General features: G+C 39.6%; 6 protein-coding genes and 1 long non-coding RNA gene across 27 annotated transcripts; 4 read left to right on the top strand and 3 right to left on the bottom strand.

Annotated features, from left to right (window-relative positions):
• The first annotated feature begins 45889 nt into the window (after nucleotides 1–45889).
• TAPT1 (transmembrane anterior posterior transformation 1) lies at nucleotides 45890–95652 on the top strand. Of its 2 annotated transcripts, XM_038134897.1 has the most exons (15): nucleotides 45890–46437; nucleotides 50967–51097; nucleotides 55262–55380; nucleotides 60410–60433; nucleotides 69236–69398; nucleotides 73163–73298; nucleotides 74095–74192; nucleotides 74360–74429; nucleotides 82026–82106; nucleotides 82972–83081; nucleotides 84688–84747; nucleotides 86136–86204; nucleotides 87176–87252; nucleotides 90714–90874; nucleotides 93525–95652. In XM_038134897.1, the coding sequence occupies exons 1-15, from the start codon at nucleotides 46170–46172 to the stop codon at nucleotides 93752–93754; spliced, it is 1797 nt and encodes a 598-aa protein (XP_037990825.1). In that variant the 5' UTR covers nucleotides 45890–46169; the 3' UTR covers nucleotides 93755–95652. The 2 variants fall into 2 exon arrangements, with proteins under 2 accessions (XP_037990825.1, XP_037990826.1); XM_038134898.1 differs by lacking the exon at nucleotides 60410–60433.
• On the bottom strand, nucleotides 87259–104941 carry LOC119700223. 3 transcript variants are annotated; one of them, XR_005256712.1, is made up of 6 exons: nucleotides 104757–104941; nucleotides 104337–104584; nucleotides 103171–103237; nucleotides 92952–92958; nucleotides 92663–92835; nucleotides 87259–88211 (listed from the first exon to the last, which is right to left on the bottom strand). It is a non-coding gene; the product is annotated as an uncharacterized LOC119700223 (long non-coding RNA). The 3 variants fall into 3 exon arrangements; XR_005256713.1 differs by having other exon boundaries at nucleotides 104337–104545; XR_005256711.1 differs by having other exon boundaries at nucleotides 104337–104941.
• A 17745-nt stretch (nucleotides 104942–122686) lies between these two features.
• PROM1 (prominin 1) lies at nucleotides 122687–185600 on the top strand. 16 transcript variants are annotated; one of them, XM_038135297.1, is made up of 30 exons: nucleotides 122688–122832; nucleotides 129517–129930; nucleotides 145994–146052; nucleotides 148877–148903; nucleotides 150469–150674; nucleotides 157160–157280; nucleotides 160010–160073; nucleotides 162387–162476; nucleotides 163127–163150; nucleotides 163788–164005; nucleotides 164424–164498; nucleotides 165699–165762; nucleotides 166328–166336; nucleotides 167527–167686; nucleotides 169672–169824; nucleotides 170677–170800; nucleotides 171214–171317; nucleotides 171750–171834; nucleotides 173023–173169; nucleotides 173421–173492; nucleotides 175799–175891; nucleotides 176601–176618; nucleotides 176951–177004; nucleotides 178432–178512; nucleotides 178601–178669; nucleotides 179198–179290; nucleotides 180462–180577; nucleotides 181001–181732; nucleotides 183861–183901; nucleotides 184130–185600. In XM_038135297.1, the coding sequence occupies exons 2-28, from the start codon at nucleotides 129711–129713 to the stop codon at nucleotides 181035–181037; spliced, it is 2583 nt and encodes an 860-aa protein (XP_037991225.1). In that variant the 5' UTR covers nucleotides 122688–122832; nucleotides 129517–129710; the 3' UTR covers nucleotides 181038–181732; nucleotides 183861–183901; nucleotides 184130–185600. The 16 variants fall into 16 exon arrangements, with proteins under 16 accessions (XP_037991231.1, XP_037991226.1, XP_037991237.1 ...); XM_038135294.1 differs by having other exon boundaries at nucleotides 176592–176618; XM_038135295.1 differs by lacking the exon at nucleotides 122688–122832 and adding an exon at nucleotides 123659–124087 and having other exon boundaries at nucleotides 176592–176618.
• A 2443-nt stretch (nucleotides 185601–188043) lies between these two features.
• On the top strand, nucleotides 188044–188634 carry FGFBP2 (fibroblast growth factor binding protein 2). The gene has a single exon (XM_038135621.1). It carries the CDS (start codon nucleotides 188044–188046, stop codon nucleotides 188632–188634), a length of 591 nt encoding a protein of 196 aa, XP_037991549.1.
• A 14805-nt stretch (nucleotides 188635–203439) lies between these two features.
• FGFBP1 (fibroblast growth factor binding protein 1) lies at nucleotides 203440–205979 on the top strand. The gene is made up of 2 exons (XM_038135620.1): nucleotides 203440–203580; nucleotides 204857–205979. The coding sequence occupies exon 2, from the start codon at nucleotides 204882–204884 to the stop codon at nucleotides 205596–205598; it is 717 nt and encodes a 238-aa protein (XP_037991548.1). The 5' UTR covers nucleotides 203440–203580; nucleotides 204857–204881; the 3' UTR covers nucleotides 205599–205979.
• A 15838-nt stretch (nucleotides 205980–221817) lies between these two features.
• CD38 (CD38 molecule) lies at nucleotides 221818–246960 on the bottom strand. The gene is made up of 8 exons (XM_038135768.1): nucleotides 246282–246960; nucleotides 232293–232422; nucleotides 231538–231673; nucleotides 230747–230829; nucleotides 229014–229090; nucleotides 228348–228440; nucleotides 226037–226123; nucleotides 221818–224170 (listed from the first exon to the last, which is right to left on the bottom strand). The coding sequence occupies exons 1-8, from the start codon at nucleotides 246518–246520 to the stop codon at nucleotides 224089–224091; spliced, it is 927 nt and encodes a 308-aa protein (XP_037991696.1). The 5' UTR covers nucleotides 246521–246960; the 3' UTR covers nucleotides 221818–224088.
• Nucleotides 246961–262122: 15162 nt separating this feature from the next.
• BST1 (bone marrow stromal cell antigen 1) lies at nucleotides 262123–277834 on the bottom strand. Of its 3 annotated transcripts, none has more exons than XM_038135765.1 (9): nucleotides 277428–277834; nucleotides 273567–273696; nucleotides 272353–272488; nucleotides 271796–271878; nucleotides 271122–271198; nucleotides 268539–268631; nucleotides 266968–267054; nucleotides 266429–266488; nucleotides 262123–263362 (listed from the first exon to the last, which is right to left on the bottom strand). In XM_038135765.1, the coding sequence occupies exons 1-9, from the start codon at nucleotides 277595–277597 to the stop codon at nucleotides 263248–263250; spliced, it is 951 nt and encodes a 316-aa protein (XP_037991693.1). In that variant the 5' UTR covers nucleotides 277598–277834; the 3' UTR covers nucleotides 262123–263247. The 3 variants fall into 3 exon arrangements, with proteins under 3 accessions (XP_037991693.1, XP_037991694.1, XP_037991695.1); XM_038135766.1 differs by lacking the exon at nucleotides 262123–263362 and adding an exon at nucleotides 264692–265731; XM_038135767.1 differs by lacking the exon at nucleotides 262123–263362 and adding an exon at nucleotides 264692–264842.
• Nucleotides 277835–281359: the final 3525 nt, after the last annotated feature.

Genomic DNA, 281359 nt, shown 5'->3' with positions numbered 1-281359 from the left:
GGTCAAATTTAAAACTAATTTTGGGTGTGAAAAGAATATACTAGTGAGCATATTCTAATTATTGTTCATCGAATATATAGCTTTGACCTAAAGTGCAGCTTTATATACATAACATTGTCTTTTAAATCCTAAGTCTGGGAAGCCAATGCGGGGGCAGCCCCCTGTACCAAGGCAGGATTAGCCATGTCTATTGCCTTTCTGACAAGTATTAATCTAATTACTTCTTAGAGATCTCCAGCACTGAGGATGCTCCAGAAACCTGTTTCAATGTCTAATCTGAGTCATCCTTGCTCCAAAGGTAATCCCACTGTTCTCAATGTAGAGAACAGTGAGCACATATTAGCCCTGTGACTACAGGGCACAAGTTTTACTGAACTGCTAGCAATTAAAATTTGGGGCATTTTTGTGTTTGGCATGATTTGGCTTCTTTTATTGTCCCTAGGTCTGTAATCAATATATCTGTTCCATAAAAAGAATTAATACTAAGTGTGCCTAAGAATATAAATAATGGCACATTTTGTATCATTTTCTTCTGCAGAGGGTGCTTCATTGCTTGGGTGCACAACAAAGCCTCTGTGGCTGCAGCTACTCTTTGGGTGGCAGGCTGGCTGTAATCCCCACTGGTTGCAGGCAGCTCTCTGCTTTCCTTTTTTGTTTGCTTTGCTTTAAGATCTACCTCTGGAAGTCAATAAACAATATTATTCACCAAATTCCATTTATTTGCTACAAATCTGCTTGAATTGACTACATTAAGGATCATTCTTATCTTGGTATCTGGTCATCAGACACACCCAGGTAAATATAAAAATCCATGGAAAAGTTACCAAAGATGACAGCTCACTGAAGTTTTCTCAATGGTAATTGTTCCAACCAATGATATTCTACAAAGGAAGTTCCTACATATACAAAATTTTTTTATTATTATTTTATTTTTAAGGCAGTGGGTACAACTGTCTTTAATGAAAATCATTCTTTTTGTCCCAGAGGCTAATATAGCTCCTGGCCCTGGAGTTTGAACACTATCTCCCTACACTGCCAGAGCATTCTCATTTTTCATCCCCGCTGAGAACACAGCTACAGCACATTTCCTAATTTCTATCATATGTTACTGTATTTTGTGAAGTGCAGTTCCTTTTTTTTTAATAAAAATAATCAAATAAAACACTTTTGAATGGATAGATGTTTTTCACTTTCTGCCCTACTTGATCAACTCATTTGAGAAGCCAGTTATTTTCACTGAAGCCAGAATTTTTAAGACTTCAGTCAAAAATGTGACTTTTTTATATCTTATTAAATTTCATGTGGGTTATGTAGAAAATAAATTACATGCAACTGTACTACCTAAGTACCACTGCTGTATTTTTTTTTCACTGAGCAATTTTTGAAAGCAGTATAAATCACAGGCTAAATTTTCCTGCCCTTCCTCCAACCTTGCTAAGCCAAAATCCCATTAAAGTTAACTTTGAGATTTGGCCCCATGACTGGATGAGTATGGGAAAGCCTGTAATTTATAAGGCCATATCCAGTCCATTATATGTCTGGAAAATGTGCAGAAATATATTTTTAAGAGACTTTTCTCTCCAAGTTCCTAAAAAGGCCTGAGTAATTTCAGGGAGGCAATCTGATAGACAGATTTGTATGAATATTTATATAACTAATAACAGAGCCAATATTTCTAAATATTTTCTAAGAATGTTCACTCAAGGAAAACCGTGAATGTGTCTTGGCTGTTTGTCTTCTTTCCATTTACTTTCTGTGACTATTCCTGCAGATGAGTTCCCAGGCAGGAGTGTTGAAGAATATTTGAGAATAATGACACTATTCACCAAGTGAATTTAAACTTGTAGTTCAGAGCAGTTTCATCAGAAATCTCCCCTAATTTGTGAATTTAAATAATCATGTGTAGCAAGTGAAGTTCAAAATTATCTTGCATTTTAAATTTTGAATAGTAAGTCTTTCAAACATAAACAATCTACAGGTGATATTCAAAGAACCTATTGAAAGAGTTATTTCCACTAATTTAAGAAAATTATAAAGCATCTTCAGAACATATGCAAACAGAGAAAGGTTAAAACAATTAAGTAGGTTATTTACTACAAAATACTCATTCAACCATAGAAACTAACCCCAAACAGATGTACACTGCTCTGATATACACTTGTGGTCTATTTGAAGACAAATTAAAATGCTTCTCTTAATATCAAATAAATACCCTTCAAAATGCTTCTTCAGATCTTCAGTCATGACCATGACCATGTGGTGCAGAATCAAACACTGCAAATGTGTGCATCTTGATGGTCAGGATCTGAACAGTGATGTCTGTATTTATACCAGACAAATTAATCAATTCCCACACATCCTATATGCCTGACATCAAGTTCTTCATTAAATATATTGAATTTTGGTGACTGGGATGAAAACAACCCCATAAAAATTTAGGAATGTCCTAAAAGCCATTTCAGTTGTAGCCTGAGTCCCTGCTGATGGGGAGGTCCTATAAAGCTGGGGATCCACATTTTATCTCCTCCTTACTGTTTAATTAAGGAAAGGAAATCCAGGGAAATGCATCAGTTAGGTCCATTTTTCTCCCTACGTACTGCCCACCAGCAAGGGGGAATGGACTAAAGCTTCTCTGTCTGAACAAGCAGTCGGGACCCACTTACAGGACGTGCAGAAAAGCTGCCATTGATTATGAGAGTGTCTTGGATCCATTAACAGTAAAGCTCAGTATAGATTTTAAAACTGTAGGCTGTTCAAGTAACAGGCATTTACTACAGGGCCAAGTACTTAATTCAGGGAAGTTTTATATTCTTATATGTTTAAACTGCTTGCACACATATCTATAAAAACTTAGATACTTCAATGTGCACATGGCCTACAATCGTTCATAGAAAAACTTCCATAACTTGTCAGACATAGCTGGTTGTAACAGTTTGCAAGCACTAATATGACTGATTGATGTTAATGTGTTCTGATTAAATTTACTGCTGATTAGTTGATCATCACTTGGAACAACAAGAAATTATATTTCACTGTTTTTATTACACTGATTGGCATTTAGTTTATCAGCCATGGCACCAACGGGAATTATTCAAGCTAAGTGACTTCTAATGAGGATATATTAATTACATAAATGTAAAGAAATTCAATCAATTATAATCTGTTTTATTTTAAGATGAGCAATCATGAAACTAAGAAACGGAAACATCCAGAATCCTACAGTAATCCTTAAATTCTGCACAAGTACAATGAGTTATACTTTAGCTTGATCTGTCTGTGCAATAGATATTCACTTCTGAGGCTTTTCCCTCTGATTCTGACTGAAGATTTGAAGAACTCTTTTTTCTTTTAACATATTGTGCTTTTTCATCAAGAAGTAATTCCTAATGGGAGAAATAATTATTTTGGTTGTATATCATAGCATTTCATGTCTTCTGGTGTAAGAGAAAATTATTTTAAATAACGCAATTATTTTAAATAATGCTATCATTAGTTTAAAAACATGAGTAGAAAAGAATCAAGGACATAAAATATAAAAGTTTTTAAAAATAAAGCAATTAAAAGCCCCTTTAGAGTCCTCGCTTAAAATCTCATATCTCTGCCTTCCACTGCTTGTGGGTGCCAAGACAAAATGTTAACTAATTTTTCAGTTTTTAATACCAGCTTTCTGAGTTTTGGTTCATGACTCAATTACACCCCTACTCTCTGGCCTCACATACTGATATCATCAGTGCCATTGGCCCTAATTCAGCAAAGCACTTGTGTATGTGTGCAAATCCCACCCATAGAGGGTTGCTCTCTGCTAAATGGGGATCTGCTGACATCACAAAATTAAATGGGGGAAAAAACCCATAGTCAAGGCTTTCACATATAACCAGAAAACTACCAGAGGTACATGTAGACCTCTGCTTGCATTTTCCAGGATACTGTCCCAGCCAGCCTGCTTTAGCTGCTCTGGACTATGGGGATGCAGAATCCTCCCACCAATGAACTTTCCTGCTTTTGCTTCACATTTTCATTTACCCTCTCCTCCTTTCTCTCTGTCAGATGAATTTGGTGTTTTACAGGCTGTAGTCTCCACCCTGCTTAAATGCCTTCTGAAAGCTGCTTGTTGCAGGCTCAGGATCATATCTAACTTGTTTGTGAGTATTATCTTTAATGCTCTTGCTGTCTTTTAGACCTGCTAATGAAGGCTGAAGTGTTTTACTTAATGTACACAGAAGGATTTTTTTTTAATGCATTCTACTCGGGGAATAAGTCGACAGTTTCCTATGAGCACATGCTCCAAGAAGAAAGCACATACACTCCATCTTTAGGGAATTGCTGGCTGTCTTAACACCTCTCCAACATGATTAATGCTAAAGCTCTTATGAATATCTGTCTGTCCATGTGTCCAACTTCCACATGCTGTGCAGAAGCAGCAGGAGTGGCCTATTGGTATGAATAATTTATGGCGGGGGTAAAGCATTTTTACGTATTCATATGTTCACCCATTAAATGGAATTCAAAACCCACAGGAATGCACAGAATTTAGGGACTTCACCAAACTCCAGGAGCCTTAAAGGAAAAGAAACTTATCTGCCAACACTGAAAAAAAAATTTAGGAAAACTGTTTCTAATGTAGTATTTCAAATGGAGGATCTTAAGACACTTAATATTTCTTAATTATTTTACTGCCATGGTAGTAACTGTAAGATAGATGCCAAACTGACAGCACAGTTATTACCTGAATGCTAAAGTTCAGCTTTACAGATGGATGTGCTTGCAGCATGCACTCATTAAAGAATACATTTCCAAACAGATTTAACTCTTGATATTCTTAAAGACTCCTGAAATAAAAGAGTTTATTATTCATTGATAAGATGCTTACAAAGCACAGTTTGTTTTCATGAATTCTTACCTTAACTCACAAAGTTTTGTTTATTTTTTACAGTAAAATAGGAACATGTCTTATTTTCAGATGTGTGCAATTTATTAAAATTCTCAAATTCCATATCTAAATATGCTTCTGCTTTAACAAAATTGACATTCAACTAATGGTATTTAGCCATCACTAAATACTACATAAATGATGGAAAAAGGAAAAATAGTCTCCCACTATGTTCATAGGGCCTGTGACATGTTTCCAGATGGACTGTGTTGTATGGGGAAGCGTAGGTATTAATGTGAAGAGCTTGGGTATTTTAAAAGTGTTGAGCCAGAGCTGAAGCAGCAGGTAAACAAACCCCAATGTAACCATAAATTCAAGAGATTCAGAGTTGACAGTCCTCATCAATCTACAGGAAGATGCACAATTGCTGTAGAAAAGAGTCTTTGAGAAGCAGCCCTTTGCTGGTATGGACAGCACCAGAATTATCACTTGGCAAATGCTTTCTACAGAGCTGCAGCCTTGCTGGGAAGTCGGAGCAGCCCATAGCCAGTATAATTTGGTTAGGCTGGGGGATGGCTCGGGCACAGAGCTGTCTAAATGGCAGACAGGAGCTTTAAGATGGAGTCTGCACAGTGTAGGTGAAATCTACTGACAACTGGTCAAAACTCTGATGTGTCACAACAGGGCAAGAAGAAAACACATGAATTTTCATGAGCATGAAAAAAAGGAGTGTCACTAACACCAAACCAACACCCTTGGACAGATTTCAAATTCTGCAATAATTGTGAGCATGTTAGAGACTTTCTGAAAAAATAGTGTTTAAACTCTGGAAAGGGAGTTCTACCTCCAGAAAAGCTTGAAAACTGTCCTAATTCTGGAAAAGCCATCTGAATATTGATTCCCAAGATCTCCAAGAAGTATCACATGGGACAGAAATGAAGCACAGAGCATTTCAGACCAGCTGCTTTATACTTGACAAAATCATAAGAACTCACAATAGGAGTGGCCAAACAAATCACTGATGAGGACAGAGACAAGCCTGAACAGCTCATGGGTGCCAAGCCAAGCACTGAGCAGTCAGAAAACCAAACTTCCATTTTCCCTATGTAACCTTCAAACACTTGCTGACACATTTCTCTTGCTCCCTCCCAGTGAACCACCGCCATGTCCAGTGCCCAGAACGAGCAAGGTTCAATTGATGAGCAGATCTTTTCTGGAGAACAGGAGTCCAGCATGAGAAAGACAAGTCTGCCCTTTGCATACTCCTTTGAAATCACTTATTTGAGTTCACTGAAATGAAAAAGAAGTTTCTAAAACATTCTTCTGAGCCAGCCATCAATGACATCAAACCAGCAAGGTACCACAAACTTAAAGGCGTTACAAGAAGGTAAAAATTAGGTAAAGGTAAAACAGGAAAGTCTGTGGAACTATAGCAGCAGTGAAGTTAGTATTAAAGAAAACCAAACAACCAATCAAACAAAACTTCTTAAAATCACCTGAAAAACCAAAGCCTACTTATTAAGTTTACATTCATTGTCAGATTTACAGGTTTGTTGATGGTAAGGAAAGCCCAATTTACTTCTTCAAGAGTCACACAAAATATGCTTACAGCTAAAAAATAACATTTTGTGAACACTTGCTATTTTAAAAAGTAGAAATAAAATTTTCATAAAACATGATTGATAATGTCAATAATATTCTTTTTTATAATATTTTGGGTTTAAAAATAAATACAATTTGTTGAAAATTATGCAACAGCTCCTTGAAACCCATTAGCCTTGGCTGCTGTTCCTAAAGGAACAAGAAAACTCGTGCATTTAAGGAAGTACAGACCAGTAGCTCAGTCTGGTACTTTGCTGGATTTATTACCATGAACAGAATGCCAATAGGAAGGATGCTACTACATTATTTTTGGACTTCAACGAAAGCAATACACTGGAGAAGTTGTGAGAAGGTAGGCAGCCCTTACTTCTGAAAGGGGAATATGCATCCTGGAATATATGCTTTCTATCAAAACAGCTTTAGGAACAAAAGCTGTTTCCCTGCAGACTTATTTCTGATTCTGGATCTTTTATTATAAAGGTTTTTGTTCCTCTGTTATGATGCTGAAATGGTTAACAGCAAACTTTTGAAATGAGATTTGAAAAGCTTGATGAAAGAGCCTGATGTTTTGCCTGATTTCTCTTTTCCTCTGCGGACAGAGGCCTTGAATGCTGAAGGCTGAAAAGCCTATTATCACCAGAAAGAAATGTAAGTAAACAAGGCATTACAATAATGAATTCTACAGTACACGAAGGCAAGAACCAGTTCTGTTCAGCAAGCAGTGAAAGATTTGGCTGTATCTTGGCAATTTTTCAAAAATGATAACAATAAGAGGTTTTGTCGCTTCAGACATGTAAATCAAAAGGATATTTCAGAACTAAAAATGATACTGAGTTTCTAACCATTGACCCCAAACCAGCATTCAAAAATAGACATTAAAACTAAGAAGCTATAATCCTACAAGCCATGCACAATCAAACCTAAAGAGCTAAAAATATTGAATTTTTAACATCCATTTGAAACTAGGTTGGCAATAACTACTCTTATCCACAGAAGAAGAATTTCTGATATTCAAAGATGTGACAAAAAGGAATAATCCAAAAATTATATCAAGTGTATATTTCAAAACCAGCATTTGAAATGGCTTGATATTCCCCAAGCTTGTTCCTAAATAAACAGCAAATACGGAGGCCATGGACAAAGGTAGTTTGGGCTATAAGATGCAGAGCATTTTATTTGTAAGAAGTTACAGAGTGCATAAGTGAAATGTGAGGGTTGTGTAATTTGATATTTAGGCTTTTTATAGTGTATTAACAAACTGAGAAATTGTGCCTAAAAGCAGATAAAACCAGCAGCTTGGCCAAAGTGGGACAGGAGAGTTTTGGTGGAGCAGAAGGGACCCAGTTAAAACTTACCTACTGGTAGAATTTAAAGCTGCTTGGAACTCCCAAGGTGACAAGAGCATCCGTGTATGTGAGCAATGGCCTACCAACTCTAAAAGAACAGAAAAAAGAAGGCAAAGTTTGCAACCCTTTAATGGTGAATTGAGCCTTTTGCACTGCCTGTCTCATCTGTGAGGGAGGGCAAGAGCCCCTGCTGCAGCAGTGTAGCTTTTTAATGCCACTGACAGCAGAGCACTGCTGACTTATCTGGGGCATCCTATGGGAACGAGCAGTGTCACTTCAATGGACACATCCAAACAGCATGCAGGATTGGACTAGGCACTTGTTCCTTTCCTTACCTAAGCCCTCCTCACATACTCATATGAAGACAAGCAAACAAAAGAGCAAAAGCTGCCTTAAACAAAAGACACGCTCAGGTGAAGTGAAACTCCACCGCAGACGGGTTGCAGGTTGAATTCAGGTATTGGAACCAGCTTCACTGAGATCCACACTGCATCTGGCAATGCCTGCAACACTGCAGCTGCTTTTCTCCCACATCAAACGGGACAAGTGGGACAGATTCACAGCCTTCCCTTTGGGATTTGCCCCTTGAGTAATTGCCAGAGCCAGGTTCACAGAGAGGGAACACAGGAAGTTCAGGTGACAAAAGCCCTCAAATCTCAGTTCACGACTTCGTGTTCCTCTGCATCAATCTTCCTCACAAAGACAAACCCAAAAGACTCCACTTGACAAGCCTGAGGCCTGAAAGGGCAGCACAGAAAAGGCAGAACAGCCTCTGAGGATGTTTTAGCATAGGATCTAGTCCAGGAAGTGGAGCTGAGATGATTTGATTTGAGTGAAGATGACCTTTGGGGTACAGAGTCCTCATGTATAGATGGTCATCAAAGGGTCAGCACCCAGGCTGCTACATGAAGAAGGCAATCCCAAACTAAGGATTTGGTCCATGGGAAAAACTTCCACTCTTGGAGGGATCAGACTGGGCTTATATCCAGGCTTGGATCATCCCAAGCTACAAGTATTTCTGTGCAGCTCAGCGAATTCCAGTGCAAACAATGCACAAATCAGTGTCAGTCCAAGGATCAGAAGTGAGAATAACATGCCACAAACACAATAATGTCCCCCCACAAGTTCAGAAATTTCTGTATGGTGTTGTGTGGCAGAACATGGCATGGTCTTATACAGCTAGGGTACTTTTGAGTAGAGCAGGAAAGTTCAACGTGTTCTGAATTAGTATCTTCTAATCCAGATTCCCCAAAAAGATGAGATCTTTCAGTAGCAGAAGCACTTACAGAGAAAAACAAAGTAAAAAAAACCCCAAACAAACAAACCCCCAAACAAAACAAAACAAAAAAAACCAACCCAACAGAAGCCCTTGACCTCTTTAAGATCTACAGTAATAAATATATTTACATGAATCATGACATTAGTAAACTGTGAGACCTTTGTTAAGGTTTCTACAACTGGCCCAGAGTAGAGCTGAAACCTCTACATTTCAGGGCAAAGTCCACTTTCCTAAAGGTCTGCCCCAGCTTCAGCATGGAGCTGAACAACTGAAAAAGCAGCTCATGGTTTCAGTTAGCACCAAAATTAGAATCAAGACCAAAGATTTGGTTTGTGATTTGTCCCTGCTAGATCAGCTCTGCTGACAGCAAGAAAAGTTAGTTTCAGTTAAAGCTTCAGCTCAGGATATATAAATGAACTAAATAAAATGTCAGAAACTATGATCTCTTTCAGTGATAAATAGTCTACTTGGGGTTATTTTACTGATTCCATTTAATAAATCATTTTAATATGCATATGAGGTAATATTTTCAGGCCCATTTGAGTTGCTTGGTGCTGACTACCATAGGAGATATATATATATATATATAGATAGATAGATAGATAGATAGATATAGATAGATATAGATATAGATATAGATATAGATATAGATATAGATATAGATATACATCTATACAAAAATAAGGATGAACTAAGTAGACAAATCAAATAGTATAAACATTTGTACTGTGAAACAAAAGTTTGCTGACACATGTAACCTGTAATTAGGTTAGGCATTAATACTTCATAATGTGGAAACATTTATTTTAAAGTACCAAAAAAATTCTATTTCTCCTATTATTGTTAGAGACCAAATCACTTACTGCTTTCAGAGACAGAAATTGCTGCCATGAATGTGAAAACTCTTGTTTAAATAATGTGCAAGGCAAACAAAAATAACTATGTAATTTTCCACACAGACCTTTTATTCAGAAGTAGTTGGTATTTAGTACACTTACTGGAAGAAATGGGATTACAGGTGATCATGTAGTATAAGTATAATGATCATGTAGTATAGGTTTCAGCAGTATAAGTTACTAAACTTTCTGCCTTATCAGCATATCTCATGCATGCAGAAAATTTATTGCTGTTATAATGAAAAAGTTGTTTCCATAGCCATTGGGCTGGTATATTTTTTCTCAACATATAAATGGTTCCTCCAGAATTTTCTACTTTTCCCATACATAATTAATTCCCTATGGATTGAAGTGATTTTAGTAATTCATTGACAACATCAAAATACTTTATGTATCTAGAAGTTGAACTCGATATTTGTATTAAATTACTCCATTTGGATTAAAATATAGGTAGTGAAATACAGCTTCCATACACACCCCACAATGTTCATGCTGAGTAGGTCACAAAACCATTACAGTGTTATTTAATGGTTTAAACTCAAGAAAGTCTGGGGGGTTGGGAAGGGTGGTGGGGAATGGGATGAACCAGAGTGAGAGCAACCAGGTCAACCTAGAAAAATGCTCAAATTCCATAGACCATGCAGCCTTGGTGTACGTTATTTATCTAGAGAAGAAAATGTTATGCAGAAATGAGGAAAAACACAGCATGATATGAAGAAGAATTGCATGGCAAATCAATTCATTTTTTGTGAAAGAAAAGGAAGCTCTACAAAATTGTCATTGGACAATTAACCCAAATATGAGAGTGTAGATTTTAGGCCATGTGCCAGCCTGGTTACCTGTGGTAGCTATTGAGTGGGTTGAAGCAGAAAGCCTGACATATCTGGGTTTTGGAGGTTTTTTAGGTGGCTATAATTGTACCCCTTAATTTCCAGCCAAAGAACAGACTCGTGGAACAGAGGAGCTTTGCTGAGCATTGTGTTCAAATTAGCAAACTACAATGAATTTTTTTTTCACTATAAACTTGTGCCTAGAAATATTCTCCCAGTGTGGGAAGTCCATTGAGCTCACAGTGAACACTCCCTTTCTAACAGAAGCTGAATCTGGTAGGTTTAGGTTACCTGTTTAGGTACCACCCAGAGCTCTAAGCTTCTTGGCACTGTCAGGACACATTTCACACCTAATATGAACATATCTGATGGGTACAGTCCCTGTTGGCCACCTGTCTGGTGCCTGGTCTAATAGCTAATTCTGACTACTCCAGAGGGTAATAGTGGTTTTTCTGCTTTTGCTCAGCTTCTCTTTCCATTTTATATTGGCCAGGGCCTTAAATAATGCCTGTCTACTTCATATATCCTGGTCACTTACTGCTCCATGCAGCTGCACCTGAGAAACCAAAACCCTATTAGACTGGGGGCTATACAAACATCAGCTTAAAAAATAAAGAGATTGATCCTGGCATAAGGAATTAGGCAGAAAGAGTATGCCTGAGGAGATGCAGCAATGCTTATAGATGCTTGCACATTTTATAAGACTTTCTTATAGAGTGTTTTAAAAAGTAAGTCTATTTGCCAAAGTTAGATCAGAAGAGCTGACAAAAAAAAAAAAAAAGAAGAATCAAGGTGAAAAAAAACTAATAGTGAAGGTAGCACTGACCGCAGTTTGAAATCAGGCTGGTTTAGCTAATCCCAGAATACACACTAATGCATGTAGATCTAGTCTGCCTGGAAATACATCCATTTGCCTGATTTGTAACAATGCAGCCTGTGTTAATGTTTGTAAAATAAAGTGCTAATGACTAGAGAATAAAGATCTACATGGCTTACAGCAGCAGCCCTCTGCAGCTGAAGGTCCTCACCTTCAGGGAAAAGAGGTCCTGACTTCTTTATATCTTAACAGTCTTGGACAAGACTTAGGCCAAACTGACTTACTCGCTATTGCTGGATTTTATGTTCTTTATAAAGAATTTTGGTGTTAGGCTTCTTCCTGTTTATAAAATTATGCTGCTTTTTACATATTTTATTCAGTATTTTTGTTACACAAATTGATTTACAGTGATCTGGTTTTAATATTTTCAGTTTACTTCTTCTAAAATGAGTGCTTTGAAATGCTTTACTTTTTTGGACTCTTTCCTGGAAATCTGGCTGTGATTTCCAGTCAGGTATGGAAGTCTTCTGTCCCTTTGAGAACATATCTTCAGTGTCTGACTCCTCCCATTCATCATCTGGTGTGTCAGATCTCTGAGATGGGAGCATGGCAAGGGTGGTGCTACAACTTTCACCATCACGGTATTGAAGGTGTCCCCATGGAAACAGTGACTAACCACAGCAAAGGTCATAGAACAAATCCTTCTACCCAGGCAAGCAAGGAGACATGAGCTTTTCCGTAAAGACTGGATGCTGCCAGCTTTCTGGATGTCAGTTAACTCAAACATCAGGGAACCTTCAGCTCTGTATCCCCAGAGTATAAAAAACACTGCTTTACTGCCCCATCCTATTCCCTAGACTTACTGGAAAAATTCCCTGCAGACATTTTTACTTATATAATCAACTTATGGGTTAAACTCATCAAGGAATAAAGAATAGGTATCATATCAACAATTCACTGCAGTAAATCACATTTGTTAAAATTAGAAACTTATTAAATAGGGCCTTGATGATAATTGCTAACATTGAGTATTTATGGTAAAGTGACACAGACTTAGTCATTAGAAAAGCAAAATTCAGCATTTTGAAACTGTGGGTTTTCACTGACTATTGAAATTCAATATGCTATCACTGGAATTATTTATTGATCTATTAAACAGTTTTACAGACCATTGCTGTATACTTGTTAACCATCTTTTATGCTCAGTCCATCTTGTACTATGACACATTTCCTGGATGAACTATAAGCAATAAATTCCATGTTTGCTACGTGTTTTTGCAAAACTATAAAATCTATGGACGCATCAAAAATAAAATTTTATAACACAGATGATGCCCAGACATTCCTTTCCCATTGAAAATCCTAAGGGCTGACTTGCAGAGGAATCTAGATGAGCATTTCCCCCTGATTTCAGTAAAAGCTATGAATAAATCCTCAAAGTAACTTAGCCACTGAAATATCTTACTCATAGATTATTGCCATTTAATACCATCTCCTTTCCTGATTTAGGAACCTGTATGAGCAGAGAGAACTTGTGGGAGAAGAGAGAGCAGCTCTGCCATATACAATTGCAGTTCAGAGGAGAAGACCAGCCCCAGGAGATACAGAGGCTGAGGCACCAAGATTTGGGTACCTGGCTCAGAACAGGAGTGCTCCTTCAGTAGGATCCCAAGGAGTGAGACACATCCTCCAACCATGCTCTGCTCCTGCTCACAGCCCAAACATCAGTCAACATTTTTCATCCCCTAGGGCCGTTTAAGATGAAACTTTCCAGCTGTCCCACTGCTGCTGTTAGCACAGGAACGAAGACAGGCAGAAGAGATAGAATACTGTTAATTAACATAAACAGAATACTCCTGCTCCAAGGGATAACTTTTATTTACTCATAATAAAATATCTCTAAGAAGCCACATTTGGAAAGTATGGAATAATCAAATAACTTGCCCGTGGGGGTTCTAGTAGAGCTGAATTTAAGCACATTCTGTGGATCATAGAGAAGAAGAGTATGAATCTTGGATCTTCATCTCCCTAACCGATGCTCTAACTACCCAACTCCTGGGGACATATGCACACAGTCTCTCCCCCGCTCACTCCCTCTCCCTCCTTCTGTTTCATGCTTCAAGCCCACCCACTGACTGTCCTCCTGTTTCTTTGCACAGACTGAGATGTTGGCTTTGGCACTGGGCAGCAGTGATAGCAAACCATATGTAAGTTCCTATATGCTAAAGAATGGAAATATTTCCTGGTGGAGTCTTGTCCTAATCGTTGTACTAATTTTGTCAACTACAATTCTGCTATTTTTAAAAGAATTTATAGAGTTTTCCCATTATATTTTTTGCATATTTTAACAGAAGCAATTAAAGAGAAAAAAGAAGGCTGAAAGATACAGATGCAACTGAAAATGTTTAGAAAAGGAAAATGAAGTTTTACACTCCAGTAGCCAAATTCAGCTAACACATACTTGGACTGGGACAATTGAAGTGCCACACTTTGTCTGACGTCAAAAAAAAATTTGTACAGTATCTCCATATGTATCTCTATTTTTTAAATAATTACAAGAATAGAGGGGAAAAAAAGAGCTTGTGTGAAAAACTTATCCTTTTACCACATTTGCTAAAGACAACACAGCATCAGTATTGGATTTGGTTGGAATTGAAGAACAAGATCTTCAGATGTCTACAAAGCAGGTTAGGTATTTCAGCTTTAAATGTAGTACTAAAAGCCAAAGAGAAAGTCTTGCAAAAGAAAATGAGAGCTGAGTCTTTGTTATCCCTGTCGGTGGCTTTTCACCATTATCTGCTTTTCCTGGTCCAGTGACAACCAGGAAAGAAAGGCTGGTGGCACTTAAATTCACTAGCTGGTCTTTACACTGGGACAGTGCTTAGCAGTTGGGCCAGGCAAATCAGTCAGCTGGGCTGCAGGCACAATAGCTAACCCTGAAACCTGAAGCAAGGACAGCCAAGTGCACACTGAGCTGTCCTCTACACTTGAAAGCACATGACCATTTGTCACAGCCTCCAGGAAAGTATGGATATGAGCAGGTATATCATCTTTTACTTACAACCCTGGACAATCTTTGGGTAACCTTATGTGGGTGCCAAGACGTCACCGTTCTTCTGCCAGTACACCTAGCTGCAAACTGACCAGAAATTAGTTCTCAGTATTTTAACGGGATTATTCCTAAGTATTTTAACAGCAAATCTTTTCCTGTAACAAGAAAAAGCATTTTATCCTTTGATCAATAAATATTTTCAAGCACTGGAAAAAGCTGAACAAGAGAGCTCCAAAGGTTTGGGAATATTAAGCCCTGATTGTTTAGAATTAAGCATTTATAATGAAAGAACTGAGTGCTTCATTCACACCTCAGAGTCCTGCAGTATTTCATGAGGTATTTGAGGGATGCAGATTTTAAATGAAAATATGACATTTTTAAATGCAAAATTCAACACAGTAGTTGCAGCTAAGAAGTGTGAACTGGCGAAGTAGGCATTCTCCCTTTCTGTCATTTTATTTATAAATCCATAGTCTCACTGGTGGGTCAGGTTTTGTTTTAATGTATTTGAATATTGTGGCACATCACAAACATTATAAGATGGGGCTTAACTGCTAGAATGGAAGACTGTTGATTTTATGCCATGCCTTGCGATAAATGTGCCTTTGTGTAAAGCAGTAAAAATTGGTAGAGATGGGATACAAGTAGCAGTAAAAAGAAAAATGTTGAGACTCTTTTAAAATACATCCTGCAGTTTAGCTATAAAGCTCCTTATTTTTAGAAAACCAGTAGAATTGTTCAGGCTCTGCCCCTGCAGTTTCAATAGCAGTCTAGTGCTTTAAAACCCTGACCTTGAAAAGAAAGCGTTTACATTGTAAATGCACTGGCAGTATGAAGACTATTCTATGACTGAGTATCCAACTGCAGCAAAAAGTTCAGAAGCAGGTTTTCTTTCTTCTGAAAGGCCTAATCCATGGGGCTTTTTTAGTGGTAAAAGCACTTGGCGCTAATTGTGACTTACTTCTAGCAGTGAACCTGTATAATTCTCAAATTTCACACAGCCAATTAATTCCCATGAATACCAGGAGTCACAGACTTTGATAGGTTTTTATATACAGCATTTTTTGATGCTTAGATTTTCTGCAAACATAGGGGACCTCTCAAAGCTGGTTCTTGTGTCTAAAATGATGTGTGGTTTCATAGCTTGGGGTCACACACCAGTTTATGATGACCGAGTACTTAAAGGATAAGCAGAAAACAATCTGTGGAGACAGGGATGAAGTGTGGCACTGGAGGGATGTGCAACCCCCCCTGCTCTTGGGCTGCCTGTCAGATGAAGGAGGACGGAGAAGAGACAACGCACAACTGCAGGGACTCCCTGCATTGAGCCCAGTTCACAGCAAATCCTTTGTAAAATGTCTCAACTTCAAGAATCTCCTTGATGAAGGCTCATTTGTCCCAACTGCTTGCAAAGTTAACAGGTCCTCAGGTCTGGTCTTAAGACCTTGGTCACAACCCTATGGTTTAGGGAGACCTCTCTTGCTTCTAGAGCATAGAGTTGCCATTTTTATTATGGACAAAAAATGAGCACACCTCTCCAATCTTACAATTCTCATCCTTTAAAAACAGGTTGAGTGTTCTGAGCATTAATAAACAAATCTGTTAATTTGGGCTAAAATTAAACTGGTTATTTAAAGAAATTTAACATCTGTTCTTTGACCTGAATAACCTTAAAACTACAGGCTCTCTCAACTCTCCATGTAGTTGAAATTAATCAAAAACTTGTGCACAAGCTGTACTATATAAAAATAGATTGCAGTTAAGATAAGTTGCTAATTATTGTTTTATCTAATTGTTGTAAATATGCAGTATGCAAAGAGGGTCAGGTCAACAATTAACTCTTAAGTGGAGCTACTTCAGTGATGAAGCTGATCACCATCCTCCTCTACAGCTGATCTTCACCAAACAAGTCTGCTAGATATGACAGGGATTCAGCTCTGGGAGGTCATGTCAAGTCTCCAGTACTAGTATATTTTTTTGCACCAGTCTCACTGGCTAAATGACTGAAAGGTCTCTTAGCTGGTATTGTGCTGTGTTTCAGATTGAGGATGACAATAATATTGATATCACACTGATGTTTTAGTTGTTAATGACCAGTGCCTACACTAATTCAGTGACATCTCAGCCATTCATACCACCTGTCAGCGAGGAGGGTGCAGGTGCCTGGAGCTGGAGGGGACACAGACAGGACAGTTGACCCCAATGGACCCAAGGGATATACAATATCATACGGCATCATAGTGAACAAAAAACAGAGGGAAAGTTGGCTGTGGGGCAGTGGCTACTGCTTGGGGACTGCGTGGGTATTGGTCAGCGGGTGGTGAGCAATTGCATTGTGCAGAGTTTGTTTTGTATATCCCTTTATCATAATTGGTATTTTCCCTTGCCTTTCTGTCTTATTAAACTGTCATTATCTCAGTCCATGAGTTGTACCCTTTTTCCAGTTCTCTCCCAGATCTCACTGGAGGAGGGTGAGAAAGCAGCTGTGTGGTGTTTAGCTGCCTGACAGGTCAAACTGCAACATGCTGCACCAATAGCAGTTCCCTTCAAGTTGCAGTGGTACCATGACTGTGCTGAAGAAGCCTGACGAAAGCTGGGCAAGATCTAGAAATTTCATTAGTTAATCATACTTTGCTACATTGAATGAATAACTGATGAAATCATTAAAAATAAAAATTCGCCAATTGTGGGCATGTTCCATGAATTTGTGCTAAATATGATATAATCACGACCTTCTAGAGCAGTGTTGTGAAAATTTGATATCCTCAAAAAGGCTACTGAGGCAGCAGTTATTGCTATACAGGTTCTCAAGCCTCTGAAACATCCTCAGCACTCTGTGTTATGCTTCTTAAGTAAATAATTGGTGAGCTCTTCACATCACAGCTGGACAGTTTAATACAGAGCTGGTCATATTCCAGTGCCAATGGCAGCTTGATAATTATGTCCAGGGACTCCATTTGACAAGATAAATAATCAGGTCACTGTACACTGCTTGCTACACATTCAATTGAATCCCACCTGCTAGAATTCATCAAATGAAGCCAATAAGACAATGTCATTCTAGCAGTTGACATCCTGAAGTAAAACAGTGTCAACTCAAAGGTCCATCAAGCAGTCAATGAAGACCTCAAATAAATGATAGTAGAAGGTCACAGCCTTGCCAAATGAACCCACCTTGATAGCAGGGAAAGCACAAAATAGCTATACGTTTTTAAGGTTTTATAAATAAACCAGGGCAGTCAGTTTGGGATTTAATTTTCATTTAAAAGGTTATCTTGAATAAAAGTAATGCTCTGTTCCTCTGATCTCAGTAAAATAGAAGATTCTTTATACTCTTGAAGTACTTAAAGCTGTGAAAGACTGTGCCCTATCCTCTATCACAGTGTTGTAGGATTAACAAGCATTTTCCTCTCTTAAACAATATTTTTAGAATTTTTTCTGCAGAAAACTTCATGGACAGTGTGGAAAACTTCTCATTCAAAATGGTTGTTTTTTCCTTAATGGAAGTGACTTCCTGGAACAAAGTTGCATCTATACTCTGCTTAAATAACCAGACTCAGAATATAGCCCACCAGACTCCCTGCCCTGGCTCTCTGAGGGCACATTTATGGATATGGGACTGGTTATAGCTGAGCTCCCAGTGTCCAAAAATTAGACACTCAGGCTGCCCATCAGGCTGCCCATCAGTCCCAGCTACCTTTGTAGCATATGGTATGAGGTACAGGCTGAGTACCTTCCTAGGAAATGTGCCAAAAAATCCAGTCTGCAGGCTGTTGACCAGCCCATGGCACCAGCATGGCACCAGCAATGCAGAGCAGCAGCCTGGTCACCCTGATCAGCCCATGGCAGCAGCAGTGCAGAGCAGCAGCCTGGTCACCCTGATCAGCCCATGGCACCAGCAATGCAGAGCAGCAGCCTGGTCACCCTGATCAGCCCATGGCACCAGCAATGCAGAGCAGCAGCCTGGTCACCCTGATCAGCCCGTGGCAGCAGCAGTGCAGAGCAGCAGCCTGGTCACCCTGATCAGCCCGTGGCAGCAGCAGTGCAGAGCAGCAGCCTGGTCATCCTGATCAGCCCGTGGCAGCAGCAGTGCAGAGCAGCAGCCTGGTCACCCTGATCAGCCCGTGGCAGCAGCAATGCAGAGCAGCAGCCTGGTCATCCTGATCAGCCCGTGGCAGCAGCAATGCAGAGCAGCAGCCTGGTCACCCTGATCAGCCCATGGCAGCAGCAGTGCAGAGCAGCAGCCTGGTCACCCTGCAGCTCAGCCTGCAGACACCATCAGCACAGCCCCAGCCCACGGCAAGGCACAGAGGCAGCCAGGATTCCAGCCTGACCCTGCTCTTCCCTGGCTGCTTTGAGGCTTGCAGCTCTGGTGTGCAGAGAGCTTATGATGAAAAAGCAGAGCAGAAGAAGCTTAAATCCACAGAGGCATTTTGAGAAGAACAGCATGTTTCCATTGTTCTTCCTGCAGCTGAGATCACAGGCTTCTCTTAATGAAAGTAGCTGCTGGCTATATTCTTAATGGCAACACTATGATGACACAAAGAAAAAAGAAAAAAAAATAAATATATAATTTCTATTTTTAGGCAAACATTTGAATCTGGAACTATAAACACAAAATTTCCCCCACTGGAATGATTTCTTTTATTTGATAATATTAGACAGCAGAGCTTTCTTGGATGCTGTTTCTGAGCATTTCTCATGCTATTTTCTATGTACTTCCTTAAAAGGTCAATTTCCTCTGGAATTTTAGATACTATATATGTTGGATTTTGCATAATTACACGATTTCTACAGACTTCTTGTTTAGCTTGAGCTTAAATTGAACTTTATTTCAATGCAATCGGTCTTTTTCCTTGACACTGAATATTTTCTGCTCTTAAGCACCTGCAGCTAGTTGCACACAAGTCCTTGAAAACAGAGTAAACAGGTCATCCTGTCAATTTCTCTGCCTCAAGGAAGAATCAACCATACCTATGTAATTCCTGGCAGATATTTGTCCAACTTGTTCCAAAGAGTTCTAATTATTTAATTTTAACAATTTCCTTATCTATTCCAACACTTAAATATCTTCTCAAAATTGCAATTCTTACGAGATTATTAAGAATTAAACCATGCCACCACATCTTGCACTGGAGTCCTTTAAATTAATGTGAAATGACATCTTAATGTAAAAATGAACAAGTGTACAGAGCAGTTTGTTCATGATGGGTGCCCTCTCACTCACACAAGAGATAAAGAATGATCCCTAACCTTCCAGCTCGACAAGCAATTGCAAATTCCTTCTCTTCATTTCCCGTTTCCTAATTCTATGAGCAGGCATTGCATATCTTAACTACCTGCATGTCTCTCAAGGTTCTTCAGGAGGTCTTTGCCGAGGAGATGGTAGATGTTTATGCAGGAGCAATCTGGTGCTAAGATTGAAATTATACAGTAGGCATCCTTATAGTGTACCATGAACACAGATCTCCCAATTTTATGTATTTGCTCTTTGAATCATGTTCTCCAGCTGAACTATTATTTGAGACCTTGGCAGTAATCTCGTGTCTCTGGGCCCCACCCAGCTGTTTCATGCCTTTAAGAGGGGCACAGCTTTCCATAGACTGACTTTGTCTGCTTTTGCCATCTCCCAGCTGCTCATTCCATCCTGCCTCCTTGCAGGACTAAACTCTGGCTGTGAGCTCCTGGAGAAAAGCTGTCTCCTCACCACACACTAGAACGCCTTGTTGAGCAACACCTTGATCCTTTCACAGTGCCAGTAATAAATACTAACAAAGCATAACTAAATTCAAAATAATGACAGTATATCATCAAAAGCTGTTTCGGTAATAATAGTAACAAACAGTTGTGATTATTTCATGTAAATGGGCAATCCTTTAAATTAAGCTGCTCTTCAGAAAATATATTGCATTTCTTTAGAGATTCACAAAACAATGTTTTTCATTTAAGAACTCCCCATAACATACAGGTTTTTGAGGAAATTTCAAGGTAGACATATAAAATTTTTACTGTTGAGGATTTTTTCCACAATAGGGGCAGTAACTGGCATGGTCCCTTCATTCACCCTCCTGCCAGCTACTTTATTAGCTGTTTTAGCTGTCGCAGTGCAGGACAAACAAGCCACCAGAGAGACCAGTTGAAAGGCAGGTTAAGCAGCTGAATGAAAGAGGGCTGGAGGAATAGGGGAGTATAAAGCAAATACCTTTAAAAAAAGTTAAATATTTTTTTCTGCTTTTCTTTAAAGTAAGAAAAATGCTGTGGGGTTTACTGAGGCACCTGTTCTTTCTCCTGAAGGGCAGAACTCTGATTTTCTGAAAAGCTGGAGACTGCTGAAATCGCCTGCACTCATAACCTGAACAAAGACTGACCCATCCTAGGAATATTTTTTCCCTGTAAGTTGTAACAACCAAGCTTGAATAGCCTTATTTATTATTGTGCAGACAAAAAGTAACTGGAAGGAGGAAGAAAAGGAATCTTTTCCTTCCTCCATTGCTGCTGGTTGCTGAATCACATTCTCCATCCACTCCCTGAAAGACAATGGTGGGTTTGCAACCCTCCCTTGTCTCCAGCCAAGGTTGCCTGAGGTTGTGCATCATATTTCCCTTGGGCACCTCTGGAACCTCTGCAACTCTGCACAGCTAAGGTCCCTATGGTTTTTATCTGCAGAGCACAGTGGGAATTCCAAAGGGACTTCTGCTGCAGCGCAAAAAGGACCCAGTCCTTTATGGGTTACATCAAACTGAGTGTCCAAATTGCTTGTGAGCCTGACTTTATAAAGAGAAGCTTTAGAAAAAGCAGATTCAGCTCCTCAAAGGAGAAGCCCTGGTGGGGTTCTCCTGAATCTGTGAGGCAGTAAGGCACCTCCTGTCCCAGCAGAGCAGCTCAGAGGCAGATAACCCTGCTCTGCACGCGCGCAGCTGAGCACAACTCCAACATATGTTCTTTGCTTTTTTGGCTGAAGTTACTGTTGTCTTTCCTTTCCTCTTTCTCTCCCCCCAACTCTCTCTCGCTTTAACTCTCACAGGAGCAATAAATGCCAGCAGTAAATATTCTCAGCCTTACAAGGATTTCAGTAAATTAAGGTTCACATCCAAGCTTTGGGCAACTTCCTGTGTTCTAAATGGGATCCAAATGAAGGTTTTCCAAAGCCTATACAGTATAATAATAATAATAAAAAACATATCTAAATCATTAAAATGAGTGACAGCATTCCCTATACTAGTTCTGGGCTCCATAAATAATGTATAAAACCAATCTGCATTATATTAGCAAAAGATAAAAATTAGAAAAGGGTGAGAGTAAAACCCCGAGTTTAATTTTTCGGCGACACAAAGAACATCATCCCCGCTCCTGAGCTGCGAGCTCCATCTTGTGGGGTGGGGGAGATGCAAGGGTTTTCTGCTTACCGCAATACTATTATTCTTTAAATGTTCAGGCATTTAAAATAAATCATTATGATAACACAAGGGTTTTATTGAAAAATAAGAGCAAATCAAAGGAGGTAAAGCAAACTAGTACAAACCCCCCTCTTGCAGCCTCACGACCTGACACGCCTCTGCTGCGTCCCACCTTTCCTCCCAAACTCACTCGTTAGAAAAGGGACAGCAATTTGTTGCCATCACTAGTGGTCCCAGCCCAAAGGAATGCGCGGTGCTGTCACGCACCGTGTCCCCGCGGGTGAGCGAGCGCTGCCCACGGTGCCTGCCGGCCACGGCGGAGCACGGGCACCGCGCCTGCCCTGCCCGGCCCTCCGGCCGCTGCCGCGGGCCCGCGGAGCCCGGGATGGGCTGCACGGGGCCAGGAATGGGCTGCACGGAGCCAGGGATGGGCTGCACGGAGCCAGGGATGGGCTGCACGGAGCCAGGGATGGGCTGCACGGGGCCAGGAATGGGCTGCACGGAGCCAGGGATGGGCTGCACGGAGCCAGGGATGGGCTCCCACGGAGCCCGGGATGGGCTGCACGGAGCCAGGGATGGGCTCCCACGGAGCCAGGGATGGGCTCACACGGAACCAGGGATGGGCTCCCACAGAGCCAGGGATGAGCTCCCACGGAGCCAGGGATGGGCTGCGCGGAGCCAGGGATGAGCTCCCACGGAGCCAGGGATGGGCTGTATGGAGCCAGGGATGAGCTCCCACGGAGCCAGGGATGGGCTGTATGGAGCCAGGGATGAGCTCCCACGGAGCCAGGGATGGGCTCCCACGGAGCCAGGGATGGGCTGCACGGAGCCAGGGATGGGCTCCCACGGAGCCAGGGATGGGCTGCACGGAGCCACACGGGCTGCGGGCCAAGGGCTTCATGGAGCGATCTGTGCCAAGCCCTGTTTCTAGTCCTGCCCTAGGGATTTTTCCACCAGCGTGAGCCTTGTAATAGCGCTTTGGCTCAGCTCAGCTTTGCAGGGGTCAGGGCTCCCAGAAGGGCTCCATGGGGACTGAACCCCGTGGAACACAGCCCAGCCCGCCCTGGGGTGGCAGAGTGCAGCTGTGCTGGCCAGGACAAGGGCGCTGCTCAGCCTCCCCTGCCTTCTTCTGCCCCTGCCCACTCCTGGCAGATGTCTGCTGGAAGGAATCCTCCCCAAAAATGTTTGCAATTGCTATTTCATTTATGCATGCACTTCCAGGATGAAAGACTACTTATCTGGTTAGCTTTATTGCCTAATTTCATCCCATTATGCCTTGATAGATACCCTTTGATGCCAGGAGTTCCTGTAGGGCAGCACTATCTCTTCGAGCCACTCTTCAAATATTTGTGAATACATTCCTCATTCTCTTACCAAGAGACGTGAGATAAAGCATTAAAAACCTAAGCTTTTCTAGTGATTGCCTTTTTCTTTTCTTTTTGTTAATGCACTCTACAGAATTGGAGAGGCTTTAAATTTAACCAGTATTTTCTAGGCATTATTAACCAACAAAAAGTGCTTTGTTACAGGCAATGGTGAATAGAAATGCAGAGTTTACAAAGCAATACCCTCCAAAGCACTACCAAATGCAGCAACCTCTGCTCTGTTAGTCTTGTAATTAATAGAAATTTGGACACAGCCTTGGCTTTTAAAAATTGCAGACCAGAGCTCAGAGGAGGCCTAAGGAACAAGACAATATCAAAAAAGGCAGGACACAGATATTTCATCAAAAATGGGCAAAGTCTCCCTGGAGGGCAGACCACAACAGAAATGACACACAGAGTAAGCATATTAATGAAGTGTGTGGTTTCCACAGCTGTTGTGCCACCAGAGGTACGCACAGGTAAGGAGCCACTTCCCTCCACCCACTGCTGAGACTGGAGCCAGATGTTTTTGGACTCAGGACACGCACTTTGCTCCTGGGGCTGAGCAGGGGACTCTCTCTGAACACCCAGGTGTTTCTAAATTGTAGCTCTAGCTGAGTGTCCCAGCTCTTAGGGATCTGCAAAATAACAAAATGCAAATCTAGTCCCTTCCTTTTTCCTTCCAAAGCAACTATATTGTTTGGCCATACTGGGCACTTATGCCCAAGAGGATCTATCTGCACTAGACCTCAAAACCCCAAATTTCATATGAAACTCACAGGACAAGTGGAAACCTAGAGAGGAATGAAGGACAATAGGCTGGAGGACCATGCCATTTCTTTCTCAGGTGAGACAGGAGCTCACCTAGACAGTAGTGGAAGGTCAGAGTGCTGATCCTGCTCTTGAGCACAGCAAAGAACAGACTTTAAAGAAAGGTGGTGAGCTGCAGGTCTGTGATCAGCAATGCTTTATGTGATGGAGGAGGAAAAAGCAAGACATGAAAACCAGAGGAAAGAGAGGAAAAAATTAAGGAGCTTACCAATTCAACCTTGTATATATTAGACAGAATAAAATGTTGGTGCTCTGTAACATTTATACTAAAGCAGGAGGAAGTACTGTTAGGTGGATTGCTGCAGTTCAATGGCCATCAGCTGTTCATAAATCAAGTACCCAGAAAGACTGCAAACTGCCCTGCTGCCATGACAAAGACAAGGTGATTAATGCTTCTGTTATGGATTAGAGAGGCACTGAGGTAGTATTACAAATAATACTGAGATGTTGCCTTTTTTTTCACTTCTCAGTTGAAGGCCAAGCAAAGTTTGGTCAATATTGCTCAGAATCCAACTGTCAGGGGAGAGCTATACATTCCATAACATACACACATGCCTGTACTTGCAAATAGTTACATAATTTTTTGTTATTTTAGTAAATTCAAGAATGATTATGCAGTAAATTTGTCAGTATTTTCTAGCACTTATTTCCCTATTTGTGTTGTGTAAGTTTCTGTACAGGCTGTGTTTTAGCATATATGTGTATATAATTCCACTCCTTTTGCTGAGGCAGTTTTTCAGTCTCTGCAGTGTGGGATCAATCTAGTAGCTACAAATCATCTGGTCTTTTCAGCCTGGAGAAGAAAGGAATGGCTAGAAATCCTCCAGATTCTTTAGGGAGAATGAGCAAAAAAGAGTCTGAAGGCTTTCAGAAGGAAGAATCATTGTGCCCCAGTTTGCACAGAGATTGATCCTCCACTGCCAAGAGGATCAGGAGGGGTCTAGGATGTGGTGGATACAGCACACACAGCTGTCCTGCATCGTCCCTCCCCTCCAGACCATAAGGCTCTTTCTTCTCATATGCTTTTTGTATACAAACTCCTGCTAGTAAACTCTGACTAGCCTAGCTCTTGGAAGGGAATAAATACTGTTTTCCCATAACAAACAATGACTGTTTTCCCACATTAAATACATTCTGAAAAACCTCAAGAAACTATAAGATCTGTAAGAACCCCTCCTCCCCAATGCCCTTTTTGTGCCCTCTTCTATTTTTACCTGCCTATGTGCAAAGACTCAGAGGATTCCATAAAGGCATTTCCCAATCTCATTAACTGACCAAGTTGCAGGGGGGAAAAGTCATAGACACTGATAAAGCTAATATCTGAGTCTGGATTTTCACATTTTAAAATGTACCCATGCCTTTGGTTTCTTGTATAGCTGATTTGCAGCAGATCTGTTGCTACTCATTGCATCTGCCTAGTGCCCATGACTGCGGGATTCCAGTGTTTTTAGCTGAAGTCACTATAGATGGCATTAGTCTAACCTAAACTGAAATACATTTGTGTGAATCACTGTAGGGAAAAAAAAATCTAACTCTAAATTTAAAAACTTACTCTTCTATGGTTTCATTTGTTGATGAAAAAATAAGTTAAATGAAATTAAACTAAAATGCAAAACACATCCATCCCTACATTCATAGAAAAAGTCATTTGCAGCTACTTTAGCAAAATGCTCACAGAACTCATAGGACATATTTCCTCAGTTTCTTGTTATTATAGGGCAATTGGTCCATGTCTATCAAAAAACTTAGAGAAACATAATGTTCTTATGCGATAAAAGCACAATGTTAGTGGACAAACTGTTCACTAAATTTTTAAGGCTTCACAAGAAAGGTAGCTGCTGTATTTTGAATACCCACCATGTTTCCAATATATTGCTGTGTGCACATCTCACTGTTTGCCTGCTTAATTCTGTCAGTGGGTATATTACAAAGGGTACAGACTGCTGCAAATGATTCCAAATACTTTGAAATTTATTCAACCCTTTCTTTCTGTCTCTATTTATTAAGAAGGCGAGAACACTTGTCTTCCAAATCTTTTACTGACTTTAATAGTTCAGCTTTTATGAAGCACACAGGTTTCATGAGAAAAGCTCATCAAAGTCATTCATATTCTCTATTTATTTGCATCAATCAATCCTCAGTTAGCCTTTTATATATATTAATTTCTTCTTCATATTCCTCTATTATCCATTTCTCCATTGTACAATTAATTACATTTTTAGTTTAACTTTACCAGGCAAAATCAAGACCATTACAGAGGGTCAAAATTAAAAATAACATTATTGATGCTGTTTTTTCCCTTGGTAAAATATTAAAAGACATGTCTTATTCACATTGATCTTCCTTAGCATACATTTGCTGGTTCAGTAGGTTTCTGCTATTTTCCTTTTGATTTTAAATAAAGCTTTTCAGTACAAATATTTCTTTTAGACTATTCAAATCTTTTAGCATGATAAACAGGCATTGAAATTTGAATAAATCACTACATAGGTAAATAGTTCTTTATTCCACAAAAATTACAGGAAGTGTTGTGACAAGTATTTGCATTTTCATATACAGTTCTAGGTCTTTCAAATACTCAGGAAAAGTATTTACACTAAAGGCTTTGCAGTTAAGTCATAGGAAAGCCTCTTTCTTAGGCATGAGTCTCATTTTAGAAGGTCTCATTTGGGAATAACTCTATCATCTACATTAGTTAATCAGATAGGTGTGATTTTAAGTAACATCGGAGCCTGAGAAGACAAAACATTCAGGCCTTACACTTACTGTGGGTATGCAAAAGTCTTCCTCAGACTTCTCATATGACTTCAACATACCTGCCCATGGTCTGCCGAGGTGCATGGAGCTCCAGGATATAGAAATGTACCTTAAATCCTGATTTTGGAGCCCTAAGCTCTAATTCCTATCTTGGGGATCCTGGCAATTGATGGTTCTGTTCTGTTTTCTCTACACAGAAATGGTCACTACACATTTCCAGTGTGGATACTGCTCTTACACACTGGCTCATCACTGCAGGGCTCGGAGCTCTGTCTTTCTGGCATCCAGCTTTAAATGGACACTCAGCTTTCCAAGAGTATGAGATTCTCTGCTAGGCATGGCAAAGTCTAAACAGGGGTAAGAAGGAGTCTGTTGGTATTGTTCTTTGCACTAACTAATTTACTAGTAGTTTGTTGCAAGAATAATATACAGCAAATCAAAGTGGTTCTTAATAAAAGTGAGCAATAACATTTCTCATTTGGCTTTTTGCAGGGGAAGAAAGAGCTTCCCCTTGGCAGTGTCTTTTCCTGAATTAGATGATGCTCTGCCTCATCAGCCTTTGTCTTTTTAATTTTCCTTTGGTAAAGATGGGTCCTTGGCTCTATCAGTACCAGTGGGAGAGGTGTGGATTATGGAACACCTTTCTTCTCAAGAGGAGGAACTTCTAATGTGGTTTAAAACTGCAAATGTAAAAACCTGTCAAGTTTTATCAGCTACATGCTTTAATTATTGTGACTCAAAGTCTGGTGATATCTTACATCAAGGAATAAAGACATTTACAAAGCCACAGGTCTTTATGGTAATAGTCAATAACTGATCAATAAATAGAAAACACCACTTCCCTGTGATGTAAAACAATGGCCCAAAGGAGATCAATAGTTTAGTGGCATTAAACTGCAGCTTTCCTCATTAGAGCTCTTGGTAAGGTGTGCCCTATGATTAATGACAGATCATTTATACAGCACTACCAGCAGCAAATAATTCTAATTACCAATAACATTAAATCCTGATCACTATGCAAATAATTTACATAATGTAATGGAATATCTGGTCATTACAGGGCAAACAATTCACAATGTTAACTGAGGTTAGTCAGTTATTGTAGAGTAAATAACATTAGAAATTAAACAAAGCCAAGCTAATATCAGGTTTTATCCAGTTAATAAGCAGTGAATATATCCCTAGCAAAACACATCAGACCATGTAAAAACACATCAGACCATGTTACTTTGCTGTCTAATGCAATACAAATTAAAGGTAGCATAAAGACATCTTATCTAGCAGGATGTTCCTGGCTATCAGGAGGTGTGTAAACAAGGGGGTGGAGGGATTCATGGTGAAGCTTACTGATTTTTGTTGCTTCACAGATTATATTTTCCTGTCTTTGATGCTTTGTCTTTGATCCTGTCTTCAGATGCAGGCCACAGGATCCTTACACTGTAGAGGATAAAGCACCATGGCAGTCAAAACCAGCCCAGACGAGGCCATTCTCATTCAAGTGTTCACGTGCTTGAAACATAGCTGTAGAGGGAGCATTAAGTGAAATCTGGCATTAATCTAAATCTGTTAACAGTTATTTATAATTGTGGAATCAGATAATATCCTCATCCAGCACATGACGCATACAACATTCCAGGAATAGGGTGAGAAAGAAGACAACACAATATACAGAAGGTAACTTATTTGGGGGAAAAAAGGCAAAAGGCAGCCCGGAGAAGGCTGGCATACCACAACTCTGAAAATATGGATGAATATATGAAAATATGGCAAGAATTTAATTACATAATTGCCTAAGGAGATGAGGGTGGAGAGAAGTAAAACGAATGGTTAGGTTTTAGTTTTTCATTTCCCTGCTGAGAAGAAAGGATAAGAGACAGACATTGCTACTTGAAATAATGCCTGAAACCTAACAGCTGTACTTGTGAGCTTCAATAGAGAAGATTTAGTACTAAATATATATTGATTTTATTTGCTTTTTCTCATTTTGTTTTGTCTTCTGAAACAATGAAGCAGAAGAGGATACTTGGGTTACAACACCAGACACTCAGGTACTCTAGGTAATCTTAGGGGAATTAAAGAATTTTTCACAAGGGACAAGCCTTGTGATGTTGAAGGACATTTGGACATCAGCAGTTAATTCTAGTTGAAAACTCCATCCATGATAATCAAACAAAGTCTTGATTTGGCTTCTATCCTTATTTGGTGTTGCTCTTGTGACTAGCTTTGGTTTTTGCAGTGTCTCAGGTTAGGACAGACATTGTCTGCAAGATCCCACGTGCCTGTTCAAGCATTCTACCCCAGCTGCTCGCACAGCCAGCACTGTCCTGGAGGCTCTGCTCCTGGAAGGGATCTTGGGTAGATTTGCTAAAAGGCTTCTGGCAACCTTGGCCCTGCTAGTGCAAACCAGTTTCATCAGCTGTTTAGATTGACCCAGTTGTGCAACAAATGCTGACAGGATTCCTCCTGAGGTCAATACCCTCCAGCATAAGCAAGCAGCCATACATCTGGGGCAGAGAGAGTATTTCCAATGGGCAAAGCTGAGTGAATGCTCACCCTGATCTTGGCTGGCTGTGATGAACAGCTGTAGAATAACTGAGCATATTGAAAGCAGGTTTAAAAAACTGGTTCCCTCAAAGGGATGAGAAATGTGGGGCATAGTCTTGGGGTTTGGCATATTCAAGGACCTACAAAAAAAGCCTAATTTTCATACATGCTGTCTGGTTTCTGTTCTTTTAGAATCATATAGAATATGCTGAGTTGGAAGGGAGCCATCAGGATCATTGAGTCCAGCTCCTGGCCCTGTGCAGGACACCCCAAAAATCATCATGTGCCTGAAAACTCGTCTTTTTTCTTACACACATGCAGGATAGGGAATAGTGCTTGGAAATGGGTTGCATTACCTATGATCTACCTATGCTGTATTCAGGCTACATAACCTAAACCAGGGAAGAACACACCCATAGAGCATTGCTGTATCTGCATGTTTATATATGAGCATTTGTATTTGTTAATTTTCTCATCAGATAAAAGCTCTTGGATTTCATGTATATTCACATATTCTTCTTCCTAACCCCAATGTTGAGGCCATCACCTCTCTCATTTTAAACAGCACTGAGCAGAAGATGGAAATCTCGCCAAAAAGCATTTATTTGCTGACCCCTCTGAATCTGGGCAGAGGAGATAGTGTTTGATGGATTGTATGGAGTAGGAAAAAAATAACGGTGTTTGCCTCTTGCAAACTGATATAAAGAGAACATGAATGAAGCAGGAGTAAGGCAGCAAAAGAGAAAGTGGTAACTGACTTTAGAAAATTATACAGAAAGGGGGAAAGTACATAGACTGCCTATACTCTGAACTATGAAGGAGACAGTTGGAGTAAGCAGCAATAGAAGACTTTAGGAAAATTTCAGGTTATGGAAGTAAGTTTTATGGAAAGGCAAACACAAGCAGAAATGGGAGACAAATCTTGATAAGTTTTTAACTTGAGAGAGTGGTAAAAGCAGAGCAACTTCCTCTGTTAAATGAGTCACAGGTGAGTATTGCAAGTATCAAAAACTTTTAGAAAACTTGAGAGAAAATATAATTTAAAAAAAAAGACATTTATTTTGCCAAGCCAAAAGAATGGAAACAGGGATACTGAAATAACTGCATGACCTCAAACAAATCAGGTCTTTTTCCTGTGTTGTCAAAGTTAACTGAGTATCTAGCCAGCTCTTAGGCAGTATCACTATAATATCTGCGATCCTTAAAAACTGAAATAAATATAACCATTCAATGCAAAACAACAGATCAAAATATATTATAAAACCCTCCATTTATTTGAAACCTTATGGTTGATAAAAGATATATTACTTTAACAAGTAATTATTTTAACCAAGGTTGCTCTGTTTCAGTGACTGAATTAGTCAGGAAGGCCCACAACAAAATCATCCATATATGATTTTATTTCTTTTTCTAAAACCAGCAGTTCCGCTGAACAAATCAAACACAGGCCAGCTTTCCTACTGCAAGTTCAAGCTGTTAGGGAAGCAGCAAAGGTAGAAGCTCCCCTGTTCTCCCAAGGTGCAGCACATGCAGACACAGCACAGCCTTGTTCAGAGAAAGATCCAGGGAACTTCAGGGGCACATGCAGAGAAGTCTGGATTCTGGAGATGGCTGCAACTTGCATGCCACCTTTCAGCTGGGGGTTTGAAGTATCTCTAAGGTACAGAACGCAGAAAACGTGCAGAGCTCCCTGGGGAATGGTACAGGGTGAAGGAAAGGTTTTATGGCCATGAGGAATTAATAAACAGCACCCAAACCAGTTTTCTTACCACAAGGCTTTGTCTTCTAACCACAAAGTAGGTTCAGGAAAGGATGTAGCTATACTTGGTATATGAGCCATGTATCTCACCACTAGCTCACTGCAGTTCTAAAAAAGCAAGTTATGCCGTTAGCATTTGTCAAAGCAAACTGTGAGAAAGCAGGAACATCATAGCACATACAGGTTCAAGAGCTTAATTTCCTCTGTCTGACACCCTCATCAATCTCCAGCCAGCTGTGCTTTCTAAGCACCTGTAAATGACTTTATTTATTTTTACTTTGCTACACCCAGTGGAATATTCAAAAGATTGCTGTGGTATAACTCAATAATTCCAAAATATCTGTTATAGCAACATGTGGCTCCCTCTGCAACTTTCCTCAACTGTCAATCTTCAATGGAGTCTCCATCTCTGCCACTCACTTTACTAGCTGCCACTGCCTTCTTCAAGCTGTCTGAAAACACCTTCCAAAGGAAAAAGAACTGCCACTCTGCCCATCTACACAATGTGCTCAGTATGTCAGCTCAAATACATCATGAAATGCAGCACTGCATTCACTCAAGTGTAGCAAATGTTCGAGTCATGAAATATGGGTAATACAGGCATCATCTGTGCACATAAAACATGTACTTTATCCTGCACACAGAGCCAAACATGCCAGACCTGCTGCATGTGCTAAAAAATCAGCATATTTTCTACAAAAACATTATTTCTGTGATTAAGAAAATCATAGTCACACCATGATCGTGTACTATTTGATCAAAACTGAAGGTGAACAAAGAAAGTAGAAAATACTTAAAGCAATTCAATACCCTGGTGCTTTCTTGACTGAACTTCTCACTCTTACCTATACAATCTTCCAAACTGGAGCTACCCACTACAAATTCTTCCAACAGGTGTTCCTCCACCTCACTACAGGTGCTCTTCCCTGGGAAAAAATATCTTGGATTTTGTTACACACCAGCAGGTCACAGGAGCAGTCACAAGATGGCAGCAGAGAATTAAAGATGTCTGATCCCTTGTTTTTAGAGTCATGTGATTTAGTTAATGTTGATTTACACTATAAACACTGAGATATTTCAGCACTCAGTGCGCAAAACATTTTATTTTTGGCACTAAATTTAATAAATATTTTATAGAAACCTAGTTAAATATTTATTTTACCTTTTCCTACAGAATTTCAGGCCTTTCTTTAAAAATCTGCTTACTTTTTGATTTTTCTCCATGTGAGTCTTTCAAAGAGAAATTGTTCTTATAAGCAGACATGCACACAAAATTTATATCCATGTCAGAATTAGAGAATTAGTGGTAATTCAACTCCTGGCAAGAACTCTTCACTAGCAACTATGTGGATCAAAGTCCACAGTGAAAAAAAAAAATACAGTGCAGTGAAAGATTTTTAAAATTCAAGGAGTTACTCATAAATAACTTACACATCAGTAAGACAGAGTAGTGAACAAAGTTCTGAGTTGAAGGTCTCTAAGATCAACAGAGAGCCACGAAAAGCCATAATTCAAAAAGGATACATGCTACCACAGGTGTGTGCAGCCCCAGAAGTACACTTTCCTAAGCAAAATGTCTCCCATAATTTGTGCTGTCTGCTTATTTTCCCCCCAGAAAGAGCCAAGCCACGGGTGGAAGGATAGACTACCCCAGGGCATATTTTTCTCCTACTTCAAATTTTCCCCCGAGGTGGCTTTGACTGACACATCTCGCAGTGGCTTTGCCAGTGGTGTGTCAGTACCACCAGCTGTGTTGTGGAGCCTCTTGGCTTGGCCATGCAGTCATTCTTTCTTAACCTAGCTGCGACAAGCCTCTAGAATACAAAATATAATTAATTGCTGATTGTTTCCTCAGTTCACAATGCTTTGTATTATTACTGAAAGTGTTAATCACTTAATGTCAACAGAGACTGGGGGCTTTTCACCATTATTACAGGCATGCAGATTCAATAGGCTATGTCACTAATGTTTCCAAAATACCCATATAACCCACACATACTCAGACTCAATGGAATTTCTTCATCACACGCTTGATCAGTCCCTGCACATGTTTCACCTTCAAAATGGCATAAGCTCACAACTGACAAATTTGCAACACGTGAGTGACCCTAAAGCCATCTTGCCTTCCTGACTGCTGATGCGAAGGAAGCCACGAGGAAGCAGGAGCCCAGGCAGAGCCCGATGCCCTGGTCCTGCCTCCAGTGAGGTCCAGGTTCCAGCAGCAGCGTGAGGTAGGTTCCAGTCAGCATCCACCAACCAGCGAGACAGGAATGATCTCAGTCAGCCTGAAATACTGCTGAGCCTGTTCTGTCAAAGCTGCAGAAGGGGGTGACAGCAGAATACAGCAGAAGCATGGGGTGTGCCAGAGCTAGTCCACCACCTGACCTAGCTCATCCACAGGAGTGCAACCACAGAAAGGCAGCACTCAGCCACTTGGGGGCCTCTTTTGGTTTTAAGTGGTGAATTCTTTTCTGCTACTGGTAATTGTGTAGTCCTAAAAAGACCTATCACTCTGGAATGCACAAAATCTGTGCATGTTTTGGATAAACAGATAAGCACAGCCACAGCTGGTGGGATTTCTCCTTGCTATGAGGCAGTATACTGTCTCTAGCAACCTACCTTCAATCCCAATTGTTTTCTCCTGAGGAAAAAGCAAGAAATCCTGAAGCATACCAGGCTGGAATAAAAAGTGATCATATAGGCACAATTTTCTAACTCTCATCAGTTAAAATTTGAATCATGTCCAAAAAAAAGAAAATTAATTCTTAGGACAGAACTGAATCTTTGCCAATTCAATTCTGGATATTATAGCTTCATTTCCTATTTGAAGCTGTTGTGCAGCATACCTATATGCTTTTAAAGGAGCTTTTCTTTATCCCCATTTTGATCCAATTCCAGTTGAGGAGATGGTCTGAATGCTTTTAGCAGGGTGGGGGTTTATATATGTGTATATATATGTGTATTTATTTCTGACAGGCATGATTACACAATCTGTAGATGACAAAGTGAACCCTTGCTATCCTTTTGCTGAGTGTTTATCCAATACTGATATAATGATCTTAGATATTACCTTTTGTTAATTTATTGTAGCTATATGACTCTATGAATAACACAAACATAAAATTTTGTGGGGACTATATATTGTAAATCCAAGCTTAAGTTAATTAAAATATTTTAAAACTGCTATTATTTTCAATAACAACTAAAAGTCATTGTGCTTTGGATAATTCATATAACCCTTCATTTGCCTGTTATATCTGCAAGCTTCACATCTATCTCATACTCAGAAAGAAAACCTTCTGGCTTGTAAAAAGCACCTTGTCCTTCCCTTTTGTTTCTTGAACAAACTAACAAAATGTGTATATCATGGTAACTGCTTTTTTACCTCTCACAGCTTTACTCTTCATTTCCTCGTAGTTCACTCATGTCTCATTGTTATCAGTTGATTTGTATTTTCTATAATCTCCTGTTCAGACAGGAAAATTCTTGGAACAAAATTTTGTTGTGCTTTATTTGTAAGAATGATGCAGTGAATTGACAGGACTACATACACAATTGTAGCCATCATGCAAACGAAATCCAGATGTAAACAAAAGTTACGGTATTTCCCTTCCTTTTTTATTTCCTATTTGAGGATTTCAGAGCTTTCACAGATACATCACTCATTATGCACACCACACACAAACACATATACCCCACCCCATGGCAGCAGGATTGGAACTAGATGATCTTTAATATCCCTTCCAACCCAAATTGTTCTACGATTCTGTGTTCCAAGATCAAGCACCACAGTTCTGGTAAAAGGTGGCATATGTAGTAGTATCCTCATTTTATACATAGGAAAAAAGTGCTATAATGATTCTACATCTGGAATAAAGAAAGAAACATGGTCATTCCTTATGCCTAAATGATACACTGTTCTATTTTGGTTCTATGTTAAATGGTCATTGTGAGTCTTCTACTGCAGAGAAATCCCTTATTAGCCCCTCTGGCTGGGAAGCAGAGATGCTTTTAATTTGTATCCAAATTAATAAGATGGCTTTTTACTAAAATACTCTACTTTTTGTTCCACACATTTCATTTCTAGTTGGATTCAAATGTCAACAAATTGATCCTTGGCAAACTAAGCTTTCACTATGTAATATCATTTCCTCATCGAACTAATTACTTCATCATATCATTGCTTTTAAAGTAATTGGGGACTCATATATCCATATCCTTCATGCAAATTAAAATTAATAGCTGTATTTAGCAAATGGGAAAACTGCCTTGTTAGAGCAGTTCCCAACCTGGAAGTTCATTTTCCACAAGAGACGAAGTCTAGTTGTCTACACCTAAATTTAAGTTCCAACTTTTATACCTGGGTATCTAAAATGACACTCTACAATGCAGATGTAAAATTTTAAATACAAATGGCTCCCTTGTATGACTGCTCTCCACCTCGAACTGCCTCTAAGCCAGCAGGACACAGTGCTCTCACGTTCTCAGCACTGAGTTATCTGCTCAATGATCCCTGAAAGCCCATAGAAACTGGGCTTTGCTGCACAGAAAGAGCTGGCCCAGGATCAGTGTATTCCTTAACTTCCTAGAACAGACAGCTTCTAGCACAACAGTGTTTGAGCAGCCATTGCAAACAAAAGGGAGGCTGCTCCTGTCTCCCAGAACACCAGTTATTTTCCAGAGTGAAACATGCAGCTCCTGGCTGTGCCTGCTGGACACTGTGGCGCTCATCATGTGGCTGATTCAGCTAGGCATTAAATGTGCTCACTCAAGTTGGGCTAGAGGTCTGAAAAGTCCACAACACTGTTCAGGCAAAGTAAAGTTTGGCTACCAAAGACCTGAGCAAAACTTGTTTAAAAAAACAATGTGTCCTGGAAGCACTGCCACAAAAAAAAAGGGTGATTTGACATCATGAGTATCTGAAGTCATGGCCTCAGAAATCAAGAGCATGCTGTGGTTAGGAAAGAGTAAATAAGAAGGCACAGTAGTTCTGTGAACATCATTAACTTTTTTTCTGCTAATTCTCAGGTATCTCTTTTTTCGTCCATATCAGGGACTCCAATTTAAATGTAAACTACTGCTCTGTGGATAATCAGGAGATATACTTTGTATATTACCATAAAGTATGCTGCTTTCAATTAAGATGATAGCTTTGCATTCATCCAAGGGGCAGCACTCGGGCATTCAACTGTTCTTATTTCAATTTATAAATCTCCTGATTTCATTTCAAACAATCTCACTTAAGGAAATGGGAGAATGATTGTTATGGATTGTGAAATATAGGAGTACTGGGAGGGAACTGAATGTACTAGTTGGGAATATAAAAACGAGGGAATGAGTCATGTAATTTCCAGTCATTCGGAAAGGGTCATCCTGACTGGGCAGGGCTACAATTATTAAAATTTATGTATCAAGCATTTTATTCCTGGGTTGAATGAATAAATGATCTTCTAGCAGACCACAGTGATCATAAATGACCTGTTAGCAATGCTGCGATAAAGGTTCTGTCAGCAATTAAATTATAGGGATTTATAACACAGAACTAAAATAGTGCACCCTGGGCACTAAAATAACTCCAGAGTCAGACTTTGGATCGAGTTACCACAACCAAGCAACTGACTAATGCCCACAAAAATATCCATGTACATGGGAGTCATCTTTGTGCAAGCTGGTTGGATAATTGCATGTCTAGGCTTGTTTTCATCAACACCTCCATGGGATATTGGGTACTTGGTCAGGTGAACATGCATCTCTGTGTGCAGGTGCTCTAAACAAACATTAATATCAATGCATATTGGTGCAAGTTTTTTAGGACAGAACAAGCCATTAGAATGTAAAGACGCATGTAGTCATAAACCTAAGATAGAAGTAAATCCTGCTAACTCAAAGATTGTCAGTACTTTAAATGTAATAGTGTTTAGATACATAATTTACATGACGTTTTCTTAGTCATCTGCCTGTGTTTGAAAATGTGATCTCATTTTCCAAAAATGAATATATTTCATTTTGTTTCAATTAAACTGCTGGGTTTTTTTAACCTTTTCCTGAACCGCTTGAATCTGCTTTCTAGAGGGACCCCTTTGGAAGTTTCCTCCCAAATTTGCCCTAAACCAGGACAAACGGTTTCCCCAAGACATATGTTCTGGTATTCCAATGTGAACTCAGTAACTGACAATTAGAATCTCAAGTTTTACACTTGATGGCTCTCCATAAGTTCTGTTAACTCAAAATGTGACTCTGGGGCATACAAATTGTTGAAAATTACAGAACCTCGCAACAAGAATAATTTGAAAATGGAAAGGAAAAATATGTTTAGTTATTGTTGTGCAGGTTGATTGAAATATAGGGCAGGTAAGGTTACTCTGCAGGAATATCAAACATTTTCAGTGTCAAGTGCCTTTCTTTATGATCTGTCAGTGCTGAAAGAACAATCCCAATACATTCCACTAGATCTTGTTACTCATCAAGGTAGAGCAATTCCAACTCCTGCAGTTCCAAATGATAATTGGACTTGTAAGGAGCCTGCCAAATTAAAATTGCCTGCTTAAAATATAAAACTTGAGCAAAAAAAGGACAGGAGATTTTGAGTTCAGTTGATGATGTGTTCCTATCTCACCAGGCTACTACAGAGGGTCTTTGGCACATAAGAAATCACTCCCTTGATGCTTTCACTATGCTGTTGATAGACACAATTTGATATATTGATGGATATACTTTGTAAATGTGTCAAAACTCTATACCTGCACACTAACATATAAAAGATCATACAAACTATATTGGTGTTACTGATGAATTTAGAGTTGAATTTGATCCAAATTCTGTTTTCACATTTGACAACTGAACTGTATGAGTTAATAACAAAACCAATAAATAAAGCAAAAGTTTATCTAAAGGGATGATTATTATTTAAAAAACACAGCACTGAACCCCTTCCTGAAAGAGAATGGCTGATTTTAGAACATCTTTATGTTAAAAAAATATTTAAAATTGACCTTGATTTCAGCTCCTAAAGTTGACCTTGATTTCAGTATTTTGTTGTCATATATATGTAAATAAACATTTGTATGTCTATATAGGTAAAAACAATATGTGTTCATGAAGAACAGTTCTGTAGAAAGTTTCTCACTCTTATTATATGGATTAAGTGGATTAAGTGGATTAAGTGTACCTATTCTAGCATTGTTTAAATAACAAATAACAATTTGTTATTTGTTAATAAAAATAATAAAAAAATAAAAACAAAACAATAAAAAACAAATAATAAAAACAAAACAATAAAAAACAAATAATAAAAAACAATAAAACATTTATTCTTTCAAACTTCAAATATTTCAAAACCAGTCCCAACCTCACGAACACTGCATGAGCCTGGTGAAGGTCAAGACTTTATTTTGACTTACAATGACTGAAGATTTAGTCTCAAAGCCATTCCTCCTATATTTATAAGCAATACATTTCCTTTATTGTGCATGCTATAGTTCATGGTTTTCACATGCAAGTATAATTACAAAATTAACCATGATTTTCACAAATTGAAATCTAAGCTTAGTGTCCCAGAACCTCTTAATTGATTCAGTTAGTCCTACAGGAGGCACAATGTTTTTTAAGAACACACGGGCCTTGTGGGATGCAAGAGAGATCCAAGAGTGCTGAGAGTGCTGGCAGACACTATGGTGAGGCCACTCATGATCATCTTTGAAAGGTCATGGAGAGCAGGAGAGTTGGCTGAGGACTGCAAGAAAGCAAATGTCACCCTGGTCTTGAGAAAGGACAAGAAGGAGGACCCAAGGAACTACTGTCCAGTCAGCATGACCTCTGTCCCTGGAAAGGTAATGGAGTGTCTCATTCTGGAGGCCATCTCTTCTCATGGATGACAGAAAGGTGATCAGCAATAGTCAGCATGGATTCATTGAAGGTAAATCATACTTAGCCAACCAGATTGCCTTTTATGGGGAAACCTGGAGGAATAAGGGGAGAGCAGCAGATATGGTCTACTCTGACTTCAGCAAGGCTTTCAACACCGTCTCCCACAACCTCCTCATAGGGTCAGGAATTGTGGACTGGATGAGTGGACAGTGAGGTGAATTGGGACCTGGCTGAACAGCAGATCCCAGAGGTTTGTAGTAAGTGGCACAGGATCTAATTGGAGGCCTGCCACTGGTGGTGTCCCCCAAGGTTCAATACTGGTCTTAGGATTAACTTCTTCATCAGTGGCTTGGATGAAGGTCCAGACAAGTCCTCAGCAGGTTCACTGACAACACAAAGCTGTGAGGAGCTTTGGGCTGGTCCCCCTGAGTGTGAAGTCCCTGGGCAGGTTGAAGAGACGGGCAGAAAGGAACCATCTGGAATTCAACAAAGGCAAGTTCAGGGTTCTTAATCTGGAAAAGAATAAGCCTGGGCACCAGCACAGGCTGGGGGCAGACCTGCTGGAAAGCCCAACTCTGTGGAGAAGGACCTGGGGGTCCTGCTGGACAGCAAGCTGTCCCTGAGCCAGGAGTGTGCCCTGGGGGCCAAGACAGACAGTGGTACCCTGGGGTGCGTTATGGAGAACATTGCCAGCAGGACGAGAGATGGGATTCTGCCCCTCTACTCAGCCCTATTGAGGCCACATCTGCAGTGCTGTGTCCAGTTCTGGGCTCCTCAGTACAGGAGAGACATGGAGCCCGTGGAGCAGGTCCAGCAGTGGGCAGTGAAGATGATGAAGGGACATGAGCATCTGTCTTATGAGAAAAGGCTGAGGGAGCTGGGCCTGTTCAGTCTTGAGAAGAGAAAACTGGGAGGGGACTTCATCCATGTCTGTCAGTATCTGAAGGGAGGGTGCCAGGAGGATGGAGCCAGGCTCTGCTCAGTGCTGCCAAGCAATAGGAAAAACAGCACTGGGCAGAAACTGATGCCCACGTAGTTACAGCTGAACATGAGGAAGAATTTCTGCACTGTGCAAGTGACTTTGCATTGGAACAGGTTGCCCAGAGAGGTTGTGGAGTCTCCCAAACAGGAAATATTCAAGAAATGTCTGGATGCAGCCTTGATATGCCATATTCTCTGGGACAGCCCTCCTTGAGAAGGGAGGTTGGACCAGACGACCCAGTGTGGTCCCTCCCAGTCTTACTATTCTGTGATTCTATGATTTTTACTGCTTAAAGTCAGAAAACACCTTTATGTTCAAATCTAACACATTTGAATTCTCTTCTGAGTAGAGATGTTTCCCAGAAGCAAGAGACTTAAGATCTGGAAATCTCACAACCTAATTTTAAGCACAAAGCTTCTACATGTGTATATTTATACATATCTGTGTTTCTATACCTATATATCTTCTTACATTATCATAACAGAAATGCTCTTGCTGAATTGAGATCTTCAACTTGTTAAAATCAATAGGACCATTTACAGCAAACCTGATTGCTAATGATTCTTATAACAGAGACTTCCATCTCCACTTGGGTTTGGCATGACTGAAAACTCATATTGTAAATTCAGTCATAAAATCTCAGACACTCTAAATTTGGGATTTCATCTCTGCTCCCTGCACCTGAAAAATAAGAAGAAATGGTAGACTGAAACTTATATATTAGGAAACCCATTTTTAGGGGTAACTTATTTTCTGACACCTAAACAAAACGCCAACCAATTTCTGTAGGATACTAGAAGTTTCATTTTTAGGTACAGGAAACTCATGTTTAGGGGCTGAGACCCTTTTGCTGGGTGCTCTCCTCAATTCTTGACTTTTGGAGCTCTTTATAACCATTTTTCCATCTGCATTTTCTCCATCGATTTCCTCCCACCTAGTCCCTTTACACTTCATGTCTGGCTTAGCTTTCCTGAGGAAGCAGCTGGGGATGGAGTCAAAGGCAGCTGCACTTATATTTTATAACACTTAAAACTATCTTGTCATGTATAGAGCCATCTCTGAATGTTATGCAGCTACAGGCACATAATGTGAGAAAAAGAGAAAAGAAGAGATTACAAAACCTTTTTTCCAGCATCTCAGGGTGAAGGTTGTGGTAAAAGTAACTTGGAATTGAAAAAACTTAGGAATCTTCATAATACTTTACTTTCAAACTTTACTTTGAACTTCGTGGAGAAATGCCTCATCACAGAGTTCAGTGATGCTGATGTTGAAAAGACACTTTGTTGCTTTTCTTACATAAAAGCTGTCAGTGGTTCAGATGTTTGCACTCCAACAGAGGCAGCAGTTTAAGTATTTTTTGTGGCATATTAAACAAGACACAAAACCTGAAGAAATCTTGGAACTGAGTAATGGATTATCAAGTCATGGGCAGGAAAGCACTGTCACTGATAGTCACAGAAAAAGTATTGCCTTAATTTTAAAAAATAATGAAATTTGAAAGAAAAATAAATATAAAAATATTACACTGGGAAACTCTTAGAAGTCTTGAAAATCAAATAATTTTATCAATTTTATTTTGAAGATAATGTGAGCATGCATTTAAAAACCTCTAATACTGAACTAACTTTCTGCAACTCTTCCCTTCAGTCCTGCTTGAGCAATGGTCCCAGGATAAAATGCCAAATAAAAGCATCCCAAAAGAACTATTTCTCAAAAATGTCAAAGATGGCAGGTGTGGACAATCATGATGCCACTGGAAAGCACCATTGATTTTTAACTGTGCAGTAGCTCCCGTGCTACATAATTAGCTATTCAGAGCAAACAAACAATGGAAATGTACCAGTGAGAAGTCAAACTTGACTTTCAGGTACTGTAGTATTGCATAACATGATTTGTACTTTCATTATTCAAGGACATGCTGATGTTGAGTAATGCCTTTAGCTTACCTAGGAGTCAACCTAATCTTTAGCTTACAACATAGCAAAAAATGTGGTAAACCTTAGCATTGTAATTTTCTATTGAGATTTTTTTAAAAGTGAAACAGCATATGAAAATTGCTTATACTGATTATTTTTCATATGTGAGGATTATCCCATGCAAAATTAATGTGCTGCTTAGATGTTGAACATAAAATGGAGGAAAAAGTCTTTACGGGATTTTTCCCCTGTGGGCGTAAACAGATATTTTTAACTTCAGCTACCAAACACAACCGACTGAGACAGAATTAGATTATATTTCCAACCAATACTTCTGTACCTTGCAAATATATGACAGCTGCAACTCTGAAAGATTTAGAACTAAGTTTGTTAATATCAGTTGTTGCTAAGAGATGCATTGCCTTTAGTAGAAGAATGAATATGCACTCACATAATAAATGGATCGATAAACTAAAAGTCACAAACTCAAAACAAAACAAATTGTTTATATTACAAAAGGGGCTAAAAATATTTTATTGTGGAAATAAATCAGCATTATTGTGCTTAGAATTCACCATTAATTTTGTTAACTTACCTCCTCACAGAAAGTGTACATACCAATGACACTTTTAAAAATGAAAAATTATTCATAATCACATTCAAGATCACAATTCAAGATAATTCTTGAAGGAGACTCAAGAAACTAAATAATTAAACCATAAATTTTTAGTATCTAGTCTGTTTTGAATTATATTGCAAAGTCTAAAGAAGTTTGAGCCCCACTAGCAAAAAGCTTACAATGGAAAGAAACAAGATATTTTCACATAGTTATGAGTATTGCAGTTACTTGTAACTGTTTCATATTGCATTGTTATTTTCATCATTTCAATACCTGCCTCTTCTTTATTGTTACTTAATGTATTCATTTTCACTTAACTCTGCTTGGGGCAGTACACTGTTTCTCTAGACTTTCACATTTCCTAACCTAATGTCTGCAATTTACTTCTCTTGTGAAATATAATTTTGGTGATAGATCTTTTTTCCATGTTTATATTACTACCTAAAAAGAAGATCTTAGTTTACTTCTTTTTAACACACATCACTGATATATATCATCTCTCTTAAGAGGGCTGTCTGAGTTGGTGGGAGTGAATGACATAGATGACAAGGTCTGAAAAGACAACAAAGTTCTGCCAGCAAAAAGCACTAACAAAAAAAGTTATTATGCATTTTCCAAGTCTTCTTGTCAGTGACCTTCCATTGTGGCTTGTGGGGGAAAAATCCACTACAAAAAAGGAGGAGTTTTAAATCATGTAAAATGTTCTTCAGAGTAAAAGGACTCTCCTCACTCAGAGAGAGTAATGAGTACTCAGGGACTAAAGCACAGCTGAGCTGGATACACTATAAAAGTTTTAATACTTAACAGTGCCAGAAAAAAATTTCTGATATCAAATTAGTAAAAATCCCTCTGTGATGATTATGTATAAGATACTTTCTGTGTAGTTTAAACATTAGTCTACTATATGTACAGAAAATTTAAGTCAAAAAATTAAGTAGCTTGGGCAAAGGAAGCCCCAAAGATCAAAAGAGTTGACATTCCTAATAAAATTTAAGCAGCCCTTACTTCTCAGTCTGTATTCACTATCCTAGCGTTTTTTGCTGTTCTACGAATGAAACTGGGGTTTTCTCCTGGGAGACAGTCATTGTTTTGAAACAATCCTCCCTCTCCTCCCCACCTGCTAATTATCTCTTGGGGAAAAGGTGGAACGGCAGCTGTAGGAACATTGACAGGGCTGCGGCTTGTTCTAAGAAAATCGTTTCAGGAAAAGATTCATGAACAGTGCCGCAGAGTCACTCCACAGCATGTCTTAAAGCAGATAAGCTTTGGAAGGCAAAAAAAAAATCAGCTTTTCCTGCCCAAACAGCAGAGGGTTCCAGATAATTCCCAACAGCAGATATCATAATTAACCACGACTTCCTATATGAACATTGCTAATGTTTCTCACCAAGCAACTTTTCTCCTCTGTCTTGACTAGTTCAAGGCCTCAAGTACCTAAACGCTGGATTTTGCTGCAGTTGGGTTGACCTTCCAGAAGTGGCTACTGTGCCAAAATATCACATGTATTATTTGGAATACACATATTTGCATGTGAAAAAGAACGTACTAATAACCCAGCAAATGATGTTTATAATCTGTATGTAAATGCAGAAAAAAAATGCAGGACTCCATGGGTAGAAACTCAAGGATATCTGCTCAATGTGCTTTTGAAGTGTCAAAAGTAGAGTGACTTCTTAGCTGAACCATATTGCAGTCATAATATTATCGTGCCTTCAGCTGAATGACTTCAAGCAGAAAACTGAAGATCTTGTAAATTAAGCAAGGTTGTCTTGGGTCAGCCCCTGAAGACAAAAATGTATGGGCTGTCACAACTGGTGCCAGCAACTCAATGGATAGCTTCTCAGTGGGCCTGAATAAGATGTTGGATGATGCTTGATGCTGCAAGCACCTTCTTTTCAGTAAGAGTGACAACGAGGTTGTGACAATTTGTTGTCTTAAAGTATTATGCAATGCATCTTATGGTTGGATAAAAGTTTATACAGCTGGAAGGAGAGAAGCAGAACATCTCTCAGGGCGTCATGTAACTTTGCGTAGACTGCACCAGCCCTTCAGCTGAGAGAATTTTTCAGTTCTTTTTGGAGCTTTTGTTCTGCATCCTATTTTTCCAATTACTTTTCACATCTGAAGAGAAAAGATGAAACTCCAGACTGATAATGTGCAGTATAGTAGCTATCACTGTTAGCTCCCTCTATGATACTCTGATACTATGATACACAGTATCACTGTCTGCAAAAAGCACTCCCCTGTCTGAAAACACAAGATTTGGATTTGGATACAAAAATTGGATTGAATACAAAATTGGATTGGATACAAAATTTTGATTGAAAATACAATATTTGGCTTGAAATGCCAGATTTGGGGCATTTAGAACTACTAATGGCAATGGAAATGGGCACATCCAGTCTATCCAAAGCCCGAAATGCTCTCTGAGACAACAGTAAAATTAACTTAGAGTTATAGATGAAGACTACTATGGCCTTCCAAAGAAAGAATAAAACATTCTTTGTTTTCCCAGGGTGAGTGGCTAAATATTAAGCTGACTGAATCTGGCCTGTGAATGCATGATAAGAACAAGAGAACTGAATGTGAAGGAGATCTCGTACTTGAAATTCAGGCCAGGTATTTTGTCCTCGTGCCCATGTGAATTCAGCTGTAAACAAGCGCTTCACTGTTACCTTGAGCTGCCTGCTTCTTATACTCACCTTTGTGTGTAAATTACAAACAGTTTGTGGCAGGAACAATTATTTTCCATTAGTATGGTCTCTAGCAAGCCTCATCACCGCCAGTACCACGCTGCCAGGAACGAATGGCATTTCCAGAACTTCACGAGCCACGCGATTTCAGGCCCTGTTTCTCGGGCTGGTGGGACTCGCTGGGCTTTGCGGACGCCCAAGCCCGGGGGGCGCGCTGAGCTCCGTGCGAGCCGGGCGGGGCAGGCCCGGCAGCCGCGGCTCCCGCCAGGGCCGCCCCGGCCGGGGCAGCGCGGGGCTGTGACCTCAGGCGCCCGGCCCGGGCCAACTCGTGCTCTCCAGTTCACTGAAACCCTGTTGGCTTTAAAGTTAATAATTCACCGCTCGCTTTCCATTTTTGAACAAGGTCTTTATTTGCGTGGTTCAAGGTTTAATCACCTCGTTAGCAACCGCTTTGAGCTGCTGTCCCACGGCTCGTGAGGAGGGGAGCGTGAAACCGTGACCGTCACACGCGTTTTGCGAAAAGCGGCAGAGACCCTGCTAAGTCTGTCCGCCGCCGCAAACCGGGCGCCTGACGCAGCAGGACTCCCAGAGCGAGAGAAGCCTCGGGGCGGGACAGCGGGACACGCCGGGAGAGGGCCCGGCCCCTGAGGGGTTAACGGCGGCAAGATGGCGGCGCGCCGGCCCGCCCCTCTCCGCCCCGCGCGCGCTGGGCAGTGGCGCGCGGCCGGGCCCGCGGCTGTCGCGCGGTGATGAGTCACCGGCAGGCGCGCGGCGCGGGGGCGGCGGGCGCGCAGCGGGCGGCGAACATGGCCGGCGTTGCCGACGCCGCCGCCGCGCCGGGCAGCGGCGGGGAAGGGCGGCAGGACGGCGGCCGCGGGGAGCCGAAAACTCTCTGGGGGAGCAGCGAGCCGCGGCCGCCCGCCGCCGGCCCGGGGCAGCCGTCTCCGCAGCAGCGAACGGAGACGTTGGGCTTCTACGAGAGCGACCGGGGCAGGAAGAAGAAGCGGAGCCTCTCGGGTGAGGGGCGGCGGCGGGGCGGGCGGGCTCCTCCTCGCGGCAGAGCGAGCCCCGGAGCAGGGTGGCCCGCACGGGGTACCGGGGTGGCCGTAGCGGTGTTGCCCAGCGCGGGCGGCTCTTGGCAGCGCCGCCGCCGCCCGCCCGTGCGAACTTGGGCGAGAGACTTGGAAAAGTGCGCCGGGACTGGCCGGGCCCCGCGGGCGGCGAGCGGCCCCCAGGGAGCTCTCCCTCAGCCCCTCCTGTGGGCTCGCTCCCTGAAGTGGCCCGGTCGGTGCCGTGGAGCCCGTCGGCGTGGCCGGCTGTGCCCCGGCTCCCCGCACGGGGCTGTTGGGGAAGCGGAGCGCGGGCGGACGGGTCCCCGTGCCCTGTCACGCAGTTTGTGAACTGCTGCTGCTCGGGAGGTTTGCGAGCAGCCCGGGCATGGTCCGTGGAGGAGTGCCGTGCCCTGAAGGTGGGACTCCGGCTGTCGGGCTCGGTAGCTGCCCGGTGGCAGCGGGCGCGGTGTGTGACCGCGTTCCCCGAGCCCCGCGGGCCGGGAGGCTGCGCCTTCGCTCGGCTTTCCTGCTGAAGTGCTAGAAATGTTTGGTCGTCTTACCAGTTCTTGTTACCCGCTCACAGCTGCGGCTATAGTGGTCTTTGCCTCTGCTGCTGGCAGTGAGGATATTGTTAGAACTTTGCAGTTGTACGCAGATTATTGAAAGTTATTTAAAGTAAATAAAATTTGCCAGCTGGGGATTTATAAGGAAAAATGAGGGGACTTGTCATAGCCTTTGCTGTCAGTATGCAGCTATATTTACATTCAGCCTTCAACCGGTTATTTCAGGTATCTACTAAGTAACTTTTTTAAATGCCCCTGCCGTTTTTGTAAAAACTGTCAGTCACAGTGTCAGGATTAATTTAATGTTGGTAGGGTTATAAATAACTATATTGCTACTGTATTCTTAAATGATTGGTTTGCTGAAAATCTGGAAAGTGTGCAAAGTGTTAAACTTTCAAGGCTTTCTCAGTCTTGGCCTGAATGAGATAACACAGGTCTTATCGAAAAAAAAAAAAAAGAATGGTAATTAGGATTTAACTTTTATAATGTGTCGATAATTGAATGCTTTCCTTTGAGTTTGATGGGTGCAGTGTCTGTTTCTGATGTGTTATATCATCAGACATGTAGCATCATTGACTGCAGTTCTGGGGTGTTGATGAACTCTACAGAATGTAAAGGTAAAGTAATTTTCATAGTTATAAAGGAATTAGCTTGATTGTAGTAGTATGAGTTGCTTTGAGGTGAAATAAAGGAATGATCGAGAAACATACTGCTGTGCCTGAAAAACAGCTGAACAAATAACTTTATAAAAAAGGGATTGCTACTGGACGTGGTGGACAATACTTAACTATGTTAATGCAATTGATTTTAAATTTTAAAATAGTTAAAAATCTTTGGTGCTCTTTGATGTTTCATGACAAAAAACATAAGAACAGGCTTCTTGATTGAGCAACTAAAAATTCTAACTCACCTAAGGGTAACAATATGTTAAATAACAAAGTGGGGGTTTCTTCACTTTGATGAAGCAGGACTAGTACTAGTTCTAGCCGGACTAGAAGTTGATTAGAAGAGAATAAAATACTTTTTAAAAGATATATTTTCTTGATTAATTGGCATGCTTATAGAAGAAGTGTGTATTTAGGATTGACAGCAGTGAAGTGAGTGCCTGGAACTGCTGTATTTAGGATTAAATTTATGATTATAGAATAGAAACTTACTGAAGTGCAGTACATTTCACATATCCTCAACTTTTCCTCTCCTTTCTGGTTAGTGGTTATCCTTTGTGCAGCTATGCATTGAAGTATAACTTAGCTAAATCACTGTCTTCTTACCTTGAAGGGATTTGTGTCTTTTGTGTTTTTTGAAGATGCTTATGCTTTCCTGTCCTGAGGTGTGGAGGTAAATGAGCACACTGTAAGCACTAAGGGTATGAATCTGTCTGAACAGATTAAACTTTGGCCACAGTCTAAAACTTTCTGACTGCAAAAGAGGGGAATTTGAAGTAGGGAAGGAATTTGAAGTGGGAGGTAGAGTTTACTTTTAAAGAAAATGTTGCTTGATGCTTTGATAGCAGAATTAAGCTGTTTTTCAAATGATTTATTACTTTGTTCTGCCTTGGTGTCGCATGCTGTTCTTTTGGTTACTGTGTTTTTCCTGCAGGGTCAGCCACTGATCTGTTTCACAGCTGGCACAGAGCTGAGGCTGGTGCTGGGTGGCAGTAAGCGCTCAGAAGGGAGGTGGCTGTGTGACTGTGCTCCAGTGCATCCCCTGTCACTGGAGAGGTGATTTTGCAGTCACACTCTGGAGCTTGTGTATTGATCAAGCTCAGTCATGAGGACTGATTATCCCTCAATATCTAGGACATGAAAGTCTAAGGTGTTGAAAACTTAAAATAATTTGGTTTTCAGCAATAGGCCTCTAAAATACTTTGTCTTAAGTAAGAAGGGATGGGAACAAATAGCTCATTAGCTAAAATCTTAGAATATCTGAAGTTGGCAGGGACTCATAAGTTACCCCATGGTACTTGCCCATGTGCATATATTTACTGTGCAGGAAACTTCCATTGCTTGAGATTGCTGTATCTTTAAGTTAAAGACGGTTGTTTATTTGAGGTGGAAGAAAATACACCTGGGCAGTTAACAGAGTAATTACTTGGTGTGTTTATACATGCCTGTTTTTACTTTCAAGTTTTTAACATTGAAGAATTGGCGTAACCAAAAAAGTTACAAGTGATAGTGTTACAAAGGGAGACTCCAGAAAACAAGGTTACAAGGGGTCTGAGCAGTGATTTTACAGAATGAACTTTGATTGAAACTTTGTATGTAAATATTAGTTTATTATTACCCATTAAGCAAGATGTTGTTTTGTGTGTTTTAAAATAAATGCCTTTAAGGCTTTGAGTGGTTTTGGCCTACTTAGTAGAAGTGGATCAGTAATACACAGATCATCAAAATCACTATCCAGTGACAAGCTCATACACAGGAAAATGGGTCAGTTCTCATAGTTTAAAGAAAATCATGATTTGTTAACAACACATAATTAACAGGTAGTTAGTGAGTTTTATAGCTGTGATCAGTATCGGCAGCATGATAAATCACAATACCAGACGTATAGAGAATATTAATGCAGCACCACAAACTACAAGGGTAGTTGTAATCACACCTCCCACCCGAGGTAATGCGGTCTGTAAGCACACCCTCTTTTGCTTCTTTTGTATTTCTGCTTGAGCTGAATCCTGCTTTGCTTTAAAACTCTTTGTAATCTTCTGGCTACTGTGAAAGTCTTTATCTTCAATGTGACTAATATTGAGAAGGCATTGCCTCAGACAGTTTTGTGTGAATTCTTCATGCGGAGTGTCAATACTTGCATTCTGCTCTTAACAGCTGTTACCTAAGTTGTTTTACTAAGAATGTATATACAGCCTTTTCCTGCCCTGAAAAATGTAGAGCATTCTACCATACAAGGTTACTTCTCCCTCCTCTAGTCCCTAAGACTTTGGCTGAAATTTGAATTTACCATTTGTGAACATGAGCTTGTATCATAGTAAGTGTCTCTAGCTTTTTATCTGTTTGTCTAGATGAGTGATTTTCATCTTCTGGGTATTGTGTGAACATTGAGAGTTTCTGTTTTTAAATGCCAATAACCAGAGATGTTGAACTTCATTGTAGTGTTCTGTCTCTGAAGTGTTACAAGAAGGTGGTAATGTCAGACATCGTCTGTGAGTGTTGAAGCTTACATTCAACCTTCTTGTGCTGACAGCCTGAATTTCATAATTATAATTTCATATGTTATAAATTTTGTAAGACTCTTCTGTGCAAAGTCTTTTTTAGAAGCCGTATGAGCTGCTTAAACACAGGCCAGTCAGCCTTCAGGTTATTTACCTACAGCCATTAAAGCACAGGAGATCTGTACGTGCTTGATGTCTTTTTGGTTGTGAAAGACCTGATCACCAAAGGTTCAGTGTGTTTGTACTGTTTGTGCACTGAATCGCTTGGGATCGCACGTCTGTGACCATTTTGCTGTTGCGGAAAGCTATGCTTTAAAATAAAAAACAACTTGCTAATGTTGCTGAGTGAGAAAACAGCTTTTAAGTCAAAAACAGAATTTAGTAAATTTAGGGGGTCTGATAATACATTAGTGATTAGATTCACTCAGCATGTTGCATTTTGTGTAGCAGCTTTGAGTAATGTTTTGTAAAAATGGGATGTCTAGTTTCCTGGGAAAAGTAGCTTGTTTGTTGGGAGGCAGCAGGGAAATGAATGTGTGAGCACTGGACTTGCATCTCGTGTAACTCCTTCCCTGCAAAGTTATTCAACCTTCAGCAGAAACCTTCTGGGTTAGAGGCCATGTGAATGAAACATGTAGCAAGTAACAAAATATATAATAAGTATAACAAATATAAAATATAAAATAAGTAACAAAAGTATAGCAGCTTCTCACCCTCTGGAGGTCATGCCTGAAGTGACTTCTGCCTATGTGTGTTTCTGAATAGATCTTTCCTTGCTGAGATTCATCAGTGCTGAGCTAACGAGAGGTTATTTCCTTGAGCACAATGAAGCAAAATACACAGAGCGGCGAGAGAGAGTGTACACATGCATGCGGATACCAAAAGAACTGGAAAAGGTGAAGTATGCTTTAACTTTTGATTCAATTTGGAGATGAAATCTGTTGAGTTAAATTATTTGAAGAACTATCTAAAGAACTATAAGTGTTTAAAGAACACTTTAGCTACAAAAGCAAGATGTAAACCTCTATAATGATATTTCTCAATGTTACTTAAACTTAACATTTTACTTACTATGTTACTTAAATGTTTTTGTTTCAGAATTTTTTTTTGCCTGTTTTCTTGTTGCTGCTGGCAACTCATGTTATTAGCAGAGACAAACAAGAGCAGATGATGACACATTAATTCAAATATAAAGATGTCACTGATCCTTAAAGGAATAATCAAGCAAAAGAAAACTTTTTACGGCAAAATGTAATTTTACATTAAAGAAAGTTTTTTTCAAATATTTTTTCCAGTGTAAAGTTCTCTGAGGATGGGAAGATTTCAGTCTTATAAAAATATGGTGACAGATGAGTTTTTCTAAGGCTTTTAAATTAATTTTCATACTCTTTTATTTTGCTTCTTGCCACTGTTGGCCACATCTCCCCTCTCTGTCCCAGTGTTATGGCCCTTCCTTAAGGATTCTTGCCACCTCCTTTATGGCAGCTTAAATATTATTCTGGCCCTGTAGTGAGCCAAGGTTTTGTTCTGGCTTAACCATGTTGATTAGGGAGCAGCAGCAGTGTGCTCAGGATTGATGAGTAAGGCACCATTGGTAATAAGGTTTGGCTAGGCTGCAGTGTAATGATAACACTAAAATTAATACTGCTAAAATTCCCAAAATCTCTAGGGATGAAGTTACATAGGGCTAAATCATTTTAATTTAGACTGAAGGAAGGAGCTTGTTTTGCTCTTCTCCCACTTCAGTCTCCTGCTTTATGCATACTGCCTGTTTTGCATGAGCTGTGGTTCTTGTTGGACCATTCCAGGAGTTAAATCTGCTCATAGCTGAGCAGTGAATGTTATACTTTCCTTGCTCTGTTTGCCCTGTGCTAGAACAGTGAGCTGATTTGCTCAGCCATTCTTGAGAATCCAGAGTCTGTACAAGGACTAAACTAAAGTTGAAGGAGCAGTGGAGGAGGGACTAAGGGTGGGCAGGATTCCCTTGGTCATAGTGCTCATGTTCCCTCTTCAGTATCATTAAATTCGTCCTTCAGCCATCATGAGGCCTGGCTTTACCAAATTAATTTCCCAGTCAGTTACTGCAGAAAATCACAGAATGAATGAGATTGGGATGGACCCATGGAGTGGTCCATGCCTTTGGCTACAGCCTTTGGCTTCAGGATTGAAGGCTTTGAACATCTCCAGGGATGGTGTCTTCACATCCTCAGCATTTACCCATTCCAGTTTATGATAGAATATTCCACTTATGGTAGAGACTCAGTTCAACAATGCAGCATTTCCACATCATCTCCATTTTTAATTATGTAGATTATTACATGCTGTCTCCAAGGCACAGAAATTATTCTGAAGGATTGTCACCATAGCTTTTCAATAAAACTTTCAGAGTGCAGGAATACGTAATATCCAGCAATCTTTTTTATAAACAAGATTAATGCTGTAAGTGGTGCAACTGATAGGTTTTGCATGGTAAATCAAACTTCAGTCTGTGCTTTGAATATGAAATAATATGAAACTGGATAACAAAGATATTTTTAAAATGATAGTTATCTTTTACACTGAGATTATGAAATAATTTTTTAGTTCTTTCCCTTGACTTGGTCCATGTTAGTATACATACTAACTTTATCAAATTGAGCACCTAAAAAACAACTAAATGGTGTACAGATCATCACCTGTTGCAAAAACTGCTTGCCAACGTGATACAAAAATTCACTTACTTGAAATAAAGCATGTGAGACACTAGTAAAGGAAGAGAAGAATTTTCTTGATGGCTTGTTTTGTTTACTACCCAATAGTATAATTACAGAATAAGAATGAAAACTAATCAGGTAGAGTGAGAATAAATTGGAGAAAATTTATCAAAGCCTAGCCTTGGGAGATATTACTTAATAGGCACTTATTGAACATCCATAGTTTTAGACAGGAGTGTAATGTTCAAAGGGTAGTATTTTTGTTGTTGTTCTGGTTACTTTCTTTGTTTAGAGAAGCTAGATAATTTACCACCTAAGTGCTACTTCCCCTCAGGCATTTTGTATAGTTTCAGTGGGAGCTTTTCATTGTAGTAGGTTACTTCTACTAAATGAGGTGGCCTGGTAGTCTCTATTCCTGCCATCTTAAGGGAACAGTTTTCACTTGATCTCATTTTGATTTTAATCTCATTTTGTTTTAATTTTGATCTCAAAATTAAACTTTGTGCTCCCGTCTTAAATTATAGGTTTGATGATGGAAAAGCTCTGCAGGCTTTTCTGTTAGTTCCTTAATATCTGGAATGGAACAGCAAAAATATTGTTTACAGAAAGGAGTAGAAGATTCAGCACCAATTATATTTCATTGAGTGCCTGTAGTAAAAACATTGGGAAAATGAGGACATTCAACAATAATTGCAAATATTAATGCAAGCTTGTAGAACGTGAAAAACCATCATTGCACTCAGGTGGAGAAGAAGTCTGTCTAAATCTAAAAGGAAAAGTAGTGTTGTTTTTGAGATTATAGAGACGTCCTGAAAGAACGCAAGCAAAATGACAGGACAGGCCATCTTTCTGTTCTGTTTGGGTTAAGGAGTTCAAAAATACTAAGTGTTCAGTTCTGGTCATCTTCAGTGCTTGAATATTCAACACCCAGTTTAAAATTTATTTTAAAAGAAATAGATAGCTTAATGGCATATTAAGGCAGTGCATAAATTGATCCGCAGTTCATGTAAGCACTGCTCCTGATAACTTTGAATAATTACTGAAAATGATGACATTTTAGAAGACAGTACTAGATATGAATGAGTAAATATCAGGAACGAGACCTTAACATCATGATGGTATTGAAGTATTCTACCACTGTAGAATTGGTTGAAATAATATTATAAAGGAAAATAAAAACTTGAATGATGGCAGTGCTGTTGTGCCTAAGTCAGTTGTCTTATGTGGCTTGTAGATAGTTGTTCTGGAGTGTAGTCTGTAGGATTGCTTTTGGAGTTACAAGGATGTATGAGGTGTAAGAGTGCTCACTGGACATAGGACTGGCCATTGCACAAGCTGACAAAGAAGGTACTTTGAAAGGCAAAGGGACTGTGAGAGATAAAAGTAATTTACTTGTACTGTGGTTTACACCCTCACCCCAGTATCTTCCTTTCCCATCGGCAGTACATACAACTTTCACATGTAAATGCATATTTGACATGGATGTCTAGGTCTGCTTCGATGTTGCTAGTCTTGATTGTGTAGCCAGTTAGGCTGGCTTCTATGGGATTATCCTTGCAGGAAAAAATACTAGCTCATGGTCTGGCAGAAGCATAAAACCATATTTCTAGACTTCCATTTAGATAGAACACAGAATCATTTAAAGAGCAGATAAAGAAGGAATGTCATGTGGGGAGAACCTGGTATATAGGAGCTTTGGAATTGTGGAGTTTGTCTAGTTTAATTATCATAGAGTTGCTTGGCTTGTAGCCCAATGAATGGCTTTAATGTTTATGTAAATTAAGGATAAGACATTTAAACTGAGAGCAACTGAAAGTTTACCTCTTTGTATGTTATATTCTTTGTATGAAAAAGGTAGTTATTCTTTGAAGGAGATCTACCACAGCTGTAATTGGCTGTGCAATAGAAAATTTACAAGGCAATAGAAAATTTTGGGGGGAGTAATAATGTTGAAAAAGGAGGTAGGAATAAAATGGCTGTGCACATTTACACACAGCTCTATGGGTTTTTCCCCTAAGGTTAAAACGTGAACTTTGGTAACCTTACAGGAAAGTCACCATTGGAAAATGAGCTACAGTTATCTTCAACTGCAATTTATATATTAAATAAAGACTGAGTTCAGTGAGCTGTGAAAGTCTACAAAAGCCTTCACTGCTTGGACCTTGGGGTGCAGAATTTTTGCTGAATATTCTTTAAATGCATAGCATGTTAATTTTTTTATGGTTCAGCTGATTGAACAAGTGAGAATATTGTGCTTATTTGGTTAATTAGTCTTATGTAAATGTATATTTCATAAGATAATTCTTTATAAACTTCTTGTGAATTTTATAACCTACTAACATACTTCTGTTTATTTTTGTAATTTAGTTGATGTTTTTTGGAATCTTTTTGTGCCTGGATGCTTTTCTGTATGTGTTCACCCTGCTTCCTTTGAGAGTTTTTCTGGCAATGTTCCGGTTCATCACTTTGCCTTGCTATGGCTTACGGTAAGTTGATTCAAGAGAAAGGTGTTGATACCCTTAAATAATATTTCACCATTTATGTGTATGCTTCATTTTATGGCCTTTCAGCGCTGTTTGAACTACTAATGACTTCTTCCACTGGAAAATAGAAGTCTCAGTCTAAACTAGCCAAAGTAAAGGTGTGTGTGTGACCTTTAAGCTTTACCAGCAGTCACTAACTGTCACCGTTGCTTCCTTCAGACACAACAGTTTGATAACAGCACCACTTAGGCATATTCAGGTTAGTAAAGGAGAGAGATGTAACCCTACCTTATGGTTTTGTTCTTTTATCTAACATCTATGTGAACATTTTTTTTAAAATTTCTTATACTTGGCTCAGGTCTTTTGATAGGCTCTTTGATATTAAAACAGAAGTTGTTTGTTTTTTAACAGTTAAAGCTTTCCTTATTTTCCTTATTTTATTAGAAAACTTTGCTGAAAAGATCCCTGAATAAAAAGTGTTATTTTCTTTCCTCTGAAGAATCCTAGGGAGTGAAGCATGGAGAGGAAAACCAAGCAGAATATTAAGAAATTTTAGATCTTAATGCCTTGATTTTCTGTTTGTATCAATACTAAAAAGTTGCTAATACATAAAGTTTTTAGGTTTTCTGGCATAGGCATCAAAAATTGGATAGAATTAATTTCCTTCATAAAACCTACTACTTCATGGTAAAGTTGGTTGTGTAAGCCTTAAGTGTAGTCTAAAAATAAAAGGAGCAGTTGTATTGGTGTAAATTTTTTTTAATAAATAAAGACTTCAGGATCTTTATTCTGAATTTTCCAAAACTTGATTTATGATTACTGATTTTTTTTAAATCAAGCTGTTTGTATTTGCATTATCAATATTGTCTTTTATATGTGAAGGTCTTTCATATGCATAGTTTAGAAATGTATGTTCTGATTACAAGCAAATGCTAGTCTAGTTACAAAAAAATAATATTGTAAAATATAGTCTAAAGTTGAGATGTTTGTATGGGTGATGTTAAACATAGGCACTAGATGGCAGTCTCTATTGTGCTGTTAATTTTGAACTGAACCTCAGACTTACACGAGAGTTTTCTTAGCTGTGTAAAAATGACAGTTATTTGGTTTTAGCCTGACGATAAGGCAAATTCTGTGCCTATTTGTAGATGTGTATAGATGCTATTACTAAATTCAGGTAAATGTAATGGAGTTCAATGTATTGTTTGAATCTTACATTTTTCTGTTTTAAAAGTGTTCTTCCTCATTTATAAACTCAGCTTTGCTTTTGACAAAGAAATTTTCTGCTCTTCTGAAATTATAATTAAAGATTTCAACGACCAGTTACTGGTTGAAGTTGTTGTTCAATATGCTGACAAAAGGGACGTTTGAAGCACTGTATGCACTCACATGTATGTGACATGTGTATATATGCATACATGCACCTGCAATGCTAATATTTAGTCTGCTTGCTTGACAGTACTTTGTGTGTCAGGGACAACAGAAGGTGGTTTAATCTATTGAACTTGATTGTGTTAAAATGTTATCAAGTAAGATGGTGTGAAACTGGGATTATCTTGAGTGAAGAAGTCTTTGTTTTTGTAACAACTTCTGAAGCAATTTCTTCACAATTTCTTCCAATGTGGTTCTAATTTAGTTTACTAGAATCTCTGCTTGTTCAGTAGAGGCTTTGTTTAATTCATTCATGTTCTAAAGTTTGTGGCTTTTTACTGAAAGTTTTAGTACTCAAGTCTATAGTATGTAATGAAACTTCTTCAGATGTAATAATTCTTATTTCCAAGTATTCAGAGCCTGCACTTTGAATTTTTGGGGGTTTTCTTGTTTTTTGTAGTTATGCTGATTTTATTTGTTATGGCAAAAAAAAAATTGTGATTTTCTTCCAGCTCAGGAAATACATATTTATGTATTTGTAACAAAATAGAGTTGAATAAGTAAAGCACGTTTGTAATTACAAAAGGTACTTACAGAAGCAGGTGGCTGTTTATCTTCTGGCTTGTTCTTCCTTGCAAATATCAAATAAATGTTGACTAGTTGTTACTTGAACCTGCCACATCATATTCCATTCTGTGTAGTAAATAAAAGTGCTCCTCCCTTCATCCTAACTTTTCTCTCAACATCCTAGTGGAGTAATTGAGCAATGAGTGTTCTGTTTCCCTTCCAGTTTACTCCTCAGTTCATTTATTTCCTCATAATTCTATCCTCTCTTTTCAGTGTAGAGAAAGATTATATTGCCCTTTTTTTTAACAGTAAAACCACATTCTATATAAATGGGCTAATTCCTGTCTATGGTATATTATGCAAAGTGCTTAAATATAGGGGAAGTAGTTTATAGCCTCTTCCACATATTGTAATATGTGTTGTAATATTTCATTTTACGGAGTTCTGAAAGGAAACAAAGAGTAATGTATCTTACAGAAAATAGTTTACTTTTTCTACCTAGACAGTGTAAGCACTTCAGTTTGACTTCTGTCATCCTTCCTCATCACTTGATCTTTCCTTTTGAGCAAATTCAGTTCTGTGTTTTTGTCAGAGCTATATTGGTGCTGACAAAGCAATCTTTTTAAAAACTTCAAGAACTTCAGTCAGAAGAATCCAAGATTCCATCATTGAGTGAACTAAACTGCTTTGTTTAATTACTGAGATCTAACTGGCAAAGGCTGAATCATCGCATGGTGATGGTTTTGGCAGGTGCAGCTTCATTAGTCTGTGCTTTATAAGTCGCAGGTTGCTTATAAAAAAAATTAACAAGCACTTTACAAAATTAGATTACAACTTTTGAAATTAGAAAAAGCAGCTCTACTGTATTTTCTTTTGAGACAAGAAAAGAACTTTCCTAAATTATTCTCTTTGAATCTTGTAGGCTATTCTCACTTTATTAAAACATTCTTTGACAGCATAAAAGGTTCATTGTTCCAGCGAAGTGGAACAATGGTAGACAGAGAAGTGTACCTGGTGGAGTTCTGTTTGAATTAGAGTCCTTGGTGACAGGTTCCTAAAACTAACTTTACCCAAGGTTGAAAGGTACAATTTCATTTTACAATTCAGACATATTTTTAATCAATACCTCAGACCCAGAGATTCTGGGTAGATTAATATTGCTGCCTGTTTTGAACCTCTTTCATAGAGCCAACTTACTAGCTTTCTTGAAAATATATTGCATGCCAATAAAGGGCGATGTGGGAATGTGGAAATGCTCTTCTGTATTATTTGTAAAGCACCATGATATGAAAGCTAAAATTGCATGTTAGTGAAACTCTGATAAGACTCCCAATTTAATTATGTTTAAAGGCATTTTCCATCATCTCCACAAAGCAAGAAAGGATTTGTGAGGGAAAGTGAGATTTTTTTTTTCTCTTAAGTACTAGTTTTTTCAAGAAAATACAGTAAAAGATTATATATTTTCTTACACGTAAAGATAGATTGACAAAACCTTTACAAGAGACCTCCCACACACACTTGGTCTGCGGGAGTTCCCCACCCCCCCACTGCCAGGAGTGGATCCAGGGATGAGGGCAGCACCTGGATGGTGGAAACCCAACAAGATCCTGCTTTGTGTGAGCAGCACCCACCCACCCCTCACATGCCCCAGCACCTCCAGTGGCACCTCCAGTGCCTCACACCAGAGCTGAGTCCCACCAGGAACTAGAGCATGGTGCTAGTGACACCACTGTTGTGGGTCCAATCCCTGTCCAGGCCATTTACTTAAGAGTTGGACTTAATGATCCTTGTGGGTCCCTTCCAACTCAGAATATTCTGTGAATTCTTCCATGTGGAAGTAGATATAGATAAGATTATAAATACCTGTTCTGTATTTTTCTTTTACTCTGCTCTCTGAAGTAAGTGAATTTAGGTCCTGTCAGCAATAACACGAATGACTTCAGCTATATTCAGTAGGAAATAAATAGAATGGCATTATTCCAAGAAAGAAACCGTAGAAATAAAGCGTATCTGGAAGAATAAAACAAACAATTACAGTAGCATTCTTATGGACATTATTTATTTGTTCATATTATCAGGCTATTAAAGAAATTTGAACCTCTGTTGTACACTTAGTCTCAAGCCTTTTTTTTCCTTTTTTTTTTCTTTTCCTCTCTGAGGAATTTAGCTATGAAATCCATAAACTTCCTTTTGTCACCTGAAGTTCATTTAGGAAGTTGTGCATCTGCCCACCAAATTTTCTACCAACCAAAAACGGAAGATGCTTTTTTTTTTTTTCCTCTAGTATACTCTCAGATCCAGTACTCCTTTCCATAACAGTGCATAGTGTAGCAACATTACAACCTTCTCTTTCTTTCTTTCTTGTAAATCAGACCCAAGGGAAGAGCACTTTCACTTCCTTTACAGGATGGAATGTGGTGTCATAGGGATTCCTCCTTGGTGAGTAAATCCTGATTTTCATTTTCCTTCTGTGCTGTCAGCCAAATTTAGACATCTACAGGTAATCAGTAAAAAGACTGGTTACAAATGAGTAGAATGTGAAATTAACCAACGTACCCCAAAGGAGAAACCAACACTTAGTTTAAATGACAAACACATGAAATTGATTCAGTGCAATTTGTGGTAGGTGTATTTTCTCATGTAACTTTACATCATGGTGGAAATAAGTTATCTTAAAGTATTTTTCACGTAGAGTGCCTGTGGACCAATTTGGCCCAGTTTAAAAAAGGTTATCTTGGAAAAACTATTGCCCCTGCTGTACCTCAGTTTATAGTGCCATAAGCTTTTTGAGGTTTCTTCTAAGTAGTGCTTCAATCAGGTTCATAGCTATATTTTTGTTTTTACTTAAAGCAGGTTTCTTTTGTAATGCTTAACCTCAGTCTTAGGGAGTTCAGAAAGTTCATTGCCAGGTGTCTTAGTATTAGGCTCATAGATAATTCTATGCATAATAAAATACAGCACTTTAGCATATGTTTGTTAACTATCTTCAGTTATATTTGATTCTGTTATTTAAAAAATAAAAGCCTAATGAAAGCTGATTCTAGTTGTCACTATTTGAAACCTCGCTTTGTTTTTTTTTATTTTTTTGAGACAGCTCTCATCGGGGTCTAACAGCAAGGTTGGTTTTGTTTCATTCTTAGCATGGTCTCGTGTTGTATTGTGTGCATGTAGAGGCTTTTTATTGTTTGAGAAATGCAATGCCACCTAATCTTGGCAAGCTTGGCTCTCAGTTTCTTAGAATTCCACATTTGGGACATATTTTTCTTATCAGTCTGTATAATCACAATTGTGATTCACATCAGTGAAGTCCTGCATAGTGTGTGGTGTACCACTTCTTAAAATCTCAAACTGGAAATTAGATTTGCTCAAAATAGCTTCTTTTTCTGAAGCCAAACTGAAACATAATTGTAGGAAAATATTTGCAATAGATCACATAGTCCATTTAAAAAAATTCTAGTGTGTACTTGTGTGGGCAAGTATACTCTTCAGACAACCTTGCTTGGATTTTATTTTCTCTTACATCTTTAATTATGCTAACAGGAAAATATACCCTTATGTGTTAATGTAATAATTTTTGTTAGTGCTTCATGTACAATTAGAAATTTATGACACCACAGTTCTTTTATGAAGGATATATTGAAAAACTAAGAGTTTGGTAAAAAATACACATAAAACAAAACCCCATTGTTCAGTTTCCATGCAAGTATCTTTCATGTAAAATGGAGAAAGAAAAGATATCTAAGCAAAACTTTAACTAGACCACAATATCAATAACTGAAATATATTATTATAATCCTCAATGGTTGCCTGTTTGAAAATGTTAGCATTGAATAAATAATACAGTTAGAAGAGGTTTGCTGTAAAATACATGCTTAAACTTGTAAAATGCTAAAAGACTTCTTCAGGGTATTATTAGCTGAACAATAAACTCAAATAAAAAGGGTTTTTTAAGTGTCAGCATTTATAGAATTTTATTCGTATAAAAGCTTTAAAATATATATATGTTTATGTTATTAAGATGAAAATATCCATCTAAAACATTTTTTCAGTGACAGTGTATTCATATCTTTAAATTGCTGTATATATGACATCAGTATTGGAAATTTTGTGTGTGTTGACTTCATAAGAGTAATTGTTCAGGGAAATGTGAATTATTTGGATGAGACTAAATAGTCTAAACTGAAGGAACCAATTGAAATGCAGTGAATTGTATCAATAAACAAGAAAATGTCTTGAATGCTTGTTGATTTAAAAAAAAAAAACAACTTAACAAAACAATCAAAACCCAAACAACTCTAAAAGATGATTGGAAAACCATATGTAATCAGACTCGTGAAGAGTTGAGGAGCACCAGGAGGCCTGTAAGACAAAAATAAAGAAATCATATGACATCATGTGACAGTCTGTGCAGTTAAGTTTAAAATAATATATTCAGAGTGCATGTGGGTTGGATGCCAAAGTAACTAAGTACTCAGACAAGTGTACTTGTCTGCAGATTACACAGTGTAGTGAAAGCATTGTTCATTTGTAGTGTCAGTTGCTGAAAAGCATACCAGAAACAATTGTAGAGAGACTTTTTTTAAGCTTTTTTATACAGCAAGAACAAATTTCTCTTTGTCCAGGTTGCATTTCATGTTCCAAATGGTTTAACTACTTTAAATTCAATAAGCAAGTCTTATTAAAATACCCAACACACAGTCTTGGTTTTCTTGGAAATCACTTGCTTAAGCAATCTTGTGCATTAACTACTCGTGATTTTGAACATATTAATGACAAATATTGGTAAACTGTAATTTGTCTTTAATAACGCTCTGCTTGATGCTGAGTAATTTCAGTTGTACAGCTGTTGGAAAAAAAAAAAAGAGTTTGGAGGGGTAGATACCAATGCTTTGAAAACCTTGAGCTGCTTTGCTTCTTTAATTTATTGAGAGAGTATATCATACTGTTGAGTAGCAAACATTAAGGATCAGTAGTGTGACCACCTGTGTAGTCATAGCCCCTACGGATCATGGAACCTAATGCTTTTCAACCAGTAGATGGAGACACAAGTTTTACTACTGGATAAAATGTGGATCATGGCATTTTAAGTATGATGTTAAATAGAAATACCTTGAAAATTACAGACCAATAACTAGTTCCTTAAACTTTCAATTGAGTTTGCTTATGATGAGCACTGATTTCACACTAGAATTTTCTTCACTGTGTAGGTATTTTATGTAGATTGTGATCTACGTTTGACTTGATTTTGTCACAGGGGATTTTTTACAAGTGTCACAAGTCATCTTGAAAAAAAAAATCGTTTTCCCTAAAACTTATCCAAGTTTGTGGGTAGCCAGTGTATTTGGTAACATTCTAATTTGATAGTATTTTAATTTAATTTTATAGAATATACCAGTATTCTAGAAGTAATTCTTCTACATATTTATGAGGCAATTTGCTTGTTTTTAGCTTTCCGAAGGGAAGGGACATACACGGATACAATGGTTTTCTAAACACGGGAAAGACTTGGATTTATACTTTCTAAATTTGTCTCATGGTTGACAAACCATAAATTGGAAAGTTTGAGGCATGAGTACTAACGCTTGATTTTTATTGTGTTGTAAAAAGTAGGGTTTTTCTGTAACATTGATCTGCTCAGTTCCTGGTTGATGTCAGTTGGTGCATTGTGGAAATTTTGCCATAGTTTGACTTTGAACTGCTGTAAATCCTGCAGGATAAATGTTGAGCATGGCATGCTTCTGCTTTTTTAACAACTGACTGAGCTGAAACAGAAGCATGCTGAGATGGAATATGGAGGTATAGTAGTGTGGCTTGCATAGTATCACTATGAATAATAAGCTTGTATATCCTCTTAAGTATGGCTTTCTGTGTTTATGGTATTTTGAGAAGTAAGGCTTTGTTTCAGTGGAGATTTTCTGTCAATTAGTAGATGTAAAGATAAATATACTCAAAGGCTGAGGAGTTTGAACATCTTGTTCAGTGCATGCTGTAGAATGTTGAAGTCTCTGTGTGGTTTTTTTCTGTATTGTCATAATTTGCTGGTTAACATTAGTGTGAGAGAGTTTCTCTGTGAAGGAGTGCTTGGATTTTCACTGAATTCATGCAGATAGAATGATCATCTCATGCTTAAACATTTTGGTGTATTCAGTGTTAGTAATAGTAAAGCGATATAAGATTTTATATAGTGGATAATAGAATGGCTAAGTCTTACTCTTTAGTATTAAGATACTTGGCTGTTTGAAGAAGTTTTAAAATTTGATTCCTTGATAGTCTAGCCTATACAGCTAATGTGGGAACTTAAGACTTAGCATAATGAAACCACTTGTAAAATTCTGTAAAGAGCATCTTAGAGAGCATGACTTAAAGCACAAAAAATATTTGAAGTAGTAATGGAATAATCCTAGAATCATTGAATGGTTTGGGTTGGAAGGGACCTTAAAGATCACCAGTTCCAGCCCCCCTGCCATGGGGGGCGAACTAAAGGTGGAAGGTTTACCTTCCACTAAACCAAGTTGCTCAAATAATCCAGAAAATAATTAGGTGAAAAGATATAAATCGTGTATCATAATAAGGTGCATTTGAAGGACAGTCCGGATGCCCTGGATCCTTTTATTTACTAGTTTGAGGTGTGAAAATTGCAAGGTAAATTATATTCAGCTAAATTTTGAAGCCATGTAACATTATTTCTGGAATCTGGTAGGACATTAGAGGAACTACATCTTGGACAAAGACTCTCATGATACCGTCTTTCCAGAGCAGAGTTCACTGAAGCCAGGCAAGTGTTAATATTTAACTCAGTTGTGCAGCATTACTGTATGCCTGGGATAGTTTTGAAGGAAAAGACTAACTGCTTTCTACAGAAAAATTCTACTGCCCACTGCTTTGTTACCTTGCTGCCAGAATGATTGAAATTGTATCATTGTAGTGCTCTTTAATTATTGTTCTCATTTTGTCATTCATGAGGAAAAAGACCCACATGTAATTTTCATGTGAAATCTTCCTGTCTGTATTCTGCCATACTTCATGCACAGCTGTAAAAATGTGAAGTGTTTGGAAGTGGCTTAAGCTGTTTCAGCTTCTTATATCTCCCTCCATTCAGTGGTTTCTAAAGTTGTACAATATCACACTCTGAGTTACCACATCAGCTCAGTAATGTCTAATTCTTAAAACTTGGGCCCCTACTTTCAAGTGAGGTATTGAAATTACCAGCACTATTCTATGTTTTTCTTGTTTGGTTTTTTTTTGGCTTTTTTTTTGTAGTTGTCATAGCTTGGGCAATGTGAGCTTTTAATTTTGTTTCTTTGCGATTCTGTGGTACTCATGATGTGCATGACTACAGCAGTATGAGTTTGGATGTGATATTAGTCACAAGGTCTCATTAGTTAGTGCTTAAGATGTCCTGAAAGTACTTTTCAGTGTTGGCAGTGAGTAGTTACTAGAGACAATAAGTAAAAACACCTATTGAGAAAAATGAATGCAGAATGCTGGGATGCTATGACAGGCATGAAATCACATCAGCCTGTGTGTGTTTCTGTGTATTAAACAGCTTAATGCGAAGGATAGGAATGATTTGTGACAAATACAGATTGAACCGTGTGCCTGATTGTGTACTACAACTGCAATGATCAGCTCTCACTGAACACTGACTACATCATTTCATTGCTGCAGGCTTTGCAGTCAGTTCTGTGTATTCGCCAAAAGGTGACAAATCATGAGACTTAATCCATTTACTTGATTTCCTTGTCTTTGTAGGAAATAATTGTCCCTTTTCTATATTATGCAGAGCCACACCTCAAAATCCTTTTTTAAATGTTATTAGCCAAAGTGGAAGATGATTCTGCTACAATAAAAATGCTTCTATGGATTTATGGAGGAGACATGTTAATCTCTCTCAGTTGGAAACATGTTAGTGGTACACTGTAGATTACCTGTTTAGTCAATATGAAAGGGTCTTTTCTAGTGTACAATGCAAGAACACTGGAGTATATTTTAAATGCTAGGATCTTCTTACTCTTCTTACTTTCTAGAAAGCAGTTTTCTGTAGTTAATCTTTGCAGTAATCCCTTGTACTTAGTAGAGGGTTGAGCTGATGACAGCTCTTCTGTCATCAAACTGAGGAAATTGAAACTGTGAGGATATTTTTGTGACTAAGATGTTGTGGTTTAGTTCCAGCTGGCAACTAAGTACCATGTAGCCACTCACTACTCCTTCCATCTTCCACCCGTGGGGAAGGGAATTGGAAAGTTTTGGTAAAGCTCATAGGTTGAGATAAGAACAATGTAATAATTGAAACAAAATATGCTAATAATAATACTAAATATGATAATAATAACAGTAATGAAAAGGAGAAGGAGAGAGACTCTAATAGAGCCCTAAAAGAAACAAATGACAGAGTTGTCCACCAGCCACTGCCTGGTACCCAGCCAGTCCCTGAACAGTGTTAGACCCCAATCTGGGTAACTCCCAGTTTATATACTGGGTGTGATGCTCTGTGGTATGGAATATCCCTTTGGCCAGTTTGGGACATGCTGTCCTGGCTACGCTCTGTGCCAGCCTTCTGTGCAGCTCTTCACTAGTAGAGCAAATGACACTGAAAAATACTTGACTCAGGGTAAGCACTTCTTAGCAACAACCAAAACATTCAGTGTGTTATCAGCATTCTTACACTAAATCCAAAAAACCAGCCACTAAAGATAGAAGGCACTCTGTCCCAGCCCAAACCAGGACACTTGTTCTGAATTTGTCACAGCATTACTGTTGGTTCTGCTTCCCATGTGAATGAGAAGCTCAAGAAGTTATGTAGAACTTTGAATAGAACATTGATAGATTGTATTTTTAATTAAAATGTCAAAAAATATTGTTTATTGCAGTTGTTTTTTTTTCCTAGTCATACAGACAGATTAGTGAGAAACTAAGTCTAAGTTAAGACAAGAGGACTTCAAGTTCTGCCAGGGGAGGTTTAGATCAGATATTAGGAAAAATTTCTTCACCAAAATGATTGTAAAGCAATGGAACAGGCTGCTGCTCAGGGGAATGATGGAATCACCATCCCTGGAGGTATTTAAAAGGAGGATAGACTGTGCTTTAATGATGGACTTGGCAGTGATAAGTTAACAGAGGGACTCGATTATCTGAAAGGTGTTTTCCAACCTAAATGATTCTGAAATTCTCTAAAAATATTATTTGAATGGAATCTGTTCTACAAAAGTTTAATTCCTGTAAAGCACAGCAATCAAGAGCGGTTGATCTGACTCTAGGGCAGCATTTGAATTGAATTTCGGTGATATTCAAGTTTGTTCTGTACACAGCACATTCTCAAAATATTTTATAGGATGCTGTGTGCAAGTTTGTATGCAACTTCATACAGATGTAATCTCCTGTGACAGTTTTCAGAGTTGAGACCATGTTTAGAAGAGCAGTTGTGTTCCTGGTTTTATGTAGTCTCTTAGAATTTTTAGTCCCTTGGCATGGTTGCTGTGTGCATTTACATTGGCTTCTCTTGAGTTGCTTTTACTTAGTCAGAGAAACATCAACACAAGCAGAAGAGTGATAGGCTGCAGATGTTTTGTACTGATAACTCTGTGACTGGTGGTTGAGGATCACTGATGTTACTTGTAAGCCAGAAAACCTTTGACATGGTATTCTCAGTCTGTATTGACTTGTGGTCATCAAAGTATTTTCCTTTGACAATCTTTCTGGACTGCTTCAGAAGCTTCATAAACACATTCTACTCACTTGTGCCTTTCAGTAAAAGACCATCCTGTTGTTAAAACTGGTACCTTAAAACTTTTAAAAGACTCTGAATGAGATTTTCAAGGAAGTGTCTCTTTTGTTCATCAGGTTTTCTCTACCAGGTACTCACTACTCCTCTAATGATAAGTTAGTTGTTGGCTGGAAGAATGAAGATGCTGATATTCTGAGTAATAAATTTTGATTCTCTTTTTCACGTGCTAAGGCCTGGCATTACTGTTGTGGCATAACAGTACCTTTATGACTGTATCCCAATTTGTATTTCGGAGTTTGAGTGTTGGCTGGGAAACTTGTACAGAAATGACTGAATGCACTTCCAAAATGGAAGTAGATTGGAGAAAAAGGAATATGCTGTTACTCAGCATATGAACAGTAATCATAATCATGGGCTTGTTTAAGTCCTGTAAATATTTCAATATATGCTATTATATTTTAATAACTATAATCTTTTAAGTCAGATGTAATTAAATAAGGCAGTAAATTTTCAAAGTGTGATTTTACAGGTTGGAGAGGGTGCACTTTTTTGTGTGTCATGCAAAGACAGTCATAGCCTTTTTAAGCAGTGGGCAAAAGGTACACATTCACTTTTCTTTAATTTTTTCAATTGGTGTTTGCAGTTAAAACTCAGTTTGGGGGCTGAAGAAAGGAAGAAAATTCACTGAGGCATTTTGTTAAGGACTTAGGCTGAAATAAGATATGGTGTGAAGATTGTTTTTTACTGGAGGATTTCTGAAAACAAGAAAATGTCTTTTAGGGAAAGAAAGCCCATGTAAGCAGTCTGGTATGCTGGACCGGGTTGAATTCTTTTATTTAGAATGTAATTGTTTTTAATACAGTTTATGCAGTAAAAACTATATAATAAAAGGAGCAGTTGCTCTCTGTTCAAAGTGCTATACTGTAAATCTGAGTGTTCTGGAAACTTTCTTGCTCATACTCCCAGCAAGAGGATGACCTATTTGCCCATTGTGGAATGTCACTGTGTGGTTCCAGGAGTGATATAATGCGTGAGTGTTGTTTTCAGGGCAATTTTCTTTTGAGTGGAAGACAACAAAGGAACCCAAATTATAACACTCCAGGTGTGATTTAAATAGAATGAGTGAGGTAGCAGGGATTTTAGACTTCTCTGCAGGGTCTGTAGAACTACTGCAGAGGTCATAAGTAACTGTTTGGATGTTTTTTTACAAATGGCATACATTTTTGCAAGATAGCTCTTCATTTTTTTTCTAAATGTGTTATCAGTTCATGGGAACATTGCCTAATGACTGATTTAATCTACTGATTTAAGAATACAGAAACTGAACATTCATTACTTGAATTCTGCTAATTGCTTGTGACTACTTTGAAACATTAACTTCTGTAAAAGCATTTCAGTGTTTAAAAAAATAGAAATATTTAATAGAAATTATTTCCTCCTTTTTTATATTTAATTTTCAACCTTTTGATGGAATTCAAAGGCTTTTTAACTGCTTTGCATCCTATTAATACTAAACTAAATAAATAGACAAGTGAATATGGCCTTGCTACTTCACTATGCTTGTGTATACTCTTGTGACAATTGAGATAAAGCTATTTTCTTCCTGTAGTTTTACTAGGGAGAAATTGTGTAATGATTCCTTTAGCCTCCTGGGTTACTCATGGAAAACTTCTGCATTTGGCTCACAATCAACCTCCAGCTCTGATGTCAAATTGTTTGCATTTACTGCTGCAGAGCTTAGAGTTAAATGAAGATACAGAATTTATAACCTGTTCCTCAGCATCTAGTTCATTATACTGAAATTGAAGACGACTGCTTCATATCTTTTTGATCATAGTGAATACAATTTCTGTATCTGAGGAAGTCAAAATCATAGAATTGTGTGGAAGTGGGATGGTAAATTAGAAACCAAGGGCATGCATACAGAAGGTTTTTGAAAAGTGGAAGCTCTCAGCAAATACAGTGTTTTAATTACAGGGATGTGGCTAGTACGAGACTGTGATCCTGTTTGTGAGTGTGATCTATAAATGTGTGTCATAGTTGTGGTGTTGGAGTGAAGGGCAGGGGAGGAGGCATAATAAACTACATTAAAATATATCCATGATGAACAGCTTTGTAAATTCATAATGACTTAGTAATACCTATATTTTGTGGGTATATGACATTTAGTGGAACTTTTTGCCCTTTGTATTTCAGTGACAGACGTTTGCTACAACCTGCTCAGGTATGTGACATGCTCAAAGGAGTTATATTGGTCATCTGCTACTTCATGATGCACTATGTTGACTACTCTATGATGTATCATCTGATAAGGGGACAGTCTGTCATAAAGCTCTACATCATCTATAACATGCTTGAGGTAAGGATGTTATCAGAATATGAAGCATGCTTTTGTCAGACTATCTAAAATATTTTGTGTTCCAGTATTTACTTAAAATGTGGCACATCTGGTATTCTCACAAATCTGCACATACCTAAGATAATAAACATAGATGCAGTGAAACAGACAGGTTTGTGAACAATAAGGCTTCAGGTACTGTTTCATAATGCCTAATTTATGGAGCTTATTAATCAATTTCATAGCAAGAAACTTGAGAAATGGAAATGAAAGAAGTGTCTTATGAAATGCCAGGTAATGAATGAGATTTTGAACTCATCAAGAAAAGTAGAAACTGTTGATTTGAGATAATGATAAGATCCCAAGAGAGAGAAGAGAAGGAGGATAATAGAAAACATGGAATTTGGGTTTTAATTCATCATTATGGAAATACAGCTTTCATTGTCTGCAAGGACACATGTTACAGCTTTACCTCAGTCCTGGCTAGCAGACACAAGCCTTTAAGGTGAATGAATGAATGAATGTAGAAAAGGCAATTCTCTTTTGAGAGGTTAGATAAACAAAAATTCTGTCAAGAAAAGCAGTTTCTGCTTTTCTATTAAGGTAAAGCATAAGATTTTTAATTGTGCTTCTATGATCAGTGGTTCACAAAGTAAGTAATGTTTTCATGGGCACAATCTTATCTCCATTCTGCAAATATAGGACACAGTAGGAATACAGCCTCTTAAACGGACTCAATCAGAGCTTTGTACACAAAAGTTATTCTGATAGGGTTCTGGGATTCCTGAATGATATATTAATCCTTATTTGAACATCTGTTTTACCCTTGTGTGAAGACTGCTGAAACAGGGTGACATTCTGCAAAATCTGAATATTTTGTCTGAAGGCATTTGTTCTTTCCTAATAAAATATGAAAATATTGCATAAGGAACACACTTTGGTATAGTAAGTGAAATAAATATCATACAAGCCATCCCAGTTGTTTATTCATAGAGTTTTTGTTTCTTTTGATTTTACGTTTGCTGAAAAATATGTACAAATATTAAATTGGCACTGAGTTACTAAGTTTTAGTTATGTGGGGAAATACTCATCCATATACAGTTCCACAATTGATGAGAGATTATCACTTACTAAATAAATCTATGTACTTTAAATAGTATTTTCTCTTTATTTCAAGACAACTTCAAATCACTTAATGCTGTACTTTCTCAGCTTTATGTGCTTACCACATAATTTGAAGCAATACTGCAATGTTTGCTGTGAATTGGAAGCCATGTGACATTCTGTTTGGAATGAGGAATTTAATTACTTTGCTATGTTTGACAGAACCAAAATTGTGTGTTTTAACCAAGAAAAGTGCTGCATGAGTTTGTTTCTGTTAGGAAAGGGGGAAGTTTGTTACTACTCATGGTTATTAGAAAAATTACATTAGACTTTGAATTTGGAAACAGTCTTTAATTTCCATGGTGTCTCATGAAACCCAGCATGCCAGGCAGAGTGTGTGTTTTTAAGGGGCTTTTTTGCCATGACAGGTTGCAGCAATATTGGCAGAAAATGTTCATGTTATTCCACTGAAAGCCTTGGTTGATAGTCAGCTTTCAACAGTTTCAGTATTGGCTTGCTTAGACTACTTTGGTGATTTTTATTAAAAGTCTTTGCTACTGATGCAAGCAATTCTTTTTAAGGAATTCTTAATATGCTCTTTTTAAAGCAATATGCTTTACGTTTTACCCAAGTTTTCAAAATAAGGAAGATCTTTTTAGTCTAGTAAATCACCAAGCAACAGAGATGTTTACAATGTCCTAATGTTTTCGGCTGTTGGCAAGTCCGGGGAGTGTTGTCCTGGACAGATATGAGGAATGCAAAATCTTCAAATTATGTGCTGAATGCTCCCAACTGACAGGCTAAGGGGAGCATTCAGCACATTTGGCTTAAATGACACTTTTCTTTTTTAGATTCAGCCCCACCGGCTCCTGCTCCTTGTGAAGCCCCAGTGTGCGTTACGCTGGTGACAGCACTCACCATGGAATTCTGCTGGAGCCTGGAGCCGGCATGTAGGGTTTAGGTAAGTCATATTTGGAAAAGCAAACAACAATATTGTGTGGTGGGTTTTAATATTTTCTATCCTTTCAGCAAAGAACTAAGGACTGCTTAAATAGAAAGGAAAGCAAAGCCACCATTTTATCTATTAAAACCCTCACAATATTGTGAACAAAAACTTACCAAACTCTTAAGTTTCTGTAGCTGGTGTTACTACACCAGGTATAATTACTCAATGGGTCATCACAATGAGCAGGAACTAAATAATGCAGACAATCTCAATTTACAAAATCTAAAAGCCGAAAACAATGCCACTGTAAATATCTCTCAAACTGATGGGGTTGGGAGCTTCAGATTTATGATAATTCGTCAGCTCATGGCTTTGTTCATTTTATTTCATAGGTGATTCTAAGAGTGCAGCATATTGTACATTTACTTGAGGCACCCTGTAAAATTTTGTTTTAATTCAATGTTCATATTTTAGGAAACTTCATTCAGTAATAGTGTCAGAAATAAGTAAAACTTTCCTCACTTCAGTATCTTTACCTTGACAATTATTTAGTTTTAAAAGTCAGAAAATTATCTGAACTCTAGGTTTGTGTTGTCCCAAGAAATTATTTTTTATCTAGTAGGATCAATATTTGCAGGGACATGGTGCACCTGGTTCTGTACTGCTGCATGTTGATTTAACATGTCCACAATCGTTTTACAGAACGACGCTAAGAGAAAATATTCCTTGTATTTCTTAAGTAGAGATAATCAGTTTGTCATCTTTACCTGTTTCCATTTGGTTGAATTAGTAAGCAGTGAGAGATAGCTCTTTTTTTAGCCAGATGTGCCAAGTTTAATTTTTGAAGTTCTGGTTTTGTTGCCCTGTGCAGCTTGGTTTTAAAATTATTGAACTGCAGTGTATAGACAGAAGAAATGTTCTTCTGTGTAATGATTTTCAGTTTTATATGTTTGCTGCTGATGAAATGTTGGGAACTGGTCGAACTCCCTATGACCTTTCTTGCTGTGGTATTAAATTACAAGTTCAAAATGCAGTCCATATGTTTTCTATCTTTAGAATTACTGCTAGAGGGGTTTTTTTTCCTATTTGTGTGTATATTCTTTGGATTATACTCCAGGTGTTTGTTGTTTTTTTCAACATATTTTCCCTTTTGGGCAGACTTTCAAGTCCCTCTTAATCACTTGTTTTTCTGTTATAGTACTTTAATTTTGAATTCTGCTTTATGTAGACATTTGCATTAAGCATATACTTCAGTATATAGAAAGCAGCAAAGCCAAGTCTAATTTCAGGCTTTTTGTACCTGTAAGCTAATGTTCCCTGTCATCTGGAATTCACTTTTTTATTGTTGGGGTTTTTTTTTTATTAAACCCAGAGGGATGGGGAAGAACATTTTCAATGGTTTGATACAACACACGTACTACTTTATAAAAGGCTGAGGTTTGAGTTCTACTTGAGTATCTTTCAAGAAAGTGTCTAAGATAATAATATATTGCTAGTTATTCCAAATCCTGTTGCAAAGGGGATAGTAAATTTGAAAGGGAAAGTACACTGCTTAATATACAGAAAGAACGGTATTGCTGTGAAATCCAGAGAGAAAATGGAATAAGTAAGAGATCAAAAGTGATATATGTGTGAAACCTTTTTTAGATTGAGCTGTACTTTGTTTGAAGTGTTCTTGACCTGGGCTTAGTCAAGTGTTGGAGAGAAAAAGGCAGTAAAGTTGTTCTTGTTTAGGTGGCTGATCGTCTGATTTCTTCATTTGGACAAGATATTTTGGATGCTCTTTATTGGACAGCTACAGAACCTAAGGAACGAAAAAGAGCTCACATTGGTGTGATTCCTCACTTCTTCATGGCTGTGCTGTATGTCTGTATCCTTTTTCTTTGATAAATTACAACATTTTCGAAGTTAAATTACAAAGTAATTGCTCTGAATTATTATATTTTAATACATTTGAAAAATTAATAGTATTCCTAAATCAGTCTTCCTTTACTTGAAAAGTAAGATTGCCAGTACCACCTGCTTTAAAAGAAATAATCCCTTCATGATGGTGTACCTGTAGTAAAATGAAAAGCCATAATTGGATAGTTCATGGAAAATTTTATTTCTGATTTGGTTTGGAGTATTTTGGCTCACAGGGCCTTAAAGATAGAGGGATTTTGTTATTTAGTGGAATGTTCACTGCATCTAGCTTGAATATATTTTCTTGAAGTGAAAGGATAAGCTCATGAATATTCAGGATGCAAATGTTCTTTTGTGAAATAATCTTAAAGTGAATTTATGAATCTAAAGAGATACCGTAGTCAGTAGGTTTGGTAATGAATTTAAAATTCTTACAATTTTCCCCTATTTTCTCTGAAATCTTTAGGCTAATTCTGAATCTTTACCTGAGATTTTTTCTTCAGATTGTATTGATGTTTCTCACAACTAATGTCATTGGGTTCTTTTAGAGCAAGAAAAATTAGCATCATTATTACATAGTACACAGCACTGTGCATGTATTACATACATGTAAGTATTGTCTTGCTGTAAGTCTGGTTTGCAGGAGTATGGAAACTTGCCTGTTGAACTTTGAAAGCAAAATAGGAAATCTGTGGTTCACTGCTCTTCAGTACTGTTGTGCAGAAAACCTATTTCAAATATTCTTCCTTAACCCTGCTATGCAGTCCTACATGCTATTCTCATAATGGTTCAAGCAACAACCCTCAATGTGGCCTTCAACTCCCACAATAAATCACTGCTTACCATCATGATGTCCAATAATGTAAGTATGTAGCTTTATCATATAGCTACCCTAATTTGTTTCAGAATCCTCTGTCTTTGTATGTCTTAAATATTAATATTTTAAAATAACATCTTTTTTTATAATATTATTTGTTTATGTCAGTTTTTTATTAGTAAAAACTAACTAACTGTTTCTAAAAATTGCAGTTCGTCGAAATAAAAGGAAGTGTTTTCAAGAAGTTTGAGAAGAACAATCTTTTTCAAATGTCAAATAGTGGTATGTATAGCAGTGCTGATCAGGAGAAAATGTGGAGAGAGGCTGTTTATTTAATTCATTAATGTATTTAATATAATCAATGTATTTCATATTATTCTTACTATAAACATTTTACCTTGGTTAATTTGAGTGTTCTGACTTGCATTCCTCATCACCCCTTTTACTGGATTGGTTTAGTAGGATGAAACTGAGATCCACTTCAAGGAACACCTAGTCCTTTTATGGCAAGTTTTTATTTGAGGTGCTATAACAGCCTACTGACTTTGTGCTGAAATGCCGTGCTTCCAAGTGATCAAGCTTTCTGTTTTCAAAAAAATTAACTTTATAGTGTGCTGTATTGACACAGTGATTTCAGAATGCGTGTTGTTGGGTGGTTGTGAGGGTGGATCTTGAAATACCTCACCCCAACCCTAAAACAAACAAACAAAAAATCCTAAACAAATAAAGCCCCAAACAAACAAAAAAAATCAGTGCAACAAAATAGCTGATATATGAGGGAAATACCAGAGATTATTCCAATTTGGGATATGCTCCCAATAGGTAGAGGGTACTTAGGAAACATGCTTCTGGCACTTCTTAACTGTGTTTCTGCTTAGGATGGATTTTGGGAACTCGTACTCAGTGTGTCTCATGAAGCAAAGCTGTTCAGGTATCCTTTGATGGAAATTCTTCCTAATACTGGTATCAGCCATTTGAAATATTTATTGCCTTCTTGATTTCAAAGCCAGTAGGAATGATTGCACTTTAAGGTTGTGCTAGGGCTTCTTTACTTGTACTAGTTTTGTAGAATCTCAGAATGCCCTCAACTGGAAGGGACCACAAAGATATTTTCATTCCAGCCCCCTTTTTCTTACTCTTTTCATTCCAGCTCAAAGTTTTTAAACCAGATAACTCAAATGTGCAATAGGTTAAAAAAATAAAATAGCTACTTATTTAAAAACAGATTATTCATATTTTTGTATCACAAGTTAAATTTTCAATAGGCTTACATCAGGTTTTGAGTTCTGACTGTTGATATGACCTCTGTCTAATTCATCTGCAAACTTCAGTATTGCATGCAAATGTTTTGTAATTCCTTGGATGAAAGACTATTTACGTAAAACCTTAAATATATCACAGAGAATTATATAACAGACAATTTACACTAAATTGTAAGCTACCATATAGATGCTCTTAAACCTCCCCAAAAAGATCTTCCCAGCTATGTTGATAATGTTTATTCTGTGATAATAGTATTATTTTTAATTCCAAGATTTAATTACTTATATATTTAAAATCAGAGGTATTTAGCTTTACAGTGAGAATGCTAAAAATTAAATTTAATTAACTATTAACAGAAAACCTAGATAAGATTTATTATTTATGCAGAAAATGTTTACAACTGTGCATCTAGCTCTCCTACCTAAAGGTGAGGCCTCATGTTGAAATAAGCAAGGGACTGATATTAGAAATTGCTAGCAATTTCCTCCATAAAAAGAAAATGTTATCAATATTTTATTGCTGGTCATTATTATTGAAGACCCGTAATAGCAAAACCAGGTCATCCTTTATCAGTTGATGGAAGAAGTATTGCCATTCATTAGACAGTGTGGGGATGGAAGCAGTGAGTACATACATAGAAGAGTGCACAAAGCAAGCTAATTTATTCCTTTCAAACGGATAACTTTTCCTGGAACACCTTTCAGTATGGTTATAAATAGCAGTGTTTTTCTTTTCAGAGATAAATGACAGATTTTTAATAGAGCTTTTCACCTCTTTTGAACTTGAACAGATTTACTGCATCACAGCCTCAGTAAGGATGGAACAGTATTGTTTCAATTCATGTATTCTGATCACTTTAGTATCCTTTAAACGTTTTATTTCGTGCAGCTGAAATGATGGTGCATCTTTTGATGGTGTACCTTTATGATGGTGTTGGCCTGCTGTGCCAGTACTTCATCCTCCCTTGGAACTGAGGCTAGTCTGGTCCTGTCAGCTGAGCTTCCAGTTAGCTTTTGGAGTGTCTTGTGTGTCCTAGAACACATTGTGTTTAAATAGCATGCCTGGGCTGAACTGAACTTCTGAAAGGAAACACTAAATCGACTATATCTAAACACTAAATCTAATATACAGGCACTCCTGTATATTTCCCATATTTCTCTGCTTCTTTCAGTAGTTTTCTGATGTCTGCAGTCACCTGCAGGGTAATGATCACAGCAGTAGCTGATCAACCTTGGACACACTGATTGGATTCACTTTTTCTGGGGCTCAGCTCAAAATATTACTGTTATCAAACATATGTTTTCAATTCAATGTAAAGGTACTGATTTGTACACGCTAGGCAAAGAATTTGAGGGGAATAACAGGAGTCTCACAGGGGCATCTGAGGAATTCCTCACAAGTAGATGAAACTCTCTTCTTATTTAACATGTTAATCAAAAGAAAAAGATGACATAGCAGAAAAGATAAGCAATGACCACAAAAGTAGATATTGTGTTCAAGAGAAGTTACTACAGCTAAAATTCAAAAGCAACTTTTCTTGTGAATAAAAGTGTGAAAACAGAAATGAACTGTGCAAGCTGTACTTTTTATGAAATGCCCTGTATCACACGTTGAAATACCTTGCAGACCCCTGCCTGGCTCAAGCTTCTACATTGTATGACATCAGGATAGGAAGTGCCACCAAGCTACTGGTTTAGATCTGGAAATTGTGAAATCATTTTCACTTGGCATTGTGCTCAGCACCAGTTGGTGGATAGCAAGCTGATGTGTGGCTGTTTTATTTTTCCCAGTATTTACATTTCTGGACTTAGTGGAGTCAGTGATCCTTCTCACATTTTTATGGCCATTTAAAATTCTACTGTAACAGCAAATCCTCTAAAACTTCAAGATTAAAATAACTGTGAATCATCTACATAAAAATTAATTGAACAGGACATGAAATATACATCAGTTAATTGTTATCCAATAAAACTAAATCTGTTATCTTTTAGGGGCAGATCAACAAAGACCTTGGGACTTCTATAGCTGCTTGAGACTGCAGCTACAGAATCTGGGACTTCAACCATGCTGTTCCCACAGCTTTGATTTGTCAGCTGCAGCAAAACTACTTTTGCATTGTCACCCTGACTTTTACAAGGAAATTTATGTACACCCAGGCAATCTAAAACACTGTGGCCATTGGAAAGCACTTCAATACAGAAAACCTTTTATTTGTTGTATTAGGAAGAAATATTTCCCTAAATTTAAATAGTATATTCTCTTTTTGAAATAGTTATCTGTTAACTAGTTTTGAAGGGTCATTTTTAGAGAACAAGGAGACCAAATTATAAAGAGAAGTTCTTTTATCATTGTTGAAAGCCCAGCATGCTGCGTTCCTTTATGCTTTTAAATGTCTTATTTTAATTTCAAGCTGTGCTCTAAATTAAATTTTTTCACAAAAGTCAACTGTACCTCATGCAAAGAAGTGCATTAGATGTAGTGCATTAGGTTATTTGCTTCAGTTCGTTATTAGGCCTGACTCTTCCTTGTTTTTTATGTCTCTTGTCTCAAAAATTTAACATATTTATTCTAAAGTTTTAGGAACTTCAGTTTTCTTCTTTATAATTCTGTACTTTTTCTTCTCTGTTCTTCTTTGTTCCAAATTTATCAGTCTCTGACTTTGATCACAATACTGAATAGCCTTTATTTTTACCTTTGGCCTTTGAAATTCGAACTGCTTTCTCATGTGGCTTGAGGTTTTTTTAATACCATTATTCTAGTCAAGTTGTTCGTTTTAAGGATGAGGGATTTGGGGGCAGAACTATGTTTGAGATTGGTGTGTCCTTGATGATTCCTTGTTCAGTGTTTGATCCTTTCTTGTGCTCTGGTCACTTGTTAAGAGGTAGTTGGCACTGCAGCTATTTAGGAATTGCTGGGATGTAAACCAAATGATCTTGTTTCACTTCTTACATGCTACAATTTATAACTAGCTTTTGATCTAAACATATAAACAGTGGGATTAACATAATTTTTTTTTTCTTTCTGGTTTGGGATTCCTGCATAATGTGTTAGGGAAACTGGAAGGAAATAGCTTTGTGTTCTCAAGTCTGTTTACCCCACTTCGGGATCTCAGTTCCTGGGCTCTCGCTGTGATGCAGCTCAGGACACATTTGGCTCTCTGGGCTGTGAGCCCACATTGCCAGCTCGTCCCCAGCCTCTCATCCACCAGAATCCCCAAAACCTTCTCAACCCAGCTGGTTTTGATCTGTTCACTCCCAGCCTGTGTTGATACCTGGGGTTGCCCCAACCCAGAAGCAGCACATTCCACTTGGTCTCATTACACCTCTTTGAGAGTCCCATGGGTCCAATTCTTGAGTTGGTCCAGGTCCTTCTGGATCCTGCTCTTCTGGTGTGGCAACCTCAGCACTCAGTCATCTGCAACTTTGCTGAGGGTGCGCTCAATTCCTTCATCTGTGTTGTTAATGAAGATACTAAATAACACTGGTCCCAATATGGACCCCTGAGGAGCAGCACCTGTCACTGATATCCATCCAGATTTCATGCACAATATGTCATCAGCACTGTGCATGGTATGTGCTGACAAGAGACTGGTCAAGGGGATAAATATATCTGAATTACTGCTACATGTCAGGTTTTTAACACTTAGGGTCATAAACACTGAGAAAATAAGCTTCTTAATCATGTCCTTGTGGAGGTAACTGAAGACCATTTAAAATGTCATTGGCCTGTCATTTTGGCTCTCATTTAATCCTGTCTTATAATGGCAGGGGTTATTGAAGCTATAGTGTATCCTAACAGAAAAAGTTATGTGATATGCTTATCATATATACTTAGTGGAATACATGCAAAACTGAGTTGAAATGGTTTATATCAATGTTATTAAGCATTGTGGAGAATGAGAAGAGATCACTTTTCTTTCTACTTTACTCTTCATTATGCTGAAGCAGAATAGAATGATTGCCTCCTGTGCTGTCTGTAACTGATCATTAACACTGGTGGTTTGTCACTGTTTTGCCAAATTCACAATTACATTGATACACTTTGCCTTTGTTGTTCTTAGAGCATGAGCAAGGGTGGACCCAGGGATGTAGCTTCACTTGTTCTGTAGTTCACCACATCATCCAGAAGTGGCAATACATGGTACAGGAAAATCCCCTCACCAATTTAAAAGAACCAAATGTACATATACAGCATCAAATAAGTTCATAATAAATGATGAAACATTACATATTTTGTATTCTGGAATTTTAATTAATATTTAGGACTGATTACCAGTGGTTGTTTTGGATATCCTGAAGCCTTTTTTGTTCTTGTCCATGAGGGTGAGAAATTAATTTTTGATTTGTTTGAGTTTACTGTTGAAGCTGCTGTAAAGTGCCCTGTTTGCCTTGCTTGCAACTCTGACAGTTGATGAGAGGGATGAGGATGATGAGCAGCGGCCACAGTCATTCCTCTCCCTCCTAACAGCCTTGAACAGCTGTGGCAGCAGAGATAACAGATTAGAAGGGAGGCCACTGAGAACAGGAAAAATAAGCAGAGGGGGAAAATGGGTAAAATGTCACCCAGTCTCAGAAATTAGTGGAAGAAAAGTTGGTATTATTACAGCATAATAAGAGGAAATTTAAAGTCCAAAATGTCCCTTCTCAATTTAATCCTGTTGACTGGTGAGCTAACATATATGAGCAGGTAATAAATGGCTGGAGGATTAGCTTGAGACATGCTTTAATGTTAGGCCTGAATTAATGTCCTTGCTTCCCACTTGAGAATATCTCTCTGTACAGGCCTCCGTGGGACCTGAAAAACTGAAGATGAGATCTGTGTTTGTTAAACATTGCTGACCAATGATGTGTCATGGCAATGTGGAAGTATGTGATGTAGGAAATAGAAAATAAAACTACTTTGAAATTTGGTGCAAAAGTCTGAAAACTCAGTGATTATTTTCAAGTCACTAATGGGCATGATAAAGCATGTAGATCAATGAGTGCTTGACTGCATTTTCATCCATTTGTGACAGTGTCAAGTGGTGCCTTGTAACTAGGCTTTTCAGACAATACTGTGTTCTGGTCATTTGGGCAGTAATTCAGAAGCATAGAAGAATGTACTTCACTTGTTAGAGTGTTATTGGCAGGAAATGAAGAAATTATGGTTAGGTTTTATTTAAGTCATTTTTTCTGCTTTAAATTTATTGTACTAAAATACTTGCTTTTTCTCCCCCCCTGCCCCCCCCGGATATATATGCCATTCATTCTATTTTGAAAGCTTGTGCTTCCTCTGTCCCTTCCCCAGCCCATACAGACACATGAATTTATGATATTGTGCATGACATCTCATTCTTCTTGAATTCTGTGTGCTTTTTCATTCCTTCTCCTGGAGGACTTTTTCTTTAATTTTTGCTCCATTTTTTCAGACCTGCCAAAGGTCTGAGTATTTCCAAACTTCTATTCTAAAATGAGGGATATTGTTATACTGTAGTAACTGCAGCCACAAGCATTGCTGTTGACCTGTACTCAGTCAGAGATGATGGAAACTGTTGACACAAAGTCAATTTTTTTTTTTTTGTCCAGCTTAATCCTTGTGTGTTCTTCTGAACATTTCTATTTCTTGTTTCCCAAAATCAGGAGGTAGAACCCCACACAGTATTGGAGGTGCTTAAAAAAATGAACCCTTTGGATGTGCTTAAGAAAATTAACCCTTGGGCCCACAAGGAAATTATTTTTGTGGTTATTGACAGGTGTAACAAGCAATAAGAGTGTCTTCACAGATTTTCTTAGTAGCACTATCTTCTAAAAAGACTTCTTTAGACTTCCTAAATTGTGATGACATTATGGTTTGGGTTTTACCCTGCTTTTCATTAATACAGTTTCAGGAAGGTGTTTTTTAATAAGCTAAAAAATGTGATGCTTCCTGAAGCAAGCTCTGTGAGTGTTGTCTCTGGAAACAGAATACCAAAGTAGAAAAAAAAGACTGCCTTGTCTGGGAGGCAAGGCATAGGACTTTGTCCTGAATTAGATTGCTCTTGTGGTACAGTGCTTGCAGTTTTGATAATCCTGCTGATACATCCTGCTGTTCCCTTTTAAGAGGGCAGTGTGAAAGACCAGTAGGAGCCTTCTAGCTAAGGTGTAACAGTTGTCTTCAAACATTTTTTCTTCCTTTTACTGAACCCAGTATAAAGCAATTTGAATATCTATGATCTGAAAATGAAATGTACCTTGCAAATAGCTTGAAAGGACAGATTGGTACATTGTCTTAATTTTAGTAACGGAAAGTGCTGGTTCTTTTTGAATCACAGAAGGAATGCACAGACTTTATCAAGAAGAATGATTATTTTATTAATGTATTAGAAGAAGTGATAATAAGTCACAATTCCCTTCTGCTGCTGGGAACTCCAAGGAGAGGCAGCATTGGACAGACCAGGTCACAACCTGCTGTGGAAATCCTGTCCATGGTGTAGTTCCCAGCATTTCCCTCACCCCTTAAATCCAGTTAAATAATTTGTGGAAAATGTTATCTAATCCAAGAATTAATAAATGATGGAACCTCAGAATGAGTAGATATCTTTGTATGCAAATAAATGTTTCTTTGGAGCTGACAAGTTTTGTTTTTTTTTAAATCCAGATATAAAGGAGAGGTTCACCAATTACGTGCTGCTACTAATTGTATGTCTAAGAAATATGGAACAGTTCTCATGGAATCCAGGTGAGTAAACTAGAAGAAAAAATTCTGTGCTATGAAGAGCTGTATCTCTTGCTTCTTTCCTCAATCTGGAAGATAAGGGTAATCAACACATTTAATCAACAAATCCTAATTTTTTCAAATACCTTAGATTCTCATTTTTCTATTTCTGGTATTCTTCTAAGAATGACTGTGTTCTTTCTGCTAAAAATATCTATTGTTATGCTATAAACACATGTAGTTATCTTTCAAGCAGTGTCTGGAACAATTTCTTCCCAGCCCTTTCCTTTCCTTTGAGTACACTGTGAATGAAGGTTCCCCTAGAAAGTGGCTAGTGAGATTGAAATGTGATAAAGATTATGTTAAAAATACAATTCTTAATCTAATATTGATTATACTTAAGATTTTAATGACATATTCAATAAATATTGTATAAACAACAATTTTATTAAAACATTGTTTTAATAATTTTGATCCCTGATTTGTGTGGTATATTTTGCCAGAATCCTACCAGTCTACCTAAATTTTATCTTGAGTATCTAAAACTGCAGATGCTTTGTCTATGTCCTACACATACTGAACACGTAGTATCTAGTACCTACAAAGGTTGTCTTCCTACCAGAGGTAAAGTTTTACAAAGTGAAGAGTTTATAGCCTGATCCCAACTGTGGTGTGATAGTACAGGACAGTACAGATAGTACAGCAGTGATAAGTTTTTAGGACAGCAATGAAATAAGCAAGAATTTGTACACTGCATGCTCAGTGATAAGTAAACTTTCATATTCTTCAGACTCATGAGGATTTTTCATTTTTGAATAGAATTGTTATAATTCTTTTTGTATGCTGACATTAAATTAAATGGCCTAACTTGTTTCTTCACAACCCTCAGATCACTTTTGGGTGTTATTCCCGGATGTTTGCATGGTGGTTGCTTCAGAAATTGCAGTGGATATTGTGAAACATGCCTTTATAACAAAATTCAATGACATCACGGCAGATGTAGGTATCCTATTTGGAATGCTGGGTGCTATTTTAAATTGCATTTAATTTTGCTAATATTTTTTTAAATATTAATTTTTTTTCCAGTGCAGAAACTTAAGAACTGTTATTTTCATATGTTTGATATCACTTGGGAAAGCTTGCTAATTTCCTGATACAATATAGTTTTGAGGATTTTTTTAATGTGTAACTAACACTTCTGCTTCTAAATTAGTGGTTCCAGATCCATAAATTATTGCAATTTTTATATAACAGCTCACATAATAGCTACAATTCACATTATTGGCAGATCATTTTGTGAAGTGATTTAAACTGAAAGAAGGTTACTTGTTCTGCAGTCTAGACAGAGCTTGTAGCCTTCCCTATGAAAGTGGACTGTAGGTTAAAATTCAGGCTTTTGGAAAAACAGATCTTGTTAGGCTGCTTTAACTCTATCCTCGCATGTGTGTTAGAAGTGGAATCTGAAATCAGAGATCTTTTTTTCCCCACTGTCTCTGGAGCACTAATAGGAAGTAGGTTATGTTAGTTTCCCACTCCTGAAATTTCTCAGGCCGCATATATTATCCAGTCCTTCTTTTAAAGCAGTAGATGAGGTTACTTCTTGTGTATTACAGCATGACACATGGGCCATTTGTGTTCCACACTGTGTGAATTCAAACACGCTCGATAAATTTGTGAATATATGAGCTAGTGTCTTTTCACTATTAAAACCACTTCTCGGGAAATGTGATCAGAACTTGTGAGGTGCTTTCTTTTTCAGCATCTCTAAAGTAACTACATTGTTAGGTGTAGAAACAAGTGTAATAGATGCACTTAATAAGCTCCCTTATGCCAGAGGCATTTATGCATGCCCTACTTTCGTATAGAGAGTGTGGAAAAAAGCGGTAATGAAGCCATGGTAGCCAAAAATGTAGAATGTTTCAGAGTGCTGAAACAGCTGGAGGATGCGGGTAGTCACTGGCAATTTTGCAAGGTTTATTAAATAAACTTTGTGTGTGAAGATCTAAAGATTTATGGTTGGTACGCTAGACCTTTTCCAGAATTATTAACACCTGCAGTGCAAGTTGTCCTGCCACTTATCTTTAAGATAGATGCTTTTCTTTCTTAATATGCTGAACTGTTTCAAAGAGAAGGAAAAACTTGATTAATCTTGAGATGGAATTTGATTTTTTCATAGGATCATTTGCTTAGTGTATAAGAAAGCTCTCTCATTTGCTTGATTTGATACCAGGGCTAGCTTTCCTGTAGCTTAAAAGCAGTTATGAACTGTCGGGGGAAAAAACTAAATGTGATTAATGTGATTTCTATTATTTCGTGTTTCTCATGATCCTGAAATCCAGTAACTTTATGAAGTCTCATTCAATTCCTAAAGCATAGTGTGATGTTGTTTGTTTGATGTTGTGTATACACACAAATTACTTTATTGCAGAAATAGAGGCTCATCTCTTGAAGAGTGCCATAAGACCTCAGAAAAACTGGCTTTGACTCTTTCAGCAAATGCATAAGTTCATAGTACTTTATGGAGATACTTTGTTAATATCTGTGTTGCTTTTATAATGTATGATAACAAATTAATCAGACATCTGATGTGCTGGATTTTTTCCAGGTCTACAGTGAATACAGAGCCAGTCTTGCATTTGACCTTGTTAGCAGTCGACAGAAAAATGTAAGCCTGAAAATAAAATGCTCTTTCCTGTATTAACCAACACAATTGTTACAAGGGGAATATTGGAACACTTTTAAAGAAATATATACAGTACTGTTACACTCCTGCAGCACTGAAACTCTGCTCGCTTTCTTTAATAAGAGATAATAGGACTGTTTCTTTATGATTTATACTATACCCAGTTGTTCAGGTCAGCCTGAGCTTAATTTAATATACTGCTGAGTAGCCTCTTCCAAATACACTTACAATAAGGGGACAGTTGTAACAACTTTACGTTTTAGACTTACGTGGGAAGTAAGTAAACTTAACAGAGTAATTTTAGATTACTGTTCTTTTCATGGTATTTTAACTGTGTTGGGTTAAAGCACAGTATTCATTAGGAATTTGTGTTTCTTTACAGATAGAGTGTACAGATGTTTGCACTATGCATGTTACTGTCATGGCATGGGTATTTACAGAACACACAGATCACCTGTTTTTAATTAGTACCATTTTTTGGAAAGCTGTTTACTGCACACCTTTCATGGATGAGGACTCCTTAGGTTTCACTTGTTAACATTCCACTCATCAGTGCTTTCGATGTGTGCTGTAACTATTAAATGAACTTCATTACTATGATTTCTGTAGTTTTCTTGGGCTTGTTTCTTGGGCTGTTGTGAGGAATGCAGTAGTTAAACCTCATAAAGAAGCTAGACATCATCAGCTACAAATAATAACAATAATAATCATAATAATTTCTTATTAATAAAAACACCAGTTCATTAGTTTTCAAAACTCCATTACTTTTCCTAAGGATCCTCTGTGGGAAATAAAAGCATCATTTAGGCACTGACTTTGGTGTGATGTTCAGTACTGCAGGCAAGCTGTCATGCGCAGTACTTGTGTTTTGAGTACAAATGTAAAAACATTTTCAAAATAATTTTAACGTAGTTATCTTAAGGCTAATTATAGATGTTTGTAGAATGATTTAAAATTGCTAGTGCGGTGGATAATTGTTCTTTTATCCCTGTAACAATTTTTTCTGTAGAGAATTTGAGGATCAGTCAAATTAATAGAAAAAGGTCTCTAAGCTGGTAATAATGTGCCAATGAAATATCATAGTGCCTTTGGATTCAGTGTCCTAGTTGCTCTCAGTTTAGACATTTGTATTATACTCCAGTTGCTCTTGATTTAGAGCATTGAAGCTAATCTTACTGGTCATGGTAGTATTACATTTTTGTCTGAGAGTGCAGCTATCTCCATTTGAATTCCAAAATGTGAATAGGTACACTTTATACCAATATAGTGTTTGTTAACAGAGCTTTATTCTTATCTGGAGGGTGTGCTAAGCTAAAATAAGCTCATTCCTTTGCATAAGTAGTTAATTATTCTTCCTCTTCTTTTCCTAGGCATATACAGATTATAGTGATTCAGTTTCCAGAAGAATGGGTTTCATTCCTCTTCCACTGGCTGTTTTAGTAAGTAGTATCATTCCTATCAGTTTTCTGTCAATAAGATCTCACTTTGAGAGTGTGTCCCTTTGAGATAGCTGGCTGGATGTTTTAAGGATGAAATTATCATCTGAGGTAACTGAAATGGTGCTGAAAGTTTGAGTTAACACTCAGTATAACCTGTATCACATTCTAGTCGTGGCTTCACAAATGCATTATTGTTTCTCAGCCTTGCATAGAAAATCAAATATATATTAATTTTGTAGAATTTGTAAGAACTTGAATTGTACCAGTGGAATTAAACTGCATCTGTATTTACTAAATTCCTTTTGGCAGTTATCCTATTCATTCATTTGGAATAGTCAAAGCAGCTGGTTGCCAGAGGGTTAGCAGTAGTGCAGTAGTTTATTGAGGTTTTCCATAGGAGTCCTTGTGGCTGTCCCTGTAATGATGCTTAATGACTCAATATTCTTTTATATGGGGCACTAAGCTCCTGACCTGTTGTTGAGTGCATCACTGAAATAGTTGACTTTGTTACACATACATGTTGCTATAAAATGAATGACTTTAATTAAGGGAACTCTGTCCACATGCTGTCCTGAATTAACTATTGCAGAATGTTTTCTCTAAATAGCTGTTCTGACTTTCCCCATACGCACATACAGACAGGCAGCAGTTATCATAATGCTGGGGATCTCTACATGCTTTGTCAGCAAATATGCTTTTTTCCACTTCTTATTTTACTTGAAAGTCAGTGTTAAGGAAACATTGTCAGACTCTGGTTTTGGCAAAGTTGCAACTAGTAAGTGCTAGTATATTACTGATTCAAATCAAAACCTGGAGTAGTTAGTACTGCCAAGGGGAGCATTAGACTAAATTTCTGTTAATGTAAATGTTTCTACTTTTTCTTGAATTAACCAAATAAGAAATGTCTGTTACAACAGTCTGTTAATAACTAATATCTGTGTGCTAAGTTTTAACTTTTATTCTTCAAACAGCTCATCAGAGTCGTAACAAGCTCAATAAAAGTACAAGGAGTCTTAGCTTATGTTTGTGTTGTGCTGTTCTACTGTGGGTAAGTAAATCCACACAACTGAAAAGTATTCACCATTATTTGATTACATATGTGAAAGAAGTTTCTGTTGATACGTCTGGATGTAAGGATAAACAGAATTTATATTCAGTAGACCATAAATGTAAAACCCTTATGCTCATAATCTGAAATTGACAGTGCAGATTTGTCCCTATGTACTGCAACTACATTGGGAGATTATGGCCCTCAATAAGTAACTTCAGTAATGGAAATAACTCATTGCAAAAAGACTGAGAGAATCTGAGAGAAAAGCACCATACTTCTGTGTAAAAAGGGAAATTGAATTCCAAGGAATGAAGTTTCCTGTAAAAAGACCAAAAGATTCAATAAGTGAACAAAAATAAGCAGGTCAAGTGCTCTGATTAGATAATGAATTTTTCTCTCAGGTAGTTAAATGTGAGGTTTACTTTGGTTTAGGAAACTGCTGTTAAAAAAAAAAAATAAATGCAAGGCTCACATTTTCTGGGAAGAATGGGTCATTAAGTAATCTTAGTTAAGAAATACAATGTTCAATGGCAGTTTGTTTTCCATAGCCAATGATGTGCAAGTATCCCTTCAGCATTCCTTCACTGCCAAGTCAGTTTATACTTACCTTACCTTTAACTTCTCACCAGTTGATAGGTACTTCTAGACTGCATAAGTGTACTTTGCATCCAGTTCAGTTTGCCTGTCTTGAGACACTTGCTGTGTACTATCTGTGTACTATCTGCACTCTAGGAAAGCTGTATACTGCACTGTCATAGTTTGTTGTCTCTCAAAATTTATCATAAGCAATGAAGTGTTTCAAGCTGTTGATGGAAGAAGAAACCTGCCTGCAGAATTGTGGGAGTCCTTCTTCCAGTGTCTTACGAAGTTGGGTTTTAAGTGGATGCAGCAAGGCTTGAGAAGCATAAGACTTCTAAGGCTGAGGCAGTGGTCCAGCAGGAAGAGAGGAGACCATGCTGGAAGAGAGGAGACTACTGTTCTACAATAGCTTGTGAAAAGAACAGGATTACTACACATTTTTATTAATAGGTAGAGTCGTAGCTCTAATCTGACACTAATCTGCAAAAAGTAGAGCTTGATCAGATGTGTTTTGTCTACATCAGTGTAGGGACACATCTGTTTAGTGTCAGATAACTAAGACTTTGAGATACTGCATACAGGCCAAATAGTAAAATTTTAGCCACATTCCTCTGTACCATACTTTGATTTTTTTCCCCAGCATACTACATGCTCCCTAAAGCCAGCTTTGTATAATTCAAAGCACTATGCCCTGATCATCACATTCAAGCTGTGGTATACCAAGGTCAGCACTTTCATCCTGCTCAGTGGTTTTTCCTTTTTCCCACTATATGTAATATTTTCCTACCTCTACCATTCTGCTGCTGCAACCTAGGATTTTTCACTCTCTGTGGCTTGGGGAATGGAGGGCAGAAAGAAGTAATGTGATTAACATTAAGTGTTAAATGCTGCTCTTTAAGAACATAGGTCACAAAAGTAAATACATTTTGGTCTATTTTTTCTTACTGAAAAGTGAGAACAAATTTTTACTCTTGCTATTATCTCAGACTTGGAGCTAGCTAACCTCTTGCATCTTTTAAGTAATTTTTGTTCTGAACATAAATTTCAGCTTTTCATCAGATGTGAGAACATATATATAGAATACAAACACAATAGCATAGAAATGTGAGAAATGGCATGATAAAATCTGATGCAGTTAACTGGGCAAAGAATTGAGCCTATACTATGCATTTAATTTTGTATTGTTTGTTAACAACTCTAGTTAAACTTTAATTGTAGTTAGTCTTGCCAAAAAAACCCATGAGTTTTCTTTTTCTAGAATTTTGAACAACTGCAAACTTACATTGTTAGAAATTTGAGCCTGGGGTAGGCTGGCAGAAAAGAATAAAGCAGAATTGCTAGAAATGCTTGCACAATTTTCCATGAGAAGCTGGAACTGATACAGGGAAGTGGTGATTTGTGGCCTTTTCAACTTCTGATCTCATTAAATCAGAGTCAAACTATGCTGTGGAAACCTATTCTCTCAGAACAAAAAACATGTTACATAAGAAGCATAAGAAAAACACCTCTAAAACATTAAAAATTAAGGAGACCTTCTCAAGTCTCTGAAATAAAATCTGTCCCAATAATATAATAAAATTGAAGATAAGCACAGCTTTCAACGTATATAAAATGATCTCTTCTTTGTGGTTGCTTGGATACTAAAATGTCACTTTCTTCTGAGTACTGAGAGTGGTGTGCTCTGCTCATTCTTCCATTTCTCGTTGAAATAGAATAAACAAAACTTTTTCCCTTAAAAGTGTAGTTTAGTTTGTCTTTCTGTTTGACAAGTTCTGATTACATTTACACAGGGAGATAGGGGAGCTGCTGATGGAGTGTGCTTGGGGTCACTTTGATTAAGCAGTTAGACCTGCTCCATGGGTCTGTGAATGTTCATTTCAAGTTGTCTTTTTAGTCTGTTAAAACAGACTTCAGAGAGTGGAGAATGAATTCAGAGTCTGCATTTGGTTCACTCTTATTACATAGCTTGATTTGCATAGAGAATATTTCATTCATCCTGCAGAGAACAGATCACTCTCTCCTTGTTGTTCAGCAATGAGCTATCACTCCCTGGAGTGGACATTGTTTTATGAGTCATGTGTTGCTAGTAATGAAAATTAGATTTTGCAAAACTCAGTTGAATGGTAAAAAAGCACTTGATGGTAGATGAGGCCTTCCTTTTCTTCAAACGAGGAGACAGATGGGAAGGGGATTCAGTGATGTTTGTGCTGCAATTTAGTCATAGTAGAAAAAGAATCTGCCATCATCTGACCTGTGCTATGATGGTAATGCAGTGCTGCCTCTTTGGATTGGTTACATTTTGTGGACTATCTTCTGTGATGTGAAAAAGGACTTATTATGATTGGCCTGTAGTTTGTAAAAGCTAGATATTGGACTTGGCAGTGCTGGGTTAATGGCTGGACTCAATGATCTTGGAAATCTCTTCCAACCTTAATGATTCCATGGTTCTGTATATGCTGTGGTTCTGTATGTGCTGTGGTTCCAAGTCTACTAGAGATCCTTGGCTGGGCACACTTACTTTGGGTACATTTATTTTGGACTTGCAGTGTTGAGGGCACTTTTTAATTCTGTGTTTAAATATTTAATGTCTTAAATGGCTGCTTAATTGTCCTTGTAGTCCTTTAGTTAAATAATAAAACTTGATGTTTTTCTCTAGATGCTTTCTGGAGGAAAAAGAAAATTAAGCATTGAATCTGAAACAAATTGTTAGGAAAATTGTTACCTTTTGATCTTGATATTGAAAGGATTTAATTTGTTAGCTAATCCTTCTAAGACAGCACTTACCATATGCAATTATTTTCATATGAATAATTGCAGTATGAATAATATGCAATTATTTTAATGCACTAATACAAATATGTAAACAATTTTTTTTCCAGGTTAATATCTCTCAAAGTCCTTAACAGCATTGTACTGCTGGGGAAATCATGTCAATATGTAAAGGAAGCAAAAATGGAGGAGAAATTATTCAATCCTGTCCTGACTGCCACCCCAGGGAAGCCAGCTGGCAAACAGCAAGGCACATTTAAATCTACCCAAGGTAAGGCCAGCTGCCTTGATTTGTTTTCAGTGAAAATTTTTCAGACAAAATTTGATATTAAACCAGATGCATGACAATGTTTGCTGCACAAACCCTGTTGCTGGACCTTGATTGTGCCATAGGACAGCTATGAATACAAGTCTGCAAATATAGTAGAATTTATTGTTTTTAGTTCATGCATCTTCTTTAGGTAATCAAGTCTCATATCTCTGATGTCACTGTGATATGTGGAGGTGATAGAAATAATGGAATAGAAGCGTGCTTTTGTTTTAAAATCACAGTCCTAGAATGGTTTGGCTTGGGCTGGAAAGAACCTTTAAAAACCATCTAGTCCAACCCCTCTGCCATGTCACTGCACAAATAAGTGAATATTTACACATCATCAGCGACAGTGCTTAAGTTTAGTAGGGAAGCAATCTGTATTTCTCATGGAAATCAAAGTAAAACATGGTAGGTTTATACATAGGTATAATTAATTGTAGTTGTCATGAACACATAATGAAAAGCTTTATGAAATCCAGATAGGAATTTCAGTGGATCTCTACCCCCTTTCCAGTCTGTGCAGCACAATTTCCTCTTACAGGTCCTCAGCATCAGCAGTTAATTTATAATGGGAATATGGCAGTATTGTGTTTGTGTGACACATTATAGAAGGAAACAGAAACCTTCATTGTTCCTGTCAATTGAATTGGATTGCATCTTCCTGTGGGAAAAGCTCAATGAGAGCCTTAGAGAACTTAACAGTGGGGCTATTATTGTATTCACTCCATGGCTTGCCAACTACGTGGACAGCTTGAAATGCAAGGTGCTCGTTAGTCGTCAGAGTGTCTGGCCAGCAAGGGCAGAGTTAAGAATCTGTCAGTGTTTGGCTTAAACCTCTGTATCTCATATGTGTCAGATCTCATCAGGCAGAAACTTGGTGCAAATGTTTACTTTTAACTTCATACAACTGCTTTACTTTCATGATGAAAGAATGTGATCTGTAGTGTTCTGAATTCATATTTGCATTCAATTCTGCATTTCATTAGAGGACTATAATGATGATAATGTTTTAATTAAACATTATATTACTACATTAGTATATGAGAGTTAGTAAATTGTACTTACTTATATTGAGCCTTCAACTTACAGTCTATAAATCTGGAAGACTCTTTTGAGCTGAAGCAGCAGGGATGCTTATTTTCTCCATTGGAAAGATTTTGAGCAAAAAGTAGCGACCAAAAAGCTTTTGTAGATTTTATTCAGAGTATTCCTAGCTTCCACTAGTGATGGGAAAACCTCAATTTTATAGTTTTTTGGGGATTCTATATATTTTTAACACCTCTTTATCTACTAAAAGTCTTGATTATGTGAAAGAATTATTTTACCTTCCCCAGATTTTGCATTATTACTCCTGGACTCTGCAGTATTATTCTCAGTGCCCCACTTATCAGGTTTTAACAATGCAGTCTCTCAACCCATCTCTTCTTAGGATGAGAGTAACAGAATTAGTCTGATCTCCTTTCTGCCAGCTTATAGTTTAAGTCAGTTAATTTCCTAAAGAGTTTCCACCTTGTCCACAAAAACAGTTAAATTTTTGAAGAATAAAATTCTAAACTTGCTCTTGAAGGATGAAAGCTCTAATTACTGGTAATCATTTATAGGCTCACCAGCTACATCTGGAAGCTGCTGGGTTAGAAAATATTTACATTTGTAACCAAGTTCTAGAATTAAAATTACTTGTCTCCTTTTTCAATGCAAGTTTAGAACCTTTAACTTGCATAAGATTGTAGAGGGTAACCCATGTACCTCCAAGTAGCAGATGGCATGCTGTGGACAGATGCTCTGCAGAAATCAGTTTTTGTAGTAATTTGGATAGTGCTGCCATTATGACAGGTAGCATTTCTTTGGGCTGGTCTGCAGTACTCTCCACATCAGTCAGATTTTTTCAGATTCCTTTAGAAACAATAGCTCAGTCTTTACTGAGGAGATAATTTTTTTTCTTGTCTTTTTTCTTATCTCCATGTGATTTGCTTGTGCATTTTAATTCTTTAAACCTTTCAACAAAATATGGAAAAAATACATGGATATTACTTACCAATATCCTAGGTTAATGAAGCCAGTGTTCAGTTCCACAGAAGTAAGAGACAGGAATAAAAATAGACATCTTTAATAGCACTGCTTTAGAAGCCAGTGCATAGCAGTGCATGAGTCATTATTAGCTATCCCTGGAGAAGGCAGGTTTATTGTACTTATCTAGAGGATTAGGCACATCTAGTTCCTGCCACAGAGATTCCTTTTGTTCATTTCAGTAGCAAACATTTGTGTGATTCACACAAGGCCTGTCAGAAATCTTTTTGCTTAAGCCAACAAAAATAAGCATATTTATCCTAACTGCTGCTGCTTATGCTCTTGCTGATTATTTAAACTTCTGAAATTTGTTTTTTCTGTGTAGTTTTTTTCTATATGTTTTCTAAATCAGAAAAGAAAATCTCTTAGAGTAAAGCTAAAAAGAGGTAGTGGCTTCAAGAAAGCAGTTTTCTGTTGCTTCTGCTGACTTGCTGCAGCACACTTTTTCAGGACAGCTTTGGAGAAATCTGGAAATTGCAATTATATCAATATGTCTCTGTTAAATTCATTATTATCTTTGTAATTGTCTCTGTTCCAACAGGAATTTCCACAGATGAAAACGGTTCTACATCAGTTACCAATCAACCAGTGCATCAGAAGGAGAATATGCCATCTTTACTTGTAACAAGCAATTCTGATCAATTTCTGACAACTCCTGATGGAGAAGAAAAAGATATAACCCAAGACGGTTCAGAATTAAAACACAGGTCTGCAAAGAAAGACTTGTTGGAGATAGACAGGTTTACTATTTGTGGAAACAGAATTGACTAAGAATTTATTTTTTTTTAAATCAATGTGCTAAGGATACTGAGCTGTTGGGACAGCAGATGCTACCAGAATGGACAGTTGCCAAAAGGCACATAAATATTTATTTAAAAACTTAAATTATTAATGGCAAAAAAATTATTAATTTCTTTCTACAAGTAACTTGGCTTGGTATCTGGTCAGGTCAAGTAAGTGATCTTTAACTTGCCTCTTGGAAAATGTGGTGGATCGTGAGTCTCTAGCCTGGTGGCAGAGCTGCAGTATCACTTTTCTGGAACACAGACTGGAAAAAAGCATAAGCCTGTTCTGCATTATGGAACCATGCTTCCAGAACACTATTTGTCATGAAGGTTCCTCCAATGTAAGGATATTCCTGGAAATGTTTGGTGACTTGACCGGAAGCTTGCCTATCCAGTTACCGTGTTTTATTAAACATCTGCAAGCAGAATTCAAAACTTGTGCTTATATCAACAAACACATAAAGCATTGGTACATAAAACAGTAAGTCAAGATAGTTATTCTTGTCAACAGAAATATTTTCAAGATGTATCTTGGAAATCTTGTAATCAGAATAAAATTTTGCCTTTAAGTGAAAGACTTACTGCTTAGTATTTTATCTGAATACTAAACACCAAGGAAAGATCACAGTAATGAAGGTTCTGCTTAACTGGGCAAATATGAAGCATATTCATTTCATGTGTTGTGTGTCCTGCAAGGCAAATTACTTAGAAATTTTTTTAAAAGCTGAGGATTTTTTGTTGCTGTAGGAAAAAATATGAAACGGGCACTTCTAATGTTAAGGAACGGCAGTGTTAATTGCAGCAAGCAAGTGTTGTGTTGGAACTGTAGGTATGGAATTAACACAGCAGCAAAGAACATTGCACTGCATTTTGCATATAACTCTTAGAAGAATGACATCTGTGTATTAACTTGCCTGAGAACATGCCTATAAAAGCTCACACTGACAATCAAACCATAATATCCATTCAATGTAATTGATTGGTTGTAGTCAAGTAGATGGACTAGATCTATAAAGAGCATTTAAGCATTACAATGCCTCTTAATTTCTGGTGTGAGATGCAGAGTTGGGAGGGTTGACAAAAGAAGTTTTGGAATCCTCAGACCAAGAGTGGATTAAATTTGAGCTCAAAACATAGGCTGGAGAGTTTTATCAGAAGAGACCCCTTAGTTAATGATAAATTCTTCATATGTTGTTACAACAGAGCATTAGCTTCCAAAATGCCTTTCAGACATTGAAGTAAGCACCAATTTTACTTTCAAAGGGAAGGTATCATAAAAGTACTTCAGTACTGAACAAATGAAGACAATTTGCTCTTTGCTAATCTCGTAATTTGTCAGAATGGGAAAGCCAAACTTTCTTTGCTGTATGAACATGTGAAAGTTTAATGTATCTGCTAGTCCCTGAAACTTGCAGGACTACAGCAATATAGCAGATGGAGGCAGTTGCAGAGTTACTTGTCGGAGCAGACTGAAAATGAGAGAACTTTGCTGTACAGTTTAGGGTTGTCTGCTCTGGTGGGAACTCCCTGCTGCAGTCTTTCAGCCTCTCCTCTCCCATAAGAGTAGTGGGAGTAATGGCCAAAATCTGTGGTTATGTTTAGGGATGAAAGTATAAAGAAGAGGACTTGTGCTTTGGAAAATTTTGAAAATCTTTAATTTTTGATGTATTTTATACTAATTGGAGATGTTCACACATTGAAATTAAGATTATCTGTCAATTTGGTGTATCTTATTTTATAATTATTTAGCAGTTGCTAAAGAAAGCTTGAAATTGCTTTAATTTTTTTTTTCTGTTGAATGACATTCTGTATCAATTTTATAAGTGCATCTTGTGTGAAACTCAATAAAATTCAATTTTGTAATATTTGTTTAAAAAAGGAAAAGTACAGCGTCGACATTTCTTTTTTAGTATTCAGAGTTGGTGATCTTGCAGGGTGTTGAATGTATTAATTTCCAATTTGCATAAAGTAGGATTCTTGCAAATGTGGGACACAAATGAATGTAAGAACTGGGTTATCAATGGCTTCAGATCTATTTCTGTAGCAGTTGGTTGTTGCCACTTATAGAAAGAAGATAATGATGCCAACCTATTATGAATTTGGTTTTTAAGGGTGCACATCATGTGAATGAAAAAATACCATGTCTCAGGGGAGTTGTAATTTCTGTAGTCAGTTCCTACAATTTGATTTACACCTACCCAGCAAAGCCAAGTGTGAATGCAGGAGCAGCACAGGCAAAGCCCTTGCTGAGCACGCAGTGGTGGCAGTGGAAGGGTAATGGCTCACAGCACTGGGGCACAAGTCCTGGCCTCAATCCTCCTGGGGCTTTCTCTGACACTTGAATTGTGGTGCCTGTGTCTAAAGCAGCCCAGCTGGGCTTTGGGTATGGCTGGTACATCCCTGCCTGGCGTGGAGCTGAGATTTCATTGCCCTGGGATCACATTTACACCAAGGTGTACTCGAGGCACAGTTGCGGAAGGCATGGCAAACCCAGCAATGCCCCTTGAGCTCCCCAAGTCTGGTAGGGGCCCAGCTGGGTACTCCTTCCTTTTGCTGCAAGCTCTCTGATTGTTCTCATCTTTTTGTTCATGATTTATAGGGATTCCTTCGATCTCTAGCAGAGTATTTTTAATGAAAAATCACAGCTGCTTCTCTGACCCTGGGTGGTCCTCTCAGAACTGTAGAGGTGGCTGAGGAGGAACAATCCACTAAACAGGAAAAAACAGCAACACCAAATTTCTCATCGATAGATACAGCTGTTCATTTGGGTTTTCTTGAAAAGCTCCTGTCTTAACAGTGATACAGATAAGAGCATCACGAGTTGAGTAGTGAATAAATTAGGTTCTTCAATTGATAAATCCCTCCAAAAATAAAATCTAGGCAAGCAGTGATATTTCAGCTAAAGTCACAGTTGCCAAATTAATTCCAAAAGCACACATTGAGTACAGTGTACATTCATAATTAGTATTATTCATTATGGGGAGCATTAAGAAACAACTGGTTTTGACAGGATAATTTAATTAATCTTTTGAAGCCTTTCAGATTTCATCAGCCAAGTAGAATTTCCCCTCAAGCATAGTAGTTTTACAATCATAACCACACTGTTAATTTACTCTCCTCTTAATTTAAAGTGAGTTTGTGGAAACTTTTCAACTTTGTCTTAGTTTTTTGTGGTGCAAAATTTTGTGTAGTCTACTAATTTGTTCCCAAATCTGTTTCTGTGACTCAGCATAATTGATGAGGTCACTGTTCTTAAAGCCAGTGTTTGCCCAATTGTGGCTGCTGTGCCAGCTCAGCTGTTGGGCTGGAGATGTGAATCTTCTTGGTGGTGGTGAGCAAGGATGGATGCAACCTAATTATAGCACAAATGTAATCAGACTCTGTGAAGCTCCTGAAACACTGCAACATTTTGTCTTATAAACTGGGCTCCTCCACTGTGAGTAAACTAGATGTTTGTTCAACTCAGTCTTGGGAGTCATAGCTTCAGAATGCTCTTCACAAATGCTCAACAAAATTTGTCTTTTAAAACTTCTTCAGAATAAGTGCTCTTTCTTAGAAATTTGGACTGGCTTTATTTTGCTGACTGCAGGGAAGCAAATAGCTTTGTGTAAATATGGAATAGCTGTCAGGGGGAGCTGCAGTTGGGACCACCTTTATCTCAAAGAAATTTTTCTGTATATAATTATATAAAATGTTTAGACTGTGAAGGCTGTCAGAAAACTATGTATAATTTCTGTAAGTCTTTTCCATAGTAACTTTCATCAACCATACCAACCAAACCTGAGTCTAGTTAGGCTTTTTTTAGGACTTCAGTATACCCTGATTTAGTAAAACACTGCCAGCAGAGTTGTAAAAGATCATAAATATATAACACTAAAGAACACTTATTAGTAAGCTTACAGTTGTAATAACAGAAAAATCCAAAACTGCAATAAGTTTTAAGAAATTTCTCAATTTTGACCAAAACACTTATCATATTTATGATTAAATAAACTCAGATTTTAAAGTGTGCCTGTGTTGTAACTCAGCTACCTGTGCCTCACAGCTGCAGCTTTAGGCTGTGTAGGCTGCCGTTGCTTTCATTCATCACCACTGCCTAGGAGAGTGATGCTATCAAGCAGAGCTGAGGTTCATTCTCAGTTGGAGGCAGTTCTGTCTGACAGATGAACTGCAAGGAAATATTGAGCATTGGGGGGAGAGGGAGACAGAGGAGTCAGGTTTTGTGTATAGGAAGATGTGGATTGCAGCATCTCCCTTGGGTTCTAGTTTTTTTTAGGCTTGACTTGACAATCTCCTTGAACAGTAAATATGTACACTGCATGTTATGTTATTACCTTCCTACTATCAGTTTTAACTCTTCCTTACTGAAATTTAACCCTCCCTACTTTTTGTCCATTTGTGGCATGGAGAATAGATTTTGCCTCTCCCTCTCTTTTCTTCTTACATCCTTGGCAGCTGAGACTGCTTTGTGTTTCCCTTCAGGCTCCTGCTGAACCCCCACAATGAGTTCAGCTTCTGTTTGTGTGGAGAGTGTGTCCCGTGCTCATTCTGAGCACAGAACTCCAGCTGATACCTTCCATCCCAGCTGAGCTGAACCTGAGGATTACATCAGCTTGTAGCTGCCATATCCTGGTATGGAATTTACCTCTTAAAAACAGGATGCTACTTCTGACCCAGGAGAGTTCGAATGTGCTGCAGGAACTAGATGCTTCCAATGGAACTGCCTGATTATTCCCAAGCCTGCACTCCTGCTGTATGTACTGCTGCCAAAATGTAAAATCCTGTATAAGAGCTGCTTCAGTTCAATTTTTTTACCATCTGTTTCTCTGGTTAGTCAAGTTTTTTTTGAACTCCTGTCAGGTAGTGTATCCGCAGCCTGCACTTCACCTTTCTCTGGCACCTGCCCAATATTACTGATTAAAAACACTGAGTGCCAATGGAGCATGAAGAGACCCTGCAAAATCTTACTGCTGTGTAAGGATGAAATGGTGATAAATATTCCCCAAGAAGGATTTCCCAAGAAGCTTTATCAACTGCTCCAAGCAATTTTAATCTCTACTGTGTTTACTCAGTTTGGAAATAGCACATGAAAGAGTATCAAAAGCCTCATAAAAGTCAACATATGTGATTATCTGCTGCTTCTCACCTTATGGTGTGCTACGCTATTGAAGGGAAATGCACTGGTTTGGAATGATCTGACAAATTTATGCTGGCTTTCATTCATCATCACATTACTCTTCAAATGCTGAAAAGAACAAAACCCAAATCTGATTATGTGCCCAGAAAAGCTGTAGAAATCTGCAGTTGGTTTGATCTATCATTTCCTTTTTCCCTTTTCCAAAGACTGCTCTTTTAAATCACAAGAAATCTGCTAACAACTTTGTTAGCCACTTTTCAGAGTTTTCTGTTTTGGTGCCAAGGATAAGACCTAAGCTGAGTGAAAAATCTCACATCCCTCCATACTGATGTGTCAGGATCCCCATAAGTTCCCATGAGATTGCTGGTGGTGTATTTGGTAGGGAGAATGGTGGCTTTGTACTGCTGTGTGATATGAAGGGTGATATGAATAAAGCAAGAATCTCTCATGATGTGCAAAGCCCTACTAATGTGCCTTCAATTACCTCTAGGGGTAAAAGGAGAAATGTGCTAAGCTGTCACCAGAACTGATGTTTACCAAAGGCCCTTCAGCAGTAATAGAGAAGGTATGAGATAAATCTCTGAAGTATTTAGAGATGTCCTAAGTGCCCAGTGATGAGAAACAAGGAAGCAAAGTCCTGTCAAAGTCAGCTACCATGCCTCAAACACAGGGTAAGGGCTGTGGCTCTCCCTCTGTCCTGGTGCTTTGCTGTCTCGGAGATGGATGGTGTGCAGCTCTGGCAGTATCCACAAGCATCTGAAATGTTCAGTAGAGGCATATTCCTACCTGTCCTTGCCTTGGATTTACACTAACTACCTGATTTTTTTCTGGTCCTTAGGCTTCAGCTGAGATTGAACAGTTACTGCTTACCAATGGGTTCCTGGTATTCTTTTCCTCCCAAAACTGTCTGAAAGCCTCCCTATCCTGGAAAGCTGACAGACAAAGAAACTTCCCTTGTCAAAAGGGTTCTCATCTTCCTCAACAGCTCGTGCAATGCCATCCCATGACTGAGGGTGACAAAGCCCCCTTGGAAACATCACCTGTGTGCTTCCCTCGAGGAAGGGAAGCTTCACCTTTTGGCTTCGCCTGACCCTAGAGCAGAAGGCTTAGGATTCCCAAGTCCAGAGCAGCATCCCTACTGTTTTCTCCCCTGCTCTCTAAGTACCTTAGTTGATTGGCCAGGGTCCTTTCCTGTGTGACTTGGCTGTCTTTGTGCTGCTTGGGTGCAGAGAACACATCTCCTGGGCAGGAGCCCTTCCATCACACCCATCTGAAAGTTTCACCAGCTCCCGCTGCTTTTTCATTGCAGTGATGACTGTAATTTGTTGGTGGGTTTTTCTGGTGATTTTTTTTTTTGCAAGACATTTGTTCTTTTCTGCAACAAAGAATGAATCCTTACTTGCTGGCAGGATACTGGAGCAGCATAACAAACCATCTTTATTGTGGTGCTACCTGCTAAGAGCAGAAGCACAGGAAGCCTGTGATGCATTAATTTCCTTTCTCCTTACCCTAGCAGGTAGAGTGAGCAACAAATCACTTTCTTCCAAATTACATTTTTAGTGGAGAGCTGTTATAATAACTCTTCTTGATCACCTCTTTTCCTGGACTAAAGTAGGTGAAAGTTCTTTCCTCTAGACTCTCCCTAATTTGTCTGCACTGGTCCCAAAACTGGAGGCCATCCTCCTGCCAAGGCTTCACAAAAATCTTCTGTTGGAACAAAACCAACAGTGTGAGTTTTCCTCTCCATGTTATGCTCCTACTGAAGTACCTGATAGTTGATAAAGCCAATCTATGATTAAGTTCTCTCTGTCAGCATAAAGTTTGGATGTTCCTCATGGCCAAATTGCACCAAGTCTGGGCTGAACTTTAAAAAAAGATTTAGATATTAATTAATTTTATTTAAGCACCTGAATACTTTTATGAAACTTATCTCTTGCATATTCTGTTGAGAATGGCACATCTTATTATTAAGGTGTAATAGCCATAAATATGGATTAATGGTTTGGCTTTGGGACCCTGACACCCTGATTACAGATAATCAAACATCGCTTTATTCCAAGACCTGAAGCAGGCAGCTGAGATGCAATATCAGCTCCACTTACAATGTCACTATCTTGACATGAATCCTTGATGTAGTGCTGTGAGGGGAGATGAAAGCTGCAAGCTTTGCCCAATTTCCTTTGCACTTCAATAATCTTTACATTTACACTTCCAGCGAGGTGTTAAAGATCTGGATGTTATATTTTTGGATGAGAATTGAAATAAAATACTTCAGGCATGAAGTTAAGTCCTGGAGCCTGAATTCTCAGTGAAATACCAGCAGACCACAAAGAATCAGAGACATAAGAGACATACTTCACCCTGACAGGTTTTCTGTGCAATGAATGTATTTTTACACAGTGTTAATTTAGTGTAAAGACCCCAGCTTTGTGAATAAAATAAAATGAAAAAAATAAAATAAAAAAATGAAACCTAATGAAAAAACCTAAAGGCAAATACTTGTTAAAAAAACCAAACAAGAAACAAATTCCACAAAAACAAACAAAAAAAAAAAAGAAAATCATAACAAAAAAGCAAACAAAAACCCACAAATAGCAAAAGCCAAAACAAACAAAAAAAATCCACAAAACCCATCCCACATTATTGCTATCAGGCAAATGGTAGTAATTTCTAGGGCATTCCAATTTACAAAAATCTTCCAAATTATGTGGGGCAGCTCCTCAATTTAGCTGACTTTTCCTAATTAAAACAAATTCAATTAGTAATTTCTAGGTTGTAAGTTGAAAGCACCACTGTAGCTTTCCCTTCAATGCAGTAACATTTAAATATCCCTTTAATCTGAACTAATTACTTAGAAAATATGCTACAGATTGTCCTGGGACACTCCTCTAGCAAAAAACTGTCACTGCTTAAAAGTTTGTGTCTGCTCGAATGTGATACACTTATGAAAAGCTACACCTCAAATTCTATAATAGCTTTCACTTGAGCCACAGTCCTTTCTGCTTTTTGAAATGTGCAATAAATCCCTGTGCAAATGTAATATCATGCTTTCACATTTCAGTCAATAATCTCAAACCCAACAAATCTCAATTAAGCCTCACAGCAGCACGTTCTCTCACAGTGGGGCATGGAAGACTATTTCTGCTTAAGAAATCCATGAAATGAAGAACAGGGAATCTAGCTCACTGACCCAAAATCTGTCTCAGAGTAAGGAACTGGGCCAGAAGGACTTATAGTGCTGGTCCATCCTAAAGAACAGCACTTGCCTGAGGCAAAGAAACTCTTTGATTTACTTTTACTTTGATTTACTTTTACTTTACTAACACTCATTGTGTTAGGCTTCACCAAGGGAATGTGCAGGGCAATTCCAAGACCAGGTTTCAGGATTACCCATTCTCTGGGGATAAACTTCAGGGCAGGTTGACCCCTGTCTGAAGCACCATGATTGATACACACTGTGAGATTTGAAAAACAAAAAGCTTTGAATTCCACTTTCTTTTCTTGGACCTCTAGGACATCTTTTTTATTAGCGGTAATTACTTGGAGGCTTTTGTCTGTAACCCTAAGAAGTGGAGACTTTTTCTCTAAAATAAATACAAAGATTGCAGATTGCTGTACAATCAGATGACCCCAGGAGTTCCAGCCTTAGGAAATACAGCAAGCACAAGTGTTGTGAGACTGCAGTGCAAAAACAACGCTTGCAACCTTAACTAAACATTTTCTCCCAGGGTGAAATGCTCCTTTAGTGCAGAGAACCTACAGAAGAAATTTTGCATCATATTATCATATAATTATATGGGCTTATTAAGAGCAATCATGGTAAGAACTGAACAACTCCTAACTCCCAAGTCTGTAATGAGCAGGCTATGGAGTTGCCTGGGCTGTGCACAGCTTTCTTTCAAGGCAGCAATTAGAGCAGACCCGACTGGGAGCAGGGTTAGCTGACATGTGGCTTGCAGAATAATTTACTTTGATTGAACTGTTGTCACAAGTTGTTGAGTTTACAGTCACATGCAATTCTCTAGAGCCAATAATAATCAGATAACACAGAGAACATTTTTTCTCTTTCCTTCTTTAATGCATGTCTGAGAATTCAGAAATCTGAAGAATAATCTTCCTCTGTGCTGTGTCTTTGAATGGTACAATTAGAAGTGAGAAGGCAGGTCTGCTCCAGGTCTGATGTACAACTAGACCAAATTTAGTATGGCAATAATAAAATGATTGTGCCACTGAGGTGAGGTAAAGTACGCATTATTCATACCTACCAGTTAAGTTCTGACTGGCAGCTGTGCTCTACTGCAGCTCCTCTGTTCATCTGGCAGGTGACATTGGCTGTAGTAGAAAGCAAACAGTAAAATTCAGGTTGGGTAACTACTGAAAAAGCATCTTTTCCTCTATTTTCATTTAATTTAAGCAACATTCTCCAAAACACATCAATGTGTATGTCTGTGCCATCCAAGACCTGGTTCTTTAACATGAATGAAATTCAGCACTGGTCACATCCTCAGGGATGAGCACTGAAGGCATTTCCCTCTCTAGCAAGAACATTTCTTATCTGGTGACAACAACTGTACTGAGTAGAGGCCAACCACTGTGCTACAGTTTTAGGGAACACTTAAGGACAGTAACTGATGATCTGAAAACTTGGCTTGGGTGAGTACCATTTGCTTCTAGCAATATTCACCTGCAGAATTTGAATGGGAGCCTGAAAATATAACAGCACAGGAATTCTCTTGTGCTAAAGAAGGCAGTTTTTGTCTGTCCATGTGTTTTAATAGACAACTCTCTTCCATAAACTGCAAGTAAGTTGTAGTTAAAATTTATTTGTTTTCTGTCTCAAAATCCAAACATAATACATCTCTAGCTTATAGAACTGATCCAAGATGTACTAACACTGTTTGAAAAAAATGCTGTTTTTCACATATTCCTCAATGCAAACACTAAACATTCCCTTAATTTCAGAGAGAGTTATTAGGAGGCTTTCTTACAAGAGTCAGAAATTAAATATAATGCTCATCTTTGTTTTCTTCTTCATGGTAACACACGGACAAGCCCTAAGCCACGCAGATTGTTGTGCAGATTTAATTTGTAACTCGGGGAATTTTTTAACACCTTCATAGGTTTCACTCTGGATTGCTGCACTACTGAACCGAGACGGTGAAAGATCAGAAAGGTGTTTCAGGCTGTTTTAACTGCAGGAGGGAACTGAACATGGATGCACCCTTCACAGGATGCTGGCAAAGACTGGCATTGCTCAGCAGAGCCTGAAAAAGACCAAACAGGATGGTGTCCTTTCCAACATCTCATCAGCCTTACAGCCAGTGCCTGAGTCCTGCCTTTAAAGACTTTCTTTTAGGGTCCTGCCATGTGTGCTTTTGCAGCTCAGTCCCCCTTGGCCCCTCTGAGTTCTTTTTTTCTCTTGTGCTCATACCTGCACCTACTTAAGCAATACCCAGGCGAGCTTAGCGGCTAAGCCTTGTTCTTAATAAGATTCAAAGCTTTCCTCTTGAAGTCGGTGCCACTCCTGAAAGCAGTGCCGTGGTTAGGAACGTTGGTGTCCCTGGGTTAGTGACCTCCTGGGACTCCTCGGAGTCTCCCTGGGCAGATGGTGCTCCCCTTCCCCCCTCATCCGCTGGGAGACTGGAGGCAGAGATTACAGGGCGAGATAAGAACAATTTACTGCAAAGAACAATGAGATAAGAAAACGAAAGTAACAGCAACAATGTTAGCAACAAAAGGTATAAGACAAAGAAACTATTTACACAGAAAAAACCACGACAAATCAGCCAGCTCTTCCACCACACCATTTTTCCCTCCCCTGAAAGAGCGAGCACGTCCCTCGCTCCGGTACCTTTCAGTGATGGGAGATGGTACCGAATCGGCTATCCTAAAAAATTAACCCTGCCCTGGCCGAAACGGGGACACGCAGCCACTTTACTGCAGCAGTCCTCTTCCCTTGCTGGGCATGGTGTCAATGCTGGGACCTGATGGAAAGAAATTAGATCGAACTGGCCTGTCAACGCTTGCTGTGGGGCTTCACACACATTCTCCTCCCTAAGCTGTGACCCTCGTTTCAACATCCAGCCCCTCCTCTCAGTTTGTTTATTTCCTGCTACAAGACCCTGCTAACACCTGAATAATCTCATTTAACCTAACGGTGTCCTATTTAACCCACGTGGAAGAGTGAGGCTATCACACACAAGGACAGAGCCCCGGCACACCAAAGAGCAGCTGCTTTTCCAAAGAAGACCCTGTCGCACTGGCAGCAGTGAAGAGATGGAGATCACCACAACTGTGACTTAGTGTACAAACTGGGTTGGCAACAAATGCTCATTTCCAGTCAGGACTACTTTTTCCAGAACATCTGGTATTGATACTATTCAGTTCTCCATCTTTGATTTCCCAATGTTTTTTACTGTTTTACTACTGTCTCTTGCACAATTAATGCAAGTTGTTTGTCCCCTTTTATGGCCACCATATGTTGGAAATCAGAGCTCTGAAGGCAGACTCAGTGCAGCACAAGCTGTTGCAGTGTTTGAGTGGAGCTGCTGGAGCTCTGCCAGGGGAGCTTCCTCCAGAGCCATCCTGCTGCACTTGCTGCTGTCTGTTTCCCAGATTCAGTAATATTCCTGATAGCTCTAGTGATCAGGGAAAACACTTGCACAAACACAAGCAAGAGCAGTTCCTCCAATCCCCACGGACTGTCAACAGTTGAGAGACTGAGCTGGAATTTGATATCTGTAAAAGACTCCAGTGAGAAATTTTCCAGGTTTATGTGCTGCTCTGTCCAGTAGTTGTTTGATGTCCAACTCAGAAATAAAAAACACCATTGTCACCAGAAATTGTTTTGATGAATATCTGAAAAATACTTCTAGCAGGATCACTATTTCCTCTGATGTCGCTATTAAAAATTTAAAAAAAATAAGGCAAGTTACTCAGAAAACAAATTAAACTTCTTGTATATTATTTTGACAAGAAGTCCGGTCAATTCCCAATGTTTATATAAGTATTCTGTCCTGAAAAAAATAGTCTTTGCATTTGGGATGCCCCAAGGGAGGCAATATTCACCCAGCAGGGGGAATAGAGGGATGCTGAGTGATGGGGGCACAGCATGATATGGACTATAACATTGAGTGGAAATATCACATGAGTGCAAATAAAACTCAGACTTATCCAGTCAGCCAAACTGAGGTAGTAGGAAAGTAGTGGCCATAGAAATAGCCATAGAAATAGCTAATTTTTTTTTTTTTTTGGTCATGGTAAAAGTATAACTGGGTGCATCCAGAAAATACTGAAAAAAGCTTCAGGTTGAACAAAAATAGCTCTATTTCTTTGCAACCGGAAATAGAAATAAACTGGAAATTGAAATAACTGTTTGGTGGGTTTTGGTTTTTTTTGGGGTTTTTTTCATGACCTCAGAGTTCCTGTTACTCCAAAACGGGGGGTGGGGGGGGAGGGTATCATCGGCCTTTAAGCTGACTGCCCTGATGGTGAGCATGATGAGCACTGAAAAACAAGACTAGACAAGACTGCTGCAGCATGAACCAGTTGTCAGCTTGAGGATGGACTTTTCCTTTTTTAATCTTTCTCCAAACAGGTAATGGGAGAGGCTTCAGCATTGTCATTTTCTTGGGGAAGAAGTAGTTCTTCCTGCTTAGGAAGAAATCCTGAGGAACTGCATGAGAGACACTTCTTCTTTCTTTCTTTTTATTTTTTTCCTTTTCTCTCTTTTAAGCATTGTTGTTTCTGTGTCTTTAAGCAGCTTTGCACTGTGGATCACATCTATTTTGAAACCTAGAGACTAAGTTTTGTATGAATACCAGTTAGAGAACCTGAATCCTTATCAGCAAGACTCAAATCCCATTAGTATTACATTTTGCATAAAATATTCAGAATGAATTACATATATTTGTAGGGCAAAGGAGCTGTAAATTAGTAAATAGGAAAAAAAAATTATGTAGGAAAGCATGGCCTGAAGTGTGTATCTGAGAGTTGGGAAGTCATGCATAATGAATAGGTAAGTGTGCTGCTGAATTTGGATAGTTTCTGTAGGTGGATGATGGAAATTGCACGGCACTGATGTGTAAATAATGCACAATCACTCAGTAACTCTGACCTGTTACTGATGAAACAGAGGAGAATGTGCCAGGAAGAGCCTGACAATAATGCTCAAAATAAGTCTCTGCATGAACATGTACAGCTCCCAGCAGCCATTACAAAGGCAGAATGGCAATTTGGGAATGGCATTTTGAGGATTCCTTCACCTCTCCTGCCCTCGCTCATCACAAGAGGTTTCTTGCAGCTCCATGAATGAGGGCTTCCATTGCAGGATGTTCAAATACTGAACTTTTAAGTTGCTGGAGGGAAAATTCACCTAAAATGTGTGCCCTCTCTACATGCAACTGAAAACAAGTACATGCACAGACTAATTTATTTCTAAAACCTCAGAAATGGGCATGTGCTGCTGTAGATGAATCTAAAAGAACAGCTGGCTCAAGCTAGATGCTGTGGATTGAAATACTAATTAATGTTTTTCTAAAGGCTGTATCTCATACTGCAATTCACCCCAGGACTAGGGAAAAAAGATATTCACAGCAAGAGGCTGAGCATTGCCAGTGTTTATATGCTATTGAAACTTCACTCAAAAGCAGCACAAATTCACCCTGAGCTCTTCCTCTGCTTCCACATCCCTAAGTGGCTCTTTGCAACAGACCACAGTGTTTGTATTTGGAGCAAAACAATTGTTAATACAGAAGCCAGTAAGAAACTAGTGTTTTCTATCTCCTGACATTTTATCTACTGCCTCTCTGCTCTGGTAATTGCCTTGGTGTTGGCAGTGCAGGGACCCCCAGGTAACTCTGCCCAGCAGGAGCATGAAAAATTGTGTTGACTCCAAGAGGGGCCACATGCTGGGGAGTCCTCCTTCAGACCCTCTTGTTTTGGTAAGTAAAAGAACCAGATCTTTTAAAACCTGGAGGAAATAAATCCTCTACATATTTTTCCAATTACAGAGGACAAGAAAACTCCTTTACCTTCCCTTTGATTTCCACAGTGTAACTGGAGGGAACGAAGTTGAAGGCCTGGGTCTTTCTCCAGTTGGCAGCAGTATTTTGGTCTTTGTTTCAGCCCCTGGCCTCTGAGGCACCAGGACTCCTGCTGTCCTGGAAAGTCACTCCAAAATAAAATAATTCTGTGGCTTTGGTAGCTTCCCATTAGGCTTTTTATTGCCCCCCTGGTGAAGTGCCCCTTCCTTGCTTGGGGAGGGAGCTTCAACAGCCTCAACAGCCTCTCTCTTACTGTTTGTTAATAAGCTCAAAGGAAGATCTTTCCACAGTGCAGAACCCAGAGCTTTGCCCCTGTCTGACATGCTGTCTAAAAAAATCGATAATGGAATTAAATCTTTCAGGAAACATCTTAAATATTTGTAATATTTGTGCTTGAAGGTGTTGTATGTTTGTCTCTGAATATGGAAAACTAACTCCTGTCCAGTGCATTCAGAATGGATAGAGAAGTTGTCATGCATAATTTTAATGGTGAAAACAACTTTCCATGGGTGACAGAATGAGGATAAATGCATTTAATATTAAATCCTTGTTTATATATGGACATATTGGCTATATTTCTCATACACGGTGATGTATTTCACAAAGTGTTTTTAAGGATTTTATAGCTCCAGTTCTGCTCAAAAGAGAATTCACCAGACCATGTGGAAAGTCTCCCCTTCCTTTAAGCAGTTTAATACATGGGCAAAAGAAGCAGCTGCTGAAGGCAGAAGCCTGACAGGGTCAGCAAAAACCCCACATGAGGCAGCCACTCCCTCCTTTGCCTACAAGAAGAGGAGTTGCTGCTGGTGGTGAGGGGCTTGTGGGGGTTTGGCTGTGTGGGGCAGGGCTGCTCTGCTGGGGGGCAGAGGCAGCTCTGCTCCATTCTTCAGTGGGAGCTGGATCAGGAGGTGTTCACTGTGAGAAAACAGAAGTTCAGCTCTTTCTGTTCTGTCAAGAAAACTTGCTCCAGTCTTGTCCTGTCCTGGCCCATGTGAGACTGAACCTCTGTGGAGGATGAGTCTGTGCTCTAACACGACACTCTGAACTCAGCTGAGCTTCTCTGGTGGGGTGGGGGAAGCAAATAAAAGCATGGAAAAGGGGCTAAAATATATTTGGAATCTTCTGCCCTGATGTAAGTGCCATGATAGCTGCACAGTTGCCATGCTGAAGGCAGCCTTTTTCTCAATCAGAACACAACAAAAGGGAACAATTCTCAATGTTGGTGCTGTAATTTCATTTCTAATGGCTTTCCTACTATCTGAAGTAAAAGCCCAGCACTGCCAGAGGGCTCTTGAATGTTTTTGACTAATATAAACAAGTATTCAGATGTGATTGTTCCTTTGCAAGCTGATCCCGTCGTGTATTTACCTAAGCCATTCTCTTCTGGGGGTAGCTTGATGACACACTTCCAGCATAAGAATCACTAAACTAGATTTAGTCATGCATACTTGAGTCACAGTCTTGTGTTACTTAATTTAGTACAGGCCATTAAATATTTTTACCTCTGTATTAGGGTCAGGATAGGAGAACTAATCAAGAGAGATTCACAGAGGCTTTATGTGTCATACAAAGTACTCAAGCTAATCTTCCACACTCAAACTTACTCCTCACCACATGTGACTGAGAGAAAAATCCACAGAGGTCACACATTTCATGTGTATACACATGTATTTATATGTGAGTTTGCTGAGAAAAGTGTGCATGTGTGCAAGGGAAATATTAAACATTAAAATCATCTTCATTTCAAAGCAAAGCATTTCAAGGTGAGAATAAAGATGTTCAAGGTCAGCCACAGCAGAGGTGCAGAATCCCCAGCCTGGTCGGACCTGAAGATGTTTTGTTGATACACCATGGAAGTATTGCAGTGGCACAAAATACTGCTTAGTTCAGCATTGCTACCTTGCAGCAGGATATGCTTGTCGGGGTTTCAAAGCACATGGTTTATTAACATATTAAGAGACAGTTACACTGGTGCAAACATCCTTGCTACACAGCGGCCCAAAGTAAAAAGACACATTTGGCATAATCATTTTGGAAATCTTAATCTATTTATCCTCTTTAGTATTCATCTTGTTAAACATGTACAGCACTAGATAAATTGGTGCTACTTAAATATTTATCAAATGTCTCCCTGCATGTTTAAATAGCAAGCAGGCAGCCAGTCATAAACATCAACATTTTTTTTATCATTCCTCCAGGATCATCTACATTTCTTCTTTGCCCCTCAAAGGCTCAGCATCAGTCATCCCAGTGCCCCAGAGCAGGGAGAATGCGGGCAGGGTCTGACAGGCTGTGCCAAGGTGTGGGAGCAGAGCCCAGAACCCCCTGGGGGCTGAGCCCCGGGTCCCTGGCACAGCGGTGCAATCCCTGCGTGGGGCTGCAGGCTGCAGCTGTGCAATCCCTGCGTGGGGCTGCAGGCTGCAGCTGTGCTCAGCTCCTGCGTGGGGCTGCAGGCTGCAGCTGTGCAATCCCTGTTTGGGGTTGCAGGCTGCAGCTGTGCAATCCCTGCGTGGGGCTGCAGGCTGCAGCTGTGCAATCCCTGTTTGGGGTTGCAGGCTGCAGCTGTGCAATCCCTGCGTGGGGCTGCAGGCTGCAGCTGTGCTCAGCTCCTCACACAGTTACCCGCTGCTCTGTGGGGCACCAAGCAAGCATTTCAGCACATTTTTATTCGGAACAAGTTGTGTTTACCCCCATGATTCCAAATCTCACTCTGGCTTCAAGCTGTTATATTATCACAACCTTTTCCGCAAATAAGCATTAAAAACCTAGTTTGCATCACTATAAGGAAGCTTAAAAGCAGGATGGAAAGAAGAGAACTATTTTAATATGAATTACAAAATCATAGCAACAACCGTGAAGACAATCTCATCCCACCCCCCTATTTCACTGGCGACTGGAACATTTCAGCAGCACTGAAGTTTGTGCCAGGTGCATGCAAGGAATTGCAATTAGAATTTGCTTCAGCCACGATTCACACAGCACCAGTGCCAGCCAAGCACAAACATGCATTCCACTGCTGGGTGCTAGAAGGAGAAATGGAAGCAAAGGGTCCTGGGCAGACCCGGGCATGGTACAGACCTGGGCTCTGAGACCAACACTGCATGTCCCATGTCCTACAGGTTCCCTGGGCTCAGCACAGTTTGTTTCAGCTGCATGAGTGATGACAGGGCCAGAGCACAGCCAGGACATCCTGCAATGAAATAGCATCTCCCTCTGAGGAGCCATGCACTTCACAAGCAGCTTTGCTTCCCTTCTACAGACAAGGAAATCAGTGAAAAAGAGGTCACAGTAGCTTTCTGCCATATGTATTAAAAGTTGGGGAACCAACCAAATCAAACCTCTCTGACCCCTAGTGTTGTGCTATTCCCACAAAACCATGTTTAACCCTGCTCCATGTGCAGCCAAGAACACTGATGGTGCATTATTCTTTTCATTGTACACAATAGCACATTTAGTACCAATGGTTCAGTGACAATATTTGAAGTTGTTTCAAGTAGAGTTTTGGGGGGCCCAATTCTGTACCTTCCAAAACTTTCCTTAATGATACAGATAGAGGAGTGGAGGGCGTCCTTATAAAATATGCAACTGATGCCAATTTGAGAGACAACAGCAAGCATTTTGGAGACAGAATTATTCAAAATAGTCTTTAGAAAGTGGGAAAGCTCTAAATTAAATACATGAAATCAAATAAAGCAAAGTGAAAAGGAGGAAAAAATCAAACACACACCCAAAAAAGCCCAACTCTGAAAATACATGCCTTACCAGCAGTATTGCATAAGAGATTCTGGATGTTGCAGGAACCAACACACACTGAGCGTGTGCCTACCAAGAAGGCAGAATCATCAGTGCATGAAGAAGAGGCTCTTCATGATGTGGGATGTTGTTAGGTTGCTTTCCTCAGGAAAGGAGCCCTCAGCTGGAGTAGCATGTTTACACAGGGGAACTATATGTTTTAAAGGACACATGCAAATTGGAGAGACGTCACAAGACAGAAATGACAACATGACTCTTAGGACAGCTTTGAAGAACTGGGCTTTGATCCAGAAACCAGAAGACCAGAGGAAGGATATGCTAACATGTTCCACTGCATGTTTCATATTCCAAACACTGTTACAAGAAGGACAATCAATTATTCCCCATGTCCACTGAGGGAAGGATGAGCAGAAATTAACCTAATTTTCAGCAATAATATTTAGGTTAAATATTAGGAAAATTTTCTTATTATGAGCATAATTAAGTGTTGGACCAGACTGCCTGAGGGACACAGTGTGAGGCACTGCCTTCAATGGAGGTGCTAGAGTGCAAGTGGACAAGTGTCTCAGGGTGTTCTGGGAAGAATTTGCAGCTGGGAGGGGGAACTGGGGACCCTTCCCACTCTCGTTCTCTACACATGTGGTATTTCTCCTGTTATGAGATCCACTGAACCAATGAAATGTAATATTTTTGACACTACTATCTATCTTAATAGTCATCTGGTCTTCATAGCAGCTTCTGGAACAAAAGAGAGAGGTTACAAGTTTGCTCCAACTGTTTAAACAACTCAGTTAATAAGGCTGAATAAAAGTGCTCCAGATAAATTATTTTCGTCACAAATAAGTTAAAAATGACTTCATACTATGATCAAAGCACTGCTAAATCTGTGCTAAACCTCTTCCTGCCCACCAAAAAGAACTGACATTTTGCAGATTTGAAATACAGCAACTGAGGCAGCCTGGATACAAAGGTTAACCTAGACAGATTAATATGAGCTTGTATAAAGCTCTTAATGCTATTCCAAATGCTAATAGTGACTGACATTATAGGGTTTCCTGGAACTGATTTAGAAAGACAAGAATTGTTTGCAATAAAAGTCTGTTTATCTTACAAGAAGAGCAAGAATTCCTTAACTACCCAGCAATTTAACCAATTGTGATCTCATTTAACAGAAAATTTATTTCTAAACATGGCATTTATTTGTCTGATTTCCCAAGACACTGTACTGTACCATACACTGCTCTTCAAACAGGGCTCCAGAAGCACTGCTGAAATATATGTTGGCAAAAAGCTGCGGGAAAAGACAAGTTTTATTACAACCATTTTGCCAGTCAGTAAAGTGAACTGTTTCCTCAAGGTGAGCATGAGTGAGACAGACATTCCTAGTGAGGGGCTTTAGATTCTCATTGTCCATCCCAGGGTGTGGAGCAGCAGACATGGGGCTGTCTGTCCTGGTTAAGCAGTAAATGATCCTCAGTGCTCTTCAGCACACAGGTGCTCTATGGAGTTGCTTTTGAAGCTTTTCAGCCATGCATATTTCTCCTTTTTACTTCAGCCAAACACATAATTTTCCCTTCTCTTTTTTTTTTTTCTCTTTTTAGTGAAATAACAAATGTGAGACTATTGTGAATCTGGCAAAGGCATAAGAGGAATTTTGAGAACCTCAGGGAGCTGAGCCATTTCACTGAGAATAATCTTAGCTCACAAATAGAACAGCAGTCCCTGGTAGTATTGCAAATCCTGCTTCAGCAGCAAAAATATCTTAGAATTTTCCCCCCTCTTAAAGAAAGAGAGAAAATAATACACTTTAAATCTTTAAGTGTCTCTGCCAAGAACTTTGGACCAGATGATCCTTGAGGTTCCTTCCAATCTGGTATTCTAGGATTCTGTGATTTAGGCTTCCAGTTATGAAATACTATCTCCTCTCCTTCATCACAGAAGAACCTCAATGTTAAAAAAGAAATTGAGCTTCTCAGAAAAAATAAAAATACAAGGTACTTACAGAAAATAAATACCAAAATGGCTATAATATAAACTAACTTAGGCTGGAAATTCAACTGGAAGAGGTTTTTAAGTGTATGTGGTATTCTGTGTCATTCAGTACAAACCAATAACATTTGGTGTATACCAGAATTCAAATTTGGCCAACAGCTGAACACACATTTATCTCTTCCTGTTGAGTTCAGTGTAAACTGTATTTATTCCCATCCAAGGGAATGTTTCCTAGTATTTCTGGGAATTTTCATGGACTTACATAGGCAGGAAATATTTTTGATGTGATCTCTCTGCTCTTTCTTTGGCAACTCTTGGGCGGAATTACTGTGCACACTTTTTTATAACATTTTGCTGGGTTTTGCTCTGTGTATTGAGATATTCTGCAAACTACTTAAATCCAATTACAAAACTACTGCACTGTGCATGTTTCATAATATGAAACAGCTGCTAAGGAAAGCTCAAAATACATCTCATGTGCACTTTTTAATTACATGCCTTTACTGTACCAACTCTCAGCTCATACAGAATATATAAACTAATACATTTTACTGCAGTGAATTGTGGGTTACTTTTTATAGGATGATTGCTTTTACAACTACAGCACAAACTGGGAATTTATTTATTTCCATACTACAAATAGCAGAGGGCAACAGCTACAAATCTGAAAAAAGCAAACATTCAAGTCTGTATAGAGGCAAATGCTAGGATGAGCAAGGTGCAACAGAAACAGAGAAAGCTTAACCAAAACATGGTGAAAATTACTACTATTTGGACTATGCCTCTAATTCCCTTGTAAGGTCTTTCTGTGGTTGCCTCATCAAATGGGCAGAATGAAATGCAGAGGAATTTAATGAAGTGTCCATGTAGCAAGGGAAATGGAAACAGGAGTTTGCAATCCTAGCTCTAAGCTATTAGACCCAAGTATCTGTAATTCTATGTACAGGGAAATAAAGAGCAGAACAACTGCCTCAATATGGGTGAGGGTCAGATTTATAGATAAAGCATTAGAATAATAAATAATGCCTTTCAGATTTGTCAAAAGGCCTTTTCTACCTCAGCAGCTGTGGAGGGTTTGCAGACTTCATATGCTGAAGGGAATACTGCTGCTTTCTAGTTGGAATTGGCACCAAAATCCAAATCTTTTATCTGTCATGTCCACTTTGGACCACTGCCTGTTCAAATAACAGACCCTCTTTTTAAAAACTTGTTTCATTATTTAACATGTGGGGTTTTTTTCCTAATACATTATTAAGAAAAAAAAAGATAAAAGCATAGAACTTCTACCTGGCAAGATTCAAGAATGGTGCTGCACTATCATAATATCTTCAGTTTGTCAAAGGACAAGACTAAAATAATCTCATAAAGGTAAAATCTCAATCTCAAAAAGGCACCAAACACTGTTGGGCCAAGATGCAAGATGTAGAGGTCAGACTTGAAGACTTACTATCACCACTGAGTGGTACCACACCTAATTCTTTGGTATTGCTTGGTACCGTGGACCCACCACACTGGTCATCACTATTGTGAGGTTGTTCAAAAGAGTGAAAAAGAAACTGGAAAATTAAACTAGACTACTGAGGTGAAGGCTAAAATTTTAGTCTTTAATGATGAGAGAAGAGTCTGTTCACAGACATTTCACAGTATACCAAAGTCTACTCTCATCTGACACCCAGGTACCTCTTCCCAGGAGCCTGCCATACCTGCTAGCCTAATATTGAAACTAGTATAAATCTTCGTGGATTTGTGTATGTTGTGCATATAAGTCACATGCAAGTTAATCAGAATAGTCTTCTCTGGCTTAAAGGAAAAAAGATATCAATCAAGGAGCTTATGAAACAACACCTGACCATTCCTTTCTTCACAAGATGCAGCACAGACCAAAGAGTGCAGGACTTCCCACAGTCCCTTTTATGAAAGTAGGTGATGAGCAAACTCGATGAGAGTCAGTCTTTGTTTTGCTCAGTTATGGTTGATGAGTGCAATTTCTGTTTTCTGTGTATATGTGGGCCTCTATTCCCAGGCCAAAGGGTGCAGACTGCAGGGTGTACTCAGGTGAACAACCTGCATCCCCCAGACTTCACTATTCCCTGAACTGTGCCAGTCTGGAGACTCATGTGGACTTATGGAGCCAGAGACTGGACCCTTGAGCACAGCTCAAACAAGACAACAGTGTGGAGGCACCCCTGCTGCACTCATCAGCCCCACTGTGAGCTCAAGCAGGGAGGGAAGCTGCAGCCTGCAGCAGGCAGAACCAAGAGGCACTCTGCAGCTCTTGGAGCATGAGGCTGATCCTCGCTCTGCTGCCTGCACAAATACAGCTGTCTGCTACCTCAAGTCAGGCCACATTTTATGATTATAGATTAACTTTAAAGCAAGAAACCTCCGGTGTCCTCTAACGTACGTGTTCTCTGTTCTCAAAGGTTTAATGTTGCCATGAAATACTTACAAAATGAAAACCATTTGATGTTCTGACATGCAAAAAGACAAAGAAACAGGGCTAAAGGTCAGCTTTTCTTTTTCATACATGCTTCAACAGTAGAAATGCTTCACAATTTCTTGGTCTCTTAAAGCTTAGCAGCAGGAAGGTAAAATATAGGAAAAATACAAGAAATAATAAATTAATGAGAACATTAGGGAAAGAAAGAGCCAATCTTCACAAAATTCTGAAAACACCTTCCTAGGAAAAAAAAAATCATTAATTTATGGGAAAAAATGTCATTTTGCTTTGTCATATTATCATCAGGGCTGCAGTCTTTTTCTCAGCCATAATGAATAGTTTTGTATCAAACTTGAGAAGACCAAAGAGGGAGATGGAGCTGAGAGGTACAAAGGGGAAAGGTTGCACTCCTGTTTTGTGTAGTAACAGCTTGTGGGTAGTAGGCTGCTATTCCAGCTGTTCTGTGGAAATTGGGAGCTTAGGATGGGGACAGAAATGTTGGGGGAATTTTTAAGTGTGGAGCTGAACACGAGGAGAGGGAGGGAAAAGTTCATCGCCTAGACCATAAAACTGGGACAATGATAAAAATTGCTCTCTACTCACACTGGAAGAACCTTAGGGATCAGGTGCTCAGCACAACTCTGTGAAGGGCTTTTAAAACCCAGGCCTTTACTATCCTGGCAATAAATGTACAGCTGAGGTATAGTCTGTATTGGATAAATCATTATACCTCATATAGTTCATTTGAGGAGACTTGCAGTAGGTGTAAAGTTAATAATAGAAACTGGAGCAAAGGGGCCCTGGCAGGTTAATCCTACGACGTGTGTTGTTTATGAGCTCCCTACAACATGTTGTAGGTGGTGGTATCATTCTCCCTGAAAACAATAAATGGATGCCTTCCTTCCTTGTGTTTTGTTGTGCTACAGATTATTTAATAATGATATTAAAAATAACCTTCTTCCAATCTTCTTTACTCACGTCAGACAGCATTTACTACACAGCAAGCAGACAAAAGAAGGTCACTGCTGCAGCTAAGCTCCTGAGGTAGGATTACATTTTGTGGAAAGCATAGGATAGTCAGCCAGTGCTGAGGGGGCTTCTACTTGTCAGGGAGTCACAAATAGAGATGAAAACCAATCTTCTTTTTCCTGAAAAGTGACTATCCAGATCAATAACTTTGCTTCTGGGATAGCATTCACGTATGTAGTCAGTTTAGCTGATTAAATATTTTTGTACTGTTCTGTTCTTACTGATATATAGATACTTTTATTGTATTCATAGTTTGTGTAAACTGTGTATTACAGCCTCTCTGGCCTCTGCCCAACCAGTCCATCTCAGATCCTGGCTTTCAGAAGAAATTTATAAGTGCATTCATTAAAAAGCCCCAAAATAAGTAAGCCACAAGAGAGAAGAAGAATCTATCCGTTCTAATCTCCAGGTGTCCATGACAGTAGCCTGAGGTGAGGTCACTGTCTAGGCTCGTGCTGTCCCACATACAGCTGCTGGCCACTTGCATCATCTGCACAGATGAATTTGTTAGCCAGGACTGAGCTTTGTGACCGTGTCTGTGGGACCCAGCCCAGCTGAAGCCTGTATATCCCCCACAAGATATCAGTATATCACAAGAAAGAGCTGTACTGGTAGCAGTGCTTAGCTGGTCACAAGCAAGGAATTGAGAACAGTCAATTGAGCAAGTATTGAGAACAGTCCTATGTCCCATGGCAGTACCCTGACCTCTGAAGGGGAAGACACCAAACTGGGTGTTCAAATTTGGTAAACAGGAGTATCCTTATTTAAAATCTCTTTCTCTATCAGGTGAAATGACACATGTGCAGGAGGACTTCACCTGAAAGCGTTCATCCAAAGCCATAAGTTGCTCTCTAACAAACTGAAATGCCCTTGCTGATATGGCCATGTTGTCCTCTATCAGACAACTCATTACATCCAGCTCCCACAGAAAGAACCTTGGACATGCTGACCAGGACCTTTTTGTCACCTGAGAAGTGTAAGGTGCTGGAGCTGGAACCAAAACCTGGAGTGGTAGTTGGCCATTTCACCCCAACCTGCTACCAAACAGCATCAGAACCAAGTCAGGAACTGGAAAAGATTGTGAAAGTGCAGAGGAGAAGAGCGTGGAATGAAGCTGCAGAAAATATTGACTTGCTGGAGTCAAAGACATTTTGGTTTTCTTTTGGGTTACTAATTTTATTCTAGTGTCAAAAAGACATGTGCCTTTCCCAATTTTTTTTCAAGGATTCCTGACTTTGTAGTTTATCAGGATGCCAAGAGGCAAAGGTTGCAAGCAGAAATAAAACATAGCAATGATGGAAAAACAGAATGAGTCTGTATGGGGGGGTGGGAGAACTCATAAAAGATACAAGCTCCAAGTACATCCATCATGTAATCCCTGTCATTTTGCATCTTTGTTTAGCTGTAAAATCTGTTATAGCAACTACTACTGGTTTGTTTCCTCAGATGAAAAACAAAGAATATAATTTTTAAGTTCCCTGATGAGTTGACATGCAGATTTATCACAGTCACAAGAAAGGGGCACAACAGAGCGTAATGGCAAGACGTGTAGCTGACAAAACATAACTCTCTGAAGGCATCCTAAAGTGATATAAATCTTCCGTTCAAATGAAGGCAATCCTTACTGAAATCATACCCTAAACTGGCATGAATCAAAGGTCTAAAATGAAACATCACACTGTTTTCTAAGCTTGAGAATTAATGTGAGTAACATTGTCCATTTCACTTTTTTATTTTTCCTTGGAAGTAAGAAACTAAGCAAATACATGTCAGAGTATAGCACACAGCAATTGTAGTGTTTCCCACCATTTTTATGGATTCCAATAATTCTTTCAAATTTTGCATGCTTTGTCTCTAATACAGCAAGATGTTCCTCCTGCTTGCTCTAACTCCATTTTTCTTCTCTCACAGAGCGTGCAGAGCCTGGGTGAGGCTGGCTCCAGCCTGGAGGAGTTCACAGCTTGGAGTTCGGGTTGTGAACTCATACAGCCTGTAATCCTTTAAGCCTTGCATCCCACAGAAGAATTAAGGATGAGGAAGGCTGCAGCTGTGGATGTCAGAGAGGGGAGAAAGGGTGAATGTGGGGAGCTGAGCAGAGGAGGCCATGGGCCATACAGGTAGCTGGTGAGTGCTGCTGGTCAGTATTTGCTAATTGGGAGGGCTGGCAGAAACCAAAGGGCTAAGCCAGGCCAGAAGGGAAGCGTGGTATTGAGTGGCAAGAGGAAGGGCAGAGCTAGGCAGTGCGCAGTGGCAGAGGACAGGGAAGGACTCTGGGGTTGTAACCCACAGAAAGCAGAGCAAAGTGGGCAGGCATTGGGCTAAAGGGTAGAGCTGCTTCAGTTTTGAGATGCTGGCAGAATGCTGGATGCTGTCACTCTGACAAGTTCTTGGCAAAGGGTGTATGTAAATCACTTTTCTCCACAGCCCTGGTGCAGAGAAGGCATGCTGCTCCTCGCCCACACTTCCATGCACCCTTCTCTCCCTAAACAAACATCCAGATGAAGACTAAACACAATATAAGATGTCCTTATACCTTTTACTTTGTCCTATTTCTTTTTTGGGAGGTGGAAAGTTTGGGGTTGTGATTTAAGCCTCTTCAGAGAATACTATACCTAGCTGGACTCCAACTAATGAAAAAGGCTATTTATCTAATAGACCTTTAATCACAAGCTCTACTTAAAAATCAATTACATGATACAACCATTATAGTTAAGCTCTAAATCTCATGTATCTTCCTGTTATCTGAGGATTTTCCTCTGAGATAACAGACATGATTGTTACGCAGCCAGATTTTCAAATGCTCACCACAGAGTATGGGTCAGGTTTTTTTCTTCCAGCTGTTACTGTTTTGGATGCTTATACAGCAGGTTTTCGGAGGCCTTATCACCTACTGTGCTGTGGTTTGAAAGACTGCTTCCTCATTTATGTGAGCAATTAGGGTTCAGCTGCCTCGGGAACCTGACCACAGCTCTGAGTGCTGACATAATTTAAAAGTTTTGGCCACAAAGAACAAAGCTAGAAGGCATCCTGATTAAATTTAGCCCAATCACCCTAAAAAGGCACAAAGGACCACAGATAGAGGATGATGCATTCCCTCAAGGACAAGTTTTCTTGATGTCTCTAGGCTTGCTAAGCCTCCATCCTGTTTTCACACATTGTGCCTCCTGAATGTGACTGTGTCCCACATGCAGGCAAAGCACAGAGCAGCACATCCCTCGCCGTGCCCACAGGAGCGTGCAGCTAAGCTAGCCCAGGCACGGCGGGGATTTGGAAGGCAGGGACACAAGAGGGAAAGGGCTGCAAACTGGCACAGTATTTCCCACTTTACAGCTGTCTGTCTCTACCTGACATGCAGTTAGCAGAGAAGAAACATCAAGGAAAGGTCACCAGCTGCTCAGAGCAGTTTCAGGTCAGACACATGCTTGGGGCAGCCAGCAATGTAACAGGAGGCAGCTGAGGAGGTCATGCTTCCATTTACCATCTCACAGTGACAAGCTCTGACATCCTAACTAGGTGCTACTCAGACTATGCATTTTCAGTAGCCAATATGATATAAATTATCTTAACTCAACCACTTCCAGGCACCTTAGGCAAGTCCTTTATTTCAGGCTAGATCCCAAGAGTACAGAGAAACTCAGAAATGACTGAAAAGCTTTCTTATATTGATAGCAACATCTATGAAAATAAACAGGAGATCTGTCATGCATGGATAATAATAATCATAAAATAGGTGTTGGCTTAGTCTGCTGAAGAAACGCCTCCATTAGGAGCGTTGGTTGTGATTCAGGTTCAATTTTTGTCTGAAAGCCAGTATCTTTTTCCTGTTACTCTAGTTTCATGTCCTTGTTATGCACACTACAGACATTTCTCATCCAGAAGTACTGTGGTAGCCTACCATAAAAGGTAGAAAACCTATCACTTGTATAAATTAGTAACCCAAGAAAAAAATCTAAATATCTTTGGCTTCATCAAGTCAAGATTTTTACAACTTCATTCCACGCTCTTTTCCTCTGCATTCCCACATTCTCTTTGAGGTCCTACAGACTATTCCATCCTTGCAGATATCTATCACTATAGCCATATGCTTTCACTCTGCATTTTAAAACCAGTCAGTGAGTCACTGAGGTCAGTAGGACTTGGGCTTTCTGGTTTAACTCTGAATGGAAGCAAGGGACTCAAACTCAGCACATTGTCTCATTAACAGTGTTGGGCACTCACAGCCCATTATCTGGAGGGAATATTCTCTTCTATTTAGAACAAGGTTCATGCAAAGCTTAAGACAAGAACTGTAATTCTCTTTGTCAGACTGACTAATTTAACACATTTGTCCATCGGTCAAGGTGTTGTTTTCCCCAAGACTACTCTGTTCCTCTTTGACACCTGGCTTAGGATGCCTATGACAACTACAACAAGAACTTAGAAAAGAGCCCTTCTCAGAGCTCTGTAACACTCCATTTGGGGTTGTGCCTTTACAAATCCTGCTGCTGAACAAGCTAAGATTAGCTCCGTTCAGGATAACTGTTCTGTGTGCAGCCAGTGTAGCAACTTGTTCTTTGATGTGCATTGCTGGCAAATGCCCCGAGTTGAAATACAGGTAGATTTCAGCAACACCGAATACTGCCTGTGGGAAAATGGTTCGATGTTTGGCCAGGCTTAAATTAGCAATGCAGAGCAGTGCCATCGCTGCAGCCTTGATTTGTTTCTGCCTGCAAAAAGGAGACTAACTGCCTTCTCCATCAGGTTTTTTTTTTTTTTTTTACTGATTTCCAAGGAACCAGCATAACCTTGGACGTCCAGCAAAAATTCTTGCTTTGTCTTGCAATGCAATTGTGATGCTGAATAACAGAGGGTGTAGTAACAGAGGCAAGAATCACGTTCATAATTTACTGTTGCAATAGAGGAACCACATTAATATAGTGAAGTTGCAAATAAAAATCAAAAGCACAAACAAATCTGCACAAGGCAGAAGGAAAGCACAGCCTTTGAAATTGTATGTCAATGTATTCATTTTACCAGTAAATTACTGGCCTTCGGGAACAGAGAACACTTAGGAACACAGATAACAGCCCTAAAGAAAATGCTAAACCCATCAGGAAATAAGGACATCTCTCGAGAAGAGTAAAACAAGATTTATTTTTTTTTTTCAAAAGCTAACGGAGTAAATAATCTTGATGCGAAAAGCAAACCGGCCTGATCTCGAACCCACCCCAGAGGCAATGGCCAAGCGGAGATGGCACGGCCATGCCCGGGGCGGCGAGGCGGGATGTGCCTCGGCGGAGCCCGGCCACGGGACGGGTCCCGGCGTGGCGGAGCACCTTGCGGGCCGGGAACGGGGCGGGAGCCTGCCCGAGATGCAACAGGTCACCGACCGCTGTGCCGTCGCAGGGGTGCGGGCTCAGCCCGACCTGCAGCCTATCACCAGCTCCACTCACCCAGCACATCCCGCCGGGGTTAAACCCCTCACGCTCCTCCTCTTCCTCCCCCCACCATCCCGGCCTGTCGGGGTGGTCCTGCAGCCCCGGCCCGGGGCAGAGCCCGCCCTCCATAATCCATGCGCGGGCGGCACCGCCACCACGGCTGCCGCGGCGCTCTGAGGCGGAGCGGGCTGTGCTGTGCTGTGCTGTCTGGCCGTGCCCCGCCGTCTCCGGCTCGCTGTCCCCTTTCGACCGGTGAGTGCTGCGGGCGGGAGCGTACGTGAGGAGGGGTCCCTGGCCGCCCCGGCGGGGCCGTGGGGGGCAGCAGGCGGGGATGAGGCTCCTCCGCCTTCTCCCGCTGCGGGCGGGAGGTCGTGGCCGGGAGAGCGCGGCCCCTTCCCTCGCGGGAGAGCGGCGGCGGAGCTCCGTGAAACCGAGCGAGCAGGGCGAGTGGCCGTCGAGGGAGGCGGGTGCCCGAGGGAATGGGGCTGCCGGCGGGAAGGGGTCCCCGGGGGCTCAGCAGAGGCTGGGAGAGCGACCTGTGGGAGCGGCGGGATGGAGGCGCCCTGAGAGCGCGGGGTGAGGCGGGGACAGAGGGGCGGCCGGCGGGCAGGTCAGTGCTGCGGGGGGCTGGGGAGCGGGATGGCGGGAGAGACGGCTTTGGCCGCGAGGAGGGGGCTGCGGCACGGCGGGGGGATGCGGCTGGTCCGCGGGGAGCCAGGGCGGGTCCGCTCGCCGAGCGGGGCGCCGGGCGCGGGGTGCGCATTCGCTCCCGGGGTCCTGTGTGGCGGCGGCGGCGGCTGGGGAGAGGTCGGGGACAGCTGTGAGTCACCGGCAGATGAACGGAGAGCAGTGGCGGGAGCCGCGCGGGGAGAGCCCCAGAGATCTCCGGGGAGAGGGGAAGCCGCTCCACGGGAAGGAGGAGGAGGAAAAGGGCGGCCGCTGAGGGCACCTGCCCGGGGCGAGGAGGGGGGAGGAGGGCGGTGGGGGTCGTCTGAGCCGCCTCGGGGAGGCGGACGGGGCTGTGCTCTCCTCGAAATCGGCTCGTCAGGGGCGGAGGGGTTGGGGGGGCAGGGAGGCGACCCCCAGCCTTGGCTCTGCGGTGGATGTGAGCGGGGAGAGGGCCCGTGCGCCCCTGCGGGCTCCGCGCTCGGCACGGCAGCGCTGCGGCGGATGCCGCCCGCCTCCGAGGAGTTCCCTGAGGCGGTGCTGCCGCTGGCTGCCCGCTGTGCACCGGGGCAGATCGCGCCTGCCCGCCCCGGCTGGCCAAACGCCTCCTGAGCCGAGGTGAGCTCTGCAGTGAGCCGGGGACCTCATCCAGAGCTGGGGAGAAGGGGCAGTGTGGCAGTAAACATGGGCTCTGTCTCCTGCACACAGATGCAGAGGAGCCGGTAAAGAAACTACCACATCGGTCGGTATTCCAGCAGAGGCAGAGCTGCGGTACCCGCGCTCCTCTGCAGTTTGCAGATAAGGACGAGGCAGCCTGTTAGAGGGAAGAGGTCTCTGCTGTGTAAGTAATTGGAAAGAACGTGAAGGAAAGGTTTGGTCTCAGCTGCTAGTGAGAAACGTGCGTGGTGTTGCTGTACCTTGGTGTTGGGACAAGTACACAGCGCTTATCACTTCACACTTCCCAAAAACTGCCTGTTTATGGGCTGGACTTAGTGTGTTTTACAATGTTCTATGTGATGCTGGAAAGTCATTTAACAAAGAATGATCTATGAATACTGGAGTAAATGCACCACTTAGAATCAAGTTAAATAAATTATTTGGTTAGTGAAAATGTATTTTAAATATTTAGGCAGTCAGCTGAAAATCAGACCTGCTTCTACTTGGGGGAAGGTATCGCACCTGGAATTTTTACAGGTGTCCTTCTCCTTGTAGATGGTTGTGACTTGTAAAACAGAAGAATTTTTTGATGTTGCTTTTTAAGTTTATTAATTTTGAAATTAGTAAGAAGCTGTTCAGAGCAAACTGGATTCTGAATATTCAGTTTTTCCTGACCCAATCCAGTTTTTCACTTACTTGATTTGAACATATAGCAGGCAAATCAGATGGTACCAAGGCTGCCTTTTGTGGAAGATGCTATTTGTTTAGTTTTTCTCAGTGCTGCCAAGCTCTATTCTGCAGTCCCTGGTGTTTATTATGTTTATCTGCTTCTCAATCCTCCTATGGCAACAGGTTGTAATTGTTGGTAGGCCTAGGCAGATTTTGTAACACAAAACTATACCTTTTTAAGCTTCCAGTATCTAAGTTGGCCTCCTATGTTGGGTCTCTTGAATGGGAAGGTGGTGGTGTGGGTTTGGTTATTTTTTGGGGTTTTTTTTTGCATACTTAGGAGTTTCAGTCTGCCTGTAACTCTGTTTTGCGGCTGTTTTAATTTCACTTCTGGTGGTTACTGGCATGGTCGACAGGGATTATGGACTTGGATTTTCAAATGTGTGATTGAAAAAATGTAACAAATGTACTCAGAACCTTTGTGTGGGCTTCCTATGGACAACTGCATCTACCAGCATCCCGACCCATCCTGGTTCACTGCCAGCAGGCACCCCCACTGAGCTTTAGCAGTCTAGCCCCTGGCTGATTGAATTTCAGTTCACGGGGTTAATCATGGTTGCATCGCTGCACTGCAGTGCTGTATTTGCATGGATTGTGGTGTTAAACAGAAGGAGGCCAGTTCCATTGGAACAAAGAGTGGCACATCATGCTGCCTCTGAGCTCTGTTATTCACAGTTGGTGTATCATGGAAGTTGCTGACCTAAAGCATCTAGCTCTGTCTCCTCTTCCCTCGATAAACTTAAAGCAGAGGTTGGTTTCAGAAAATACTTTTAGTAACAAATAGGATAGGATATATCTGAGATGATAACGCTGCTGCATTTTTGGGTGATGGTGTTCTCCATATTTGGGTGATTGTGTTCTCCACAGGTAGTGTTTAAAACCCCAGGGGTTATGCTTAGTAACTTGCACATATAGAATATTAGTGTCAGCCACAGAATAAAATGCAAAAGCTTGAGTCTCTTCCAAAATGGACGACACATAATAAAGAAAATCTTTAATTTGTTTTAACTTGTTAAGTACTTCACAGGGTGTGTAGCAATGAAATTGGTAGCTTATTTGATAATTACTGTAAGCATTGCAAAGTCTCACACAGCTTCTTTTCATTCACTGTTTACTTGAACTTGGAGAGAGTTGTGCTGGCAGTTCCTGTAACTCATTGACTGCAGTGATGCCACACTGTGTCTGAGGAAATGAGATGCCCACATGCTGCAATGAAGATTAGCATAAACTGCTATTCAGTTCTCTTTATTTGTGTCACTCCTGTGTATGTCATTTTTGAAGTTCTCAGAATTACAGATTTCAGGGATAGATTTTTCCTCTTTAATGCTGTTTGTCTAGCTAATAAGCTCCCAGCTAAGTTTCTTTTAGATATCAAGAAAAGGAGAACTGCTGGGAGCTTTTTACATCCGCGTTATTTTTAGGTAGGTTGAATACATATTGGATGCTCAGAGGCATCTTAAGTTACAGGTTTAATAGTGTTTCTGCAAGTTCCTGATTATTATTATTAATGTAACCTTGAAAATATGAATGTTTTATGTAGGATAGAGAAGAACTGGTGTCAGTCTGGAGGAATTGCCCAGTATGATTGTTTATACCATGGTTACTGTGTTATATTTGCCAGCAAAGGGAGAGGAAGAGAACATGGTCATAATTCTGCAGATTTGTTGATTTGCAGGAAACTCACTTGAATTTTATAAAAGCTTGACTGAAGACTGTGTAGTTTTGGAAACTTAGGTTTTTCCACTACACATTGTCAGTTTCGCAGTACAGGGAGTGTCCTTGCAATTTCAGTAGTGTCCTTGTCTTAAAAATGCCCACTTGGCTAATACATGACTACTTACTTCTAGAAGGTGTAGTGATTGTTTTCCTGCATTGGGAGAACATTTTAACTGTTCTATTTGCCTGTTTGTGTAATTAGATAGACTTTAAATTGTCTTTAATCTAAAATCTTAACAAAAAAAGTTGTGTGTGTAGTTTATCTTCTTCTGCTCTCTCTCTAATATAACAGACCACTACAGAGAGCTTTGCCCTAAGACACCAGTTAGAGAAGTCATCATTCTCTCAATTTCATCTTTCTCAACCACACCTAACACTTCACTGAAATGGATGCTTTTGCATTGGTTTCCTTAATTTTTGGAATGAAGGCTCAGTTACCATGTGTGAGCTTTTTCTCCTGACTCACTGAAGTGTTGCAACTGTATTTCAGAAACCTCCAGAAAACTAAACCTGACTTAGGAAAATTGTTGAAATCTCTTTTTAAGGAAAAAAATTCAACTGTTGCCTTTGAGTCCCTAAAATCAAGAGCCAAACAAGGTTAAGGTGATAAAAAGTGGTTACCATTTATTGAAGGTCCCTCCAGGTGCACAACACGGTGACATGCGTGCCAAAATGGCATTGAAAATGTACACATGATATAGGGCTTTTACACTTTTACAAGTTTAGCAAATCAGCATAATTGACAAGAATCCCCAAATAGAAGTACAGTTAATGAAGTAATTCCCCTCTTGGTTTGACCCCTTCTGAAGCCCCCCCTTCTTACTGCTAGCTCTACCTTATTTATGTCTAAAATATGAGAAATTGTCTTGAGAAGGTGGCTTGGCCTTGATTCCCAGAAGAAGCCAGATTAGAACAGGCCTTCAGGAATTTTCAGGAGTTAGCTAGGAAACGATATAGCTATACAATAATAGTCCACAGAGCTATGAATATATATGAGGAATATATGTAAAAACAAAGGTAATTTTGGCATCAGAACAGTTATCTGTGTATCAGACTTGCACAGTTTTCACTGTTCTGCCATAAAGGCAAAATGAATTTTTTTTCACCTAGTTGTGGTCTTTTGATATTTTGTCCTCTGTGGTTTCTGGAGATTTGATAATAAAATGCAGCCTAAGCAGTTTCCACTTTTTGACCATTTCTGTGTTTAGCCTTATATGCATATGATGTGCATATGATAAAACTTCACTAAAAAGTATCTTCTAGGCTGAAGAAAACTAGTCTCAGTAAAAAATTAAAGGAGGAAAATGAATATTTTGGATTTGAACTAGTTTTCTTCTTTCATTAATCTTTAACAGAACATTCTTTTCCATGGTATTATGTGTTCTAAATTACTGTGTGCTTGTGTTGAGCATATTTCAGAGGGGTTGCTAACGTCTCCTTTTTGAATAAGGGTTGGATAATTGTGCTAATTGTAGCCTTATTACTGTAGGCTAACTGTAGCCTATTACAGTTAGCCTAACTAGTAATAGGCTAACTAGCCAATTACTGTTCTATCTACTATTCTTCTTGGTTTTCATAAGCCATGAGGAAGAAAGATAGGTTTGAGTGTTCCCTCTTAGCTCATTTAAGCGGTGTAGAAAAAAAACTCTCTCTAGGTCTTTGATCTCATCTTGTATTTCTTTGTTCCATGTTTTTCTTGACCTATCTTTGAGTTCACCACAGACTACTAAACAAGCTTGCAATGTGTTTTTGACTCCTTGTGAACTACTGGTTTTCAGAAAGATAGCTGGTGTTTAGCCAGAGACTGTAAAGCAGGGAGAGATTTAAGTCTCACCTTACTACAGGTTTTAAGTCTCTGTCTTCAGCGTCTCTTTGACCTGGAAGTACCTTGGAAGCCAAGGTGTCGGTGTAACCTTGGGCTGACTGAAGCCATGAGGTGTTTGTGTTATTTTGCAGTCATTCTTGCTTGTGAATGGTCTGAATACCAAGGTGGAGAGTGAGAGCTTTTCTCTTGGGCAGTGCTGCTGGAAAGGGCAGCAGAGGCCCAGCTGTGCTTGGGGAAGGCAGCTGGTGCTCTCTGGGTGGAAGTGATGTCTTGTCATGAGCAGTGTGCTCCCACACGGCCCTGCCAGTGGCACTCTGGGGGATCAGCAAAGGCGTCCCAAAGGGAAGCCGGGCTGCTGGGTGGGAAAGTCAGCGCAGTGCTTACTGGCACGCTCATCAGGTGTGTGTAGCTTCCAGAGCCAGGGAATGGCAGCAGCTTCTCTGTTGCCTTTTATTTGGTTGGTTTTGGTCTGTTTCCTCAGACACTGCTGTTGCACGCTGAAGTGAAGGAGTCTTACCCGGCTTCTTGTAGATCAAGACATGGTCACTTAATTTGTTGGAAAGCCAGGGGTGTTTCTGTTTATGTTTCTTAAGCAGCGGTAGATTAAGCTGCTGCGATTTTGTAGATTCAGAATGTTCTTAAAGATATAAAACCATCCAAAGTCATCTTAATGACACTCAGCTTTAGCAAGCTGTGAATAAAAATTGTTGTTTTTCTCCAGTTCCTGAGGAGAGCTTTGAGATTGCCTGAATTAATAGAAAGTAATTGCTGACACCCATTGTCATCTGTCAAGAGGGTGATGTTTCGTTGGTTTTGAGTTTGTGGGTTTGTGGAGTTTTTTTGGTAACTTTTTGGTGATGTATATTTTTTTTTCCTCAATCTTGGAAAACAGTTAAGAGTATCTAGGACTGAAGGTTTTGCTAAAAGGTGTAAATTAAAGAAATACAGGGTATGACTTGTAATAAGTGTCATCAACTACAGAACCATCAGGTGGTAATTTCATGCATTGTGTAATTGTTGTGACATGACATATTGTACTTAGTCAGAAGCGCAATTCATGCAATGCTCCTTTAGTTTTGTTTCCCTTGGAGCTGTATCAACGTTCTCTTTGTTTTTGAAAACTCACTGACCTGGAACTGTGCATAATTCTTTTTCCACCTCTTTCAAGTACCATGTATATAGTATAACATATTATTCACAAACCTCAAAATGTTTTTCTTCCCTGTCCTGTCAGGCTCACTGCTGCAGCTGTTGATGCATTCAATTTCAGAAGATTGCAGGTTGTCTTGCACTTTCCTATTTACTTGTACACGTGTTAATGAGCTGTTTCTTCTTTTTGCCAGAGATGGTGCGCTGAGTCATTTTCACGAGAGGCTGCTGTTCCACTCTGAAGTAAAAATACATTTAAGAATTGAAGGTGTGAGAGTTCACCAGCATTCTCCTGGCTAGAAAGCTACTCCTCAAGTGAATGTATTGAAGATTTCTAGACTTGGTTGGACAAATACGTCTACCTCCAGTTTTATGAATACTGCTCGCTATGGCTGTGGAACTCTGTCTGCTGCTGCTGTTGTTCTGTGGAAGTACAATTTCAGAGGTACAGCCTATATACAAACCACCACCTGGAACTTTGGATTTTGGATTTGTACCGGCCAAGACCTATGATACAGGTGCATACCACGAACCTGGGGCAATAGGAATTTTGTTTAAAATAGTACATGCATTCCTGTACTTAGTGCAGCCAAATACTTTTCCTCAAGGTAAGCGGATAAACTACTTTTGTTTAAAATACAGATTTGTTATTGATCTGTTATATTGATTTGTTATATTGATACACCCTGTTGTAGATACCAAGGCCATAATCAGGAAGTAAAATGTATGAAGGGCTTTGTAAGTAGCACGTGCTATGGCTTGGAAATCTGTAGTTGTGTATAAAATAATATTTTTCTGCTAAACGTAATGGGGAGGAGGTTGTTAATGAAAATGAAATGTTGGTGACCTTTCACAGAACTTTGCTTACATATCTCAGAGCTGTCACTGATGGATTTGAAGCTTGTTTTCTTAACTGAAGTAGCATGAGATAGAAGTAGAGGATAAGCTGCTTTGTATTTACATTAAATCCATAAGAGACAGCTGAGTTTTTCACATTGTGATAAACAGTCAGGTGGTTATAATATTGTAAGATTTTGCCCAGGAAATGTGAAATAAATTTCATTTGTTTCCATATATGTGCATCCATGGTCAAGTTTTATGTAAGAGCAGGTCCATTGTAGCCATGTGTAGTTCCTTGTTCCTTTGAAAGCTGTCAGGTTAAAACTTGAAACTGCACTTGTTTTATTGAGACTTCTTTTCCTTTTGTTTCCTACTAAGCTGTCCCTTCTAAAGGAAAACTTAAGATGTTGGACAAGTGTGTGCAACCTTATTGAGGTTGCATTGATTTAAAGGTGCTTTTGGAAATTGTGGATGTGGTAGCTTTATCAACTTAACTTTTCAACATGCTTTCTGTTTCACTTAGCTCTTTAAAGTGCTAATGCTTCTGTATAATACTGGCATTCGAAATTGTATCAAGGTGAACCCTTAATTAAATCTAAGAATGGCTTTGGTTTGAAACTGATTCCTTTTGGTGGTTTGGCTTCAGCTGTGTATAAAAGATGTTTTTGTAATTTTGTAATACAGCTTTCAATTCAAAAATTTAAACTTTAAGTAATATAAAGCCTTAACTTCATTGGTCTAATGGGTCACATGTGTATGATATCTGTAAACTGCTGTTTGCTTGGATTTTTGACATTTCTTCGTGCATCTCTGACATAACTGTAGAGGAATGAGCTCAGCCAAACTTGAATAAATGAATTCTGTTTAGGCAAGTGCTCTGAATCCCAGGGGTTAACCAACAGAATAATTATTCTGCAATGAGCCAGAAAAAATGGCCTTTCTGAAAACAGGCCAGAAAAATGGCCTGTTTTCCTGCAGGATGTGTCTTTTGAGCAGATCTTGCACAAGGTGTAATGAGGGCAGTTGCATGAAGGTGTCAGTAATCTCACCTTTGGGAAGAACTGTTTCTAGATACTTCTGCTTCTTTTGCCTCTTTCCTTCTGTTAAATGATCAGGTGAACTGTTTGTGTCTCTGTGAGACCTGATGGTGGGGATTGCCATCTGCATTCAGCTCCTAGAAGCAGACACCCACTCTGCCTGAAGCTCTGCTTGAATATTTTGTTCTCTTATGCTTATGGCAACTTGATTTCACTGAGACATTTACTGTGTTTTTATATTACCAAGAATTTGGTCTGTAGTCTTGTATGTCAAAATTAGTATCTTATGTCCTAAGCATGTGAATAATTAGTGAGTATAGACTTTATGGTCAAGGTTATTTTCTGGTGGGACTGCTCGTAATCAGTTCTACATCAAGTTGGTATTGTGAACGCCAGCATTAAAGAAGTGAAGAATTTGTTCTTAGCTTGTAAGCTTTGAACATCTCAATCTTCTCCCTGCTTCCCTGAAGATACTTTTTGCCCAATCAGGTATTCTCAGAACTTTGCCTTTGTTATTTGCATTAAGTGAAGTCATGTTCCCATGGCCCCACATACTTCGCTGCAAAACACAGATTTGGCGGATCATGTCGGTTTGAGTCATACCATTTAATTGGCTAATCCCCATAATCTCTTTTGCCATATGCTGTTCTATTTTCACATTCAGTGTATTAATGGTGCAGTTACATATTTAAAATGGTTGTTTTGTTTTATTTGTTTTTTTTTAAATTGAAATAGAGTTAATTCTGATTCAGAGATGAAATTAAACATGATGACAAATGGTCACAGATATCAAGCCTTTTGATGTTTCTATTTCAGACTTCATCGTTCTGATGGGACTGGTGCTTCAGAGCAGTTAGCTCCAGGTTGATGCCCCAATATATTGTATATAATCACCACATAGAGGAATATAATTTGTGCGTAAGCCTTGGCAGCAATCACTTAGACCTTTGATCTTAGTAGTCCTATATTTTTTCCCAATACTTGGAAGTACTCAATGTTCAGTTTTCCAATGTATTAGTACTCTTACCTGGAAGGAGAAGAAGTGATATGATTGTCCAATTGCATGTCGATAGTCCTGCCTTTGTAAGTCATCTTCTAACAGTGCTCTGAAGGGTAACATTCATAGTCCTTCAGTCCAAAGTATGCCTTTATATTTAATACTTTTATGCATTATACTGTATAAATATATACTATATATTTATACATATACTATATGCCTTTATGCTTTACTATTATGCTATGTTAAAAAAAGGTATTAAGTACATGAGAGTCTTTGGAAGTGTTATTCTTAATTGCATGCTGCTAAGACTCAACAGTTGAAAAGGATCACTTAAATTAAAGAAAAAATCAGTCGAAATATTTTGTGAGATGGTTTTCTTCTAGTTACATTTAGATAAGTAATTATTTATTCCCTTCTAAATTTGTTCATGCCATCAAGTTTGTGGAACTCTAACTTTAATCTAAATTCAGATTTAATAAGTAAGTTATTAATCAGATTAAATATAGTTCTCATGTAAAATACAGTAACAGAACCAGGGCAAGGAACTGTAACGCCTTTAAGATTTTTTAAATTGCTGAATCTTTAACACCAGCACTGTGCTCTTTGGATATGGCGAGAAACTAGCTCAGAAGAAGTGCATTAGGATATCTGATTGCAGTGCTTCAGTGAGTCTAAATAGATTCTGCTTTCAGTTCCACCAGTCACATATTTTTGTACTCATTACCAGATGATGTACTACTGTAAATGGGAATGAGTTAGCTCTTACTCAGGGAAGCAGCCTCTCCACTTTGGGTTAATGATACACTCACTGGTTTGCTACCTGAGGCTCAGTAGGTGACTTTAATCTCAGTGTGCCTTTGTTCCTCCATGGTAATGATTGTGCTGCTCCTCCTTTTGTTGAGGACTGTTTAGGATAGAGGCATCATTTTCCTTCTTGTTAATAACACCACTTAAAATAAAGAGACGATAATAGGAAAATTACAAGTTCCTTCTATCACTTAGCTAAGAAGGAGGATGTCTAACAAAACGAATAATCAGTTTTTCTTAAATAAAAATTCTCATAAACTGTAGCATTGATTTATTGATTAAGTTGTCACTTCATGATTGTGATGGTGCATGTCATCTGTTGTGCTGGAAACCATCAGATATGAACTTGGTATGGACAGGGCATGGTCAGTATGATGCTGTGGCTGCTGTGAATTATCATCGTTTTGTCTTTGTTCCCATGGAAACAGTTGTTAGTTGCAATAAGAGAATGTTAATCTGAGTTTCCAGTTGCCAGTAGGCTGTGCCCAGCAAATCTTTGGCTTCACAACTTAGGTCTTGTAATAAAAATATGAAGCCTTCACAAAGAAAAGAAGCGGGGAATAATGCTCCTGCTCCTGTTTATAGGAGAAATACGACAAAAACTTACAAGCCTGTTTACCTTACCCTATTGTAGCTGAACATATTGCAGAACAATTTTACCAGTTGAGTTACAACTGCTTTTCTCCAGCTTCTGACTTTTACTCTAGATAGGCATTTCTGCTGAAGCGGGAGTTCAACTTTAACGTAAAAGTCAACTGTTGAATGCAGGTTCATTCTGGGCAAAAGATAGTGTGAAGAGTTAAATGTGCTGTTTGCTGTGGGGAACAAAAACAAGATGATTTTTAGATCTGGACTAAACCTCTCAGTTCTTTCTGACTGCAGACTCTTGCTTGCTGAACAATTTTATCAGACTGAGGATCAGAACGTAAATATTTTAATGTCAGGTCCTCTGTCTGACCCCTTTTGGTCTTTTTCTCCTCATCTAGTCAGCTTTTAAAGCAGCTGCAGATTGTGACATTCAGCAGGTTAGTCTTGTGTTATCTCAGTAATAAATCACATGAATATATTCAGCAATTAAATTTTTTCCAGATATTTTAAAGAAGAAACCTGTAACTTGATGTGAAAATGAACTGGATCTGTAGCTAGTTTAGCTGTAATAGAAAATGCATATGCAAAACCCTGTTGTTTTGGGTAGGTTTGATGAGCTCCTAGGATACTGACTTTTTAAATCTATTGGCTGTGTTAAGGCTCTAAAGCAAGTAGTCAAAACACGTTATCACCCCCTCACTTAAACTTAGTAAGGCAGAATTACTTTGTGTGTGTGTCAAACTAGCTTCTATGCCTTCTGTAACTAATTCTTCAGTGCTCATTTTTACTTGAAGTTTGCTTCCTGTTAATAATAAGTCTTCCACAGCTCCCCTGCAAGAACAGATGTGTATGTTTGGATGTTGGAGCTAAGCACAGTTATTTGTAGTTCGAAGTGCCCTTTTATTTTTAAACCTAAGATTTTTCCAGGAATGTTGAGCATGTCTGCACAAGGTGAGAGGATTGTGCTCTGACTCTGCAGGTGCTACCGTCCAGCACCATGAAATTCTGCACGGATACCTACAGCCATCATAACATTTCATAGAATCATAATTTAGGCTATCCTTTTTTCCAGTTGTGTGAAGCTTCAGTTTTAGTTTGGATGTGATATACTACTTTATACTACTTTTTTTGAGCTAGTGTCTGATAGCAACCCCCTTGTGCAGGTGGCTTAGTTTTCTCAAAGCTTACATCCTGGTACTGGAACTGAGAAGTGGCGGGACTGGTGCAGGAACTGGTGCAGGAACTGAGAAGAGGGAAGAGCAATCTGCCCATCAGTAGGTTAGCTGTTAGATTGGCTCAGTTCTGTTGTCAAGTGACAGTTGGTGCCTTCACTCCATCCCTCTGGTGTTTTTGCACAGCTGTGAGTAGAGCTGTGGCGTGAATTTAGAATAGTGGCTTAAATGTGTATATCAAAAATGCAGGTGTGACGGGTGCACTGCAAAATGCAGTGACAGGTGTTATATCCAGCAGTGGTGGGGATTTGGGATAGCAGTTCTCCTTCGTTTGGAAATACAGCATACATATTGAAAGAAATTTCTTGTACACAGTGTTGGAAATACTAGGGAAGATGGAGCAGCAGGAAGATATGAGATGATTTAGCCTCTTCTTTTCTCTGCCCAGTCATATACATTTAAGGAAATAGTGTTAAAAACATCACTGCTCATTTTGTGTTGGGAAGTTAAGAGCTGCTCTGCTGGTGACATGCCCATGTAAGTGAGGAGCTGTCTGAGAACATTTCTGAAGCAGATTAAAAGACTGGCTTTTTAGTGTTCTTAGGCATCAGAAGAGTAATTCTTTTCCCCCTGATTTATTCAGAATGGCAGAGTAACAGATTGCTTGTCAAAAGGACTTTCTGTGGGCAGGGAGGAGACAGGGGTTTTAGGGAGGGGAGGCTTATATAGATGATCTACTGGAGGTTATCACAGAAAACTACAATTCCAAACATTAAGGCTTCTCTGATGCCTTCCTGCCCACTTCTTTTGGGTTATGTAAACAAGGAACCTCTTTTGCAGACAGACATTTTAGTGAAAATATGGAAATAATTTTTTAATCAGTACAGCATAGCTGATAATCTGAAATTCTTGCTCTTTATGCCCATCTGAAATTCTTTCTCTACAGTGCTTACCCTGATCTGGTGTAATTCTGCCTGCCAGCTCTGCCTAGGAGAAAAAGCATGCTTTGACAGCAATTGGAAAACATCAGTTCAACTTTACAATTTCAACACTTAGGACAGAAGGGAGAAAGTAGAAAAAACAAACCTCAGGTAGAGCTTGAGGGCACTGGGTTACTTTCCATGGGAAAAGTACTTGAAAGTGGCATTAGCACAGATGGCTGTGGTAATTCCTGCAGGGTACCTCAAACAGCCATGCCTCTTAGAGTTTAATAATAATCATAAATTAAAAAGGCTTGTTGTGTGCTATTCAGCTCATATTTCCCCAATCTAAACTGCCTTCTCCCCATTCCAAATGAGGCAGCCACATGCTTTCTGTCTGTGGGAACATCTCTGTCCTGTGGGTTGGGCATGTTCTGTGAGTACTGAGGAACTCAGGAAACCTGCTGATAGTTATGGCATGGACAGTCCTTAAAACTGTCCTGACCCTGTTCTGTTTGTCTGTGGATGATAGTGGGAGACACAAGGTATAGCCAGAGGGCTGATCAGCAGCATTCCCTGCCTCAGTGCACAGGGGATAAGTTCTGGATGCAACTAAATCCAGGGGTGCTGACTACAAGGAAGGGAAGGGTGTGAGTACAGGATGATATTGTGAATGGACATGGCCTTGTTTGTTTGTCATACTAAGTAGAGTCTTCACTGGTGGGGTTTGCATATTTTTCTTTTAAAACAGAGGTACTATGTTCTAGAAATGCATATATTTAAATAATTAGCCCTATTGTACTTTTAGTATCACTAAAAGCATGACAGCTTGTTTGAGACTTGCTGAGCATACCTGCAGCACCTCCTATAGTGAGAAGTGGGACAGAACAGGTTTTGGATCAGCCACAGTGTCTGGCACCATGGATGAACCTCTTGGAAAATTACCAGCAGCTGCAGACATCTTTTGGGTTTTCAGGCAGCTCTCCTGAGGCACCAGGGTTTTCCCAGCTTAGCAGTGGCTACTACTGCGCTGTTCATCCTGCCCCTTCATTTAATTTTTACAGGCTTAGCTATCCACATAGTGCTGAACCTCATTCTCGTTTCTTACTTACAGCTCTGGAACCACCTGGGGTGGGGGGGAATATCACTGAATTTACTGGAATTGTGTTTGCACAAGCTTCCAAGGGACTTCTCAGTTCTTTCATCATCTTGACTGCTATGAAGCATTTTGAGTTAATCGTATGAAATACTGTACAGAGACTGCCTGTTATTGGAAAGACAGTCATTTGAGCCTCTCTCTTCTTTGTTACAGACCATCATAATAAGATAGCACAGCCTAGCCCTGTTGTATTTGTCTGGTGATTTGCTTAGGTGGGTGTTCACTGAAAAATAAACTCCTAAGTCTTGTTCAGTGATGGCTTTTTCTTGAATGATGTCAGATGAAGTGCGGACAGCTTGATGGATCTTTGCAAGAAATCTTTCCACAGTCCTGCTAGTCAATTTTCTTTACATTGAAAATGACAATCAGTATTTTTTCCTCTCCCTTTCTCTCACTATTGCTTTTTGCTTCTCAAGATAGTCTGTGTAACTTCCAGATTGTAACCAAAGTGGTGCATTTTCTGAGTGAATACGCAACATTCAAAAGTTGCTGGAGCAAAATAAATGTGTAAATGTTAATTATACTTTTAACAGTATTTAAATTTTCTATATATGTTTTAAAGCTTTTGAGTATACTTCTTCCTTTTTCCAAAAGTGAGTTATCTTCATGTTAGAAGAGAAACCAGGTGCCACAAATGTCAGTCAGTGTAGTTTAAGCTGTCTAAGCTATCAGTATATACATTTTAGTGTAAGCCTGCCAGTTATAAAAAAGCCCCACAAACCTCCTTGGATACCTTTTTCAATAAGCACATTAATTTCTTACCTAAAAACACTTGTCTGGCTAAATTATGACTTGTATTGCATCATAACATAGACAGGATCTTTCTTTTGACAGAAAATATACACAATTATTTTATTTTGGTGAACTTTAAAATGTGGTTACAGCTGTGATTGTGAATATTGCTACTACTATCAAGTATTGCTTTGGCTGTTTAACTCAGCTGAAAGATGCCTGCACGTGAACCAAATAAATCCAAGCATCAGGCCTAATTAGCTCTTTTCAGAGTAGCAATCTTTACTTTTGCTTTGATTTTTGAGTGAGTAGTGAGTGGTCTCTGTAGTACTTTGAACCAATATGTATGCCCCAGTTATTAAACATATGTGGAAAGTTGTGGCTTTTGCAAAAATGGGGAAATGGAGAAAGGGAATACTGAGGAGTCTCAGGGAAGCTGAATGCTTCCCTGAATGCCAGTCACCGAGGTAATCTGGTCAGCAGGTCTCCTGCATGTCATTCTCAATTAATTATCTGTGTTCATATTTCCAATAATCCAAGTTATGCAAGAGAGGATTTTCTGTGCTTTTCTCAGTTTACAGCAACTCCTGAGGAGATAAAGGAGAAAAAATGTTGTTCATACAGTCCAAATATTTACTACTTGGATCAACGTTACAAGTCCATTATGTCCACAACCCAACCTATCAAGAAGTTGCTGAGCCTGTGCAGCGTGCTAAACCAGACATACAGTGCACCAAGTAAATCTTTGCCTGTAATCTGTTGTAAATCCTTACCAGATGGTGGCCTAGGGAGAACTTGAGGTAGCTACTGCAAGCAAAGCAAGTGGCAAAAAATAGCTGTCGTGACACAAACAATGTGCTACAGAAGTTTTGTTGCCTTCAGAAAAAGAGAGAATGTAGTTTCTGTGTGGAATACTTCTTCAAAGCTTTCAACTTCATTTTGTGTCTGCATGATGCATGCAAATTGATTGCAACCTCCTAAGGAAGGATTTTTCTAAAGGCTTCTCTGTCTTTCTTCTTCTTCCAAAACTTCAGCAAGAACAGAACTTTCTTTGTAACAAGGAGCAACAAGAAAGCCCCTGCAAAGGTTGTTTTCAAAGGAGAAATCCTTCATTCCATGCATCCTGTAACGGTCGATATTGTGGCTATTTCTTTTTTCTCCAATCCTTTTCCTTGGCCAGGCTCTTTAACGTTGTCTGTGCACATCAATGGAAAGCACAATGTGCCTAAGGAGAAAATGTGACTGTGCTGAAGAGTAACCTCAATTTATTAACCTCAAGTTTGGGGCAGCTGTGTGGTGTGAGGATTTCCTGTGGAGCTCTTAAAAGTACCAGTTTGGTCCTCCTAACTACTAACTTCATTTTTGGGAAACGGGGAACTTTTTTTGTGAGTGTGAACTAAGTTTGTTGGCTGTTACTTTTATCTGAACCACTGCTGTATAATTTATTTCTTCAGTAGACCAGTGTTGTTTTCTGTTAGGAAGGGTGTAAAGGGAGTCTCCTTAATTTTACATTGCAGTTACCATGGGAGCTGTTGCTGCCATGCAGTTCCTTGTCTTCAGCAGTTCCACCATGCTTAGTCCTGCCTGTTCTCTGGCTAAAGCTCTCCCTGTTAGGCCATTTCTAAGGTTTCCACCCTGCTGATAGCTTTTCATCTCCTCATTACCTACTTCATATTGCATCTCTGCTCCCTGCTGTCTCCCATGTTGCCCTGCACAGCATGCAGTAGAATCTCAGGTGCACTTCTAGGTCTGGTAGCTTGTCTTTTCAGTTATGAATAAAGCAGCATACGCTTTAAAAATCTGCTGAGACCTTAAAAATGTATTTATTGTGTTTTTGCTTGTGTCATACTGTGTGTTGTTGAATTTTGTGACAGCCAGAGTGCTGTAGGATAACTATGTAATAAGAGAATGTGGAGTCAGAGGATGGGGATGGACAGTGATCAACATGATGAGAGGAAACTGCATGCTGAAGGCATGAAGAGGGTGACAAGGCACATTGCCAGAGCAGATGAGAGGTTGAAATACTTGGACAATTTAGTACGTACTCATTAGATTTTGACCTCCATTCAAACAAGTTTTTCTGGGCATTGTGTAATAACAGGTTTTAGGGCTTTATTTTGCACATTAGTGATGAAGTATAGCAGTGAAGTTCCTTTCTTAATTGTCCTTTTCTCTTGTCCAAAAGGCATGGTGATTTTTTGCTCATTATTTCTTTAATGCATGTGAATAAGTGGTTGAACAGAGAATTTCCTTTCACCACCTCTGTAATGGAAATGGGTGACTTTGTGTGTGGGCTATGGAAGCAAGGGAAGATCTGTGTGTTGTTCAGGAGCTGTGCTCAAAGGGAAGAGGGTCAGAATAGCCTCCTGAAAGGAACAAGAGGGTGGAAGCTGACTCAACCTGATGTGTTCCCAGTAACTCAATGGAAAGAAAAAAAGTGAATTGTATATAGAGAGACTTTGCCTAAAAACAGGGGGGGGAAATTGTCTAAGGAGGCTGGGGTTATTTTCTTAGTTCTCTCCTAAGGACAGGGACTATGTCCTAGGTCTGTCTAAGGAAAATATTGTGAAGGGGGGAGTGAAGCTTTTCAATCTGAAGTTGGAAAGGAACAGTCTAGACTATGTAAGTGAATGCCTGGATTAGATTCCTTATCTGTGCGCCACAGTGATCTCTTACTGTGTGGGAATTGGAAAGATCTCCTTTTCTGTGAGACTTCCTACTTGTCCTACACAGTGAGTTTTCTTCCTGCTGTACACAGAGAGGAAGAGCACATGGGGTGAGCAGAGTGAGTGTGCCAGGGCCCTCCCTCTCTGCAGCCACCAACCATGCATGATGGATTCTTCACAGCATCAGCATTCCTGAGCTCTCACCTTGCTCTGCAGTGGAACCAGAGGGAAGTGATGCTGTGGGACTGGGGACAGCAAGAGTGAGCAGAGCCCTCATGGAGGCAGGGACAGTGAGGGGGACCAAAGGTAACCTTGGGTTACCTTAAAAAGGAGACCTCTTCAGTGGGAGCCAAATATGACCGTGATAGAGCCTGTGGCTTGAGGCTATGGGGAAACAACCAAAGCCCCATTCAAGTCAAGGCAAGTATTTTAAAATGTCAGTAAACTGAACTTGCTGTAAAGCTCGCTTTAAGATACTAGAACGTTTTTGTTTCTGATAAATCTGAAAGGCTTTCCTGGTTTTCTTGGCTTTGCAGGAGATACTCATTAATGTGACTCATAATTATGAAAAAAAACCCAAGTTTGGAGTAATTTTAATTCATTAATGTCAGACTAATTGACCTATATTCAGAGAGGTTCTGAACTGTTCAATGTGTATGTAGTCCATTGACTCTATCTATTATAGATAGACAGGAATGGACTGAAATACTGTTTTGTACATGAGAATGAGATAGCAATAAAGTAGTTACTAATTGATCATTTGTATTATCTATGTAATTCTCCCCTGTTGTTGGGAAAAAATCATATTTTAGTGCAATATGAATGCTTCAGTCATGGCTCTTATTGGCTTGCTTGAAGACCTTTCTGAATAGAAACCTAATATACTATGTATAATTCCCTAATATATTATATTTATGCATAAAAAGACATTAATTTCTGGCATAATTTGATTAATGCTGGAGTTGCACTACAGCTGAACTGGCTCAGTGGAATTTTTTGAGTGAAGTGAAAGCATAGCATTCCCAAAGGTTTTACTCCAGCTATTTTCCTGTCACCTAGATTTGAAAAGCTTCCTTGGCAGAATTTGTAATTAATTTATGTTGGTACTTAATTGCCAGACAGCTTATTTTTAAATCTCTATTATTTTTGCTATCCCTTTCTGTAGAGCAGTTCTAAGAAGTACACTTAGTGATAACCTCATTTTCCTGCCAGAGTAATGAGATATTTGGTCTATATACACAGTACTCTTGCAATGCAGGAGTTAGTGATTATGTTTTCTTAACTGGAGACCCTCAGAGGTTCTTAGTATTTCTACACAAATTGCATTGGTAAATGAAGAGTTCATCTGGCCAGTTAGATTTACTAAGGCAGATGGCATTTTGCATGTGTGATGGGAGCAGGAAGGATTCAGCAAAGCAATAATGTAATTAGCTGTGTAAATGAGAGCCTCACAAGGTAAATCTCTTTAACCCCAATGATAAAATGTGTTTTGTGCTAAAGCTGTGGATTACTGGTCCTGTGAAACAATGTGTACAGCTAATCAAACCAAGATTTCAGGAGTAATCCAGTTAATTTGGAAATACAGGACACCACTTGTTATCACACCTTCCTAATTATGTTTGAAACAGAAATAGGCCTCAGGATGATACTTTGCCATAATACAAGAGAGAGTTGTGTGGAGTTACCTGAATTCAGTTGTAAATAAAAGCTTTTTGAATGCTAGAGATGATATGTTCTAGCTAGAAAGGAAACATGCTTCATAAAAGCAGACCAAAATCCCAGGTGTGAGTTGAGGTGTCTTTTCACTGTGCTACAATGAGCAGTGTAGCCATACGTAGCTCCTGTTAACACAGTACCTGGCACAGGATGTTCCCCCATTGTGCCCTTAAGCTCTGCAGTAGTAACTGTGATCATCATCAATGTGCAGTAAAACCTGCAGAATCACAATGGTTTGCGTTGCAAGGGACATTTAAAGATCATCTGAGCGGGGAGGATTTTGGTGCTGTGAATTCACCAAGGCCTGTTTGTGCCTACAGGTATGTGGATAGCTGCAGGTAATCTCACATTCAGTTCTAGCCAAAAATTTTTTCTGCGAATATAATTTCCACTTTTCATTTGAAATTAATCAAATGGGGATATGTCTAACCATGTTGATATTGAAAGCTATTGAAATAATAAATTCATGGTAAAGAGTGGTCAATCACTGTGGTGCTGCCTGGTTAGAAAACACCCTGGAACATCATGTTATTTCTAAAAAATCATTGCAAAGTAATCTAAGTAGTGAATCTTTATTCAGCAGGGCAGTCTCACATTCATAAAATTAAGGGGAAAAAATGGGCTGTGTAGCAGGTCCTTGAGTTATGCATGAAACCTGTACTGTTCTTACTATTAAATTTACTCAAACCATGTGGGAACTTTTTGTACTAACTTTCAGGTTTTCTTGTTTATTAAACCTAAAGATGTTTTACTTTCTGATGAATAAGCTTTAGAGTCTCTAAATTTCAAAAAAGGTACAAAGTGTTATTTTCTGCATAATTTTTTTATAGTGTATTCAGGCAGACTTCTGTCTTTTTTTTTTTTGCTCACAGGCTATAAAATACAGAAACAGTAGAAATAAAACAGTGAATCAGGAACACTCCGAGCAATTTAGGTATATCACAAGAAATCAGAGCAAGTTTTGGGCTGTTTTGGTTTGAATACGTGGAGATACTGAAAACCTGACTGGACATGGCCCTGGGTAACCTTTGGGGGGTCACTCTGGCCCGAGCTGGGAGGTTGGACTGGATGATCTTGAGGAGTCCCTTCTGTTCTCAACTATTCTGTTTCTCTTGAGTAGTTACTTTCATATGTATAATGTGTACCAGCAAAGGTCCATAAATCTGTGTGGCTGTGGCTGTGTAAAACTTCATGCAACATGCTTGAGGGTTTGGGTTTTTTAATGTTTAACTTATTATGGGGATAGACACTCAACTAGGAGAATGGGGAAATGCCTTCAATTTTTATTTAACAGGAAAAGCTAATGTTTTTAAGATTTTCTTGTACCAATTCTCAATAGTAGGAAATGTATCAAAGGACATTTTTGTCAGTAATAAAATCTTGCTTTCTTTCATGCTTCCTGGCAGTGTTTTCACTACTGCACTAAATAATTTATAATGGAAAGTCATTATGATTGCAGGATAACTTTGGAATAATTAACACTGGAGGAGACCTTCAGATATAATCAAGTTCAACTGCTTTACAAAGCAAGATGAACCTCGAAGTTAGGAGCAGCTTGGAAATGAGAGCAGGTTGCTGGGGATGTTCTGGTTGCCTTCAGAGCAGCACCAGGGAGGGTGATGCCACAGAATCTTGTGCAGTTGCTCCTGCATCTGATCACCTGCACACAGTCTGTGCTGCTTCATGCATGGAGGATCACAGAAGCTTTTCCTTTTTATTCCTTCCTATCACATTCTAATTGAAGCTGGTCAGTTTCTCATCAGTGGCTGTCACACAATGCTAAATAGTTGAATTAATATGTTAACAAGAGAGTTGTTTTACTCCTTTTTCTTCCTGCTGAAAGCCATCTAGCTGTAAAAAAAATAAAATATTGCATTTGTTATTTCATGCAGCCATATTTCTTAAATTTATTTACGTGGCATAGAAATCAGCAGGAAGAAAGAAATGTTACCTCTGCTGAAGAAGAAAAAATTGTCCAACAACCAGTGTGAGTTACATCCTTGGGGTTTGTGAAGTTTTGTCTCACGTAGATTTGTATCTCCTTGTAACTGAAACTTTCAGAGAAGCACAGATGCTGCCTGGGATGGTCTCCATGCAGGGAGGACTCTGCTGGTCCCAGTGTGAGAGATGTTTCAGAGTTGCAGCAGTGATCAGTTGTGTGTTGCCCATGCAGTGGTGTGTGCCTTTTCTTTCAGCAGTCTCATGACTCCCAAGATGCAGAGTGTGAAAGGAATTGCAGGGATCATAACTCTTTTGTGCTTCCCAGGTGCTTATTCTGTGTATGTTTTAGTTTCATTTCTCTTATTGTGGGATTCAGCCTTACCTTGTACCTTATGTACGGGCTTTCCAAAATGAGGATGCCTCAGAATAGAGTCCTTGCTTACATGCCTCCAGCACTCTCTGAGTGTTTTGTAATCTATTCCCTATGCAAGGCATGATTTGTAGCTTGGCACTTCACTGATGCATTAACAGATTTTTATTTTATAATTGGTAGTCTTGCTGGCTGCATCTCCCTTGCAGGGACTACCTGCCTTAAACCAGGAGTTGGTGCTTTGCTGTTGTGTGTTTTCTTTCCTTGGATGGTTTTCTGTGAGGAGGTCTTCAGGATCTCTTCAGTCAGTCGAATCCATCTTCCCACTGCAGGTTGTTGAGGAGGGAGAGCTCTGGACACTGCTTGCTTAGGGATTTGTTTTCCTGAGCCAGGTGTGGGCTGAGAGAGGAGCGAGATCACAAGCCCTGTGAATTCCCTGATCATACTTTACAAATGCTACAATAAATTCTGAGAGGCCCTGTATTTTTGGGAGGTGAACAGTCAGTTTTACACCTTTGGGTCCTTTATGGATCCCCAGATAAGGTAACTTACTGGAGGTTTTTATCCTCCAACTTGTTGGAGGTTGTTTATTAACTATGTTAATTTGCACATGGGGAGACTAAAAACAAGGCAATAGTAGGATGAAGTCCAGCTCTGTACGAGCATAGGGTGTAGAGTTGCTCCTTGAGCTGTTTGAGGTGTAATGTTTGCCTTCCTGACGTGCTTCCTTCTCATCAGAGACCAGAAGTTTGGTCAGTTTTTCTCCTGAACATACAAACTCTGTCGCTTTTACACTGCATAGCATGGGGCACACCCCGGGCCACTGGTGCTTCTCTGAGGCAGAGGGTTTGCAGAGCTAGTGGTGCCCCTCTCCTTGGAGTGCAGGGTGTCACAGAAGTGGCTGGGAGCCACAGATCCCAGCTTAGTTTCCATAGGGTTGTCGAAACCTTGATAATGGCAGGCCGGTGATGTCCCAAAAAGGGGATCCATTTGTTGCAGCTGCCAGGGTTTGCTGAAGGTGGCACTAGTTGTGTTAAATTCCTGCCTTTTTTGTGATTGCTGTAATTTCATATAGTGTGAGTAAGTTAGAGTGTGTGTTGGATCGATGCACAGTAAATAGTCATATGTTAGGCTTTCTGATTTGTTTTGGTGGTGTTACATATTCCCTGTTGATCCAGAGATCAAAAAAGAAAATACAGAAATAAAAAGTGGGAAAAGGATTGGGGTAACGTTAGCAAGATAAGGCTCTTCTTTGTACCCTTCAGTCAAGAAGTCATCATTAGCATGCTTGTTTTGCACATTATGTATCTAATGCTGTGTATATCATATGCTGTATGTATATTTATGCATGTATGTACTTGGCATAGACATGAAGCAAAGCTGATACTCAAAACATTGTCCAAGTAATTGACACATATGTGATGAACTTCTAATGATTTTATGGTACAGAGGAAGACCTCAGACTAACCTTCAATGTATTTTAGTAGCAACTGATTAATAGATAGAAAACCTGGGGATTCCTGTGAACTCATAAAACGCACAGTTAATTAGAAATGTTGTTACTGGGCAGATTTATGGGGACACTCACATGCTTGCCTTTGCTGTTGATTGCTGTTTCTAATTTCATCTTGCCGGCCTAACAGTAGAATTCATATTATTCTCTTTCCTCCGCTTTTATAAATTATGTTGTTTAAAACTGTGGAATATTCTTGCTTATTTTCAGATCTCATCAGAAAACTAGCGCAGCAGCAGTTTGGAAATACACAAGGCGATTATCAAAAGGTAAATTGTCTGTGTGTATCTGCATAAAATAATGAAAATTATGACTTTGAAATTCAGGTTTTTTTCTAAACCAGGAGTTAGTATTTTAAAAGCATATGAACAGAATACAAATATGGATTTTTTAAATAATAAGTATGATGTTTTCCTGAAAAGTGTGAGACCAGTTATAAAGAAAATTCCACAAGCCACTGTAAAGAAACTACTTGTAGTTAAGGATGACTTACAAATTACAGCTGCAATGGGATTGTTGCACAAAGATTGATGGCTCTTTGTATTGAAAAATACAGCTTTTATTTTAAAAACCTTAGGGAGAACCATTACTGCTTAGCTGTCATGTAAGCTTCACCTATTGTTTTCATAAAGCTGAATTTATATTCTAAATATACTGTTTATATATTAGCAAGAAGATGGAATGGAATGTGCATCTGAGTTTTGGGCTGTTCTGGAGCAGTGTTCCACTTCTGAATCAGGAATTGGGTTTGTGCCCGTCAGGAGGGTGCCCGTCAGGAGGGTGGGCATGGCGCTTGCACACAGACCCTGAGCTGCTGCTGTGACCAGGATGGCCTTGCTGGTGCTTCTGTGTCTTCCCAACAGCAAGCCTGTTTCTCTAGTAGCTTGATAAGCTCTGTGTGACATCCTGCTGTGTGGGTTTTGTTGTTATGCTGCATCAAGTGACTCTTTCTGATCCCACCTGCTTGCTTGGTGGGACTCTAGAGAGTGGGGCAGCACAGATTGTTCCTGCATCCCCAGGGAAGAATATAAGGGTGGGGCTTGGATGGGAGAGTCTCGGGACAAAACCATTACACCAAGGGTGGTATCCCTGACCCCAGGCAGAGTATTTAGTAACTGGTACATAAGTTGTGAGGAATCTGAGACTAGTCCTCTGTAGGGCGTGTGATTAAAGAGTGACAGTTAAAATATAGGAGTGCTTAAGAAGCAGAACAGATACAGGACATTCATCAGTCCAAATTCTGACCTGAAAACAGTGCAAAACCTTGAAACAGATTTGGAAAATGAAAATATAGCAGGACAAGTAAGAGTGTGCTTCAGAAGACAGAAGCATCAGTGAGAATCAGCTGTGAAACAGCCAGCATGGCTGTAGATGTGCCCTGGAAGAATTTCCAATGGAGACAGGGAAGTGTGAATGTTGCTGAAGGGTGTGAATAAGTAGTCAGGAATGTTTGCCTGTGGTTCTGATCACTCAAATTCAGGGAGAATGAATTCAGACTAGGATGAGTTCAGGAATGTCCATTTGGGTGATCTGAGAAACTTGTGGATCTTCAAATGAAATGGAAGAGTTTGCTTGGCTTAGGAAAAGAGTTCATAGGGATGTGTTTACTCTTTTGAAATATATATGAGAGGAAGCACGAGGAAGAAGGTTCTGCTTCTGCTTCTTGGGCAAAATATAGTGTTAGCACTGAAGCATGAGGGCCAGAGTGGACATGTGAGAAGAAGACTTGCTCACCAAGAACTGAGAACAGCCCTTCAGTAGCAGAACAGGAAATCTGCTTCTCCTATTTATCCTGTTAAATTTCTGCTGTCATTCCTTTGTATAATTTTTTAACCTGTTTATAGAATGTGTTAGTGACCCAGGAGACCCTTCCCACTTCTGCTCTGTGTGTCCTAGTGTTCCCAGTTGGACTCTAACCATGAACATCTCCCTGTGCCCTGCCAGGGGCAGCAGTCTGCCAGGTCAGCCCAGCAGCTGAGCCATGCCTGCTCAGGGGAGCCAGCTCGCTGCTGCTGCCATTGCTTTGCTTCTGCTGAGAGGCTGCATGCTTGACATGTTCAAAATCATACTTGGTACCAGATTAATAAGGGAGGGGAAGCACTAGTCATCCTTCCATTGATACAGGAGAAAATATAGTAATATGTTCAAAATATGATTTTGAACATTTTAAGTAGTACTGTACAGTAGAGGTTTCAAAAGCATGTGTCTGATGCTGATTAAAAAATGACTAAACTTGAACATTTCTGATTCTCACACATTAGACTTTTGGCTGAGGGGTCTTGCCATATCTAGCTTGTCTGCTTTTCTTCCAGTTAGGAGAAAGGGGAAAGCACTGTCAGCTGTGAATTTGGGAGGCAGAGATGAAGGGGAAAATAAAAGAAATTATTTTCCATTGTGGACACAAAGGGAAAATTGAGTTCTTCTGAAATTCTGTCATTGAATATTTAGTTTTCAGTGTTTTTCTAGTTCTACAGATTAGAAAATAGGTAAGCACTGTTAAATAGATTTCTTCAGTCATTCTTGAATGCCTTTTTTTTTCTTTTGAATAATTTAAATTGAACCTCTACATGGTTAATTGAAAGTGAGTGAATTTTGTGTGTAATGTGTTAAGATCTCAAACTGCTACTGGAGCCACTAAAATAAAATAAGCACTGAGAAGATAAAGTTAGTCAAGAATATCATAACAGTTATGGCAGGTGGAATTCATGAAGAAATCACTAAACCACAAAATAATGCAGTCTCTGGTCATCTGCAAGATATATTGGGAATTATATGAAATAGATGCTCAGTGTGGAAGTAACTGGTCTGTCATTGTTTTAAGATGAAAGTATTGGTTGGACAAATCTTAGATTCCTTTCATTCACCAAGGAAAGCAGAAAATAGCTGCTGTGTATTTTATTGTAAATATTTTTCCATAATTATTTCATTATGCTTCTGTGCATTATTTTACTTTAGTGGCTTGTTTGTTATTGTTTCTGTGTTGTTAACTGTTATGATCTAGTCATGGTTATTTGTTCATTATTCATGGGATTTGTTTTTTGTGCATGCTGCCTGTGTATTATACACATTCTCCATTTGTTTTGACTTCCACAGCCAGAAAATGTTGTCCTGACTCTTCAGGTAATGTCTTATGGTAGATGTACAGCTTTGAAAAGAAACTAACTATGTCTGCACTGCTCCTGTTAAAACATCCATGACTGTTTTTAATGTTACTTTAAATACTGTTTTTCCATCTAAAATATCTTAAAATAATCTGCTGTCATTTAATTTTTGAAGTGTTCAGCTACATAGAAAAGAAAACAGTGATTCTTTTGCAAAATCCAGCCAAATTCTTCTTTCAAGCATGCAGTTCATAGTCTTCAGAAGGAAGCACAGGTTTTAACAAGCAGTTAATAATAATTAAAAGAGTAATCTTCATCCTAGAATTGGTAATTAGGTCAGAAATTTGCAACTCTGCTTATGGTGGTAGTTGCTGTATTTGGCTCAGTTGGTAATTAGGGATTGTGAGGAAGGGCATCAGCAGAGCTGGAACTAGAGCATGATTGATATCTTGTGAGAAATTGTAACTTATTTTACAGGACAGCTATGCAGCCTCAGTTTCATCCTTTTGCTGCCAAGCTGCCTCTTGCAAGCCAGAATCCCCTCCAGGGTCTCCACAGTTGCCCTTGTGCTGGTGGATCTGTAAAACAGCAAAGGACTCAAAGTACTAGTGTGAGAATTAGTTCTCCTAAGATTGGGAAAGGGGAAGACGGATTTATCAGGGAAGGAGGACTCTTGGGGTGTGCCCACACTGTGCTGTCTCTGTGTGCATACACCTCCCTGGCCTGCTTTTGGCTGGGTTATGTTTTCAGCAGAGGGAAGCAGCATGGCCAGCTCACAGTGTGTCTGTCCCCTGGGAGCCACGTTGCCTCGTGTAGGGCCCTGCCAGGGCTGCCTGGCCCAGCTTCTTGATCCCGGGGCTCTTGCAGAGTGAAGGCAAGTCAGGGTATTGCATTGCATCGTTTCCTTTCACTCCTGCCAGCTTTTGAAAGCATCCTTTCAGTTGCTGCTGCTTTGCTGTTTGGCAGCAGAATAAAAGTCTTTACCTGAGAGATCTTAAAATCTGTCTGCTTCTTCATGTTTTCCAGTCCCTAAGCAGGTTTAAATTCAGCACTTTGGAGTAACCCCAGCCATTGTAATTGATCATCCAGTGAAATACTTCCCTTTGGGGTTCAGATGAATTTTTCTACTCCTAACTGAATGAAATGGAGAAAAAGTGAAGCCTCCTTTTGCCCCGATGAGGGGTTGCTCTAGTTAGCCTTGCTGACATTTGTGGAACCTTTTTGGAAACAGATGTGAGAAACAGTAAATCTGTCGTCTGGGAATTCAGATGTGTTCATTTTTAACCTGTTTCCATTGCACTGATTCCCATTTATTTTTTGTGAGCCTACTTCTCTCTTAGCACTCACTCTTGTAGTTTGCCTAGCTAATACTCTAGGAAAATAATTATTAGCTATCAGTATCTGCAATGTTATGTATCTTTTTGTTAGAAAAGTTGTCAATTATTGACAAAATATACCAATTCCATAACCTCAGTAACCCAGTAGATGGTTTAGTCTGTAGTTTGATTTTTAATTATTTGCTCTATATTGATTGCAGTTACTGTGTGATATCTGCTGTTACCACTATTTTTGTCTGAATTACAGGCCATCTACTATGAAATCGGTTTTATAGTCTCCGCAGCCTTGGGATTGCTATTTATTTTGTTACTGCCTCTTGTGGGACTTTGCTTCTGTATGTGTCGTTGCTGTGACAACTGTGGTGGGGAAATGCATCAAAGACAGAAGAAAAATGCTGACTGTCAGAGGAGCTGTTTTGCAACATTTCTTTTTGTTGCTTCTTTAATAATAAGGCAAGTGTGATAAAGAGAACGATATGAACCTTGGTATAGCACTTATTTTGCAGTGTCATATGACAAATGATATAACTGTATTAGCCTGCAGGTGCAGAAATTATTGCTTATTAAAGAAAATGTAACTCCATTATAAAAAGAATGCCACTGTTGCTATCCACAGGTCATTGCGTACTTAATTAAGCAGAATATAGGTGTGAAACAAACAAAAACAATTATGTTTGTATTGGGCAAATGACATTTTTGCCAGTTTCGAAACAGCAGTTGCAGAATGTTGCATTACATTTTTGAACATGAGAGACTGTATCCTGTGTTCAGCCCCCATCCCATAGAGAACCTGAGATATCAAGTGCTGCTTTGTTCTTGTTAGTGCTGTGGTGGTGAACAAAGCAAGTAAGTGACTTCCTTCAGTATTTGCTGTGCTCCAGCTGTTTATACTAGTTCAAAACAATTGGTTTTCTTTTGGGTCCTGTGTTGTTTAAACCATGTATGCATTCCCTGTAAATCCTGGAGTTTGGAGACATTTTTGCACCGTTGGTATTAGGACTATACTCCTGTGCTGGGTATGTAATGGGTGATGAGGAGCTACAATCAAGATTTCTTCTGCTTTCAAAATACATTGTTTGCTTTCAGGCTTTCTGTTTTCCTTTAACTTCTTCATGTTTTCTCCTGCCTACTATCCTTATTTTGTGATTATGTTAAAGAAGAAAAAAAGTGTTTTGATCTATACAGTGTGACTCTTCAGTCATATGGGATGTACTTTGTCACTTCAATGTAATCTAAATCGGTTTTTTTCTATTACTGTGTGTCACAACAAATGGTGACCTTGCTCACACTCAAATAGGGGACAGGCTGATATCAAATATGGGAACATGCTCTTTTCTCCCAAACATCACTAACAAACATGACCCTCAAGAATGTGAAAACTCAAAAACTGAATGGTGTAGGGTGATATGTGCATCCCTGCCATGATGACAGGACAGAAGTCCTTTATGGGTCAAGTGTGCCTTAAAGACAGTAAGTTATTAAATTACCACTCAACATGTTGAAACTGGAGGTAGGTCACAGAGCTTGCCAGCTGTCTTTCCACCACGTTGCAGGACACTGTGTTGCAGCATGCTCCTTTCTGGCTATAATGACTGGGGAATGTTGCCTATTAATAGAAAAATTAAGATTGTCCCCCTTGTTGGTCTGTTTAACCTGTGCTTTTGCTGCCAACGATCCTTGTGGGATTAAGCACAGCCAGCACAGGCAAATGTTTCTTCCCAGGTCATGACTGGCAGATCAGTGATTCCTAGTAATATGCTTTCCAGATCTAAGGAAATTGCCTCTTTAATGTCTCCTTCCCCCCCCCCCCCCCCCCCCCCCCCGTTTTTTTATGAGACTTCATGATGTATCAGATGCTTACCCTAAGTGGGGGGTGTTGCCTGAAATCTGAAGGTTGAGTGGAGATAATCTCATATGAGGGGACTCCCTGGTTAAGTCTCTAATGCTGTGAGTGATGTGCAAGGCAAGATGGAACTTTGTAAGGCTAATATTACTGGTCCTGGACTTACTGAGGGTTCAAGTCTCCAGTATCCCTGTGTACAAAGAGAGGTTTTCCTGTCCTTCCTGGATCTTCTTTAACAAGTGACAAGAGCATGCCATGCCTGTGTCTGTTTAAGCCCATGTCAGGTTGCTTACTGCTGTGCTGTAACACAGAAGGACCATCTTACTGGTAGCCATGGCCCCCACAAAAAATGCTGGAGGAAGTCTGAGGTTTCCTTAAAACTGTTTCTACATGTCTTGTACTGTTCTCAGAAAGTATTCTTGTGGTGATTTTTTGGTGGAAACTTTATTACCTGCTTTTCCTCAAAGTTCCTATGCAATTTCAGCTTAGGTGGAAGGCTTACATGTAATTCTTCCCAAAATCACACTTCTCAAGGACTGAGTGCTGAATACGTAAGCATGACGATAACCAGAAGAGTTTAGTCCTGTGTGAGTAAAATGCTTATGGATACTTGCAGACAGAGGCAAAGGAATGAAAACTTGAATGGTTTCCATCATTACAGGATTACATTGAGATGTGCAATGAAATTACTAAGGCAGACTCTGTCATTGTTTGGGCATAATTTAAAGTTCATGAAGCACGAGAGGCCTTTTTTGGGAGTAGGTCTCGCAAACCCCTGCCAAGGACTAGAATGCTACAGACTCCTTTGCCCTGAGCTGTGCTGCTTCAGAACATGCATTTGGGAAGGCTGGCTTCCCACAGAGTACCTTGAACCCATACCTCTGCCAGTGGAGCTTTGCTTTAGAGGTACTCCTGTGGAACATACATGTAGGCAGCTGCTGGAGGGCCTGGAAAGGATTTCTAGAGGATGGACTTCTTCAGGATTACCATCTAAGTGTATGTTCTCCATCTTCTCTCTCTCTCTTGTAGTGCCAGATATTCTGGGATTCTCTAATTGAGCCCTTTTTTTTCCTTTTTCTTTTTTTTTTCCAGTCCTTGATATGGAAAAATGGTTTCAAACTGTCATTCCTTGGCTGGGAAAGACAGGTTAAATGCACAGTGAAGAGTATTGGTAGGGGAAAGACTCTGACTGTGGAGCTTGCAATGGACTGTGTATCTGGGCAACAGCTCATGAAAACTCTAGTAGTGTGGGGATGGGTTTTCTTGTGTGTCAGAATGCAAGTTCACACTGACATATATGTGCTGTTTATGCAGATTTTAGAGTATTTCAGCCAGTAGATTTTAATCACGATGTACAAATGTTCACATGAAACAAATGTTTCTTCTCACCTTTCCACTGATGTAGTGCTCTGGTAATCAGAATGAAATTTTAGACTCAGCTTACTGCAGTGGAGTGTAAAGGAAGTGTAAGTTTTGGGTTTTTTCTTTCAATTTAAAAAAAGGCTTCAACTAGATCTGCTTTCTGCAGGTGGGGCCTAAGTGAGAAGTATGCTTTCCTCAAGGAGGGGTATAAGAAAGAAGTCAGAAAACCTGTGATTATATATGTAGTTGTGTATCTTAATAGGCCTTTAGGGTGTCATTTTCCAGGATATCCACTTTCTGTTTGAAATATTTCTGTATAGATTGAGTCAAAAATACATGCAGTGTTTTTGGTAGTTCACAGCTTTTATACATGAGTGTTGCCCAACAAAGTAGGATTCTGTTGCTAAAGAGCAGAGGATGTAGAAATAATCTATCAAATGCATAGCTAAGTAGATTTGATATCCCAGACTTAAGCAAACAATTACATTATTTTCTTCAAATGTTAACTGAAAGTTTAGGGACAGAGACCTGCTATTAGACCTTACTCACTAGTCATCTGCAAGCTTAGGCAAGCATGTTTTCTCTGGGAAAGAAATGTAATTTCATTAGTTCTTGTACGTTATAAAGGCAAGGGAGGAGTGTTTGATTTTTAAGAAAGCATATATTGCAATACCAGATTTGCTGGTGATAGAAAAATGTCCTGGTTATTGCATAGAAAAACACATAGTCAGTTTTCTGTGCCTCCCAGAGAGCTTGTATTACAACCTCTTTTTTTTTTGAAGTAGTGGATGTTCAGGAAAGCCAAGTCTAGAGGAAGGAAATGGTGTTTGGCATTTTGGCAGGTACCTCATCAGGCTTCACATTTGTCCTCTTGGCTTTGTAGGATCGGTAATACATGCTGTTCAGAACCTGGAAATCATTAGTATCTGAAAGAATTGGTGGAAAAGTTGATGCAGAAATCTCTCCATTATTTTTAAAAGTCTTTATCTGGTAGCGAGGAAGGGGCTTCTTCCAATATGTAAATGAGCTCAAGGTTTCTATTTTGTGACTTGAATTTTTTTGCAAGCGCAGCTAAAGGAGAAGCTTGGTTTCCCCCTTGCAACTAGTTTAGTAACATTTATATGCATCTGTGAAAATCCTGGCGAGAAACTTGAGTGTGGAATATTGGACTCCTGAAGAATTGTTAAAACAATTTTCTTAACCTGTTACAGAAGTGGCATATCCTTTTTATTCCTGCTTTATGACTTCCTCCTCATAGCTGCTTATTGAATGTTGACTCAAGGCTCAGTTACATAATAAATAGATTTTTCCTCTCATGTTGTGTGTTTGTTTAGTTACATTCAGAGTACAGTCACACTTGTTCTGAGTACTTTGGCTGCTTGAAGTATCTCCACTGTCTTGTTTCCTCCCACTCCTTCCATTTAGGAAGCTGAAGAGAACGATGTTGTGCTGAGATCTTACAAAGTACTGGTTTGTTAGCTCCAATTGACCTTTCTGATCTCTGAGCATACAATTGAAAGGATAAAAATGCTGTCTGTCTAAAGAATGAGGATGTGGTCATAAACTCTGAGCCTCAGAGCGATATACACATTTGCTTTTCCTGATGGCTTGAGATAGTTTGTCTTCTGATCAACAAAGAAAAGCTAAAAATATTTTGATAGCAATTGCGATCACAGTAGAGTGAAAAGAAATAATATATTGCCTGTATTCAAAATTAAACTGTTTACTAGACTTGTCATAGGATTATAGAATGATTTGAATTGAAAGTTGCTCAGTTCCTTGGTATTTAGGCATTTTAAATTCTCATTCCTTGGGCGGTAGATGATAGTAGTGTCTGCTTGAGTGTTGGTCATAGTGGCAGTGAAACGATTCCTTTTGCTGTAGGTTGAGTAGGAGGATAAATGTGTGTTTCCATTTGATCCTGAGTGACTTTTGGGAGGTTAATTAACAGCCAGTTTTGAAGACAAAGCTGTGAAATTTTGGGTAGAGAAGCAACCACTGTATGTCAATTTCTGTCATACTCTCTTGAATATTTTTGAATATTGAGAAAAATGTTAGTAAAGGAATCCTAATAGATATGACCTGTAGCATATAGTCCTTCCATTTCTCCCTGTGAGCTGTTTTGAAACTGAAATTAGAATTTTCTAATTGAAATCAGAATTTTCCTTCAGAAAGTATTTTTCAGAGCAACAAATTCTTGCACATGTGAACAGTTTTATGAGGAGAACAAGCCTTTACATTGTTTGGAAAAGCTAAAGTAGGAAAAGCAAAATAAAGATGAAGGCTGGTATTGATTCACTGAAGAAGGAGATGGGCATCATAAATCAGGGTCTTTGTTCCTGTCTTGCCAGGATACACAGGTTGTGTTATTTTAGTACGTGTTAGCTCTCCATCATTTCATTTATGTGGCTGTATTATGGCTTCCTTTGAATGCATATTCTTTGGGGCAAGAGTTACACTTAGCGTGTATCTTTTTCCCCACAGAGAGCCTGGATTAGGTTTTCTGTAAGTCTTATTTAAAAATACTAGTATCTAAGTCTTCTTGACACCCCAGCTTAGGATGTTTGACAATTGGGCAGGAGTACAGTACCATTTGTGTTAGGGATTACCTTCCCCTGTGTTTGGGTGTCCATAATGGCCTTTCAGGGTACTGCCTCTCTTGTATTGAGCTGCAGTACAAAGTAGGAGACTTACCAAATATGCCAATCAGGAATTGCCTGTAACGTACCTGACTGCAGCCTCAAGGCAGTGTCTGCCCTTTGGGGATAAATCCTGCCTGTGGTGAGTGCATCTCAGCTTGCTGCTGGTTAAATCTCAGAGTTAGTGCTTAGCCCATCAGATGGGTTTGTAGTCAGCCTGGTTTTGAGGCTATTACCACTCTGGTGGTTACTCTTGACTTTTCTGGTACTTGTCTGCAAGGTTAGCTGTTGTGAATGTCTAAAAGTGAAATGCTGTGAAATGTCTAAAAGTCATCCTTCTCTTTAAGTCTGTTTTCCACCTAAGCTAAACAAAAAACTAAGGTTCATGTATGATAAGAGATCTTTGAATTCTCTCATGGGGCCTTTAATTGCCTTTTAACTTACTGTTTATGCAGATCTGCCATGCCATAATGAGATTTTACAATAAAGAATGGTCAAATAGAAAATAATCATCATCAGTGCTGGCAAGAAGTCTAGCTCACTTTCCACCTTTTGCTTCAGTATCAGAAAATGCATATTATTCTAGCATTAACACGGACTATTTGTGTGCTTTTGAATCATCATGCAATTATGTAAATAAATTGTGTTATAATGAATAAACCTTGCTGAAGTTATCAAATGAAAAATACTGCTTTTCACAGTTAACTAGCAGGCATTTGCTTGTAGCTGTGTCAAGGTTAATGCTACTTTTAAGAGAGCCTAATATTTCTAAGTCTCATATAGTTTACTTAGACTATAAACCCGTTTTCTGACAGTACCCATGCAAATGGATTAGTAGCTGTACATTAATAAATTCATAAGACTTTGGGGTAACATCGCTTTTCCTTTTTTTTTTTTAATTAGTAATGCAATATTGGCCCTTTTGGCTCAGTCTTACAGTCTGCATCATAGTGTATGTGAGAGCCTGTAGTAATTTATGGAGACCTTTCTTTCTTTTGATAATATTGACTTTCTTTGGCTATAATTTTTGATTCTGTCTTATGTTAGAATATGCACTTACACTAACAAATATCTGTTATCTATATTTTTTGTAGTGTTGGAGTGCTCTGTGCATATGCTGCCAACCAGCATTTAACAAACCAAGTCCGAGGAGCAAAGAAACTGGTTAACAGTAATTTTAAAGATCTGAAAATTTTCCTTAACGACACTCCAGCGGTAAAGAATTTTTTCTTTATGGGCAATGAGGGTGGGAGGGAAGAGATATAAATAAGAAATACTGCAGAAAAGAATTCTTTCTTTCTGTATACCTGCAGTATTTTCTTTATTTTTTGTATGACAGTCTCGCTAAGTAGAATAAACGGTGCAAGGTAAGATGTTTTCACACAGCAGTCAGTGCTTGGGAGTTACCCTGATGGACCAGCATTCCATGAACAATTTCTGAGCTGTACTTTGGGAGTCAGCTGCTGTGATGCTTGTAGGTCCTTTTCCTCCTACTGAGCTAGTGTAGATCACAAGGAGAAGATACATAATTTGGAAAAGAAAGGTTCTAAAAGGAAAGCATTTTTTAAAAAGTATGACATGAAAACTTGGATCCCTTGTTGCTCTTTCTTGTTTCCTTGCATTTTGGGCATACTTCTATGGGCTGTAGAACAGAGCTACAATAACTTATTTTCCAGGAATATTTTAGACTGTTTTTTCTGTAAACCGAAGTCACACTGTAACATACTGAACAGGAAAGATTCTTTTCTTTCAGATTTTCCTTAGAGTTCCATAAGCAGTCCTCTGCATATCTTGTTTTGTGTTGGAAAAAAAAAAAAAAAAGCTAGTTAGGAAGACTTGTAGACAACGTGCCATTTCAAGTCTTAGTGAATTTACAGGCGGCAAAAAAAGTCTGACATTTCTGTTACCTTGGCTTTCATTAGTTTTAATTATTTGAATTCAATTTTATTAATCTGTTTTACTTCCATGTGACTGATACATTAGAAATAGAATAGAATTCCTAATTCTAATTCCTAATTAGAATTAGGAATTCATGCAGTTATGTGGAATCCACAATTCAACATAAGTGTGGTAGCATCCCAGTCACAATAATTCTGGGGTGGTTTTCTGCTGACCAGGGCTGTGTGAGAACAGGAGACATCTTGGGAGATGCCTCAAATGTTTTCATATCTGGAGTTGTTCCCCAAACTTTTTTGTGTGTGGTGTTGTGACAGATGGGTGCTGGAGGTATATGGCAAGAAGTGGTGGTCAGGCCAATAATCCCTCTTGAAACAGCACTTTTGGTCAGTCTGGAGCTGATGCTGGGCACAGAAGGATCAATACAGTCACTTCAGAAACCACCAGAGTCCCCTGGATAATGTTCTGACAATCAGGAACTTCAGAGGAGAGAATCTGTTATGTAGAAGTAGCTACTTTAATAGAAGAAAAAAAAATAAACACTAGCTAAAATGTTAATAAAAACACGTAATTATTAAATTTAAAAGTGTCAGAACTTGAACACTTCTGCCAGAGATTAGTCAAAGTTTCACTTAGTAGTTTTAGTTTCAGTGTGGTATTATTACCTTTTCTTTTTTAGACTTGGTGTTGATGCAGTCATCAGCTGTATCTCATGAGTCATTTTGTCAGACAAGGTGCATGAGTATCATGTATACACACACACTTGTAAGAACTTCTTGAGGAAAGGAGAAGAGCTACAGTTTTTTGAAAAAAGTTCTAGTATCAACTAATTGTCTGTAAAGCTCTGAAATTCAAACTGATGTCCTTGACTCATCAGTATGAGGTGTGTACAGCATATAAGAGGATTTGAAAAAGAAGTCCTGTGTTAAGAGTTCGTGTCACAGGAGATTTGCAGACTGTGAGTACTGAGCAATAACACTATTAGTCATACAGAATTGCCTTTGGTCTGGGACATTGCTGGAGACAATGCAAAACCTTTGAGATCTGTAGCCCTGCAAAATTTTAGTCCTTTGGTTAACTGAGGTAGACCAAAATAATAAATAAGCAAAAATATACCTACTGCCTTCTCAGTAAGAAACTAATTTTTTTTTCTTCTGTGTTAGAAGAAGGAGATCCACTCCTTACTTTGTCATTTAATTAGATTCACTGATCAATAAGTTGTTGCGAGGGTGAATTTTTTTTTTCACAGAAAGTTTGAGACTGCAAGCCAGATACACTTTTGTACACATTTGAATCATGCTTAAAATTAGAATTCCATTTCTCAAGTGTTTTAACCATTACACCACTTTAGCTTGATTGGAGTAGAATTAATTAATTTAAACATACAAAAATCTGTAATGTCTTTTCAAAGTTAGTGTAATTTTTCCACTTGGGAAGGTTCTTTATTAGCCTTTTCTCCAAACCCAGAATTTGGTGGTAACTGAGTTGTTGGTCTGCATTGTTATGGTGTTTTGGCAAAGCTCAAGTCGAGGCTGGGCCAAATCCACCTGGGGGTAAGGAAATCTACTTGTGTTAAGACAGAGCAGCCAACTCCTTTCCACAAGAGAAGCTCTAAGAGGCTGCCCAAATACAAGTCCATTGGCTTGCTGAATTGTTTCAAAATTGCCTCCACATCAATGCCATGCCTTTCCATGAAGGAGGAGCTAGTGCCACCAGAAAATCAAGTAACAGAATTGAAGACATGGAAAACCTTATTGGCCTGACTGACTTGAAGCCTCCATAAGGCCACTGTGCTGCTAGTTAATATTTTTGTGCTGAATTGTTGACCACAGAGCTGTTCCAATTAAGTAGATGTCCCAGTCAAACACTTTCTTAATGTGCAGTTCTGTTAAGCAAATAAAATACTTGGTTAGTTGAAAACAGTAGGAGGCCAGTGTTTGGAGGGGTTTGCAAACATATTTTGATTGTTTCAGAGTGACTCTGACACATTCAAAAGTGTTACTTTTTTTCAATTCTTTTAATAGTTTTTGTAATCATTTTCTTCTCAGCAAATTGACTACTTGGTGAACCAGTACAACACAACTAAGGATAAAGCACTGTCTGACCTAAATAGTAAGTATTTTTATTTAAAGAGGGTTAGTAGTGTGTATTTAAAAGCTTCAATAAGATAATGTAATTAGCTCATAGTGCAAAGTGAAATTTCATTTATGAGAATATGTTTTTCAAACAGGAGTGCTGTTCTCAGAGGTAAATGAGACTAAAATCCTTTTCACATAAAATGATTCGGAGCTGGTATAATGCATAGAATTTCCTGAAATAAAAGTATTTTATTAAATTATTATCCAATAAGTCAGGCTAATACTTTATTTTCCTTTTCAGTTTTGGAATATTTTGGAATATCTGTCCTCAGGTCTTCAAATTGGAACCAAATATCAAGGAACAGAGCTCCTAGCAGTTGTGATAGTTCCAATGAGAGAGATCTCTGTTTATTTTTCTTGTTCTACCTTTGTCCTCCCTTCAGCTAGGAGTTGAGTTATAAGCTTATCTTCTTTCTAAAGCTGCTTAATGTATTTGCCATTTCAGAAAAGCAGTGGAAGAGCAGGAGATAAAATTTGAATTAGAACTGCTGCACTTTCCCCTTCAGCACAGTTACAGTATGAGGCATCATATTTAAAGCTCTCAGTAAACAAAAAAAAAACCAAACAAACAAAAAAACCCCAAAAAAACAAACAAAAAAAACCCCCCAGAAAACGGACTTTTTTTTTTGTTTGTTTGTTTGTTTGTTTTTTTTGTTGTTGTTTTGGGGTTGGTTTTTTTGTTTTTTATGGTTTTTTTTTTGTAATTTAAGATTCACTTTCCAAAATTCCCAATAGAAAGGGCTGACCATAATCAGCACACACAGCAATTCAAGGTGCATTGTGTGCCAGGTGTTAATAAATGCATACAGGTTTCATTGTTGGATTGAGGGATTGTTGCTGGGATCAAACTGTGCAGCTGTGGCATTCTGCCACTTATAATAAATTGATTCTCATGTCCAGAATCTCTGCTTCTCTGTAGTTTTATATTAAAAGTGGTTTTCAATTCAGCCAACATGGCATACCCTGAGGTGAATGTATTTTGTCTGTGTGAGGCTTTATTGCACTTTGACTATGCCTGTGAAAGTAGTAGTAGCAGTAGTTACGTAGTCTTCCTACTTAATTCTCAGCAGGAAGACTCTGGTCTAAAAAATAGATGTAATCTTTAAGTCTGTGATAATAATAACAGTAATAATAAAAAATTGATGTTTGTATTTCAAGTGTTAGCTTGAAGCTTCCCAGCCACTCCAAACAGAAATTTCAGATTAAATGTTTATTTGTTCCCAAGGCCAATTTATAATGTTAGTGAACAGATCCTATGGGGCCTGTGATGAGAGCAATCATCAAATAAAGATAGCTTTTATTTTCTTGAAATACCAGAACTAAGTGTGGGTACAGAAGGATTTTTTCCTAAGGGAATCAACAGTAGTAGGAATCTCTAGAGAACTGTAGATGAGTTCACTTTGCCTACCCTAAGGAAATGTGGAAAAGTGTTTTCTGCTTGGTAGTTCTCATCCCAAGCCAGACATGATAGTGCTGACAGTAAGGGATGCTTCTCTGCCAGGCAGTATTCCCATCTCATCAAAAGGAAAACAACTGACAAACCAGTTTACTGTGATCTGAAAATGGAGAGGACCTGATGATTACCTATAGGATGTGTCACATCAAAATGTTTCATCCAGCTCTACTCAGTGTTTCTGTGTTGCTTTGCTGAACCAAAGCTCATTTATTTGTGGGCAGGGAGACTTGAGGGTTTGGAGGTGGGGGAGCTGGGCTGTGGTGTCCGTGCTGGATGTGCTGCATGAGGGTACAGGGGCTTAATGAGCTTAAGGGATTTCAGCAGAGCAGACTTGTGGGTGACCTTGATGTTGCAGGACACGTGAGGGACAGGAGAAGGGAAAAGAATCCACTGCTTGGTTTCTCTTATACTATGAAAACATAGTGTGTAGTGAAAGACTGTGCCACAAAATTCCTGTCCAGATGCTGGACCTCTTTAAGATAAGTTGTGGAAAAAATACTGTTCCCAAAAAGAGTAGTAAATGCAGTGAAATACATATTGTGGAGTTTGTTGAAACTCTTGTGTGTTTTTACCCATGTGGTCAAGTGTTAATGACTATTTTCCACCATATTTTGATTTACTTCTTTCATTTATAAACCTGCAGCTAGCTAAAGCAGAACTGTGTCTCTGCATGACCCTGCAATATAGATATAAGCATACATATAAATATATATGTATATACATAATATATGTATTTGTTAAGTCAAGAGTCTGATAGCAGGTAGTTTAAGAGACAGTTTAAATTGAGCTAGTGTATGATGTGTTGGTTAATTTTGTCTCTCTGTACTACAGATGTTGGACCTGTGCTTGGAACCAGAGTTCAAGAACAGCTGGGTAAACAAGTACGTCCTGCACTTGATGCAGCCCTGACAATGGCAGGAGGTAAAGATGTACATGTTGTTGTATAAGGTTTTGTTGCCATGGTGAAACAGGCACAGCATGGGATAGCTTTGTGCAATACCATGAGTCAGCATTTTTTCTACCTGCCTGGATATTTCTTTTAAACAGAGGATTTCACACATCTTAAGATTGATAAATACATTTAAAACCTAAATCAAAATCTACGTGCTATTGTTGACACTTCGTTTTGGCAGTCATTGAATAGGGATGAAATCTGAATTTCCTGCTCCAAGTTGCTGTCCCTTTCTGTTGAATATTAGGGACACTAGGAAAACTGTCCTTTGAGAGTCGCATAATTATTATAACCATAAGTATTTGCAGATTAGTCAGGGATTTTTTCCTGTACACTGCCAAGATTATTATGAGAGTGTTAGCCAGCATTTCTTCACTGTATCTTTGAGTTTGGCATTGCTCATTCTTAGTTTTCCCTCTTTTTAGAGAAAATATTCCTTTATTATTTTTCCATTTAAGACTTCTTTTTTCATGAATTAGATACAGCTTACAGAGCAAAGAGAAGGCATCCATGAGCTTGAGTCACTTTGGTTTGTTTTTTTTTTTACCCATGAATTCTTTCTCATACACTTGTCATCATTCTCCTTTTGTTTGCTTTATTTCTCTTCTTTTTCTTGAAGTCAAAGTGGAAAGGGCTATCAAAGGTAAAAACTGCAATAAAACCTTCTGTGGTGTGAAGTGCACTTTGTTTTTGTAACTTTGTGTATTCTTAGTTGTGTCTGTGTGGTTCTTTGTTTACTAAACACCTGCTCAGTGTTTGGGATTCTTTTCATTTTCTTCTGTTTGATGTGATTGGAATCTAAAGCCAGACAGTGTGGAACACTCATTCATGCTTGGCTGATGCAACATGATCTCCTTACCTTTCATCTTGCAGCTATATGATTTGTGAGGTGGATTATAAGGAAAATACTGAGAATACAGTTTGATGGATATGGGCTTTTAGTTTCTAATGACCAAGCATTAAAGTTCTTTACTGAAAGCACTGAGGAAGGAGAGGTAGGGAAACAGTAGAAAAGTGGGAAGTGGATAAAATACCAATAAAAGTGACCTGAGCACATTACTTTATCTGTAGAAAAGCATAAGTGGTATCTTTTTATATGCAATAAGTACATATTCTGTGCTAGAATTTTCTGTGCTAGGGTTTTTCAGGTGAGGAGGTAGTAATTAAATCAATATTGTTAAGATGATCATATGATTAATGCATGTACCCTTTCTCTTCATGTCTGTACCTACAGCTGCTTTCTAACAAAAGGTTTATTTTTAAAATTCACATCTTTGTAGCTATCAGAGAAACGAAGGAAGCACTGGAAAATGTGAGTGTCTCTGTAGAGGTTTTGCAGGAGGGAACAGAGAGACTTCATGCAAACTTGACAGATGTTAAAATGCACCTAAGCAACACCCTCAATGACTCTGCATGCAGTGCGGCTCAGGCTGCCTCAACTTGCAACATCATCAGGAATTCATTAGCTCAACTGAACATCAATGCCAATTTTAGTGGGGTAAGATCTTTTAATAATATTTTTCAGACTCTCAAAGTGCGATTGCCTTGAATAAGCCCAGTAGTATGTTTGCCATTCAGTGGCTTGGTGTGTGCGGTCACTTGTGAGATTAGTGACCTTCCCTTTTTCTGTGTTTCTGGGTAATTCCAGTCACTCTTTTCATCTCCTGTGTAGAAAAGGATAAAATATGTGTCAAGCAGCTATGCTAGAGTGCTGCTCTAGCTGTGAAATAATCTGCCCTCCCAAAAATGCTGAGGGTTAAGCTTTGCTTTTGTACAGCAAAGGTTTCATGAGTGTTTAGGAAGATTCTCCTGAAGATCACTTTAGTTTCCTTACCCTCTCTCCTAACTTTGAAATATTTACTGAATTAGCAAAACTGCTACTTCGATGGGACTCAAGCATGTTTTTTCCTTTCCAGTTGCCAGGTGTGAGCTTGCAGCTTGCAAAGATCAATGATGTCCTTAAAATAGACCTTTCTAGTCTGGTTCAAAAGGTATGTTTCTTGACAGATTTTTAAACTCTTAATGAATAAACTGGGATATCTGTATCACTTGACTCCCCTTGGTTTCTCAAGCAGAATTCTTTTGTTGCCACCTCAACCTGCTTCATGGTTGAATGTCTCTCAATGTCTCTCATTGTTTGGCCAGGATTTAACACTTGAAAGTATGAATGCAGTGCGTTGTATCTGTTTGTAGGATAATACAAATCTAAAATGTTTCACAAGTTGTCTGCTTGAAAGAACAGTCCTTAAAAAATGAAAAGACAGAAACATGGATCCCATAGCATACTCTCTACTTTTTCATTCAAACTAAAGAAATAAAAAAATCTGTGATCTCCTAATTAGTTTTATTGTATTCCAGCTATCTTGAAATATTTGTTTCAAATTCTTTCTGTGCATATTTAACATCTGGTGCCATGGACCACGTGTAATGGCTATTAGTATTTTTTGCAAGACTTTACACAAAAAACCTATGATTTTACCTAGGAAAAGAATGGCTTAGTTTGAGAGGTTGAAAAATCTAGGAATCTGAAAACATGTGCTAGGACTAGAAGGCACTTTCTGAAACCAAAGGCTGTGTGTAGGGATTGAGACCCCTTCCTGCTTCTGCAGTGATCAGGCTTACAGGGAGTAAGGCTTCATGTATCCACTGCAATGGTGTCTCCTTTCTGTCCAAAAGAGCTACTGAGCTTGGTCCCCAAAGTGTGGACCCCTTCTTTCCCTTTCTCACTGGAGAAGGCATTGCAGTGTCTTTAGAGGCAATTGGATTTCATTGTTTGCAATATGGATTTCATGCTCAGAAGGCACAGACTTGGAAACAGGAGGAATTAGGCTGGTACACAGTAACTCCTTTGACTTAGTGAATCTTCATATGTGTGTTTTTGGCTTTTAGATGAGCTATAAGATCTGACAGGCAGCAAAGTTTGAGATATCTGTGACTGATTCATGTGTATTTAAATATAGATTTTTTTTCCCCCCCAAGGAATATTCTGGAGACCAAACTATATCTTAAATATATTTAGAGTTTTGCTTTTACCTTTTCTAATACACAGTGATAAAACCGTATTTTTCTTAGTATTACCATATACATTTTAGTATGTGTGTACTTTTGATCCTTAAATAAAAGGAAAAAAAAAACTGCAAACAATTTGACAATGAGAAACATGCCATAATTTTTTCACCTGTTTTTCTTAGGGTTATGCAGCATTTAATGATACTCCAGACTTGGTAGTGAATCAAACCAGGAACATTTTATCAGGTGAGGACAAACTATCTTTTCACTTTGTTTAATGTTCTTGTTTTTAAGTAATATATTTTTGGCTAAATACCATTAAAAATGGAAATGAGAAGCTTAACTATTTTTTAAAATTTGGCGCCAGAGGAAAAAAATATAGGAAGCAACTGTGTCTTGATGAGGACTCTAAATTAAATCTAAAAATAGACCATGTGGTATTTGATTGAGGAGTTTTATCTGTTAGGCTTTTTACTGCTCAGGTAATGAGAAATCTCGTGATCCTCACTTCACACTGATGCTTTATTTGGTTGAGAGACTAATTTTTTCTTTGACCGATGTGTTAGTGACATATTTAGGAGTGTGATGTTAGGAAAGCTGACCTGCTCCTGCTGCTGTATTAAAATGTGGTAGAGGGTGAAGTGAAAGCCAAAATACGCCTTAAGGATAACTGAAATGGTGTCTCAGTTGTTTTGTTATTTAGGCTTTTTGCTCTTTTCCTGTACCTGTATGGTAGTATAGCATATGTATACTAATCTGTTCTAATTTTTATTCTTGCATTGTGGACCTGTTCTGCATTATATATAAGCAGCTGTTCCTTGTAAGTTTTTCTGGTTTGTTTTTTTTTTTTTCTCTTCCCCTCCTGGGCAAAATATAGCACAGTATAGATATAAGCATAGTCTACTGTGTGAACTTGCCTGTAATGAGCCAGTTTTCTAAAACTGATATTATACTTTTTGTTAGGAAATCTAGGGCAGACTTACTCATTTTCCATATCAGAGATGTGTAAACACAGACAAAATGTCATAATTTATCTATTTATAAATCGTTTGGGCTTTGTTTGTATAAAAACTGAACTTGAGTTACAAAAGAAAATAAAATAAATAGGTTTACTAGAAAAAGAAATTGCATTTATGTGCAAACTTCTAAAACAATTGTGATTTATTACATGGTTGAATTTGAGGCGTAATCATGAAAGCAGACAAAGGCTTGTCCAGTTGTGTTTTGAGAAAGAAGGAAGTATTGCCAACCACAGAATTACAACCTGTGGTTACATGTCCTGCTTTTTCAAGTATGTTTCCAGTTGAAGGAAGGGAGGAGTAGAGAGAAACTGCATTTTACACAGAGACAATATGTATAATAAGTGAATTAATCATGCCTTTGTGTATCTAAATAGTGTCTATCTAAACTGTAAGTAGAGGGGTAGCATCTTTGGTCATAATCTGAGGGGAAAATGGCTTAATGGATTGTTACCTCAGGAGTGTTGCTAACTAATTGGAATGTGTTCATTTAAGTAATCTCTTTTAATAAGATTGAAAAATAACTAGTATAGATTCTCAATATAGGCAGTCCAATTTCTGTCACAGTGTTGTATTCCCAAGACACGGAGTCTTGGGAGTTAAATAGATTCTGTTCTTCTCCTTTGTGAACTTGATGGCTAATTGTCTTGCTCAGTGTTGACATTTGCAATATTGCATGAAAAGCAAGATTTAGGTTGGCTAGATAAAAAGTGACACATTCATTATAATGAGAGGAAGGAGGAACATCTCTGGCTCAATGTCTGCATCTTGAATCATTAAACCGAATGCTAAAACAAAGTGTGCATTTTGAAATGCCCTTGTGCTACTTCAAAGCTTGATGCTTTTGTTGCCTGCTTGTGTTTTCCTCACACTTGTCTTCATGGCTTGCTTGTTACATGTGGCAAATGGCTTAATAGCATTTTATAATGCATACATGGAATGTAAATTTCCTCTAAGGATCCGTAACAATGAAATATGTTTGTTCTTTTAGACATCAAAAGTGTGTTGGAATCCATTGGTTCAAATATTACTACCTTCACAAGAGCACTCCCTGTTCAGAAGATTTTGGCAGATTTGATGGTGCATCTTACACAGAGTGAGGCATATGTTCAAGACTATTTTCCACTAGTGGAGCAGTATGATTTCTATAGGTATGTACAAGAAGTAAGGCAGGACTGAAGTGCTACCTGTTAATACTTTGTAATATTTTAATGTTCTGTAAAGGCAAGTAAACTGTTAATGATGAACACAGTGAAAGAAAGATGTATAAAGTAGTTGTTTGGTAGTGGCATTTTGGTAAAAGCAAAAACCACAGCTAATCAATAACTGGATTGTATGATCAAAAACTGGATCAATAACCACCTCTTGTTTCACCACAGAGCAAGAGGTGGTTTCTACTCTGTAGACCTTCAGGTCTTTTTCAGGAAGGATAGATACAGGTGGATGTCAAAGATGTAACCCCCAAAGGACTGATTATTTCATAATGCCCGGGTGATCTTTTATCTAGGTCTTGTTTCCATTGAGTTGCTGGTAAATTGTGAGGGCAGAGGACCAGAGAGACCTTGAAGCCAATCCATTGTTACTGCACCTTTTGTGTGCAGAGCAGGAGCAGCAGGGATTCTGCTTCACACCTTGTAAATCTTCATGCACCTGTGCTTGTCCCTGTTGGTCTTTGTGGTTGATTGTACTGTGAGGAAAACATACTTTTTGAGACTTTTGTGTTTCTTGCAGTTGAGTAACCTCATATTTTGACTTTTATAACTTTTCATTTCATACTATCTGTCTTTGTCCAGATTTAGTCATTTCTGTCCCCAAGCTCATTAAATTCTCCCTAAATTTTGTTTAGTACTTTAGTTGACTTTATAATCAATATTTGCTTCTGTGTTTGTGCCATAATCAGTTTCACTGCTACAGAATGTGTGTTGCTGGCTTTAATGCAGTGATAAATAAAAGTGGACAGAAAACGGAACTTTTAGAACCTTGCTTAGAATCTTACCTTTAGCCCATTTCTTATCTGACAGCTTTTGTGGTGAGCCTTAATTTGACAAATTTATTGATATTTTCATTGAAGCTCATATTGCATTTAACCAAATAAATATATCATTTTATTCTGCTACAGGAGAATATATCTCATCTGTATGGCACTTAAGTACCTGGGTTGTCAAACCTAACCTAGCAGTACTTCAAGTACAAATGAAACCAATAAGCCTGTAGTTGCCCAAATTACTTTCTATCTATTCCTTCCTTAATTACAGGTGCATTATTTGTAGTCTTTAATGAAATCCTTTTATGAATATGCCTGTCAGCATTCATGTTTTTCTTTCTGTTAGCCATGCATGTTCATTGAAATAATTCTTGTACAGATTTTTCTTTAGACAAGTACAGGGAAGAGAAAAGGGAACTTAAAAAATAAAAGCTGAAGAAGTGACAACAGAAGGAGAAAACGAAGTGCAGAGTGCATTGGGAGAGGATGAAAGGATAGATATGTAATGTGTGAATAAATGGGTATGCTCCAAATACGTGGACACATAGAACTGTTACATGATGTAATTAATAAAAATGAAAGTTTATTTTCTATCCAAGATTTTTCGCCTGATCAAGTTCCATTAACTGTTCCATCCGTTGAAATCAGTCCAGGACAGACACATAAAGCCTAGATTTTCACAGCTTTAAATATAGTTGTTTACAATTACAAGCCTAACACAGTGTGCAAAATTGTTAGTAAGCCTCACAGTGAGAGCAACTATGTACTTCACGACCAATGGCCAGTCCACATTCATAAATTTCTCCATTTGTTTTTGAAGAAATTGCTGATTGAACATCCGCTTTGAGTAATTGTTTGCTCCACTTGGAGCACTTTGACACTTCCGTACAGTTCACCTGCTTTACCTGGGGAACACTTTGTTCCTGTGGTGTGTTCCCCAGTCCTTCAGTAGCAGCTGACTGCAATCCAGTGACTGTGTGCTGCCCCAAAACACATGCTAGTGTAGCAAATATGTGTCTTTGCTGACACTGGTTGCTCAAACAAAACCAGGAGTGGGACATTTGGGAATATAGTATTGCATGATGTCTCCTGAAGGTTTCCACTGTGTTCTTCATGTGAAAGTAACCAATAAGTTTATCTTTTATTCCTTAGGTGGCTTGGTTGTCTCATTCTGTGCTGCATGTTGGTCCTGATTCTGGTCTTTTACTACCTTGGATTGCTATGTGGCACCTGTGGATATGATAAACATGCTTCTCCAACAACCAGAGGCTGTATCTCCAACACTGGAGGAAACTTTCTTATGGCGTAAGTTTTGCTTACCAGGGAAAAAGAAAGGTAGAAAGTTGGTCTGATTGGGTTTTTGAAGGATGTAGATATGAAAAGAATTTGGTTTGTTACATAGGTGTATCTGCTGAGAATAGAAATATTGATCTCACACACTTAGATTGAGGGACTTGGGGATTTGGAGTTTTTCTTTCATTTGCTGAAGGATAAAACCTCTGAATTTGCCATTATAAGGCGAGTGCTGTGACTAATGAATTTGTGTGCAAGTCCCTTTGGAAAATGCAAAAACCAAGGAAATTAATAACTTTCTAGTAGACTTGGAACATTTGTTCAAAGTTTCAAAAAAAGCCATGCTAGAAAACAAGAAACACTTGACCTTCTGAGAGTGTTTCTGGATGTTGTAGGTTGAAAAGTGCCTAGGAGTGGTTTAATGTCATTTCTGCTGGGTGCAGGAGAAGATTGCATCTGAAAGTCTGAAACTTTTTTGAGAGCACAAGAGAGTTGAATTTAAAAAAGAAAATTGCACAGTGTTGTGTCCCTTAAATGTCATTCTTAAAACAGTTTCCATGCCCAGTGCTAATGTGAGGTTTCAAATGCATTTTGGCTTTTGAAGGAGACTTTACAGGGCTGAAACATTTAAGATGTTTCAGAGGGCAAGAACATATTTGGAAAACAGAACTATTTCAACTATCAATTGGTTTTCATATTTCTCTTATAGCTGCTAACTGTTAGCTTCACTGTTGCCCCAAGTATATGTGTGTGTGTGCATATATATATATATATATATATATATATATATATATATATATATATATATATATATATATACAATGTGTTCTTATACAGCAAAAACTTACTCAACTTCTTTTTCAGTGGTGTTGGATTCAGTTTTCTTTTCTCCTGGGTGCTGATGATTGTAGTGGTGCTCACTTTTGTCACAGGTGGAAATGTAGAAAAATTGGTCTGTGAGCCCTTTGAAGATAAAAATTTATTCAAGGTGAGGTTATTCATGTTACTAAACAATTAATAGAATCCCCACAAGTCCCAAAGGTCTTGTCCTTTGTTCTGTATGGTATGTCATTCACTTCAAGTGAATTTGGATCTGGTTTTACTTCCTACTTACAAACCAAATAGAGACATTCATCCTTTCTTAGTTTAATTTGCTTTCCAGTGTTAACACTGCATGCTTGTCTTCCTTTGGAGACAGATTTTTCTGATGCAGTTGTTCCTTGGTAATGCGGAGCTTTAATATTTGCTTGCTGCACCAGAGAGTTTGAATTCACTGGTTTTGCTTGTATTTTCCTTAGTGGGTGATAAGCTTAGATGTGGTTATGTGTCAAAAGACTACATGTGAATAAATACATAAAGAAACTTGGAATTATAGTAACATTACTGAATTTTGTCTTCTAGGTTTTGGATACACCTTACTTACTAAATAAGCACTGGAAAAACTATCTTGCTGGCATCATCTTTAAAAATCCAAATGTTAACTTGACTTTTGAAAAAGTGTACAGGTATTAGAGTTATGATTAAGATTTAATTCAGATAATATTTGACTCTTTTTTATTTCATTCAGTTTATACATACTGGTTTTGTGGTATCTTCTATGCTTCATATTTCAGACGCATCAAAAAATTGCACGTGTTCCAGTAGGCATTCTGATTCTAGTGATTCTCAAGCAAAACCAATTTGTTCCTATGTCTGAGTTATTAGAGATAGTCAGCATCTTACTGTATGTCAATATTAGTCAACCTAATTGATAACATCCTTTGCATCTTTCAGAAATTAATAACTTCTCTTATTGACTGAGCTTCAAAAGATATAATCAGTATTTTGTTTTCTAAAGGACTGATTTTCTTACAATAAGAAAACATTGTTAATCATTCTGTTCATACTTGGTCCTAAAAGTGGTTTTTAGGCTGATCTGTGTATTTGTATTCTTCCAGTGACTGCAAGGAAAACAAAGGAATTTATACTTCCCTTCACCTAGAACATCTGTTTAATATCAATGAGCTTTTAAATATTAGTATGGTAAGTAAAGAAACTATGAATGAGTGCATGATTCTGAAGGATGTTGGTTCTTGAATCACCATATAGCATGTCTGGTTTTTTTATGGGATTTTGGTTTTTACATGCAGAACATCCTACAGGGGTGCAAGAGCTGCCCAAGCTAATCTGAAGGAAAGAAGTTGATTTACAAATAAGATATTTTTTTACCAGTCTCAGTGGGCCAGGGAGGATTTTCTGATGTGCTTTTTTTTTATGTGCTGATAATAATGTTTGTTTTAATTTTGAAACTTGTGTGGAAGGTTGAAGTCTATCTTCCAAAGACTGCTTGTGGTATTCAGTGACAGTTTTCTTTTTATATAAACACCTGTCTGGGTGTGTTATTCTCTGATTCCAGTCAGATTTATGTCAATCCAGGATATGATGTACCTTGGTTCTAAGAATTATTCTGGTTTGGTTGGAAGTAGTTGGGGTAAAATAATCTTTTTAGTTAAGCTGTAATGATATATGACTGCACTGTCATTACAGGACTGTACTAATTTTGGGGTTGCCTGTAATACCTGTCTTCATTACAGCAACCCCTTGGGGTTACATGTTCTGCCAGGTGCTGTACCCACCTAATAGATACAAATGATAGACAGTAAAAATGAACAAGGTAGATTCACAAGAGGGAAAGTTATTTTGAGTTTCCACTATGGACTAATGCAGGAGGCTGCAGAGGAGGTCAGATTTTCAGATTCCTCAGCTATAGCTCTGCAGCTGCTGCAGGTAACATGGTTTGGAGTGCAGAAAGGTTCAGGTAACAATAAACAATCACCTTTAGTCACCACTAAAGGTATTTAGAGGAGTCTCATCCAGTCCTGTAGCAAAGTGTTTGTCCTGGCCACAGCTGAGATACTGACTTCTCTAGGTTTCCTTATTTAGGGCCAGAACTTAACATTCTTAGAGGATAACATTTCCTGGAGAGATGTTAGTTAAAACAGAATGGAAGACAGGTAATCTATTGGTATGAAAGAGACAAAGGCAGGTTAGAACATGGCCTGGTGGATTCTGTTCTACTTAATTGAATTAAACTGATGTGAGCAAAGAATGAATGTATGCTTCTTTGTGGAAATGAAGAGTCAGCAAAAGCAGGATGCTTCGTGCAGGGGCTGTAGCAGAATATGTGCTGGTTGCAAACTACTTTTGTACTTTTTTTTGTTTCTTTCTCAGTATACAGAAGATGTAGCACTTAAAATTGAACACATTCAGATAAACCTCAGCAAAATCATTCTGCTGGATGAAATTGGGAAGGAGAATCTTCTGAATTTCAGCTCTTCAGGAATAGATGGGATAGACTTTTCAGCATATTTGACAGAGGTGAGTCTGCAGTCAACTATAGACATGACTGTGACAAAACATAAAATAAAATGTTTGTTTACCAAAGGGTAAAACAGCAAAATCTGTTTATGTGTGAAACACCATGCTTTAGGGATTCATACAAGTTGGGGAAAAAAGCACTTAACCTTTTTAAGTTAATAAATAAAAAAGTAGAGAGTAGGTGATATAGTTAAGTGCAAACTGTCTGTAAATAACATACTCCTTTTCTTACTGCTCAAATCTTGTTTCAGATCAATAAAAGTGTTACCAAGGTTGATCTTCTCTCATTTGCTAATGATTTAGAAGCAAGAGCAGACCAGCTGGTAAGTCCAATTCAGCAGTACAATAATACATAAAATATATCATTTACATACCGTATAAGTATAAATATATAGTAAGGTAGACTTTATATGGGAAAATTTTTGTACTTCAAACATTCACTCACGTGGTGCAATGTCATGTAAGGAAAAACATTGAAGAACAGTGTTACATATGAGCTGTATTTTAAATGTTGCTAATTATTGATTTTTGTGTGTTCTTTTATGCTTTGAAAATGTATTTTCTTAAATTCCACTCTTTGCTTGGGCAGTGAGGGGAATGCTCCATTTCAGTATTTCCTATTACCACCTTTACATTTTAGGGTCCCAGTTGGAAGAAATATTGGTGAGATGCAAAATTAATACTGTGGTAGCTTTTAAGGATTGTAATGAGAACTGGAGCTCCATTGTGGAGGGAGAATGCACAAAAGAAACTGTTTTATCTGAAGGGCTTTTTGAATGCAGGACAATGGTCAGAGGGTATTGCTACAACATTGCCCACAAATGCATCTGCAAGTGGCACAGATCCATGTTGACAGTGACTGTTCAGTTGATCTTTTTGTTACGCATGTCCAGGTCAGGCCATACTCACTTTTCAGAATGAGGGTCATGGTTTGGGTGAGCCCAAGACAGATTTCCTGCACTGCAATGCAGGAGGAAGAGTTATGTTGCACATATGCAATTGCTTGGATCACTGAGGGACACAGCAGAGTGAGATCACCTTGTTTGGAATGTATCAGATATCCATCCCTCCTCAGGTGGAGGAGGGCACTAGGGGAGGCTCCTGGTGTGTTTGCTCTATGTCTTGCATCATTCAGTCATACTTGTTGCTGGGTTTCTTTGTTTGATGAAGGGTTTTTCCTGCCACACGTGCACTCATATCAAGGTTAGACAGCTCTGGGTTTAAGTGAGAGCTGGGGTTCTTCAACATAGTTCCGTAAAGGAAAATGCATTGTGCTGGTAGGTTGCTTTCACTATTTTTTGTAGAAGACCCTTAAGGAAGCATCAGAATTAAGAATAGATCAGACAGAATATTTTCTTCATATAAAAGAAATAATTGTGTAAATAAGTAAATGTGTTCACTGTTACAGTGTATGTTTTTATTTCTTCCCTTAGCTGCTATTTCGTGTAATCTATGAAATATCTTTTAAAAAGAGGCCAAAACCCCAATAATACAATGTATTATAAAAGTTGGATTATTTAAAAAAATGGTACTGGTTTCCAATGATATTTTGTGATCTCAGTTTTTTACTAGTGATAGCTCTTGGAACCAATCAGAAAAAAAAACCTATAAACCTATGGAATTAATTAATTTTGGGTGTCTAGTTTGCATCTTTTGGCACCTTACACAAAATTTAACATAGCTTTTTAAACTGAAAGGAGCAAATGGAATAAAACCTGGATCAAGCCAAGGGATCAGGGTATGGAGGAGGACGCAATACAATGAACATGTGGTGTTAGGTAAATTAATTCACTTTGTCAGTACAGGAGAATGAAGCATCCTGAAACTGCTCAGTGACCCGGCTGACTGCTCACATGAACCCTTCACAGGAAGCAAACACATCTCTGAGCACTGAGGTCTGCCATTGTTACGCATCCAAAATGGAGTTAGTGTGTATTCAGAGTGTATGCAGGGAACCAAATGGTTTTGCCACCAAAAGGAAATGGAAAATAAAAATTTATCTGAGCGTAAAACCAAATTTTATAGTATTTGGCAATGGGCATGAGCTCCAGACAACATTTGGACTTGGAAATCAGAGCAGAAACTCACATCTTTTGGCTGAAAGGTGGGAGCCACAAAAGTAGGAAATACTCTTCATGGGTGCCTTTCCAAGTGACTGGCTGAAAATACTTAAAATTCTGTGCCCCTCACAAAGCAGAGGGTGCCTCAGAGTGATGTCCACATTTCCAAAACAAAAGCAAGTACCCATGACTGGGAGATGCTTGTCCCAGCTGGGGTGCAGTGCTGTAGGGTTCTTGCAGTCAAGTTTGTGGTGAGTTCGAGGGAGATGTGCTCACTCTTCTGTATTTAAAATGACTTAGTGCTTCATGTAAAAATTCTCTTCAGTTAAATCTGTCCTGATAATGTTATAGCCAGATAAGCAAGGTTGTATATCTGGTTTGGTTGCTGAGGTTTGAATTATTCATACAGTGATTTTTTTTTTTCCCTTCTTGTGTTGAGGAATTCAGTTTGTCATACCCCATTTTTAGCATGAGCTGTTCTGGAGTGGATGTGTAACTTTCATTGTTTTTTGCTTTGTTGGAAAGCTTTGAGGTTATTGAACAAAAGTGCATAATTGCATTTTTTGCAGCCAAAAGGAGCCCTGGAAAACGCCTTAAAAGGACATGCAAACAACATTCGAATGATTCATAACCAGCAAGTTGTTCCACTGGAGCAAGCTATGGTAAAACTTTAAAGCAGTACTGAAACATACTTGTAGAACATGCAAATCTCTAAGTATCTTAAAGAGGTTAGAAAGCTGGACTTCTGTAAGCACAGGTTGTGTCAATGAAGAGTAATCTGGCTAAAGTATGTGTTTGATAAGTTTTCTTTTTAAGTTTACTTAAAATGCTGCTGTTTTATAATGCTGTCTCAAATAATGGCTTTTCCCCCATTTTTTTCTATAGCTATTTGTGATTATATATGAATAGAAGAAGAAGCAGGGGAGAACCTTACAAAACTCTTAACCCTAAAACCCCCATAATCACTCATTTTCTTTTTTTGCTTGTCAGTGGTCTTCAGTAATAAAAGCCATTATCACTTTGACACTTTATTTCTTGGAGTTAGCAATCACCAGTTAACAGTATTGGAATTGGAAACTCCTGGCAGTAGTATGTAGAGCCAGTCTTTTTTATTGATGCTGTGAAAGATGCAAAAGAGCTGCTTCTGCCTGATTTCAGCACAGTCTTGTGTAGTGTCAAGCTGTGACTCCTGCATGTTAGGTGATGCTTTTTCCTCCACATATCATGAAGACTCGCATCTGCTATTATGTGTCTGTACCACTTATAGAAAAATACTAGGTCTTCTGGTCCACTCTGATTCTATGCTGTTCTTTCCTAATTAACTCCTAATTATTCTCATCTCTTTTTTCTTTTACAAAACTGACTGTCAAGAAATATGTTAAAGCTAGGGTAAGTGCTTTGTCCTTTCAGAAATTGCACAACATAGAATTCTCTGAACATTTGGGTCCGAGTTTACCCATTCCATCTTCCTTCCAATCTTACTTAGTTTACTGCATCTAACTTTAGTTAAATCACTGCTGTTGGTGAAGTACTGATTCAATGATTAAACCCACAGTGTATTAATTTTGATGCAGCTGTTGTACTGTTGTATACAATGTGATATGTAATACTAATAACGAAATAATCTGTTGAATATCAAAGCATGAATATAAGCTTAAAACAGGTGGGCTCATACCTTTAGTAAGTACTTGAAGCTTTTTTTCTCCCCTCCTTTCCAATAGAGCACTTTAAATCAGAGCATTAGGTTACTGAAGAGGACATCATCTGAGCTTATGGTAAGCTTTTCTTTCTGGCAACAGGAACATTTTGGGTTTTAAATCCTTCTGCTGCATATGCAGGGCATATATTTTCAGCACAGTTTTCTTCTATTTCTAGCTGTTCCATTATTGCAAGAGATTGTAATGCATTGAGGAAGTAATAAGGATTTAGATCTCTCTTCTGCGTAAAGGAATATTAAAAAAAAAATTTGGGATGTTTTGGGAGTATGAATTGTAGATGGAACTGTCAGGTGATAAGATAGGCTTCATTACCAGTCTATATAGTGTGTTACTCATTTTCCTCAGAATGTAGGAATTTCTTTTCTAGAATCCTTGAAAGCAAAACCTGGGGGAACAACCACAAAACACAATGCAAAAGTGCAATAGAAGTACAATGACATAGGAGAGCTATGTGATTCACATCCTTAACCAGTTTATTCCATGCCCAGCTCTCACTGGGGTCTTTAGGTTTTACTTTAGGTTTTACTCATAACGTTCCTGCTTCTGCACCATCAGCCTTGCTCTTGGATCCTGGATCTGTAGAGAGGCTCTTCCAGGGCAGCCCATGTTTCCCCTCTAAGTTCTGCCTGCACCACAGTGAGACCAGCTGGCTTCACTCTGCCAGAGAGAGCAGCAGGATGACTGCTTTCCTGGAAGTAAAGCTTTCAGCCAGCAGCCTGCCTTGGCTCTGGTAGAAGGAATACAGCCACACTAGTAGCATAGTCATAGTCTCAACAGCTTTATGGGCCATACCTACCTTAGTGCTTCTCATTACAGTTTTCACCCATCCACAGCAGCAGCAGAGCAGATAGGTACCTGTTACAATCTGTCATTTGAAACTGGTTGAGGAGGGAAGAAGCCATGATGTAAGCTGTTGATAAGAAAGGGATGATGTTTGACTCTAAAGTATATTTAAGAAACATTTCTACATTTTCAGGCTCTGTGTACACTGTCCTTTGTGTGTGTTCTGTGAGAGAATTTATGGGGGTATGAAAAAAATATCTCAGTCCTTCAGGCAGTTGATTAGAGGCATATTCTGGCTGTACAGAATCCTGCTTGAGTCATCAAGAGTTGTTGTGATGGTATATGGCCCTCTGTTTTCTTCCTGTGCACTTTATGTGTCTGTAGTGTATATACAGACATTGATTTAAGGAAAGAGAGTGGAAGATAAAACCTATCCTGGTATATAAAGTAGCTCTGTAGGTTCCAGGAAAAGATACCACATCATAACCACTGACTCACCCTTTTTCATAATGAGACAATATTGAGATGATCATGAATCCCTAGGCAGGCTCATGTTCCGTCTGTAATTGCATTTTTGTCAGGTTTTGATGAGACAGTGACACTGGTTTATCAAGAGAGTAGGTTCCTGGCAGTGGCCATACAGCCATTGCAACAGCCTGAAGGGGATTTGTTTATATTAAACACCATCTCTTCCTGTCTAGGTTAAGGTGAAAAATGTCATTAGTGCTGTTAATGCTGCCCAGGATCTCATAAATAACAATGCTTCTCAAGTTATTGTCCAGGTAAGCTCTATTTGATCAAAGTACATTAATTTATGATGTGACAGAGGTAGAGGTTAATTTGCTTTTGTTCTCTTTGATCTGATCCTAGGAGACAAAAAAGTACATGGATACCATAATTGGCTACTTTGAGCAGTACACTGAGTGGGTCAAGGAGTCGGTAAGGTGCATTTACTTTATTGAGAGAAGCTGTGTTTAAAAATAAGACAGTTAAACAGTATTAGTTATAAAATCAATAATAATAATAATAATAATGTTACTTTGATAGCTTGTTTTATCGTTTCAGGTTTTAATGCATTTGTACTTAGTGTGAGTGGGAAAATCAGTCTCCTATAGTTTTGTTGCATTTACAGAATGGATTGGTTGGAATGCAATTCAAATTTAGCAGTACCATTTTCAGAGCTAGCCTGAAATCTACCATTTGTGCCAGTACTTCACTGACCCTGACCCTGCATAGTTCAAATTGATGTCATTAGCATCTTGTTTTATTTTCTCTCTTCAGCTGCAGCCTTTGAGAAAGTAAGCTGATGTTTAAAAGACTTTCAGTTGATAACGTATCTTACTGTTATTTGTTTTGAATTTGGATAGGGTGAGACATAACAATTTAGTAAACTGTAACTTAAGAAAGTTGAGAGATTCTTACTTTATTCTGTTAGATACTTAAAACTGTAATTTAATTTTTTTTCAGATTTCAATGGAAGTAGCAGCATGCAAGCCTATTGCCAATGTGATAGATACAGCAGTAGATATTTTTTTATGCAGCTATATAGCTGATTCTGTGGTAAGAAACATTTTTTTACTCAGAATTGGGGCATCAAAGGGAAAATTCTTTCAACATACATCTGTGTTTAATTATTCTGGCTCGACTGTTCTGAAGTAAGATAATAAAGGATCACACAGAAAGTTGTGCAAGGAGAATGTTCTGATCTGAATCAAGTCCAAAGAGAAACCATTGCTAGACTTTCTGGATTTTCAGTAAACTTAAGCTTCTATTAGCAAGAATTCAGTAAAATTACCTGATTCTGAAACACTTTAAAATGGAAAAGCATAAAGATCTGAAGCTTCATTTGTAACTGTTGCTAACTTAAAAGGGTGAGGTGTGGGCAGGAAGCAAGTAGAAAATACCAAGGAAAAACTTTCTCAAGTATCTTTCCTGAAATCTAGAAAACCTGAAGAAGTTTTTATCAGACTTGTAGCAGACAGATTCTTGATTAATTTCTGTATGTTGGAGACATTGAGCATGACTTGTAGCAGCATAGAAGCGAAATACTGGCTTTTTCATCTTGCCAAATGGACTTTGAAAGAAGACTGCATGTATTAAAAGTAAAGTAAGACACCATGTGCCTGGAAGGTACCTAAAATACCTCCTAAACTTTTACTTAGCTTTATGGCACTTTAATCAGATCCTAGTCACACTACCAGTAATACTTGTAATCAGTTAAAGCCAAAACACTCTGGCCTTGATAATGCTTAACCGTGAAATGTTTAGTTTTGGTAATGCTTAACCATGAAAACCTCCTAATCTATGTTGTACTGATTGATTAGCTCATACATTACAGAGCTTCTGTTCTCCTTTGTGGAGCCATTACCCCTCTGGTGAGAGATGGACCATGATTTCCCTGATGATAGAACTTAGCTGAGTCACTTGGAAGTCAAAATGCCTCCAGCCAATATAAATCAAATTTGAAAAATCATCATTTTAACACCAGGTGATAACTCAGTTCAACTGTATAATAATGAAATTAGTTCCACAAACAGGGCTGCAGTTTGCAAGTTATGAAGTATTTTAAGAAAATGCTGGAAAGTCATATTTTGACAAGAATTGCAAGAACTAATTTCTGCTGTGTTCTTTTGGTAGCAATGGTTATAATACCAAGCAGGGGTTCTGGACTTTACTGATTGGTTTTCTCCATGACCTTTTTTCCTTGATTTGTCTATTGCTTTTATTTCAGAATACCTTCTGGTTTGGTTTGGGAGGCTCTTCAATGTTTCTAATTCCTGCCATAATTTTTGCTGTGAAACTCTCTAAATACTATCGTAGGATGGACACAGAGGATGTTTATGATGAGTAAGTATATATTCCAAAATAAACTAAATGGCAAATGGATTAAAATGTTTTTTCTCGTGTTTCACGTGAAGGCTCTATAATTCTTAAACCTGTGCTGCCAGATTAGAGCTGCACGTTCATATGTAATGCTGCAGGTTTGGGTCAGTGCCTGCAAAGTGCTTCGTGCAGGTGGCCTTTGGTAGCCTTGACTTGCCATGAATGCAGATAGTGCTGGCTCTGACTTTGAGGATCTTATGCCAGAATGAGGTCTTCAGAGCTTTGTGAGCAGCATTTATATAAATAAGTTCCAAATGTGCAATTCATTAGCTTTGCTAAGTAACCTGTTAAAGTGAATTGTGCCTGATTTGTAGTCTCCTTGAATTAATTATTTGCTTTCTTGCTGTCTTAGTTATTCCTAACCAGTCTTTCCTTTTTCAATTGCAGTTCCTCTGTCTCAGGGACTTGGCATTTTACTTTATGATAACTATTCTTACGTATTTTCCTATCAGTTTTTTTACTGTTTTCTTTTCTGCTCCTTGTTTTGCTCATTGTTCAGTTGGCCTGTGCACTGCGTTTCTCCCATTTCACAGTGGTTGTTTTTCATTGCACATTCACAAGTCAGTAGAGCAGAAACAGGCATGTACAGCTCTAATTACACACTTATTAGAGTCTAGTTAATTACTCCTCCTTTTCTGTGTTTTTTAGTTTCAAAAATATACCCATGAAAACGTAAGACTTTTGCTGATATTTATTGAAATTATTTTATTAATATCAGAGGGTTTATATTTTTAATGTAACTTGTTACTTCAAAAGAGGTAACATGTTCTGTTTCTCCAGACTTGAGAGATTATATTAGAGTCTCCAACTCAACAAGAATAGAAAAATAATTAATTGATTTTTGGAGAATAAAAAAATACTATAAAATGTAAAGTTATAATTATACCATAACTCTTGAATGTTACAAAGAGAAAGTTATATTCTATTGTACAGACACAGTTTATCTTTGCATATAATACCATCATCCATGTACATGTCTTAGAAGCCATATTGTACATAGTGCATCTTGTAGTTAACATGGTCTTTCTTGGTGTATTTATTTTATTACAGTACGGAAAATGGTAATAATGGTTATCATAAAGAGCATTTATATGGTATACACAATCCTGTTTTTACAAGGTAAACCAAGTCTGAAACTGCATGCCTTCATGTGTCCTTATTTCAGCTTCTCTTTTAATCACATTTCCAATTTTCTCCATGCTTTAAAGTGAATCTCTTAATTCTCTGGGGGTTTTTTGCATGATTATTCACAATAGCAAATGCTGTAGCAAATCATGCTGGTGCATGATTATTCACGATAGCAAATGATGTATATTTCTCAAATATTCTTTACATAACACCAGGTATAGAAGTATCTTCCTGCAATTTAACAAAGTAATTAGTAAATTTGATCTTAAAATCCATGTAATCAGGTATTTAGTCAGCACAGTGGTTGGTCCTAAATTTACAAACCTATTAAAATGCTCTGATAGCAGATGAAAGTGATAGGATGGAAATGCATCCTGAGTAGTTTTATTTTTTAAGTGGTAAAAAGATATCACTTGTGTAAAAGTGTTCCAGGTATGCAGGAAGCATGAACGTAGAAAATGGGTGTTTGTGCATGGGTAGGACTAGAATGTAGCATCACAAAGCAAGAAGCTCAAGTTATCTTTAAAAAAAGGAGGATGTTAAGGTTAATTTCTGCCTTTGGAGCTTCTGTGCTGTAAAACATGAGCTAGTTGTAAGATTAAGTTTCCAGGGGGATAATACTCTATATCCCACAACTTCCTTATTTGGTTTTGCAAAATTTGCAAGTTGCTTAAAAACAATTTAAATTTATGATTGAAATCTGCAGCTCACTGTGCCTTACTTTGCAACTTCATGACTGAATGTATAGGTTGAGTATTTATAGAGAAGATACCACTATGCTTTAAATAACAGGTGACTAGAGAGAGCTCAAAGTTTGGGTCTTGCCAGAGTTCATGACTACCTCTCATGATGATGATTATGATAATGGGGATGGCTATTATTATTATTATTTAGGACTGTATTTTACATAATTATTTGCTGACCAAATCTTTCCATGTCTCCTTCTGAAGGAAGTCCTTATATAAGAATATTTTTAGTAATATTTATGATCACAATTGTTGTGGTCTGTTCTGCAGCTGAAGGGTGCTTACTCCCCAGATTAACTCCTCAGATTAACTCCCCAGATTAACAGAAAACGAGGAGTTTGAGTCCAAAAAACTCTCCACTGGCATATCTAAGGACTCTCAGTTTTAAGGATTTTCAATATTTTACATAAGAGAAAATTAATAATTTCCCAGGCCTTAGAATTCCTTTTCTGATCTTTGAATCTTTAATATGACTGTTAATGTTCATAGCATGTTTTCTTACAATATTTCAGTCATTGATAAATAGTTTAATTCAGTGTTGCTGAACAACCTAAAAATCAGTAGCATAAAATAATCTTTTACACAAAGATCCACTAGTTCAGTCCTGACTTATTTTGATAAAATGCTAAAATTTAAAGATTCAGTTTGATGCAGTGCAGTCTTCTGATGTGCTAATTTGAGGTAATTTGAAAAACTGCTAATTATGGCATACATGCTTTGAATTTCTCAGTATGGCATTCCCATATGAATAAAATCAAATTTCAGCATACTCTTTGCTTTTACGCTATCTTTGATTTTTCTCATTTCCTACAAATTATTTTTGGACATACTTTGAGAGACATGACTTTGAATTGATCTCTGTACACCTACATTTTGCAGGTTTAAAGAATGCGTAGGGTTGGGCTTGGGGTTTTTTTATCCTTCAAAATCAGCTGGATAATTTTGCTGAAAAGAGATGCAAATATTTTTTAACACTAAGATATATAAGTACAAGTATGAGCTACATGAGGTATATGTGTCTCACACAGGTGTTTTTATATACATGTCAAAGACACAACCTCAAATGCAGCCACCATTTTTGTGAGAGCAAAATGTGAGACTGGATTAAATTTACAAAAGAGGGGAGTTGAATAGGCAATCCAAGTTTTCATTTCTTTAATGAAACAAAAATAACCTTAGAGGTTGATGGAGAAAACCATGAATCTCATTTCCTCTTGTTTGAAAAATACTTAATTAAATGAGTAAAACATTGAGACTGTCTTAGGCCAACTGAGTTTGTCTCACCTAAGTTAGACACAGTATTTCTGTTCCATTTGTGGACAAAAGAAAATGATTGGTTTATTTCATGTTTTTTTCTTCTTTTTCTCATGTAGCTCTGTGGAACAGTGGTAACACATATTGGAAATGTTGAGGGGTAAGTGATAAACTTAAATCAATTCTAGACCTATTGCTGCTTTACTATTTTAGTAAAGTAGCAACAGGATTGCTGCAACAGGAATATGCTGTGAGGTCTAAAACCAAAAAAAGTTATTCAGTCATATTGGTGTTTTTATTAAAATCTATCCCTTCATTCTGTTTAAATTACATAGAAATTCAGTCTTTATATTTTTTTTCCTGAATTGTTTTTTGTTCTTATTTCCAGGCTATATAAATGAGGCTCAAGACTCTTCTATGGGAGTACATCATTGTTCTTCCAAGCGTGTTGGCATTTCCATTCACCTGACAGATCCTGAGCCACTTGTTTTTTGTCAGCTGTACTGTAAATCCCAAATGTACTATTGAATGTTATGCCATAAACTACTGTACAGAATATTTTGTGATCAAGGCACTGCCTCTCAAATACCACTGTTCAAGGCTTGGATTAAAATGTTTTTTTGGTTTTTTACTTTTTTACACTGGGCTTTGTACCTTACATCACAGTATATAAATTAATTAGATTAACAGCCTTTGCCTAGCAATTCTCTTAAAATTGTTCAAGTTCTTATCTTAAATTGTTGATTTGTGTTAAATACAGTACATACACGTTTACATAAAAATACATTTTGTATACCAGAGACTTTTGTATATACATTTTTCTTAAAACTTCTAGGTGTTTAGTTAAGATTTTAATATTGTATAATACTCTTCACAAATGAATTTACCAGCATGATCAGTGTTGATATTTGGTGCTCTTGAATGACTACATTGGACTAAATCTGGATTGTAATGGGGTCCACAGTGTCTCTTTGTGTGTCTGAGAAGTTCAGTTGCAGTTTTGTTTTCTCCCTCTTTTTTTTTTTTTTTTTTTTCTTTTCTTGATTATTTAATATTTAGTGGGTTTTGCTGTATAGACCTGAAAGGGACTTTTTGGAGAAGTTTGTTTTTAAACTTTTGGTGGGAGGGTTGGGGGGGTGCGGGATGCATAATATAGTGAAAAAGCTAAGCTTTCTAGAGTTCAGTAGTACTCAAAAAAAGCATGAGGGATGTCCTATGTTGGCAATTTTTGGAATGCTTTACATTCTCTGTCTTCCTTTTCTTCTTTCACACCCACTTCTGTAATGTCCTTAATAGTATCACTGTGGCTCCTTTGGAGGCAGTGGTAGTAATTTTGCTAAATAATACTATACTGTGATTTACAACATTGAAATTCAAATCTGTTCAGCAATTGGAGTTAACATTTGTACTGTTAAGAGTTATTTCACCAAATTTAGGCATATGGTTGAATTGCTGAATTAGTTAACAGTAGACTTTATCAACAAGGCCAAAACTCTGTTGCCAGTGTAAAACCTTCTGGCAGGTGAAGTAGTCAATATATTGACCTAAAATAGTATCTCTTCATCTATCAGTATTGTTAACTTTGTTTTAAACAGGGTTCATCGTCTTGAAGTAGAAATAATCCTGTACATCATTATTATAATTTTAAAGAAATGCTGAAAAATGATACCAGTCTTTAATCCGGAATAACCTTAAATTTTTCATTTTTATCTCATAAATGGAAACATTTCTAATTGACTGTATGTAGCATATGTGTATATGTATTGTTCAGAATTGCAGATTTTTAAAAGTTTCTATTTTTAATTTGAGAAAATATTCCCAGTTCATTTAAATAAAAAAGATCTTGCTTAACTACCTTATGTTTGGTTCTCCCTTGTTTTGTTGTGGAGACATATCTCAGAAGAGCTGCACAGAGTTAAAATCTTATGAGTGAATGTCTTTACCCAGATTAAAAATCTTTGCTATATTTCACTTTTACTTTTACAGCAGGAAGGACTGAAAGAACTTTGACTCTGGGTGAGGGAGCTTCCAACTTCCACCAAGAATGTAAATTTTGCAAAGATGGTATGATTCAAGCTATGAGCTGTGCAGGATACCTGTTTCTGTGTAGCACTGGCAGCAGAATTAAACATTTGCTAGTTCTTCAGCTCCCACGGTTCACTGCTGGCGTCCTAACTTACCTTGTCTCTACTGATATGAGAGACCACAAACTGTTTAATCCGAAGCACAGGCAGACAGGACTGAAATGTCAGATTACAATGAGCCAAACACCTGGTGGGAATATAGTAGCTGAAACACATAAATATTTGAGTCCAAGCTTTGATATTTCTCCTTATCCTTGTGGTTTATTTGTTCTCATGATTAGGCTTGAAAAACTTTAAGAACTGAGAGAGAGATCTGAAACTGGTATAAATTAACTTTTGAATTGTTTTGGACTCTTCAGCAAATCTAAAAATTCTCGGTGCTGTTGTGCATAACAAAGTGTAAACAATACATTTTTTTGTTAAATATTAGGAGGTCTTCAAGTGCTTGCAGTAGGGCTTTGAGGTGGGTAACAAGATTCTTCTGGCTGGCTGGCTGTAGGGTGAGAAGACTCCCCAGAAAACAGTGAAAGAGTAAATTGTAAGTCTTAAGTAGGCTTATGCCATTGTTGTCCTAAGACTTGGCAGGAGCCACACCACTGTGCCTGGAAAGAGAGAGGAGGAACTAATGGAAGGAAGCTAAAGATGAGGCTTCTGCTAAAAATGTTATTAAAATAGCCATGGAGAGGGAAAAGAAAACAAGGTTGTTCTCTCTGTCAAATGATGTTTAGTCATGGGAACCTGATGGCACACTGACTGGAAGAATGAGGTTAGGATACCCAGAAAGGCTGTTCAGGTGGCTGCTTCTTCAAGCAGACAGCTTTCAGGGTATCTGGGCTGCCACAGCAGCTAAGGACTCTTGTTTCTCTTCTACTAATGAAGCTTTTGTTGTTGATGTTCTGCTTTGCCATCTGTGTTAAAAGGAATGGTTTTGCCTTAGTATTTTGTTTAGCACTACCTAGTGAGTGACTAAATACACAAACTGCTGTTCTGTTCCATTATGTACAGCCAGTCTGAAGCCCAGGGGTTCCAGCACCCCACAGTTACTGAAGCACACCAAACAATCCAATAGCCCTTTGCAGGAGCTGGTCCGGTCAGGCCGGCTGTAGCAGATATGTCTTTGGAAGAAGTGCCTAGTGGGGGTCTTACTAGCCAGAAAAGTAATGCCGATTGCCCCAGCAGGGGAGGGGTTTTTCCTCATAACCTTCTGAATGCTAAGGGAATTACAGTGATTTTTCCTTAGCTCTGTTTGTAGTTAGTGCAGCAGAAACTGGGAGGACAGGATTCTGCGCTACAATATTTCTGTTCTCCTGCCTTTGTTTTTACAGCATTTTTACAGCTCACTTTTTATAAACAGGAAAATATGTATTTTTTACAAAAAAAGTGACAAAGTGCAAATATCTGTCTGACATGCTCTGTGGTCTGTTCCCTGCTGCTCAGAACTGTGATAAGTCAGTTCTGCTGTCTTGCTCTCTTGGCTGAAAGTGACTGGTGATGTAAAAATGATGTTAAAACTTCCAGATGTTTGGTATTTTTTAGACCTGTAATACCTTACTTTGCTTAAGGTTTATTTCTTCTCTTTTGTACATACTGCTTCTATGGCTCAAAGAATGTGCAGTTGATTGTTCCATGCATCCCCATTGCATGTCATGTGTGGACAAAAGGAAGAGCTAAAGTGGCATCCTTACTGTGAAAATCCACAGAAAGCCCATCCCACAAATCAGCTTTTTTACCAGGACACTTACACTACCAGGACATTTATAATCATCCAGATGCAGAGATTGCTTTGGTGCTTTTATCTTTTTTTACTTTGATATCATCTTACAAGCTCTAGCATGAAGATAGCTATAAAGCAGCTGGAGAATGGAAAATATCTGTTAAAAATCAAATATGACATGTTCATCCTGGATAGGAATGTGCTTCTCAGTTATACAACTATCGTTCTGTATTTTAACTGCATTTACAAGACTTGTCTTGTTACCTTCTTGGGAGTTCACACTCCCAAGGTCATTCAACACTCCCTCAGGCTATAAATTATGGGTATGTGCTTACTGAAGTGTGATTTATTATTTTTATAAAAATGCCCAACCCTTACATCCCATGTTTAGCTGGCAAGAAGCTTCTTTGTTCACCAAGACTTTAAATTGTGAGCAGCCATTTACTTACTGCTTTTACTTCTTTGGATCGTGGTGTTCAAGGGTCTCGGTTCACTCCTCTCACCATGAAGAGTTTTGCTCTCCTTTTCCTGGTTGTGATCTGTGGCATGGGAGGACTGGGTCAGAAGCTGAAGCCAAAGAAAAGAAGCAACGGTGAAGAAATCAGATTTCGAACTAAAACCAAAGATGTTTGCACAATAACCATGAGTGGCGATGACGAGGAGATGCAACTTAGAATTGAATGCAAAAGCCAGGGCTTGTCCTACTGGTGTGAATTCACTGGCAAGCCATCAGTGTGTCGTGCTTTCAGAAATAATCCGAAGATTTACTGGAATCAGATCGCCGCAGAACTCAGAAAGGTCCCGCATGCTTGCGAATCCATGGAAGTGTTGAAGACCACCATGTGCCAAAAGGCTCCCCCAGAGGCTCTCATGAGGCAGATAGCTGCTGGTGTGGAGCCAGAAGATCTAGCAAACCAGGAAAAATCAGTCCAGAAAGCTTCCATTCCTATGAGAGAAGCAGGGCAAAACTCTGACCCAACCCAGCATGGTCAAGGGTCTGAAAATGAAACGGAAGCAATGAAACTGGCACGGGAACATTGCTGGGAATCTCTGCATGGTGTCTGCTCCTACATCATTGGCATCCTTAGGGGTTAAGGATTTGCTTCAGGTAAGACTAATCTGGAAGCACAGTAGAATATGCCTAAGAGTAATTCTGTTCTACATTTTTTTTATTTTGGGGGTCTACAGGATGGGGACAGGGAGGTGCTAAGCTTGCTTGCTAAAATCTAACATTACAAGGCTTTTGAGGGGCTGGGCAGCTTAATTTTCCAGTGATCCCATATTGGTTCAGGACTTTCATACAGCCACCTGTGAGGTCTTCAGTATGTACTGAGGTGTTTGCCCTATCTGTTGTTAATCCCATGGTATTTCAGTTCTAACTGTTTGAATTGGGCTAATTTTTGCCTTCTGTCACTCCTTTCCTCTTGTTCCACCTTCTGGATTTATGCCAGGGAAGTAAGATAAATAACAAATGCATCAGATCCAGCCAAATGCATCAGTTAGAACAAACTACATTCAGAGACTGAGGGAATAAAGCTTATTCATCAAAACTGCTGGTTAATAATAAAATATTTTAATCTAAAAAATTATTTAATAAATCCCTTGCAGAAAACCCAAATGGACTGTCATGGCTTGTGAGTCTTTTACTGTAGAGCAATAGGGGATCACATGCAGGCACTTGTTTGGTAAGTCTCAGGTTTTCAGCCAGCATTTAAAAAGGCAAAGCCCTTTATTGCAGAAGTGATTGGTTTTATACCCACTTCTGTTCCAGCTCAGAGAGAAAGCCAGGAGCTGATAAGTGGACCTGGCAAACTTGAAAGAAATGGGAATATATGCAGTGTGAGCTGGCAAGCATTTAGGCTGCTAATGATAATTTATGCCTAATACAGCAAAGTGATTAATTTTCTCTTTTTTTTTTTTTTTTTTTTTTTTTTTGTGTTGCAGAGCAATGGCATTACAGCTGAAGAAGGGTCCTTGCTGCATTGTAATAATTTAGACATAAGAATTTTGGTTAAAAATCAGTAACTTCTGTAAATCTTTAAGCTGTTTCCTTTTAAAGAAAAAAATGAAACTTTTTAACAGCTCTGAAAAATTCACAGAACTGGAGTGACTGTGCTTAAAGTGTTAGGATGAACTAACTGCCCTTAGGCTTGGTACGCACCTAGGTGTGCTGCATTTATGTAACCTAGGATCTGCTTGACCTTGACCTTGCATAGGTTTTTGTGTGTACTGACTTGCTTCAGTTTGTTAGAGTTGTTAATGATGATACAGTTAATGCAAAAAATAAAAATAAGATTTTTTGAAAAGGTACTTGGTGTGCTTTCTTGAAATTTTAACTGGTGATGTTCGTATAAAGTCACAGTATTTGACACTTGTTTCTTAAGAGATTGTTGGTCAAATGTGTCAGAGAAATTACAGGTCTGAGTCATTGCTTGCCCACTGTGAACAAGTTTGCATGAATATTAATACTTTCAGTGTTACGAGGTTTATATTACAATAAAGAGTTTCAGCCAGCAGGAAGAAAAAACCAAACTGTAGAAATAAGAGAGTAATGTAGTAATATATTTCTGAACATAGCAGATGAAAAGTGTTCACCAGTGATGCATCTGCAGAGTTCAGTGTTACCAGAACCTGTTATTGACGTTTGGTTTCAGTAGATATTCTTACTTGGCAACTAGGGCACTTGCCTAAATCCTTCTCAAAACACAAAACAAGATCTAATGGCCTGTTGTCATATTACAACACAGTCATGTTCAGATTATTATTTAACAATGATCCCTTTTGTTCCCAAGCGAGTTTCACAGCAGGGATGTAACTGCAAATTCTTCATACTGTAGAATTTTAATGGTGCTCTGTGTTTGCCTTGCAATGTTTCTGCAAGCTATTGTTGACTGAAGTACTTCTCCAGCTTTACTCACAGATTTGTAATTTTCACTACACAATTCCAGAACATGATTGTCCAATCATTAAAATTCATTCCTTGTTCCAAAGACTTGAAATAATTTTCTTTCACATAACCTCTTGATATAAATGGAAAAGAATAGCAAGTCATGAACATAGGATCAGAGCAGGAGGTTGTATGTGCAAGGCAGAAATATAATTTGAATGCAGATAAAATGTGTAAGCTATATTTTTCTCTGCCGTGAATGCAATGTGGTTAATTTTCACTTGTAATCTCAATTACCATTGCCAGGCTCTTGTGCTGTGAGTAAAAAATGTAGTAGTTCACCTACTCACGTAATTCTGTCATAGAAATTAATATAATTGTTTGATTTGCAAACATGCATAATGCATCAAAGTGATATTAGGAAACTCTTTGCAATGTTAAGGGGAGGTTGAGGGTTTTATTGATGTGTGCTTTTAAATATTTTTAAACTCCTGTTACATATGATGCAAAATCCACTCTGCAGAGTAAGTATTTTGGAGCAGTATCCTCAGTGGGAATGACCTCAAAAATGAGACAGTGACTTGCATTGGGACAAATCTGGAACAATCGGTCGCCCACCATACTGTTAGTGGGAGAAAATAAGAGGTTTCATCTGTTCACCAAAATAACATTTTCCCCTTCATGCCATCTTCTGTTTGTGTACACAGTGAGCTCAGGAGGCAGCAGAGTTGTCTGTCACTTTGAAGAACTGTTGATATAGTCTAAAATTTGTGGCCATCACTAATTCTGCTCAGCAGAGGACAAATGTCACACACGCCAGCGCGCTTGTGTCAGGGAGCTTGTGTCAGCGTGTGCCAGGGAGCTTGTGTCTCATTTCAATAGAGCAGGGCTCTGCTGCCAAGGGCTCCCTGCACTGTGCTCCTGGAATGACCACCTGAAGTTTCACTGTTGAAAGCAGAAATCCAAGTCTTGCACCAAAGGCTCCCTTTAACAAAATGCTTTTTGTAACATACTCCAGGAGCATGGTTAAGCACCACATTTTAGAAAGAGGAGAAGGTGATGCATGCCATGGATTGCATTTCATTAGGCAATGCTATGTAACCCTCAGTAAGTCCCTTAAATATAATGATCTTGCTTTCAAAATGTTCAAAAATCGGATGTTAACTGAAATACCCCCCCTTCAGTGTGACAGCACTGTGACTGTATTGTCTACATTACCATTTAATTGTGTTTAGCACGAGAAACATACAGTCGTGACATTTCAGTTTCCTTCTGAGGATGAAAGTGCTAGTCATTAATGAAAGGATGAATTGAGAAGTGTTTGTGGTGAATTTTGTGCAATCTTTGGGTACCTCATGAATGAATGAAACTTGCTGTTTCATTCCTTTTAGGTGAACTAGTTAGTCCTGTATATGTAAGTACTTCAGGAAATCCATCCAAGTGGAGGTGGAATTTGTCTTTATTTTCTTGACAGAGGAGCAGCAACCAAAAAAGCTTGTCTGGGTTCCTGCAGGCAGAGAGACCATTGATACCCAGGCCTGCTACTCCTGCTGATAATTCAGTGCAATGTGAGGTATCCACCTGCCTCAGAATCCTCATGTTTAGGTTTCCAGGGAAGCATCCTAAGTACCTGCTACTTTGATAATGGAAGCCTCCAAAAAAAAAAAAAAAAAAGCAAAATCAAGCATTTGGAAAACCTGTGTATGCAACGATGCGTATTTGACACACTTAGTTAAGATGCAAAAAAGACTGGAGCAAGTCTAATGGAGAGCTTTCAGGATGGTCAGGACTGGAGCACCCTCCTGTGAGAAAAGGCCAAGGGAATGGGTTTTGTTCAGCCCGAAGACTTGGGGAGGGAACTTAGCCAACCCTAAATCCATATGAGAAAGCTATAGAGAATACAGAGCCAGGCTCTTCACTGATGTGTTTGATAGGAGAAGAGATGCTGGTCAAAAATTCATAGAGGTGAGGTTCTGATTAAGTGAAAGGGACAGCATTGAAGAAGATAAACACAGGAATGGCTTCCTCAGAGCAGCTCTAGAATCTGCATCTGGAATCTCTGGCTGGTCTGATGGAGACCAACTGGACAAAGTTTAAAGCAACATATTCTGAGTTGGTGACAGCTATGCAGTAGTGCACTCTGGTGTTTTCTGAGAGAATTGTTTAGGTGTGTTCTCTGGTCATTCTCACATTGTGTGCTCCATTACATTTGCATTCTTGATTTTTCAGAAGATGTCATAGTTAATATGGCATGGATTTTAGGGACAGATACCTCTCACAAAAGAACAAAGGAAAAAACTAAAATATCCCTAAAGTTTCCCAGTGCAGTTCCTACTTCTGTAGAAGCTTTATGGTTGTCTCTTTTTTCTGTTTCTCTTGCTGTTGCCTTTCCCAGTCTCTGCTTTCTTCCTGGAAGAGGAGTCAGTCACACCACAGGAGATTTTTTTGGAGTTCCCTGCTTTTCCTCTTACAAATGAGAGTTGTTCTAATCAGACTTCACAGATCATTTTACAGTGACAAAAAGTATGTGGTACACACATAAAGTGGTATATACAAAACCAGGAGTAAGAACTCAGAGTGGAGAAGGTGCAGTCGGTAGATGACAGGACATTGATGTTATCTCACGGACATGTTTACTTTCCCATCTGGAATACAAATTAAACTGCTTGAATGACAGACAGGAGGCCAGGTCTGGATTTCCAGAGCAGCTATGCTGCTATATGTACAGAGCAAGAATACAATTAGGCAGATGTCTGATGTGGAGAGGAAGTTGGTGTTCCCCTCCCCGCAGCCCTCCTCAGCAGGTTATGGAGCTGTTTGTGTAACCACTGCTCACCACAGGCCTCCCTCCCATGGTGGCTCTGCTGCCTCAGGGCTCACAATGGTTCTAGTCAGGAAGGGAAACAGAGGTGCCCTTTTAGATTCTGCTGGCTGCAGATGTAAAAAACCCTGCATTGCTCTGTCATGCTGCTGTGGCCCATAAAAATTAATGTGCTGGTGGTGACATTGGTTGCCCCTTTATTTGTCTTACTGGTGTAACACGAGGGCGCTCCAATAAATGCAGTTGTAATAAAGTGCCTAGGGACTGGGCTAGAAGCTTCACAGTGAAGGAAATGGTGAGCAAAATTCAGGCTCTGACCTCTCAATTCCCTCTGCCAAACAGCCCAGCAGGAGGGCAGGAGTGCCCCATCCTCCCCTCTCACCCCACTCCAAGGTACGAGCAGACAACATGGGTGCTCTCAGCAAGGTACTGAGATGACCCCCTGTTTCTTGTACTCCAGAGTTTTACAATGGGTTTTATATAAATCTCCCATCTGAATGCAGCAGTGTTTCTCTGGTTTAGTTAAGTTTATACTCAATTAAAACCATTACTCTTCACTTCTTTCTGTTCATTGCCTTAAATACAATGATTTGGAGAAGGGACAAAAAGCTGATAAGGAGAGGAACAAAAATAATATTTAAAAACTAGTGGTTTTATATTTTTAAAAGCTTTGTACAAATACTAAGCAGCTAGTCTGGAGTAGCTGGCTCAACAGAGAACACACACATTGATGGGTTAACAGGAAAGGGCCTTTGACGATGCCAAGGTTTCACTGATTATTCCAAAACTAAAATTTACAAGTGCCTGTATGGCAAGAAGACAGCAATGAATAAAGTGGCTTTTGCCCTTTATGTAATGCTTAAATAAATTACGGTTTAAATTATTTTGTGAGATAATTTCATTAGTTTTGTTGACCTTCAAAAATGTCTTTTTGTCTTTTCAGAAGCTGTCCAAATGTTGCAGTTTTTATTCTTCATCCTGTCTGGTGTACCCTATCTCACCCCCTACCACAGCAGTGGGTCAGCCATTGAGCCCTTTCCTGGAATAGACCATACAGAACACTTCAGGCAGCAGCTTGTCCTAGTTTGGAGCAGTTTTAAACTTTTAGTGGTGCTGAAATGAGGCAGGTCTAAGAATACTTTGCTGAGCTAAATTATACTGTAAAATACCTGTGTCAAAGGGAATTGGGTAGCTCCATTTATTTTCAGATCTGAGGTCAAATCCTGACATAGCACCACTGTGTTCACCACTAAACCATCTCCCCAAGTGCCACCTCCACGTGGCTTTTGAACACTTCCAGGGATGGTGATTCCACCACTTCCCTGGGCAGTCTGTACCTGACCTGTACCTGTACCTGTCTGTACCTGTACCTGTCCAACCTTTCAGTGAAGAAGTTTTTCCTAATATTCAATCTAAACCTCTGGCAGAACTTGTGGCTATGACCAAGTGGCTGTAACAAGTTCTGTCACTTGTTACCTGGAAGCAGAGGCCAACCCCCACCTGGCTACCACCTCCTTTCAGATAATTCTGAAAAAATTATAAGGGTTCCTCTGAACCTTCTTTCCTCCAGACTAGACACCCCCACCTTCCTCAGCTGCTCCTCATGGAACTTCTGCTCCAGACCCTTCCCCAGCTCCACTGCTCATCTCTGGACACGCTCCAGCACCTCGGTGTCTGCCTTGCAGAGAGGGGCCCAAACTGAACACAGGATTTGAGGGGTGGCCTCCCCAGGGCCCAGTACAGGGGGACAATCCCTGCCCTGGTCCTGTTGGTTACGTTATTGCTGATCCAGGCCAGGACCCACTGGCCTTCTTGGCCACCTGGGCACACACTTGCTCAGTGTGGCTTGTTCACTCACTGTCAAACAGCACCCCCAGGCCCTTTTCCACCAGGCAGCTTTCCAGCCACTCTGCCCCCAGCCTGTAGCACTGCCTGGGGTTGTTGTGACCCAAGTGCAGGACCTGGCACTTGGCCCTGTTGAACCTCATAAAATTGGGCTCGGCCCCCTGATCCAGCCTGTCCAAATCCCTCTGCAGAACCTGAAGTCTTTTGGACTGTGTCATCAATAATAAACATATAATACTCACTGTCTAGTAATTAAAGATTTGAAATAGTCTAGGACTCAGATTCTGAAGGCTGTGGATGGGCAAAGTGGGAAGTGGTTATGGGAAGGCTGTTCTTTAACAGATACAGCTTTCAGCCCTGTTCCCAACCAGCAGGATGGTTAACAAACACTTAGGTCCTCTTGGCCCACATACAGGAGAAAAGTCCCTGAATTCCCTGATGGCATGAAGTAGGACATAGATGTGAGATTCCCCCACAGGCACAGAAGAACAAATAGAATTAAAAATTAGTAAAATGTTACTTGGTGCATTCATGTGATATCAGAGGGAAAAGTGGTAATTTAAACTGGAATTGGAATTGCAATTCTGAACGTTCAGCAGTGATATTCTGATGCACTGCTTTTCACCCATTTTCAAAAAAGTACTGGCTGAAAATGACTGAATTATTCTAAAAAAAGTCCTAAATATTTAGAATATTGCTAGTCCTCTGCAAAACCATTAAAATATATTAATACCTAATGTTTAGGATTATTAATTTCTTGTCTGTTGATGGTCTCCACATGGAGGAGCTGTAGAGTTAGAAATGATCCAAGAAAAAACACACTTCAGAGATGTCATGTCTTCTCTAAGTTAACTGAGCAACCCCCAGAACTATCATAAATGTTGAAGTATGTGCATCCTTTCAGCTTTTGCTGACCATAGCAAGTTGCACTAGAACTTGGAAAGATGGATCAGGAAACTTTTTTACTTTTTTACTTTGACTTCTATTCACTACATGCCTGACCCTGCTGAGATCACTAAAATGAAAATGCCAAATAAGATTTGTCCATTTCCTTTGTGCTTTCTCTGTGCCTTCAGAAGGTTGTGTCAGATGTGGAAATGCTGAGAGCTGCCAGCCCACAGAGCAGCTGTGAAATGCAGACCTCCATGGTCTTTATTCTGCCTTGCTGAGCTTTCAGCAGGAGTTTTCAGAGCCCCTTCCGGATGTGAGCTCTGGAGCCTGACAGCTTGTGCCGTGTTTCATGGATAACCCAAGGATCATGGAGGAAAAACTTCATGGCTAATCCTGCCAGTGGACAGGTCACATTTTGGGGCTGACATGCCTTGTGGAGGCATAGCTTGTGTGAGCCCAAGGCCACTTTTTCTATGTAGCTGAAATAGCTTCTTCAAAAGAAGAATAACATAACTCAGTCAAATAGTTGTCACAACTGTGACTGCACCTTCCTGTTGTCTTTGCTGGGATGACTGCTGTGGCTTTGGAGCCAAGGCAGTGTCGATGCAGCTTGGACATCAGTATTTTTAGTGACAGAAAAGTTCCAGGAGTGAACCCTGTGTTGGTTCCTTTTCACCTGGAATCCACTGAAATAAAAATTCCTGTTAGTTATTTGCAGGATTTCGGTCTCTGTGATGGCTGACCCCAGGAATCAGTGAAGCTCCTACAGCCACCCACTCTCTCTCAGTGGGATGGAGGAGAGAACTGGGAGAGAAATAGGAAGGAATGTGGGTAGAGATAAATACATTATAATAAGTGAAGGGAAAAGGGGAGAAACAACAGCAAGTGATGCAAAGACATTTTCTTTACACCTCCCCCAAGCAGGCTGGTGCCCACTAAGTCTCCAAGCTGGGTTACTCTAGAAGGACAGCCCCCAGTTGCTGATGTGGGCAGTGTCATACAGTGTGGAATATCCCTGGGGTCAGTCCTGGCCATGTTCCTTCCCTGTCTCTGGCACCCCCCAGCCTCCTTGCTGGAGAGGGGGCACAGTGAGAAACAGAGGAGGCACAGTGAGAAACAGAGAAACAGAGCCTTTGTGCTGCTCAGTGACAGCTAAAACACAGGCAGGTTGTTAGCACTGTTCTAGTCACTGATTTAAACACAGCACCATATGGGCTGCTATAAAAAGCTACATCCATCCCAGCCAGACCCAGCACAGTCTTCTACACCATGAAGTCCCTGGTTTTCCTTTCCTCTTTCCTGGTTTCCTTTTCCTGGAACAATTTCTTGGTTACTGTTTCCATTTTCCCCCTGTACTTAAAAAGTTTGCATGAAATGAATGTTTTTTCCATGGCAAGTGCTAGAAACATCTTGTTGTGCTTGGAACCAATGCTAAAATTATGAGGCAGTGGTAAACTCAAGAGAGTTTATGCAGTGTAGTTTCTTAGTCAAGGTGGAACCATCCATTCTTCTCTCTCCACACAGAATATGCACCAGTCTTTTCAACAAATATACAAATAAAAACCCTAATATTAATGTCCATAACAGAAAGAAAGAAATTATTCAATGCATGTTATGTTATGTTACGTTACGTTATGTTATGTTATACACTGTATATCTTTGCACATATTATTTATTAGTACAGCTTAATTTATTTACAGATTTAAGCTTTATAGAAAGGGTCGTGAGAGTAGATGAAGACCAGAGTTATCACTGATATAATTACCAGACTTTTCAAAGTCCATGTATTCTGAGCAGGACTGCATTAGAGAAAAACTAGAAAGGAAATCCAAGTGTCTTTGATTTCTGAAAGTAAAAGGTTCAGATCACATGTGGTTGACAGAAGACCAGACACAACCTCAGAAGAAGTTGTCAGCAGCTGGGGAAGAAAGTCTCTCTATTATACCACATCTTGGCCTGTACACACTCTGTCTTCAACTCCATTTTTGTTGATCCTGGTGTCACTTTGCAACAACTTTACAATGTGGAAGAATTTCTCCAGTGATCTAGTCAGTACTTGAAATGTTCCATACTTCCTTTGCTGATTTTGGCTCCCTTCACCTAGGCAGAATCAATTAGTATTTCTGCTGTGTCTACACAAAGTAATTCAGTACTGACCAGTGCGTACATCAGAAAAAATCCTAAAACAAATACCGAAGTAAATTAAAATTCCCACTAAGAAAAATAAATCTTACCTATATGAGAAGCTGGATTATAACTAGAAGAGGGCTGGATCTCATTTCTTACCTGCATCCTGCTGAAGTAACTCTACAAGTATTGCCTTAATGCAAAAATGTTTTTCTGCCTTTCAGCTGGAAGCATATGGGTACCTTTCTGCTGCTTTAAAGAGAGCTCAGGTACTCATGACAGCTGAAAGAGGTTGCAGCATCAGGCTCAGGGCTTTTGGCGAGCAGGGCAATCCCTTGTGTTCTAGTGATACTGTCTGACGATTTCATGCAATGTGTCCATTTCTGCCTTCTCATAGTTACGCATGACTTGCAATTACCCTGAGTGGACTAAAGACAGTAAATAATTTACAATGGCATCTTTTTGTCATTTTACTCACTATATCTCTCTGTGAGAGACCCATCCTTTGTCTGACTGTGTTTCTGAAGCTTTTCTGGTCGTACAGAGAGGCTCTTGCGCTGCTCTGAGCTCTGGAAGTCTCAGCAGACTAAGACAGCAATCAGTCAATAGCTTTTACCCCTGGCTGCCAAACCAACTTGAGCATGTCCTGAATATCATGAATCTGTGCTGATATATCTAGCAGCCAGCCTGCTCAAATAAAACCACAGGAATTTGGAATGACTCTTCTTGGAGAATCTTTAGCAGTGCTTAAGGTAGAGAAGTGATTAACTTGTATTAGAGCCAAAAGCAAATGGAAATATACAAATTCAGGTTTTGAGGATAAGTTCTTCTGGATATTGGAAAGATCACTATGAAACACATTTCAGTCAAAAAAACGGTTTTGGGTTTTTTATCTATCAAATACCATCTCCTATTTGGTGATCCTGCAGCATTATCAGAAACAATCAAAATCTTAGGGTCTGCTTAGATTTGGATATATTTACCACCAACTCTTGTGTCTTGTATCCTAACAATCATTCTCATCATGGCATCAGCATTTAACATCCTGTATAGGAGAGGATAATCATGTTTATTTAATGGCAAATATTTATACCTCTTTGAATTGTTTCAACGTCAAGGCAAACTTTCTTTAAGGTCAGTCTGACATACTTCCACAATAAAATTAAGGGAGAAGAGACATCTCAAATTTCCCTTGTTTGAATTCAGAAGGCCTCCTCCTGCCAAGGTGAAACCCTTTCTACACTCCATTTAGCATCAAAATTTTGGGTCTTCTGTTTAATATGCGGGTTTTTTTCTCTGTATTTCCTCATTATTCCAGAAACATTCATAATGACCATGCCCCATCACGGGCTTGGATCTGCTTGAATTAGCCAAAACCAGTTGTATCTTTGTGAAAACACTGCTGTCCTTGCCTGCAGAGACAGAGCAATGCTGTGCAGGTCTGGAAGCAAGCTCTGCCTGTTCCAGCTGCCCGTGACGGCGTGCTCAGAGCAGCTCAGCCCCAGAGTGACAGCTGCTGACTGCCAGGGTGAGCTGGGAGCCCAGAGGGCTGCACCTCTGCTGAACAGAACCTTGCTGGTAATGAATGTCAGGGTCTTTTAATCTGAATGTTGCCAACAGAACGCATCACGTAAATAAAGAAACACTACAGGTAAAAGCTACTGACTTCATAGATGAAGAAGGTAAACAGAAATACTAGACTTAAAAATGATGGATAAAATTATTAAGCTGTTAGTTTCACTTAAGGATAACCACTACATGAAGCAGCAATTTTCACTCAATTTACTAATGTTTGGGGAATTTAGTCCTTAAAAGCAAATGTGAACCTCTGCATGAACTGGAGTTTTCTATAAAATAACCTTACTATTTAATTTTCTAAATTGCTCTTTTTTATTAGCTTAAAATATAAAGCAGTCATTTCATTTCTGTTGTTCTTTGATTAACTTAGAGTTAATACTTGTTTGAATTAACTAGTGTTTATTTCTTTTTACTTGGGTTTATGATATTAGTTTTCATTTGGATGCTGTTCTGCCAAATTCAGTTGTCAGTTTTGGCCAGCTTGTGAAACAATTGGACAGTGTTAAAGTTTCAGTGAAGAGAGGCATCTCAATGATGCCTTGCTTTCATATTTATTTGACTAATATGAATTTAATCCCAGGTCAGAAGTAACTGAAAATTGTTAACTGATGAGTTTGCTTCCACTTCTTTCAAATAATTGTGCCTCAATGTAGAATAATTAATTGGCAGAGCTCAGTGCACTGAAACCATCACTACATTTTAAATTAAACAGCCACTTCCAGAGAAAGGCCAGTAGGCTATGGAATATTTTTCTGAAGTGTTGGGCGCAGGCAGTGAGATGCAGAAGAGCTGGTGAAGGTGTCACTGCCTGTGAGACAAGTATTTTCTTGCTGTGTAAAAGGGCTGCAGCACTCAGGGCTGTTAGCTTACTGCCTTTTGTTAATCCTCAACTCTCCCAATCAAGCAGGAAATCAAGTTACGAGTTCCTTGCCCGAAGCTTGTTTACCTAGGGATGGGAATGCTGGGCCAGAGAACAGCCCACAGCCTCTGTGCAAGGTGATTGCACTGGGAGGTAGAGGTGTGGCTGCCCCATCTGTTCCTTAGCACACTTAGTCCTTCAGCAGGTATTCCTAGAGAAATGATGTACACCTACAGCCTGAGCCTCCTTGTGTTTTGTTAGTGAACAGCACAAGAACAGGCTACTTTGTTTTAACTACAGTAAGAATTCCATATTGATGATGTGTGTGCCCATACACCACAAAGGCAGCACTGACAGACCTGAATTTGAAATGTAAGTAGCTCTTCACATCACTGATGCTGGATCTGTTTTAATTCACTCTGCCTGAGCATTTGCACAGGGAAAAACATCTTGTTGCTACACTTATGACTGGCAAATAGCTGATATTCTATGCGACCTTATTTTTAAGCGGCAAAGGAGTTCAATCAACCATTTACTATTCATAAATTAAATAAAAGTTTTGCTGTTTGTATGTAAGATTTAGTTTTTATTCTGTGAGGAAAAAGCTATGAATGAACAGGAGCCTCTTGATGTCACAGAGACAGCACCACAAGAAACTGCAGTTTGCAAATAGTGCACCCCTGCAACTAATAGTATAAATGATAATAATTTCCTATATAAAAAATACATACATGTGGATAATATTTAGGCAGCAATAAGAACAAACTGAGAAAATATTATGCTTCTTCCACACCAATGAATCATAGCTAGGAATAAGGATAAAATGTCTTCTTCTCTTTGCTTAAACAGCAGAATTTAATTATTGATTTAATTATAACTGTTCTGATGAAAAACTAAAGATGCTAATTACCTGTCTGAAGTTTCAGTCAAAAGGCACAGGAGTATCTCTGGACTGAGATTTTCCATACAGAATTTACACTGGGATTTGGATATCCATGTTTGTAATTCTCAGTGACTACTTTTATTTGCTAGTGTTGCCAATTTTTCCTATGCATTTTTATTTTAATAACTAAACAGCTCTCCCTAAGTTTTACCTTGCCAGATTAGCTGTTCATGTTTGCCATTTGTTGCATGGATCAAATTGTCTTTTGATGAATTGTCTGAACTGTTTTTTTCTGTGGCAAATCTGTGCATGCAGTTTACAAGCACATAACATTTCAGCTCAGCAAAGGGCTGAGGTGTACACACATCTAAGGTGTATTTTAAAATGTGCATGACAGAAAGGAAAAAATGCTTTTTTTGGAAATCATATCATAAACGGGTTTTTGCATCAATTTTTTTTGTTGGCAATTAGGTGCTAATTAAGCACCTAAGAAATTGAGCTCATACTTCAATTTTGTGTACTTTCTTTTAAAGATGAAAATTGAAGGAAGTGACTGTTCTGATCACCTGATAGCACAGCTTCCAGAAGGATTTCTGAGGAACAGGATGAACATGTACTATATGCCCAGGTAGGAAGGAGACACCCACAAAACATCAGTTCATTAATAATAACCAACCAAACCAAAACGATATTCTGAGGGCATAGCAATAAACCTGCCTGATGTCCAGACCAACATCCATAGGCTGAGGCTGGTTTTTATGCACCTAAATATGTAAATCTTGGTTTACTGAGATTTTGAAATCACCTAAGCAGGTCAGGCAAGAGCTCCAGCTGGTCAAGACAGATTATCTCAAAGATGATAATGCCCATGTCAACAAACACTTGCAGAACTCTCTGCAGAAGCTTCTGCACACCAAGCTACAAAGAGGGATACCTATCCCAGCTCTGAATGTGTTTTTAGATTTATCTAATGCTTTTTCTTTCAATCTGGTGCCATAATGATGTAACCTACACCTTTGCACACACAAAAGTTGGTAGAGAGGGGGGAACAGATAATTTCTGTGCAGCTGAACCTTAGACCTCTCTGTCACTGATTCTGCAGGAGCTTGGATTTGTTTCTGAGTTTCATGTTTATGAACACTGTCCTAAATGCAGTCATATAATCAGAGAACCCTGGAATGGTTTGGATTGGAAGGGGACCTTTAAATACCATCTAGCTCTAACCCCCTGCCATGGACAGGGAACCTTCCACTAGACCAGTTTGCTCAGAGCCCCATCCAGCCTGACCTTGAACATTTCCAGGGATGGGAAGTCCACAACCTCTCAGGTTTATCTACCCAGTGTCTTGCCACCCTCACCATAAAAAAATTCCTTCCTCATATTTTATCTAATCCTAATCTCTTTCAGTTTAAAGCCATCACCCCTTGTCCTGTTAGTACATGCTTTTACAAAGTCCCTCTCTGGCTGTCTTGCAGACCCCCTCTAGGTACTGAAAGGCTGCTGGAAAATCTCAGTGCAGCCTTCTCTTCTCCAGGCTGGCTCTCCTGGCTCAGCCTGTATTCACAGGAGTGGTGCCCTCTGGTAAACTTAGTGGCCCCCCTCTGGACTGGTATTCCCTACTACTCAAATAGTTGCTTATTTTGGGTGTTTGAAGTTCTTCAATACCACTTTTTTGTGTCACAGGGTAACAAAAGTTCAAAAGGTAACTTTGAAATGCTTTGTGGAACTGTTTTCATTATCATTATCGAATTCTGCTTAGCACAATGATAGTGCAACATGTTGAGGGCATTGCAGGATGCATCCCTCAAGAGAAGCTCATGATCTGATAAAGTTCTTAGCATTGTTCAAGAGGAGGGAAGGACTTGGCCAAAGGAACACCTCAATTACGCAAGCTCACCTTGCCACCCCCATAGCCAGGTGCTTTTTTTTTAACCGGGAATGAGAACTGGCACTTTTCCAGGGAGGTGTGTCAGAGGTAAGTGAACATGGCCCTGAAGTGTCCTATTGTGTTGTAACAGTCTTTCTGGAGACCCGAAGGCGTGTCCCTGCCTTTATAAACACCGCGCTGCTCTTCCAAGGAGCTCCGGCTCTTCTGAAGGAGGGGAATTGCACCAGGAGCTGTGTTTGGGTGTCTCCGAGCCCTCTGCAAGGTATGCATTTCAGTTATCTTACTCTGGCACTGTCCCACTAGCAGCAGAAGGTTGCTGTGAAATCCTTACCCATTTCCATGTTATTGTTTGCTGGGTTTGCAACAGAGCTGTGAGTGCCACGTGAGGTTCCCTACAGGGGGGTTCATGGAGTGAAGATTGTGTGTAGTACCAGGCATGAAGCAAGTCGAGTAAGAACTAAGGACAGCCTGCTCATATAAGCTGCTACCTGTGTGTTCTACTTTCTAAATTCATAACTAAAAATATTTGCAGATAACTGAATGTTGAAATAGATTCTTTATTAGCCTGGCTGCACGTTAATTTCTGCTTTCTAGCACAAAAGCTTGGTTACAGAGATAACTATGATGGAAATATCTAAAAAATACAGTTAGGGTTTTAATCATCAAAATGCCTGGTTTAAATCCCTCTTTGATCCTGAAAGCTGCTTTATAAAGGCAAACATCTACAGAAATAAGCATGCTCTGTGCAGATGCAGGGATCACTTGATAGTAAATGGCTAACTAGCTACATTTCAAAACTAAAGTTGCACATTTATCCCTGGAATTTGGTGGCTTTAAACACAGTCCGGTACACTGCAGGTTATCTTCAACAGCAAAAAGGTAGTTCTGTTTGTCTAGCAGTCAAGGTGGAAAAGAATGCATCAATAGTTAGATTTTGCTGTCTGGAAAGACAACCATAAACAACAAAGACAACTATTTTTTTCAGAGCAAATTTGAAATACTGGCATAACCAGTGAATTACAAGGGTTTTCGGGATGCCAACAAAATAGTTTTCCTCAACTTGAACCAAACAGTTTCCTTTCTGTCTGGCATATTTTTGAAGAATAGCCAGAGGTTGGAGTAAAAAATGCTTATGAGTCATTTTACAAAATGGGAGATTGTGGGAACAACTGCTTTATTGTTATAATTTAAGATATCTATCTGAGATTGACAAATCCAAGGTCCAAATTTCATCTCTGACTGCAGAAAAGGTTTTAATTAAGGTACCTCAGTCACTGGGCAGCAGCATGTCCTGGCAGGGATTCTTCTGTTCCCCATTGCATAGATAACAAAGTAACTGAAAATTACTCCACAACCTCTTGCAAGGGTAATTCATAATGGGATTTAAACCAGGTATTATTTACACAAAGGACAGATCATTTTGCTGATAACATCACTTTAATAGGTACCAAAGTGCAGTGTGACTGAAAAACTTCAACTGTCAAATGTAATACAGCATTAAGTGAAAAGGTTTTTTATTGTTTTGTTTTGCTTTGAAGGCAGATACCAAGCAGGACAGAGACCATGAGGATCAAAAGCTTTGGACTCCTTTGTGTGCTGATGCTGGTCTCCCAGATGCTACTAACCAACTGTGAAAGACAGAAGGAAAGAAGAAAGGGAAGACGAGGCATAGAACATGGCGGGAAAAAACAAAAGGAATCTAACCAAGGAAATGAAAAGGGGCAGAAGTCAAAAGGAGGAAAATCATCTCCTAAAGGCAAGTTTGAAACCAAAGAAAATGCTGAGTGCACCTGGTCAGTGATGGACACAAATGCTGTTACTGTGCACGTACAGTGCAAGCACGGTGACAGGGAGTTCTGGTGTGAATTCTCTGGAGACCCTTCCAGATGTCCACAGTATGCAGCAAACCAGAAATCCTACTGGAAACAAGTCTCCCGATCTCTAAAGAAGCAGAAGCAGATTTGTCAAGACCCCAAAAGTGTACTAAAATCTAAATTATGCAGGAAAGGCCCACGAAGTGCTCACCTGAGGTTGACTCACTCGAGCCTACTAACAGCAGTGGGTCCTGCCAAAGAGAACACAATACACGACACAAAAGAAGTTGCTCAGACTCCAGCAGCTGCCTCTGTGACTGAAAAAAGGCCAGAACACAGTCCTCCAGACTGTGTTGAAGACGTAGATTACATTGACCAGAAAAAGGTGGCTGAGGAATACTGTCCAGAAAGCTTGCTTTCCTTCTGCAACTTTTTTATTACAATGGTCCAAGACAAACGATGCTGAGGAGGTGTTTCTAAAGCTGTGAATCATGAAAGTCTGGTCTCTTTTAAGTTACTGCAAACCATTCCAGATTTTATTCTCATGTTTTATAGTGTATATAAGCAAGAAGGAATATATTTTTCTGACTTTGTATATACACAACAGACTACTCTAACACATTTGAAGATGTTTAAGATGCTCTGTGCCCACAGATTGCTACCCAATGGATGTGTTACCAGTGGATGTTACCTACTCTGTGCAGAAGTGTATCAGTAATCTCCTTGGCCCTCTTTGAGCTGTGCTAGCCAAAGTGATGAATTCAGTGCCATGCACTTCTTGGTTATGTACAATGCTTTTGACCTAAAAATTACTAAGAAAAATAAACTTCAAAATACATTAAAACTATTCCCTCTCTCTCTCTGTGTTTTAATAGATTTCTTTATAAGTGAAATATATCTTAGTCAAAGAATGATCTTCCACAATATCCAGGTGAAGTGTTGTTTATAAAGTAGTTTTAAAAGGACTTCTCCAGCTTTGCAGACTTCAGCTTTTGATAGCGAGCTACATTATTGTCAGATTTTCATCATTGTAGTGATGAAGGGCAACAAAATTTTCTGACTTGTCAATAAGTGTGCAAATCTTCAGTTTTTAATCTCACCAAAGGATGACAGAACACTGACAACACCAATTCCCTCTTTTCTCCTACAGTCTGAAGCACATTGTACAAACTTTCTGGAAGGTAAGCAGAGGCATGGGGCTAGAATGAGTTATGCAGGTTTGTACACAGGCCCAGGACTGGATCCCTTACTCAACAAATAAAGAGCTCATATTCAACCCTGCCTGCAGGGTTTTTTGAAATTCCATTTTCTTTTATTTTTCTGTATGGAAGACACTAATATTTTTCTGTTCATTAAACTTAATCTGTGCTAAAAAACCCAAACAAACAAACAAAAACCCACAACATAAAAACCCCCCACAAAATTCCAAGAACAAAGATTTTAGAAAATGTAAATCTAAATAGTGACAACTGATCCTTGCTAGTTTTTGAAAATTCAGCTGGAAGAACTGTAAAATACAACTTACACTTTTCTTAAGTACAACTTACACTTTTCTTGTGGATCTGAGCACAGAGGTATGGCCTCCTTCTAGTGATTCCCTTGAGGAAAGTTGAAATTTTTATGAAAAACAATTTCCCTGATAATTTCTAGCAAATTGAATTAGCATTTCTGTCTCTTAAGAAAGTATAGCCTGTTTCCTTCTGTTAATATGCCATTGCTAGAATATTTTTAAGATGGGTATTTATGAGTTGAATGTGGGATGCTGCTATTAGTCAGACAAACTGTGTTTGAGAAGGATTCAGATGTATTTCACCAAGAAAAAAGGCAAAAAGGAAGAGATTCTTCTTACTGAAGTTGTAGTCTCTGAATGCCCTGTGGAAACACTGGCTGTTACCAGGCCATGCAGGATAAATTTGGTTGGACTGGTGCCCACAGCAAAGCAAAATTCCAATAAAAAGGGGCATCAACACTAACACCCGTGAGGCTGGAAGACACAGCCATTTTGGTGCCAAGCAGGGAGGGAGAGCAGCTACCAGCTCCTTATTATTAAGGGAGATACATAAATGCTGAAAGAGCAGGCAAATTGCAGCCGCTAGACACTTTGTGTGTTGGCCTGCACCCCTTCACATTCGGAGATGATTGAGATAAGAAAGTCAAAAATGCAGAGGAAGTATTAGAAGCTTTATTTGGCCCAAGCAATCATACACTACAGTAATTAATTATTAATGTCTACTCTGGTATACAGACACCTTTCTATTAGTTCCAGATTATAACCAGAGCACTGGGCAGGCCTGACTTAAGAGGCTTACTTGCTCCAGATATTTTGGAAAACATCCAATCCCACCTCCCCTTAGCTGCTGTTACTCTGGGGAGCACTAAGGTGAGGACTTTGTTGCCTGAGGCACGATCACTCTGCCCTGAGTTGCCAGAAGACACTGCTCTCCCTGTGGCTGCCAGCCAGCCAGGCACACTGGGCCAGTGACATATCCCAGAGCGAATTCCAGCCAGGGATTCCAGAGCTATGAGTTACATCTCCATGTGCAGGACTGTCAGCACCTGGACCCACGTGCCGGAGTTGCACGTTCCTCTCCAGGGGTGCATTACATTTCTTCTGCCTCATCTTCTTGCTTCCATTCAGGGCTGACTTTTGTCTCCATGTGTGGCTCTTTGCAGGAGGAAAACATGCTCATTCTCAGCAGTTCACAGGTGCATTTCACCTTCAATGCAAGCAGTTGTGCAAGGACAGTGTGGAGCGCCAGCAGAAAAAGGAGATCTCTGTGCAGCCTTTTTCCTCAGAAGGTGGGCTATTGTGAGAGTGAAGATGTCAAAACTATCTCAGCCAAATAATGTAATTTTTTACCTCCATCAGAGTGTAGTTTTGAATATTTTTCAGAGGGGTGCATTTCAGAATAGCAGGGTCTGAGGCAAATATATCTGGAGTCTAACTTCATTACAGCCTGTTCTATAATTGTACTGACCACAGCTCTGTGGCCAAGAGGGTCTAAGGTCTCATTGCTGTTACCAAGCCTGGTGTTTTTTCAGCCAACATCCACACAGCAATCACTTGACAGCAGTCACATCTGAGTCTTTCTTTGGGGCATTTACAGAGTCACTGAAGTCAGTATAACTTTGGTGATTGTGGGGTCAAGCTACGTAACATCAATAGAACATGTCCTGCTATTGTTCACCTTGTTCTGCTTGTTATGAAAAAGGTTCACAGCTGTGCTCAATTCTCTGACTCTTTGTCCCAGGTGCACCAGTTGTCTTGGTGTCAGAACTTCATGTTTGAGGAACCTGATGGTAATGACTTTTCTAACACCTTCTCTAGCAGGGCAGGCAGGACTGCAGTGAAAGAAAAAATGAATGAGTTTGAATTCTGAGTGTGTGTACCAAGTCCTCAGTCCGACCATATTGAAAATCTACAGTCTCAGCCTTCTTAGTGATAATGTGAGTTATGGAAAAATCATCCCTATTTCACACCTGGGGGAACAAAGGGCAGGAAGGCTGGATGACTTTGACAATCATGGGAAGAATATCAGAGGCTGGATCAGCTACCAGACAGAGGTCTAGAGTTCCTGTGGTTTCCTTCTCCCTTGCCTCCTGATTAGACCTTTCTGCACACGAACTGCATGGATTTGCTCTTGAAGATACCCAGCTAACTTCTAGATATTTTAAAATTATTAGGAGCATCTTGGTGAAAAATTAGATTACTTTCTCTGCAATATAGCTTGTTTTCTAGATGACCCTGGGTGTTATCATTTGAATATTGACTCAGGAAGAAAGAGCTTTTGAAGAGAGGAAACTCATTTTAGCTTCAGAGATGAAGCTTCAGGGAGTTTCTCTTCTAGATGATGCATGATCTTTTCAGATAGACCCAACCCCCACATACCCCTACAAATTCTTAAACTCTCCTCAAACTTAGGAGAGTCAAATTTCAGATCAATTTTATTCTAAAAAGAGAAGAAGAAAATTTGGAATTTTTCCAACAGTTATCTCCTAACATATGATGGTTTTATCTGGAAAAAGTTACATATTTCTTTGTATTCACTAGGAAATGGGAAAACATTTTTAATGCCAAGCAAACAGCTCTGGCAGTGCAGCACTACTTAAGAATCTATAAAATTGCAGCTCCTTCAAAGTTTTATTCATTGCTCTTTACTGCAGTGTATTTTATGCCCACTTTCATACACAATTTCATTTGAATGAGTTTCCGTTCCTTTTGCAACCTCCTTTATTCATTTACCACTTTGGCAACAGGACAGATTGTGTATCTAATCTCAAAAGTTGCTTGACTACTTGAAGGGGAATAGAACTGAGTGACTCAGCCTTCCTGCTCCCAGGAGTTCCCCACCCTCCTCTTCCCCCCAGGGGGCCAATGGGTATTGCCACCTGATATCACCTCACCTGGAACTGGCCAACCGTAGTGGAGACTGTGTTCAGACAAGACACATTTCACACTGCCATGCTCCCTGTGGAGACAGAGCTGAACCTCGATAATAAATTCCCCTCCCTTTTCCACTTTAGTCTTGTTTTTTTCTGATGCTGCCTTGAGCAAGGCAGCTCAACACTTGTTGGTTGCTGCTGCACTTCACTCGTACCTTTGCTGGCTTTGCATTCCAATTCAATATATTCTAGTTTGTTCCTCCAGGCTATTCCAACAATGATACCATAACAGGAATTGATCAAAAGGAAAAATCCAGCTTCAAGGATGGGAAATTCAGCAAGTTCCAGCCTGCAGGGGTTCCTTGCAGTCTTTCACTTGGATGATGCTCCTGACAAGAGCATGCATGTCCTCTGCCTGTTATCACCATAAATGCTGCGAGTCCTAGGGCATTTCTATGTTCTAACATCCTGGAACTTCTTTCTGTTCCCTCCTTCACTGAGCAGGGGAACTCTGAACCCTGGCTGCAGTCATCACCTCTCTGCAAAGAGCCAGAGAGGAGAAGGCAGAATGCAAGACTCCTAGGAAGGTGAGGGTTATCAGACACTGGACACCTGGAGGGCTCAGAGTGTACCTGTGTGTCTCTCCTGCTCCTTCCACTGCTGTCACTGCAGAGAGACAGTATATGGTCACAGATAAAGAGAGGGACTGGCCATGTCATACAGCTTTTTACCTCTCTGCAGAGCTTTGTAGCAGGAAAGGGTGCATTAGGGCCCAGCTTATCTCTTAAACAAGGATTCATACATAAGGGATTTCTTTGGAAACATAATGTTATCCATGTAAAGTCTATGTTTTATTTAGCCACCAGAGTTTCTTCCAAACTCACTCATCAACCCCACTGCAAATACCTGGTTTTTAAAGAAGGGATAGTGAGTAAGTGGAAAAACAGTGAAATGCTCCCTTCAAGCCAATGTTACCTGCCTGCCTTGGCCACAGATCATACCAGGCCCCACGTGGAAATTATAAACTTAATTATCCCAAAGCTCCCAGTAGAACATGTAAGTCTCACACTGGTTTCCAGTTCACAAACAGACACATCAAAGGGACTTTGTTATATAATGAGAGCCTGTGACATGTTCAAAACTGTCTACCAGTGTGCACATATAAGTACTCTGTGCTGTTTTGTGTATGCCAAGGAAGAGAGTTGTTCCAGCCAGCCAGAGCCTTTGATGTTAAAATTAGTCTTAAAATGAAGGAGTTACAATATTATCTGTAACAGGAATGTATTCTGTACGTCCATACTATGTGCACTAATTATATGTAATAGGTGTGCTTAGATAATAGAATATTATTTAAATAAAATGAGTTACCCTCACATCTTTTGCCTGAAAGTGCTGTGGTCTCCAGAGTCACTCTAGAGGTGGTGTGGTTCCCTGAAAAATCTTGCACTGCTTTTGGACTATTCCACAGCAGCTGAATTCCTACAGATGGACGTGCCATGGCAGCTCTGCTCCCGCTGCTTGTTCAAAGCCTGCTGGCCTCAGTGTCTGGCGGGGAGGCCTCCAGGTGAGTGTTAACCTCAGAAATGCTCTGTTCCTCACTTACATGTGCAAATGACACAGAGGAGAGCTAAAGAGCTCAGAGACAGACAGCAGTTGGAACACTAGGGATGCTGGATATTGTGCAATTCCAGAGGGAATATTGGCTCCAAAGAAACGGTGACACATGGGCTGCACGTGCTGGTGCAGGTGGGGTGTTGGGGGGCACAGCCCCCATCTGGGTGAGTGATCAGGTTGCTGCTTGTACAGGGTCTCTAGAGCTCCCAGGCCACTCTCACTGCAAGGGAGGACTTTGGCTGATGATGTCCTGGCCAGTGTCCAGAGAGGTAATTACACTGTGCTGCCCAAGCTCTTCTGGGAATTTCAGTCAGATGCAGCTTTCTTCACTGTCTTAAACTGCTTTGTGCTCTGACTGTTAATGCTCTGGTGTGGCTGAGTCCTATCACATAGGTAGGGGACTGGAATAATATTTAGAAGCCCCCCAGGTCTGAAGGAAGATCAGTAATTAAGGCAATTTTCAACAGTTATTTAGAGAGAAGATATTTAAAAAAATTAAAAGTGATGGTTTAAAAACAAGAGCAGGAAAATTGTTGTTTTCAGAGACGCAGATTAAATATTAACAATTAGAAACATAGTTTTCTTATCCAGTGGTTTTATCTTGAACATTCTTTCATATAAATGTTTCATTTATACTACAATCCACAGAATCCTATGAAAATGTGAATATCTTTACCCTCACAATGTGAGTAAGGCTTAAAAACATAAATTAGGTCTGCACCAGCAGTTCAAAAGCCAAATTCCAAATACAAAGAGCCTCCTATTTATTATTACTTTAAAAATTGCTTTCTAACCTAATCTCATAAGGGTGATCCACAACTTCTGAGTGCTTTACACTGTGAGGAGAGAGATACCAGGCAATCTAATGTGAGCAGTGTTACTAGAAATTACAGAGTTAGTAGACATTTGTGGAATTGACTTTTTCAAAATAAAGGAGCAAAAATACCTGCAAAAGAAATGTTAAGAAATGATCACATGAGATTCCGTGGGAGTGATGCTTAATGGTGAATAAAAGTGTAATTCACAGAAAGCAGAGATTGCTAATGGAGGAGCTTGTGGTCCCACCTGCATGGCTCATCTGAATTTGCCCCATGCTTGCTCCTGTAGACAGGGCAGGCAAGAGGACAGCTGACATTTCCACTGTGTGTTGGCTTCACCCTCGGGAAGCATAGGAAGGTATTTGGAGATTAAAGCTCTCTTACTTTCCTTATGGCACCAGTCTACATAGCACCCTTCCTATCTCTTCAATGCTGAGCTTGACTTCTCTTTGCATTTGTATTCCTTGAGTGGCCTTGTGTTTTCCTGCTGAGCTCCACCCATTGTGGAGCACTGTCACCATTGTGACAAGAGCACTGTTTTCAGGGACATATGTCTATTCTTTGCTGATGAAGCTCCTCTGGACTTGCATAAGCACAGCTCAGAAGAACTTTGGGTATCATTAGGATTAATTTTATCTTTTGAAATAGCTACTGTAATTTACTATTGATGAGTAAGTCAGAAGAGGCCAAATAATTAGGTGCTTGCAAGTAGAATTAATTGAAAAATTGAAAACAGGATCAAAGGAGAAAGTAGCAGAGGCACAATCAGTGCCTATCTCTCAACAGCTCTCTTTTCACACACTCATATGTCATGTATTTTAGGCCATGTCTTTTAGGCTTCTTCATGAGGACAAGACACAGCTGCTGCAGGAGTTCAGCACACACTCCAGTCCATGTGGCCCCCCTGGTACCTAGAGGTACTGTACCTGACCTGATGGATAGGGAACCACTGTCTGCCTAAAAGGATCCAAATGTGCTCATTCTGGCTGGTTTTGTGACGGGGACACCCGGCTATCATTGAGTGTTATTCCCACTCGTGGGCTGGGGGCTCATGATGTTTCCTGATGATGGGACATTCTTAAGGCTGTTACTCTCCTGCAGCCCAAAGTTCAGCTATCATTGGTAGTGAGCAGTAGTTTAATCCAGTGGCTGCTGTCACAGTATCCCTCCTAATTGAAATACAGGAGGAAACAAACTTCATCGTAGCAACACTTGAAATATTTGCTTTTTTTTAGGCATGTTCTCACTAGTTTAAATGTTCTTGTTACTGCAACCAACAATGACAAGTTACTGCTCATCATAGTCACCTCAGATTTCATCCACAATCATCGCAGGTATGCAAGAGACTACAACATATGTAAGAAACATCTTTGAGACTCGGCAGTTTCATGGTCCGATTTTCTCTCCTTTATTTGGAGTGGTGGTGTTTCCAAATGCCTCTGGTTCTCAGAAGTCTATCAACATGCCCTAAAACTTGACCTCTGAACTCTTAATGCCATAAGAAAAGTTATTTTCATGGAATCTGGGAGTCTCTGGGTTTGATCCATCAGATGATGAGTTGGAGGGAGCTGTATTATGCTTCAGAGATCTGATGGAGGTTGTTTAGTTCTGTTTTAGTTCTGTTTAGTTCTTTTTCCATTTAATCATGTGGTACTAAATCACAAAACAGACATACTGCTGGTGCACAGAAAACAGCAAATAACAGGCACAATCTGGGCAGTGCATCACAGGGCAGACCATTCAGGAGCTGCAGGGGCTCCAGACTGGAGTTATAAAAGAAATCTCTTCTGAAAATCATTGTAGAAAAACCATTACCTATGCTCCTTTTGTACCCAGTTGATTTATTGCACATTGGATATGCATCTGTCTGGCAACAAGTAGGACATAAGAGCAATGCTTTATTTGCTCTTTCCAGAATCCAGTTTGCCTTACTGAGATTTAAGGAGACGTCTCACTGTGAAGCTAATAGAAAGTGAAGTCTGTCTGATGAAGATACCATTACTGGTAGGTAAAGCTCAGTTTGGAAAAAGAGTTTGAAAATACCCTTTTTCACCCACTGGGAAATTCATGTGCCTCTTTTGTGGTCAGCATCTCAAAATCCATGACCAACAGATGTAACAAATCAAATAAGCCAATGATCCCAGTCACTGCGTGCCGACTTTTAAAATGCTTGTGCAAAACCTACAATCTTCTGTACAATTTAAAAAGTTTCATATCTTCTACATCCACATTTAAATTACTGAAATCTGTATCTTGCAAGAAATAACGTTCCTGACCTCACCATTTCTTTGGCTTTCTAGACTACACTGATAGCTGTGCAGCATTCATCCTGCCTTGGAGGCAAAACCCCACGTTCCAAGGAAGGTCCCAGAGACGTTGATACCTTTCATACACCTTACAGCTGAACTTTGCCTGTGCTTCCACTGCATGGAAGAGAAGAATTCAAGTTAAATGCTGTTGGAGTACACCACAGTTATCACAAAGTTGTACATATAAAATATTGGCCTTCACCCAAATTTTTGGAAAAATCAAAGAGCAGTAATAACGAAACAATAGAATCAAGTTGTGGCACCTGATGCTAGACATTTCATTTAACGGCCATTCATATGAAGAGCTGGATCAAATGTGTAATGAAGTATTCAAACAGTCACACCTAAGTGTGCAGTTTAGTCAAAAGCCTACAGTTATTCACTGCTCTTTCCTTCTCTATCACCTGTTAATGAAGAAAGATGAAGTGCCTCAGGACATGAGGGACGTGTTTGAAGGCGTGTAACCAAATATTTGCTGTGCTTAGTTACAAGCAGCAGTACAGAGTACTCTAACAGGGCAAGGTGTTGGTGCTTTGGATCAGCAGGAGCAAGACCTGGGAGAGGAATGAGATGGGAAATAATGAGCAGCAGCAGAGCAACAGCAGTGGTTGTGCTGAGCAGTGTTGCAGAAGGCAATGGACAGGTTGCACGGGCTCAGCTCACCAGCAGCCCCGCACAGGCACTCTCATCCTGTCTGAGGATGTTGAATACTTTATTTGCTAGTATTTGCTAGCTAACAGCAGAAACCTGTTACAATAAAAACTATAAAGATAGGGGGAAAGAGAAACGTGTTGCAGCATGATTTTTCTTTGGTGAAATAAACCATAAGACCAATGTGCATGGCCTTGCCTGAACTTCACCTATTTTTCCATCAAGAAATGTAGTCCTGGATTTCTCCAAGGACTGCAGCCTTCACCCAGGATTCTGCACACCTCATAGCTTAAACATAGCTGGGGGAAACTGCAATGCAAAATATATGAATATATTTTGGACAGACTTGTGTCACTTCACATGCTGCCTGCCACCACAGTTCTGTTACTTTTCTTAGAGGAAACAGGAGAGCAGAGACAAATTGCAGCAGCTCTAGGAGTGTGTGACACCAATGCTAATCTTATCTGTGATTCCTGCAGTTTAGACATGGGCCTTTGATGTGTGCCATTGTCCAAGGTCCTATAAGTCACAGATTGAGTTTCTGTTACTGCTGTGTTATTTCATTGAAAGACTTACCCTAAATGACCCTATGGCTTGCAAGCAGTATACTTTCCACAGAACCTGCTGATTGCAGAAAATTTAAAAAAAATTAAAACTGAAGCTGACACATCAAAATCCAATGTTAATCAGCTTTTGTTTGCTTAATTCTATAGCCAGGAAAAGAGCCTTTACCTGAGGCTAACTTGCATACTTTATAGGCAGGAACATCCCATGAAACAATATTTCTACAGGGAACAGTTTGTTCTGTTTCAGTAGGCAAATAACAAAAGCTGTGGTTTTGTTGAGATCTGTGTTAAGATACTATATCCATGACAGGGAAATACATAATTACAAAATTAAAAGTTCTTTATTATGCTAGTCCACCATCACTATTAGTAATGTGTATAAATTACCAATAAATACGTATTATTTCATTCAGGCAATGATTTTTGATTAAATTCGCTGCACTTTCTGAGCATCAGAAAAAATGTGGGTGTTTGGAGGGCTTTGCTGGCTGCTAAGTGTGAATGTGGTCAGAGAAGCTGGCTAATCCCCCTCTCCTCTGGCTGCACTTTCAGCTGCAGGATGCATGGTGAAACCTCTCAGAGATTACAGCATTTTTACCAAGGACCGACTTTTCTGGGCAATCAAAAATCCTGGCAATCACACGGGGAATGAAAATTCACCTCTGCCAATGATGCATCATATTTCTTCACTTGTCCTACAGCTCTTTTTTCTGGGAAATGCTGGGTCTCTAGTGACAGGGTCTCCTATCCAGCCACTGGGGGCCTTTTTCCCTGCAGTGGTTCTTGTTTCCTCTTCCCCAGGTTTGAGCTGCTTGAGCAGGCCCAGGGAATGGCTGATGATCTTCTCTGGGTAGTCTCCCGCTGTCAGCACTGCTCTTTGCAGTGGTGCTCATCAGGACTCCAGGCATGCCATGGACTGGGCTGCTGTAGGACAGTCAGGACATTCAAGGCTCTGCTCCACCCACGTGCGGGTGGCTGGGCTGTTTCCTGGCTGGACTCAGAACTGGGGACAAAGCAGCACAAAAGGCTGGGTTCTGGCTCAGTAATGATTAACTGGAATATCCCTGTCAATACTAACCAGGGTTTTAACTGAATTCAGGTAACCACAACATTCTTATCTCTGGGTAGGGATGTTTTGCAACAGACCATGCCATGGGTTCATTGACCTGCAGGTGCCTGTGAGCTCACGGGACAGCCCAGGCTTTAATATTCAGTGCAACTCACCTGCTGCTGAAAATCACACAGGCAGTGAGCTGGGAATAATTTCCTATTCATTTTTAATTTAATACATCAAGCTTTATCATGTCAAGTCGTGACCACAGTAACCTTTCCTGAACTAATTGAAGATTATGTCAGTGAAAAGAGTGAAAGGCAATTTTGGAGAGACACTGGTATGTTTCTGCTGTGGGACTGTATAATTTTTGACATTGTAATTAAAAAGCAATTACTTTTAAACTGGCATGATTTGCCATGCTGCACATCCCGAAATCAAAACCAGTCATCTCCCATTAAATTATCTCTGCTCCTTCGAGACAATATTGGGAGACTGTGAACACAAACAGTCCAAACCAAAAGGACATCAAATATTAAGTGATTTTGCTCCTTTTCTTTGAAATGTAGATCACCTCTTTTTGGCTTCACAATATCCTACAGTCCATGGGCTGTGCTTTCCATTTAGTTCATTCATGGACATCTCTGTTTCACTGGAGAACTGAGTAAAAATGGCATAAACAGGAAAACTGTGTAGAGTTATGGCCAAATGGATCACTTGCTGGACACAAGTGTGGCACTTGAGCAGGGTTGGGAAGTTAAAGGTGACTGGAGAGCATCATCAGGTCTACAGCTATGTTTCCATGATTTTCTGTGCTTCAACTTAGTATTCAAACCAGGAAATAACTTAGACAATGGTAAAGAGGTCTTTAATTTCCCAGGATTACTGTTTTTCTCCTGGTGAATTGAGACAGAGAAATGTTGATGCTAGTGAAACCTTTTAGGCTGAAAGGGAGGCTAATCAGTAAAGCTTGATACATATAATTTGTACTTGAAGGTATATTTCTGTGTAGAATTCATTTTCTCAAGGAAGATGGAGTGACAAAAGGTCTGGATTAGAAAAAATATCAACTTGTTATAGTTCTGTTAAACTAGAATGTTTGGGCTAATAATTAAAGGGAAAGGTTATTTTGTAATCAATTAACCATGGTCAAATGATAAGAGAGTATTCTGGTGTAAATGTGAAAAAAAGAAATCTTGCCTCCTATAATGTGTTAATTGATGCCATGATGTTACATTATGAAAAATAATGGGTGAAATAGATCAAATGACAGACATACTTGGAAGAGAGGTTCCTTGAAACATCCCTGCAGCCAAGTATTTTAACTTCAATGTCCACCCACTTCTGCTGGTTATTATTGCAACAGGGTTGGTTTTACACAGTAGAGAACCATGTAAACTGGGTTGGTTTTACATGGCCTCTCAACTTTGCCCCAGCAAACTTGTGAATACTTTCTGTAATCATTTTATTATAACTAATTACTGATAAACACAGTAAAAGTAGGGAGTGCATTTCAGTCTAGCTGTGTCAGTCAACAGGCCACAGGAAATACAAGATAAATCTTTGCACTAAAAGAATAACAAAGAATGGGAGAGGGCGAAGAAAAAAGATACAGATTCTAGCAAATGTATCATCCTGAGATGTTTACAAAGGTTGATCTCTCTAATTCACCAGGAAAAGAGCAGAAGAAGTGCCTGGATTAAGAATTCTTGTCAGGAGGAAAAGCTGCCCTTCCCCACAGAAGAAATTATCTTTAACACGGGATACAAGAGGAAGTTGTTAACACCTGGTATAATCACAGAATGAATCATGGAATGGCCTGGATTGGAAGTGGCCTTAATGATCATCTAATTCCAGCTCCCATGCCATGGACAGGGACACCTTTCACTAGGCCAGAGCTCAGAGCTCTGTCCAGCCAGGCCAATACAGGCAAACTATAAATTAATTTCAGTAATGGCAGAACAGCCTGTGATGAAAAGTGCTTCACTACCTCATGTTACCAGAGAGCATGAGATCAGTGCTGCTCTGCACTGGTCTTTTTTTTTTTGAGGATAAAATAGAGGCATGACACAGGATGAAATAAAAAAACTGTAATAGTCATAAGAACAGTTTAGACATTATGTTACACATTATGATAAACCTTATGATCTTAAAATTGTAAAATATCAGCTTATCATGCCACCCATTCAGGCAGGAAATCTCAAATTTGAAGATTAAATTGTTTGCCCAGTCTCCCACAATAAGTCCCTAGTAGCCATAGAAATCAATCCCTGGCTACACAGTACATTCAGTACAGCAACAGCTCACACAAAAAATGTAGTTGGTTAATGAAAAAAATATTTAAACATACCAGAACCTGCTTCAACTTATCAAGACATGTATTATTATTTTACTTCTTCACATGAAGCAGCCCCACATATCACCTATTAGCCGTGTCTGATATTACTCAAGAAAATTGGGAACATAAAAAATGTGGAGGCTGTAACTGTGTTCCTGCCTCCTATTTTTAGTAGCATTTTTAGCACAGGGAATGAGTAATCTGAATTACAACTGTGTTTGTTTCTATAATTTACCTCTGTCTAGACCACTTAGCTTAATGTTTCCCTACTGTAACCCAAGCGCATAACCACAAACTGATGTTGTTGAAAGGCTGCTGTAGGGAAGAACAGCTGGCTCCTTCTGGTCACCTGGGGTTGGATGTAGCCTACTACAGCACAAAGTTATGCTCTGTGTAAGGTCTCATCATCAGGAAGTTTATCATCTGTCCCAGTGTGGCTCCAAATGACTGCCCAGTGAGTTACACATCCCTCTGTGTCTGAGCCACAGAGATCACAACTTTGCTGATGTCTTCACACAAGAGGCCTTTTGTCCATTCCCTGAAGGTTCAGAACTCAGCTGCAGAGGTCCCAGGTCTAATTGCAATGGAGAGCTATTGATTTGATTATTACTCCTAGAAGAGTAGGAATGGAAAAAATGTTTTCCCCCAGAGTTTTCCCAGTCCTCTGCAAACCATTATTGTCACTTTCTTGTGTTGACTAATTTGTAGATTCATTAAGAAATACCCCCTAGCCCCCATTTTAAAGATATTCTTTAAGATATTTAAGGTATAAATACAATTTACACCTGTTGCATTTTTACTCCAATAGGCCATAGGAAAGAAATTGTAATAGTTTTTTCCATGGCAGTTCTATCAGGCCATTTTGGCTGTGCTCCTGTAACTAAAATGAGAAAAAAAGGCCAAAAATCTAAGCAAGTATGGCATATGCAGAAAAAGAAAACCCTAAAGCAAGCAAATGTGATCTCAGTCTTGGAAATTCAGGCAACAGAAACAAACAGAAAACAAGATATGACCCAGAGCAAACAGATTAATAACATTTTATTTTTCTCTAGCAGAATGCAGATTTTCTAATTGACTGCATATGATATGCTTGAAAGAGTTCATTATCACCCAGTCAGTTCCTGAAATCATCAGCAAATTTTAGGACTGTGGCTTTAGATACTCAGAAAATGGATTGTGAAATTATAATTTTTAAGTATTTTGCAAAAGCCTTTTATTTGCTGCATTTGAGAGAATCCTTAGATGTCCTTTCCTGCTTTATAATATTTCTCACAGGGAAATATATTTGAGGCTGATTTTATGCAACTTTAACCACCCGGAAGCTAACTTGATCAATTTGAGCTGATAATCTAGGAAGCTTTCATAGGGAGTGGAGAGAGATAAGGGTCTTGTGTTGGAGTGCACATCATCCCCTCTGTGCTGCCCTCACTGCTGCAGAGCAGGATAAGTGCTTTCAGGAGGTGCCTGGTTTGTCCTTCTGTTTATAGAGGAAGTCTGTACAATCAGGTGACTAACCTGAAGTGATAGAAATCCTAGCTACAATATTTAGCATGGATTTTAACCCTCTCTGCTCTATTCTCCCTCCATGCAGGCCCAAATCCCAGTAATTAGTAGAACTGGGGGTAAAGCAGCTGTATTGCTGTGGAATATGCTGGTGAGGAGCACATGATGCTCTTTGTGCTTCCTGGGTGCTCTGATTTGGGCAATCACTGCCACACAAGAGAGGAGGAACAGCAAGCAGGCAGCTGCCCTCTCCTGCTCCACAGTGCAGTGCTGAAAATAAACATGCTCTTCAAACTAATTTTTTTTCATTCTATAGTTTTTGTTTTTTTCTAAGCAAGGAAATATGTATTATCCCAGCCTTTCTTGGTTTATCAGGAATTCAATGAAAATTTCTACTGGCAAAGCAGAGGGATAACCACTCGGACATGCTACTTGTTTTTAATCTTTTCACCAGCCTCCATATTTTACATGCAAAAAGATTTTCTTTGGATCAGCCATTGCTCCTTTCAAGCTGTTTAATGGTAAGGATCAGTGATTTAATAGGAAGGATCACTTAGTCCATTTTAGTCCACAAAGTGTCATTTTAAGCCTGTAAATGATCTTGCTATTAAGAGAAAGTTCCTGAGATCCAGCCTGTTCACCAGTTTTCCTACCTGAACACTTGCTGATCTCATTTTTCTCTTCTTTCTGCTGAGCTCTTTAATGCAAGACAATGTCTGAGGGTCACTGTTTTGAGTATCAGGGAGTCTTCCCAGGTACCTGCATGAAGGGTAGCCTAAAAAAACTAAGGGGAAGTTTCAGCCTCATACTGATGGACCCTGCAGTGCTGCCACGACTTCAGGTTCCATCCAAAACCACTCCCCTGTTGCCAGAGCCCAGGGGGACCCAGACCCACTGCACAATATGCTGCCAATACACATATAAACAAATCAAAACACCTCTCAAAGATTTTTCCCCATATTACAGGGCTCAGGCCAGGCTGAATGGGGCTTTGGGCAAGCTGGTCTAGTGGACGGTGTTCCTGCCCATGGCAGGGGGGTGGAACAATACGAACTTTAGGGCCCCTCCCATCCAAAGCAATTCTGTATTACATGAAATCAAACATAAGGCCAAGTGCTGGTTGCAAAGGAGAACAGATCTTTCTGTATTTCATTTGTTTCCTAACAAGTTTAATGATTGCAGGCTCTGGCCGGGTGAAGTGCATCAAAGACCAGGGGAGCAGCAATGCTGTTGTGACAGGGTCAGAGAAGTGGCTTTTCCAGCTCTGTGTGGTTCTGGGAGTGATAACATTGATATCACCCTATCACACATTAACTCAGCCTCCTCTCATGTTTCTGGGCAGCACTCTAGCAGTGTTTGATGTGTGCCTGAGGCACAAGCCAACCTATTAACCTTGAGCAAATTATGAGAGTTAGCTTTTTCAGATTAAAACCATATTTTCAAAACCCAACCTTTTCCAAACTATATTAAGAAACATTTATTCCAAAGAGTGGGGAAAATGCATGGTTATTTTTCCTTTTATTTATTTTCTGTGGATTCGGAACACTTTGTATTGGTTTGGAAGGATTTTTTTGCTTGATAAGTCTTCAGCAAAGCAGTAGGATTTGCAAGTATACTTTTCTGGTAGGGCATGTCTGCACGGCATTTCATGTGTGATCATGCATAATAAAAATGTTTGTTGGAAATGAGCTTGCTCGTGTTCTGCCATGTATGTGATCCAGGCAGCCCAGACTTGCCAGCCACCTGCATTACAAAGCCATCACTTACTCCAGCACAGTTGCTCATATTAATTGTGCACCTCAGCTTCCAAAAGCACAGTTGGCTTCTTAGCATCTTACCACATTACCACTGACAAGAACAATCATCTTTCTTAACTATTCTGGCCAAGAACAATCTGTGCTCAAGATAGAGACTCAGGATGCTTCACTTCCAGCTGCTTACAAAGACAATGACTTCTCTGTATCAGATGGGGAGGATGTGCTCTCTTTCTCTGCTCTCCTGGGTGGTTGCATATAGTGTTTCATACACTGAGCAGGTTTCTGAGTTGTTTTTAGGGAGTGGCCTATTTTGGTCTTCTGAGAATCTTTCTTTCTTAACTTTCTGAGGTTCTGTACAATGTGAAACTGAATTAAGAACATTTCTCATCAGCAATTTTATTATAGATCTTGATTTTACAGATAATATTTTGTATTGCAACAGAAGAGGTACAAAAGTGAGCATGAAGACAAACTTGTAACTGATAGTCAGAAATAACCTATTTGAAAGTATTGGTATGTGTCTATGTTGATTCATTAAGTAGTTACATAACAGCTTGCTTGTATTTTTATACATTTCACTTAATGTAAACATTACGGGTGAGGTCTTGGGTTGGTCCAGCCAGGCTCAGTGCAGGCCCTCTACTGCTATTGAAGAGATGAGGTTTATCTAGAGCTGCTCAAAATGACACCGGCTTGTGCAGCTCCATAACGATGCTTTGCACTCTGGGCAGTCACCAAACATGTGGCAGTACAACCTTCTCCCTGTGGGACCATGGAAACCCCAGTGTGCCTAAAGGTTTGGCCACTGCTGGTCACCCTGTCACCTCACCACCTTGGAGTGTATCTATAGCAAAGCCTGCTCTGCTCTCTTGGTGTCAATGGCACTGACAGAGGCACTACATCCGTGGCCACAAGCTGGCCTCAGATACTTGTTTTGCTATAAATGCTGCACTTGAGACTGGTAAAATGGAAATCAAAGGAAATCAGTGAAACCTGCTGTTCCAGTGCACCACAGCACGTCAGTGCTTGTGAATTATACACCTCAAGGCATCACCTTTCACTGCAGAAACTGAGGTCAAGAGAGACTCCTTATTGTGGCAACCATTTGATGTTTGTTTCTATTCCAGTGGATGGCCAAGCTGGGGCCTGAGGGACCTTTTATGAAAGTTGGAAGGCTACTGTTTACTGCTATATTAAGAACAAAATGTAATCTGACCAGCAATGGTGTATCCAGTAGGATTTTAATGGAGCTATCTGAGTCAGTCTCACTATTTTCTCTCCCAGCTGCATACTAAGCAGTTTTTACAGGTGCAGGCAACCCTCTGAGCAGTTTCTGTTTTTTTCTTAGCTCAGCTCAGCTGTCTTCCCACCAGCTGCTTACTGTGATACCCACTAAAAGGCAAGAACTGCTCTGCCTATTCCATTGCTTGCTTTACCTGGTCAGAAGTGTCACAGTACCTGGGAAAGCCATGATTCATACTATGTGTTACTGGGCAACATTCCCCTCTGGGGAAGTTTGCACTGGGGTGCAGGGAAAATGTAGCACGCCCTGGTCATTTCCTGTTTAACCTTTCAGCAGGAAGGAGGATGAGCACTGATCTAGGCAAGTTCTGCCCATCCTGGAAAGTCTCCTTCTCTTCTGTGCATGCCCCAGGGAATCCCTGCTCTGTGCCAGTGGCAAGCTGGATGGGAGGGAGCAAAGCAGGGCAAAGCATCTGCCTTCAATGCCTGACCACAGCCCCCGCCCACGTGAAACAGTGTTTGTGTGTGTGTGAGTGTGTGTGTGTACAGCATCACACCTCAGGTATCATCTCCTGCTATTTGGCTGTTAGTATCACAGCAAGGATTTCTGGTTATGGACTCAGCACACACCACGCTACTGTTATCACTCTTAGCTATGTAGCCACATCTTCTCCAGCTTTGCACACAAGTAAGGAAATTCTCCAGCAGCACAGAGAACTCTGTTTCATGGAATTGCTGAGCTGTTGGTGCAAAGCCTGCAGTCTGCGTGGTCTGGGTTATGCACACACTGAAGCAGCTGAACAGGCCTGAAATAAAACACAAAACAAACAAATATTTAATAATCTATTTGCAAGTAAAACAGAATTCTTACTTCACAGCTACTGAATGCAATGTGAAAATCAAAGTGCATGTTACATCCATGCTTATTAAGCAGATGGATTTTCTGAGGGTAATTCTTATTGATCTTGCTGCAGAAAGGTAACTTTGGTATTTTTAGGGACAAGGGCAAATCAGTACAAAACAAAGTAGGATCTGACCTCACAGTATGCCAGCTATTCTGCAATATAAAAAATAATTACAAAGAAGAAGAAAGCTCTCTCGCACAGACTGTGGAATTCCTGCCATGCTGGAAGTTCACCATCTGTCTTACTAACTGGTAAACCCTACTGCTATAACAACAGAAAGCTGTTGCTGTGAATGTCAGATATGATGAGATTTTTTTCTAATGCATCCAGTGAACCTAGTTTTAAAGTTACTTCTGGAAGATACTGTTGACATGGAAAAAATCAAGAGAAAATGACCAGCAGCAGCTGCTACATGGCATGCAAAGGCAGATGCTCAGCTGATACAGACCCACGCAGTTCTGTTTGTGAGGACTACAGGGGAGTGAAGCCAACTTACAGACTCTATCCTGAAGTTTGGCTTTACCTGTACATCTCTTGTTTTATTGTTATTCTGCATATAAAACAGTAAAATTAATTGTCTGTGTTACTCAACCCAGTTGTTTATATATGTGTTAGTTCAGCTTTGACAAAAAGCCCTACTTGTCACTTTACCTCCAGCTGTGAGTTGTGGGACACAGCAATGAGTGTCAGGTTCCTCCCTGTGCTAAGCCACAAGGGGTGTAAGCTATGATATATTTCCCCTTCCTGCCTCTTCCCATAACTTTAGTCATCATAGCCTGAAATAATCTGTACCTACTTACAGGTCCTGGGAGTATGGGTTAAAGGTTCCATTTACCCAAAGAGAAAGAAAGGACACTATTTGGCAGATTTATGCTCCACACCAGCACTAATTTTTTCACCAAGTGCAGAGCGCCCATTAATCAGGTTCAGCAATACCCAGACAGGAATATATTGCTCTGCCTTCAGATTTAAAGACCTATCATTTTTCTCCTTTGCAGACAAATTTTTCCATACTTTAACTGTTGTCACAAACTCAGAAGCTCATAGAAATCTTTGTTTTCTTTGGAAATGTTCTTATCCAAGTATGAGTCCTTGACACTGAAAAGCTGTTCCTGACAGATAAGATATGAGCAATATTGAATGTTTGCCACTTTTCTAATGTCTCTAAAGAAAAATTTTGCTCTGTGAAGGTCTCTGAACCTGCACATAGGGATAAAGGGTCTCTGGCTTTTGTACTTCCTCAGCAGGAAGATGGAGATTTCAGGCAAGTCAGGACTTGGGCTGCTGTTTCACAGACTCCTGGTTTTTTTGCTCCTGACAATGGTAAATCACAGTAATAAGTAATGCTTACCGTGTCTCATGCCTCACTCTCTGACAAAGCAGCAGGACAGAAAGGATGCTCAAACCATGGTGAATGAAGTAAGGACCACCCTTGGCACCCTGTGTTATCTGTGTGCAGCAGAGGGGAAAGCTGCCTGTTTGGTTCAGAGTATTTTAGGTAAAAGCCCAGTCTGAAGAAAATCTAGTGGCTGGATTGCTCCCTTCCTGAAAACAACTGAACATGCTCAATGGGAAGTGCAGGGCAGAGAGCAAGCCCCAGAGCCAGCCAGCCCCAGGGCTGCAGCCTGGCTGGGAGCCCCTGAGAAAGACCCAGTCCCCCTGGAGGGATGTCGTGGCAGCAAGGAGGAAGTTTGCTCTAGCTTGCTGTAAACCTGCAATATCAGTTTTTTGTTAGCAAAGTCACCACCAATAAGAGTGGATAATTACCTGTAATTGTCTTCACAGATGATCTTAAAGTTTCGTTCTTCCAAAATGCTGATTAACCTCTGAATGGACCGACCTGAGCAGGATTCACTGTGGAGAGAAGGCTTCAGTTACTTGTGTTCCTTGTGTCTTCAAAATGCTCACCTAAATCCCACACTATGACGCTCCTTTATTATAGGTAAGAATCTTTAGAAGCGTGTTTGCCAATGTGCTGTGAAGCCCATTGGGTTTGTGGAGCTCTGGCTACCTTTGGGCCCTTCCTGGTAGAAGCTATGTGACACTCAGCTGTGCATCTTGCATGAGAGCTTTGTGCAGCAGGACATCCGTGGGACATGACTCAGTCCCATTCCCAGTTCAGGGTGCTCTAGAACTGCTCCATTGCTGCTGGTGGCTTCCACCCAAGCAGCACAATACAAGGCTTACTGAAATCTGTCAAAGGGCAAAAGGGTCAAGTTCTCTATGTGATGAGAAAAGGTCAGCCCTGGAAGCCAGCAGTGAAATCCCAGGTAGGAAGTGAGATAAGAGGAAACTGATAAGAAAGCAGGGGATAAAGCAGGCTCTGAGCACCTCCTGGATGTTTGACTCAGTTTACAGCTGCTGCTCTATTTCAGCAAGGGGATGTTTCAACCACTTCAGCATTGGTAGGAGCCCTAAGTTGTGTATTTCTTTCCCATCCAGAGAAAGGTTTCAAGAAACATGTAGCACTTTCATACCTTCAAGATCTGCATCTCTAATGTAATTAAATAACCCAAGGGCCCCAAAGCTGTAGTGAGAGGTTTGACAAATGTCATAGGCACAGATAGAGACTCAGCAAAAGGCTTGTTACCTCAAGGTAAAAATCATCTCTTCATCCAGAGTATAGGACTCACTTCTACTACTGGGGACAAATCCAGTTCCTAACGTATGACATTAGTGGAGAGCATTGCCACCTCTTTTTTTGTTCACTAGACTTGACAAGTTATCAGGGATTCAACATGGAATACAAATCAGAAGATATGAGGAATGCACACTATTGGGGCTACCCCCCCACTCTCTCCTTAGAAGCAAGTAGAAAATAAGAAGGAAATTGCTGTGAACTTGTCACAGGAGGAGGATGTGCCCAGCAAGAGGGCTGGCAGGGCACTGCCTTGTGGGAGCTGTTGAGGGGCAGCACAGCTAAAATTTCTGGTGCTGGGAAATCATGGGAGAAAGGGTCCAGTGCCATGTGCGGGGAAACCGATGTAAAGATTACTCAATGTCCTTTTCTCCAGCAAAACTTTATGCAAAAGACCACAAGACTAAGTCTGGCATGATGTCCCAGCACAGATGCACCATGTGAGCCATGGCAGGTGTGTCAGCTCCTGTGAAAGGGGACTCCCACACTTTTGGGTGCCTGGGCTCAGGGAAGGGCTGCAACACTGCAGCTCTAACTGTGTCACAGAGCGAGGCTGTCTGAGCAAGGTCCACTCTCCTTCCTGAGCTGCACTGCACCATCACAGCCTGCTTCCTCATCCATGGCACCACAGCTGCTGTTTCTGTTGTGGAGATGATTAAGAATAGGAAAAACTGTGGCAGGGCATTATGGCCATGTGGGCCACAGAACTGGCTCTGAAAGGAGGGGTCAAAGGCACAGAGCCTCATGCTTAGTGTTCCAAATGTGGTAGATCTGCAAATGAATCTGAATGGGATGAAAAACATCACTCAGAAAGGCTCAGACGTGATTTGAGGTTGCTGTTCTGGTATCAGTAATTCCATGGTAAGCATTTCAACTACAGATTTGTTATTAAAAATCACAGAATCATTTAGGCAAGAAGAGACTACTTGAGATCAAACCAATATGAACTGGAAAAGGTTGCCCAGGTCCCAGTTAAGTTTTTTGGAGTATGTCCACAGATGGAGACTCCACAACCTGATCTGTCATTCAAAAATGGCTCAGCATAATTATACTACTCCTGTGGGCAAACATATCCATGCTTGGATGGATACATGGACATGTCTATCCTTGCAGACATAGTCTGGTCTCTGACTTCAGTGCTGCACCCATAGCAAAGGTCTGTAGACCTCAGTGGAGCTGAAAGGTTCTTAAAGGTCATGGGACCTCTTTGAAAGCAAGGAAAATGTCATTGTGTTTTACCTATACCTGTGCAGCAGCACCTACAAAAAATACTAGGAGAAACAACAGTACAAATGTTATTTTTTTCCTGCAAAGTAAGCACCTAGAAGGTGAGTGTAAAGCAGATTTCATGAGTTTGTTGTCTGGCAGTGTTGCTGCCAGACCTGAGCTGTGCCCTGTGCCTTCCCACACTGCTGGTCACTGTGCACCAGTGTGACTCACCTTTGAGGTCCACCAATGTTCTGCATAAGCCAAATGTGCACTTCAGTGACTTTATCTGGATCCAGGTTAAAGATCTCAATACTTCCAAAAATGCTGTAAGAATGGAACATGAAACAGCAACACATTCTTAGTTATCTCAGAAAGATGCAGAGAGTATGCTCCCCAAATGCTAGTGCTTATTAGCGCTGCTGTTACACTCTGTGGGAGAACATTATCTTGCCAATGGATTTTCATAGACTATTTAATTGCCTTACAGACAAATGTTGTCTCTCCATTCTTATTTCACTTTCAGGAGAACTTTTGAAACTGTCTGCAGACAGAAACAAGCTGAAGTTTTGGCGCCAGGGAAGTGAACATAGCTGTTCCCCCAGAAAGCATATTCTTCATATTTTGATATTATTCATGACTGCACTTCCAGCCAGGTAGCCCAGTTTAGTGAAGTAACATCAAAGGAACTGTAATAATTGAGCAGTGAGAGCACACTGCATACCCCACCTGCACACCCTCCGAAGGATTTCAGTTACAGTCTCTGAATAGGAGTGAAAAGAATCAGCTTTACAACATCCAGGGGTGAGTTTACCAAAATCCTTTCTGCACTGGGACTCACAGGCAGACAACAACATGCAGCCCCAGAGAAACATGAATGGTTTTGTGTTGAGTGAATACCTGCTGCTTCTGAAAGCTCCAGCTTCTACTGATCCATTGAGCATCACTTGCACCACACCACATGCTGCTTCTGCAAACTGAACCAGACCAATGGACATTACACTCTGACACTACATGCAGTGCCATGGCAGACTTGGGGCTGGTAGAATTAATTTATTTCCTCAGAACTGTCTAATACAAGCAGAGGATCTGGACAATATTTTTGCAGAACATTTCAGTGCAAAAAAAACCCCACAAACAAACCTCTGAAAGCTATAGCAAAACTGTGACAAAGCCCCATTAGACAGCTATGAATTGGCAGTCTAAGGCTGCATAGGACTGGTACAGCAGCTTGTTTGGTTTCAGTTTTTATAGGGCTTTCCAGGGCCCCTGCAGCTGCAGCTGTCTGTGGTAACTCACAGTAATCCTCAGACTGCTGTAGCTCAGAAAGCAAGGACAAGCCAGAGCAGAGGCATCCCTAGTGTAAGGACACACAAACCACCACATACTTGTTTCCTTGTGACTCGTGCTCTGTGTTCTTTTGTGGCTTGGGATTTTTCTCTCTTGATATTTTAGTAAAATTATCACTGAGGTTTTTTAAATTTGATTTTTAATATAATGGATCATGTAATCACTGCTTTTTTATTCTTTAAAACCAATGTCCAAATATTTAAAGACTACTAAGGTGTATAAAGTACCTAGTCTGGATGTATAAGCCATTGGTAAGGCAAAGAATTTTTAAAAAGCTTAATACAGGTGACTATACTAATAAAATCTTTCACGTTCTCATAAATAATGCTGCTCAAATTCAAATCTTGAGAGCTGCAAAGTTTCAGGAAGTTTCATTATGTGTAACTTTCAAATGAGTTTTAGTAGATCTTGAATTTAAATGGCAAGGAAGCCTGCAGCTGAGCAAACCTGCATCTGTATGTGGTTCTGTCTTTCACACACTCTGGAACTGAACCATTTTCACTCCTAGTTTACCCACAAAACATTTTTTTTTATGGTGAGCAGACTTTTTCTGACATACAAAAGAACTGGAGCATACAGGAATGCTTGTTTTCCACCCGGGTAGTCATCTACTGATAGTCATGCCAAGGGTGAAATCTTGAGAGACAAGTAAAATTAAAGTAATACAGGACATCAGGTATTTCTCTGGCAGTTTGATCCTGTATAGTGCTGATTCAACAAAGCCGGGCTAATTGCTTAACTGGGACTAGCAGGATCTCATTCCTGTGATGGGAGTTGGCATGTGTCTGCAGGTGGGGACATCACAGCTACTGATGTGGAAGGATGTGCTCTTCAGGTTTATGCTGGGAAGTGCAAGGGGATTCTCAGCCTCTTGGAAAATGTCTGTGCCAATTTGGGTGCTGTTTTCCACATTAGCATGGAATGTGGAAACTTTAGTGGAAATTTTCCACTAAAATGGATTTTAGCGTAGCAATTTACGTTCTGTGATTTAATTAAGGTGATTGTTATAATTGTGAGTATTGCTTGCAGAGCTCCAGGTCTCTTCCAAGGCAGACACAGACACTCAGCCTCTGTCCACAAAAAGAATGCCTGAACTACAAGGGCATCAAATGTTGTACATAAAATATGGGACCTTGGATTCCAACACCATGATTTTTAACACCTGGAGCAAAAGATTTTGTCAACTTCTACTATTCCATTTTTTAAGTCCAATCTGCAAAATGATATTTTTTGGCAACATCAGGAACTTAGTGTCTTTCCTTACTTTTGGATTCAGATCTTACCATCTTGGATGCCATTTTCCAGAACACAGAGCCGGGGTTGCTCTCACATTCATTTCGTTTTGGACAAGATTCATAGTTGATTCCTGAGAAAAAATACATTTATAGAAGAGCTAAGGTTAGAGTGAATATTTTTGCAAGGGTTATGTGGCTTTGTGGGCAAAAAGATTTGCCCTCTATCAACGCAAGAAGGCTAAATGAGGAGAGGGCTCTACAAGGAAAAGGAATTTGTATCTGCCCAAAGATCTTCCTGTTTGCTCACAGTACTTTCAGGGAGGCAGTTGCAGATCCCATATCACAAAGAATTCTCAGAAAACAGAGAATGGAAAACACAAAATCCCGAAAGTGAGAAACAGGTTGGCTCTTGACAAGTACTGTCTGATTGCATTGAAAAATTAAACTTTGCCCAATATTTTCAGTAATTCCAGCCCAGTTTTAGAGGTTCCTAGCCTTAAGCACCAACCCAGGAGCCACGTGGGCAGTGATACCCCAAGGTACCTGCACACTGCCCCAGCACTTTGATATGGCCAGGTCCTTCCTGAATGACATTCCTGCTTTGCAGTTTGTCCCATAGGAACCACAGGCTAGAAGCAAGCAAACAAAGCACAGGGGGCTAGATGTGACCATCAGGTCAAGCAACAACTTGGTGTTAAAATAACATCCAATGTTGTGGTTTTTAATTTAACCTGAGAAATTGGTGTTATTTTCAGAATTCCAAAATATTGGGCAGTTACTATTTTAAACTAAACCACTGGAAAATTATGTGAAAAGGATTGTGTTGAGATGTAGATTACCTGGGGCAGAGGGGTCTCCACACCACGAAACTCTATCAGCCATATAACCCAGCAAGGTGTCCTCCAAGGTAAGGAAATTTTGATTGGATTTTGTGTAACGATGAACGAGGTCACCTGTCTTGCTCCAAAACAGTGACTGTGAAATAAGGTACAATGTCTGATAAGTGATAGCTATACTACAGCTGGTCAGAAAACTGTTCTGGAGAAAACCAGAAAGTTAATGATTATGAAGGAGTTTTGGACTGCAGCAAGTTCACCTTAGTGGGTCAGTTCTTATTTGAACACTGTCGTTTGCAGAATACTTTGGGTGTTTTTTGGTTTTTTTTTGGTGGAAAGGGACATGGTTAGCTTTTAAGGGATTTTGAAAGAGAGGTTTGGCTAGTTTTCATATATTTACCAAATTTGTTGTTTGCTTTTGAGCTGCACATGGAAGAACAGCTTTCTGGAAGCAGTGTCCCTCTAACAGCATGATGGCATGGTCCTTACAGACAGCCACATGCTCAGGGGATGGGGACATCCCTGCCACTTCACTGGGATGATCCTGGCTTGAGGCAAGCCTCACCCAGGGATGATTCCCAGCAATAGTGTATGGGCAGGGTTACTGGGGCCCAGAGGTGCAGCTGCAGGGCTGTTGCAGTGAGTGCAAAAGTAAAATGCCATCCTCATCAGCCCTCAGACCCTCCCAGCTGTTATGGGTGAGATCCCATTGCCCAGACCTGGCCTCCCACCACAGCCCACCCTGCGCTGTGCTGTACCTTGTTGCAGGGTATAGGATGGCTCGCTAGCTCCATTAAAGGCTGATAATCTTCTGGTGTGATGTTACAGGGGTTCTTGTAAATGAAGGCATCTTTTAATGATTCCCATATTTTTAGACAATCCTTATCTCTGCCAAAAGATGAAAACATAGTTAATAAATATTTATGAGCATTTGTGCCTGTGAAAGGTTCTCCCTCTGTTGTGGTCAAACACTCTGGATCAGATGTTAGAAGAATTCCAGCTATGCTCAGGCACCAAATACATGATCCATTACCAAAGCAGAGTATCTGCAGCAGATTAAGTATATACTGAGGAAACAGCAGTTGAAAATCATCTCTCTTCCCTGCACTTCAAATTAGTTTACTGCAATATCTTAAAAAAATCTTTACCCCTTAAATCTTTACCCCTTAAAATGATCAGTGCTGATTTTACATAACCAAAAGACCAAATTTCTTGATTATTCACACCAAATCATGAGAAGCAAATAGCTTCTCAGACTGTATGTTGTACATTTTAAAAGTATGGTCAAAGGATACTGTCCCCTCAGATACAGCAAGCTGAAAATATGGCTGTGTATGTCCCTGCAGAGAGTTTGATCCTGGAGAAAAAAAAAAATCTGTAATTTTATCTAAAACAAAACCAGAGATTTAGCTTTCTGGGACCTGAGATTATTTTTATTTATGCACTAATTGTCAGCTGTTGACTTTGCTAGAGAGCAGTTAATTTGACATGTGTAACCAAGATCCAGATCAGGTGCTGCTGTGCAATGCTGTCTGAAACTGAGCCTGGGAGCAGGGACAGGAGGCTCAGCCTGGAGGGTCTCCAGCTAAGCAGCCAACTGAGGCAGCCCTGGCATGGCATGGCATGCCATGTCATGTGTCACAGGGCCAGCCCCAGCTGCATGAGGGACCACATGTCTCTTTTGTATGAGCCCAATTTACCTCTTGGCAAATAAAGATGAGTAACAATGAGCATTTTTTTTTTTAACAGGACTATTATCTTTCTTTCATTCAAGAGCTTAAATGCACTTTCAGTTGCATCACTGTAGAAATAAGAAGCCAAACTGTGGGTGCTGCAGGGAGCACAGTCATTGTTTTGTGTCACTCCTTTGTCAGCAGGAATTCACATTTTACTTAGCAGGACTTAACTTGGGTGTATTAAATTTTCTCCTGGAGGAGATTTCTCTGTCTGCAAAGCATAAATAACCCAGAGACCATACCCCAAACTTTGGTACTTTATTTAGGGGGTTAGGAAATTCTGAATACCTCTCCCTGTGACAAGGATTAGCACATGGACACACTGAATCATCCAAAAGAAGGGGTCCTGCTGATTGGGGGTGACATTAGAGAATAGGCAGCTGTCCCGTTTGCTCTGCACAGTCAATGCTATCATAAAGGCAATTTGTGCAGCTTGGCTGTAAGCACAGACACATCTCATAAACATTGATATAGCTCAGACTTTCTAATTTGTCAAATGACTCCAGGCAGGCTTTTTTTCTTTTTTTCTTTTTTCTTTTTTCTTTTTTCTTTTTTCTTTTTTTCTTTTTTCAAGCCACTCCTGAAATCTGCTATATGTAAGAGCATTAACAGCCCCACGTGACATCTGGGTACCCGGTGATCTATCCTTTCATATGGCAAAATTTTTATGCTTGGTCTCAGAAGACAAAATATTTTTCAAGAAACCATAAAAAAACCCCTATTTTTTTATTTCCAAAGCAGAGAGGTAGGAGATAGACACAATATAAAACATTTCTGCTGCTAGATTAATGCCATGGCCATGAGAGGCACAAAGAAAACCATCCAGGTGATTCATGATCATGCCAAGAGAGATTGTTGAGTCCCTAATGCAAAGAATCAGTGTTCCATCCTTTCAAACTTAGCAGTGCATGACATGTGTCAACATCACCAGTACCTGAGAGAAGAGTCTTTATGTACAGTCCTGGCAGAGCTGAGCAAAAATGCATCTTTAATGTCATAAAAGCTGGTAGTCTTAGCCTGCAAGTGGGGGAGGCTCTTCTGCAGCTGCTAATCACTGTGGAACTGCCAGCTGTGTCACAGGGAAGAATGTAAGTCATGAAGATGGGCTTTTATAGAAACTAGGCAATTTCAGGCATTGTTTTAGAAATAAAAATACAGATCATCAAAGCAAAAAAAAAAAACATAAAAAAGCTAAACAACCTTTTCTTTTTGCTGTCCTCGCTTATGAGCATGGGTTTTTTTTTACAAATGAATAATAATAAATCATTGATTTGCCACTGGAAAGCTATTTCTTGGATATGAAGCACAAATTTTGTCTTGCATTCCAAAGAGATTATCAGGCACAAAGAACTGTGGTTTTGGTTTACATATGATAAGCAGTGAGAAGGCTTGAGGACCTGCAAACCTCAGCTCCAGGAAGTTGTGCCATTCTTTCCAGTCTCACTGTTGGAGCAGATTCTGTTAATAAATTTTCACCTGACCTTTTTCCAATGCAGAAAGAAAACACTTGTCTGGTGTGCAGCATTTAACTCACACTGAGCAGAGGTGAGGGCAGAGACTTTCTGTAGCTCTGGGCCTTCTGAAACAACATGAGGAGTTTGCTGGCATGTGGTATGCTAAAAGTTCCAGCAAGAACAGCTTCAGGTTGAAACAAGAACATGTGCCTTGCCAAAAAAAAAAAAAAACAAAACCAAAAAACAACAACAAAAAAAAAAAAAAAACACCAAAAACCAAACACCTGAGAAACAAACTTTCCCCTTAAAGCTGCTTCAAGTCATAGAATGTGTTTGATTTTGTGTTCCTTCTGGATTTACAGAAGAAAGAAAGGCCACAAAAGAGAGCCTCACTCTACCAGTGAATTAAATTTATCTAATTCAGATAACTCTGGAGTCCATGGGGAATACTCTTATGTCCCACATTGCTGTGGGCCTCGGGCCCTCTCTTTCTCTGGCATTTGTCTGTGTATTTTGGGTTGTATACAAACTAATTCTACATCCTATCTGTAAATACCAGATAATCTCTTCAGGCATAATGTATTTCTTCCTTTGAGGTTAGCTTTTTTATGTTAAAATATCTAAATCATTTTATTCTACTATAGACTCTGAAATATTGAATCCAGATTCAGTGATATGTAACATAAATACACTCTAAATTTGTGTTTAATTTTTTCAAGTTTTATTTTTATGAATAGGGCTTGGGCAATACTGCTAAACATGAAATAATAGCTAACAGAAAGAACACATGAAATCTTCTGTGAACTTGAAAACTGCAACACTTCTCTGGAAAACAAGGACTGAAGAACTTTTCTTAAGATTTTTTTTGAGCCAGACATTCCATCCTGAACTCAGTATAGCATTCAGTAAGGGTTGGGATACAAATAAAATTTTCCTTATTAAATTCAAATGTTGTACATACTGCAAAGCATATCCTCCATTTGTCCTTACACTGGGGTAAAAGTTGCATTTTCCAATAAATTTGAGCATTTCTATCCATTTGCCTTGTATTTGAATATCACATTAATCTATCAAGTGAAAAGCTGGGGCCAAGAATATTTCCATTAGCATCTATCCCAGCAGCCAAATTTTAATGTGCATATTAGAAAAATGGACAGCTTCTGCATCATTATTTCTTGCATATCCACACACTGGTCAGGCTAACCTTGAAAGAATATCCTTACACTGAAAGGAATGGGATAGCACTGAATTATCTGGTAAATAACTGTTACTATAGATTTTTTTTTTACTTTGCTTTGCAATTTTTTTTTCTTTAACTGGACATGACAGAGCAAACTCATCCCCAATTGAAACTGATTTATTTGGTATAATATCAAGGATAAGTGTCATCCCCTCTGATTTCAGTTACACCATGAACAAAGTCTTGCTTTCAGTTCAGCACTGGACTGACACTGAGTGCTGAAAACATCTTAAGAAGGGCAGTGTTCCCTCGGGCTGTGCTGTCTCTAGCTTTCTACTCAAGAATTTGAGAGTGATGCTTAAAGTATGGGACCTATTTCAAATTTATAAGTAAAGAATTACTTCCAGGCTTTGTTCTGGAGAACTCAATCAACTCTGCCCATGTTTTTAAATCCCCCTGCCAGGCAGAGACACTTTGCTGGTGACACTTGTTCTCCCCTGCAATCAATATCAGATTTTTCCAAGGTCCAGAATTTTATTTCTAAAACATTGCAATGTCTTCAGGCCACCCTGAATTTTTAATTGTGGCCTTGCGGTGAAGCTCTGAAGTTACAGCTGGGAACAGTCCCCTGAGCCCATGTCCCTAATCTGTGCAGTGATCAAATCTCTGCATTTTGTGTAAGAAAATCCTTCTCATTTGCTACCATCACTAGACTGAGCTGTGATGAACCTAAGCACTCAGAAATCTGACTCTTTAAAAAGTCAGCAAGATGTTTGTGGTTGTGACATAGCTCCTTAAAGATACAAAGCCAGTTTTCACTCTTCTGGGGATCTAAGGCATGGGTTTCACCTGTAAAAACCCAGATATCTCAGAAGGAAAATGTATCTCAAATGAACTAAAGGGTATAGCAACATTTCTGCATCTAACAGAGCCATCTTTGCCTGTGTCAATGTAATGCTGCATTTTGATAAACTGTGATGGCTGTGACAGCAGAGAAATATTACACATGCATAGTTAATCTCTTTTTTTTTCATGTGAGCTTATGTGTAGCTATGTCTTTATGTCAGAAATTATACAAGGACCAACTATATAATTGGTATACAATTATATGCATATACAATTATATGTGTATGCCTGTGTTGAGAGGAAGCCCTTTGTAACTCAGAATCCTTTTGCTACCTTTTCTGCCCTAAATATTTCTGGGGTTTTATTTCTTCAGCTTTCCCTTCCCTGATTCCAGCCTTGCCGTGTCTCGCTGCTGCTTTGGAGCTGCTTCTTTGGAGCTGCTGCCAAGCACAGCCCAGGCAGCTGCGGTTCACTGCAGTGAAGCTGGGCTGGAGCTAAAAGCAAGGAGAACACTGCCATCAGCTGGGACAAGGAGCTCCTCGGGAGCAGCAGCTGAGGTCAGCCCCAAAGCCCTGGGGTGACAGCGTGACCCATCGCCAGGGCACGGAGCTGAAAATGGGGAGGGGCACACCGTGGATCGGCTCCCTTCCTGTTATTGCAGCACCTAAACCTCCCATCAGACAAAATCAGACAGATGTGAATTAAGAGAGGTCAGCCACTGTCATTGCTGAGGATTGGAGGACATTAATGCCTGCTGGTTTCAGCATTAGGATAATGGAAAGGGGGAAAATTAGCAAGGAAAAAGATGAAAGAAGAAAATCCGACACTGAGCTCAGTGTCTTTGAGAAGCACAAGCCTCTCATTTTGCATTTAGTTTAATTATTGCAAAGTGTCTGCCACTATAACACTTATGGTAACAGATTTTTTTGTCAACATGAAAATGACATGCTTGAGAGTTTTGGCAGCCTGATTTGGTAAGTATTGCTTTCTGCTAATTACATGGTTCAAAAGTCAGCACACGAAGCATTGGAGGAGCTGACTGGGCATAGAGAGGGAGCTGCAGAACCCTGCCTCACAGGAAGATGACCTCTGGAAAGGCTGCCTGTAGGCAGAGCAATTAAATTCTGCACAGCAAAGAGGGGGAGCCTGGAGGTCTGGAAAAAGAAGTCCTAAGTGAGATTGCTGCAGGGTGCACCCCAGGGCTTTGTCTGTTCCTGAACAGTGAATGACCTGGAGCAAGGGACAGCTCCTCACCACACCAACCTTTGGCAGCAACAAGAAGGTTTTAAGGGAAGGAGTACTCGTGGCTTTGGTTTATGGCTCCTGGAGTATTTTATGTGAGTGGGGAATTGCTGCTGCAGGACAGCACTCAGCCTTGTCACCCTTCTGGGAAGGGCTGAGCCAAGGGGGGGCAGCTGTAACCAGGAAAGGGTTCATCTACACCGGCAGATTGTTTTGCTGCCTGGATTTCAGCCTCCCTGGGTGAAAAAACAAGCTAAAACCTGCTAAAGCAGGTGGTGTTTTCAGAGGTGCTCTGTAAGTGGAACAGAGCCTCCAGAAGGGCAGAAGTCTCACCTGGACTACATTTTGGCAGAGGGTCAAAGTAGTCTATAGTTTAAGCTTCCAAGCGAGAGCCATGTCATCAACAGATACAGAGGGAATAAATTTTAGCTGCATCTTACCCTTTGATCAGAGAGGGTGTTGGTAGTAGAGTTTCAATGTTAATATTAAACTTCTGAGAACACTTCTGTAACAGTGATCTAAATTAAAGCACCTACAGGGAAATATTCAATGGCTTAGTGCACTTTCAATTTTTCCCACCCATAGCATTAATTTGCGCTACATAGTTTGGTTTTGTTTTGCTTGTTTGTTTGTTTTTAATATAAATAAAGCTGCTGGAATGTGGCAGAAATGCAATAGTTTGGGAGAAGCCCCTGCTTCAAGGGTGGGCTTTATCAGCAGGACACAGGCAAGGGAACAGATCAGAGCTTTAGTACATCTGTGAGTGGGCTTCTTGATAATTCCTTATGTTGTGGTCATCCCTGGGAAGACAGAATGCATCTTTAGCGTGTTTTTTCCTTGGACACTTGAGACAGACTTTCATTTGACCCTAGAGGGAAAAAGGATCTATTCCTCCTATCCTTATGGATAACCAGGGATACATTTCTTCATGGTGCTCTGAGGTGTTAAACAGCTCTTGAATTTTAACCATACCTTAGCAATGACAGCTGAATTATATCACCTCTGAGTGTGGGGTTTTTCTCACTGACATCTCCACAGATGTTACAGAAGAACAGAAGCAGGAGAAAGTGGGAGAGACCAGTATTCCCCTTTACAGCAACAAGCTCATAAAAACATTTGATAATTTCAGTCCTAGGGTGGTGCTATAATTTTGCCCTGTAGAGTCAATTCTATAAAATCAATAAACAAGAGAGAAGGTAAAGAGCAGGCAGCTAACTGACTGTGCAGGACTAAATAGCTGCAAAGAGTTACAGTGAAAAACTAAGTTGAAAAGTATTTAATCAGCAAATACTTCTGATCAACATGAAGAAGATCAGCACAGGCAGAATAATATTCTCTCCAGTATCTGGGATTAAAACCAAAGGAGATTTTGACTGCAAGGATACTTTAATATAGTGATGCAATATGTGTAAACTAACCTAAATGTGAAAAATTATTTAAAATCCTGTGGAATCTTGCAGTAAGAACCATTAAGTATCTATACACTGTAAAATTAATGTAAAAAAGTTTGTGCATATGAGAAATATAGAGTCATTTAATAACAACTTCTATATGATAAAAACTCAATAAAGAAAACTGATTGGTGAGTTGACATACGGCTGTCAAGTGAGAGATAAATTCAGATCTCAACAACGTTTCTGTACCTCAGCAGTACATTGGTGCTGGCCATGGACAAAAGACAATGTATCTTTTGACATCTCCCCCTTACACTGGCTGGGTGCTCAGACCTTGGGTTGCCTGTGGAGTTACAGCAGGGGAGGGTAGATTTTCAGCACAGAACTGAATGGCTTTTCACAGCCTAGCAGTGGCATTTATACTCCAGAAGAACAGAAATGAATATACTTGCTGGTGATTAATTCTCTCAAGAACAAATAAATGATAGCTACCCACTGCTCTATGGAGTTGTCTCTTGCTAAAAGAAAGTTAATTCTTTCTAATGAACTTCCTTTAGAAAGAGATGACAACAAAACCCAAATGCAGTCCTACCTTACAGCCCAGAGTGGTTATGGAACCAGCTTTAAGCAGCATGAGGACTCTTTAGAAGGACAAACTCCAGAGCCAGTAGCCCTGCCTCTATATTCTCAATCACTGTCTATTTGTGCCCACTAAACATTATATCCCAGTTCCCCATTAAAGCTCAGTACAGCGTATTTCAATAGAAGTGTAGTTTTAAGTTGGACTCAAAGAGTTGTTAATATTTATAATGACATCTTTGCTACCAAGAAATTACAAGAACAGTCAAAGTCACTTGTATACAACTTAGGGAAAGACAATTGTAAAAGAAAACCTTGTTATAAACATTGAGGGACAGAATAAATGAAAAGCAGAGCAATGAGGTTTCATACAACAAAGGCTAACACAGAGAAGATATTAAAATCAGCACACAAACTCATGAATTAGGGAGAGGAACCTTAACAGCATACACAAATGTTAGGGCTTGGGTATTTTAATAAGCAGTGTGCTATTATGATGATACAGTGCCCATCTTAATGCTGAGAGACAACTCAGTTGTAGGAACAAAACATCAACACAATTTTCATTAGAGATTAGCCAAAACATTTCTTCATTGCTGTTTGTCCTGGTTTCCCAGTGGACTTCTTACAAGTCTAAAAGCAATTCCTAAGAAATGAAGGACAAGGAAGGCACTTCTGGTGATCATCTAGTCCAACTCTGTCTCAGAGAAGGCTCCTCAGGATCAGGATCTGTCTAGTTTTGAATGTCTCCAACGATGGAGCCTCCACAAAGCCTCCAGTCAACCTGTTCCAGTCTTTGATCACCCTCATAGTAAAAAACCCCTGTTTTTTCCCTATGTTTAATTAGAATTTTCTGTACTTTAATTAATGCCCATTGCCTCCTATCCTGCAACTGAACACCATCAAGAAAAGCTTGACTCTCTCTTCTTTACTCCTCTCATCTGGTATTTACCACCTTGAGCCTTCCCTTCTCCAGGCTGGACAGTCTCAGGGCTCTCATCTCTGGATCTCAGACACTTCAATCACCTTCATGGTCCTTCACTAGATATGCTCCAGGCGTGTCCCTGACTCCCTTGTAGTGACCAGACCAGAACTGGAGCCAGCACTCCAGACACGTCTCACAGGGCTGAGCCAAGGGGAAGGTCCCCTCTGTCCCCCTCTGCCAATGCTCCTTCTCCTGCAGCCCAAGGCTCTGCTGGCTCTTGTCACCAGGGCACACTGATGGGTCACGTTCAGCCTGTCACCAGGCCCCTGTGTCCTTTTCCACAGGCAGTGCAAATAAAGCCTTTTGTTTGCTCTGGGACCAAAAAAGATGGCACAACAATGATAACAGATTTTTTTTTAGAAAGCTTATTCTTACAAACAAATAAACGCTGAGTCCTTTGCAGTTTGATGGATATCAAATCAGGAAGCTAGAAATCTTCTGAGCATTCTAAGAGGGTCTAATGCATTACAACTGGGTAGTGACTTGTACTCTTCAGAAGACTGGTTCAGTAATGGTTTCTCTCATCAAGGCACATTTTCTCAATGAAAAAAAATCTTAGGTAAGTTTTGGTATAATATCATGGCTGTAAAAATAAAGCTAGGATTTTTGTGACACTGAATCAAATCATGTTTTTTTAGTACCATGCTTGATGTGAAAGCATTAACAATCAGTGAACAAACACAAAGAAATTAGATTAAAAATGCCTAGTAAAGCATGAAGGCAAAATGCAAAAGTAAGCATACAACAACAAACCCCAGATTTCTTTTGGGAGGAGATTATGCTGTGAATGCAATAGTATCTCACACGAAATCACGGTCCATATGTTCTTTTTGACAAAATGTATCTCCATCTCCACAGGCTGCAAAGGAATGGGAAGGCAAAATGCATTCATGATTGTGCAGTCAGGAGACAGAGCTCTCCTGGACATGCACCAACTCTTACTACATTTAATGGAATTATAGACTGTTAAAATTTGTTGCAACAGAACTTGCCACTAACAATAAAACCAACATTGGTTGATCTAATTATATTTAAGGGGGAAACATATTCTGTGTCCATACAAGATTGCATGAAAACTGTATTGAAGTTCTACACTTTCAGCTTCATCATCAGGTTTTTGTGTTGCTTGGTCAGGCACAGTGGCATTGTTTGGCTGGGCAGTTACATGTGTTATTGACACTGCTCCCTGTCTGAGTCCTTAGTGCCCTCTTCCTGTCAGAAGTTAGACAAAAAATAAGCTGGTTTGACTTCAAACAATTTAAAATTTTTCAAATAGTAGGTCCTTGCCAGCTTCTCTGGACACAGCCCTGTGTAATGTGCTCCAGGAGGATCCTGCTTGGGCATGGAGGTTGGAGCAGCTGATCCTCTGTAGCCCCTTCAAACCTGACCCATTCTGTGATTCTGTGCTGCTGTGAATTAAAGACCAAGAAGTGACTGCAGCTGTGAGGGGGGAGCAGTCACTAGCTGAGAATAAAAATTCTCTCGAGCTGCAAATGTAAAATCAGTTATTTCTAGATCCCAAAAAAGCATCTTTTATGCTTTGGGCATTAGTGACTATGACCTTTTAGATAACATGGCTTCTCCATTCCTTCCCCAGGTCACAAAGTGCTGCTGGTTCCTGACCTCAGCCTGCCAATTTAAATGTGCTGATGAGGAAATCTAAACCAGCTAGCTTAGGCTACAGCTGTTGCCACTTTTTCTGCCCCAATAGAGGCGCCAAACCATCAGAAGCAGCATCTTCGAGTGATGGGTGAGTTGTGGTGTCACCACAAGTGCTCTCTGTGGGCGCGGATCTGCTGAACCCCCTGACCTGGGCAGGTGAGCCTGCAGCGCCGAGCCCCCGCTGCCCTCCCCGCTCTGCCTGTGCCAGGGATAAATTCCTGGGAGTTTGGCGGCGTGGGACGGGAGGTGACAAGCGGTTTGACAGCCACCAGAGGGAGTCCGTATTACTGGGAAGGAGAGCAGGAAGTCATTGGAGGTCAAATTGTTGCTTCAGACCAAATTGCTTTTGGCTCCATTCAGCCCAAGCTGCCGTACATACTGATGGCCGCACGGGATTTTTACAGGACTGGTGAAATCAGAACTTCTAGCTTCTGTTAATGTTGAAAAAAAAAAAAGGTAAGACTACCAAGCTGTGACAAATTATTGCTTTGGAGCCAGTATTTTCCAGAGAAGTCCAAAAAGAAATATTATTCTTTACTGTCAGTATGTAGGTGTGTGACTCTGTGTGCAGAGAACAAACCCCCTAAAGCCTGCTGCTATACCATCCACATTTCTTCCTAAAATATAGGGCTAATACTGAAAATGCTCTATTGCAATGTTTGGTCTTCTGTTTCTCTTCCTCATTAACTTTGTCATGACAAAGTTTATGCAGGAATACTGAGGAAATTGCATGTGTACAAACATTAGGAGTCAGCCAGCAGCAGGAATAAATCTGAGGATTGTATGGCACGCAAGCAGTTGACCAAAATTATTACCGGCAGATGCCGTAACACAGCACCAGAGAAATGCCCTTCTGTGAGCAAGCTCAACAGAGAGTTTTGATGAATTTGAAGAATAAACAAATCAGCAGGATAAAATCTGATTGCATGAGGTGTTTAAAAGCTCAGCTGCAGACAGCAAGAGCCTTTCAGTGGCCTCTCTGGGCTTGGGTTCAGCCCAAAGATTGTATTGGAAAAGAGAAGAGCACGACCAGAGCGAGCTGGCTGGGCATGGTGAAAGGGCTCCAGGAAGAAGAGGGAGAATGCAAAGAGGTATCCTCTAGAATTAAAGTTGTGATAGTGAAGGTGTGCACTAACATGTCAGAGGCCTTCTTAAATTATATACAGCACACAAATGCAAAAGCAGAGCTCAGTGGAGGCTGTAGAACTCTGTTAAAGCCATCTGTGATGGCCAGGAATAGTACAATATCCATTGTGATGTCAACCACCCCCCTTTTTTTCCAAACCTGCCAGCTATTCCAAATTGAAATATGGCACTCCAAAATGTAGTAAATGTCACTAACTACCTCAGTGAATAGATTTTATGTTCAGAAAATATCATCAAAGGTGGAACTTAGTGACTCTGATATAAAGAAAAGTAAAAATACATGGAAGCGTCCACGAGTTTACTAAAGGCAGATCTTAAAATATATATATATATCAGTGTAAGATTAAAAGGGCAAGAACAAAATATGGACAAATTTATGAGAAAATGAAAATATTTCTAACCAAGATAATGAAGTTCCCATGGTGGGAAGTAGTGGCAGCAGCAGTCCTGGCAGGGTACATGGCGCAGCTTGCCCAGCTCACAAGACTGCCCATGTTTCTGCAGTTCTCTGTTCCTACTCTTCTCTTTGATTAAGTGCACCACAGATCCCATACAACAGAGGATCCAAGGCCTACATTAATGATGAAAGAGAGAGGGATGAAAGATCCCACTCTCTGATGTGTCCTAAAGGCACCCAGGTCATTATCAGAAAGTGCCAGTGACAGAAGGGGTTGGTTCCACAAACTGCACAGAGCTCAGCGCAGTCAGAAATGAGCAATCCTGGCTTTCATTTCCAGAAAAGCATCTGCATTTAATTCTCCATTCAAGAAACTTCTGAACATTTCAGATGTACATAAACAAGCATAATTTTCCTTCTTCTTTGCTCTGTGCTTCAGAAAAAACTGTCTCTTAAATAAAATAAAACAAAAAAGGGTCCTACTATACAGAAGTAATTTAATCTCAAAGTAAGTGAGCTCGCAGCCACAAAGGTATTAGGCCCTGTTGGATTGTAAATTGGCCAAAATATTGCGCTTTGTACTAACAAACATTTTAGAAAACTTGTGATCATGAATTTGTGATTTTTTAAAACTGTTCTTGGATTAATTGCCTAAACAAATAATTCCTAGAGATATTTGTGGTCCAGATTCAGACTGTTGTCAGTGAAAACACACGTGGCCATGGCTGAAAGCATATTCACACAAAAGCGGTTTTCACATCTTCAGCATCCCAATTGGAATGAAACAAGCCCATGTAACAAAGGCTATTAGGCCTGAAAACAATTTCAGATTTAAATATTGAGTGTATAAATCTTTAATAAATTATTTTATGCTTTTAGAAACATGTATATGATTTTGGAAGTTTCAGGATCTTTTAAATTTTATTTGTAAAAGAATCCTCCTTTCCCTCACTAAAGCCACTCAAATATTTGATGTAAAGCACGAACAAGTCTCTGTGTGCTCAGGCCATGATTTTCCACATGACCCTTCAAATACTGCAGATCAGCTTTTTCATACAGTGCAGGATATCCAACGCCAAAAGAAACCCAAATGCAAGCAAACTATATACAGCTTTGTTCTCATCAGCTCAATGTCATGAAAAAAAGAGGTGGCAATTGCCTTTTTTAGGACAAAGACCAGGATGGTTCTGTCACCTGGCCAAGGTGTGGGGCAGCCCCACAGAACTCATCCCAGGGTGATGGAAAATTCTGCCAGAGGCTCACTGCAGACACAAAGCAGGGCAGCTGGTGCCACAGAAGGGATGGATGGTTCCTTGCTGAGAGACCCTGGCTGCTCTGGATCCCATCCTGGGTGTCCCCAGTACCTGCTGGGGGCCCCAGGGCATCCCTTATTTCATACCTTGCCTTTCTCTGCAATGAAGGGAATCAGAAAATCAGCTCTAATACACTGTTGCAGACCTGCGCCCATGGAATTTCTTCTGCAGGAGAGGAGGGATGGGATGCCTGGGGTGTTGCGCTACCTGCTGCGATGAGCTGAGCAAGGACCACCTCTGGTGGAAGGTGTTTCCAGGGACTGATGAGCTGGTATTGTGATCCACCTCTATTTCTCCATACAAGATCTCTGAGCTCATCAAGAAGTCTCACCCACATGCTAAATCCAGTTTTGGATAACCCCAAGGTACTTCTGAATGTTTTTCTAACATTTTTGTCTGCTCTATAAGTCTGTGTTGAGCCTTGTCCTTTCCCTCCCTCCTGTGCAGTTTCGGTCACAGGGCTGCAGTGTCACATTACAGACTTCGGCAGATCAGCTCTACAGCAAATTGCTTCACCTCCATGTACTCAAACGTGTTACAATTCAGCTTTTATTTCAGCTGGCATTAGGGAAGTTGTAAAATCCATTTATTATTATGTTTTGATTAGTGTTACTTTTATTGCCCCTGCAGGTAGTTTCCTTTAAAAGCCACCACTTGGGCACCGAGTTTCTGTCAGTACGTTTTCCTACAAAACAGGGTCCTTGGCCGCCTGATTTCTCCCTGCCCCTGCAAACCCAGTGCTCAGGGCCAGGCAGAGGCGAGAGACAGCTCTGTTCACCCGACACCTGAGGCACGACCCAGACCTCTACTCACCCCAGCTCTGGGTGCTGCGCCGTGATGAAGTTGTAGCATCTTCCCAGAATAACTTCTTGCAAGTTCTTCGTGGTCCCCCTGTCCTGCCACTTAAGCATTTTGGGAGTGACCTCGTGCCTTCCGTGGGTCAGGAGAGAGGCCAGCACGACGGCGAGGACGAGGGCGGCCAGCAGGACGGCGATGCCCACCAGGAGCACCGTGCGCTGCCGCATGCGGGCCGAGCCCTGCTGCAGCGGCATCGCGCTGAGAGGCGGCGGCAGCTGCTCCGCCGCGGGGACGGCGGGGACAGCAGGGACAGCGGCTCCTGCGGCCGGCCCGCGTCGCCCCCGCCCCGGCAGATGCCCGGGAGGCCGGGCTGACCCCCGCCCGCCCCGGGTCACCGGCCGCCCGCAGAGCGCCGGGCTGTCCGGGCAGCTGCGCCCTCCGGGGTACCCGGGCTGTCCCGGGATCCCCGGGCTGTCCCGGGATCTCCGGGCTGTCCCTGGATCCCCGCCTGTGCCAGGATCCCGGGCTGACCGAGGAGCGCGGGGCTGTCCCGGAATCCCTGGGCTTTGCCGGGATCCCTAGGCTGTCCCTGGATCCCTGGGCTGTCCCTGGATCCCTGGGCTGACCGAGGAGCGCGGGGCTGTCCCGGGATCCCCGGGCTGTTCCCGAATCCCCGCCTGTCCCCGGATCCCCGCCTGTCCCTGGATCCCGGGCTGACCGAGGAGCGCGGGGCTGTACCGGGATCCCTAGGCTGTCCCTGGATCCCCGGGCTGTCCCCGGATCCCCGCCTGTCCCCGGATCCCCGCCTGTCCCTGGATCCCCGCCTGTCCCCGGATCCCGGGCTGACCGAGGAGCGCGGGGCTGTACCGGGATCCCTAGGCTGTACCGGGATCCCTAGGCTGTCCCTGGATCCCTAGGCTGTCCCCGGATCCCCGCCTGTCCCTGGATCCCCGCCTGTCCCCGGATCCCCGCCTGTCCCCGGATCCCGGGCTGACCGAGGAGCGCGGGGCTGGCCGCGGCCGCGGGGGTCCGGAGGGGCAGGGTCCGGACCGTGGGGCCGCTTCCCACCGCCCCCGCCCCGCAGCCCCCTCCGTTCCGCCTTTGGTTTTAGAGCCAAACGAGGGCTTTTCGGGGCTCGGGGCGGGAAGGTGAGAGCCTGGGTGCTGTTTATGCTCTGTGCTTTACTTTGCCGTGACCTCCCCGAATTAAACTTCGGGAAGTTATCGGCGGTAACGCACACAAGTGAACCCCAGGAAATAACTTGTAAAGTTCTTGGAGTCCTCCTTCAAATAACTGCAGCGACGTGCTCTATCTAATGTGAGAGTAAAAGATAAATTCAAACCACCACATTCTGTTTACTATAAATTAATCGTTTTGTGTAGACAGGTGTTGAATCTGACTTTACCTAAGGCAACTTTGCGGAATCGACTTTGCAGTGGTCATACAAACACAGTTTATCAGCACACAATGGGTTATTTTACTTCTCTTCCTTGCCCATAGGCTTGGATTAGTTGTCACATGAATTTCTAAGGCAAGTGTGTAAATTATGGGTGTTTCAGGCTACATGAAATCATCTAAGGAAGTATTAAGTGTTCTCTGTAAGAGGGTTAGTTCCTTACTGTAATCTCCAAAGAGGGCAATTCTACTTCCTTAGTCAAAAAGTCAAAACCAAATAAGACTCAAATCTCTAAATAGTAACAAAAGAAGCGATGCAATTCCAGAATGTTAACTTTAAACTGTTCATAGATTTTTAATAATTGCTTACCAGGCATCTGTCTTTAACAGATTGAATTTGAAAAAGGGAATTTGTGACAAATCTCAGCCAGCCCTAAGCAGTTCTGAAAGACTTGAGAAATGCCGTGCTCTGACCAAAGCCTGCACTGGAAAGTGGTATTGCTAAGCATATTTTTCTGATTACATTTTCCCAGAAATCGCGGGAACTTTGCAGAACTGAAACCTCAGTTTTAAAGTGACAATATCAGGCTTCCAGACCTGAAGCGGTCAGGCAGTTACAACACTATCATCTCTTCATAATAGAGACAATGGTGTTCTCTCTATGACACTGCTTGTGGCCCCTGTGGTCCCCACTGCTGAGAGTGCACAAAGTGCACAAAGTGGAGGAAGGTCTGCAGGAGACAGTTCAGTAAGAATTAACTCATAAAGTAAGTTCTTCCCCATATTCCTTTCAATAAGCATGTGGGTTTGCCTTGACAGGCTCCATTGATTGTTCTTTATTTTCACTATCCTGTAACTGAGAACACAAGGTATTCACAGCTGAACTGTGAACTATTTTATTATATACAAATACAAGAGAAGTTCTTGAATTTAATGTTTTTGCTGTGTTGTTTTTTCTTTTTCCTGTGTTTTCTACTTGTGATTTTAGTTTAATTGACTAAGAAAATATATTGGGAAAACCAGCTTATTATCTGAAGCAGTTTATGCAGTAACATTGCAATATCTGCTTGCTCTGGGTATTGAAAATACATAGCTTCAGTAAGTGTAAGTGTCACTTTAAGAGTGGAACAATAGAATAGTTAATTTAAAGGCTTAAAACTTTAAAAATGCTATTCTTCAGTAGCCTGATTTATGTAAACTTTTTCTTTTTTTCAGATATGACAATGATTCACCAAGAACGAATAAGTAAATAAGGTGAGTGCAGACTCAGAGGCTCTGGAAGGTGTCCTTGCTGCTGATTTTGTAACACCTCGAACTACATAAGGAGTGTCAAAGACGAGTAAATGTCAAGCCTTCCTTCAGCAAACCTTGGCAGCCTAGTCAGGGTGAATAAATAGGACAAGCAGAGTTGAGCAGGCAGCACTAAAAACCAGTAAAAGCTCATACTCCCAGTGTTTCAGAAGGTGGCAGATCCTTTCCCAGCATGAATGCAAGCATGAAATCACTCCTTGCAAACTTTCTGACCCTTGAGTATTTTCATGAGAAGTGTGATTAAGACAATAAAAATGCCTCAGCAAAGAAGAGATGAAACAGTGTTCCCTGAATGGGATGGGAAGGAAGAACAGAAGATAAAGTCAAATGAGGAGGGCTGAAGGGAGGTGAAAAGCAGTGCAAGGGCCTTGCATTCCCTTAGCTCTGTGGAGTGAGCTGGGTTTCACTTCCCTGAGAAGTTTTCTCAATGCCAATGACCTCAAGCTGAATGACTTTATTCCATGGGAATTCAGTTCTGTAAACAGGACCCTACTGAAATCCAAACTTAGGATTTCCCCCATGATTGCAGTTAAGGGCTCATGGATCTCTATTCCTCTTGAACTGTTTTCCTAGTGCTTATTTTTCCATTCTATAAGGAAAATCACTGTTTTTGAAAGCACTGTATCTTATAAACTAATAGCCAACTTCTTGAATACTCTGAGCTGTGTGAATTTCCAAGATATCAAATCTAAACAGATCTTTTCAAGGTCTGTGTACTTTTTTGAAAGCCTTTGCACTAAATCTTCAGTCAGGATTATTAGAAAGTGTTTGTAAAAGATCAGAAGACAGAAATACTTCAGGAAACTAATTTCCAGCCTCTGCCTTGACACCATGTCAAGGTGTTCCCAGCAGGGAACTTGATAAAAATGATTCTATATGAAGTACGATTTATCCATCCTCATAGGAGTATTGTAAGACAAAAGCAGCAGGTTCCCACTGAACTGAGAGTTCTGTAGATGATATTTTTGAGGCAACTAGGGATTGAAGACTATCTTCCTGCTACTCCTAAGGCCTGATCACTCAAACTTTTGATTATCCTTTTCTTTTTTTAGATATCAATGTCAAATGTAGATAGTTCAGGCACCCAAAGCATGGCTGAGGAGAGAAAGAATCCTTCATGGTAGAAATTGCTGATAGAAGGTGGTGTGCAGCAGGTGTGACTGAACCTTTCCAAAACAACCCCAATATCCACAGTGCCACTGAACACTCCCAGTACTGTGGACACCTGTAATTTCTGGATGTCACTTGTCAGCAGAACTTACAAATGACAGAACTTGATCTCAAAAAAAGCAAAAGCTGTTATAATAATTAAAGAAATTATATCTTTCCTGGATTTTGTTGGAATAGCAGTGACTGCTATCTCACTGTTTCCCAATTTCACAGGGCAAATGCTGTCATAACATTTAGAGAATGTTTAAGAGGAACACTGAAAATTAAGTGATAAGAGGGCTGCGACAAGGAAACCAGCTAGCACAAAGAGACAGCTGTGAAAAAATATGTGCCATCGAATCACACACATCTCCTGCAAAAAAAGCCTTTGTAACTCAATGTCTGGGCACCCAGTTTAGCTCTTCTTTCTTTCACCTGCCCTGCAGATGTTGCTAAAATGTAAATTTTCCTGGTGAGTGGTGCTGTGGGCCCCGTGCATGACCTGCAGCATATAGGAATTATTTAACCTGTAAATTGCTCTCTATTTTTGGTGGCAGCCCCTACTGCACCTAAGCTCGGGCTACAGGCAGGCAAAGAGACTGGCAGAGAGACAATGGTGCCTTATCTCTGTACCTGTGCTGGTGGCCATCTAAAGCACATGAAAAGTACCCCATTTGTGTCCTCTGCCAAGCGCCATCTGCTGCTGGGAACACAGGACATGTTATACTCCTGTTCACCAGATGAGCTGCCTGGGGTTGATCTGAGCATCAGCATTCCCTTCCCAACCCCAAATCTTTTTTGTTCACCTGGTTGATGTTACATAGTTTTCTTCTTCAGTACTGTCATATTGTCTTGATCACTTTATGTTACTCCACACAAATTTTGACTTTATTGACACTTGCTTCTCCTGCAAATTCTTTAAGATTACATCTGATGACAAAATGCTTCATTATATGTTCAACTCTAAGTGTCAGACATCAGGGAGGGTTACTCTCTTCAGAACAGGATACTGTGGCTTCTGTGTTATTTCACAGAAATAACAAAAATAATGCTTCTGCAGCCCAATACATAAGATTCTGGTTGAAATTGGCTAATGAGTGCACAATAATTTGGGAGGAAAAAGGCTGACAGAGAGAGGAACAGAGAAGCAAACCAAGTGATTGTGTAGGACTCCCTTCTTTTGTAAACCAGGCTCAAGGGATATTCTCTTCCCACTTGCAGGGCTGCAAACAGCAGTGACACAAAGTACTGTGTTGTGCTAAATAAGTGACACCACTTGCTGCAGGTGCAATGTAACATCCACCTTGTGGATGAGGTAACTGGCTGTCAGACCTTTGCCAGCTAATCTGATACTACAATGTACCATAATATATTGAAAAGTTTTTTTTACCTCTTCAGCATTTTCTCAGTTCTTTGAAAGGCTATTGCCTCCTTTTGTCTCTGTGCCTTGCTGCATAAAGAAGCTGTTTGAAAGTTCATAAGCCTTTCTGTGTTTCCTGTGTGGTTTGTATACAAAGTGCAGGGCTCTGCTAGCACACAACTGTCTTGCAGTTTATAGCAATTGTGTAGCAAGTGTAGAGATAGACTTAGCTTCCTCCAAGCCGAGGGTTTGCTGCATTTACTTTATCACTTTGGACTACCACATTGAATCCCTGTTTCCTTCAAATGGAGATTGAATTTGTACCTGACCTGTGTCTAAGTAGCTCACTGGAGCAATCAGTAATGTAGATGTAAAATTGACCATTGAGTCTAAAGACACATAGCTGTATTTTCACTGTTTTATTTTGGACACTGGCAGCTTTTCAAATCTCTACGATTTCAGTCCTGAATTCTTCTTCTAAGTATCCTGAAAAATTGTAAAGAAATTAGTTGTGCACCAGTCCTCAAAACTAGAAATGCTTTCTCTGTGTGCGAGCCATTGTCTCACTGCTACTGAATTTTTGTGAGGAGGTGCTCCTGAACTAATTTGTTGGGACAATTAGTAATTTCTTAATTGCTATCTGCCTCTGAGTGGACACTTGTGGACTTGCTAATGCACTTGGGTTTAAGCACACAGAACTTTTCAGTGCAAACAGAAACACTATTAGATCTTAGGCATCCTTGTATTTAAGAATTGCTGGATAGAAAGAGGTGGGAAACTACTTTCCCAAGTCCTCACACCTATATTAGTCACAAAAATGACCATGCACTCTCTGATGTTCTCAATATGGCCACTTTATTCTTATTTTTGCTGCAAGAAAGGTCATCATGATGAGTATAACCCTATTAGGAAGAAGGAGAGGTATGGGGCAGATCACTGCCATTACCTGCTGCTATACACTACCACTTGGGCAGGAGAACACCAGCTCCCATCTCTGTTATTGCTGCATCTAGCTGTGGATGCACACACATTGCTCCATGCTGAGGGTACATTTTGGGGCTAACCTCCCGGGTTTGGAACTGGGACTTCATCCAGGCTGTTTCATGCACAAGTTCTCCAAGGAGTGCTGCAGGCAAGAGCAGACCCACCTAACCTTTTAGGTTAATGGTTGGGCTCCATGATCTTAGAAGCCTTTCCAACCGACTGACTCTGTGATTCTACGACCACAGGGCAACAGGCTCGAGCTGCTGGACCCAGGGCACAGAAATTCATCCTAGAAATTGATGAGCCATTATTTGTAGTTTGCCCACTACAGGCTGCTGGGGCTTTCCATGTCTTTCACCTGTATCACTTGTAAGCAGCCTGTTTTCCATGTGGAAGTTGATTTGTTTTGTTTCATGTACTGCAGAGGGGTCTGGGTTGGGAAACGAGAGTGCTGGATCAGCCCGTGCAGATGAGCACAATGCCTGTGTCCTCTCAATAATGCACTCTGCTGTCTCACCAATTTTTTTTCCTATGCCTTCTCACATGAGGAGAGTGTGGGAGGACCAAATGTCACCACTGTGCCTTGTAGCTTTTGTTGGTGACCTTTTTACTACCCTGCATGCAAGCCTGGCTAAACAGGATGTACTTGCTTATTGAAACTTGAGCAGGAAGTTGAGGGTATAATGAAAGAAAGAAGTAGCAATCTAACAAATCAAATCTAACAAATACGATAGTGCTTCTGCTTTCTGTTTAACTAATGTGGAAAAGTACATGCACAAAGAGCTTAATGCTGGACTGCACCCCAAGGCTGATGCACCAGTTTGGAATTGGAGAACCAGAAAGAGCCAGCACAACAGCATGTGATGAAGCAACACCTGAAACGAGAACTCCTGATTCAAGACACAACCCTCCTGTATTTGCACAGGCTCACACCAGTCTCCTTCCCCCATCCCTTTTCCCTCCTCTTTCTCAAATACAATGCCTGTGCACTGCTGAGGGGCAGGAGGGGAGGTGACATAAGGCCACCAGCACAAAGCTATTTTATTCTTGTGTGAGTCACTGGATGAGCTGGTCCATCTATCAATCACCTGTCAGATCTGCAAATCAGAAGAAGCCTACATGGGACCCAGTGGACTTGCTTGGGCTGCTCATGAAGGTCCCCCCTCCATGCCTGCAGCTTCTTTTGCCATCTTCTTTTGCCATCTTCTGCCTCAGCCCCACTTCTGCAGTTTGTCTGTGCAACAGCAACCTCTCAGAGCACATCAGTGCTCTGGTGCTGGGCACACCAGCTGTGACTGGGTTGTCTTTCAGTGACCTGGTACCGTGGAGAAGTTGTGTTCCCCTGTCTTGTATGGGGGATGAAATGATCTGGTAGTACTTTTCTCAAAACTGATGGAGTCAGTGACCCATTTCTAGATGTCAATCAGCAGGATGGGAAATTTTGTGATCAGAACAGACTATTGGTCAAAAATTACTGCTTAGGGAATGCTGAAAAGTGTCTTTATGAAGGAGAACAGATACAGAACTGTAAATGCACCAAGTTTGGTGTGATAGAAACATTTGTGACTGTATGACTCTGGTTTCTCCAGAGACCTGGTGGGTGTGACCCAGGATGTGATGTTCAAGAGCCACTGAACATCAAAGGAGGCCAAGAGAACAAGTTGATTCAAGGAGAATCTCAAAGCCTATTCCAAAGGGCAGGAAGTCAAAGCTGTGGCAGGAGTCCAGCTTGGCCAAATCAGGAATTCCTGACCAAGCTCAAATGTTGGAAAAAAGACTAAGGGGAGAGCAGAACCAGGGATGGACTATCTGGGAGGAATGTAGAAGCATTTCCCAGATTGTTAATTCATGTAGCAAAGCTTATCTGCACACCCACAAGGGACCTTGGAGAGACAATGGCAGAGTGGGGAAACCAAGTAATATTCTTCCTGGGATATATTGTGGGATGCCGGAGAAAAGAAGTTCATCATCACAGAAGACTTATAATAGTTGGCTGGTCAGTTTGCTTGGCTGTGCTCTGGGTCTGATTGAGTCAGTCTGTCCTGACTTCTCCTGCTCCTTCCCAGCTCTTCCCTGGGTGATGGTTTTCCAGTCTGTGTGCCCGGGTGTGTACTGGGGTGTGAATACCGAAGTGGGTCTGTGTCCCTGGTGCTGGTGGCTGCGGTGAATGTGGGTGTGGGAGTGATAGTGTGAGCTGGTGAGCAGGTGACATGACTTGGGAGCAAGGGGCTGAGTGTGTCTCTAAGGGTCCATTCTGGATGGACACCTGGGTGTCTCTAAAGACAGGAGCTATGGGACCAGGGGAGTCCTAGCTGGTCCTGTGTGTGTGACAGATAAGTAGGGAAGAAATTAAGAAAACCAAACCTAAAACAAAGTTAAAATTGGTGAGGTGTAGAAGGGTACCAGGAATGGCCCCACAGACACATACAAAGCTGAACAAACACCAAGAAAAAGATGGGGCCACAGCTGAACAGGGTAGGTGACCCAGTCTCAAAGAAGACTGACAAAGCAGAGGTGACTCAGGGTCTGTTCTCATGTCTCCTAGGGTCTTTGTGCCTACAACACTCACATAGGAGTTTGGGGCAGAAAATGACTCCCCATAGCAAAGACTGAGTTATGGACCATTTAAGCACATGTGCTGAACACAAGTGCCAGACGAGACACATCTGAGGGCCCTAAGGACAAGAGGGCTTACCTCACTGCAAAGCTGCTCTTGTCCTTGAGAAGTGCCTCAAGTTGTGACTCTCTGAAGTTATGGTTTTGTGACAATGATTTGCAGAATGTTTTTTAATGACTAACTAGTGGAACTAAAGAACTTTATCAGGCAGGTCCCCGAAGATACTGGGATTTAGGGAATTGAAGACAGATGGAAAACTAGCTAACGTTTCCTTGAAGAAAATAGCTGAAGTCAATTACATATAAGAGAAACCTCCAGGTAGCTTAAGGTTGCCTGTGAATGCAACATGCTGTGGAATATTATTTGTGCTGCTTAAATTAGAATTTTAATTGTTCTTGATAAAACATGTTAGGCTTTAGGTTTTAAAATAAGTGCATCCATTATAACTGCTAAAATTCAATGTATGGCTAAGGATGTTATAAAAAGAAAGCTGTCTTTCCAGTTAGGCAGTAGTGTCATGAAATAGAAGAGGACAATACTATGTGTGACAGGCCCTTCCAGAAAGAAGACATTTAGTCATTGCCATTCTTGGAAAACTTAAAATATCACTGAATGATGCAGGGATGTGTGCAGGTTATCAGGCCCCAGCAATTGCTCAAATCATGGCTAACTATAAAGTTAGATTTTGTTACTCAGGGTGTTCTTCAGTTCTTCGTTTTTTTTCTTCCATCTCTATGGATGAAGAGTCAAGAATCTCTTAGAAAGCCACTCTCATGGTGATTTTTTAAAATGTTTAATCAGAATTTCCCTTGCTGCACAGTTTTACCATTGTCGTTTGTCTTTTCACGGTGCATCCCTGAAAAAAAGTACAGCTTCATCTTCTTGACAATGCTCTCTAGATAATAGAAGAAATTATCCTTTCTGGATAACTTTCTGATATTCTTTTGGAAGATTTGTTGCTATAGCATACAGAAGTGTCTCTTGGAGAGCTGTGGTCAGACTTTTATAAGATTCTGACTCCCATCCACGACTCTGTAAAGATTTTTAAGAAATGCTTCCTCTCAGATCAATATTTTTGGAAGAAATTAATGAGATTAAGGGAAGCTGGGGTAAAGAGCTACAGCATGGCTGTGTCAGGAGCAATTAGGGTTGTTTTTTTTTTTCCTAAAAATTATTTCCATTAGGGGTTTGGTAAAGCAGAAGTTGTGGACTCTGAGTCCTTGAGTCCTAAAATACAATCTCCATCTCACCTAATTTGTGTCCTTCCAAATGTCCTTACTTTCACGTGGGAGATCACAACTAAAAGAAGAAGAAAATTATCTTTTCCCCTCTTCAAACACTGTGTTAAAACATTGAAGAGAAATCTTTTATTAGTAAGTGCTAACTTTTCCTGATCAGTGAATTAACTTACAAAATCTTTCTGATTGCCTGGTAAGGTATGTTTATCTTCATATAGATGGTTGCTCCTGTTTGCTTGTTTTCCTGTGAAGATTAATTTTTCTTTAATTAATGGTTCAGGGATGTTTTGAAAAGCTTTTTAAATTTTGTGTTTATATACACTAATTTCTCTAAAAATCTTCCTGATCAGGAAAGTCCTAGCAGAAATACCATAGAAAACTACCTCAAATTTTTTATATGACATTGTTTCACACCGGGCTATGGAAACAGCATAAGAAAGAAGAACTTTTCAAGGCCAGTAACAGAGATTAAGGTTCCTGAATTAATTGCCTTTTTCCATCAGTGTTAGGCTCTGCTGAAATGGCACTGGAATGACACATTTTAAATTGTCTCTTTCTAGGATGTGATATATGAACAGTCATATTATTTCAGCAGAATGAAGCAACTGGTGAGATGCACTGACATGAACAGAGACATACCCTGAGCAGTCTCAGAAGTGGTGACATGTGTCCTTCAGCTCTGATGTTTCAAACTGCACTGCAGCTTTGACTGCCCTACAAATTAATACAATATGACTGGATGTGCATTCAAAGCTCATGTCCAGGGCAGGGCTGTTTGGAAACAGCTAGTCCTTGATCATTCTCCATGCAGACATGCACAGCCTGGTTCCTTTCCCTTGTCTGTCTGAGCAGCCCCAGCCTGTCCGTGTGCTGGCTGGGCGAGCTCGCTTGCTGCCAGCTGGAGCCCTGACAGCACTGACCGTGCTGTTCTCTGTCAGACAGGCTAACAGACACCAATTACTGATTTTTTCCTTTGTTCATTGTAAACAAAGATCCCAAAGGGTCCAAAACATTCTCCCTCTTTGGACCGAGTGTCTTCCTCCCATTTCTGTGCTTGTTTCCCCTGCTGGCTCTCTTCAGTGTCATCCCATCTGCTCCTTCCCCTTCTCTTGGAGAGCCTGGCAATTCTCAGGTGCATCCTGAGCTCTGCTGTTCCTGAAGAATTTCCTGCTGCCACCAGTGCTGCTTCTTGTATTTTGCAATCACAATTTCTTTTTTCTTTAGCCAAAGTGCTGTGTTTGTAACAAAACAAAGTCATAGCTGGGGTTTGCACATTGATTTTGTCAAAGAACGAGGCAACATGCCAAGAGATCTCCTACATACCAACACAATGCTCTGGTGGGGAGAGATGTGGAGTAGCTCCAGAACAATTTGGGGAAACAGGTTGCTTCATTATTTTGTATCACCTTCACCACTTTTTGTTATGCCTTTTTATTATATTATATTTTATATTATATTTTATATATTATATTATATTATATATATATTATATTTTATTATATATGTCAGAAAATTATGTCTTTGCCAAACTAGGAAAACACATTCCAAAGTATATTGTTTAAAGCACAGCTCTGAAGATTGGGAGGCCCATGTTTAATGACTCATTCATTCTATCTGAATCCGGATATGAAGAAAATGTTTTTTTACTCAAGACATATTTAATTTATTAAATGATTTAAACAGCTGTGATAGTTGAGTTTGCAAGTGAGAGCTGTACCAAAGCTACATCCTATCAGTGAGGGATCTTACCATGATTTCTGATGAAATTGCTGTACTTTTCTTGTGCAAAGCATTTTTCAAGGTTTAATTGAGGAAAAGAGGAAAAGCACATGCAGTAATTCCACCAACTTTCATGAAACTGAGTGCTTGTTTTCTAGCCAGTACTAATTGTTATGCTGCTCACACATTCTGAAGAGAAATACCCATAAGGCTCCCATCCCACTGAGGCAGCCAAGGAAACAAAGTTGACACAGAATTAGGCTCTTCAACTCCAGGAGTGCATAAATAGCACAGTTACTCCTAAAAGAACTATGTAGGGTAAGTATGCCACTTGTAAAGCTTTATGTGATGGCTCAAAGGTCAAAACCCAAAAAGCTTGACAAAGATCTTGTCTAGTTGACAACTATGTAAAATATGCATTTGTATACATGTGTAGAAATATTTGTCTGGGGTTTGATGCTGCATTTTACAAGACTATTGGTTATGCTTACTGTCCTCAACTGCTTTTGAAGTGATATATGTCATATAACCCCATGCTAATCTGCAGGGGTGACAGAAAGTTCTGGGTGAAAGCCCAGAGCATCCATTCTGAGTTGTGGAAATACCAGCTCTGTATCTTCTGGTACCTTTCATCAAAGCAAAGGAATAAGTAAAAATGAACTCAACACAGGCCAGCATTTCCTACACTTGGAACTTGGTATCAGAAGATTAAAATTTCCATGGGATACTTATTTCTATTCATTTTCTTCTTTGCTTGCTGCTCTTCAGAATGGCACAAAGTGACCTAGGATCTTTTCCACATCTGTACCTTGACACAGTGTAGCAGACAGAATGCCTGTCATTTCTTTAGCACTCTTGACTTTACCAGCTGCAAATAGGGAAAAAACAAAAACAATCTTCCTGCAGTTTGGTAACCCAGAATTCACCACAGTCTTGACTTATAATTCTGGTTTCTGCCTATGGTACTTAGATTCTTTGTTAATTATTTATTAAGTATTGTAACTAAGGGCATAAGATGCTCCAGGCATACTGGAGGAATTCTGGAGGATCGTCTCTGGCTGCAATTATGGAATTTGCCACACTCACTGCTTCCACAGCCCACAGGTATTCCTAGTGAAATGGTCACAAGTAAGAGACCACTTACATCACTTCCACAGCACTGCCTGCTGCTGGAAGGAAATGTATGCTATAATTTCCGCCTTTGTTTTCCTCTTGCAGAATTTCCAACAGCATTAGTTTCTGCTCACATATTCTGCTAAAAATACAAAAGTAACTCATCTGAATGGAGATCAGGTTCACCTTAGCTGCAGAGACAGGGAGAAGGTAGGAGGAGGGGGACTGCCAGGCATCACGGGCCCTCTGGCACAGGGTGAGGGGACATACGTGCCACTCTCCCAGGCTCCAATTTCCTGCTCCAGTCTCCCTGCCAGCCTGCACTGGAACTGTGCTGCTGCCCAGGGAATGAGGATCTCTGAGCTTGCCTTCATAATTCTCAGGAAGCTAGGAAATCAGATGCCTGAAGATTATAAACAAAATCTGACAGGTTATATTCTTTTCCTCTTACATAAAATTGCATGTAAATTTAGACTGGACAAAGCTGGAATTAGGAAAAACCTGAAAATCAAAAAGAACTAGTGAAGTGTTTGAGCCACCCTGACATTTGGCTAAATTAAGATACTGTGCCTCTCCATACTGAGCTATTTTAAACCAAACCTCTTGGCTCTGCTAAAAGCACTCTTCTTCCACTTCACACTCCTGTTGAAGCAAAATGCATCAGAATTATTTCTAGGTAAATCAGTTGAGAAGAACACTTTAAAAAGAGTTAGCTTTCATGGGACAAAACGTATTATTCAAATTCTTGAGGTTTCAGGTCCCATTTCACTACAGTTAAGATTGTTGATTGAAAAGAGTCATGTCAGCTGAATATCACATTGAGACCAATATGACAAAAATAAACACCGGCAGTATAAAAAGGGCAGAGAGGTGATCAAGTTGTCCTCGCTTTATTCTCATAACTTTTTATTCCAGAGCACTCAGGACTTTGCATTTAAAAATAGGCAGAGCAGGTGTGAGCAGATGTATATGTGTGCATGCACATACATGCTGGGAAAAGGAGCTACTCTGAATTAGAGTTCAGCTTCTGTCAGATACAATGACTGAAATGCATGTAGCAAAAAGAAAAAGTAGGTTAGTGGGAGGGGAGATTATATTAACTTCTATAAAGGAATGAAGAAGGTGAGATAACTGAGTTCTTACGTGGTCCACAAAATGGTCACAGCAGGAAATACTGCCTTAGTCTCAGTAGCTTCCACAGGTCTGTCTACAGAAATGCAGAAAACCTTGTAATGCTCCTGTACATGATGTTTTCATTTGCCACAAGTAGATGGATATGAATAGATTTACACAGGATTTTGACATCTAACAGGACTCAAAATTAAGTGATATACATATTGTTTTCATCTGAAACATTTTCTTCCTAAAATCCACATCTGGAGACAGCTTTTTTAGTAGTACTGCTAGTACAAATATGAATGGTTGAAACACTTTGAATCTGTATTTGTGAACTTCCCCATACTTGAATGAGTTTAAGGAAAAGGGCAGATGCCTTTTGGACAGTATGATTTCTCCACATTTGGCACATCTATTACGTTAGACATTCTGATCAGAGCAGTTTCTGAGTGTTCAAGACATAGCACAGGCTCACCTGGCTGCCAGTCACCACTTCAGTGTAACATATATCTGTAAATAGTGCTATTCACATCCTTATAAATGTAGAAATAAAAAAAAAAAAAAGAAGTCATGTTCGTGTCTCTCCCTCCCTCTGGGAGTAACAAATGACCTTATTGTTTGTTGCTTTGCTGACACTCCTGCCCCACAGCTTCCAAGATGCCAGTCACATTGCTCTTTGCACAGATTAAAACCATTATGTTAAACTCAGAACAAGTGATTCACACTCAGCTTGAAATCTGCTGCCTCTAAAAGTCTCAGAAAACCGATGCATGTAGAACTTCTCCTTGTTGCTTTTTTTTTTTTTTACTAGCTATATTAGTTGGTTAGCTAAAAATCTTTACACACCTTCCCAAGTTCTTAAAGCAAGTTTGAGACACTTTATTGAACAGGTATTAGAAAAGAAATTGCTGTCTTTGCTACTGAGTTGAAGTAATGGGAAAAGACAAAAGAATATTAGAAAAAAGAAATCTGCAAGAGGTTCTGAGTGTGTTGTTTTTGACATAAGGCTATGGATTAAATAATCTCAATTGTTTAAACTGAAGTTATCCTACTTAATATTTTAATTTTTTTTTTCTGAAACAGAATTATTTAGCATTTTCTACAGAGTGTTTGGTACCATGTGTAACTGCCAGCACTGACTGTGCTGCTGGAGTCAATTACATGCAGAGGCTGGAAAGCTTTCATTAGCTGGAAAGCAAAAGTTGGCCAGCTGGGATGCTTGGCTTGTGGCTGGAAGTTGCCTAAGAGGCACATGGCTGGTTAATGGTACTAAGCTGTTCTCTGGATCTCACACATAGGTCAGTAGGCAGCACACACCAGCCCTGATGATGGCTTGGACACCTGGGAGCCTCACACACACTACCTCAGCAGCCTGTTGCCCAAAATGTGTTATGATATGATCTGCTGTGGGAAAATAAAAGATTGATCATAATTGCTTGGCTTTAGCTATCTGAGGTGTGACTCGGGTACCTTTAGCTATATGAGGTGTTATTACAGATACCTTTCTTACTGCTCTGGTGGCTGCTGTAAGCAATAAAGCCTGAAACAAAACAATAAAAAATGAACAGGATGTTCAAGGAACTAATCAGAGTTACAGCACAGATAGGGAATAATTTTGAGGCATAACACAGCTCAGAATTTTAAAGGTCTGTAACTTCTGATTTCAGTACTTCTGTACTTTCAGTACTTTTTTGTGTCTGAAACAGATACAAAAATCCTTCAGGCTGGAGCCTAAACCCACCTGTGACATAGGCAAACCCAAATACGTGTGCAATGTAAAGAGATTTGCATTAAAACCAAATTAAAGATTATTACAGGGAGGCAGGGAGGCAAGACAAATAAGCAACTACAACATATTTTAAATATTTTATCTTTCAAACATACAATATGATACAGTTGCATTGGGGATTGAAAGGATGTAAATCTACTATGGACCCTTAAATCAGATTCACTGAGATAACAGGAACACCCTCTCCAAGTTTCCTGGCAACCAGTCAATACAAACACAAATAAATAATACAGAAGCTAACACAAAATGTGCAAAAAATAGCTACATACAATTACTCTCTGTAGAATGACTATTTTTTTCTGAAGATTTCTGTGTCATCTTCTAGCCGGATGTCCTGGTGGTTTAGAGCAGTCTCTAGCTGAAGCACCGGAATTCACACAAGTAACCCAAGAAACCTCCAGGATGGCATCTGCTCTCTCTCAGTGTGTTCTGAACCCTGTATCCGAGTTCACTGCAAGCAGGCCAATGTCTGACTTGGCAGGTTCTTATCTTATCATGAATCGCATTGTGCTGGAAAAACTTTGGAACTTTCTAGACCTGGTATTTCTGACTATTTGCTATCCAGTGGCCAGGAAACAGCCAGCTGAGGAACAGCTGTGCAGATGACGAAACAATTGATATTATGTGGTAAATTACTGCATGCATGTATGCACCCAGAATCTTGCTGTAGCCTAGTTTTTAAGTTTGGCCCAAGTACTGGACCACTTATGAAAATAAGTTTACTTTTCCACTGTCTTACCTATTGCATCTTGTATCAAGTGAGCAAACTAAAATCTATCTCACTTGAATTTATGTTTCACCTTCCCAAAACACGATAATCAGTCACTTAGTTTCCAAGGTCAGATGCTAGGATGGTTTTACAAACAAGTAATCTCTGTGGATGATGTATGCATAGTATCATTTTTCCTTCTGAAATATGTGAACAGGAAGTATTATTCTTGGTTTAATTCTAGAGAATAAAGATAATAGGAAATATCAATGAACTTCTAGAAAAAGAAAATGAAGGGTGAGGCTTTTTAGCAGCAGTGGGATAATTTTTGATACTGAAACAAGCCAGTATCTAGTATGCAAGGCTTTAACATGCAGGTTTTGCAGTCCCAAAAGTAGGATGAAACTGCAGTTAGAAATCAGCTGAAGCAAAATTTACAGCCAGCTAAGGCAAATAGAGGATATGGATTCAGTTGATTAACTCAGTACACTAAAGCAAATCTGAACAAAAAGCCTGCAAAAGAAACAAACATGAGCTTGTTCCAGCTGCCTCCTCTGTCTGAAGAGATAGGTCCTCTTTGTGCTGCTGGTGCAGATCTGAAGAAGAGAAAACAAACAGGATGTTCACAGCACAGAGCTGAGTTAGGATTCTTTTAAATATCAGGGGTTTGTTGCCAAGGGTGAAGTTTGTGGCCCAAGTGCTAAGCTAGAAGTTTCTTTATATGAGCCTGCCAACAGATTCCCTTTGGCTGCCATGATTCTATAAACAGAATATCTTTGCAAAACCCTGGGAACTCTTCTTTCTACCTTCACACAAGTGCCTTGTTTCTCCACATCCATTTGCTGTCTCTGGCCTTATGCTTGTGATTTTATAGTGCTCTTCTAGACAGCAGTGGTCCTGGAGGACTGTATTTTCACAGCACTTGGTGCAATAGTATCCAGATCCACTTCTGTGCCTCCCTGACATTGCAATAATGCAAGTAATCTATGCCACCACTAACAGCTTGCATCTGGCTTCCTTCCTGCTTACATTTGTAAGGCGTCTCTGCCATCTAGCGGGTATTTTTTACTCACAAGTTTTTTCTGACTTCAGGGTGTCACCTTAACAAGCCAAAGTCAAAATTTGACTCAACAGGAACATCGTTCAAGTCTGGAGAGGAGTTAAGGGGCACCATCACCATCTGAGAAGCCCCAGGTACTTTTCAGCACCTTCTAGGCCATCCTTCTGCTACCCTGACTCAGCTCTCTCCTTTGCTATGCCCATGTAACAGGAGTTGTGGTGACATGAAAAGTCACTTGTCCAACTCTGATGGTTTTGGGCTCAGGACATTATTCTCTGGGGGCTGAGAGGGCAGCAAACAGCCTTGTAATAGCAACCAGCCCTGGTGAAAGGGGATGCAGGAGCCCCTGCATGCCTGTTTCGCTGTTTACTATGGAAGTATGAACACTGAGACCACCAACTCTGCCAAGGACACTTTTCCTAACAGATACCCACTCCAATTAGTGATATCCCCCCGACCAGCCCCCAGGCAGTTAATGGACCATCACAGAACACAGAAAACGTACCTAAGAAGGTAATCATCAAATCATTTATATGCATCTGCTTAAGGCTTTTTCTGAAAAGGCAGCTAGTTTCTATGGAGGTGGTGTTATTTACTGCAGAGAATTGATTGAGTGATTCTGGGAAGAATGTAAGTATTCATTGGCTTATAGTATTTCAATTACTTAAATTTCAGGGAGAGGAAAGGATAGTTTTGCATTCAGATTGGGAAGCTCTGTTGTGATTTGGGATATAAAGGAAATTAATTAAATTTTTACAGTGCCATGCATAGAGGATGGAATACAGCGCTCATGAAGGAAACAAGCAAGGAAACTTTTCCTAAGGAGGATGAGAACAGTTGAGTTGCTCTGGAGGAGAGTGTTGCCCCAGGAGAGTGTGAGACTGGTGTTTCAAGTACACCAGGGATTATGTTACTTTGAGTACCGACAAGGATGGGAAGGAAGGGGCAGCTGCTCCCCTGGTTACACACTGCAAACGCCATGTGGCAATACTGCAGAACTGCATGCTCACCCTTAGCTGAAAGGAAAAACACATTAATGGTTTCCAAAAACCTTGTCATCCAGGTTCCCTCAGCTGAGTAACACACACACATCACAAAACTTTGAGGAAAAATATTTAAAACTTTGGAGAGGAGAAAAATCTTCTGTCAAGAGCTCAATAAAGTATTGTATCCTTCAAAGTATTGTACTTTTTCTTCCAGTTTGTTAATATTGTCACTTTGTTCACAGCTATTATTTTGAAGGGGATAACTGTATTTTCATTTGACATGTTGTCCTGGGGTGACCATTCAGTTGCAGAACAAGGAAACCCTATTTTAATCCACTGTGCAAGTGGCATTTTGTAACCAATCAAAGCCCTAACAGGAAGTCTGTTCTATGATCTACTGCCTAGAGGTCTGGAGCTATCAGTGGTACATATAAACCCACCACTTTCATAACATTTATATGCTGGTGCTAGGATATAATTTGCATGCAAGAACACATGTTGAATTGCAAGGTGAGTAAAAGTTTTCAGTGACCAGCAGGAACAGGGAATACTCACTTTCTCTGTAAGTGTGTACCAAGAACTGGACACGTGTTACAGAAGGTGATGTCCACCTCCTTTGCTGTACTGCATGAAACACTACAGCCCCTCCCAGGGACAGGCAAGCTGGAGTTGCACCTCTGCTGCCATAACCAGGGACAGCAAATCAGGACCTTCATAGCAGAAGTTATCATTGCAATTATACACAAGTATTAAAAATTTGCATGTGCTTGAATAGGGAAGAAAGGATAGTAAGAAATAAAGCATGGATTTTCCATAAAAAGAATATAACCACAAACCAGTGTTTATGTGTTGATATATTCTACAACATTCCAAACAGTGAGGAAGTTCTCATTCAGATGTTCAAGTATCTCATGTGTACCTATATATGCAACAGCATACAGATTATGACACATAGTCAGAATTGAAAACAGTAATCTTTACTGTAAATTCACTGAAATACATAATAAATTAATTTATGCTCCTCATAAAATACAGATTAGTATGGATAAGTAGGGAGTTTGGGAGCACTGCTTGCTAATTAAGAAGTTATGTCTTGGATGTAATCTGCATTCTTTGCAGATAACTCACTGGCTCAAGGTAATTACATCAAAATATAGAGATTAAATTTCACACAAAATGGACGATTAAAAGAAAACTTCCTCAAGATTTAGAACAGAAAATTCCAGTAGTTGGAGAAATGTCCTTTAGATCTGTTGCCATTTGATCTGTACTTTGATTATTCAAATTATATTAATAAAAGCAATTTCAAATTTGTAATAGATTTTATATCAGAACAGTGAATGTAAAAACTTCACATCATCAATGATATACAGTGTTACTGTGTGATCAATGAGAACCAATTAACACCTAATTTTGAGCAGCAGGTGCTCACAGACAGCTGTGCACAATTTGTGAATAGAAACTGCTAATTCAATCCACAGTAACTAACTACTTCAAGACCACTGTGTATTGCATATGGAGAACATATAACAGGTGGTAGAGGTGGGATCTGTTGACTTCTGCCTAATTTATTCAGTTGTAATGACACTGGAATGGGTTGAACTTCTTTTACTTACGATGCAAGGGTGCACTTAGAATCATCAGGATTATCCAGGCAGAGTAAGAACATTACAGACCTGTGAAAATACCATTTTATTTAGCACCTTTCAGGCAGACAACTGAGAAAAAAAAACCATGAAAAAATGAAACAAATTCACAGTACTATCATGTTTGAATCTTCCCTTCATTAGATTTATCTTAAAATCTATGGGAAAGACTAGAGCTGTGAAACCTATTGTGAATAACTGGTAATTCTGCAGACATTCAATAGTGTTTTAACTATTGTTTAGATTTTAAATTTTAAGTACATGAGGCCATCTTCTGTGTCTGACATTGAGTAAGTACAATGTTCCACTCAATCATACAATAAAATGTAGTGTTTTGCTCAATAAACAACCAGAAAATGCCAAGTCTGAAAAACGTGACATTATCCCTCCAACATACCAGTCCCTCCTGAAGACATGACATTAATGGCACTTCAGTATTGCACAGAAAGAATCAAAACAGATAAGGTGCTTCTGCAAATGCAGCATAATAATAAAAGGTTTTCACTTACTTGTAATTGTCAGTGCAAGTGACATCAAAACCAAGAGTTTTCAGCCTGGTTTCTAATGTCTTTACGCTATTAGTTCCACAGGAATCTCTGTGAGGAAGAATTCCAATATTATTGCAAATATTTTCTTATACAATTACTTTTCACTGAACTTGATGGAATTAGTAAAGTAAATCCCCATTACTTTGCCTCTTTTGTATCCCATAGCACCTCCAGAAGAATGGTGTACATTGCTCTTTATGCTTCATTTGTTTACATTACTGTTGTTTTACAATTTATCTTTTTACAGTTTACAGAGTCTGGAAGATTAGCTTCAGCCAGTGTAGCATTTCTGATTCTATTCACCAATAATCCCACGTTTAATATTTGACTAGACAGAAAAAGACCTAAATAATTTTATAAAATAGTAAGTGTTTTGTTTGTAGTATTCTTTGGCAACTATTTAGGTAGTGATAAAATTGATGCTGTCTTTACAGAATAAGTTTGTTATAACAAATGAGAATTAAACTTGTTAGAAGCTTGTTCTCTCTCTTGAATATTGAATAATAGAAACATACAGAGAGAAAAAAACCCAGAAACAATCCTAAACACAGCTCCTGTTTCTAGCACTGATTTTTTAATTTGTAGTCCAATTAGTATAAGAAAGTTTACAGAACCTACTGAGACCTCTAAACTTGCACCAGCATAAAGTATTAAGGCCAGTGCTACTTCTCTGCTGGTCAGTAGATACCCATGACTAAAGAAATCATATGGAGACTAACAAAGTAATTGTAGGAAACAATTAATAAAAATCTACAATTACTCCCATGCATCCATTTACTGAAACATAAACTAAGATTCAGTGCTTGTCTCAGCTTTTCTTTGTAAAAAGGGCAACTTTTGCAAAGATTAGCTGTATGTTTCTTCCCTCCCAGAGGGTATGATTCTTTGATTTAGAGAGACAGGCTGAAAAATCTGAACTATGCTATGTAGAGTCCACAACATTGTGGTAAAATACACAACAGACAGCCCTAACTGTTTGGACTGATCAGTTTTGTTATATTTGTTTATTACTTATTTGTGTGTTTGCTTTATTTAAATTACCAAAATTAGCAAAATTAGACACTTAAAAAGCCTACATTGTATTACTGGAATAATTATTGAGAGAAAAAAAGCCACCAGTTGGTATTTGCCCACTTCTACAAATTTTCAAACAGTTAAGATAGGTGAAAATTAAAAGAATACATATGGTAATGTGAAAGAAATATCACTCATCAGCACTTAATCAGAAATTCAGATTGACTCTTTTAGTAAAACTGTTCAGGTTCTATCTTTATTCAGGGTCTGAGATCCACACACACATCTAACCAAAAATTGGGTCCAGATCAAATGTTAGAACTTATTTATATCTTCTCTAATTCTGGTATTTCTGTACTCTCTGAGAAAGGCAGGTTGTGTCTCCTGTGTTTATGAAAGCATCTAAAATACTTTGTTTTAAGTAGTATGCAAATATAATCCAACAGAAATGTAATGTGAAATTTTTAAGACAGGTCCAAAAGGGAGAAACTTATTTTTATTTTAAAGACATAACTTACCTATCTGGTCCTTCAATATCATCCACAACCCAAATGACAACTTGTGAGATTTTGTCTTTCTGAAAATTAGGTATTTCATAATCTGCAAAAAAACTGATTCAAGAAAAAAAAACAAAACTATTAAGAACATGAAAATTAAATAGTCCTTTTCCTCCTCTGTATTAATGAATTCACCTAAAAGTGAACAAGAATGAACTTTTAAAAATGCAAAAACAAATCAAAAAGTCTTTGATACTTCCTCATAATATCTAATCTAAGAAGATATGAAATCCAAAGGTTGATTTTAATGTCTCTAGATTAATTTTTTTTTTTTTTGTGAGATGCTGGCATTTCAAAGCCATAGATTTCTAATCCCTTTAGCAAGATACAGTGTAATGATTTCCAGTCTTTTGGGGGTTTTTTCACTCAGAAAGCTTGTAAGGGCTGAATGCCTGGTCCAAGTCTGGGCCTAGGTCTGTTCTCTGATTTGCTATTTGCCTACATGTGTCTCCTTAAATGTGTGTATCAGCACTGCAGTGTCTCTGAGCCCATTTAAATGTTCTGAGACCTCCACAGAGAAGAAGGGACCATTAGTTGCCACTTCCTGGGTGGGACCACCAGTGACAATGTGGGTCTGTCCTCCAGGTGCCTTCAGGCTCTGCCATGCAAGCACAGGACATGTGCTGCTTGCCAGTGTCTGTTGGTTCATGAAGTCAGCAAATTATTTCAAATTTCTGGAGAAGTGGAACAGGAGGACAGACACCAAGAGTTGCTTCCTCTGGTCCAGTCTGGTATGGTGGTAGCTGACCAGAGACCAGCAGCAGCAACAGCAGGTTTGCCTTTCTGTCTGAGGTGTCCAAGCCTGTCCAACACACAGTGAAAATATAACAAAAAATAAAGATTCCTACTCATTTACTAAATCATGCATATGCTATTGCCCAAATTTGGAGAATCTTTAACTAGAGGTGTCAAAAACCGCGGAGGAACAACGTACAACTGACTTCAGTAAAACCAATTTTTGAGCTGGCTTCTATTATTAAAGAAATCTGCCAAATAAATTCATACTGTGTGAATGAGCAAAGTTATTTGGCCATAAAATGAGAAATAAATCTTAACTGAAATGATATCAGGTGACTTAATGATGATTTAAGTGTACAAATTTTAAAACTGAATAAACTTTGAAAGGGGCTCTGAAATACTTGAAAACAGACCAGAGAGATGGTTAGGAAGACAGGCAGATCTTTCAGATTACTTTCTGCTATTAATTATTCAAATTCCAGCTTTTTCAAACATGATCTCTTAAACACATTCAGTCATAAATGGACCAGAAGATACACAGCAAAGAAAACAGATGGAGTAACTGGCTTTGTTTTCTCCTTGGCAGGCTGAGTTCCAGTGGTGATTTCACTGGTTAAAATACCACCAGATTGGCAACCCAGGGAACTGGGGGAATTAATGTGTGTGTGGGATGTTTTTGAAATAAGGAATCTGTAAATTAGCAGAAAAAAGGAATTCCTTTCTAAAATAAGGAATCTGTAATAGAGTCTGGGTATTGGCCTGCTGCCAGGTATTACCATCTGCAGAAGATTTGATCCCAGTTGACCATTTGACCAACCCAAGAAAACTGTTTAAGTCTTTGTGATTAGCTGAAAGCTGTGTACAGAGATGGATGTTTTGGGGTACAGAGGTAAGTAGTTAGGAGATGTTTTGGAAAAGATACTTCTTTCTCTCCTATCCAGAGATAAAATTGCCTTTTCAATGGTTATTTTTAGTCCTCATAAATACACAGGAAGAGACTCTCTTCTGTAGGTTTCTAAAAGATGTAATTTTTGATCTGCCTTGGACAGGCCAGTTGCAGAGGGAATGAAGGATGCATTTGTTACCACAAGTAAGCAGTCACTGCAGACACATAGTAAAAGTTCTAAAGGGTGTGCTTTTACAATAAATTTTGAATGTAAGCTTAGATAAGCTTCTGCATGGTGGTACACCTCTGAATCAGGAAAAATACTCCTGTCCTTAATATAAAAGGAACTAAGAAGAAGAGGAAGCTCATCTTTGCTATTATTCTCCTCAACAAACCTTTTTTTTTTTTTTTTTTTGCTTTCTGAAACAATAATAGACGTCAAACTGCATCCACTCTTGGTCATGGAGAAATAAATACTGTCCCTTTAGAGCTTACCAAGTTTGCTGGTAGGCCTGACAAAAGCTACACTCCTTGTAACAATATCCTCTATTTGGACATGTCCCTGAAGAAAAATTTCATTAACACTCATCTTTTTGAAGACATTTTGCCACAGTATATTGGCTGACTCTAGGGCAGCCTTCAGAGCATTCACCATGCTTGCTGCAGCAGTTTGTAAAATGCAGGAGTTGGAAGGATTGTTCCCATACGCTACATATTAATCCTTCAGCTAGGGACGATTAATATTTGTCCCCACAACTCAGCAGACTTTGATGCAGCAGGTCTTTTCAGCTACACTTCCCATGCTTTGTGCAGCAGATGACCCAAATAATTGGTTGACTTTTCTTTTTTGTAGTCACCCAAACTCTACACAGAAAACCACAGTACACAGACTCTACACAGAAATCAGTCAGTTCTCTCACCCTGGCTGTGGATAAGCTCCTCCCTCTGCAGAACCATTCAGCAAGACCTGGATCACCCCTGAGCTGTGCCGTGCATACTGCAATAGATAACAGCGCTTCTCAGATCTCACAGATTTGTCATGTAACTCGCTATTTTATTGCAAACAACAGTAACCAAGGAAAGAATTTTACCACGAAGACTATCACAACTGCAAAAATAATACTAGACTAGCACCCTAGCAGGTCACTGAAGTAAAAGGGACAGCAACCAAACAGGCCATGGTTTAATTCATGGTTTAATTCTTCTCAAGCTATTTTCTCACATTTATAAGTATTCTTCAGCACAAGAAGAAAGCATTTTGGCATTCTCTGTTGAGTTTGATTTGTAAGTAAAGGGTTTTCAGCAAGGCTGTCAAATTAGAACATGTAATCAGTAGACAGTCAGTGTGCTTAATGTGCTTAGTATATGGTTTTTATTAACAAAGCTAACAGAATTTTAACACATTATCTAGCTAAGGTGAATATTAAGTTCTCCTTGCTAAAACACTTGCAGCTAGTCTAAAACAGTGTATTTGTATCAGGGGAAATAATCCAGTAGAGTTACAGGTTTAAATCTGTTTTGAAGTAGCAATGTTTTCCTGAACCACCCAGACACACTTGCAGATGTATGAAGTCAGCACTAATAAAATATTTACAATGATTGAGGCCATCCTCCAGAAAGAATCCACTGCATTGTTTTCACATTCTGTCACCGTAGGGCAGGATTCATAGTCCAGGCCTGTAGGAAGGCATGTGATTTGTGCTATTAGATGATAATAACTAAAAAAAGTGACTTTAGTAAGCAACTAAATATATTTGTGCATTATTCACTGAACCCACAACCCATGTTTGACATAGCACTGAAAGTTGTTGTATTTTTTCAATAATTTTCCATCCTTTTACACAAACAGTGACGTTCTGAGGGTTCAGTAATTTGGCTGAAATGGTTCTAACTTCATTCCTGGGATGCAGGGAGCTCCAGGTTCAGAAGACTGAATAAGAGGTTTATCCCCACTGCAGGACCATTTAGATTTCATTGTGTACTCCCCTGACTGCAGTGTTAAATATTTCCATGATACAAGAGAGAACAAGACAGTGAAGCTATCCCTGATTTTTCATGGGGTAAGAGCAAATTTAGTTTCTCAAGGACACAGATGCTGGTATCCATTATGGTTTTAGAGATAAATGTTTAACATAGCCCTCATTGTCTTACCAGGGCTGTCTGCCTGCCCACACCAGTTCAGAAAATCTCCAACGAAGCCAAACAGAGTATCACCCACAGACATGTAGCGACGTCCTCTGTCAGCAAAGCTATTGACTAGTAGCTGATTATTTTCCCAGAAAAGAGACTAGGAAAAAAAACATAGAGAAGAAATATACCAACACTTGGGTGCGGACACAGTGAGATTATGGGATATTGAAAACAGTTGAAAATACGTTTTGATATTTCTTTCAAAATCAAGCTAGTAACCAGAAATGTTAACTATCTGTTTAATGGAACAAGTTTTTTAATTTTCCAGAGGTATAGTAGAGAAATATCAGAATATCAGAGAAGTATCAGAAATATCAGATCAAAAATTCTGATCACAAGTGACTTGAGGAACAGTAGTAGTTTGATGAGAAGGGATGTAGTCCTATTTTAAATATAGTTAGGCCTAGCTTTGCCTGCCTCAGCAGAGAGATTTAGGGGAAGAAGAAAAAAGGAAGATATTTATAAACCAGATATATGTTACCAGAAAAAAATCTCTCAACGTTGCTATGTTGGCTTATGGTGTGAAAAAAATCCCGTATGTCGAGATGTTATTTCTGTGTTGGTAGAACTCCTCATGAATTGAGCCATGTTGACAGTAGTATTTGTTGGTTTAGCTTGTATCATTTAGAAATGAGGAATAATTGTGCTAGAGGAAAAACTGCATTAAAGCACAACACGTCTTTTGCATTTCCATGGTTCTTTGCAATTGCCAGCACATCAAACCCTTACTGTTCTCTGGCACAGAACAACATCCTCTCTCATTTCTGCTTTTGCTTGCTCAGTGTGTCAGTGTTTAACATGGCACTGTCACGAGACTTAGCTGTGAGGAGTAAAAGCAAAAGGTGATAGCAGGCACAGCATTTGCAGCCAGAGCACCTAACTTAAGGAAAAGCAGAAGTGGAAGTTCAGGGACTATGGTAGAGCTCCCAGCACAACAGGAATAAGGGGGGAATCTCTGTAATATGAAAAGAGAGATATTGCTGAGAAGTTACTGCATGAAATAAATGGAGCCAAACACATTGAAACATGCTATGAAGTCTGAGTCTAGTTTATAAACTACAGACTGGTCAAAAAGAATGACTCACAAATCAGTTACAGAATGACTCGTCAATTTTGAACTGTGTCACATAAAATCTATTGTATGTCACAGGGCAATTAACATAAAAAATTATTACCTTGTTAGGTGGAATCGTGTGAAATGTCAGGTTGATAAATAATTCATAATCATTAGGTAGAATGCTGCAAGGATCCTTGTTAATAAATGCATTTTTGAATGCTTCCCATATCTGTGAACAATTCTTCTCACTGTAATCATTGAAACAAACAAATAGCAAAATTGTTTTTTCAAAGATGAGCAAGAAAGATACTTGTTCTCAATTCCTTCAAATACCCCAATTAAAATCTGTATAAGGCTAAGACAGAAAACTGAAGTCAGGGTGGTAAAAAACTTGTAGCTCAGGAAGAGCATAGAGATTTTGTCTTCTGAGTCATAACTGCAGCAGATAAGGAAGAAGCAGCAAGGAAAATATTAGCGTTTACAGTGTGGAATAAGAAACACATTATGATTCAACAAAAACCTTAGTAGGTACGGTAAACATAGTGAGTTTGCTATCCAACACTGTAGAAATAGCTTTCTTTGATATTTTCCAGATTCAAAAAGCCATTTCAAATAAAGCATAGCTAAACATCCAGTGCTGCTGGAACGCAATTCTACTCTTAAAATTTCAAATTCAAATACAGGACGAGTTGCTAAAAAGCTTCGATGGTAGAATAAATGGTGACAAAGAGATGCCTTCAGCTTCTAGGCCCTAGGACTAGAAGTCTTATCTTGCTGAAATCCGTACAGTGACCAGGGATTGTGAGGCAGGGACACACACTGTCTCTATGCAGTAAGTATAAGAACTACAAGTATGTTGTTAGCATTCAACACTTCAAGTGCTGAAATAAGATGCTAGGCTGTGCACTCCAACATTTCCCTTCTGCCACCTCTGTCTTGGGAACAATAACCTCCATGGAGGGACGAGACAGGCTGTCTACAGATGGAAGTGTCCTCTCTCTTTGGACTTTCAGGATCCCACTTGTCACAGCTTTGAGCCTGCCTGGAGTAATTAAGAAGGGAATTTCTACTTTCACCACTTTTCCACAGTACCTTTCCCACATAATGCTGTGACAATGTATGCCACGAACACTCTGCACAACAGAATAATTACGTTATATGCATACAGCCTTCCTAACATGAACAGCTGTCATTGCAAAGCCCTAGCTTGAACAACAGTAGTCCTGATAAGTAAATCAAACCTTGCCACAATAGTGTTTTGCTTGTTTAGTATCATCCATATACAGCATGGTTGCTGCTGGTACAGGTTCTTTAGGGAGCTGCTTTGTGACACTGAATGTCACAGACACTTTAAAGGAGCCCTTGTGATGAGCTATGCAGGAAACAGACCACAGATTTTCTTACAGAAATCTCTGGTCATGTTTCCAACAACTCTATAAAAATTCCCTATATACTGTAAGCAGATATGGATCTTGACCTAAAAATTTTCAGTGATGCAATATGATCCTTGATCAGTAGTTTCAAGGTTTAAACAGATTTACTTAATGAAGGAATTTCGACCCTTTTTTCTGATTTCAAGCTGTTATGCTTTGGTTTCTGACAATTGTATATACTTAGATCTCATTTTGCTCAAGAGCTTTCTACTCGAAGCACTTACGTTAGTACTTGTGGATTATGGTCAACCGAACTTTTAAGATCTTCCTTGACAGGTGCATCCATCAGTCATTTTCTGGTTAACTCACATATTGCTTTTTTTTTTTCCTCATGACTTTTCACCCAGTTTTGAACAGCTTGTAAATCAAAAGGATTATTCTGCTCTGATACTCAAAACTTCTTAGCTGGCAAAAACACTTTTTGAAACTACAGGGTGGGGAAGGACTGCAGTTCAGGACAATGCCTTCTAATCTTAGTAGACACTAATAAGTCAGATTAATTTCACACTATTTAGTTTAAAAATTGTTTTCAAAGCTTTCATGATATACTACAAATAAACAAATATGGACGAAAAGCATTATAGGAACATTTGTGTTATTTAGCGTGGTTCTGTTAGGAAATGTCAAATATGATCTTAATTCAAATTCCTCACTTCTGCATGGCCACAGCATTTTGTAAAATGCCTCTTTTGATTGCCATTTTGCACATTCTGTTTTAACATGTGGGAAAGTTTTTCTTATGTTCCTATAAACATCTTTATGTTTTAACTATCTTGCAGTGTAAAGACATGTTTTACTAGCTTCCTTTAAGATAGCAAAGTATTTTTAGAAAATCTGTGCATAAATTCAGAAGCAAAACCTATCCAGGTGGTCACATCTCTGTAAAAGCTTGCCAGGGGCAACTAAGAAACAGTCAATGAACAGAAAGGGCTATTAATAATTAGAATATCTATTTTGCACCTGTGCAATATAAAATTTCCATTTTGTTTGAATTACATTATTTGCTTGTAGACCTAAGGGAAAGAGAAAAGTCCCCACATTATAAGAAACCAGTTTTGTAGCTCTTCTTTGAATAATGCCATTTTTGGTCCAAATTCAGGAAAGTAGTCCTAATGTCCTGCATGGCTTCATGCTATCCTGAGCAAGAATACTTTGATGAACATGTTCAAACTTCTCAATTTTAAAATCATGTTGTGAAAGTATAACCAGAATTCGGTAAATCACAAAACTATCATAAACATGAGACATATAGAAATGTTTTCCAGAATATTGTATTTATATCTCTAAAAGTCCAAATCAATTAACAATACAGTTCTAATTTCTACAGTAACTATCCTTTATGTTACTCATTTTAGCATATTCTTTATTATTATTCATGTCCTGCTTCAGATATAAATGAAGTGGCATGTGTTAAGTCCTGCAGAAGCTCTACCTATCTAGAGCCTACTGAAAGACCAGATTACCTACACAACTGTTAACTACGTTCACATATTTTATATTCTATAATATATTGCAGGAATGTAGAAATCTACACTTAAAGTTTACTCCCACCTTCCATTGTGACATGTTTATAAATTTGCCAAGTTTGAACTGTTCCACTGAAATTCAAGCACTGTGTTATTTGCATCAGGATGATCTTTTTTCCTTCACCAGAAACTTGAAAGGAAACACTTCTAATAGGTTAAGAGTATTATTGTGCAGAAGTATACTGTTTTGCCTTTGTTAAAAGCAAAAATTTTGTTTTAAGTCCTTTATCTTCCTCTTTTGCAACAGGAACTGAAAATGGGAGGGTGGGGAATCAAGGTGATATTTGCAATATCATCTAACCCTGTTTAAAGACAGCAATTCAATACCACAAGAACCCAGATACGGCCCCTGTGCAAATACCTTTTACACTTTTAGGACAATTTTTAGTGGCAGAATAAAGGGTTGAACTCCAGGAGATTGTCCTTCATATCTTCTTCGTTTTTACTGAAGTCCTTACAATGCAACGAGGACAGACAAGTGCACATTTTAGCAAAGTGTGTGATCTACCTCCAGTTCTGTATAATACCACAACTAATAGAAGCTCACAGATAATCCCCTGGAGCAGTTGATTAGTACTTGATTTTTCAGGTGGATAAGCTATACGGGTTCCTTCAGTACCACAGGACAGCTGTAAAGTGAAATGTTCCCCTTTGTACATGACCTGACATACAGACATGCAAGGCAAAGTTGGTCTTCCCAGGACTGCTATCAGATTTGCTACTTCCAAAACATCATCCCTGTCATTTCTGTGCACTTTTCTCCTTACAGAAAGAAAGGTGGGGTGCAGTGGGCAAAAAAAAGTGAAATAAAGAATTGAAGAATTAAAAGTCTTGCCTCAATTACTCTACTTTACTTAAAATATGACATCCATCAAAGTGATTTTGTTGTTTCCATAAAGCTACAAGCATGTTGGCTTCAAAAGGATCACTTTCATGGCTAGAAGCATAACATCAAGTTTCTGATTAACAACCATTTTGTACAGAACAAAAAAAACTAACCCAGAAACAAGCAAAACTTACCCAACAGCAGGGTTCACAATTCTAATATAATCATAGCATCTTCCAATGACAATACTTTCCAGGTTTTGAGTGGTACCTTCACCTTTCCATTTCCTTCCCTGCACTCCTGAGAAGCTGTTCATACACAGAACAGAGACAAGTAAAAGAGGAAAAAAAGGGCTTATCATCATGAATTCTTGACAATCCAAATTCTTAAAAGAAAAAAAAAATAAATAAAAAAGGAGAGTTCAATGATACAATTTAAATTGAAACCTGCAGTCTGAAAGTTTAATATTTTCAGTACTAACTACAGCTCAGTACACAAGACAAAGGCGGAAAAAAAAACCTTGCTGGAAACTATAACCTAACTATTTCCTGGAACGATTGCAGCACAGGGATACATCACTTCCTCGTGTCTAAACTATTCCCCACTTCAGAAAAATGAGAAACTTTGAAGGCCACCTGGTGATAACTGAAGAGAATTGCAGTATATCTCCGCAAAGAAAGGAGAAAAGCCCTACCACTTGAATACTTAACATGCCTTTGGTTTGCTTAATACTCGTTGCTGTGCTACACTCTCCTAAACCATAAAAAAAATGCTTGCAAGCAAAAAAACCCCAAAATCTAAAACACGCAGTTACAGCAACGACAGTGTAAATATCCAAGTCCTCGAGTTATCTTGTATCACACACAAGGGTAACACTAGTCAGCTCTTTTTCCATCTAACCCCTGGACAGTGACAGTGGCATTTTGCTGTGATGATATGTGCATCATGTCTTCATGAAAAAAAACCTGCCTTGCAGTCATGGATCAATCATAATGAGAAACATAAGGATTATTATTTATATCCTGTGCACTGAACAAATGTCTTCAGCTTCTGTTGTCATTCTTCTCCAGGTTCTTTTCCCAAAGCACACTGTTAGAACATCTAAAGGCACCAATCAATTTAATCTTCAGAATATTCTCTGGTACACTGTTGCAAATACAACCACATTGGGTTTTTTTCCTTTAAAAAAATAAATTCAACTTCCAAGTATTTTGTATTCAACCTCCAAGTATTTTCGTACTCACATTTCTGAGGACCAGGGTGGTTCTTCTCTCTTTCTTTTCTTTCTTTTCTTTCTTTCTTTCTTTCTTTCTTTCTTTCTTTCTTTCTTTCTTTCTTTCTTTCTTTCTTTCTTTCTTTCTTTCTTTCTTTCTTTCTTTCTTTCTTTCTTTCTTTCTTTCTTTCTTTCTTTCTTCTCTTTCTTTCTTTCTTTCTCTTTCTTTCTGTCCCTCAGTGAATATATAACTTTATTTTTTTGTGTACTTATTTATGTAGTGTGTCATACTTCCGTTGATGCACTGGTACTCAGCTGGTGGATTTTGCTGAGGGAAAAATCTTGCTAATCATTGAATAATTCCTGATGATGGACTTCTGCTATAAATGTGATAAAAGATAGCCAATTGGTTGCTCCCTGCAGCAGAGTCTTCAGGAAAGCCAGATTTACTCAGAAATGGATGTGCAATGTTGTGCTTGATATGGTGGAGACACAGTAAATTAAGTACTTTTCTCCTGTTGCTTCTCTAATGCTTTTTATTTCTATTTCTCTTCCTAACCTCTCTATGTCCATGCTGATGGGGCACAAGAACAACAATCAATTAGGTCCAAGCCAATACTTTGGATTCAGGATTAGAGAGTGCAATAATCCATGGAAGCCACTGAACATTTTCTTTTATTATTAACTTTGCTGCAACCAAATTCTGATCAGTAATTTCAGGGTCTAACAAAAACAAGAATGTGATGTGATCTTCTGTACAGAAATGTGCAGAAATTGTCACTGATTTTTGTATCAAGGCTAAAACTTTCGCTTAAAATATAGAGTATAAGTTAAGAAGTCACACAGATACTGAACATTTCTCCAAGTGCACACTAGGATAGAACACAGCACATTGGGGAAGAAGATGTGGCTTCCCTAACAAATAGACAACCTGTCAAAACATCCCAGAGGAACTGGATCCAAGAGTTGTTGGGATCCCCATTTCAACTCCTGTTAAGCTTCCTTTCCTCACTGGCAACATCTGGAAACACATCAGGCCAGAAGGGCCTCTGATCTGACTCAGGACAGCCATTTCAATTAGTGTTCCCAGTTTTGTTCTAAATATTTCACATGAGGGCTAAATTAATAAACTTCCAGGGTTCCAGTGGTTTGATAGCCTTGAGAGTAAAACCTTAGCTCTGGCCTGAACTTGTCTACTTCTAGCTTCCAGTCACTGAATCTCATAATATCTTTTTCTATTACATTACAGAGGAACCCATCCTCAGAATCATCTCTCCATGGAAATTCTTGAAAAAAATTACCAAGTCTACCCTTAAACTAGTCCATGAAAATTCAGTATTTTTAATTCATTTATCAGGTAATTTTTCTTGTAGTGTTGTAATTGACTGCTACAAACTGGCTGCCCATCTTGCCTCCTGAGGTCTGGCAATTCATGGTGGATGCAGATCGCTGCTCCTCGCTCTCTCTGCCTTCTCTCCTAGAAGATGTTATTGCTCATGAAGAAAAGTCAGAAAATTGGGAGCATATCTGCTCTGGAGATACTGCAGATCACAAACTGAATATTAACCCAAACAACCATGAAATTCAGCATATGTTTACATTCTGAACCCCAGAAGATGAGGAACCAACATGTTCTCTCCTGTTATTTCTATCAGATGGGAGTGGTAAATTCCAGCAGTAGGAAGGTGTAACAGATGGTAACGTTAATCCTCTGCTTCTACTCAAGCACGAATTTCTGAATAACCTCAATTCTGTATGACCACATGCTTTAGGCCTGGAAATAGGACCTCATATTCAGAAGCTCCAAGCAATGAACTTCAAACCTTGTTTCTTAAAGGTTTGTGTCTGCAGTGCCTAAGTCTGCCTACAGCAGTATCACAAGGTCTCACCTGCTCCCTTGTGTGCCAGGGCACACTCTGTGAAAGACATGCTCAAGCCCAAACCCAGAGCTCTGCTCACTTGCCAGGCAGTCAACACAGCTGTGTGCTGGCTAGCCAGCTGTGTAACACCTGTGCTTCGCCTTCCTTTCTTCCCTCCTGTGTAACTGCTTTTTCTCGCCACCCAAAGTTGTAAGAATTTAACCTTCCAAGGTTTGTACATATTTGCAAATATGGCTAAGTAGGTCAGTGTGTTCAGAAGTCCTTCGAGGAGGAAAGGATTCTTGGAAAAGGAAACACCTAGTACTACAATTGCTTAAGACTAATTTCCTTAGATAAAGAGATAAAAAGATTATTGTGCACAGTGTCAGCTAAGTAACACTCATAACATGAGCTCTTCCCCTTAGTTCATTATTTACTGCTTTTACCAGCATTTTATTCCCAACAGTAGTATGTTGAGAAATACTGAACTAAAAACTCACGTGACTTGGCTGAAAATATTTCAACATATTTACTATGAATTGCTTACACCTATGACCTCGCTTGCTCTAATACATTTAATATCTGCGACATAGACCTTGTACAGTTTTCAGTCAGAAGGGCCTGCTCCATCTATTGTGTGTTTGACAAAGTATTTTCGTGACATTTACTGAACATTGCAATGCTGGTAAACAGTTTTACAACACCACATGTTGGTTGACAGTTACAGCTTTTGTCATGATGTGCAATCTCAACTTGGCCCAGTGTTCCTGTTTACTTTGAAATGTTGCACAAGCAGATTAGTATGACAGGCAGGTGTTTCTGGTCCATTTGCCTCGGATGTTAAACAAACACACTTAACTTTACTTGTTTGGCACAAATGCTGCCAAGATTGGGTGCAGATTCCGTGCTGCAGCATACACAAATAGCTTTCCTAGGACCTTTCTTGATGAGGTCACACTGCAAATCCTGTGTCCAGTTCTGTGCCCCTCGATTGAGGAAGGACGCTGAGGTGCTGGAGCATGTCCAGAGAAGGGCAACACAGTTCAAGTCCTGT

Source organism: Motacilla alba, chromosome 4 (assembly GCF_015832195.1).
Source record: "Motacilla alba alba isolate MOTALB_02 chromosome 4, Motacilla_alba_V1.0_pri, whole genome shotgun sequence".
Taxonomy (NCBI): Eukaryota; Metazoa; Chordata; class Aves; order Passeriformes; family Motacillidae; genus Motacilla; species Motacilla alba.
The sequence above is the reverse complement of the archived record's forward strand: the minus strand, read 5'-3'. Positions and strand labels throughout refer to the sequence as shown.

Bases quoted from the DNA above. Each gene is read 5' to 3' on its own strand.
- PROM1 (XM_038135294.1), top strand. From the start codon at position 129,711: ATGGCTGTGGAACTCTGTCTGCTGCTGCTGTTGTTCTGTGGAAGTACA. The intron at 175,892-176,591 runs GTAAAACTTTAA...TTTACAAAACTG, and splicing joins TTCCACTGGAGCAAGCTATG to ACTGTCAAGAAATATGTTAA. The intron at 178,513-178,600 runs GTAAGCTCTATT...ATCTGATCCTAG, and splicing joins CTTCTCAAGTTATTGTCCAG to GAGACAAAAAAGTACATGGA.
- BST1 (XM_038135765.1), bottom strand. From the start codon at position 277,597: ATGATGATAAGCCCTTTTTTTCCTCTTTTACTTGTCTCTGTTCTGTGT. The intron at 272,489-273,566 runs GTAATAATTTTT...TTTTTTTCCTAG, and splicing joins ACACGATTCCACCTAACAAG to TCTCTTTTCTGGGAAAATAA. The intron at 266,489-266,967 runs GTAAGTGAAAAC...GTATTTTCACAG, and splicing joins ACTTGCACTGACAATTACAA to GTCTGTAATGTTCTTACTCT.
- TAPT1 (XM_038134897.1), top strand. From the start codon at position 46,170: ATGAGTCACCGGCAGGCGCGCGGCGCGGGGGCGGCGGGCGCGCAGCGG. The intron at 82,107-82,971 runs GTGAGTAAACTA...CACAACCCTCAG, and splicing joins ACAGTTCTCATGGAATCCAG to ATCACTTTTGGGTGTTATTC. The intron at 83,082-84,687 runs GTAGGTATCCTA...GATTTTTTCCAG, and splicing joins TCAATGACATCACGGCAGAT to GTCTACAGTGAATACAGAGC.
- FGFBP1 (XM_038135620.1), top strand. From the start codon at position 204,882: ATGAGGATCAAAAGCTTTGGACTCCTTTGTGTGCTGATGCTGGTCTCC.
- CD38 (XM_038135768.1), bottom strand. From the start codon at position 246,520: ATGCCGCTGCAGCAGGGCTCGGCCCGCATGCGGCAGCGCACGGTGCTC. The intron at 228,441-229,013 runs GTATTCACTCAA...CCATTCTTACAG, and splicing joins GGAGCTTTCAGAAGCAGCAG to CATTTTTGGAAGTATTGAGA. The intron at 226,124-228,347 runs GTGAGTCACACT...TTCTCTCCACAG, and splicing joins AACATTGGTGGACCTCAAAG to TGAATCCTGCTCAGGTCGGT.
- FGFBP2 (XM_038135621.1), top strand. From the start codon at position 188,044: ATGAAGAGTTTTGCTCTCCTTTTCCTGGTTGTGATCTGTGGCATGGGA.